Below are 288,358 nucleotides of genomic sequence, written 5' to 3'. Positions count from 1 at the left end.
GCAGGGAGGTTGTATTTGGCCAACTGACTTAAGAAAGGATATGCTGGCTTTGGAAGAGGTACAGAGGAGGTTCATAAGGTTGATTCTGGAAATGAGAGGGTTAGAGTATGAATAGAGAGTAGAAGGATAATGGGAGAATCTTGTAGAAATATATAAAATTATGAATAGGATAAATGAGATGGAAGCAGGGAAGATGTTTTCACTTTAGGGTGAGACTAGAACCGAGGCATAGGATCAAGATTCAGAGAAGTGCAGTGCATTTAAGACAGAGATCAAGAAGACCTGCTACTCCTAGACTGCAGTGAATCTGAGGAGTTCTCTGCCCAACAAAGGAGTAGAAGCTGTCTCATTAAATATATTTAAAACATAGAAAGTTTTTTTTGTAATATAGATTATGGGAAATGTGGGCAAATGGTGTTGAATCTATAGCCAGATCATAGGGAGACCAAGAAGATCATTTATTTCATTATTGTCTGTTGCATACTAGAACTGCTATGATCATATTAAATGGCAGTGAAGGCTCAGTGGGTCAGAGAGTTTAACTCTTGCTCCTATTTCATATGTTCTCATATTCTTCAGAACCTGTGTAAATGTTGATGAGACCCAATTCTCCTTCATCACAAATGCCTCCATTCTCTCTAATTTGTCAATTTATTTTTTCCAAATGTCGTCAGTGCCAATAATAAAAAAATCCTATCAACCCTTATTTGTAGAAGGAGAATGCTGTGACCTTTGCCAGATTCTATTCTTAGTCACTGACTCTTTACTTATCGTTGGAAACTGACCACAGTAATTTGGAGCCAATTATTCTGTAAATGACCATCTCCCCATCCAAAGAAGATTTAACGAGCAATTCAACGAGCAGGAAAAAAGTTCCTCTTTAAAAGGACACAAGTAACATCTTCTTGCAAAAAAAAGCTCTCCCAAATGCAAGAAACTGATGCAAATAAGACCTCACGTAATATTCAGTTTCAGAAGAAAGCCTTCTTGGAAACCAAAAAAAAAGATACTGTATATTCCTAAATTCCTTTCACATTTCAGAGCTCTTGTGTATGAATGGCATATGCCAAGTTTGATATTCCTTTCAACATTGCTCTTTTACATTGATGAAGGGCTGAAGCCCCAAAATTGGTTATGTATTTTTATCTTTGCTGTATAAAGTAAAATAATTTTTGACCTGCTAAGTTTCTCTAACATAGTGTTTTTACTTCAATCACAGTGTCTGCAGACTTCCATATTTCGTATTTCAAGGTTATTTGATCTTAGATTAAAGAAGTGAACCATTAAAAGATGGGAAACATTGTTTATTGGAGGGAAATCACCACTTCAAAACTTGATGTTACCAAGATTCCTTTCAATTTATATAAATAACTGGTAAAAATTAATTTAATTTTACACACCAGAAACATCTGTTTTTCAATTGTCTGTGCTTTGCATACATATTTGAAATTTTTTTAAAAGTACAAGCTTTGCCATCTCATGTTATTCAAAGCATGCACTGAATCCTATCTTCAAACTTCAATAACTAATCTTGGTTATCAATGCCCCACATAGCAAAGGTGAGCAGGCAGGTAGTGCAAAACACCCCGTCACCATTCCCCTGATTAATAAGTATATCGTCCTGGATACTGTTGGGGGAATGATCTACCAGAAGGGATCCACAGTGGCAGGGCTTCCAGCACTGAGCCTAGCACTGTGCTGAAGAGGGGTGGAATGGAGAAGAGGAGAGCTATAGTCATAGGGGACTTTACAGTTAGGGGGGCAGACAGGAGATTCTGTGGGGGTGAGAAAGACACCCACATGGTATGTTGCCTCCTGGGTGTCAAGGTCAGGGATGTCTGATCCAATTCAAGACATTCTGGTATGAGAGGGAAAGCAGCCAGAAGTCATGGTACATGTTGGTATAAATGATATAGGTTGGAAGAGGGATGAGGTCCTGAAGAATGAGTTTAGGGAGCTAGGAAGAAGGCTGAAGAACAGGACCTCAAGGGTAGAATTCTCAGGATTATTGCCAGTGCTACGTGATAGTGACAGTAAAAATTGAAGGAGATGGCAGATGAATGCATGGCTGAGGAGTTGGTGCAGGAGTCAGGATTTTATATTTTGGATCATTGGGATCTCTTCTAGGGAATGTGGGACCTTGGTGGGCAGATTTGCTAATGTGGTTTGGGTGGCTTTAAACTAGTTTGCAAGGGGGTTGGAACCCATAGCAATAGATCAGTGGAAGAAGTGCATGGAGTAAAGCCAGATTTATTCTTTAGAGAGGCTTTGAGGAAGGAGAAGAATAATATGGGGTATAAAAGTAGAAAGGTAAAAGGTCTAAAGTGCATGTATTTGAATGTAAGAAGCATCAGGAATAAGGGTGATGAACTGAGAGCTTGGGTATGTACATAGAATTATGATGTAGTGGCCATTACAGAGACCTAGCTGGCACTAGGGCAGGAATGGACTCTGAATATTCCTGGATTTCAGTGTTTTAAAATGGATGGGGGGAGGGGGAGAATGGTTGCAGGGGTGACATTACACGTCAGGGATACTATTACAGCTGTAGAAAGGGTGGGTAATTTAGCAGGACATTTGAGGCAGTATGGGTGGAAGTTACGAACAGGAAGGGAGCAGTTACTCTATTGGCAGCAACGATACCCAGGAGCAGATAAGGAGGCACATTTTGGAAAGGTGAAGAAGTAATAAGGTTGTTATCATAGATGACTTCAACTTCCCTAATATTAACTGGCATTTGTGTAGTGCCAAAGTTTTAGATGGGGCAGAGTTTGTTAAGTGTGTCTAGGATGGATTCCTGTCACAGTACGTTGAAGGCCGACTAGGGGGAATGCCACATTAGATCTAGTAATGACCTGGTAATGAACTGGGTCAGGTCACAGATCTCTCAGTGTGCGAATATTTGGGGGGCAGTGACCACTCCTCCTTGTCCTTCACATTGTCATGGACAAGGATAGAGTCAGAGAGGATAGGAAAATATTTAATTGGGGGAGAGAAAATTATGAGGTTATAAGGCTTGAACTTGGAATGACATTTTTTTCCTGGGAAATGTACAATGGATTTGTGATTGATGTTTAGCGATCTCTAACAGGATGTTAGGGATAAATTTGTCCCAGTGAGGCAGAAAAATATAGGTAGGGTGAAGGAAACAGGGTTGACAAGAGAGGTGGAAAATCCAGTCAGGTGGAAGGAAGCTGCATATCCGAGATTTAGGGAGCAAGGATCAGAGGGTTTCTTGAGGAATATCAGGTAGCAAGAAAGGAGCTTAAGAGGGGGTTGAGGAGAGCAAGAAGGGGACATGAGAAGGCCTTGGTGAGTAGGGTTAAGGAAAACACCAAGGAATTCTTCACTTGTGTGAAGAACAAAAGGCTGACAGGAGTAAAGCTGGGACCAAATAGAGATGGAAAGATGTGTCTGGAGGCTGTGGAAGTGGGTGAGGTCCTCAATGAATACTTCTCTTCAGTGTTCATCAAAGAGAGGGACCTTGAAGACAGTGAGCACAATATTTATGTGGTAAATGTTCTAGATCAGATTGATATTAAGAGAGAGAATGTGTTGGAGCAGTTAAAATGTATTAGGATGGATAAGTTCCCAGGGTCTGTTGGAATATTCCTCAGACTGCTCCATGAGGTAAGAGAGGAGATTGCTGAGCCTCTGGCTAGAGTTTTTGTGTGCTTGTTATCCACAGGAATGGTACTGGAAGATTGGAGAGTTGCAAATATTGTCCCCTTGTTTAAAATAAAAGGTAGTTGGGAAAACCCAGGTAATCATAAACTAGTGAGCCTTATATCTGTGGTGGGCAAGTTGTTGGAAAGGATTCTTAGAGGTAGGATCTATGGGCATTTAGAGAATCATGGTCTGATCAGGGACAGTCTGCATGGCTTTGTGAAGGGCAGATCATGATTCACAAGCTTGATAGAGTTCTTTGAGGAGGTGACCAGACATATTGATGAGGTTAGTGCAATGGATGTAGTCTACATGGATTTTAGTAAAGCAGTTGACAAGTTTCCAACTGGTAGGCTTATTCAGAAAGTCAGAAGGAATGGGATTCTGGGAAGCCTGGCCATTTGGATTCAGAATTGGTTTGCCTGTAGAAAGCAGAGGTTGTGGTGGAAGGAGAACATTCAAATTGAAGGGTTGTGTCCAGTGAAGTCCCTCAAGGATCAATTATGCAACCTCTGCTTTTTTGTGATTTTTATCAATGACTTGAATAAGGGGGTTGAAGGGTGGGTTGGCAAGTTTGTAGATGGCACAAATGTTGGTGGTGTTGTGGATGGGTAGAAGATTGTAGAAGATTGCAGATGGACATTGATAGGATGCAGAGCTGGGCTGAGAAGTGGGAGGTAGGGTTTAATCCAGAGAATTGTGAGGTGGTACACTTCAGAAGGACAATCTCCAAGGCAGAGTACAAAGTTAATGGCATAATTCTTGGTCGTGTGGAAGAGCAGAGAAATCTGGAAGTCCATGTCCACAGATCCCTGAAAGTTGCCTCACAGGTAGGCAGGGTAGTTAAGAAAGCTATGGGGTGTTAGTTTTCATAAATTAAGGGATTAAGTTTAAGAAGCATGAGGTATCGATATAGCGCCACAAAACTCTGGTTAGACCACACTTGGAGTAGTGAATCCAGGTCTGGTCACCTCATTATAGGAAAGACATGGAAGCATTGGAAAGGGTCCAGAGGAGATTTACCAGGATGATACCTGGTTTAGAGAGCATTCATTATGAGTAGAGATGAAGGAAGCTAGGGCTTTACTCTTTGGAGAGGAGGAGGAGGATGAGAGTTACATGATAGAGGAATACAAGATATGAAGAGGACGAGATAGAGTGCACAGCCAGTGTCTCCTTCTCAGGGCTCCACTGATCAATATAATAGGGCATGGCTTTAAGGTAATGGGTATGAAGTTCAAGGGAGATATTAGAGGAATTTTTTTTAGCCAGAGAGTGGTTGGTACATGGAATACACTACCTGGGCCTGTGGTGGAGGCAGGTACATTGGTGAATTTCAAGACACTACTAGGCAAACATATGGAGGACTTTAAAGTGGAGGGTTATGTGGGAGGCAGGGTCTAAAGGTCAGCACCACACTGTGGGCTGAATGGCCTGTATTGTGCTGTATTGTTCTATGTATATGGAAGAGAGAAATGTAAACAAAAGAAATGTGAACAAACTTACTGAAGATCGATTATTATGAAACAAAGGCAGCATGAGAGCACTGTGGTAGGATTCATTCAGGAGCTTGTTGGCTGTGGGGAACAAACTGTCTTTAAGCCTGTTGATGCATACTTTTACACATTTACAGTAAGCCTTCCACTCCAATGGAGTATGTCAAAGATGTGCTCAGTCTTTCAGTATGTTGACTGTCCAAGGCATCAGAAAATGTGGATGGTTTCTTCTCTATGTGCAAAACATTCACTAATACAGTTTAAAGTTGTTCATAGAGCTCATATGTCTAAAGATAAACTCCATCACTTTTATTCTCATATCGATCCTATATGTGATAAATGTCAATTGGAAATAGCTTCCCTTACACATATGTTTTGGTCCTGTCCCTCTTTACAGAATTATTGGAAGGAAATTTTTTCCATTATATCTACTGTTTTGAATATTGATTTACAACCACATCCCATTACTGCAATTTTTGGATTACCTATGATAGATTTGACTTATTTATCTCTTCCTGCAGATCGTATGATTGCTTTTCTTACACTAATGGCTAGAAGATCTATACTATTAAATTGGAAAGAGGTAAATCCTCCCACTGTTTTCCAATGGTTTACCCAAACCATACTATGTTTAAATTTAGAGAAAATTAGAAACTCTGTCTATGAATCCCCTTCTAAGTTTGAGTTAACCTGGCGACCATTTATTCAATATTTTCATTTGTGGTGAGTTGATCTGGCTGTTTTCTTTCTATGATTATGTATGATAATTGGGCTGTAAGATGAGATCGGAGTGATCAGCGTGGTTTAGCTATATCTGTAGGTTTTTTTTAAAGTTTTTTTTTAAATTCAGATTTGTTTTTTCTTCTTTTTTGGGGTTTTTTTTTTCTCTTTTTTCATATATTGTTATTAATTACATCTTTTTTTTTTAGAGATAGTTCACACCCTAAACTGATCAAAAAAAATTTTTTATGATATATTTTTATTCTGTAATATTATTGTTTAATATCTCTGTATTAATTCATTACTTACTATGTATTTTTTTAATATCTCTTTGAACTGTATGTGTTTATAAATTATAATAATAATAAAAAGATTGAAAAAGAAAGAAAATGTGGATGGTTCACAGCTCCCATACTATACTGTGATCCACCCAGTAAGTATACATTTTATAGTGCACCGGTAGAGAGACAGATGGGCATATCTTACTTCCTCTGTCTTCTGAGAAAGGAGAGGCATTGTTATACTTTCTTGATGGTCAGGTCATTGGAGATATTTATTCCTGAAGCTATCTACTCTTTTGACTTCAGCATATTAATGTGGATATGAATGCAGACTCTGCTCACTCTTCTAAAGTCAAGGATCCTCTCTGCCTTCTCATTGATATTGCTAGAGTGCTTGTTATCTTGGCACCATGTCACTAGACTTTCACTTCCTTTTCTGTATTCCAACATTGTTAGTTAAAACCCAACCTACTTCTGTGGTGACATTGGTAAATTTGGAGATGAATGGTATTTAGTTGTACCATTGTTCTGGGTGTAGAGAGAGAATAGTAGGGATGTTGCACCATCAATAATCACAAAAGACTGAAGTTAGGAAACTGATCGGCTTTTATTAACTAAAGACTGGAGCAACCGCCAACCTCATTGACTAAACAAGGCAGGTGAAATGGGTTGCATGCAAAGAGCTATGGGTAGGAACGGTCTCGGGATGTGTGTCCAACTGGCAGCAGGCAATCATAACATAACAGTGGTTTACCACAAGGGGACTGAGTTCACATCCTTAAGGAGCATCATTGTTGATTGTATTTGAGGAGGAGATGTTGTTACCCATCTTTATTGCTTAGACAGGAAGTTAAGGATCCAGTTGCAGGGGACATGGATCCTGAAGTTTGGGAATGTGTTTGCCAGGGACTCTGGTATTTAAGGCAGAGCTAGAGTCTGTGACATTGGACATTTTGGCATTCATGTGTTCCTGAGCCAAGTGAAGAGCTGAGGAGATGGCATTGGCAATGGATCTGTTTCTTTTTCATTTTTTTAAAAATAAAGTTCATCTACAATAAAAAAATATATATACAGTCTTCTCACATTTCTCATGTCATATTTGTACAAATACAAAGGAAAGTGGTGCAAAGTTTTTTTTTAACATTCATTCTGTCATTTTTTTATGTTCTGTTATCGCACCTTTATGCATTAACTATTTGCCACAAATATACTTCCTGAGGGTTACTGCCCCTTAGAGGGGCTTCACCACTAATTTTAGCCCCTCAGTCTCCAGTAGCAGAAGGATCCTAGATTGTGGTCTTTCCACATAGAGCTCTTGCTTTGGCTGAACCCTCAGTGCTCCTGAACCTGGAATATGCAAATTGACAGCATTCCCTCACCAACATTTCACTGTGGTGGAAGACCAACAAGAGTCAGGCAGACTAAAGTTGTTCTTTCACCGAGTTGGTGATGTCACTGTCACCTACCTGCTGGCTCCCTATTTGAAGTGAACACAGAACATGGTTAACTCATGGGGATGTTGTGCTGTTGCATTCTGTGCTTCTTGTCTTTGCTTTCCATTCTGCGATAGGAAGCATGCCTTACCATGACTCTGATCTCTTCCAAGCCAGTGGTGTAGTGATGCTTTTCACTGTTGATCTTGTTTGGTTCTTTGCCAGATAACATTTTAGTTATTTTTGTAAGTGCAGCATCTGTTGTCGTATACTCAGCAGGCTTTACAAACAAAAATAAACTTCCAGCCTCCATCTGTTTTTTATGTGAAGGTAAAATATATTGGCAAAGGGAAATTTTTTTCTAAAAGTTAGGAGAATCTGAAAACATAATTTAAAAAAAATGTATGGCATCACAAACATGTGGAGCTAAAAATAAGACAAATGCCACCATAGCCTTGATTGCAATATTTGACCATCAAACTTAGAGATGGGAGGAACATTGCCGGTGAGGTAATGTTGTGCAAATGTAGAATTATATACCTGAATTATTGTGGGAGCCCCTCAATATATATTTAATTGACATTTAGTGAGCAGGGAGAAACCCAGTCACAATAGAAAAGATGAGTAATTGTGAATTTATTGAACAATTATTTTAATCCAAAGCCAAGTGAACTTGCAAAAGTTAAATAATTTGTGATAAAGGAAAGCTAATAAAACAGTGGATGAGTATGCAGCGAATAGAAGTTATCAGATTAATCTTGCCAACACACTCTCACAGCAGGCAAGGGTAGACTATGTACAGAATCAATGATTAATCAATGATGACTTGGTAAAGAGACAGTTATTCTTCAAATCTAAGCTTTGAGAACTCCCTGAAATTACCTATGAAATTGAATCAGCTCAAACAAACACACAGGACTTGCACGGGTGAGGGTATTCCACAAAACGGCAATTCAAAAACAAACATAATATTGTTTTAATAAGATGAACAAAGGCTGTTGACGCGAGAAGGGAAGCTGGCTCATACCAGAAAAGTGTAACAAGTGATTTGAAAAGTCATATCACCTGAGCTTGGGGGATGCATTAAGTTGGACAAACAAAACTAGACAGTTTAAGGAAAGTACTCAGTTGTTTACCATTTACATCCAAGACCTGATGGTATGAAAGAGATAAATGAGAAAATCTGCAGATGCTGAAATCTAGTGCAATGCATAAAGGTGTTGGAAAAACTCAGAAGGTCAAGCAGCCCCAATAGAAAGTGAAAGGCAGTCAATGTTTTGGGCCTGCATCCTTTTTCAGGAGTACTCAAAATTGGACAGATGACTGAATAAAAAGGTGGTGTCAGAAAGGAAAAGGGGTAGAGAATGAAAAAAATATAGGCTAAGAGGTAGAAGGTAATGGATACAGGTGGGAAGGTAGAAGAGAAAGAGCTGAGAAGTATAAAGAGGGGAGGGTAGGGGCTAAGAAAGATAGCTCTGATAGGAAAAGCAAAGGAAAACACAAAAATGCTGGAAAAGGTCAGCAGATGATAAAACATCCATAGAAAGCAAAGGGTAGTCAATGTTTCAGGCCTGAAACACCTATAATGAGCTCATCAACCTTATCCACTTTGCTGCTAAATTTCACCTTGATCTTAGATTTGCTTGGTCCATCACTGGTGACTTTTTCCCCTATCTCATGCTATCTGTCTCTATTTCAAGAGACAAATTATTTACAGACATGTTTTATAAATCAACTAACTCTTACGATTACCTAACTACAACTCTTCCCACCCAGTCTTTGATAAAGATTCTATTCTGTTGGGAGTGGCACAGTTGGCATACCGGTGTGGTGGAACACTGTATTACAGGCATTATACTGGTTGGCCCACCATGATACTGTAACTCTTCCCCCTCCAGGATCCCTAATAAAGGCTGTATTCCCCAATTCCCTCTCTCAGTACTGCCTTGTAATCGGGCCAACTGCATATAATATATGACTGTAAGTTTATAGCATTTAAAGCCTATTAATCTTGACCTGGTCTGTCGGGTTTAATTGATAGCATTACAACCAGTTAGCCCAATGCCTCTACAGTGCCAGCAATTGGGACTGGGGTTTGAATCCTGCGCTGTCTGTGAAGAACTTGTACATTCTCCCCATGTTTGCATGGGTTTTCCCTGGGGACTCCAGTTTCATCCCACCATTCAAAATGTACCGGGGGTGTGGGTTAATTCGGTATAAATGGGAAGCAAGGAGTCATGAGCCAAAATTGTCTGTGTGTTTAATTTTAAATGCATTCCTTTCTCTCATTTCCTCTGTCTGTGTCCCATCTGCTCCAGGATAAGGCCTTACATTCCAGGACATCTGAGAAAATGTTGTTGCATCCCCTCTCCTTGACTCCCTTGCCTGCATCCTCCTAATTTTCCCTGGCCCCTTCCTCTCCCTCCCTGCCTTCTCTCCATGTAACAAGGACAAGGTCCCCTCATCCTCACCTATCACTCCAGAAATCTCTGTATACAACTTGTCATTCTCTGTAATTTCCCCCAATTACAACAGGATCCCATCACCAAACTTCTTCCCCTCCCCTCCCCTCTCAGTTTTCCAAAGGGATCACGCCCTCTGCCATTTCTTCACCCATTGATCGCTTCTCACCAATTGGCCCATTGGTACTTAACTCTGTGACCACAAGGCAAATTCAGATTAACCCTTGAAATGCCATAGTGTTGAAATCTACTGGCTGAGTTTTGAGAAATAGTCTAAATGTGGATGGGATAGATCACAGTTTATCATTATATACATAAGCACAATGCAATTTATTTACTGCACCTGCACAGGTATATAAGATAGACCAACTGCAATAGCATAAATTAAATTTCCATAATATGGAATATAAATATAAAAGAATAGACAGTCATAGTTGCAGTTAGTGCAAGAAAAAGATGTGACATTTCAGCATGGATAGGTACTTAATGGACAAAGTGAGCCAAAAAGTCTTGTTTCTGTGCTGTGTGAATAATATTCTATCCCTTGGCCTGAAGACTTCTTGCAGTATTGCCTGGACAACACCAGTTCCTGAATATTTAAGGTCTAATCAATTTAATAATATAACATTTTGCAGATATATTATTTGTCATTTATCAGTATATGAGTGGCAAGAAATACATTGGTGTTGAAAATTTATTTCTTTTCTCATTATTTTGCATTCCATGGGGAATGCATTTCTGTGGAATTGCCAGATGACATTCACTTCACAAATACTGGAAGGAAAAGCTGGAGATGCTGGGACTTTTTTACTGTGGAGGCAGGAGGCTGAGGGGTGACCATACAGACGTATACATGGGCAGCATTGATAGATTGGGTGAAAGGTTTCAGTTTTTTCATAAAGTATAAGAGTCTAAAACTAGAGGGCATAGATTTCAGGTGAGAGGGGAGAGATTTAAAAGGGACCTGAGGGGAAACTATTTTTAACTGAGGATGATGGGATAAGCTGCCAGAGATAGGTATAAAGATGGGCATTGTTATGATGTTTATGGGACATTTAGACAGGTACATGAATTGGAAAGGGATATGGGCTAAATGCAGGCAAATCAGACTAGCTCAGATAGAAACCTTGGTCAGTCGAGATGAGTTGGGCTGAAGGATATACTGTCATATGTGACTCTATAAGTTAAGTATGTTGTGGTCTAAACTGTCTTGTGTGCCATGAGTTTTTTTTTAAGTAATATTTCACTGCCTGCCCCAGCATTGTCATATTTGCTTTATTTCTTCACCTTTTAGGATCCAGACCTGACTGGCAAAGCCAGCAATTATTCCAAAACCTTGAAACATGTGGCTTTCTGGTCCATCTCAGAGATGGGTTTTTACAAGGGCTATTTCCCTTGACTTTCAGATTATTAAATGCCATGATGATACTTAAACTCAAATTTTTGATTTGTTAGTCAAGATCACTAGGTTATAATTCTGATCACCTTGTTATAGGAAGAACATGTTAGCAATAGAAAGATTGCAGGGGATATTAAAAGTATATTTAAAAAAATTTAAAGTGTTGAGAATTAGTTAAGAGGAGTGTCTGCACAGGATGAGATGGTATTCTTTGGATTTATTTGAGGTGCATAAAATTGTGAGTCATTTAGACAGTGTAAACAAAGTGTCATTGACTTAAGGAAGGATTAGAGGGAGTTTGAGATGAAAAAAATCATGCATTGAGCAATGGTATTTGTCTAGAAAGCAATGTCTATAAAAAGATAAGACTGGAACCCTTGCCTCTTTGAAAATTTTCCTGTTTGAGTATTTAGAGAGCCATAAACAGTAGAGCAATAGATCAGGAGTTAAGAAATAGAATTAAGCTTGAAGCTATTTTTCCAGATGTGGGGACAACGGAACAAATGACACATTCCTCATGTAAATTTTAGTAGTTTCTCGGAAGCTCTCCTTTCAGAACCAACCTCACTTGGCTTTACTCAGTGGATTCATATTAAACCATTCTTTGAGTCTAATGCATTAGGAATTAAATCACCGTGACATTATAGAACCCTGATTATTATAGTCCCTTAGGTTCTTGGTCTTTCAAGGAGGCATCTCAGAATCCCCCAGAAAACTACTCAAGTTAAACTTTACTACCATCTCTTTATTGGGGTAACAGAGATAATATTAGTTGTCTGCCTGTGCCATCCATTGAGATTTATTTCCCAGATTTTCATACCCAGAAATGGATTATAACATTTCCTAACTAATCAGGCTAAGAAATGTTTTAGTCACTGAGGCAAGCTGATGAATTGTTTATTATCTGAATTGTGAAGAAACACATCAAATGAGTTTTATTGATTTTAATTACTTGCCACCTCTGGTCTTCTTTTTATTTACTCAGAGGAACATTGCAAGATTTTTAAAAACTATATAAATTATGTTTTTTAATCTTCTGTGGATTGGTGATCCAAAGATTATGTCATTTAAGGTTCACAGTGAAGTGTAATTTCCTTCATTTGTTTGATTGGAACCTAGAAAATATGATGTGGAGGGATCTATTTTTTTCTTAATTTGTTCATGAGATATAAATACTGTTGGCAGTAAAAATAATAACAAAAAAAGCAGGCAGTACCAGGGAGAGCTAGGAGCGGAGACACAGTGCTTCCCCCATTGGGTCGTCCCACCCAGTCCTACAGCCAATGGTGCTGTACAGACTTTAAACAGCCTGTCAAAGGAGCTGACAGTGTTTTATTGTAAAATCCTTTGACCATGGGGTCAGGGCCTAAATGGCAGCGGCCTCGAGGGGTTGCAGACTCAAAAAAAACCAGGGAGAACACCCATCATTTAAGAAGGAGAAGAAAAGAGTTGAATGTATGGGATGGTGACCATGGCGACAGACCAGTGAGAATTTCAGGTGCTGAAGAACACTCAGATGGCAGTCTGTTGGCAACTCGAGGTGAGGAACCCATGCAGGCTGCGGGATGCTGGTGAATTGCAGTCAAAGGACTCGCATCAGACTGCAGACCGCTGGGGACTGGCCCAAGACTGGCTGAAGGGGTAGCACATGTTGGAACCAGGATGCGAAAGGGTGCTGAGGGTGGGAGGAGCTCCCAAGGGCCAGCAGGTGTTGAAGGCATCCTGATCATTTTAAAGGATTGGACCTGGATCCCGGGTTGCTGACAGTTTGGACTGAAGTCTGTGTGGCTCCAGTGAGTACAGGAATACAGGAGAGAAATCCATGGACTCTCAGTGCCTCTGAAGGGACTCTCTTTTGTTTCTCTTTCTCTGACCGTAAGGGGCACTGGGCAATTTCTGCTGATGAAGAATCATTGTTTGTCTTAGAGCAGACTAAAGTCAATTTCATTTAATATTACATCTGTTTTATGATGGTATGAATCTTGAATCTTATCACCCATCCTTCACAGCCTTTGAAATGAGAAAGTTGTTAAGAGTCAACCATGCTAATATGCTTGGAGTCCCATTTGGCCTGACTGGGTAATAATAGTTTCCTTCTCTGATGTATATTAGTAAACGACAACCAGCTGTTCCATGGCCATGATTATTAAGGTGTCCTTTATTCAACAAAGAGCCAGATTTAGTTTATGAGAGAAACTAATTTTGCATTCATCATCCCACTGCAAATATTTTCATTTCCTACTTTCAGGTGCCTATTATAAAGGCCTTCAACATCAGGGAGCTTAAACAGCACAACTAGTTAAAGAAAGATGCAGAGAGAGTGAAAAGGGAATTTATTTCAGCATTGTAATTTCAGGGTTTTTTTTCTACCGTAGAACACTGGAGTTATATGACAAGAGCTTTTCCTTTCTCTAGCTCCCTGTAGCTCCAATCTTGGACTGTTTTATTCTCCCTTATGAGCCATAGGTCTTCCAGCTGCTGTTCCATATTCCTGACACGGTTATCCAGTTTGCCCTCTGCATGCACTTCTGGTACATGTGGTTCGCCAGGTAAGGGGAGTTCCCCCAGGACTGCCACATCTCACATGAGAGCCTCATCACTGTCTCAGGAATCATTTAAACTTCTCTATCTACGCCCTCACTGAGGAAAGAAAAAAACATACAGGATACCCACACCACCAGCTGGTGCAGGCCACAGCATCCACCAATCATGGGAAGACCACAGGGTCACCTCACCACTGACCCAAGGAAAGGTCACCCCACTGTCGACCCGTCCAAGGCCTTCGTATTCATTTATTTCTTCTGGAGTACAGTTTACAGTAATTAGAAATTCTGCCTGGCCTGCAGGCCAAAGAATCACAAGGTTGTATGTGATGTCATATATGTACTCTGACAATAAAGTTGAACTTTGAATCTTCCTTTTCATTGCAATTCTACATTCTGTATACTCTTTCAATGCCTGTATGAATGATGAATCTGACTCTATGAGTTTGTTTGCAGAACCCTTCTCATTTGTGGCAAATAAACTTAAACACACACACACACACACACACACACGCACACACACACACACACACACACACACACACACACACACACACACACACACACACACACACACACACACACACACACACCCATATATATATATTTGCATGCACACACACACACATGCACACATTTGCAAGTATACACACATGCACAAATTTGCATGCATGTACAGACACACACACACACACTCACACTCACACACACACACACACTCACACACACACACACACACACTCACACACACACACACACTCACACTCACACACACACACTCACACACTCACTCACACACACACACTCACACACACTCACACACACACACACACACACACACACACCACCCCTCTTGAAATGTCAGTGAATCAGTTAAAAGATCCAAATGTTACAGAGTAAATATTCCTGCTTGATATTTACATAAAACACTCAGATTCACTTCCACTCTTTATAAACTAATCCAATTTCTAATAGTTAAAATTCATTCCTGAATATTTATTATAACATAGATTGTTTAATTTGCCCTAATACGTGCAGCAATCTGAGAAAACAAATTGCAAGATATGCTTCCTTAAAATCATATCTTTTAAAATAATTCAAAAATTATTGGAAAATTGCAATATTCCATTACAAACATGGACAAAAATCCTCTGAGGAAGCGATATAATTTTAATCTTTTATTTAAAGTTCATTATAAACAATGTATACTGTTAGTCAAGCAGTCTGCAGGGCAAAATGAGTCATGAATAATTAGCCTGATTCTAATTTTCTCGTCAGACATATAAACAGAGCAGAGACAAACTGGTAAAATGCCAATCTCTAATGAAACCTGTATTGCTATATAAGTGATATTACTTATAAGTTGTATCATTTTTTTTTTCTGTGCTGATCCCATAATACATCTTTGTCCATTACTCAACCAGGTGTTTTGTTTTGAACACTGAATCTATTCTTTCCATGATAGTGATGGTGGAATTTTAATTCTCTCTGTTAAATATTTCTACTGAGAATCACTTCCATTTGCATCTTTCCATATGAATCATTTATTTACCTTCTCTCTATTTACACTGCACACCTGCTATATAGAACCTGCTTCCTGGGGCAAGATTGAAGTATTTATTGCTTGCTGGGTCATCTGAGATTTGATAATATCATGTCGGTTTTGATCATCTGCAATAGATAGGCAGTTGTTTTTTTTTTAAATCTTTGGATTACTGTATTTGAATGCATAGGACTGGAGATGAAGGAGCATAATGAAACAGTAATTGTTTCCTTTTGCATGTCCTTATGGTTGCTGGACTTGATAACATTATGTTATCAAGTGAAACATAATCATTGTTTCACTGGAATGGCATTTATAAAATTTACCACATTATAATTCAAGGTGATGTGAACTTGAGCTTCTGGTTCATTTTATCCATGTAGATATGTGCTGAATTATGTCTGTTTTACTGCAGTTTGCGATTTATCAATCCCATAATGCTCAGACTAGGATATAGATAAAATTTCCAAAGAAGAGATCGACCAGAAGCTCCTTGATATAAATTAGCTTTATGTGCCAATAATTTGCATGTTATTGATGTCAACTGCAGGAACCAACAATACACTGAACACTATAGTATTATTTTTCCTAATTTTCTTTCCAGATATTTTGGTTTCCACAGATCATTCTGACTTCTGAAGTATCTTTAGTAAGTTTCAAAGAATGAACAGAATTACATTACCTTTATCACTAATTATTTTAAGTAACTGGAATTATTCTCTTCTCCCTGGAAGCTTTATCTCATCTTTCAAAAGTTAGTGGAACATTCTTTCATTAGAATTAATGCTGTTTAAATTATTTAGTGAATATATTTAAGAAATTATAAGCTGGTGAATATTTAACAGCTGAAATCTTTTTTCAGTTGGAAAAGGATAAGAAAAATGTGAAGTCTTGAGTCATTTGTTAAAGTGGGCTTGATTTCCTGAGGATTACTTCCAGCTCACTGCCCTTGGTTCAATGTATATCGATTTCGAACATGATTTTGCAGATGTCACCACCTATTCTTTAGGTGGGGCAGTGAGGACCAGCGTGGGAACAGGAGCATTCGGGGCAGCAGGGACTGGCAGGGCAGCAGGAGCCATCAGGGGGTGGCAGGTGTGGGCTGGGACAGCCACACTGGGCCGCTTCGGCCTTTGGGGACCCTCTCTGCAGCTCAAAGCGCAGCAGAGCAATGGCCAACTACCCCCTCCCCCCCCCCCCCCCCCGATTATCCCCCACATAGCTGGAACTGTTTTGGTAAACCATTGAGTGGTTTCAGCTGTGTGGTAGGGAAGATGGCCATTGCTCTGCCGCATATTTATGATTGGTGACGCTACAGCAACAGTTGCCCCACCTCCATCAGATCCGGAGGGGGCTACAAGGTGCCTCTGGATATGAATGGAACATTGGTGCAACCTTTTAGGACTGCTGTCTGAAAGGTAAGTTCCCATTTTTCTATCCGCTCCGTAGCTGGTCTCAAGGCAGAGGCCCGACATGAAATGACCTACAGAGTGCATGTAATTCCTATGATGATGAAAAGCTGTGCTGTACATTCTCATGAAATATTCTCACATAAATGTCTAAAATTTTCCGATCTGTTCAACGAAACGTGTTATGGCCAATGAGTTGCATTTTACATTTTAAGCAACTTATGAAAATGCAATTTCCTCCTCTTTCTATTATTTATCTTATTTCTTGCCCCTCATTAATATCTAATTTTGGCAAATCTCCTCTTTCTAAATCCTTTACAACTTTTCTTAAGCATGGTGTGTTATTATGTGTGTATAATAAAGAACTACATTGCCCAGAAGGTAATGCACGTGGTTGGTGCAGGAACAAAAGTAGACTATGTCAGAAGTCAAGTGTGTTGTCAGTTCAAGCAGCTCAAAAATTGTGGACCATTGTCTAATACTACTTCACAAGGAACTCCATGCCTTGAAAACATTTTTCATGATAGTGCATGTTGACTGCAGTGGGTAATGGGAAAAATAGTCTGTTACTACTATATGACTTCCCATTACAGTCAAACAAATCTACTCCAACTGTGAAGTATGGCCTCTCTGGAACAGAGAGTGGTGTAAGTGGTCCTGCTTTCTGCTTTAGTCTATAGGTAAGGCATATTTCGCATGAAGCTGTGGTCTTGGTTCAATCTTGGCCAGTACATCACCTCTAGAGCTCCATGTTTGGATTTTTCCTAACCAAGATGTCCTTCATGTATCTTCTGGAGCAGCAACACTGGAATCAGAAATCTGTTCCCTTTGAAGACCATATCTTTCACAACTGACTGTTCATCTCTGCATGTCCAATGATCTTAGCTGCTGGCCATCCTTTCTGTTTTGTGTCTTTGTGTCCTTTCATCATTTCATCTGTCTGTTGTTTTGCTGATATGCTCTGGGATACCTGTAAATGAGGTGATAATCATGTCAACATAGATCTGTATCTCCACATTAACCTCTTGGTTGCTCTTTTCTTTCTTGTCAACTGCTCGAGACAAGTGCATCAGCTGCAAACATGTATTTTCTTGGCGTCTAGATCATTTTCATATTGTATTTCTGCCGTCTTATCAACATGCACTGAACTCTTGTGGGGCAGTCATTCAGTGATTTGGACATAATTGAGACCAATGGTTTGTGGTCTATCTTCACTTCAAGAGCTTTTCCATAAATATACTGTTGGAACCTTTCACATGTAAAAAATTCTGCCAAAAAGCTATCTGTGCACAATTGGCTTCTGCACTTGTTAAAGCCCTGATGCATAGGCCATAGGTTGCCGTATGTCCTCATGCTGTTGCAGTAGTACTGCTTCAAGGCCATGTCAGGATGCATAAGCCAAAATCCTGGTGAGCCTATCCGGATCATTCTAGGACTCTTTTGAGTGCCTTGTGTCTGGAAGTACTCTTATTGCTTGTGCAACCAGATCCACTCATTTTTTCTGCTCAAGGAGTAACCTAAGTGGTGTTGACACAGTTAACAGACAAGGGATGAAGTTAGCCAGGTAATTCACCATCCCCAAGAAACATCTCCCATCCTCTTTGCTTTGAAGCCTTGCAAAATTCTCAATGTCTGGTGTCTTTCTTGGATCAGGCTTCACTCCCTGTTCAGATATGACATCTCCTATGAAGGTCAGTGTCTTTGTGCCAAACTCACATTTCTCTTTATTAAATTTCAAATTGATGTTTTGTGTCATGTCAAGCACTTGTTTTAGTTGTGTTATTTATGTTCATTCTTGGTGGACCCTCAAATAATGATGTCATCCTTCATGGTCTCAACTCCAAGTTATTCTTTCAAAGATCACGTGGATGGTTTTATGGTAGACTTCTGGTGCGGACAAGATCCCATATAGTAACTGAAGAAAGTGGTATCTTCCTTGTGAAGTATTGAAAGTTCATAGTCCCAAACTTGTCTCATCGAGCTTCATCTGCCAACACCCTGATTATACGTAGAGCTTGCTCAACCACTTGGCACCTACAAACCAGGACATGATTTCCTCCCATGATGACAATTTAAAATGCTGTCTCTTGAAGGCTTTATTGAGATCTCTTGGGTTCAGACATATAGCAATGCTCCACTTTTCTTTTGCCTGATGACCAGTGAGCTGACTCAATCTGTAGGTTCCTCAATCTTCTGGATGACTTTCATCCATTCCATGTGTACCAGTTCTTGTTCATGTTTGTTTCTAAGTGGAAATGGAACTTTCTTGCCTGCATGGACAACAGGAGACACCTTCTCATTTATGTGGATCTTGAGTTAACCAGGTAAACATCTAAGCCCCCGAAAGACATCTCATTTTCAGTTTGTGAATCCACTGTGAAAATTCTTTTCACCAGGTTGAGCTCTTCACATGCACTCAGATCTAATATTGGCTGTACTGTCTTTTCTACTATCAGTAGCTGTGACTTTTAATGCTAACCTTTGGGTTTGAAGATCACCATACAGCCCCCTTTTACTGGAACATTCTCTCCAGTGTTGCCTGTCACTTTTTAATTTCACTGGATAAATTTTGCTCTTTAAGGTGAAGATCTTGTAATTGTCCATCAATAACAGATTCACCTGGATACCAGTGTTGAACTTAAATGGAATTACTGTAAGTTAGAGACAATGATTCAAAAGGGGAATACAAAGAAATTTACTCCAGCAATGTATTTCTTACTTCAAATGAGACCCTCAAACAGGGGTTCACAAGTCCAGGCAGAGATGGGAAACAGACTTAAATGTAAGAAATGATGAACAAACCTGGTCTGAACTATATTGGGTCAGCATGACAAATTTGATCAATGTAAGATGTAGATTAGTACATATAACTTTTTTTTACATCAATTATATCTCACACCACAGAAATTAAAACAAATTAAATTCTAATCTTTCAGATTAATGTTTTAGATGTAATGAGAAGATAGGAACTTTTTTATATTCAACTTGGTTATGTTCTAAAGTAAGATCTTTTTGTGTAAATCTAGTAATTTTTTTTAGAGCTAATGACTGGAATTCAATTTCCACAAAACTCAGAATTATTTTTACTAGGAAGCATTACAGGGATAAGACCCAAATTGAAATTGTCCAAATATCAAATACCATTTATTAAAATTGTGCTGGCAGTAGCCAGAAAATGTATTGCTGTTGCTTAGAAGTTTGATTTACATCTAGGCATGGCATGTTGGAATGCAGAGATACATAGTTATATTCCTCTGGAGAAGATTACCTACAACTTAAGAAATGTAACCATATTTACAAAATTCAGGTATAAATCTTTAGCTGAGTTCTTTCCAATCCTCAAGACGAGCGTTGATCTTCTCCAAAGACTACTAAATAGAATATGAATTTGTGAGCTGTGGTTTGTGTGTTACACTTTTCAGAAGTCCAATTTGTTTTTATTTTCTTTAGTTGCTATCTTTTTCTTGCTTTTCATTCTTTTTTCTTTTTCTTTGGGGTTCTTTTGGAGGTGGGGGTGGAGGATGTGGGAACTGGGTTAATACCATCATGAATAAATATTGAATGTACCTTTATACTTGTATTTTTAACTTTGTAATGACTTCATGTTTGGTTAATTTTTTTTAACTAAAATATTTAAAAGAGGATTCTGTGGGAAGGGGACATCTTGGCTCCTCTGATGAGGTTACTGACTCACACTCCATTTCCAATCATTGCAATGTCATGCCCTTGCTTCCAACGATTACTTTGTGTCAATGGCCTCACTATTGAGGCACCCATCAAATGAATATCTCAGAGACTATATGCTGGGGGAGGCATTCTCTGCTGTTTTAAGCACATTCCATTGATCATGAAAGGTTTAGAAATACCCAGTTGTCACCAAATGTCTCTTTCAAAATACGTAAATGCAACAAAGTAGTATTATGAACTCCTATTTATATTGTGACTAATGAAGGACAAATAGACTACAACTTAAAGATTCAATTGATATCAATGTAGAGAAAATGTTTGTGGCATATCTGTGCATTTGATTTAGGGTAACTGTCTAACCTTTCAATGTGAATTGCTTAAGAATGTATATTGTCCAAATACCTGAGGGAACAGATTTCAATTTGAAATGATTGCTAACATAATCAAAATCACTCTTATGCATGATTTGTGCATTAAAAAATGAGTGCTAAGTGATCCAATTTAGAGAGCCCCATTTGCCTCTCTCTGATTTCACTTCCAGCATTACTGAATTCATATTTCGCTGCACTGAGAATTACAATCGATCCCTCAACTTACTAGACCATCAGTGTCTTCTTGCAGACTCACAATCCTCATCACAATTTGCCATAGCCTGCAGCAGATATGAGGCCATCAGAATCTTTTCATGCACTTTAATTTAGTTAATGGTTTTGTGCTGAAGGATCTGTATCTTGTGAACCTGTCCCTTGAGTTTCAAAGTGATGTACATAGCCTGGCAAAACAAATATAACAGGTTAAACCCCCCCACCCCCCCCAGCTTTTCTAGCCAAGATTTAATTGGTCTGCCATAACTTTTTTTATTAATCAGGCAAATCAAATTCCTTAAAATCTTTATAACTATGTTCAAGGAGAGTCAGATATAATTCACTCTCTCTGTTTACTTCCACCTCACCCCACCGACATTATTGTTTAATTTTAAAGGAGCTGACTTTGATGCATTTGAGAATGAAAGTGGTTGGGTTCGTGATTTAGATGCAAGCAAATGCTGCATTCCTATCCAGATCTGGAAAAAAGAAATCTTGGGGAATGTAATATGAGTTGGAATTTACTTCAAGCCGTGCATTTCTACATTGGAAACATTACAGAATATCCCTGGTATTCCAGTTATAACCTCATTTTGAAAATGAGCATTCTGAATTTTCAGAAGAAAGCTAATATTTTCCTCATTAATATTTCACTCCAAAAATAAATTGTTTTGCTTGAAGGCATTGTGTTTGTCTTCATCATGCTTCCAGAGACTCAATGATCATTTCACAGATGTCAAGCCAGACATTAATAAATAGCATCGCCACTCCTTGATTTATTCTCTGCTACTATACATCCTGGAAGTGGTTGTTGCTCAATAATGGAAATCATGGGTTGCTCTTCTTTCTCTGTTGGAGTGACCCTGACTTTCTAGCACCTTGGAATTTTCATTATCTTTAATTTAAACATAATTTCTTGGTGACTTCTGAAACATTCTCTGGAAGATATCTGAAATAAAGAATGAGGTTTGTTAACTGATTGGATGATCTGAGTTATGTTCTGTAGGAGTGAGCAGATGATAGAAAACAATTGGAGGAAATTCTAGAATTATGAGATAGTCATAATATTCAAATCAAAACCAGGTCAAAGTAATTACAATGCAAATTGCTGTACACAACTCATTGATTTTACTGCTCAAGAACTCGTTGAGGTGCTAAAAGCAAATCAGACATTTCATTTGCAAAATCACGATGTGTGTGGATATAGGACATCTGTATTTCCTTTCCCGCTTGTAATCTGCACAACAATTATTTAATAGATTTGATAGATTAAATGAACAAGTTCCTGTACTTATTTAAACATAAATTACAATGAAGGTTTACGTTGAGTTTACAATTCCACTGAGTCATGAGAAAGCCACAATCCAACAGTCTAGCTGCAACTGCATGTCTAATACATGTGGTTTCTACCATGTGTCCATTGCTTGGACAGACATTGACACTTTAATATTGCATCCGTGCTTACAGTCCACTAGTTTCAATAACATGCATGAGTGCAGATGCATTTTAAAATTAATTACTATGCTGAGATTTTCTTTATAAACAAACGATGAGCAGACCATTTTATTGCAATTTTAAGAAATCAATTTAAAATAGAAGCACATCTAGGTGTTTTCAGTAACTTTTCCATATCCGGTCCATAATTTTCCATTACAATGTAATCTAAATTGACTACAAAATAATACATTGAATGTTTTCTGGGTAATGATTTCCAATTTTCTCCAGGCAAATTCCCCATTATTATGTAGAAGAGTGCAGCAATGAAAATTAATTTTCATTTCACTTCAGAAAACCACTTATATGATTCATTCAACTTTGATGTTTAAGAAAATAAAAAAAGTATTTCAACATTTAGAATGTCAAAAAAAATTTGTTTTAATCATTTGATAAAATATAGAATGGCATTTTAAACTAAATACACTGCATCACGTATAAAATAGATTTATACTAAAATGGCAATACCTGAATAGTTTTATAAAGACTAATGATGGATCTTAAAGGAATTGAAAATCTTATGTTAAATGAAAATATGTTATGAAATTTAGAAAATGTGAAGCGTGTTCTATGAACACCTTGAAAGAACATGCATTTACTTCCATTACTAAAATAGCAACATACATTTATATAGCAGCTTTTATGTAGTAAAATGATCCAAATCACTTCATATAATTTATTTATTCAAAAAGGTAGGGTAGGAAAGGTATCTTAAAGAAGAAGGCATAGAGGTTTAGGAGAAAATTCAAGAGCTAAGGACACAAAGCCCTCTAATTTTCATATCTTTATTCTCCAGCTGAATGGTGGTTTCACTACAAAATTGAGGAATCATTTTTGAAAATAGTATGCAACATATTCATTAGGGATGAATTCAAATATTTTGTGTCAGAGGGTTTGGTTTTGGTAAAGGAAGGGTAACCACAAGTGACGGTGAAAATCTTTCGAGATACTAGGGCCAACCAGTCACTCGAGTTGGACAGTGTTTTGGAGTTTGGCGATGAGACCGCCATGGGTGAAATAAATTTGATTCGAGGTCTGGGGGGGTGGGGGATCCGGAGTCAATATCTCTGCACAGGATAGTGTTGAAAACAGCATTAGCTGATGGACCAGTTATGATGGAGATCTGATCAAGTTTACCAATGGAGGGAGTTTCATTGTTATTCGAAAAAGAACTTGCAGAGGGTAAAATTGTACCTGCAGTGCAGTTGACAGCTAAGTCAGTCATTGATGAGATAGACAGATTCTGATATATATCCAGCATGCACAGTGACTTGGGCTTTGGCTAAAAAAGCTTGCTAGTGCAGGTAGTACTGTGCAGACTGATTTCACAGGGACCGGAACAGCACTCGAATTGTAATGACCTACCAAAGCCTTTACTTCCTTCTTTATTGATTGGACCAGAGTTCTGCTGTTAAACCAGAGTGTAAAGATTTGTTGTTATCTTGAAAAAAAAAGTTTATAGTGGGGCAGAACAAAGATCTTGATCTTACTGAAGTGAGAGATAGGACTCTCTTTGATGATGAAATTAAGAAAGTGCCAGTAGGCTATTATTTCAAGGTGGCCTGTTGACAAAGATGTGGAGACCATCTGATATCCATGGCATTGAACAACGGGCAGTTGTTTACCAGGTTATGTTTCCTAAAGCCTTTTAGGATGAAATTTTAACCTTAACCCTTTGGTGGTTATCTTGGTGTACGGAAAACTATTTATAAGATTATGAAAAAATTCTATTGGTGTAGTTTAAGAAAAAGATGTGACATTTTGCCTGACATGCCACTCAGTGGGTCCATCATCAGGTATTAAGTATTAGGTGCATTTTATTGTTACTTTAACAAATTAAAACAAGATAACATTCTCGAGACCGCAGGGATTCGTACATAAGCAGCTTGACAAAAATAGTACTACATACAAATAATTTTTCAGAGATTAGACAATGGCATAAGTAAAGACTGGATGCAAACTAGATGTTAAAAATGTCCACCAGTTCAAGTGGAGAAGAATATTCCAAAATATGAGGGGCCACTTAGTCATGCAGCCAGCACAGATCAAGTTACCAAATTCTCCAGGTCAAGATGTTTAAAAGTCCACGAGCATTTAGGGAAAACAGTCTTCTGTACAGTCATAATTCACAGAGCTTTCAGAAGCTCCAGTACTGTCGACCCTGAGACCTGGGACAGCTCATACTCTGGACCTCCAACTTACCATGAGGCCCAGGGCAACATATCTCTAAACCTCTGAACCTGGCACAGCTCTGAGACTCCAGTCACAACTGGAAGTTATTCTGACTCTGTCTCTCCATTCTCTCCTCTCGACCCCCAACAACGGACATCACCGATGTAGACTGAAGAGTCTGAAAAGTCACCAGGCCACCATGACGCAGAGCAGCTCGATCTCCTCCTCTAAGCCATGTCCGAATTTCAGCAGATGAGTTCTCTGCAACTTCGCAGCATCAGCTCTGATTAACTCCTGTTCAGTGCTTCCATTTACAACACTTGACTCACTGTGTGTAGAGCGCTTCGAAAGAATCAAAGGCTTGTTGTTCCAAACCAAGGATTTTATTAACTAGAAGACTGGAGTGTATCAGATGTAGGTCAATCAGTCCAGAATGACCTGGTCTGGCTTGAGGAGCCCTTTAAGACCTGCTGGTAGGTGCGGCTATGCTCTCAGCCAATCACAGTAATCCTACACTACAATATGTACATATACACATTGGTGATAGAATCTATATTATCACACTATGATCCAAAGTCCAAGCTCATCACATCAAATGTTGAGCACAGCACCAGCTTGTAAGTTTTTGCAGCAACTGTAGTCCACAGTAGCCGCTGCAGACTATGACTGCACCGCCATCTAAATATTTGATGAACCCATTTCTAAAGTTATTGTGGATTGTATTGGCCCATTGTCAAAGACAAAAGAAAGGAATCAGTATTAACTGTCATGTGTACAGCTAGCGAATGTTCTCACCAACATCTTTAACATCTCCCTGAGAATCATCATGGTCCCACCATGCTTCAAAGCCTCTATCATTGTCCCTGGGCCGAAGACATCAGCTGTGTCCTGCCTCAATGATTATCGCCCTGTCACACACATGCCCATTGCCAAGAAGGGCTCCGAGAAGGTCATCATAGAGCACACCAAGCTCCTGCTGCCCCATCACTAGACCCACAGCAGTTCTCATACAGATCCAATTGCTCTACAGATGATGCCATCACCACTGGCCTCCATCTAGATGTCACCCACCTGGAAAACCTGCTGTTTATTGACTTCAGCTCAGCATTCAACACAATCATACCTCAGTATCTGCTAAGGAAGTTGAGGCTGCTGGGTTTAAACATCTCCCACTGCAATTGGATTCTTGACTTCCTGTCGGGGAGACCTGAGGTAGTCTGGTTAGGTAAAAGCATCTCCATCATACTGAGCATGCCCCCCCCCCCCCCCACCAGAGCTGCTTTCTGAGTCCACTGCTGTTCACTCTATTAACCCACGACTGTGCAACTAAACACAGCTCAAACCACATCATCAAGTTCCCTGGCAACACAACCATGCCGGGTCTGATTAATAACAATGACGAGTCAGCATACAGAGATGAAGTGAAGTTGCTAACAGACTGGTGCACTGCCAACAACTTGTATCAGAACATTAAAAAATCAAAAGAGATAGTTGTTGACTTCACGAGGGCCTGGGTGGACCACGCTCCACTGACCATTGACGGCTTCACCATTGAGATCATCAAGAGTATCAAGTTCCTTGGAGTGCACTTGGAAGAGAATCTCACCAGGTTCCTTAAGCTCCATAGCCAAAAAAAAGCCCAGTAGTGCCTCTACTTCCTGCGAAGGCTGAGGAAAATTTATCTCCCTCCCTCCATCCTCACTACATTCTGCAGAGGATGTATTGAGAGCATCCTGTGCAACTGTATCACCACCTGGTTTGGAAACAGTATCTCCTCGGACCGCATGACCCTTCAGTGGATAGTGAAATCAGCAGAAATAATCACTGGGTGCTCTCTGCCTACCATGAAGGACATTCACAACACTCAATGCAAGCGAAAGGCAATAAAAATTATGAAGGACTTCACACATCCCTCATGTAAACTGTTCTCCCTTTTGCTATCTGGTTGGAAGTATTGCAGCATTTGTGCCCTTATGTCCAGATTGGACAGCAATTTTTTTCTCTCAAGCCATCATACTCCTGAACTCCCATAATATTTGGGGATTGGGTACCGTGGACTGTTGATATATGAGTATTAATATTTTAAATGTGTAAAACATCTATTCTAATATAAAAATGCTCCGTGGTCCTGGAGAAATGCTATCTTGTCTTTACTGTGTGAGCATGATATGAATGATAAATAAAGGTAACTTGACTTGACCTGACTTGTACAGCCTCCAGGTTTTCAGAAGCAGTACCAATTAGAGATTTAAAAGCTAAAGCTGTGTTAAAACTCTTATAAAATTTTTCATTTTAGTCAGTTTGCCTAAAGAAATTCAATCACACCAGGGAAGTAATTTCATGTTGGGGCTAACCAAATCACATCATCGAGAATCCCAAGGACCCTTGGAGAGGTTCCATTTGACCCTTAAAACCATGATGAGGACCTATTGTTTTGAAACTGACTGGGATGAGGGCGTCCATTTGCTTTTGTTTGCAGTGAGGAAGTCTGTACAAGAATCATTAAGCTTTAGCTGTTTTGTGCTGGTGTTTGGACCCCAAGTCAAAGGAATTTAGTGTTGTTGAAGAAACAATGGATTAGTGAGGATGTGCAGTTAAATTTGTTAGATAATGTTTTAAAGTTTAAAGATCATTTGCAGAAAGTCTGTAAATTAGCTCAAGAGAATTTGAAAAAAGCTCAAGGTCTGGTATGATTAAAAAAAAGGCAAGGGTGGGAACATTTAAACTGGGGCTAAAGTGTTAATCCTCTTTCTAACGAATTCCAATCCTTTAAGGGCAAAATTTTCAGGTCTGTTTGAGATAGAGGCAAAGGCGAATGAAGTCAACTATATAGTTAGAACATCTGATTGGACATGTAAAGTGCAGAGTTGCCATGTCAACATGTTAAATCCTTATTTTGAGAACTTGGCTTTTAGTAAGAAACTGCCTTCACCAGCGGTACTTGTTGTTGATAGAACCAAAGAGTCTCGGGACCATGAGATGGTACACGCTGACTCTTTTGGGGGTCACTTCAAACAAAACATTGTCCCAGTTCATCTGTCTAATTCAATTGTTTGGCAGAATTTGGATGCTAAGCTGGCTCCTCTTCAGGCCTAGGAAAAGGAAGAAAGAAACAGCTACTTTTAAAAGTTAGGAACCTGTTTCCAGATGTGCCTAAGAGAACCCCAACAACTTGTTATGATGTTGATGTTGGAGATGCTAATCCTATCAAATAACATCCATTCGAATGAATGCTGAAAAGTGCAGACTGGTAGATCAAGAGATTAAGTATACGTGAAAAAATAATAATATGAGATGTTCTAATTCAGATTGGAGTCACCCTGTGTCCTGGTCCCTAAACCAGATGAGACGGTTAGATTTTGTACTGATTAAAGAAAAGTTAAATCGGTAACAAAGACAGATGCTTATTCTATCCCTAGGGTGGATGATTGTGTGGACGTATGGAAGTATAATATATATCTCAATGGTTAAAGCTTTTGCTGTTAGAATTAGAAGGCAGTTTATAATTGTAAAATGACTAAAATCATATAGTGTGTCAGAAATTAGCTGAACCCATTTTGCAAACTTTGCAGAAAATAGGTTGTAGACCTTGCTAAGACAGAGATAAGAAATATCTTGCATAAATATCATTAAAATTGAAATAAAGCTGGCTTAAACATCATTAAAATTGTATCCTTCAAGGTAATGTTGATTATTTACCAGACAAAAACACATACCATTCTTTTATGCAAGATAAACACCAGAAAACAAAGCTGAGAACATTTTTCTTTTAATGATAAAATTATGTAATGCAAAGGTGGGGGTCATTTTTATCCCTTTCCCATTTGAAATTGTATAAATATAGAATGAAATCTCTGTATATTTGGAGTGAGAGTGAAAGGCTTCAGACAGGAGTCAGAAATTGACCTCTTTTGATTAGACTTACTCACTTCCCTTATACAAATTGACTAATACTGAAATAAAGATATGCATGCTTTAAAGTGATATTTTTCTTTGTATGTGTGTGTGTGTGTGTGTGCTCTGTTCTGCCGTCTAATTTCATTTTAGCCCTGGCTGACTTCCACAGAGAAGGTTGGAAAAGCTAAGTTTCTTATAAAGATGGATTTATTAAAAGGTTACTGGTGTGTTCCCTTAACAGACAGAAGTAGGGAACTTTCTGCATTTGTGACCTCGTCAAAGTTATATGAAAACAATGTTTTACCATTTGACATGAAAAATGCTCCAGGGACATTCCAAAGAATGATTTATTCTATGATTCAAGGTTTAGAGCATACAGATGATTCTATTGATGATCTGGTTATGGGGAATAAAACCTGGGGAGCACATATGTCTGAGTTAGAGAAATTGTTTGACAAACTTTCAAAAACCAACCTTATTGTTAATTTAGCTAAAAGTGAATTTGATCATGCTACAGTGACTTATTTTGGTTACGCTTTTGGTCAAAGTAAGTTGATGCCTGTTCAGGCAAAAGTTCAGATGATTTCTGAGTTTCCCACCCCCACGGGTAAGAAAGCTGTCAGGAAGTTTTAGGGAATGGTAGGGTATTATTGAAGGCTCTATAAATTTTTTGCTGTTATTGCTCTTCCTTTGACTAACCTTCTGAAGAAGGATGAAAAGTTTGTTTGAACAGAACCTTGTCAGAAAGCATTTGATAAACTGTAAGCCATTTTATGTCACCAGCCTGTGCTTAAGTCACCTAACTTTGAGAGGCCATTTTCTTTAGCAGTGATGAAGTAGCGGGAGCAGTGTTATTACAAAAGAAAAGTTGTGATGATATTGAACATCCAAGGGCTTTCTTATCCAAGAAATTCAATTAATATCAAGAGAATTATTCTACCATAGAAAAAGAATTATTGTCCCTTGTACTGGTTTTGCTGCATTTCATTGTTTACATCTGCACAGCTCAGAGACCACTTGTGTATATTGACCATAATTACTTAGTGTTCTAGAGTAAAGTGAAAAACTAGAAACTAATTCTGAAGGAATACAATTTAATGTTAACTAATATTAGAGGCAAGGATAACATAATCACTGATTTCCTTTCAAGATGTTAAGTTTGCAGCAAAATGAAAGTTATTTTCTGTATCCTCTGCAGAAAAATGTAATATTTGTCTGTATTATAACATGTAACAATAGTGAATGTATTATTTCAAACATTGTAGGTTGCAGTTAAAATGTTGCTACGTAGGAGCAAATTTTTTTTTGTTTGGGGAGGTATTAAGAGCTCCCATTTCATTTAGTGTTAATATCACTTTAATGGCGAGTACAGGGTGCAACCATTCACAGCTTTGGAGATACTAGATAGCAACGGCTAGTACAGGCTGTACCCAAGTTCATTACCAGGGGTGCATGTGGTGAGAGACCCATCTGTGTGTAACACTGAAGAAATAACACTTTTATGAGAAGTGGTCATCTCATCGAACATGGAAAAGGAATGACTCAGTGTGATAATGGACAATTCAGCTGATTCTCCCCGTCAGGAAAAGTAGAATTGCTGCATCAGATTGTGACCAAAGTAATAGTAATTTCGATTGACCCGTACCTGAGGTTTGGAAACATCGTGGAAGTCACATATTTCATTTCCCCTACTCAAGGAAAAGGGGAGTTGTGACAACTGTTCATATGAAAGGTATCTCTCTCTTTCTCTCTCTCTCACACACACACACACACACACACACACACACACACACACACACACACACACACACACACACACACACTCACTCACACACACACACACACACACACACACACACACACTCACTCACACACACACACACACACACACACACACACACACACACACACACACACACACACACTCATTCACTCACACACACACGCGCATTCGCACATAGTTGGGTTTGATTTGACTAATTTGTTATATTATTAGTATTTATTAATAAAAATAGTGTTAAAAAAACAATAACACTGCCTTGGTTAATTTACATTGCTGCAGGTCTGTGACATAACACTTTGTATTCATTTACCTGATCCGCAAGGCATGAAAAAGGCTAAACATCCATATTCTTGGTGGGACCTTCTGTGCAATATATCTTTAACTCCTACAATGGAATAATAACTTCTTATAAAACCTGTCCTTCCTCCTTGAAGTACTACTTTTTTTTTGTCAATGCAACTAAAGACACAGGAGAAAAAATAATATTGCCTGCTTGGATGTTAATAAAGGCAATTTATGAAATAATTATATCTCCCAATGTTTGGCAAAGAAATTGTTTGAAAGTTTTAGGGGACTGTTGGGACTTGCAGCTCCGTAAATTTCAGGAACTGTAGATAGTTTTTCCCCAATGAGACCTATAAGTGTCATATAAATATATAACTTACTGACATGTTGAGATATATTTCTTGTAGGTTTTAAAATGACACATCACTGAACTAATGTATGAGCTCTATGTGCAATTTATTTGATTTAAATTGTGGATAAAAATAGAATGAACCTGCACTGATTTATCTTAAAATATAAATGAGGAAGTAACAAAGATTAACTTATCATTTAGAAATAATACCAAAATTTAGAACAGTCAAGGAGTCACAAAATGTTTTTGCCTACCTGGTCTTTATATTTTTAAATATGTTTTACATTTTCTTTACCTATTGATATTTGCTTTTAAATGAATCATTGCAACCTGTACCACTCTCATTAACTACTTTTTCTAGCCACTCCTCCTTCCCTTAATTTCTTTGAGAGTAGCGAAAATGTTCTCATTATCAATCATCTGAAGTTTTATTTCATTATAACACTAGAAAGAATAGCATGGTCATGAAAACTTGCACTAGACTATTCCGTAACCCTTGAGTTCATTTGTGAAGGCTGTGACTTCTCAATTTTCTCTTGAGAGCAGCAAATTTCCATCTCCATGGTAACATCCCATAGAATTGTAGATAATTCCGCAATTATGTCATTCTATTTTTTCACCTATTAAACATTTTTAGATTAAAGTGCTGAATGATAAAATACTTAATTTTTTTTCAGATTTTCTTGAATGTCAAGGTAGACATCTTGTGGGTCAGCAATGGGCAATGAGCCGGTGGCTACATTGACTGGCAATTTCATGCAATATTGCTATGGAGCAAGGAACACCAAATCTGTTCCTGCTGTCCCCACGTTAAGACAGTTGTCCTTTCCAGCACCCTCCAGTGGAGCCTAAAAGAACTGCTGATCAATCCAATGTGGACTGAATAATTTGAAATGATGCTCCTCAACCTTTCTCAACCACCCCCTCCCCCCCACTTAATTAGGCTCAACGGATTGAACAACTGTTTCACATCTCTGCCATAACTACTTGTAAGGATAATAGGATATGAGAAATCATGTCAAAAATTGACCTTACCTTTTTTGTTAATTGCCCATTTCTTGGGCTTTAGAGTGACTCAATTCTCCCCCATCAATTTACTTCTCTCCACCATATAGCTTTCCGGTGCCTTCTATATTTTACTGCCAAACTGCCGAAGATTTTAAAAAAATACTCTTGAAGAGAAAGACTGCAATGTTGGTTGTCACATGATGGATGAAAGATGTTAAGGGTGATTGCATGGCATTATCACTCAGGCTGCTCGCCTGAGGCCTCTTCATTATAAGGTCTTTAACAGGGTGCATCTCTCCCTCAGTAGGGTAATTTATATGAGATTAAGAACTTCTTTGCTAAAGATGTGTGGGTGGATGATATTAGTATCTTCTTCACTTATATTGAGTTTGCCTGAAGGTACAGCTTTTTATTTTTAATTAGTTGAAACTGAATCCCAGGAGATTCAAGAACAGTAAATTCAAAAGATATTTTCAAGCTGAACATAACCCTTGAAGATGAACTGCTTACTGAATTAGATCTTCAGATTGTTTTCTCTTGGTTATAAAAAGAATTGACTATTTTTCATTATCATTTTAGTGATATTGTGCAATGTACAATTCTTGAAGTTGCAATTATCTTTTCCAGTGGAGAAACCATCAATCAGAATGTGCCTGCAACATATAACTAATGGCTTGTTTGGCTAATAAAAGTGTCAAAAATGGTTAAACCTGTTTGTAAAACATAAGATCAATGTTTACTGGGTTTTTTTTCTAAATTTTAATGTTTTTTTTATTCCCTGACATGCCAGAACAATACAAAGATAAGAACAATGGACAACAAAAATTTTACTTCCTGAACCTGTTTGGGTCTATTTTATGAATTTTGGGCTGCTGGTCACAAAAAAAATCACCTTAATATTTTCCTATTACTATATTTAGATATTGTTGTGATTTGCTGTCATAACTTAAGTCTACTTCAAGCGTAAAAACCATGAATTACTGCATGTAATTGAAAATTCATTTTATGCATTTGCACTTGGACGTCTTCCCTGTTGATCTTGCTGCATTCAATGATGAACATGGTGAAAGGTTTCACCAGGACATTGTAACCATGTGGTATCAGGGCAACTGGCCAACTATTGCTGAACAGTGACATGAGAGGCATCAAAGCATTTTTAGGTCAGTTGAACTAATGCAATGTGTCAGCATCATTATGTGATTAAACATGCTAAATTCAATAAAAGTTCATTTAATATTTCTCCACTGTCCTAAGTGATACAGCAAATCTGAAATTCTCTTTGTGTTCAGCTTGAAGTTTTCTATCATAATCCCTTTTTTTTCTTTCCAGGAAGCAAAATGTTTGAAAAAGATTTGTTGTCCAGTGTAATCTTAGGAATCATCTTCCACTTCAGACTGACCTCACAGAAAATTTCCATCTTGTTCTTTTTAACAAGGAAATACATAGAAAGGTAAAAAAATCCAGAATTTTGTGATGAGAGAAGACAGAATATGAATATTGTAGCAAAACTAATCCACTTCAATTTGTGCATATTGAACTTCTCTTCATTTACGAGAATAGTACTAATATACTGTATGTCTGATTGACAGGAGAAATAGAATGATTATAATTTGTCTGGAAATTTTGGACAATCCAGCCAAAGTTTTGATTCGGCTAACAGGATTAAAGTGGCCTATGTAACAGAGAAGCAGAATAACTTTCATTGGTCTGAAAGTTTCCCTCTCTAAGGTAGTGCACAACAGGCTCTACAGAAAAAAAATATACAGAAGTACTTGCCAAAATGTTGTCTTCTATCTGAAGTGAAAAATGCCAAGCAACATTATTTCCTTCCCAGCCTAACCTGGGTTAAATCTTCCATATTTTTAACAAGCGTTATACTCACCAGAAGTTAGAATCAGTAACACTGTCACAGATTTTCTGATAGCATAGGGAGCAAACAACCAATTACACCACAGGCAAATAATATATATCTCTCCTCTTGCATCATAACCCATCACATGAAATCAGAAATAAATCTTTCAGCCATCAATCAAAGAAATAGCTTACTGCATTGATCTAAACTCTATACCCTGAAAAATCAAAATCCATTAGCAGTTCATAATCCATATGATTATAAATTTTGGTTGAATTTGGTCATAAAATAGAGAAATGTAAGTGTGGTTTTGAAGGGGACTACTTCATGAAAAAGAATGGGTACGTAGCCATTTGTCACAAAAAGAACCAAGAAACTGTTTAAAACCAAGTATTCTCTGAGGTACCCCTGAAGACCACTTCAAAAATGCCAGACAAATCTATAATTTCCTCCCCACCTCTTAACACTCACTTGGGCTATCTCTTCCTCTTTTATTCCCAATGACTCTGCCTTGCAGCAGGAATAACATATCACTTCCTTTTTCAAAAAGTGAGCTACTTAAGATTCATTGTTTAGGGTTAAAACATGCAATATTTATGTCTCTGACCCAGAAAATCTTTCTGTCCTCTGAGAGATGCTATTGGTCAAGTGTCAGTTTTAATCCACTGACACCTAACTTAAAATGAAAGCATAAAAGGTTCAACCTCTACATTACTGGTAGAAAGATTAGTCACCGTGCAATTAAAAGAATCTTGATTACCTTGAATGTGCTGTGGCAGTCTTCAAGAACAGCCTTGAGAATAGGTTAGGCTGCTCAATATCAAGTATCATTGATTGTTTCTTTAAAGGTGCATAGGGACCTATTGGCAAAATAGAACCTCAATTTTTGCACCAAGTGGGCAGCAGTGTTTCGGGAGGGTGTTTCCATTATTCATATCAAAAATTTTACCTAAATGGTATTGAAAAGGTAGTGATTCCATATCATAATTTTCATAAAGCTACTGCCCATTCCTAATTAGTTACGAGAAGTTAAGTTTTGGATCCTAAATCCATGCTTGAGCCATTTTTTTTTCACCATTCAGCTGGTTTATCTTTTGTATTTCAATGTATTCACAGCAGGAATTGTGCATAAGCATAAAATAATGCATGAAGTACTTGCCTGCTCTCTCCTCATAGCAACCAGAATTATTTCACCCTCCAGCCAGATTATCACATTTCCTTTTAAAATGCTAACTCCAGGGTCTTTCAAAAAATTACTAGTGATTTTTATACTCTAACCATCCTCTGTTTAAAAATGCTAACTCCAGTTTTTCTGATACAATTTTTGGGTGCAGGTAGTCTCTTGTTGAGGATCATCTGTTCCTAACACATGTAGACCTTTGTGATCTGGCCACTGTACTTTATCCAATATTTTGCTATAATAACTTCAACAGGACTACCATGAGATTGTTTCCTGTGTCTACAGAATACAGTTCAGAACTAGAATCTCTTAAGCATTGCTGCATGTTTTTCTTATCTTTCTGGAAATAGTCTCACAGATCAAGGCCTGTAACAAACCAACCAGCTGATTTACTTGAATGAACATAACACAGGTTTCACAAGAAAATTCAAACAAAATTTTGTGGCTTTTTACCTATTTACAAATCTGTTCTTTATGACACTTTATCTGTATCCAGATGAAGCTGTTGTTTTTCTTCATCATCAAAATTTATTGGTTTAATCCTTGACCTAGCTTCACACATTTGGCCATCCAACCTTCCTCCAGTTTCATCTAAAGGTAAAACAAAGTGCAATGCTGGAAATCTGCTTTTATTGTCTTCAACCATTACCACATTTGCAATGTGCCCATCAGCCAATTCCTGTTTAGATCACTTATGGCTGAAATAATGATGGTTGTAACTGTCTCTTTATGGTAGAAAGTTGCATTATGGCAACTTGTTTTTTATTTCTATGTATGACTTCATTCCTTCTGACCTTAAGCTTTATTGGATGGCAGTTTAAGATGGCTGTCGCCATCACATGACGCAATCATTCGATCCACTGCCAGATGCACACAAATGCAATTACAGTGTTTAGTCAGCACTTGATGTTGTTTTAAAATTTAAAAAAAACCCACAATGCTGGAGAAACTCAGTAAGTCAACCAGTGTACTTTATGTACATTATGTACTTTATAAATGAACATAATCAATGTTTCAGACTTGAGCCCTTCATCAGGGTATGAGCAAAATGTGGGCAGGTGCCTGAACAAAATGGTGGGAGGGAGGGGCAGGGGAGGAGCACAATCCCAGAGGCAGGAGGTATTAGATGGATAAGGGGGAGGGGGGGGGGCTTGATGTTGTGTATCCTGTAACTCCTTCTCAGCAGCAAATTCTGAGAGCAGCAGTGCCAGCTGAAGTTGAAATTACTGTTGACAACCATGACTGCATCTCTTATGAGAGAATGTGCTTTGAGGCTACAATCAACCCCTATTTTCATCATTTTCTTATTTAATCCTTGTCATCCAAATATTGTTCTGCTAAAACATTGTTGCACTTTCTTCGATGCAAATAGATACAACATAATTTGTAAACTGAGAATAACTCACAGTATTCTTGCGTGAACTTGTAGCTCTGAAATATTCTTCCTCTCCTCATATACCCCAGATATAAAGGAAAATATTCTATTAGCCTTGACTATTTTGTCAGAGAGTTATAAAGTCACATAGTCCAAATACAGGCCAAATATCACATCAGGTCCACACTGACCATGTACTTATCTGTACCAATCCCAGTTATCCACATTTGATCAATGATGATTCAAGTGTTTGCCAAACCGATCCTGAAATCTTGTGAAACACCTGCTTCCACTGCCCCATCAGGCAGTGCATTCCAGATTCCAATCACTATCAATGTGAAAAAAAAAACCCTCAGACTCTCTCTAAACCTCCTACATCTCACCTCAGACCTGTGCCCTCTGGCTTAAGGCATCTTTCCCATGGGGAAAAAAAAGAATTTGACAACCTGCTGTACCTAAACCATGCAAAACTCTGTGTTGCTTTCTGAGGTCACCCCTTAGCCTCCTCCACTCAAGGAAAATAAAGCTAGCCTATTCAATCTCTTCTTACAACTGAAAGCCCAGTGAATCTCCTCTGCACTCTCTCCAGCAACCAGAACTAATGTGGCATAGCGAATGTTTTATGAAGTTATAACATCCAATCCTTGTTTTGTATTTGATGTTATGAATGATGCCTTTTTCACCACCCTGTCTCCCTGGGGTAGTCCCTTTGCTCATCAAAACTCACTACAGTCTCACCATTTACCATGCATGTCCTAATTTTATTTGACCTTCCAAATGCATCACTTCACACTTATCAAGATACTTTTATAAGAATCTTTGAACATGGACCATTTCACTGTGCTGAAATGTTAAAAGTTGCAAGGACATTTTTGGGTCCAACGTAGATAATCTCTAATTTACCAATGTCAAAATTCATTTGCTACAGTTTCACTATTATTTCTGTCTTTCAATATCTCATTTGTAATTTACTGCTTGCATGCTACCTATCATTGAAACAGATATTTTAGATAAATTTAGCATCACAGGCCACATTCCAATGTGCATGTGACTCAGTCAATGATCCATAATCTAAACTAACGAATATCTGTTCTTTAATTTCAATATATCTTCAAGCAAAATGGGACCCCTTGGATATTCTTTCCAATTTAGTTGGTCACAATGTGAACTAGAGTAAATTTTGTTCACCCCTGTCCTCTCTAATACCCTTTATAGTCAGCTTAAGCTGTCTTTCATTCTTAAATTAGATAATAAAAGGTTCATCATATCATTAGGCACCTCTAGTGAAGCATCTGTCTTGAGTTTCCCACCAAACAATGCTGTATTTAACTGTGAGCTTTTTTGCTAAAGATAAGGAAAATGAGTCATTCTATTGAATTTTCCATTCCATATCAGAAAAAGAAATGATAGAGAGGGATAGAAAACAGAGATTTTCTCAGCAAGAATTCTCCAGGTTCTGTATAATCTTCAGAAAGTCACTTTGGTTTTATTTACCTCTGCTATGGGAAAGATATTCTTACTATTTATTCTGTTTCTATCTCTATCTATCTATCTATCTATCTATCACATTGTATTGGAGAAGTTTCTGTGGTCATGTGATGCTGTCTGGAGCTATGCTCCTGGTAGGGCCACCCATGGCGGTAAGATTGAGGATGAGATCCCTGACCTCAACAGTGGAACAGGTGGACAAAGGCTGCAATGAATCCATCAGCTCAAATCGTCATGCTTTCCACGTCATTGGAATTAGTTGATTTGATTTGCGAAATATTATGTGCTTCTTGGATGCAACATTAAGTGCACGTTAAACAAAAACACACACAGGTGTCTTCACTCTGTGGACAAAGAAAAAAATCCATCATTCCTGACCTCGAGGAATAGCCAAGACGACGTTCTTTCATAATTTTGTATATCTCAATAAAATCACTCATCAATCTTCTCCACTCTAAGGAAAATAAGATATCAAGTCCATCCTTGTAACTGATACATGCTAGCATCATCAGTATCCTGGTAAATACCATACACTTTTCTGAGCAATTGTTTTCTTCCAATTGTGTGCCATCTAGAATTGCACAAAATATACCAGTTGTGACATAACCAATAAAAACACACAATGCTGGGAAAACTCAGCAGGTTAAACAGTGTCCTTGATATAGCAAAGGTAAAAATACATAACCAACTTTTCAGGCTTGAGCCCTTCATCAAGGTATGGAAAAATGTCAACAGGCATCCGAGCAAAAGAATAAGGGGTGGAGGGGAGGGGGGAGGGGAATCAGTGTGGTCTCAAAGGCTAGAAGAGCCATTTTATTTATTAATTCACCTACTTTTTAATTTTTTTAAAAAAATTTTTAAATTTTTCACACTATGAACCATACTGACCAAAATACACACAAACATTTCCCTCTTGAATATATACAGTGTCATTTTCTCCCCTTTCCCTCCCCTCCCTCCCTCCTACACCCCCCCTCCCCACTCACTCAACATTCAACATATATGATACATTAAACCTATTAAACAATGTCATCACACAATGAAAATAAACAAGAAATTTGTGTCTTCTACTTTTACATTCTGGGTCAATTCATTTCACCTTCTTCTCCTTCTGTCACTTTAGGTGGTGGAGGTCCGCGGTAGGACTTCTCTGTTGTGTTCCATGTACGGTTCCCAAATTTGTTCGAATACTGTGGTGTTATTTCTTAAATTATATGTTAGTTTTTCCAATGGAATATATTTATTCATTTTTATGTACCATTGCTGTATTCTCAGGCTATCTTCTAATTTCCAGGTTGACATAATACATTTTTTTGCTACAGCTAAGGCTATCATAATAAATCTTTTTTTGTGCTCCATCCAAATCGAGTTATGTTTTGGGACCCAACAGTATCAGACAGATGTTTTCGCTGTATGAAGGAAACGGGAACAACAGTACATGCAATTTGGGCATGTGAGAAAGTGGAAAAGTTTTGGGAAGATCTAAACCAGATACTAATTCACCTACTTTGATGCAATGACTTTGTTATGAACCCAGAGGATCCCAAAACCCTGCAACAATAGAAATTCACTAAGGCAAATGGTTACTGAAACAAAAGTTGCTTTTAATTTTCTTTAAACATAAAAACAGGTTGTATAATAATCAACTAATTTTATCTCAATACATAATCGAAGTTTATTATATTGGAGATTTAAAGGTGTGGAAAATTTGCGAGATTGTTTTAAAGAAGGTAATTTTTTAACTTTTGATCAGATGAGGGACAGTTATGGTATTGATAATAATTCTTTGTTTCTTTATTATCAAATTTGATCCTTGGTAAAGCATGTGTTTGGTAGAGATACAATTTTACCTGAAATGACTCAATTTGAGACTTTTCTTATGAAGGTACCAGAGAAGGGTTATATTTCAGTTATGTATCAAATATTACCAGGATGTAGTCCAGGAGGTGCCAGTGTTTGGATCGGGGATGCATCCAGGTGGTCTTAAGGCTGTCCCTCTGCTGAAAAAGGGTGTTTGTAATGACAAGTCGCTGTTCTGCGCAGAGCTCCAACAGGAGGCGCCCATTGTCGTTGCACTTGCCGACGCCATGCTTGCCCAGGATTCCTGGCCAGGTTTCTGAGTCTTTGCCGACACGAGCGTTGAAGTCGCCCAGGATGACAACCTTGTCGGCTGTAGGGGTACGTTGGATGAGGTTGCGCAGGTCGGTGTAGAACTTGTTCTTTTCTGCTGATTCCGCCTGGAGGGTTGGAGCATAGACACTGATGAGGGTGATGTGACGCTTGTTTTGAAGTGGGAGTCGCATGGACATGACAAACAAGATGTGCTCCACACCAGGGTCATGCCTAGCGCGGAATGCCACACTGACCACCGGCTGGTTCGCTGCAAGCTCAACCTTCACTTCAAGCCAAAGCCCAGGAACAATAAAGCCCCCAGAAAGAGGTTCAATGTTGGAAACCTGCAGTCAGACGAAACGAGAGGAAACTTCCAGGCAAACCTCAAAGCAAAGCTCGACGTTGCAACCCGCCTCACGGACCCGTCCCCTGAAACCCTCTGGGATCAGTTGAAGACTACCATACTGCAATCCACTGAAGAGGTACTGGGCTTCTCCTCCAGGAAAAACAAGGACTGGTTTGACGAAAACAGCCAGGAAATCCAGGAGCTGCTGGCAAAGAAGCGAGCTGCCCACCAGGCTCACCTTACAAAGCCGTCCTGTCCAGAGAAGAAACAAGCCTTCCGTCGCGCATGCAGCCATCTTCAGCGCAAACTCTGGGAGATCCAAAATGAGTGGTGGACTAGCCTCGCCAAACGAACACAGCTCAGCGCGGACATTGGCGACTTCAGGGGTTTCTACGAGGCTCTAAAGGCTGTGTACGGCCCCTCACCCCAAGTCCAAAGCCCGCTGCGCAGCTCAGACGGCAAAGTCCTCCTCAGCGACAAGATCTCCATCCTCAACCGATGGTCAGAACACTTCCAATCTCTTTTCAGTGCCAACCGCTCAGTCCAAGATTCCGCCCTGCTCCAGCTCCCTCAACAGCCCCTAAGGCTAGAGCTGGATGAGGTTCCCACCCTGGATGAGACATATAAGGCAATCGAACAACTGAAAAGTGGCAAAGCAGCAGGTATGGATGGAATCCCCCCAGAAGTCTGGAAGGCTGGCGGCAAAACTCTGCATGCCAAACTGCATGAGTATTTCAAGCTTTGTTGGGACCAAGGTAAACTGCCTCAGGATCTTCGTGATGCCACCATCATCACCCTGTACAAAAACAAAGGCGAGAAATCAGACTGCTCAAACTACAGGGGAATCACGTTGCTCTCCATTGCAGGCAAAATCTTCGCTAGGATTCTACTAAATAGAATAATACCTAGTGTCGCCGAGAATATTCTCCCAGAATCACAGTGCGGCTTTCGCGCAAACAGAGGAACCACTGACATGGTCTTTGCCCTCAGACAGCTCCAAGAAAAGTGCAGAGAACAAAACAAAGGACTCTACATCACCTTTGTTGACCTTACCAAAGCCTTCGACACCGTGAGCAGGAAAGGGCTTTGGCAAATACTAGAGCGCATCGGATGTCCCCCAAAGTTCCTCAACATGATTATCCAACTGCACGAAAACCAACAAGGTCGGGTCAAATACAGCAATGAGCTCTCCGAACCCTTCTCCATTAACAATGGCGTGAAGCAAGGCTGTGTTCTCGCACCAACCCTCTTTTCAATCTTCTTCAGCATGATGCTGAACCAAGCCATGAAAGACCCCAACAATGAAGACGCTGTTTACATCCGGTACCGCACGGATGGCAGTCTCTTCAATCTGAGACGCCTGCAAGCTCACACCAAGACACAAGAGAAACTTGTCCGTGAACTACTCTTTGCAGATGATGCCGCTTTAGTTGCCCATTCAGAGCCAGCTCTTCAGCGCTTGACGTCCTGCTTTGCGGAAACTGCCAAAATGTTTGGCCTGGAAGTCAGCCTGAAGAAAACTGAGGTCCTCCATCAGCCAGCTCCCCACCATGACTACCAGCCCCCCCACATCTCCATCGGGCACACAAGACTCAAAACGGTCAACCAGTTTACCTATCTCGGCTGCACCATTTCATCAGATGCAAGGATCGACAATGAGATAGACAACAGACTCGCCAAGGCAAATAGCGCCTTTGGAAGACTACACAAAAGAGTCTGGAAAAACAACCAACTGAAAAACCTCACAAAGATAAGCGTATACAGAGCCGTTGTCATACCCACACTCCTGTTATGCTCCGAATCATGGGTCCTCTACCGGCACCACCTACGGCTCCTAGAACGCTTCCACCAGCGTTGTCTCCGCTCCATCCTCAACATCCATTGGAGCGCTTACACCCCTAACGTCGAAGTACTCGAGATGGCAGAGGTCGACAGCATCGAGTCCACGCTGCTGAAGATCCAGCTGCGCTGGACGGGTCACGTCTCCAGAATGGAGGACCATCGCCTTCCCAAGATCGTGTTATATGGCGAGCTCTCCACTGGCCACCGTGACAGAGGTGCACCAAAGAAAAGGTACAAGGACTGCCTAAAGAAATCTCTTGGTGCCTGCCACATTGACCACCGCCAGTGGGCTGATATCGCCTCAAACCGTGCATCTTGGCGCCTCACAGTTTGGCGGGCAGCAACCTCCTTTGAAGAAGACCGCAGAGCCCACCTCACTGACAAAAGGCAAAGGAGGAAAAACCCAACACCCAACCCCAACCAACCAATTTTCCCCTGCAGCCGCTGCAACCGTGTCTGCCTGTCCCGCATCGGACTTGTCAGCCACAAACGAGCCTGCAGCTGACGTGGACTTTTTACCCCCTCCATAAATCTTCGTCCGCGAAGCCAAGCCAAAGAAAGATCAAATATTACAGGATGGTGTGGATAAAAAGGGTTGGGATAAATCTAAAGGTAAATGGGAAGTGGAAATTGGTTTTATTTTTTCTGAGGATGATTGGTCAGATATTTGTTATGATAGTGTAACTAGACTGATAAATGCACGTTATGCAATAATTATAATTTTTTACATCAATTATACTTAACATCTGAAAAGCTAAAAAAAATATGGTTTTCATGAATCAGATTTGTGTTTTAGATGTGGTAACGCTGTTTGAACTTTTTTTTCACGTGGTTTGGTCATGTATATATATATATATATACATATATACAATCTTTTTGGAAAAAAGTACAATTATTTCTGGAATACCTGTATAAGATTAAAATACCTTTAGATCCAACAGTATTTTTATTGGGTAGTTTGCAACCTCTGAAAGGTCTGGGATTAGATAAATTTCAACTTGCTTTTGTATATTTAGCTTTATCTGTAGCAAAAAAATGTATTGCTAATACATGGAAAGATACAAATATGATTGATATTAATAGATGGCATAATGAGATGAAATATTGTTTAATAATGGAAAAAATCACATATGTTTCGTGTGATAACTATAGGTTTTTTATTAATAAGTGGTTGTTATATTCAGAATATTTACATTTTGATTTACATTGATTAGATCTTAATATGTATGCTTCATTTTTCTTTTTTTTCTCTCTTTATGGCTCTCCTTAGGAGAGTTGGCTGAAAGGGGGGGGGGGTTCTTTCTTTTTTCTTTCATATATATATATAAAATATATCATTCATGTTTAGTTTATTGTTATATATGTTACTTATTATCTGTATTTTGAATGAATAAATAAAGTTTAATAAAAACAAAAACAGGATCAAGCTTTAACTTATTACTATTGATTTAACTTAACACCCTTCTAATTCTAAGTGCACATGTATGTAATGTGTATATGTTTAAGAAAGCTCTTTTCTTTAATAGAACAATCATTCACTTCTCACTTCTCCAAGTTCACCAGTATCAGGCCATTCTTATACTGTGCACAGAATTTAACATTTATGAATTTTCACCAGGCTCTGGTGCTTAAAGGTAAATGGTTATTGCTCAGGAAGGTTCTTTTAGGTTTCACAGAGATATTTGTTGCTCATTGGACACATACAAACTGATTTCCTCCAATCAGTCACTTCAGTGTCTTGCCAAAGAAACCTGCCCCATCATAGGTTTTCCAAATGATAATCTCTTCTTCCAGGTCACCACAGAGTTCCTCTTGTTTCCCTTATTTCAGGAGAAACCCTCTAGCCAGTCATTTCCTCTTGTCAGGAATGCACAATCTGTCTTCAAAATGGGGTTTTCAACAAGCCTTTCAGCTTGCCATGTTGTAGCCTCAAAAGCTACTGCAGAACTCTTCTCACTCTCTTTCTCTCTCTCTCTCTCTCTCTGTTTATAAAAATCAAACCTCTTCCCAAGGCTCCAAACCCAATCCTTCAAAAACCGTTATCAGTGCTTGAGTCCTGACTTTTCATTTGCACTTGATTTTGAAGTCCTTTCCCAAAGCAGTTCCATTATCTTTGCAAAAATCACTGGTGCCTGAATGTCTAGCTTCAGCAAAGCTCTCGCATTTTAAATAAGATACATTTTGTTACTCTGTTTGTAAAGTGACCTACACTGAACCCCCACAATCTATCTCTTTTAAAGACATACTTATATATAATAAAAAATACAATATAACTCGTAACAGCTCTCTCAAGTTGTGTCATGTTTAAGTTTAGAAAAAAATTAGAAGGTGCATTTTCGATACCTCTATTAAGTTTAAAGAGACTTGGCATCCTTTTATAAACTATTTTTGAATGAGTTAATTTGTATTTTGACTTTACCCTCCAGATTGTTCTGGATTTCTGTTGTTTTTTTTATTGGCAAGGACCAAATAAATAGGTTGTACTGATCTGTTGATGTGAACTCTCAGTTTCGGCTGCCTAGCCTTTTTTTGTTGTTGTTTATTTTGGTAGGTTAGATGGGATTTTAACAATTTTTTTCTCTCTCTTATGAATATTCCAAATTGAGGAGAAAGGGACAATATTGTTCAATATGTTATAATGTAGTATGTTGTATTATGTATTGCAATATATTGATGTTTCTGTTTTTACTATTCAATTCTATAGTCTATTCTCCTCATGTATTGTTTACCACAATATATTTAATAAAATAATTGAAAAAGAAAGAAAGAACATCAATCACGTGAAGATGAGGTGGTCCAGTTCGAGGAATTTGAAGTAATTGAAGAGATGGAGGGCATGGTGAAATATCATGGATGTAGGTGGGGAGGGATTGGACCAGGGAGGAAAGATAAAGTCAAGGTAAGATGAAACTAGTTTGGTAGGACAAGAGCAATCAGAAACAATGGGTCCGCTTGGATGCTAGATTTGAGTAATTTGGTTAGTTACAGTGACATAACCAATGTTAAATCTAGTTGTGCCAGAACCTTCATACTTTTATACCCTCTGCTCCTCAAATGATGGCAAGTATCCTGTTTATCTCCTTATGCCCCTGGGTGCCTCTTTTAGGTATCCCTGTACCTAATTCTTACCCCCTATTCCTACCCCTATGACCATAGGAAGTGCTCCACTTTCGCCCACTCCTCCTCCCTCATCACCATTTGGGGCCCCAAACAGTCCTTGCAAGTGAAGCAATACTTCACTTATGAAATCTGCAAAGGTCATCTACTGCATCAGGTGCTCCCATTATGGTTTCATCTACATTGGAGAGACTGGACACAGATTGGAAGATTGCCTTGTTGAGCACCTCAGTTCTATCCACCACAATAGCCCAGTGGCCACCCATTTCATTTCCTTGCTGACATATCTGCCCATGATCTCATGCACTACAAAACTGACACCACCTGCAAATTGATGGAACAACACCTCATCTTCTATCTGGGCACACTCCAACTGATGGAATTAACATCGACTTCTCTACTTTCTGTTGCTACCCACCCTCCATCATCTTCCACTGTCTCCTTCCTTCTAGCTCTTACATTCTCTCTCTCTCTCTTTTCCCTTTTCCCTCTGTCACCTTTCTCAGAGCCAAAATCAATTCTCACCTTTCCTCTTATCATATCCAACTAACATCTTTTGTCTGTTAGTCTTTGCTCCTCCCCTCCCTTTCTTTCCCCAGCCTTTACTTCAGATGCCTATTTTTCACTCATACCTTGACAAAGGGCTCAGACCCAAAATGTCAGTAATATATCTTTACCTCCTGTGAGACCAGCTGAGTTCCTCCAGCATTTCTGTTTTGACTGCAGTCATGGCGTCTGCAGACTTTTATGTTTCACCCAAAGTTTCTCTGATCTGTAATGTTCTCTAACATATATTGTGTAGGAATTTTAATTATTGGTCTTTCCAAAGTGTTTCTCGGAATTTCATTCTATCTCCTTTCGCTTCATATGTATTAACAATTCATCAATATCTTCCTGTAGCCAAGGACTACAATCCTCACACTCATCCCTATTAGTATATGTATATCCCCAAACTTGTTAATCATACATGCTACACTCACATACAAATAATTAGTGTATATAGCAAACAATACAGATCCCTGCATTGTGTTGTATGGTAGCTGCAAACTATCAGATCACTGAAGTCTCCATTTGCCTACTGACAGCATTTACTGCAAATGTTGCTTAAATACAGCTCAAAGAATTATTGAGCACACATCTTTAACCCACTACCATTAAGGATGGACAGAAGCTTCAAAATCAAGACTGCAAGGCTAGGAAATAGCCTCTTTCCGCAGACTGTGAGAATGATGAACTGTATCCTGTGACCAAGTAAATCACCCTAAAATATTTATATAGCTAGTTCTAGAATTGGTGTACATTTCACGGCTCCCAGATAAACATTTTGATTGATATTTTTCCAAATAATCTTCATTGAATAAGTTTTAAACAATAATAAAAATAATTGTTATTATATTAAGATTTCACTAATAATAATGCTTTATGTATATTTTAGGAACAGTTTATGCATAAAATATTAACTAAATGACTCCCACCTCACCCATTATTGACTGTCTTTGGATCCTGATTCATATAGTCATCTTGAATTAACATGAAATAATTAAATCTAATTTTCTTTTTATTGTGTTTACTCTAATAAAAGTTACAAAATCAAATGCATATAGCTATTTTATGTATCATGTGTAATTTCAGTAATAAAATATATATTTTGTGTCTGTCCCTATGTTCTGGTCAACTCTGTTATAAAATTGCATAAAAATCTCTAAAGCATTCAAGGAAGAAGCTTGTGACCTGCACCCATTTCCTCTGGCCAGAAGGAAGTGAGGTAAATCATGCTTCTTCTCTCATTATTTTGTGTAAAATGTTGAGGATACACCAACAGTAGATTAATTATTTATCATATCTGTTATTGTGAATCTCTCATTCAATTTTTAAAAAGCAATAATATGAAAACCCATAAAATTCTGTTTTTTGACATGCCATGTGGTATCTGGTTTGAGGTTAGCACATGGAATTAAGGCACAAAATGGTGGAAAATGTCAACTCTGTTATGTTCAACTCTGTTAAACAGTTTAACAATAACAGAATTGATGATGAGCAACAGAATCAAATGTTCCCAATCACATTTAAGTATTTTGCATTTATTATGGACGCTGCTGGGTTATTATTGTAAAGGATACATTTGTGGTATTCCATTCCAGGTTAAATAAATTGAGTAACTTCTGTTCTAGGTCGATGAAGCTCTTAGCAGCAGAAAGGCAACAGCAGAAAACAGAGCATGGTGAGATACCGACTCTGTAGGGAAGGCAAAAAATATATATAAAAAGACAGAAATAGATGGCACTAAAGGAGAAATGCAGGGTAGACAAGAACAGTGGCTGATCTGGGTAAAAGGGAGCCAAGGTACAAGTGCAGGTATCGGAGAGAGAATCAGCAAAGGTGTAGAACAAGAAGGCAGAATTGTAGGGATGACACCACCATAAAGTGATGAACCAAACCCTGAACTATGGAAATCCAGGTTAGATGAGTGGATGGTTAGATGAGTGCAGCGATCCATGAGTTTATAATCATATCAGAGAAAAAGTAAGTCATAGGCAGATTGAGGAGAAGTGATTATTTAATTGTTAGGATTGTCAAAATGATAGTAACTGAACTGTTTCTTCCAAGGTATTGTGTCTTAAAGGTACACTCCATAATTTATGCATGGTTTGTTTACACATTTTAATTAAAGGTGCACTATATATCTTTTTTAGTAACATAAAACACTACAGCACAGTACAGGCCCTTCAGCTGTCGATGTTGTGCTGACCCAAATATTCCTCAAAAAGTACTATAGACAATAGACAATAGACAATAGGAGCTGGAGTAGGCCATTTGGCCCGTCGGGCCAGCACCGCCATTTTAGATCATGGCTGATCATTACCATCAGTACCCCTTTCCAGCCTTATCCCCATAACTACTGCCTAACCCTCTATTTTCATTTCATCCATGTGCCTGTCTAAGAGCCTCTTAAATGCCCCTAATGTTTCAGTTCCATAACCATCCATGGCAAGGCAGTCCAGGCACCTAAAACTCTCTGCATTAAAAAAAAACTTACCCCTGATGTCTCCCCTAAACTTCCCTACCTTCACCTTTTTACATTTGTCCTCTGGTGTTTGCTATTTCTGCCCTGATTAAACAGGTGTTGGCCGTCCACCCTATCTATGCCTCTCATAATCTTGTAGACCTCTATCAAGTTGCCTCTCATCCTTCTATGCTCCAAAGAGAAAAGTCCCAGTTCTACTAACTTTGGTTCATAAAGCTGGTTTTCTAATCCAGGCAGCATCCTTGTAAATCTCCTCTGCACCCTCTCCATAGCTTCCACATCCTTCCTATAATGAGGTGACCAGAACTGAACACAATACTCTAAGTGTGGTCTCACCAGAGATTTTTAGAGTTGCAACATGACCTGTCTACTCCTGAACTCAATCTCCCTATTAATGAAGCCCCACATCCCATAGGCCTTCTTAACTATCCTATCAACCTGTGCAATGACCCTGAGGGATGTATGGTCCCTCTGTTCATTCACACTCTTAAGTAACTGATCATTAACACTGTACTCACGCTTCTGGTTAGTCCTTCTAAAATGCATTCACTTCACACTTATCAGGACTGAACTTCAACTGCCATTTTTCTGCCCAACTCTGCATCCTGTCTATATCCTCTTGACAACCTTCACCTCTATCTACAACTCCTCCAACCTTTGTATCATCCGCAAAGTTACTGAACCATCCTTCTGCTCTTCAACCAGGTCATTTATAAAAATCACAGAGCAAGGGTCCCAGAACAGATCCTTGCAGCACTCCACTAGTCACTGACCAGGCAGAAAGTTTCCTTCCACTACTACCTTCTGCCTCTTCCTGCAAGCCAACTTTTTATCCACACAGCCAAGGTTACACTGATCTCATCTCTCATGATAAATCTCTCATGGGAGACTGTCAAATGCCTTGCTAAAATCTATGTAGACCACATCTACCACCCTACCTTCATCAATTTCTTTTGTTACATCCTCAAAAAAACTCAATTAGGCTCGTGAGGCTCAACCTTCCCTTCACAAAGCCATGCTGACTATCCATGAGTAGACTGTACTTCTCCAAATGCTCATAGATCCTATCCATAAGAATCCTCTCCAATAGTTTGCACACCGCAGACGTGAGACTTACGGTATAACATTGTCAGGATTCTCCCTATTACCTTTTTTAAACAAGAGGATCACATTTGCCATTCTCCAATCCTCCACCACCTCCCATGTGGCCAAAGAGGATTCAAAGATCATAGCTACTGCCCCAGCTACCTCTTCACTCACTTCCCACAGCAACCTGGGTATATCACTTCTGGTCCCAGAGGCTTACCAATCTTGATGTTTTTTAAGAAGATCCAACACTTCCTGTTCCTTAATTTCCATGTTGTCCAGCACACCATGATCAAGGTCCTTTACTCTTGTAAATACTGAAGCAAAGTATTAATTTAGGACCTCTCCAACCTTCTCTACCTCCAGGCTCATGTTCCCTCCTTTATTGCTTAGCAGTCCTACCATCATTCTCGTCATCCTTGTGTTCTTCACATACACATAGAAAACCTTGGGGTTATCCTTAATTCTACTTGCTAAGGTCTTCTCGTGCCCCCCTTCGAGCTCTCCTAAGTCCTTTCTTAAGATCCTTCCTGGCTACCATATACTTCTCATGAGCCCTTCTTGTTTCCAGCTTCCTATATCTAATGTATGTTTCCTCCTTCCTCTTGACTAGTTGCCTGACCTGTTTTGTTAGCAACGGTTCCATTTTCCTACCATCTTTTCCTTGTCTCAGTGGGGCATACCTATTCTGAAACCAGCACAAGTGGTCCCTAAACTTCCTCCACATTAATTCTGAGCTTCCACCCTTGAACATTAATTTCTAATTTCCTCTCATGGAGTTCCTGCCTCATCCCTTCATCATTAGCCTTTTCCCAGTTAAGCACTTCAATTTTGGTAACATCCTATATTCAGACAAAGGATTTTAGGATGAAGACAAATAAAATGGGAGAACTCCAAATTATACAGAGAAATTTTAAAAATTAAAGATTTTGCTGAAAAAGAAAACAACCCGCTGTCCAAAAATACCACAAACTCATCCAGAGACTGAAGTATGTCTGAATCCCCTTGATCAAAAATGCAGAAAAAGATAGGAAGACATATAGTCTTTGGAGAGGTTCAAATAACTTTTTTTTTCATAATGTGCTTTATATATAAAATCAGACAAAAGTAGCAAGACACTAAAGAAGAGAGAGTGCATCAGATGATATCATGAATTGTGTCAGGAAAGATCATAAATAATTACAAACTATAGAAAACGACACAGACCTCACTTGATTTTTCAAGAAAGTAATTTGGGAAAGAAGAAAATAATAATTAACGTGCAGCAAGCTCCAAAAGAAAGTGCAGGAATACATTTTGAGAGAAGATGCCAGCTGCTTGACTGCAGGGGAAAAAAAAATAAAATAAATCATCACAAGGGAAAAATCAAAAATGCAGGAAAAGTTTCTAAATGATGCCATTTAAAAAAAAATCTTCATGGCAAATTCCTTCTTGAGAATCCATCAAGTCAGAGGATTACCAGGAAAGTTGACAAAGGAAAGGCTGTGGATATTACCTATATGGACTTTCTAAAACCTTTGATGAGGTCCCAGATGGGAGGAGAGTCAGGAAGGTTCAGATGGTAGGTATTTATGGTGAAGTGGTGAGCTGGATTCAACAATGGGTAGACAGGAGAAGCCAAAGAGTAGTGGTGGATGATTGCTTCTCAGACTGGAGGCCTGTGATCAGTGGTGTGCCTCAAGGATCGGTGCTGGGACCATTGTTGTTTGTCATCTAGAGGATGGCAATGGTCTGGATGATAATGTGGTAAATTGGATAAGCAGATGACATGAAGATTTGAGGTGTTGTGGACAGCAAAGAAGGTTTTCAACTTGTTATAAATTGGCAATCTTGTAGATGTTGTTATTTCCTCATTGCTGACAGGTAAGATAAAGGAAGATCTGAAGAGATTCTACAAGTATGTTCAGGTCTAAGGAGTAACTAGCTGGAAAATAGAGTCTTTGAAGATCAAGTTGTCTTTGTGTGGAGCTTCAGAATATGGGCGAGAGTCTGCAATCACCACAGAGAAAGATATGGATGCCAGGATTTAGGGAAGTAATTAGTGATGTTGTGAAGAAAGTGCACATTAGAGAAGAGGATGTGGTAGAAGTTTTAAAATGCATTAACATAGACAAATCCCTATGACTTTATTAATAATATCCAAGGACATTCTGGAACATTAGGGAAGATGTTGCAGGAACCCAAGTAGAGATATTTGTGACGTGTCAGAAGACTGGAGGGTGGCTAATGCTGTGTCTTTATTTAACAAAGGCTCTAAGGACAAGCTAGGAAACTACAGACTGATGATCAATCCAGTAAGTTACTGGTGGGGATGCTGAGGGATAGACTCTACCTGGATTTGGAAAGACAAAGAATGATTAGGGATAGCCAGCACTGGTTAGTGGTGAAATTGTGTATCATGAATTTGGTTGCGATTTTTTTTTGAAGAGGAGAATTGATAAGAGCATGGTGGTAAGCATTGTCCACATGGAATTTAAAAGGTCTTTTTTACAAGCATGATAGGCTGGTCTGCAAGATTTGATTGCATTGGATCCAAGGTAAGCTGGCCAATTGTATTCAGAATTAGCTTGATAGGGTCAGAAGATTGTAGTAGATGCTTGTAATTTTGTGCCACAGGGATCAGTACAAGATTACATTTATCATTTCCATGAACCGTTCTCAACGAGAGCTATAGCACATTTAAGGGCAGGATTTGTGCAGTAAATGGTAAATTGCCATAGGGTGTTTTAGAACAGAGACTTGAGGATACAGATACATAATGAAAGTGGCAACAGGGTTATTGTGAGTGGTGCAGAAGATGCTTAACATGCTTGCCTTCATCAGGCAGGTCAGTGATTGCTGGAGCAGGGACATTGTGTTGCTAAGACAACTCTTGAATTGTGTGCAATTTTGCCACCTAGGTAAAGGAAAGATGTCATGAACCTGGAAAGGTTGTAGAAAAGAATCAGGAGAATACTATCAAGATTCTTTGGCGTGAGTGATAGGAGAGGCGAGATTAGCTGTGACTTTTCCCAGAGGGAAGTCTAAATTAAAGGACATGGATTTAAGAAGAGGGATTAAAAAAAATAGATCCTGATGGACATCTTTTTCAGAGAGGGAGATGGAAATATGAAAAGAGCACCAAGAGGCAGTGGTAGAGGCAGGTATAACTAACATTTAAGATATTTTGACAGGTACATAAATTGAACTGTTTGAGAGGGATGAGGGCTAAATGCAGGCAAATGGGACTAGCTTGGGTAGACAATTTGGTTGGCATAGACAAACTGGGATGAGGGATCTGTTTCTCTGATGTAGAATTCTAACTCCATTATTACTACCAGCGAGACAACCCCACCCCCAACTGTCTGTCTGTCCCTCATTATTTTTTTCTATCAATGCACTTCACTAAAAGGAGACTGGCAATGGCTACCTATTGCATTCCCATCATAATATTCAGTCCCATTAACTTCAGTGGGACTATAATATTATGGTAGACAACAAGTCATCAATGCCAAAATGTCAGTTTTACACTAGTGACTGGAGATAAATTTGTGGGCCTCTATTTAATTAACATAAATTGTTTATATAGCATCACATCATGAAACATATGTTGTAACTTTGATTCATACACTTCTAACCAATCAATGCTTGGAGCTGATAATGTAGATTTATAACCATATCTTCTTAGGCGAAACTTCAAAATGATGGTTGAGACACCCTGGAATAGTTTTGATATGCAGTTCTGTGCCATAATTTGGAGCATTAAAGCAAATTATACTTGTAGTAAAATTAGTTCATTATGAGAGTAGATGATTGTTATAAATTTCAGATGCAATGAATGACAGTGAAATATTATTATAATTCACATTTATGAGACCAGCTCAAATTTATATTCAGAAATAAAAACACTTTAAGCTCCTAACTTCCCTGATTTGCCTTTGAGATATTGTTTTTATTCATTGGCATAATTTTGCTGATATTAGGGTGACGATAATAATTTTGTAGCTCTCAAATGATGCATCAATAGGAAAGCAGTACATTGATTAGCATGGTCTAATTGGCACAATTAAATTTTTCATTAACAAATTAATTCTTTTAAAGTCTAGCCAGAATAAATATGATTAAAGCCAGGGTGAAAGTATCTTAAATATTTTACTGTTGTAAACATATTGGTAACATTATTGATTTGGAGCCCACTTTGATGTGCACTTATCAACTTGCACCAGTAGTTGATTAAAGTGCATAGAATGAATTATTCTAATCTTAGAACCATTGTCAATTTTGATGTCAATTCTGAAACTTGGTAACAATTGGACATAAATGCCCTTCACCTGTGCGTGAAAATATGAAATGGAGTAATACTGAGATCTTCATCTTTTTTTTGTAATTCAGGATTCTGATTAAAATAAGTTCATATCTTAATGTCACCTCTATCCACGGGCAAGTGAATCAAAGTGAGTAAATAATTTTCAACCAAACTAGTTGATATGGGCCTCTATGCATTTGGGCAAGGGGAACCATGACCTTACTTCTCTCCTGCTGATCACTAACCAAAGTTTCCTATTGGAAATATGTACGTGAATTTTTCAGCAAGGCTCTAATGCAGCTGGAATCATCCAGCCTGTTGACACATGTAGGCAGTGAATCTCTACAGCAATCTATTGCCAGAACATTGAAAGAAGAATCACAGAAATGTTGAGTTTTTTTTAGTCATAAGGCTCTTCCTGGAGGCTGTGCCACCCAATTAGACTGGAGACTGTGCCACCTAATTAGACCCAATTGATCTATAACCCCAGTTGTTTGGGAGTGCAGAAGGAAACCATAGTACCTAGAGGAAGCCCACCAAACACAGGGAAAACATACAAAGTTTGTACAGACAGCACTGGATTCGAACCCTGGTCACTGATGCCATAACAGCATTGCGCAACTGTGCCATCCCGTGGCAAGAGGCTTACACAATTTATCAAGTCACGTCATCTCTGCTATTAAAGTTACTACAGAAAAGTAGTGAACCCCATAGAAATTTTACCTGATAAAACCTACGGAATTTTATTGTAAATGAATCACTTGGAGTCTTACTCATATAAAGACTCTTTCCACATTTCCATATGCTTGGTCAAGATTACAGCGACAGGATGAAATTTTAGGTAGAATATGATACATGTCTAAAAACCTACAATCTTCAATTTGTTGAAAGCCTTTATGGTATAATGAACTCCAGATCAACAAGAGAATTGTCTCTCAGCACTGCTTCCAGTTAGATGAAATCTGTACAAATTTAGTTGAATATTTCCAAATGTGATTAACAAAGAATTGAAGGGTAAATATTTGGCTTAATAGGCTATAAATTCTCACAGCTACTAAAATACCTTCAAAATAAGATGTGTCAGTCCTTCAATGCATAATCAATTGTAATTTTAAGTAGTGATTTTGGTCAAACCATCCAACATTCTCAAAGAAAAGAACATGTTGGATGTGTCAAATTCCAAGCATATGATTACATTCACTCTTCGTATGATATTATTATTAATTATGAGAAATAAGAATCCATAAAGATTTGGTTAATAAAATAGTTTTCATGGTTTGCAAATGTGATCATATGATACTAGCATATGGTTAACTAAAAATAATTTATTGTCAATGTCACAAAATGTGTTGTTGTGTAGCAGAATCACAGTGCAAACATTTCTATAAACCACATTTCAAAATAAACAAAACAGTGCAAGTAGAAGAAAAAGACACAAGTAGAAGAAAAAGACACAAGTAGAAGAAAAAGACACAAGTAGAAGAAAAAGACACAAGTAGAAGAAAAAGACACAAGTAGAAGAAAAAGACACAAGTAGAAGAAAAAGACACAAGTAGAAGAAAAAGACACAAGTAGAAGAAAAAGACACAAGTAGAAGAAAAAGACACAAGTAGAAGAAAAAGACACAAGTAGAAGAAAAAGACACAATAAGGTAGTGTTTGGTTCATTGTTCATTCAGAAATCAGATGGCATAGGGGAAGAAGCTGATCTTGTGCTGCTGAGTGCTCATCCTCCAGTTCCTATACATTTTTCTCAATGGTAGCAGAGTGAAGAGGGAATGGCCTGGGTTCAGGAGATCCTTGAGGATAGAGGCTGCTTTCTTATGACACTACTTCTTGTGAATTCCCTCGATGGAGTGAAGACTGGTGCCCGTGATGTCACAGGCTGAGCTAACAACCCTCGGGTATTTTTCCTGTCCTGAGCATTAGCACCTTCATACCTGAAAGTGATGCAACCAGACAGATCCTTTCCAGGGTACACCTGCAGAAATTTTCGAGAGTCTTTGGTGGCATATTGAATCTTCTCAAACTCCTAACAAAGTATAGCCACTGGCGAGCCTTCTTCATGATTGCATCGACATTGAGGCTCCAGGACAGGTCCTCAGACATGTTGACTCCCAGGAATTTGAAGTTCTTGACCCTCTCCACTGCTGACCCCTTGATGAGAACTGGTTTGTGTTCTCCTGATTTTCAAAAGGAAAGCAATAGTATTTACTTTGTACAGTTCTTCCAGCAATAATTTGGAGAGAACTTAGCTCAAATAGGCATGATGAGTTGCTTCAGAGGTGGTGGTGGGATGTGACCAAATTGATGTTGGCAGATACAAGAAGGACAGAGTCATGGTGGTAGACTTCTTCAACTCTTCCCTCAGTAGATGGTGATTCCTTTCTGCATTTGATAAATACACCTTCAAATATCTTGGTTGATATTTGAACTGCAGATGGCTTTAATGGCATTTAAATGTTTAAACATGTCATGATTATAACCAAGTTGCTGCACATGGGTTTTCTGTTGCACCTTAACTTTTGCATGCCTTTTGATCTGTTTCTATTTCCTTGAAGCCTGAAAGAGCCTTCAATCCAAATTGCCTCTTGTTTGCTGTTAATCAGCTTCAGCATCTCTTAGCTGTTCTCATCCAGCGAGAAAACTCCAAAGGTCATATGGAAAACAGCAAAGCCTTGTGCAAATGGTAGCCTTGCTGAAGTTCTAAACTTTTGTCAAAGAACTTAATGTCTCACACATGGAAAGATGAAGAAGTGCTATATTTCAGTGAAGATAATCTTGGATCACCTTCAACAAAGAGGATATATTATATATTATTTAGGCCAATTTTGGAGCAGAGTTTTTGTCATCAATGCTTCCTTTGTCTACTTTCTTCAGAGGCAAAAGGCCATGCCGAGAATCCTGGTATAGATTCCATGCATCTGCAGGGACATTGGACATCATCTTCACCATGTGACAAATCCAAGAGCAATTTGGAGCAGCACCATTTATTACACCCAATCTCTGTTAATCAAGTGGGACTCCAAGGGATTTATTTTCAAAGTTAACTTCTTGCAGAAATTCATCTCCATTTTCTGTCTGATTTATAATATTGTGCAAGCTCTAATTTTAACCAGTGTGTCCACGTTATCCCAATTTCAGTGCAGACTTTCACCAGGCAGATCTGAAGTACCAACCCAATACTTCTCTTAATTTCTCAATGCATCGAGAAATTTGATGTCCAACAAGCTTCCTGCTGGAGTGAAACAAATGTACAGAACAAAAGTTAGTGTTCAACATCACCTCTGCTTTAGAAATGTCATTCTAAAGTGATTGACGTAAGAGCTCAACCTGACACAAAGTTCATGGCTTATCAGGCTGCTGAGGTCCCTACCCTACTGCAAAATCATGAGCCAGGAACTGCCTGTAGAAGGCACCTCAAAATATAGGAGAGAAACACCAAATTCAATCTCTACAAAAATCTTCCAAATCCATTGGCAACACAAACAAACCATTGTCTGTCCTCTCTTTGGCCTCAAGAATGAAGCCCTTTTTACTTTCAATTGGCCCTGATTCAGAGGCCACGTCGTTTGCCTACCTGATAACAGAAACAGCCTTCTGAAATAGGTAAATGTTTCAAAGCCCAACTATATCAAGAGCTTAATGGGTGTGGAGAAGGAAACATTCAAGATTCTTTTCATGCTTTGATTGAAAAATCATATTCCACCAAATCACTGCCTTCAGTGGGAAAGTAGATTTTGGGATATTGTTGAGAATGTTTAATCATTTGAAATCTAGCACAAGTGGTGAAGAAGCAAAGCATTACCTAAAATATCCATCCAACTAGTCTGTCAAACCCCAATCGTGGCAGACTCTGCATGTCCCACTTTGCACTAGTCACTACAGACCCTACAGAACTGGAGAGAAGGCAAGTAATTCTCAACACAAGTAAACCACCCAAAATCCTTTTGTAACAAAGAAATAGGTCATTTCAATAGTAGTACTTGTTCTACGGTCCCCTGATTGTTGTCTCATGTACTCTCTACAAACTCCATACATCTAGCAACCATCAAATCCATCAATAATTGAATATTTCTGACATTCAGAAACATTCATGATTTTTTTAAAAAATTCTGTTTAAAAGTGGTTCAATTAAAATGTCAAAGGAAATAAAAAAAACACTCCAACATTAAAGAAAACTTAACCAAATAAAACAAAAAAAATCTTCACTAAAATTAAAGATGTGGACCATGCTCAGGGTTAAAGTGGGACAGCAATTCCAATGTTCAAGAATATAGATGAAAATTGAGCATCCAGAGTCCTCTGCACACCAAAATATGTCTCTGCAAAATCCAAGGCATATAAAAACAAACCTTTTAAAGTTCAGAGGACACATAAGGAAACCTCAATGAGTTTGTTGAACTTGATCTCACCTCTTTTACTGAGCATGTATTGCTCAGTGCCAAGTGTGCATAGTGAGTGGGAGTAACCAATGGAATCTCGCATCATAAGGTTTCAGTATTGGATTGGGACCTACGGCCAAATTTGTACTGAGAGTATCACTTGAGTGGCTTGCAGTGACAGTCCTGATTAATCTGTGTTACAATGCTTGCAGCAAGGTTGAGATTACATTTTGGTTCATTTTTAGTGTTAACAGTTGAGTGGGCGCCTTGTGTGATTGAATTTTTAGAAAATTAGTTTTCTTCTGCAGTGCGTGTCTGCTCTGCTGAATTCCAATTCTGCTTTTCAGGCTTTCAAGTTGCACAGGTATAGAAGAATCTCAAGCACCAAGGAGTAATGCTTGCATTTATCACTCAAATGTTTGCATCCTTTTGCTAGCTTTACTTATATCAGATTTGAGAATGGTTCTAAAAATCATCCAAGAGAGAAAATGAATGTTGTTATCTGCAAACTATAACTAGATATGTGTTTTTTTTAAAAAAAAACATTATTGGCTAAATGTCTGTAGACGATTTAGTTTTTGAGATGTTTGTTAACATGGTGTAAGAAGTCTAGCTTCTGAATTAGATGGATATAATTACCGTATATTTTGGCGTACAAGACGACCCTGAAGCATGCACAAAAAAATGCCAAAAACAGGGGTCGTCTTATAGGCCAGATACAAAAACATGACCTTAAAATTCTACTCAAAATACCACTTGTTCGGTTCCATGACTCACTCAGACCCCACCAATAACAATTTTTTTAATATTTAGAAAGAAATTTTTTATTGTTTAAAAAAAAACACATCTAAAATCCTTCAAAATCACTATCATTATCTGAGGCAAAGAACACAGCAAGAACGTCCATAATCTCACTGTTTACACTGTCATCACCTGGGTCCCAGTCTGCATCTGATGAGTCGGCTTCTGCTTCGTCGTCAGTGTTCTTTCACGGCCTGTACTTCTGGCTTGCACAGCTTTCACACCTTTACATTCCACCATTTTATTGCCTATCATGTCGAAATTCAAGGGAGTTTTGGCCATTTTCCAATATTTGTCAACGGAAACTGGTGTTTCTGCCACTGACGTATAATAAACTACTGAACACTGATAACTTTATGTTCAAATCTTTTGGTAGTTTCTGAGCAATTTCTTTGTTTTTTGTCATAATACCAGACTTTTCCTGTTGATGTAACAGTTGCAACAGCCTTTTAAAATCTCTACTGTGTTCTGGGTTTGACCTTGCACATTTCAGTACATATGCCCTGATTTTATTTCTTGTGACTATGTAGCCATCTTGCCTCTGTTTCTGTAATGTGATTTTCCAACCCTGGCCAGTGAATGATTCCTCTTCTCATCAAACATTGTTCCTTTGGTGTTTTTCTTAAAACATCTTCATTCTTTCTCCACTCTCTTACCATCTTCTCATTTATGCCCAATGTCCTCGCAGCTGCTCAGTTGGTTGATTCCTTGGCCACTTCAATGACTTTGGACTTAAACTTGCTTTGCACTTTCTTCATTTTGCTGGAGATGCCATGATAACACCCACCTTCTGGCCATGCCCAACTGCTCAGTCAACTAATCACTAGCTCAGTTAATACACCTTTTTTTTTGGGTGGGGGGAAATCATCATATACACCTGATATATGATAAAACCATAAGATTCAACGTGAAATTGGGGACCAGTCTTATCTGAAGGTTGTCTTAAACATCAAAATATATGGTACTTGTATGAATGTCTGCCTGTGTTGTGTCTTCTGAAACTATAGTTTTATCAGTGGTACTTACCCTTGCTTAGTTTACATTGCAATTTATACCACTAAAGTCTTAATTGAGAGGCTTAAGTTTCTATTTCTGTGCCAATAGAGAAAACCATGTTTACTATCCTATAATATTAGATCACCTTCATTGTCATAGTTCATTGGTCCAGTCTCTGTTGTTGGCACCCAAATAGCCAATCAGCCAATGCCATTCACATGCTCCGAGCAATTGAAATTGAAAAGGTTGCAACTGAAAAAAAAAAATCACCTATTTTTTCCTCAAAGAGTGACTGTGATGTTTCTTCTATTGTGATAAAGTAATTTGGTTTTGTTTATATTACTTATATTTTATTATAAAATTTTGACCTTGTGAGATTTATCCATTTTGTGCATCTAACCCAAGGTGGGACATTCTGTATCTGACGTCCTCTTTCCTTCAGATGTTCAATCTAGCAACATTTCATGGCAATACAGTATTCATTTCAATTTAAAGTTCGGCACAAACATCAACATCACAAACTTTATAAGTGCACAGTTCTTTTTCTTTTAGAGATTCAGTCTGTCAGGTGGTTTGATAATGTGTGTGGATCATCTCAGCACAGGTGCCTGTGTCGGCTCCACTGGTCCACCACTGTCTAGCACTGGTGGTGTTTCCTCTGTCGCGGTACGGGCTGGATCTTCTGCACTTGTCTATTATTGCAGCATCACATGCATTTTCAACAGGTTCTTTCGATTCCTCCTAGGTATTTCATCATCCTCTATTCTCACAGTGTAGGAATCTCCAAGTCTCATGTTGTGCCAGTGGCCATAAGCTTCTGGCTGACTTGTCATAGTTTGCCTTTTGTCTCCTTTGCAGACACTTTTGTTTCTATTTGACATCTCTTCTTGTTTGGGTCTGCAGAATTGGGAAGTGTGCTGCATAGTCTACATCCCATCAGCAGCTCAGCAGATGATGTGCCATGTTCAAGTGGTGAACCTTGGTAACTCAACAGAGCTAGAAAAAGATATGAGCCAATGTGATTTCTGGAGCAGCTGTGAACTCCTTTCTCTGACTTACTCTGACTGGGGACTTGAAGTTACATGTCATAAACCATACTCTTATGAAAAGGTCTGAAAATCTCTATAACTGTAGCATGATCCATCGTCACTACAGACAATTTGAGGAATGTAATGTCTTGCAAAGATCATCTTCATGTATCTTATCACGCAAGCAGCTACATGTTGAGAAGCAGCGCCATCTCAGGATAGTTCAATAGATAATCAATAACCAGCAGGTAATTATTTCCATCCAGATGGAACAGATCAGTCCCAACTTCCTGCCATAGCTCCTCTGGTAAGTCATTTATGGTCATGGGGTTCTGTGGCTGCTTCAGACAGGTGTCACAGCTGGGAAAAATTCTGTTGATGTCAGTATTTAACCCTGGCCAATAACAGCAGTTCTGGTCCTCCTCTTGCATTTTTCCAATCCAACTCATGAAGCCTTTTCAGCATCTCTTGTCACAGTGATTGAGGAATGATAATTCTGCTCTGTCTGTGTAGAAGTCCATTGACAACACTCAACTCTGCTCTGATGTTGAGGTATGGCTGACATTCACCTCAAGGCCAACTTTCATTCAGATTCTTGATGACCATCAGTAGAATTATGCCTTTTTCCTTGGATTTCATGTCAGATACAGGAAGAGATTCAGTGATTAGGTTCACTTGGAGATTCACATCTGTCACTGCGGAACCCTTATTGTGTGCTTCCCTCTGCGTCATTGGCCTGGACAGCACATCAGCCACACAATAAGTTTCCCTGGTGCATACACCAATTCAAAGTCATAATGCTGTAGCTTCATCATCAGTCTTTGGATTTTCAGCAACATCTCACTGAGGTTTTTCTTGTTTATGACTTGTGGTCTGTCTCTGCCACAAATGTTGGTAGACCTTACATATAATTGTGGAATTTTTCGAATCCACAGACCAGACCAAGACACCCTTCCTTGATCTGTGCATATCAACATTTAGATGTGGTCATCGTTCTTGATGTGTATGCTACTGGCCTCCAGTCTTCTCCCACAGCCTGAAGTATTACAGCACCTATTCCATCTTTTGAAGTGTCTGAAGATATTTTTGTCTTTCTGGATGTGTCAAAGAATGTCAAAAGCATCAGTTCTGTAGTTAGAATGGACTTTAATTGCCCCCATTCTTCCTTATGGTTGGCCATCCACTTGAATTCACATTTGTCATGTAACAACTCCCTCAGGTACATTGTTTTGGAAGACTGGTTTGGAATGAATTTACCAATGAAATTGATGATTCGCAGCACTCTCAATATGCCCTTTTTGTCTGTGGGTCTGTGGATCTCTAAAATTGCTTTCACCTTGTTCTTGACTGGCTCCACACCTGCCTCTGACAGCTTACCTCCTGGAAAGGTGATTTCCTTTACAGCAAACCGACATTTTGCTCAATTTAGCTTGAATTCATATTTCTGGATGCTTTATAGCACTTTGATGAGCCTCTCGTGTGTTGCTCCAGTGTGGATCTCCATAGGATTATGTCATCAATGTACACACGTACCCCATTTATGTCTTCTATGATGTGCTCGATTGTCCTGTGTAACACTTCAGGAGCTGAGGAAATTCGAAAAGGCATCCTGAAGCAAGAGTGTTGGCCAAACTGTGTATTGAATTTATATTATTTTGTGTTATCTTCATTCAGTTTTAATTGCCAGAAGCCCTGGGATGCATCCAATTTGGTGGAAAATTTTACATCAACCAGCTCACTTGTAATTTATTTTTAAATTACTTTTTATTGTTTAACACATTAATCCTATATACAAAGTCTAATAATATAGCAAAAAAGCATGACATATCCTATATATACCACAAATTAATGTAAATGTAATTCAAATCCATACATATTTGTTGATTAAACATTATTTCTTATAAATAATTCTGGATAGAGACTGAATGAGTTACAATATAGGAAGCCTTGGTCCTAACACAGAGTAATATCTGTCTAATGTGATACAGTACAACACCAACTATCCAAAATGCTTAGAACCTGGCCTATTTTGGATAATTTTTTTTTGAGAACTGGTAATTTGTTTAAACAGTGCAGTAGCAACAGCAAATCACTGTAACATTGTTTAAACAACAACAAACAACAAGGGAATGCTTTTTTAAGCATTAAAATAATGTTTAATTCTCACCAAAAAAATGCTGGCCACCGCCGGGAGCCCGAAATCTGAGGTCCTGCCCTGCACTGGCCATCTGACTTGTAATTTCATCCCTGGTTGGAATCTGATAATGTTCCCTCTTTATATTGGCATTCAAGTCTTTTGGGTCCATGCACATATGGTGGACTCCGTTCTTCTTTCTGACACACACCATCAAATTCACCCATTCTGTGAGCTCCTCCACTTTCTTTATGACCCCTAGTGACATCATTCAGTCGAATTCCTGCTTAACCTTGTCTTTTAGTGGTGCTGGAACCTGCCTTGGACCATGCAGTATTTTCTCTACATTGTTCAGTGCATGTTCACTGTTAATATGGTACACCCTCTTGTCCGGCTTAAGTTTGCACATGCTTTGTCACCAAACAGTGAGTCCTGTCTTTCTGGGACTACTGCAAGCATGAGGTGATGCTCTTTACCTTTAACTTTCACCTTGTGTCTATATATGTCTTTCGTGTCATTGTAAGCTTTCAGCTGTACAGGATTGGCATGGATGTATGGGTTTATCTTCATTGCCCTGATGTCACACTCACAGATCAAATTGGCCTTTATCCTTGTGTCCAGCTTGAAAGGAATATCTGCTCATTTGCATGCAATGGCACCTTCGATTTGACTTGCTCAATTTTGTTCATGCTTGCTGTTCAGTGTCAGTTAGTTTGAAACCTTCCTGCGCTACCATGCCCACAAAGAATGTATAATTGAGGGTAGTTTCTTCTATAGTGCATACACTTTCATTTCTGATTTGTTTCCCTTTGGAAAAACATTGCTTTCCATAGTGATTTCATCCTTTGCACATGTTACAGATTTTTGTTGTCTCATTCTCTGTTTATGTATGCATCCAGACACTATAGCTATGGCTATATTGACATTATTTTCACCTACCCTTGCACTCTCACTGAACTTTTGCATTCTGCGGAGCTATTTCACTGGCATTGCATATCTCCACAGCTCCAGCTAATGTTAGCACTGTCCCTCATAGTAACCTCTACCTCACTTTCTTATTAATAATTTGAAAGACAATTTTATCATGAATCTTGCAGCAATCCAAAATTGCATGTTCTTGCTTTCAATTTTAAGTATGTTAAAAGAGTATCAAAGCTCTCTGCCTACAGCTGTGTGCTTGAATGAAACACATACCTCTCTAACATATAATTTTTCTTTGGTGAGCAGTGTCTATCAAACATCTTAATAACTTTGTCCAACTTGCCCTGGTCATCTGCCTCATGCTAAATGTATTGAAAACATCTGGTGCTTGAGGCTCAGCCACAGTAAGTAGCAGTGCGATCTTCTGTGCACCCGGTTTGCTATCGAGTCTACTGGCTTGCATACACAACATGGATCACTGTTTGAACAACTGCCACTTGTGGTCAACATTCCCAGTCCAGTTCACAGCATCTGGTAACTTTACACTTTCCATGCCTCCTGCAAATATCCACTGATACCCATTCCTTGTACCATGTGATGTTTGTTCTATTGTGAAAAAGAAACTTGGGTTCTTTCATATTGTTTTTATTTTATTATCAACTCATGACCTCTCGGGACACATTCATTTTATGCATCAAATCTGAGGTGGGATATTCCATCTCTGATACCCTCTAGTGGTCAGGAGGATCACCAACACCCATTCACCACAGTGACCACTGTACTTGATGGACCTCTGCTTCCTATCTCTTACTTCCAATATGTCTCCCTCCTCACCAACCATCCTGTTTTCCATTTATTCTATTTTTGGCCTCTACTCCCCTGAATTATGAAAATTAAAAAAGAAAACAGTTTGTTCAGTTTGACAATGCACTTCCAAACCAGCTCATAAAAGCAAATATAAACATTGAGCTGAATATTTTTTTCAGTCCTATCATTATTATTTTCTTTTGACATGTCTGTTCAGACAAGTCAACTCTTCAGGAAATTGTAGTGAATTTGCAGAGATGGTTGCTGTGTAACGGGAAAGGAAAATGAGACTGGCTATAGAGAGTAAAATGGAATGGTAGATATTTTGATGATTGTCAAGTTTATTGTCATCTGATTGCATAAGTATAACCTGATAAAACAGTGTTCTCCAGTCCTCAGTGCAAAACATGCTGACACAAAACCAGACATGACATGCATACAGACAAAAAATATATATGTACAGGACAAATATTTAATCTAAGCAAATAAATAAATAAATATTGCTTTGTACATATGAGAGTCTTGGATCATTCATGTGACCAGTTTCTTTGGTTGTTCAGCATTCTCAATGCCCATGAGAAGAAGAAGATTGTGGGGAAACCACATCACAAAGGGAAAACATAAATAATCTCTAGTACAGATTAAACAGAATAATCTAAAACGATCTTGGTATATTTTTTCCACAAAGGTGGGGGGTCTCCAATTATAATATGCCAGCATTAATTTTTTTCAATTAGATGGTCAATTGTGAAGCATCAAGCTAAATGCTGATGCTATCTGATCAGTCCATCATGATCTTAAAATGAAATAAAGAATTGGAGATAATTTCTTCTGTGGCTATCCTGAGTTCAGCCTGAACACGTCCTTGTAGCAACATTAATCAAGGTCCACTGAGCAGCACAGTCCAGAATTCATTACAAAACTGATGTAATGACTGAAATAAAGTCATATAAATTGAAAAACACAATAATATGCTGTATGGCATTTGCTTGCCTATGAATGATCAGATTTAAGGACATTTTATGTCCAAGAAGATCATTTGTGGGGGGAAAAGGTTTATAAGCATTCTAGTAAGTTTTCCCCCAGATTCTTACACACAATTGTCTACCTGGGATATAGACTGTGAGCATTCACTTTATACATGACCCTCTTGTTTGTATAAACCTCTTAGGGAATAAAACCCTAGCCTATCTAACCTCTCCCTATAACTCAACTCCTCCATTCATAGCAATGTCTGTTGAATTTCTTTTACATCCCTTCCAATTTATAGACATCCTTCCTGTAGCTGGGTGTCTAGAACTGCACTTACTACGAGTGTGGTTTCATCAACTCCTTAACACCTTTAAGCATGAATCAGTGCATTGTTTCTTGAGGCCATATGAAGGATCTCAACCAGAAATGCCCTTTTTTTTTAATTAAAGCAACCTTACCTTCTGAGTTCTTACAGCAGTTTGTTTTTGTGTTCTAAATTCCAGCATTTAGTCTCTCATGTCTCCAGAATGCCACATTAGTTAGAATGGGTGAGTTGGGCCAAAAGCCTGTTCCATGCTATATGTATCTCTGACTCTTTTCCTTACAAATTTGACAAGTTTGAAGCAAAAGCCTTTTATAGACAATCCTAAGCAATAAACAATAAACTTTCCTAAACAATGACTCCAAGATTTTGCAGTTTCAGTACACAAGGCGAATAATTGCTTCATGCATATACTAGTTTTATTTAAAAAAAATCTTATCTAACTTTTTAAAGACAATCACAATTAATTATCCATATAGACCAGGATATTCTAACAAATTTTATTCCCTTTCAAACAAACATAATAAATGTCAACCCTCCAATGTTTTTGACATGGGAACTGGGCTCGAGTCACGGATTGGGGTATAAATCAGATAGAAGTCTGCCCACCAATGGTTTGCCAACATTACCAACAAGTATGTTAAATGAGCTCCAGCTACCATTTTCCAAAATATTGCCAGCTTATAACAAAAAGCATTTTCTAATGCAACGTTAAGGTGACTAAAACCATGAAGATCATGCCATGAAAGTAACATTTGGCTTAAATGATAGGAAATCATGAAACTATTTGAACATTGACCATTACATGACACAGCCTCCTTGTGACAAAACGGCCTGTCCTCTCATCTTGAAGAAACACAGAAAATGCTGGAGGAACTCAGTGGATCAGGCAGCATCATGGAAAGTAAATAATCGGTGAACATTTCCTGTTGAAGGGTTGCAGCCTGAAAAGCTGACGATCTATGGTCCTTCACAGATGATGCCTGATCGGCAAATTTCCTCCATCATTTTCTGAGTTAGTCCAGTTTTCCAGCATCTGTAGTATTCCTTGTTTACCTGTCCTCTCATCCTGAATTAGGATGTAGAACAGGCACTCGCATAAATGCAAACTCCTTGAATCAGTGCACAATGAGTTACAGTAGAATGCCAAATTTTATCAATGAGCACATGCACTCAAGAAAAATAATTGATGTAGATTGTACAGCACCAGTGAGACCCATCCAATAATTGCTCTATTTAAATTAATGGACAGAAAATTGTGTACCTCCCTTCTGGGCATCTGAACATCCATGCCTAATTTTCTTCAGTGTCTAGGCAATCCCATAGCAGCCATAACTTTCTACAACAGATTTAATTGGAAATAAATGCTCAAAAGTAGTAATTTTCATAAATCTCAGTGGGAGGCTGAGGCCAAGCTACCCTTTTTGTGATGCTAATTGAAGAGTGAGAATCAAACCAGCAACTTGCACTGATATTCAGTGGGAATTTCTTTAGCATAAGTTGCTATTGACTTTGAACAATCATAATAGCTGCATTTAAGATCACCATTACTTTGACAGCAAAATCTAGCTCAGTGCTCCACAGAAAAGGCACATTGATGCATGAAGAAGTGCATTATAAAAAGGCAAAGTTACTTCCCCATTGTTGTCATTTCATATGATAACACCGAACTGCAACCAGTTCCACCTAGTCTGCATTTCTATCCACCCAGTGTCTTGTGTTGCTCTAAGTGCATTGAAGATGAATAAGACATTCAGAAATGTCTTGTCACTCCTTTATACAGAGACCACAGGTTGTGTCGCATTATAGAAGACATAGTAATATTGCTTTATTCATAAGTGCTTCCAGCCATAGTAAATGTGCTACAAAACAAATCCATTTGATAACTATCCACATCCTAATGTCTGTAGGCTCCCATATTCCTGACTGACCAAAAATAAAAGGCAATGAGCAGCTGACGTTGAGGGATATGCCAATTTGTCAATTTGATTTAGAAAAGCAATGTTAATGACTTGCACATAAACACAGGATTTGTGAATGTTAACTGTAATTACATGTGGTGAATAATGATGAGTCGTTCTTGCCATGGTGTTGGAGGGAGCAAGTTTGAATGTAGTTTTTAAAAAAAACTTTAAAACTTGAACACGGAACAAATGTTTCATTCAGTTGAAAGCTAAGAAGCAATGTTTACTCTTGTTTTTGTCGAAGCCATTTTCACACTTCAAACTTATGTAATTTCTTCACCTATAATCCTAGACCTCCATTCAAAGTTGGTAAAACTGTATTTTGAATTTCAAAATATGCCTACAGTAGAAAGTTGATCATTATTTTTGTTGATAATGATAACCTACCAGTAGCTCTGCTACATATATAATATGGATACATGTATGGATTACCAATTTGGAATTGAAATTTTAGAGAACGTTGCCCTGCTTCAATAAAAGCAGAAAATGCATTTTCTTGTGGATCAGAAACATAGTTTCATATCTATACACCACTAATAGTATTCATTTGCCTCCTTAAACATTATATTCTTGTTGTCTTTAGATGGTGCTTCTTTCCGTTTAACTCTGTCTTATTAACTCATGCTAAATGTGTTCATATTAAAATTGCATAAAAAGGATCATGCAATCCAGTCTCAGAATAAACTGATTCCCTACAGAATATGTTCAAGAGAAATTGATCAATTATACATAATGGATGATAAAGGATCAGTATTCTGTTTCCCTAGCCACAATTTCCCACTCCTGCCTCCCACCACCCCCCACCCCACCCCACACCCCCCGCATGCACCCTGCCAACCTCTGCTAACTCCACATGCAACGTACCCTACAGCATTCCATTTTTGGTGCACATTGGTATTTATTAACAGGAATGTCTCCTGCTGATCCTGATTTTCCATTCATGTGTTTTATGATGAAGACCATTTACGACAGGAATGTAATAATCATTAGATTAAAGAACAGATACCCTGACTAATTAGATAGCTATCAATCTCCTCCTTACTCCCCCAATGATTGGGCCTTCACACCTATATGTGGCAATGAATTCCACAAATCCATGACCCTGAAGAAATTTCTCCTCATCTCTGTTTTAAATGGGTACCTTTTAATTCTAAGACCAAGGGAAACATCTTGTTCACATCTACTCTGTCCAATACTTTCAGGATTCAAAATGTTTCTATGAGATCCCCTCTCATTCTTCTATCCTCCAATGAATACATTCCAATTGATTACTTATTGGGAAAGTGGTGGTGTAAGGGTTAAAATGGAAGCAGATTTTGTAGTCTGTGTAGATGTTGTTTACATTCTTTGATTGATTCCATAGAAACATCTTCTTAGCCAAGGTCTCTCTCTCTCTCTCTCTCTCTCTCTCTCTCTCTCTCTCTCTCTCTCTCTCTCTCTCTCTCTCTCTCTGCATGTTTAAGATAAATGGTCAGATTTAAATTTTTTTTTAATTTATCAAGATGGAGTAATTTAAGATGGTCTGAAAATTTTTACTGACCATTTTAAGCAATGTTTTAACATGATTTTAAGCATTGTTTAACCATTTTATCATAATTTTAGTACCATATAACAAAGTTGTAATAATGTAGTAACCTATATAAGGTTTAAATGGAATACTCAACTCAACTTTGGTATGGATCTTTTTTGAATGAGTCATACACAACAATGACATTCTAGTCTCTCCATGTGATTATAAAGAAAGATAATCATGATATTTATTCAATAAAAGAGGAACTATTGACTTGTTAGTCAATAAAAGTTGGAATTTAAGACAATAGAGAGTTGGAAATTGGATTTGGAATTTCGACTGGATCGATTGGGCTCTGTATAGAGCATTTGAAACTCAAGGAGGCACAATCACCAACAGCATCACCAATGCCATTGAAGAAGCAGTAAGCCTTACTAAAGGATTCTTTATGTGTGTTAATTGCAAGTTAGAACACACTTTGGAGAAACTGTTGCATGTTCTTTGAGGCCTATTTCGGTTTTGGAGTTATTGGTGTGCATGTTTGATGTCTGAGTGCGATAATCACAGATGTCAACCACTGATGAACCTGCTGCACCAGTGGAGCTACATGTGGAGAAGATGAAGAAAACAAAACTTACGGAAGAATTGCAAAGGCAGAAATTAGATTCAAGTGGAACAAAGCAATTCTTCAAGCAAGACTGAATGAGGAAATATAAAAGGAGAAGGTTTCAGCTGCTGGGGATACTGATCTCACAGAATTACTGCAAAAAAACATTAATAGAAATGAAGATCATCCACCAGGAAGGGGCTGAGTCTGTGCTACAAGATGGTGGTGTGGAGGATGGGCAATCGAAAATGGAGACAGAATTAGATATTAAGGCAAGATCTGACAAACAGGATGTTACAGGACATAAGGATAACAGGAAGCAGAAGAATCCAAAGGAATTCTAGATCAGGCTCCAATGTTACAAGTACTGCATCTACACGTGCAAAGATTCAAGCTGATATGGCAGCTCTTGAAGCAAAACAAAAATCCTTCTAAATAAATTTGACTTAGAAGAGCAGAAGAGGCAGTTAAAGAGGCAATAGGAGCAGCAATTGTTTCAAGATAGATATGCCTCTGAAGAGCAGGAGAAGTTAATGAGGCAAGAAGAGCAGTTAAAAAGGAAATGGGAGCTGCTGGATCTGGACACAGAAATTGCTGTTAATCAGGCCAGGTCGAAGGCACTAGAAGGCTCCGAGGTGTATGTTGCTCAATGTAAATTACCTGAAGCGTCATGTTTTGAGGAAGGGAAACAGAAAAATAAAAATATTTGATACCAAGGCTAAGCCAGTGCTACGGTCACAAGATGTGTATGGTCATGAACTGCACAGGTTAAGGAATGGAGCTGAGCCAGTGCTATGGTCACAAGATGTGCTTGATCCAGAACAAGACAGGTTAAGCTGCAGTGATGGACCTTTTGTAGTCAAAACTATGGTTGGTTGGATGATTAATGGACCATTAGGAGAAAGAAAAGAGGTTCAAAATCAGTTGGTGAAAAGTGTCAACAAGTTAGTGATTGTTAAGCTGGATAAGCTGTGGGAATGGCAGTTCAAGAATGACTTCCCTGAGTGCCTCAGAGATGACCAAGAACCTTCAAAAGAAAATCAGCAGTTCTTGGAATCAGTGACAAAATCTGCCAAGCTGGTTAATAATCATTATTGCATTTAATTACTTTTAAAGAAAAGGGAAATGTGCTTGCCTGATAATAGAAGTGTTGTCAAGCAACGTACACTAAAATTAAAGAGAAGATTCAAGAAAGATTCTTCCTTTCATTCAGATTACACCAAATAGGATATCCAAAGGTTGTACAGAAAAAAATAGCAGATAAGATTTTGGAACGTAGTGATGGCAAAAAAAAAATGGTACTTACCACACCAAAGGGTTTTGCATCCACTGAAAAACACTAAGTGCGATGTTTGATTGTGAAGGATAGTTTAGTTTCACTAAATTGTCAACTATTACAGGGTCCTGATTTGATAAGTATGTTGACAAGAGTCTTAACTAAATTCCATAAAGAACCTGTTGTCATCAATGTTCCACCAGTTTGAAAATACTGAAGAAAGACCATGACTTGTTACAATTCCTTTGATGGCCTGATGGAAATTACAGTCAGAACATGGTGGAATACAGAATGATGAGGCATTTATTTGGAGTGATTCATCACCAAGTTCGTGAATTTTGCCCTTCGGAAGTGTGCTGAGGAAAATATGGAACAATTTAGCTCTCAAGCTATAATCCCCATCAACAATAACTTTTATGTAGATGGCTGTCTCACTTCTGCAGCTAGTTAAAGGAAAAAATAGCTCTTTATCAAGAGTTAAAGGTGATCTGTTCCAAAGGAGGCTTTCTACTTATCAAACAGACAAGTAACAATCACCAGGTATTAACTGCCATACCTGAAAGACAGAGGACAAAAAGAAGTGAAGAATTTGAACTTAGACCATGACAATCTTCCTGTGGAGAGGATGTTAGGTGTACAATGGTGTGCTCAAAGGGATGATTTTAAGTTAAACATTTTTTTTTTAAGGACTGACCTCTCACAAGAAGGGGGATTCTATCAACAATCAGTTTGATATATTATCTTCTAGGAATATTGGCACCAATTGTCCTAACTACCAAGAAAATCCTGCAAGATTTGTGTAGGAAGAAGATTGGTTGGGATGTTGAGATACCAGAATCCATTGAACAAGAATGGACACGTTGGATTTAGGATCTTTGTAAGATGGAAGGCTTTAAGATTGACAGATGCTTTAAACCCACAAATTTTGGAACTGTAACATCTGCTCAATTGCCTCATTTTGCTGATGCTTGTGAAGACGGTTCTGAAACTGTGAGATACCTGTTAATGCTTGATAACAGCATCACCTATATTGTGGATTTGCAATGGGAAAGGCCAGAGTGGCTCCATTGAAACCAGTCACTGTTCTTCGAATGGAGTTGAAGGCAGCTACCATGGCGAGCAGAACGTACACAATGTTGAAAAAAAGTTGCAGATGAAACTAATAGACTCCATATTTTGGACTGATAGCACTTCTGTGCTCAAATACATCAACAATAAAACCACAAGGTTTTAGAACTTATGTGGCTAACAAAATCATTGACGTTGATAAAATCCCACATCCAATACAGTGGAGATATGCTAATACAGTTAACAATCCTGCCAATCTGGGTAAGAGGTTTCAAAGTCAAGCCTTTTCTAAAGAATTAAGTGTGGGTGGTACAGCCTCAAAAGGAGTGGCCTCAAATTCCTGATCATTTTTTAAAAAAATTACCAAAAAACCCTCAAATCAAAAATAGCACCGCAAATGCTGTTCAGATAATATCTGAACATATGGATTCAGTTACCCATTTAATCCATTATTTCTCATCCTGGAATAGTTTGAAAAGGGCAACAGTTTGGATGCTCAGATTTAAAAGACAGCTCCTGAATCATAGCAGAAAAAAAACTAACAAACAAGCGATGTTCCTGCTCAATGTCAATCAGATTATATCTATCAAAAAGATCTACCACTAATGAAGACAGATAATCTTGAAACTCAAGAAAAGGGACATCTCACAATTAAAGAATTGATTCATGCTGAGATGGAGATAATCTGCTTTTGCCAGAGGAAGAGATTTGAAGATGAAATTTCATCTGAAGAAGGGAATGAATGTCATGGACCATTCAGCACTTCAAATTCCTGACTGATGGGGAAGATTGTTGATACCATCCTGGACAAATAAAGGACTTGTATGTCAAGTTCGGATTGAGACTAAAACTGGCTTTCTGAACAGACCAATGATCAAATCTGTCTTTTACAAGAAGCAGAAAGTTTTGATAATTGACTTTCACTTTCTTTTGAATATTTAACTGACAATGTTTGATTTTTTTTTCTTTGTAATGGTAATTATTATTTATTTAGATATTATAATTATGGACCAGTATTGCAATGTTTAAAATGCAAGTTATAAGCAGATTCTGCAGGTCGTCTGTGTCGACATTGTTTATATTCTTTGAGTATCTCCATAGAAATATATTTTTAGCCAAGAGCTCTCTCTCTCTATCTGCATATTTAAAATAAATGGAAAGTTTTTAATTTTAAATTCTGGAAAGATGAAGGGATTTTAAATGGTCTGAAATGTTTTATTGATTATTTTAAATGATGCTTTAAGCATAATTTAATCATAGTTTTAGTATCATATAACAAAGTTGTAATAATGTAGTAACCTATATAAGATTAAAACACTGTGGGAAACTCAACTCAACTTTGGTACGGATCATTTTTGAACGAGTCATAAACAACAATGACATTCTTCAGGCAATTATAAAGGAAAATAGTCATGACAGGTGGTGCGGAAAAAAAAAGGAAAGTTAATTGCAGGGTCACAGCAAAAGGTCCAACTCCAAAAGACTGCAGATTCTGCCCCACCAATAGACCCAGTTATCAGTTATTTAGATCATTTAAAGGCTTAAACTTTTTGAGAGCCCTTCCTCAGTCCTGCACACTAACCAACACTCTGAACTTTCAAATTAGATAGGCACATTGGCCTTCATAAATCAGAGTACTGAGTTCAAGTGTTGGGATGTTCTCCTGAAGTTGTATGAGGCATTAGTGAGGCCACATTTTGGACAATGTGCGCAACTTTACTCACCAAAGTAAAACTGAGCAAATTATTCAACAATATTTATACATATTCATTTTATATTTTATGCACATAAGTGGTTATTATATGATATGTGTGATAAATGCATTGTGTATACACCACAGAATCATACAGCACAGAACAGGCTCTTTGACCCAACTCATTCATGATGATCCAATTGTATTCTGGGCTGGTCCCATTTGTCCACATTTGGGCCATATTCTTCTCAGCCTTTGATATCTGTCAAACATTTTTTAAATGTTGTAATTATACCTGCTTGCTCATATCAAACCACATCTCATGTTCATCTATTACATTATAAACCTTGAATATTTTAAAATAATTTCAACCTTCTGCATGGTACCAGGGATTTCTGTTATACCCTTTCTCTCAAGTTCAGCTGTTCACCCTCTGAGAACAGAAATAGATGATTTGATTGCTTCCCAGAGTCAATGAGCTAGAATGGGGTGTAGCCATAGCATCTAATTAAGACTTGAGCCTCAGGCGAGGAAACAAAGGCATTCTGTTCATCAGCTGAAGTGGTGAGGACCAAACAAAAATTGGGATTCTGAAAAAAAATTTGACTACATTTTGAAACATTAAAATGTGATTGTTTTCCAGTGAGGAAATATCTTGACCTTTTGTTTGCTGGATGGTCATACATGCAATAAACTCCTTTGTCATTACTTCACATATTGTGATGATTATTTAGCAAAGAAATATATGAAGATTTTTCAATTGGCAGCTTGGTTAATGCAACGGTGCACACAATACTATCCCAGCATCAGCGGGTTTGAATCCAGTGATGTCTGTAAGGAGTTTGTACGCTTTCCCCAGGACCTTTCAAGTTTTATCCCATCAAAGCATATGGGTTCAGTAGGTTAATTTATTTATTTTGGCTGCACAGGTTCCATGGACCAGGAGAGCCTTCTACAATGTTGTATTATTTTTAAAAAATGACCACAAGGAAACTCCACAAAATCCAACATGATGATATAAGAAGTAGGAGCATCTGGTCTGTTGAGGACTTTCGGTCATTCAAAAAGATCATGGCCAATCAGACCATGTACTCAGTTGCACTTACCCACCCATAACCCTTAATTCCCTTATTTTCAAAAATCAATTTATTTCAAAAACTCTCTGCTTTAGATTAAAACATTGATTCCACCTTATTGTTGAAAAGGTATTTCAACTCATCAAACAAAAATGGCGCATTGGAAGGTCCAGAATTAATGCTTCACCATGTGTTTTTGTCGATAATGCTCCAAAATCGTTTATTCTGCTTTCAGAAAAGAAATCTCTGAATGAGGAAACAAACTTTAGAACTATAGCTTTAATTGAGCTCTTTTTAACAAAGTGAAAGGTCAATGGATTTCCATCTCCATTTCTCTCTATTTATACTTGTAGAGTCCAAACATTGTGTGGCTGTGAATTTTGCGAACTAAAGACATATACTGCTCAGCGAATATTGAAGTAAAGAATTGCATGAGGTCAAATCATTAGCTAATCTGCTCATCATTTAAAGAATGTAAGCAAAGAATGAGAGTAGATTAGGCAAACACTTTTCCATTTAATGTCAAGGCCTTTCCAGCTGATGCCTATTTCCTGCATCCATAAATGAACATTTGCTCATGACTTTGACACATCAAACCCCCCCCCCAACCTCCCAACACCTTCAGCAACCCCTGATCATCATTTCCGGATCAGAAGAAAGCTATTCCCACTGGACAAATCATAGCATTGGGACGAAAACTTGGAGTAGCTGTTCCAAACCAAAGGTCTTCAATTAGGAGCATACTTTGTTTGAATCACCAAAAATGATCCCTCAACACTATACAGAAATGTAATAAGTTAATCGGAACTGGTCAGAATTTGAATCAGAACGAAAATTTATTGTCATGAAAAAGTCATGAAGTTCAATGTTCTGCAGCAGTATCATAATGTTGTGACAGATTATGTTATATTTTATACAGATATGTTTTAAAGGAGATAAATTGTGGTAGGTTTTCTTTAGTGTAGGTCCCATACAAACACTTCAAAACATATTTCTTTTAAAATACCAGAGCTCTGCTCAAACAAGACTGGCCAGGCCTCTGAGAAAACTTTGAAGGATGTTAATTGGGCATGTTGTGGAGTAATAGTTATTGTTTTGGAAAGCAACAGATGAGCGAACTCAGAAGATTAGGTCCGGTGCCACATTCTGAGTGCTGTTCTAAGAGGGTGATGTGGTTTTTCACTGAGTGAGAGAGGGAGAGAGAGAGAATTCACTTCTACAGTTCAGCAGGAACAATTGGGTCTAGAATGTGACAAGCTGACAAGCTTGTGGAAAACCCTATTTGGAAGATGGGTTGCGAGTTCTTAGTTCAGCCTGGTCAAAGCTCTTGTGGTCCAAACAAGAGGAGAAGACTGGCTGCATAATGTTTCACTTGAAATGAGGGAAACAAAGAGGAACTTTGTGGTGACGTGAAAGTAAAAGGTTATCATCTGGAAAACCCTGATGGGGCAAGTTTCTTTGACAAGACACTGAAGTGGCTGTTCACAAAGAATCAGTTGTGGGTGTCCAATGAGCAACAAACCTCTCTCTGAAAACTGACAAGACCTTCCTGAGCAGTAACCATTTACTTTACAAGCCCCAGGGACTGGTGAAATTCATAAATGTTAAATTGTGTGCACAGTATAAGAATTGCCTGCAACCAGTGATTTTGGAGGAGTGAGAAGTGAGATTAGACTATGAAAGTAAGGTTGTTGTCATTACACCATTCAACGAGCTGAACCATCTCCCTCCTGTATGCTTCCTCACTGCCAACAATTGTGGTGTAGATAGCACTGGGATTGTGTTCGACCACACAGTCATGGGTGTATAATCAGTGGGCTAAGCATGCATCCTAGGAGTGCATCTACGATGATAATCAGTGAGAAGGAGATGCTGTTTCCAATTTGTACTGACTGTGGTCTTCTGATGAGAAAGTCAAGGATCCAGTTGTCGAGAGGGGTACAGAGGCTTAAAGTTTGTAGCTTCTTGACCAGCACTGAGGGAGTAATGGTATTGAAGGCTCAGCTATAGTCCATGATGAGTAGCCGTTTGTATGAATTGCTGTTTTCAAGGTGATCCAGAGCTGAGTGAAGAGCCAGTGATATTGCATCTGCTGTGGAGAAAATGTGATGAGAGACAAATTGAAATGGGTCCAGATCTTTACTTAGGTATGTGCTAATTCTGGACATGACCAGCCTCTCAAAGCATTTCATCACTGTAGATGTTAGTGCGACTGGGTGATAGTCATTGAGGCAGCTCACGCTATTCTTCTTGAGTATTGGGATGATTGATGCCCTTTTGAAGCAGGTGTGAACCTCCGACTGTTGCAATGAGAGGTTGAAAATGTCCACGAACACTCCAGCTAGTTGGTTGCCGCAGATTTTCAGTACACTGCCAGGTACGCTGTCAGGGCCTGATGCCTTGTGAGGGTTCACCCTCTTGAATGATGTTCTGACATCACCCTTAGAGACAGCTATAACAGGGTCCTCAGCCTTTTCAGGGATTCTAGTAGGAAAGTTGCAAGGTTCATATTTATTGTATTATTTAACTTTGCAAATGTTCATGAAAATAAAAGCAACAGAGGGGTATGCCTTCTCTATTATTTTAGCAATAGTGGATTAAGACTAACACTGGTCCATTGGATTGCCAGGCATGTGCAGAACAGCTCTAATGCAGGATAGTTCAATTTTTGTTCACAGATTTACAATTTGTTACCCATTTAGAAAGAAGTCAGATTTCAGAAAAGTCAATCAAATTGTGTACAACTTAGGTTGGAAATAATCTACATACATTCTAGCAACTTGGAAATTGGATGGAATAGAACATCTTGGACATCGTACTTAGCATCTCCCTATTAGTACAGGTGGCCATAAATAGTACTCAATGCTAATAGACAAATAATAGCCTGTTCTGTTCAAGTTTATTTGTCATCTAATTGTACCTGTACAACCCAATAAAACAGCATTCTCTGGTCAGTGAAAAACATGTGTATAGACATAATACCCATACAGACAAACAACACATATTAAAGTAAATATTCTAAATAAATAATAAATAGTAGAGTCACAGAGAGTTACTTTAGCAGTCATTCAGCACACATTACCCATGGGGAAAAAGCTGTTCCTTAGCCTGGTGGTTCTGGCTCTGATACTCTGAACCGGAGTAGCTAAAAGATGCTGAATGTCATGTGGTGGTCAAGTCAAATCACATCAAGTTTATTGTCATCCGTTTGCACAAGTAAAATCTAATGAAACAACATTTTCTGGTCCTCAGTGCAAAACACACAGACACACAAGCAGACATAACACACATACAGGCAAACAATACATATGCAGAATAAGCATTTGTATGTCCGAATAAATAAATGTTGCTTTGTAAATATAAGAGTTTCAAATGGTTAGTGTATGCAATTGTTTTGGTCATTCAGCATTCTCACTGCAGTGGCAAGAAACTGTTCCTCAGGCTGAAGTAGCTAAAAGATGCTGTGTGTGGGGTGGAAGGGGTCCTCAATTATTTTGCGAATCCTCTTTAAACAACAATCCAAATAAATCACATCAATAAGGGGTAGGCTGATCTCACTAGTCATCTCTGCTGCTTTTATGGGCCTGTGAATTGACCTCCAATCCATTGCTCAATAGTATCTGCTTTACTGTTTGACTTCGATGCAGAGGACTTCAAGTCACATGTCAAAAAATCATACTCTTCTGCAAAGGTCTGGAATTCTCTACATCTGTAGCATGGTCCATTGTCACTGTAGACAATTTGAGGAATTCCATGTGTTGCAAAGATCGATTTCATATATTTGATCATACAAGCAGCAGATATGTTAAGAAGCAGCACAATCTCCGGATAGTTCAATAGATCATCAATAACCAGCAAGTAATTCTTTCCATCCATGTGGAACAGATCAGTCCCAACTTTCTGCCATGGTTCTGCTGGTAAGTCAGTTATAATCATGGGTTCCTTTGTCTGTTTCAAACAGGTGTCACAACTCGAAACCATCATGCCAGTGTCCACATTTATCCCTGGCCAATAAGCAGTAGTTCTGGCCCTCCTTTTGCAATGTTCCTTTCCAAGCTTCCCTTCGTGCACCCTTTTCAGCATGTCTTGTCACAGTGATTGAAGAATGACATTTCTGCTCTGTCTGAGTAGAAGCCCATTGACAACACTTAGTTGAGCTCTGATGTGTAGTGTGGCTGACATTCACCTCTAGGCCATCCTTCACTCAGAGTCTTGATGACCTACTGTAGAACTGTGTCCTTTTCTGTTTCAGATGCAATCTTGTTGGATTTCATGTCAGATATGGGAAGAGATTCAGTAATCAGGTTTATGTGGATATTCACATCTGTCTTTGTGGAACTCTCATTGGGTGCTTCACTCTGGGTCACTGCACGTCAGCTAAGTTTCCCTGGTATGTACACCAATTCAAAGTCATAAAGTTGTAACTTCATCATCAGTCTTTAGATTTGGGGGACATCTCACTGATTTTTTTCTTGATTATCACTGTCAATGGTTTGTCGTCTGTCTTTGCCATTAATTTTGGAAGACCAGACACATAACTGTGGAATTTCTCAAATTCACAGACCAGACCTAAACATGTTTTCTCGATCTATGTATATTGACATTCAAATGTTGTCATTGTCTTTGCCTCTGGACTCCAATCTTCTCCCACAGCCTGAAATAGTATAGCATCTATTCCATCTTTTAAAATATCCATAGATACTTTTGTTCTTCTGCATGACAAAGGATGTCAAAAGTGCAGATTCTGTAGTTAGAATGGTCTTCAGTCATCCCCATTCTTCCTTGAGGTTGGCTGTTCACTTGAATTTAAATTAGTCCTGTAACATCTTCCTTAGGTACATTCTTTTGGAAGAGAGATTTGGTATGAATTTACAATAAAATTAATCATTCCCAACACTCTCGATATGCTTTTTTTGTTAGTGGATCTGGGCATCTCTAAAATTGCTTTCACCTTGCTCTTGTCTGGCTGCACACCTGCCTCTGACAGTTTATCTCCCAGAAAGGTGATTTACTTCACACCAAACTGACATTTTTCTCTTTTTATCTTTAATCCATATGTCTGGATGCATTGTAATACTTTGATGAGCCTTTTGTTGTGTTGTGTGGATCCCCAAAGGATCATTTCATTCATGTACACACGTACCCCATTTATGCTTTTTATGATGTGCTCCATTGTCCTGTGGAACATATCTGGAGCTGAGGAAATTCCAAAAGGCATCCTTAAACAGAAGTATCAGCCAAACAATGCATTGAATGTACAGTATTTTGTGCTATCTTCATGCAGTTTATTGCCAGAAGCCCTGAGATGCATCCAATTTAGTGAAAAACTTTGCCCTATCCATCTCACTTGTAATATCCTCCATGGGTTGGAATCTGATAATATTCCCTCTTTATATTGGTATTCAAGTTTTTTGGGTCCATGCACTTGTGTAGGTCTCAGTTCTTCTTTTTGACACACACATTAAATTCACTCATTCTGTGGGCTTCTCCATTTTCTTTATGACCCCCTAGTGATGTCATTCAGTCGAGTTCCTGCTTGAGCTTTTCTTTTAGTGGCGTTGGAACCCACCTTGGGGCCTACACTACTGGCTGGGCTTCCTCCTTTAACTGTATCTTGTAGGTGAATGGTAGAAGTCCAGCATTTCCTCTACTCTATTCTTTGCTTGTCACTGTTAACGTAGTACACCCTCTTGACTATACTTAAATTTTCACATGCTTTGTCACCCAGCAGTGATTCATGTCCAACTGGGACTACTGTGAACCTGAGGTGGTGCTCTTCATCTTTAACTTACACCATGAGTTTACATGTACCTTTTGTGTCGATGCTCTGTCCACTGTATGTGTTGAGCTGTACAGGATTTGCATGGATGTATGGATTTATCTTTATTGCCCGGATGTTGCACTCACAGATCAAATTGGCCTTTTTTCCCCTGTGTCCAGCTTGAAAAGAATATTCCATTTGCTCAATGCTCTTCATGCTTGACTGTACAATGTCTGTTGGCTGAGAATTTTCCTGTACTACCATGCCAAAGTAGAGTGCATCACAGAGAGCAGTTTCTTCTCTAGTGTGTTTTATCATGTGCACAATTTCACTTATGTTATGTTTCCCCTTGGAAAAACATCATTTTGCATAGTCATTCTGCCCTTTGCAATTATTATAGACTTTGCCATATGCTGGGCATTGTTTTGGTGCATGTTGAGTGCCACACCATTTGCACTTGAACGTCTCTTCACCTTTTTATTATATTCTATATCTCATTTTTTTTTTGTTAATGTGTGTGTCCAGACACTGTGGTTATGACCATGCCTTCATTTTCACGACTTATACACTATCACCAATCTTTTTTGCATGCTGCGGAGCTATTTCACTGGTGTGGCACATTCTCACAGCTCCAGCTAAGGTAAGCTCTGTCTCTCATAACAACCTCTCTCTCACTTTCTTATCAATAATCCTGAACACAATTTGGTCAAGGATCATTGAATCTTGCAGAGATCCAAAATTGGATGCTCCTGCTTTTAATTTCAAGTTTGTTAAAAAAGTATCAAAGCTCACTCCTTCCAGCTGCGTGCACGAGCAAAATACGTACCTTTCGTACCTCTCAAACATTTCAGTATTCTTTGGTGAACAGTGTTCATCAAACATTTCGATAACCTTGTCAAATTTTCCCTATTCAGCTGCCTCAGCAAATGTGTGGAACGCCTTTAGTGCTTGAGGTCCCTCCACGGTAAGTAGCAATGCAATCTTCAGGGCATCAGGTTTGCTATTGAGTCCAATAGTTTTCAGGTACAGCATAAATCATTGTTTAACAACCTCCACTCATAATCAAGATTTCCAGAACAATTTACAACGTCAGGAGTGTTTACACTCTCCATGTTTTCTGCTGCACCCTCACTCTGTCGCTTCATTGTGTTCCTTCTGTTCCTGGTGTTTATTCCACCTGGTACCATATGATGTTTCTTTTATTGTAATGAAAAATACTTGGGTTCTTTTATAACAACTATATTTTATAAACTAGAGCACTCATGACCTCATGGAGGCATCCATTTTGAATCTACTCCTAGCTGCAACAACAACTTGTCTCTGATTCCCTCTAGTGGACAGGATTAATACTAGCACTCTATCATTCATAATCAGAATTTATTGTCATGAACATGTCATTAAATTTGTTATTTTTTTAACAGCAGCATCATAATGTGTGACCATTTTTGCAACAGGCTATGATGGTGTGGAAGATATTTTGTCAATATTCCACCATGATCCACTTTTTTACCCAATGTCCCAAAGATTGACGGTACCAACATTTCCATTTGTATTTGGATCAATTTGTGCCAGGCCCTTCATGTGGATTGGGCAACATAGTCTCAGTCTACTTGAACTGATCACCTTGCACATGGAAGTCCATTTCACTCCTGTACCCGACATCTGGGTATTTCTCTGCAGGCTACTTACCTTGGCTGTCAATTTAGATATTTAAACATTGTAAAACCTATTGGTTTTATAATGTCAGTAAGCCATAAGAAAACTGCTTATGCTAAGGGGCTTCACAGATCAGTCAGCACAAAATTGGCAAAAAGGAGATGCGCTGCCTGACCTCTTGAATTCCTCCAACAATTCTTTGTCTACTCAAGATTCCAGCATCTGCATCTTTTTATTTCTCTTTTCTGTCGTAAAGTTCTTGCCTGTTTCAGGAGCAAGGTTTCCCTAACCTTTTGATTGAACGTCATAGCCTTTTTTTCTCTAGTGTGGTAATATAATTTACACTAATTGCTTTAGTTTTCTGTACCTGAGTAGCTGCAGCAAGAATTCGAGTACTCCTGTATATTGTACCTATGTACATGGTAAACTCTCATCTCATTGTCATCTCTTTGTTTATTGCTCCATTTCTGGCAAGTTGGCTGTACTGTCCATTGAAGTTGAGGATGGTCCTTCATTTGATACAGCCAAGTCACTACTTAGGAGTACAGTTAAGCATGACCCACTAGATGAAAATGGAGCCACTTGGAAATGATTAAATGGACAAAGGTGGCAGATTTTGATCCCTGAACCATATTGACAATTCATAGGCATTGCTAGGGTTCGACGAAGAACCCAGGTTCAAAATCTTGGTAACCGTTTATTCATATGGATTCTACATGATCTGCTGTGTTTCTCTAGCATGTTTGTGTATTGAGTTTCTAACTCCCATGTTTCATATTACTGTAAGAAATACCAACATAATTAATTATATACTTCCAGCATGATCCATTTGATCATAATTTCAATATTATCTATATGATACTGAGTTCCAAAATGTATAGGGTTGGTAGTTTATTTAATGTAATTTGGCAAAAGGGTTTGTTGGGTTGGAAGGGCCTTCAACCGTTCAGTATCATTAAAATTTAAAAAAAAAATCTGAGCATTCGTTTCCATGACTCCTGGTCTCTCCAATTAGTCGGGAATGGCAGCAAAGAAGTGAAGTGAAGGTCCGAGTGTACCACCTCAGACCACGAGACCCTGCAGAGGGTAGTGAAATCAGCAGAAAAAATCACTGGGGGCTCTCTTCCATCCATGAAGGACATTCACAAGGTAAAAGGTGAAATAAACATTGTGAAGGAGTCCTCACACCCCTTATGGAAGCTGTTCTCTCTTCTGCCATAATAGGGGGCACTGTAGTACCCGGGCTCTAATGCCCATATTAGGCATCAGTTTTTCCCAGAACATATGTGGATATTGTATTGTGGACTTTTATCATATGTATCTTAATATTTTAATATTTCAATGTATTTAACTTCTATTCTAACTTATATTTATGTAAATATGCTCCATAGTCCTGGAGAGACGCCATCTTGTCTTTACTGTGCGCATGGTATGAATGATAAATAAAGGTGATTTGACTTATTTTCTGATTTTGATCCCTGCTACAAAACTACACAATGTTCAGAAAATTTGAATTTTAATAAAATGTAATATAAGCAATCTTAGTTCATGTCTTCACACTATCATAGAAACATGTACAAGTGAATTGACAGGATAATCTATTTTTACAAGAACTGTAGCTAAAATTTCAAAAGATCAATATCTTGCAACATCTATCTAATTATTTTTCTTATTTTGTCAGTTAAATTTTATTATTATTTTCTTGAAACATTAATGAAAGCAAAACAATCAAGATACTGTACTTTACATCAGGTCTTATGTTTACCCTGGAGGAAATAAATTTGGTTCACATTAAAATTGACTCATAGTCATACAGAAGTAAACAGGTCCTTTGGCCCAGCCTGTGCATGCCAACCAAATTGGCAAACTGGACTCATCCGATTTGGTTGCAGATGGTTCACATCTTCCTCAACCCTTCCTAACCACACACCTGTAATTATGTCCACTTCTTTGTGAAAAGATTCCTTATAAATCCCTCTCATCTCTCACCTCTCATCTAGTCATGACTGATCATCACTTTATCCATGCTCTTCATGATTTTATGAACCACTATGTTGTCATCCCTCAGCCTCCAAGGCTCCAGGAATGATTGACTCAGCTATCCAAACCCTCCAGTCTCAGTAACATCCTGGCGTAGATAATGAGGTGCTACACCATACAGATATCTCATTGGACCAAATGACCTCAAAGCCAGACAGCCTTCAGTCCAGCCATCAGCAACCCGAGTTCCAGAATCAAACCTCCAACATGATCAGCAAGCATCCAGCACCCTCGGCAACTTCTTGCATCCCAGTTCCGTCACCTGGTACCCTTTCAGCTAGTCTCAAGTCAGTCTCCAGCAGACCACAGCCCGGTACGAATCCCTTGATCACAGGTGCCAGCAGCCCATAGCCTGCATGGGTTCCTTGCCCACTGCCTGTGTATTCTTCAACCTCAGAGCCCATAGCTTGTCAGCCACCATGATTACTTCCCTGTGGATTGTCTCCTCTGCTTTTCCTTCTTAAATAGGGTTGTTCTCCTTGCTTTCTGGCAAACCCTCATGGCTGCTGATGTATATAGGCGCAACCATCTTGGGCTCAAACCCACCAGTTTCACGATTTTAAAATAAACCACCTTTAACGTGCCATTTAAAGCCTGTACGGTGCCATTACAGCAGCTCTGATAGAACCACCATTTTCTTTTTGTGAGTGCAAGGCGGAAATCAATAGCAAAAACAATGAATTCATTGTGAGTGCAGAAAACCCCACCAAACAGTTGTTGATGTACAGGAGAAAGAATTACAGGAGGGGCTTGCATTGGACTTAAACAACATGTTTCACTACTGCCACATATCAAATGGCAGAAGATAGCCTTTGATCTGGAACAAATGAGTATGTAAAATATTGGTTGGTTAATGTGACAAGTTCAGTCAGATTCATCTAGGATTACCGAGTTTGTTGGTGGAGGGGACTAGATTAACCTGTGTTCAGGAAGAAGCAGATTGTCCTCAGTATCCCCTGATTGTAGGATGAACCTGTTAGGACCAGCGATTTAAAAACTGCTGCAGTGGCAGAATGCATCCTAAATGTTGCCGATGTAAATGGGAAAGAAATGGGCCTGGTATGAAAGGGTGAAGTCAAGGTCAAAAGAAGTAAGTTCACAAGGCAAGCGCAGGCTGAAATAATGGCTCTGCCTGGACAGTCCTCCTTGTGGATCTTCATAGGAACTGACTGTGTGGAGCTTGGGCACATATTTGAAAAATCTGGGAGGGAGGGGAGGTTCAAATTAAATTCATGGGTCTGTAATGTGAACAGGAGTGGGCTGAGCATTTAGCCCTGAGGTGCATCAAGTTCTCCCAAGATCAATGATAGTCCAGGAGTGTGGCACAATCAATGACCACCCACAGACATGAAGCAAGCAGTCAAAAGCTTTATTAATCAGAAAACCTTGGCGTGCCTCTATGTGCTGCTGGCTCATGTCCAAGGCAGGTATGAGGAAGGAGACTAAGGCTATCAGCCTTTATTATGGATCTTATGGGTAGAAGCTACAGGTACAGAAGGCGGGCCAGCCTGTCCAGCCCAGTTAGGTCATGCCTGCAGTACTGCATTCTACCACAAGGAGAAAGACAAGCATGGCCTGAGACACTGAAAATTCCCATTATAGGTCTCATGGCCTGAAAACAAATTGAGTGAAGTTGAAGTAGGAGTTGGTCAATTTGAGAAAAGGTTCAGCTGCATTTACCATACCTGCTGGGTGTGTTGATGTAGGAGAATTCTCTAATGTGGAATGGGGGTGAAAAGCGATTGTAAATGCTGGAGTGGTCATGGTTCAGAGGAAAGTATGGGGGAAATGTCTGATTTCATTTTTGGCCTCTGCAAGGCCATATGACCAATCCAGTTATCAGGTTTGATGGAGTGAGTGGAGTGGAAAAATCTAGCTAATCAATAACTCATTGGTAGTTAGCAATGATTTAGAGAGGGTGAAGCAAAAGAGAAGAATCTTGTGGAGTAAGAAGTTTGAAGGTGGGAGAAAGGGTTCACAGTGGATTGTGAACTTAAACAACATGTTTCACTACTGCCACATATCAAATGACAGAAGATAGCCTTTGATCTGGAACAAATGAGTATGTAAAAGATTGGTTGGTTAATGTGACAAGTTCAGTCAGATTCATCTTGGACTACCGAGTTTGTTGGTGGAGGGGACTAGATTAACCTGTGTTCAGGAAGAAGCAGATTGTCCTCCGTATCTCCTGATTGTAGGATGAACCTGTTAGGACCAGGGATTTAGAAACCGCCAACCAATCTTTTACTTACTCATTTGTTCCAGATCAAAGGCTATCTTCTGCCATTTGATATGTGGCAGTAGTGAAACATGTTGTTTAAGTCCACAGTCCACTGTGAACCCTTTCTCCCACCTTCAAACTTCTTATTCCACAAGATTCTTCTCTTTTGCTTCACAGTCTGGGGAAAAGTGTCCGATAAAAATAAATGAAATCAGAGGCAGTAGAAAGTAGTTCAAAGTCATATCGAGCTGAGAGGCAAAGACACAAAGAAATATAGTGAGACATGCAATTTGCAAGAGGGTCATAGTTATTGGAAATGTTAGGAAGTTTTTTATATTCAATAGTAAAAATGAGCGTTTTATTAGAGAAATTATGGGCTGCACAGTCAGAGTAGCAGTTAGCTCAACGTTATTGCAGCACCAGTGATCTGGGTTCAAATCCGGGCCTGTCTATGTTGAGTTTGTACGTTCTCACTGTGACTGCATGGGTTTCTTCCTGGTGCTCCGGTTTCCTCCTACATTGCAGACTTACGTGGTTTGTAGGTTAATTGGTCATATTTGTGTATTTTGATGGCGTGACTTATGGGCCAGAAGGACCTGTTACTGCAGCTGTATCTCTAAATTAAAATTTAAAGTAATATGTATATACCTTAGCTGGACAACTAATATCTGGAAAACTGCCACCAAATTGGACTTACACGATTGTAAATAAAGCAATATAAACTAACCAATGGGGAGGACTGCATTACACTGCTGTCCAGCATGCTTGCTTATGTGTAATTGCCTTGCAAAGACTAAATCAAATTATTTTTGTGTTACCCCTATTTCAGGCTCCATTTGCCCTTTAAACTCATGTCTGAGGTATTTCATTTTCACTGGCTTTCAAGATGAAGAATTATTACATTTAATTCAACTGCAGGATGAAACACTTGCTGTTCTGCCCCACTAGTATTGGCTTAATCTCAGTCTCAGAAGAGCAGCCCACTTCACAAATGTGACATTTCCATTTCCCACTTTAGATATGCTTGTGCCCTTTTGAAATAAGGTTGACAGCTTAAGTTATCATGAAATTTTGTGACAGTTTTATGCATTTACAAACATACAAATACAGTTAGAGTCAATTGCATTTTGTTGTGTCATGTCTGATATGACCCATGTATGCCCTGTGCCTACAATTTTTAATAGTCTTTATTGCTTGATATGTATGGCTGTCATGAAGAAATATAAAACCCTCAGTGCTACATCAAACACCAGTTCTTCAAGCAGGCATAATTTTTCAAAATCAGAAAAAAATTCAATATTCACCTTCTAACTGATGATCGGACTTTTTTAAAGTTCTTGCATTGAAGAAATGGTTGCTGAAGTGTTTATTTGACTGCCAGGTACATTGAAAAATAAAGAATAATGAATAACATTTGGTCACATAATTTTGTTAATTGGCTGACCTTGAATCTCAGCAGATATTAACTGCACTAAGGGTACGGTACAGGACCCAATGATCGCCATATGCACCGTCCAACATGATCCTTCACTCAGATAAAATCTAATTTGTATGTGATATTTGCAGTTCTATTGCGGAATCTAACTTCTTTACAAAAGATGAGGGGAGAGTGGCAGAAACATGTATTGCTGCCAACTTATCATTTCACAATCAATTTTAAAAAAATGTTTGTGCTGCACTCCCAGGGCTTTCACAATAGATTCAAATAATAAAGTAAGTAATAGGATTCTTAAATAATATCCAAAAGATGATCATGGAAAATAAAAGCCTGACAACCTGTAAGAGTAGACAACATGAATTAAATGTACTGATTAAAGAGAGAGAACACATTAAAATATTGGACAACTCAATTTATAATTTAAAGGCCAAAAGTCCACTATGAAAACATAAACTCTGCTTCAGGCCTTGATATTTGTAATAATCTTCCATACAGAGCACACGTAACATAGCCACTCATTAAACAGAAACTTTTACATCTATTGTGGAGCAGTAAACTTTTCATCATACCCTGCCACTTTTTCCTATCAATGGTGCAATCTAAATTTTCCTTGATTTGTTCATCATTAAATTTATTACAGCTTTGGGAAATCATGTTCAATATTAAAATGTTTTCAATTCTCAGTTGCATAATCACCCAATGTTTAATGCAAAAGCATAAAAATCAAAGACAATATTCAAAGATATATGCAATGAGGATTATGCAAGTGTAGTTTAGAATTCATTGGGGCTTTAGTCAACATAAAATATTCATTATCAAATAGTTCAGTAAACAAATAACAAATCAATGTATTGAAGGCTGGAGAAAATAGGAATGGTAGAATATTACAGTGCTATGACAGAGTACAAGTTAACAGTAGGGAAATTAATATTTCAAATGCAATAATAAATATAAAAGATACATAAACAATTTGCTCCCAGACCTGTAACTTCATAACAACTTTCCATGCAGGATTCCAGTAGATGGAGGTGGTGATGTTGCATATTTTTAATGCACGAATAACAAGGTTTTGAAATGAAATAACACATTGAGTCTGTCATGACAACATGAAGGAAGGGTTTCTGCTCTTTACAGATCAGTTTTGAGCCATTATAAAAGTGACATTTCAACTAAATATCATCCTGCTTATTACATTAAGTAAACTAGGACTGACACTTTGGGGCTTTTAAAAATGTATTCATTATTTATTATATATTATGTAATTAATTTTCATGAAAGCATTAATGTTGAAGGTTTTTTGTAGTTCTCTTCAGTAACAAAAGGGAAATAATTTGAATCTGGCATATCAGCAGATCTTTGTTCTATTTCATGATTTGCTAAGAATAATAAAATTTATGTATTTGGAGACAATTTTACATTGCCCGCTATTATTCTTCATAGGAAATTTGTGTCAATCTGAAATATTCCTTCACCAGTTTTTTTCTTACAAGTCACTAAACTTGACATTGATAGGATTTAGTAAGCTGCAGGATCTTAATTAGATTTATCTGCGGTGAATGTGTACACGTTTCCTTTTTTCGTCATTTTCACATTTTTTTTCCATTGTCATGGTGTTTGTAACATCTGACAAATTCCATTGCAAATTGCATAAACTGATAAATGTGAGAAACTAGATGCATAAACGAAGTGAATATCATTATTCAAGGCCTCTTCACATGCTCTGCAAAGTTCTACATGCATTGTTGAAGCCCAAAGAATAATTTCATATGGTGACAGTAATTTAAATGGTGACTCCTTAAAATGGTACTGTATTTTTTCTTGCACTATGGTAACTGTGAATATTTATTATCTATCTTTTGTCTCTTTAATTTATTTTAATGTATATTATCAGAGATTTTCATTTACAATGTACCTGTTTGGCTGCAGCAAGTAAGAATTTTGGTGCATATGTATATTGTTAAATATATATGACAATAAACACATGTTATTATCACATTATAACTAAAACTATCATAGAGTTGGAAAATATTTTCATAGTTGAGGAAGTGTTTAGATGATTTCACCAACAGAATCTAAAAGTTCAAAAGAGCAAATATATCTTTAGGTGGAAGGAAGTGATTTATATAGGTTAAAATGAGTTGCATCCAATTAAAGAAAAAGTTGAAACCATCACCGGAGCAAGAAAACCTGAAAATGTGACTCTGCACTGCTCTCTTTTGGATATAATCCATTACCATGCTACAACATTGACCCAACTTCAAGAATTACTAAAGAAAAATATATTACAGTGGTGGGGGCTAAAATCAGTAACACACAATATGTCAGGATTCCAGAATACAGCCTCTTCTATCACTTGTCTAGTTGTGGAAATGGCATACAAGACTATCTGGTCCATACAGACTTTTTATAAGATGCAGACAATACTGCGTTGTAATTCATGGTCATTTACAGGGGTGAGAAGTAGATTAGGTGGGATCTTCCATGACCAGAGAATACATGAGAGAGAAATTAAGATTTAATTTTGCCACAGGTGATCTTCCAGAGGTTGTATCAGATAATGATCTACAATTTTGATGTTTCCACCTTGAACAATTTATGAAGGCCAATGAAATTAGATGTTGTTTTATTTCTCTTGACCACCAACTACAACAGGAGAAGCAGAAAGGTCACTTACACTGTAAAGGAGGCATTGTGAAGTAGATCATTGAAGATCAATGGAACCTGAACATCTTTATGGAACATCAGTTCACAGGAATGTCCTCTGAACCACAGAACAGCACTCTATTCCACAACAGGATATCTTCAGACAAAAATGTTCATGCACATTCAGTTTTGTCTCAATCAACCTAATTTGGAAGGAAAATTGGAGGTTCATAGTTAAAACAACAAACTTCATAAAGATAAATGAAGAAAGGATACAGTATAATTTACATCAACTAAATTTTTCTAGCAGGTCAGAGATGGGAAAATAGGGTATGCCAGAGACTTAGTGATCTAACTGATATTGTGAATATGAATAATTCAGAAAATTCATCCAGGTCAAGTGCTCTAGAACACAAAACTCAGTCGTAAAGCAAAGATGATTCAAAATGAAAATGATCCTTTAATCAATCCTACAAGAATCAACATGTTATAGTTTGGACAAGTGTCAAAGTGGAACAATACTGCAACAGTATCTACTGAATTCACCTGGAACACCAGCCCAACAGCAAAGATCTCTGAATATGCAAAAAACATTTAGCTCTGGTAATTTTGAATTTGTTTTTTTTTTGTTTTAAGAAATGGGAAACTAGTGCAATATATGTAAGGGAAGGGGGGAGAATACGAGAGCTGTGACAATTTGGAATTCATTGGTTAGGAGTTTTTCATCTTGTATTCATATGTATGAGTTCTTAAGACAAGCCATGGATGAAGGAAAGGGTTCTTTACTTTAAAGTTATTGTAAATAGCACATGAGGCATGCCATGAGGTTGCAAGTCTCCATTACAGATCTACATACTCTATGTCTGTCCCCTGGTGGCAACCAAGTATAATCAAACTGTAAGGCATTACTAGTTGCATTGCAACCATGATCATTATCATTACATCTCCCTTTCTTAAAACAAAAGCAACTAACATTTAACTAACCTGGTTTCTTTGTATAACTCTGCAATTTTAACTTTAACACCTGGAACTTACATTTTCATTATGATCAACATTGTTAACATTTTTTAAACTTGTTTTGTGTTTTCACATTTACATACACTAAAATGTGAAGAGAGAATAAGATAGCACTACTTCAATCTATAAATTTGCTCAATGAGTCTCTAAAGGAGGATTCACATGTCTTGACGATCTCCTGATTGATTGTCCTTGAATCTGAGTTGTTGCCTCAGATGATGTCTTCTCAGCTGTGTGTTCAAGTTGTTCAACAGTATCCGTCATTCCATCTACTGTGGCTGTTCCCATTTGAAGATCTCCATGATATCTTCACAGAAAAGCACCTTTATCTGTCTGAATGATGTATGATTTTGGTTCCCTTCTGAGTCCATGAGTTTGTTGTGTTTTTTTTTTAGCCTTACTTGGCCATCAGTGTAGAGTTCTGGTAGGTTTTTTTTGTTCCTCTGTCAAAGTAATACTTTTGCTTTTCTTTCTGTTGTTCTTTGAATTTCCTCACTTTCTCCCTCTCTTTTGTTTTTAGCAGGTTCTCCTGAATGGGTACATAGGAACATAGGAAATATAGGAAGTAGGAACAGGAGTAGGCCAAAAATGGCCCATCGAGCCTGCTCTGCCATTCAATATGATCATGGCTGATCTAATTTATGACCTAACTCCACCTACCTGCCTTCTCCCCATATCCCCTAATTCCTCTATCATGTTGTTTGATCTTAGCACTTGATCTTAGCCTATGTCCCATAAGGAGTGACATTTCACACTCAAGCAGCATTGTGCAGTACACCAGCATGCTCTGGTAGAAGTCTGTTCCACTGTCTTTTGCCTTGTACATCAGTCCTTTCACTGTCGGTACCAATTATTCCACTATACCATCGGACTGTGGAAAATGAGGACTTAATGTGGTGTGTACAAAGTCCCACTCTTTGGCACACTGTGGAACTTTAAATTGCAAAACTGGGGTCCATTGTCGGTGAAGACCTCGCTTGCTATGCCATGTCTGGAGAATATGGCTTTCATGCGTATTATTACAGCATCTGCAGAGGTGGTGTTCAGTCTACACACCTCTGGATACAGTGAGTAATAGTCTATGACTACAAGATAGTCCTTCCCTTGACATTGAAATATGTCAGTGCCTACCTTCTGGTAAGGTCTGTGTGGTGCTGGGTGTGGCTTTCGTGGTTCTGCAGGATTGCTTGCTTGATATTTCCAGTATATTGTACAGTTTGACACTTCAATTGTTATCTCATTGTTGATTCTTGGCCAGTACATCACCTATCAAGCTCTTTTCTTACACATTTTGATTCTGAGATGTCCTCCATGGATCCTTTTTAGTACCTCTTTTCTCAAACTCTTTGGGATAAGGATTTTGCTTCCTTTGTAGATGATGTTTTCAACCACTGATAGTTCCACCTTGCATTACCTGTACTCTGAAATTTCAGGTGAGCAGTCCTGCTTCATGTTGGGCCATCCATCCAAAATGTTTTTTCTCAGTTTCTCAGTGTTTCATCTTTGTTTGTCTCTGACTTTAGGAGCTCCATTTTTGCATCTGATATGAGCAGTGCACTTGTGATCATGTCCACGAAGGCATTCACATCTTCATCCAGTTTGGTGTTTGCGGACTCTCTCATATCAGTCCTAAACAATGAGTCTGCTGTGTATATTAGCTTATTCAGAGTGTACGCCACATTCAATGTATAATGTGGCAGCCTAATCATCATTTTTTTGTATTCTAAGTGGACATTCATTTAATGGCTTTTGGAACAATACAATCAAAGGCTTATGGTCAGTCTCTACACTGATTGGTTGTCCTGACACAAACTCATGAAATCTTTCACAGGCGTATCTGATGCTGATCAGCTCCTTTTCAATTTGAGCATATCGTGTCTCAGCATCTGTCATTGAGCATGATGCATACACAATGGGTTGTCAGTCATCATATTTTTGCAGAAGAACTGCACCAAGCCCACTATGTGATGTGTCTGATGATATCTTGATGGGTCTCGCTGGGTCGTAAAACCTCAGAACTGGTTCCTCTGCGAGCAGTTTCTTTAGTTCACTCCATGACTTTTCATGGTCATGATTCCAGTCCCATTCAACATTCTTTTCTGTTAGTCTTCTCAATGGAGCTATCTTTTCTGAGAGGTCGGATATGAATTTACCCATATAATTGACAATTACATTAAATCTCTGTACATCCATTTTGCATTGTGGCCTTGTCATGTTCCAAATGGCAGACACTTTTCTGGGATCTGGTCTGATGCCCTCACTGCCAATAATATCTCCTACAAATGTTAGTTCTGTCACCCTGAGCTGGCATTTCTCTCTGTTCAGCTTCAGGATTGCTTTCCTTTTTGCTTCCAGCATTTCCTTAGTCTCTCATCATGCTCCATTCTCGTGGTTTCCAATGCTATGATGTCATCCATTAAGGTATCAACTCTATCCAGGTGCTCATAGACCATATGGATAGTTTTGTGATACACTTCAGGAGCTGAAGCAATTCTGATGGTAACCTTAGGAATCTGTATCTGACAAATGGACTTTTGAGCATACAGTCTTGAACTTGCTTCATCCAATTTTAACTGCCAAAATCCTGATGATAGGTCTAACTTGCTGAAAAACTTTGCATTTGCAAACTGTGACATGATTTATTCATGCGTCGGAAGCTTAAAGTGTTCTTTTTTGTTTGCTCTCATTAGATCTAGATAGTTACATGGATAGGAGAGGACTGGAGGGGTATGGACCGGGTGCTGGTCAGTGGGACTAGGAGGGTGGGGATTTGTTATGGCATGGACTAGTAGGGCCAAACTGGCCTGTTCTGTGCTGTAAGTGGTTATATGGTTATATGGTTATATGGATTTCTTGAATCCAGGCAAATTCTTAGCTTTCCATTCTTTTTGTTCACACGACGAATGAACTCACCCACTCTGTTGGATTATCTATCTTCTGAATTATGTTCAGGCTTTCCATCCTGCCCAACTCTGCTTTTAGTTGATTTTGAAGTGCAAATGGAACTTTTCTGCATGGGTGTATTATCGGTGGCACACGTTTATCCAATCTGATCGTGTGTTCTCCTGGAAGGCAGCCTAGTCCCTGAAATACATCATTGTACTCTTTCATGAGTTCATCATAGACTGTCTCTCCTTCGCTTTCCTCAATGAGGATTCTTTTTACCAGGTTCAGTTTCTCACAGGCTGTTAAACCTAGTATGGCCTGTACATCCTTTGGTACCATGATGAATGCTAGCATGTGCTCTTTGTCCTTGTGTTTCACTTTGACCATGCATTCTCCTTGCACTGGTTTATTGGTACCTGAGTATCCTGTCACCTTCACTTTTGTTCCATACATCTTTGGTCTCAGACTAATCTTCTTTAAATCAGTCTCTGATATTACGATAATTTGTGCTCCAGAATCCAATTTAACTGAAATGTATATGTCATTCACTTTTAATCTCAACATCCAATCTTTGTTTTCTTTCTTGTTTTCAATCACAACATCTACATAGAATTCCTCTATCTCCCTTTCATCTACTGCATGAACCTTGCTTTGTTGCAATTGGTTCCTACAGCAACGGGAATAATGGTTGGTTTTGTTGCACATATTGCATGTTTTACCATATGCTGGACACATTTTTGGTAGGTGTTGTGTACTGCATTGATGACATGGCTTTCGATTGTCCCTTTCATTTTTCTTTGCTGGCCATTCCTCTCCTTCTACTTTGGTGTGCTTTTTGTTAAACAGTTTATGTCTGTTCTTGCTCACTCTATCCACGTTGCAGCTAGTTTCACTGAACAGCTCTTTTGCCTGACTTTTAACAGTTTGTGTAGTCCTGCAGAGTGCTATGGCTTTTTCCAGGTCTATTTTGCTCTCTTAGCAGTCTTTCTCTTAGGCTACTATTTGGAATACCACACACAAGTCTGTGTTTTATCAGCGAGTTGATCAGTCCTCCAAATGCACATATTTTGCTTCTGTTTCTCAATTCAGTCACATATGATCAATACTTTCTCCTGTTTTCTGTACACGTGAAAAATTTGTGCCTCTCAAGCATTACATTATGTTTATGGATGCAGGATGCCTCAAACTGTTCCATTTTTTTTTCATTTTCATTTTGTCTCCTTCAGTATATGTGAAGTTATTATACATCTCCAGAACTTCATCACCCATGACATTTAAGAAAACTGACGTGTTAATTTTATCACTTTTTTCATCATCTCTGACTACCACTATCTACAATCCAAAATGCTGTTTAAACCTGCTGCAATTTTCAGCCACATTACCTGGCAGCTAAAGTTTCGCTGGTGGATGTAATCCTTCCATTTTTCACTTTTTTTTTTAGCTTCTCTTCATTGATCTGTGGTTGACTTCAGATTTTACTTTGTAAAGAATTTCCTTTTAATTTCCTTCATCCCACTTCTAACACCATGTTTTATAATGTATTTGTATGTGTGAGTTCTTAAGACAACATTCTCTTTTTTTTCTTTGGCTTGGCTTCGCGGACGAAGATTTATGGAGGGGTAATGTCCATGGCAGCTGCAGGCTCATTTGTGGCTGACAAGTCCGATGTGGGACAGGCAGACACGGTTGCAGCGGTTGCAAGGGAAAATTGGTGGATTTTCTCTGCACTCTTTCTATCTTATTGATTTCTTTCCCGTACCTGTACTTAGGTTTCCAAAATTGCACACAAGACTCCAAATTGGACCACACCAATATTTTCTATAACTTTACCATAACATCCCAACTCCTATACTCAATACTTTGATTTATGAAGGCCAATATGTAATGCACCATCAAGCCGGCAGCAGTCAATCATAGCATAACAGTGGTTTACTACAATATTCCAAAAACTCTCTTTACAACCCTATCTGTAATGCCTTTTTCAGGGAATTATATTTGATCTAGATGACAACAATAGTCCAAGCACTGGTCCCTGAGGCACACCACTAGTCACAGGCCTCCAGTCTGAGGAGCAATCATCCACCACAGCTTCTCCCATCCAGCATTTGTTGAATCCATTTCACTACTTCACTAATGAATACGTAGTGTTTGAACCTTCCCGACTAACCTGCTACATGGGACCTTGTCAAAGGCCTAACTAAAGTCCATATAGACAATATCCACAGACTTTCCCTCATCAACCTTGCTGACAACCTCCTCAGAAAACTCTATCAGTTTGGTTAAACACAGCTTACAATGCACAAAGCCATGTTGACTATTTATAATCAGACCCTGGCCATCCAAATACTTGTAAATCTGACTCTGAGTGGTTATGAAGAATTTCAAGATATATGCCAGGTGATGCTTCTCTAAGCAAACCAAAAAAACTTTCTATTTCTTTTTTCTCTTTTCTTTTTATACTTATAGATTTATAGTATTGTAGCGGGTTGTTACGATTGTAGCTCAAGATATGGTGAGCTTATAGCTTGAGGTAATAACAAGAAAGAAGACACACATAAAGGGAGTGTAGTCAAGACTGAGTTTATTGAGATGCAGCTCTGCCTTTTATAGGCAGCCGACTGTGTCATCATCTGAGCGTGCCTTGAGCGGAACTGGCTGCTGATTGGCACCTAAGTCCCGCAGGCCCAGATTGGACTCCATGCGATCCACTGACAGTGATTGGTTGATTCAGCCACTATTAATGCAGCCTATGGGAATGGGTCTCCCATCTCAAGTGCTACTTGCTCGATCACTGTGTTCAACGGCCATTTCCTGTGTCGACCCGCGGATTGGGCCACAGGCCACTACAGTATCTATATAATATTTTTTGAGGGCGTAGGTTGGGTGGGATGGGGTCAACCATCATGCATGTACCTTTTTTATGTTTATTTTTGAAATCAGTTTTATTATATAAATATCATTACTGCATGTATGGAAACATTTTAAATAAAATATTCAAAAATAAACATCAAACACCCCCTCCACTTTAATCTGTATAGGTTCCATGAATTCACTGCTTGTTTTCCTAACTTCGCTCGACTCTTTTGCCATTTTCTGAGTGAATACTGAGGCAAAAAAAAAATTAACATCTTCTCCATCTCTTTTGGCCCCATACATAGCCGACTACTGATCTTCGAGGGGACAAATTTTGTCCCTTACTATCATTTTGCTCTTAATACATCTGTAGAAACCCTTAGGATTTTCATTAATATTGTCTACAAAAGCAACTTCTTTTATTCTTCCTCATTTTTTTTAAATGTTTTTATTTTATACTCCTGAAGCACATTATTTGCTTCATGTTTTTAAAAAAAAATATTTATAGTTTTACAGACTCATATTATACAGGTATTGTAGGGGAAAAATCTTCCCAGTTTACAGGTCATTATTTGTCGAGTCTCTTTTCTCTTTCCGGCCCTCCCCTCCTTCCCACCACCACCCCCCCACCCCCCACCCCCATTATTTACCTTCCCTCCCACTTCTACATCAATAAAGGCATGAAAATTAATTATTAAGACTAATAATACAAATGCATGAAAAAAAACTGGGGAGCAGGAACAGTGCTGGACCTGTGGATACTCCACCCCTGTAATGTTTTCTAAAATATCCCTAGCTCTACCTAAAAGTGTCTCACCTTGATGCCTAGCCACATTGAATGCACAGAAGTTCCTATCTCTATGCTGCATCTAAAACACAATTCAGACATTTATGGTTTTACATTATGTAATTTTTGTGGCATAAGATATAGTTGGTGCAAGAAATTGTATGTATCAGCCTGTATCTGGCATTAATAACCGCCTTCTTGTTGTCCCGACAAAGCTCTGACTCCCATCTTTGCCTCGATTAATGGAGGCCCATTTTCGGGCTCTCATTTTGGAACAGGAGATACATAGCCAAGGTGAATTTACATGTGATCCCCTTTTGATTTAGAGCCTCCACGTCACGACATGGTGGGAGGGCCATAGATGAACCTAATTTGTCCCTCAAAAGGATCTCAATTGAAGGTAGCAAAGAAAGTTTTGATTGATAAATCAAATTTGTCTTTTAATTGCTCAAATAACATGAGTTGCCCCTCTCATAACAGTCCTCAATAGACCTGATCCCTTTCTGGTACCAGGTGACCAGGATCTTGTTACCCATGGTCATGGGGATTAATTTGTTCTGTGTTAAGGATGTTTTGGGAGACAACCCTACTTTTAACCCAATAATCTGGGTTTTTTTTGCCACATTTGGATTAAATGTATGCTGTCTGTTTTTTCCATTATTAATTTAGTATTCCATTTGTAAATAATTTCTCCTGCTACCTTCTCGCCTATCGAGTACGGACTAATTTGTGCCCAGAAGTGTGAATCACTCAAAGAATGAGGCGATAAACCTCACCTGGGCTGCCCAATAATATTTTTGAACTCAGGGAGCCTCATTCCTCTCAGGCTGTAGACCCAAGTTAATTTCAATTTATATAAATTTTGCAAATTCTTATCTTTCATTGTTTCCAAATACTTAATCTCCTTTTGTAGCCACTTGAATTTGCTCTCTCATTGATATTCCTCATAATCCCCTTTAGTTAGTAGCATTGTATCACTCTTATCATAAATTAATTTTATATACTGAGATTTTGTTATAGTCCTCCAGTGTAGTCTGCAACCTCGCCAATGATCTTACTGGTTCTGTCAAGTATATCAACACATCATCTGGAAATAAATTCATTTTTTATTCTTCCTAGCCCACTCTAAATCCTTTAATGCCTGGGTCATGGTGAATGGCTTCCGCAAAAGGTTCAATATCATTAGCTCTATGTTCCCTATACCTGCTGTACACCTCTCTCTTCTTCCAAACTAGATCCCCAATATCCCTCAAAAACCAAGGTTCTCAATTCCTGATACAAATTCTATACTCTCAAAATTTAACCTTTGTAGGTCTTCCACTTACCTCGCACATCCTTGTCTGAAAACAAATGATCCCAATCCAAGCATTTTAGATCCTTTCTCATTTGCTCATAATTGGCCTTTCTTCAGTTTAGAATCTCAACTTGATGCCCAGACCAATCCTTCACCATAATTAACTTGAAATTAATGGCATTATGATCACTGGACATAAAATGTTCCCCTACACATACCAGTGCTGTCTTGTTCCCTAATAGGAAATTCAGTATTGCACTCTCACTAGTTCATACCTCTATATATTGATTTAGAAAATTTTCCAACCCATCTACCCCTTTTACATTAAGGGAGTCCCAGTCAATATGTGGAAAGTTATAATCTTCTACTATCACAACCTTTTGCTTCCCACAGGTGTCTGCTATCTCTTTACAGATTTACTCCAATCCTCGTTGAATATTTGGCAGTTTATAATACAACCCCATGAGTGTGGTCACACCTTTCCTGTTCCTCATCTCCACCCATATAGCCTCAGTAGGTGAGCCCTCTGGTCTGTCCTGCCTGAGCACAGCTGTGATATTTTCCCTGATGAACAATGCCATCCCTGGCCCCTTTCATCCCCCCCTTTCTATCGCATCTAAAGCAACAGAAGCCCAGAACTTTGAGCTGCCAGTCCTGACCCCCCTGCAACCAAGTTTCACAATGTCATAATTCCATGTGCCAATCCATACTCTAAGCTCGAGTGCCATTCCTACAATACTCCTTGTATTGAAATAGATTCACATGAGAACATTTCCACCATATGCTACCGGTTGACTTTTAAGGTTACATGCTATTTTCACATTATCACTTCCCTCTTCCACTCCTTATCTGCTCTGGCACTCTGGTTCCCATCTCCTGCAAATCTAGTTTAAACACCACCACCACCACCCCTCCCCCCCCCCCCCCCCCCTACACAGCAGCACTAACCAACCTTCCCGCAAGGATATTCATCCTTCTCCAGTGTAAATGAGTCCCATCGGAACACGTGACACCTTTCCTGGAAGAGAGCCCAATGATCCGGAAATCTGAAGCCCTCCCTTCTGCACCATGTCTTTAGCCATGAAGTAAATTCCATCTTCCTCCAATTTCTAACTTCACTAGCATGCAGCATTGGTAGCAATCATGAGATCCCAAACCTGGAGGTCCTGTCCTTCAACCAGGTGTCAAACTCCCTGAAATCTTTTTGCAAAACCTCCTCATCCTTCCTACTCATGTCATTAGTCCCTATATGGACCATGATATCTGGCTGCTCATACTCCCTCCTGAGAATCTCATAAATGCGATCTGAGATATCTCAGACCCTGGTACCAGGGAGGCAATATACCATCCGGGATTCTCAATCCCTTCCTCAAAACCTCTTCTCTGTTCTCCTAATTATGGAATCTCCAATCACTGCAGCTCGCCTCTTCTCCCACCCCTTCTTAGCCACAGGACCAGTCTCCATGCCAGAGACCTGATCATTGTGGTTTGTCCCTGATAAGTGTCCCCCCCACCCCCCCCCCCACCAACAGTATGCAAAATGGTATACTTGTAATTGAAAGGAACCAACACAGTTGTGCACTGCATTACCTGCCTGTTCCCTTCCTCTCTCTTCCTGCCTCCTCGGTGTGATAGCATCCTTGTAACTCCTATCACCCCCTCTGCCTTCCAAATGAACCTGAGTTTATCCAATTTCTGCTCCAATTCCTTAACTCAGTTTGTCAGGAGCTGCAGCTGGATGCTCTTCTCCAGATGAAATTGTCAGGGACACTGCTAGCTTCCCTGATAAACCACATTCTGCAAGAGGAGCATTCCCCTGCTTTGCCTGCCATTTTCACTGTCTCTGACTAGAGGAAAAAAATATATGATACATAAAGCCTGCCCTTACCTCTGCCTATTTGCTGAATCTTTTTTGTTCCTCAAATTGGGTGGCCTTAGGGTGAGGAGCGTTGGACAAAGTGACTCTCTGTCTGTCTTACAGTAGACAAAAGTCAAAGAATTTCATGTATGTTACATTTTAAATGTGGCATTACGTGACATTAATGGAACCTTTACCTTACATACTTCAACTCCTGCACCACCACCTCAGACTCTACATGCGGAAGCCCCTTGAGCCATATCCTTCCCACTCTGACTCAGTCCACTCTGACAATGGCCGCTCCCTCAATGACTGCAGCATCACACAGTTCACTCCTTTTAATGTGTTGGTGTGCCTTCTTCATGGATGCGACAATATGCTGGTTCCAGGAGAGATCTTCTGAAATATGTATTCCCAGGAAACTGAAAGTACTAATCCTTTCTCCCTCCATCCCATCAATGTGGAAAGGTGCATGTTTCCTCCAACCCCCCTTCCTAAAATCGTCAATGAGTTCTTGGACGTAATGAATTTAAGAGCCAAATTATTTTTTAGCAGAACTGTTGGGAAGGGAAGTGAATTGATTCCACATCCCTGTCATCCATCTGTAGCCAAAACTAAGATACATGGAAACAGAGCCGGAACCTACGCGGGAACAATGGCAGTGAAGACAAGAGCTGAAGAAGGATGTGACTCTGGTAGCGGATGTAACTCTGGCAACCAAACAGAATGTAGTTGGAAACCAGGGGAAACCACAGTGTAGGAGCAGTGAGAGAGGGACTTACAAAACTCATGTCAAAGAGGGGAAGAAAATTCCTTCAAAGTTGACATGCTTTGAAGCGACTTCACAGTGGAATATTAAACTGGAGACACACGAGAGACTATATGTGCTAAAATCTGAAGCTAAACATACTCTGCTGGAGGAACTCAATGGTTCAAGTCACATCAGTGAGAGAAAAAGAATAGTCGATGGTTCAAGTTGAACCATTTCATTGAGACTGGAGAGATATTGTAGAAAAGCCAATGTGAAAGGAACTCTTTACATTGGCTTCTCTACTACATGACTCAAGTCTCTATAAATGGCTTTGGTTTGAAAAGTTAGGCATTCTTTTTCTCCCACTGATACTGCTTTACCCATTGTATCCCTCTAGCAGTGTGCATTTAGAAACAATTTTGGAGATGTTTTCTTCTGCAGGGTAGCTTTATATACAAGTACAATCTCTCATGGGTGTTGATAGTTAAGTGATAGTGCTTTTTTTTGATCATTCAGCTGACTTGGTCATAAGACAAGTCTGATTTTGTGATCATTTCAGGCCCCAAATTCTTACTGCAAGAAGATACACTCATGAATGGTCAGAGAATTGAGAACAGTTGGTAAATGGCTGAACAAGCTTAAGGGGCCAGAATGTTTACTTTTCCTTCTATTTACTTATGTTCTTATTCTCATGTTTTTCAAATTTTGATTGAATTTGTTTTTAGTCATATAATCAGCCAACTTAATCAACAAAGTCTTTAGCCTGTTAGCAGATGACACCACCCAACTTTCTTAATATTCGCAAGGTGAAGCCAGAGTATTTTCTCAACATTAATGTGATTCAAGCAAGTAGCACCTTTCTAATCTACAGCCTGTACAATACTAATGGTGGGGAGCTGGCTGATGGAGGACCTCAGTTTTCTTCAGGCTGACTTCCAGGCCAAACATTTTGGCAGTTTCCGCAAAACAGGACGTCATGCGCTGGAGAGCTGGCTCTGAATGGGCAATTAAAGCGGCATCATCTGCAAAGAGTAGTTCACTTACAAGTTGTTTTTGTGTCTTGGGGTGAGCTTGCAGCCGCCTCAGATTGAAGAGACTGCTATCCGTGCGGTACCGAATGTAAACTGCATCTTCATTGTTGAGGTCTTTCATGGCTTGTTTCAGCATCATGCTGAAGAAGATAGTAAAGAGGGTTGGTCCTCCATCACCCAGCTCCCCACCATGAATACTAGCCCCCCCACATCTCCATCGGGCACACAGAACTCAAAACGGTCAACCAGTTTATCTACCTTGGCTGCACCTTTTCATCTGATGCAAGGATCGACAACGAGATAGACAACAGACTCGCCAAGGCAAATAGCGCCTTTGGAAGACTACACAAAAGAGTCTGGAAAAACAACCACCTGAAGAAACACACAAAGATCAGCGTGTACAGAGCTGTTGTCATACCCACGCTCCTGTTTGGCTCCAAATCATGGGTCTTCTACCGGCATCACCTATGGCTCCTAGAATGCTTCCATCAGCGCTGTCTCCGCTCCATCCTCAACATTCATTGGAGTGACTTCATCACCAACATCGAAGTACTCGAGCTGGCAGAGTCCGCAAGCATCGAATCCACACTGTTGAAGACCCAACTGCGCTGGGTGAGTCAGTCTCCAGAATGGAGGACCATCGCCTTCACAAGATTGTGTTATATGGCGAGCTCTCCACTGGCCACCGAGACAGAGGTGCACCAAAGAAGAGGTACAAGGACTGTTTAAAGAAATCTCTTGGTGCCTACCACATTGACCACCGCCAGTGGGCTGATATCGCCTCCAACCGTGCATCTTGGTGCCTTACAGTTCGGCGGGCAGCAACCTCCTTTGAAGAAGACCACAGAGGCCACCTCACTGACAAAAGACAAAGGAGGAAAAACCCAACACCGAACCCCAACCAACCAATTTTTCCTCGCAATCGCTGTAACTGTGCCTGCCTGTCCCGCATCGGACTTGTCAGTCACCAACGAGCCTGCTGCTGACGTGGACATTACCCTTCCATAAATCTTCGTCCGCGAAGCCAAGCCAAAGAACAATACCAATCCATGAATAAGTAGTTAGCACTGCTTGAATATTCACATCAACATACTGATTATTAATTTTTAATTTTAAAGTTGTTTTTTTTAAAATTCTTCTACTTGTTAGGTAGGTTTTTAAAAAAAAGTTGGTTTTCCCATTGATATCTGCTTCAGGTTAGCCTTAATTTTTAACTTTATGTTGCATCCTTTGCTTTTCTGTTTAGAAACTGCTTGCCTAGAACTATTTTGGTTTGCTATTCTCTGTTTAGTCTGCATAATGATGTAGCATTACTTTGTTTTTAGCAAATTAAGGTATCTGGCTGCTCTGAATATACCTGTGTTGAATAATTTTCCATGCAACATTAGTGGCATTCTCTGCCAGATCTACGTTTTAGATAACTCTCACACTCTGGACTTGGAGTTTTGGAATTATTTTTCTATGTTTCGAGCCTATTCCAAGATATGTAAGCATTGTTGCTTACCAATTTAAATGTTAAGCCTTGGGTGCTTTGTAACTTGAGCTAAATTATGCTCCAGTGAATGCACTTATAAACGCATTAAAGTTACAATGTTGCTACAGTCTGTTAAAATCAATCTGATTACAAAATTCAAATTTAGAACATTCTACTGATTCTGGCTATGTGATTAGATACTTTTTTTGACATTTCAATCATTTGGTTAGATTGGACATTTGTTTTTCTGTTGGGGTGCGAGTGAATTTCATAACTTTTTATCTGTCTGTTCTTATAAGAACATAAGAAATAGGAGCAGAAATAGGCACCTGGCCCATGGAGCCTGTTCTGTCATTTAACAACATCCACTGTGCTCATAATATCCTCAAATAATTTCAGTGCAGTAGGGCGTGTTTTGCCTGTGTCTTTGTCAAACATGACTTGCCCATCATCACCCTGATGGAACAGTTCCTATTCTGATATCTTGCTATTTTTTTCTTTAATGATAGCTTTAAGGCTTTTCCTGATTACAGACTTGAGTGGTTGTTTGGTTTAATTTCAAGTATTTTCACCTAGAGCTTCTACTTTTTTGATATTATTTACCCTAAAAAACATTTCCATTCTTTCCATTGAAGGGCTCTTGTGCTTTGACATAACTTCCAAGATTTATGATATACTATGTCTGGAAAAAGACTTCAAAGTCACAAGACAACATTTAATCTGCAGGAAAATGTGCAGGTACTGCTCAGGTTGCACTCCTTTCAGCCCCTCAAACTTGACACATTAATTATGGGGTTCTCAGCCTCATCATATAATACAACTGCATAGTCAATTGATGCCTTGCTAATTTCTCAATTTGTCCATTATCTTGCCAACTCATTTGTGTTGTTAATGTAAATTATTCGAACTCAATGCATTCTTAACTCTGGAGCCCATTGCAGAGCTGACAGAGTGATACATGCAAGGCAAAGTGGATCTAGTGTGTTCAAAGGCTTTTTTTCACTGACTGCCACTGGAATTTTCATGCATACTGTTGTAACCAAATGAGGTTTTAGTCACAATCCATAAACCCTTAATGCAACAATTATAGTTCACTGCTATACTAAAATTGTAAATCTTGTCCTTTGGTGAAAATGGATATATTGCAACCGTGAGACAGAATACACATTAAGAAGTCAATTACAAAGTGCATTTAATGAATAACCTTGATACAGTTTACACTTTGGATATAAGCATCCTATTGTTTTTAGTTATAGATCTGTTATAATTTTTGGGCTCAAAGGTGTAGTGTTTATTTCCATGTTTTCGAAGTATTTTCCTCACTATAAAAGCTAGTAAAGCTGTAGCCTGACCTCCAGTACTATCTATCATGTGGGTTTCCACTAGTTAACTGTTTTCCTCATACATCCCTAAGAGATGTTAGTTGAGAGGCAAATTGGCCTCTGTAAATTGTGGAGTACTTGATGCTAATATATGAAAATTAAAATGAGAGTTGGTTAAGATTAGTGTAAATGAATGCTTGATGGTCCGCATGGATTCAGTAGACCATTGGGCCTGTTTCTATGTCATATGATGATGATTCTATAAATAGCAAGGTAGGCAGAAAGCGTCTGCCAAAGATACTGCAAATATTGCAGCATGTCATAAACAAGAGGCAAGATAGATAAAATGACTTCCCAGTTGAAGATGAGAGAAATCAAGTGGTTGAATCAGTTAATTTATGATAACATTGTTTTTATTGGAAAATCTTAGATTTAATTTCACATAAGATCTTGAACACAACTTAGCCTTATACTTTAGTGCAGGAGGAATGTTTGCCTGTGTCTTTGTTTTCTTCCATCTTCCAGATCTATAGAATTCTGAATTTATCGAGCTATGCTCTGAGGAAATGGTCTCTTTGGACTAACTTGTCCATGCCAATCAGGTGAAACATTAAAGTCTGCAGACACTGTGATTGTAATAAAAACAAATGCAGGTACTCCCAAACTTGCCACTTATGCGACTTGCATCCATTTGCACATATGACCAAAAATACGCCACCTTCCCCAATCAATTTCTACCTTTCTTCTCTTCTGTCATCTTATCCAATTAACACCATTTGTCTGTTGGTCCCCTCCCATTCTACTTTTTTTTTTCACATACCTTGACGAAGGGCTCAAGTCCACAACATTAGTTATATAATCTTAACTTACCATGGACACTGTGATTCCTGCTGATTTCCTATAGTTTTTGGAAAAAAATATAACATTTAAATGGTTTATGTTGTATTTGACAAACTAAAACAGGGATACAGGGCATGTAAGAGCCAAAATGTGTGTATTTATCTTGTTAGTTGGTGTCCCAGGGTCCATAGGCTGGGCGCGGCTATCTCGATTCCTGTGCATATGCGCAAGTCTTCGGTTGATGCTTATGTTTTGGGTTCGTGTATTGGAGTTTGGTTGTGCATGCACAAGAGTTAAGGCTGTGAATTCAATAACGTCAGTGTGCTTAACTCTCGCACATGCACCAACCGAACTCCAATACAGGGACTTACCATGCATGCATCAACCAAAGACTTGCGCATATGCATAGGAATCAAGATGGCCATACCCAGCCTATGGCCCCCAGGACCCCAGGATACTGACTAAAATGTAAGCATCACTAGAATGTGGAACAATTTGCCAAGATTGATTGACAAATTCAGGAAGATTTAAGTTGTTATCGTCAAATCTACGTTGAGAAAAATATTTAATTAAAAAGTTTGCTTTAAGACTTCGGTACTCCACACGCAGGGGGAAAATTCCAACTTGCATCCATTTCAAGTTATGACCTACCCTTTGATCCAAATTATAGTCGTTAGTTGGGGAGTACCTGTAAATGCTGGAAGAAATCAGCAGGAATTGCAGCATCTATGGGAAGTTAAGATATTTAACTAACATTGTGGACGAGCCCTTCCTCAAGGTATGTGAAAAAAAAGCAGAATGGGAGGGGAGGAGTATAGACCAACAGACAAAAGGTATTAATTGGATAAGATGATGGAAGAGAAGTAAGGCAGAAATTGATTGGGGAAAGTGACGCATTTTTGGCTTTGTGAAAGGAGACAGAGGGAAAAGGGGAGTGTGAGAGAGACAGAGCTTGAGGAAAGGAGATGTAGGGAATGATGGGGGAGAGGATGGTGGTGTGTTAATGGAAACCAGAGAAGTCGATCTTAATGGCATCAGGTTGGAGGGTGCCCAGACGACCAGATGAAATATCAGGTGTTGTTTCTCCAATTTGTGGTCGGTCTCAATATGGCAGAAGATGAGACCATGGACAGACATATCAGCAAAGGAATGGGGCAGGCAATTAAAATGGCTGCCACTGGGAGATCCACACTATTGTGTCAGAAAGAGGTGAGGTGCTCAGCAAAGCAACCATGCAGTTTACATCCAGTCACTCCAATGTAGAAGAGACCACAATGGGACCACCAGATACAATAGATGATTCCTGCAGATTCACATGAAGTGTTACTTCACCTGCAGGAACTGTTTGGGCCCTAGATGGTGGAGGGAAGAGGAGTGGAGCACCTCCTATAGTTACAGGGGTAGGTGTGAAGGGGGCAATCGTTGAGAAGGGAGGAGTGGATGAGGAAGTCACAGAGGGAGCAGTTCCTGCAGAAGGCAGAGCAAGGAGGAGAAGGGAATATATATTTTCTAGTGGTGTGATCATGCAGAAGGTGGTAGAAATGACAAAGGATGATATGTTGAATGCAGAGGCTTTTGGGGTGATCGGTAAGAACAAGGGGAATCCTGTCCTTGTTGAGTGCAGGGGCAGAGGGGGCCAGTGTAGATATGCAAGAAATGAAGGATACTTAGGTGAGGGCTGATCTTATGGTAGAAGAGGGGAAGCCTTGTTGTTTGAAGAAGGAGGACAGCTCTGATGAGCTGGCATGGATGACCTCATCCTGGAAGCAGATGTAAAAGGGATGGAGGAATTGAAAGAATGGAATGGAATCCTTACAGGGGACAGGATGCGAAAAGATGTTTTCAAGGTAGCTTTGGGATTTGGTGGGTTTGTAGAAAATGTCTATCGAGAGTTTATGTCCTGAGATGGAGACAAGAGAGATTGAGAAAAGGGAGATGGACCAAGTGAATTTGAGGTCAGGGTGGACGTTGGCAGCAAAATTGATAAAGTTGAAGAGCTAATCATGAATCCATGAGTCAGCCTCAAAGTAGTCACTGATATAGTGGAGGAAGAGTTGATGGGCCTCACCTGTGTAGGATTGTAGCATGGATTGTTCCACATAGCCAACAAAAAAGCAAGCATAGCTGGGACCCATGCAGGTACCATGGCTACCCCTTTGATGCGGAGAAAGTGGGATAAGTCAAATGTGAAGTTATTGAAGGTGAGGACAACTTCTGCCAGCTTGAAGAGTAGTAGAGTGAGACTGGTTATGCTGATGGCAAGAAATAATAAAAGTGCTTTGAGATCTTCAGTTTGGGAATTGTATATGGAGGTGTATAGTGATTGGATGCCAATAGTAAAGATAAGGTGGCTGAGTTCAGGGAACTGGAAGTTGTTGAAGTGATGGAGGGTGTGTGAAGTATCACAACAGATGTTGGTGGGAAGGGTCTAGACAAGGGGGGACAAAACGGAGTTGAGGTAAGTGAACACCAATTTGGTGGGGCAGGACCACACAGAAATAATGGGTCATCCAGGACAATTAGGTTTGTGGATCTTGGGTTGGATGAACCAGGCAGAGTGGGGATGGAAAACAATGATGGAAGCCATATGAGGGAGATGGCTGGAAATTATGAGTTCAGAGCTAATGCATGATACAGTGTTTTGATGAGTTTTGGTGCTGTTGTGTTGGAGGGTTAAGTAAGAGGAGGTGTCTTACAGCTGTTTAGCTTTAGCCTCATAGTGGTCTATGCACCAGACCACAATAGCGCCACAGGTTTGATGGTGAGGTTGCAATTACCGTGGAGTGAGTAGAGGGCCAGGAGTTCCTAAGGGGTGAGATTGGAATGAGTGAGGGAGTGGTGAAATCGAGATGGTTGCTGACTCGACGGCAGTTGGAAATATAAAGGTCCAGAGCAGGCAGAAGGCCAATCAGGTTGACCATTCTAGCTAAGCCTATTTGCTGCATGTTGCCCATATCGCTCCAAGCCTTTCCCCTCCATGCCTTTCCTCTCCACGTACCTTCCTTAATATCTTTTAAATGTTGCATTTGTACCTGTCCATGCACCTTCCTCTAGCAACTTGTTTCATATATCTGCCATGTCTTTGTGAAAAGGTTGAGCCAAAGGATTATCTTTAAACCCATGCCATGAATTTTTTGGATCCCTCTACCCAGAGAAGAAGATGTTAACCATTCACTTTATCTGTGTTCCTCATGATTTTAAAAACATCTAACAAGTCACTCCTCACCCAACTGCACTCAAATGGAAAATTGCCCCAATGTAAACAGGCTTTGCTGGTAACTCTATCCTTCCAGTCCCAGTAACATCCTTGTCTTGCATAATAATATTCTTTATCTTGCTGGGTGACCAGAACTTCCCACAATGCACCAAATATGGCTTCACAAACATCTTGTGTAGCTCTAATATGACATCCTAGCTTCCTTATTTGTTGCTCTGACCTTGTTACCAAAATGTCCACCTTTGTTGTCACTTTCAGCAAATTATGTATCTGTACCCCTGGTTATCTCTATTCTTCAATTCTCTGCATTGTCCTGCCATTTAAAGTGTAAGCCCTGCCCTGCATTTGACTTACCAAAATACAATGGTAAACAGTTAAATTCCCATTTTGGTACTTTTGTTGGTTATAAAAAATCACATTAGTGGAGAAAGTGAATGGAATCAGAAGCAGAATTTATTGTCATGAACATGCCACAAAATTTGTTGTTTTGTTGTAGCATCTCACAGTGCGAACAATTATATGATCTACCTTACAAAATAAATTTTAAAAGTGCAAGAAAAGACAACGAAGGTAGTGTCGGCGGTTCATTGATCATTCAGGAATCTGATGGCAGAGGGGAAGAAGCTGTCCTTGTGCTGCTAAGTGCTTGCATTTAGGCTCCTCTACCTTTTTTTCTACTGGTAGCAGAGTGAAGAGGGAATGGCTTGGGTGGTGGGGGGTCCTTGAGGATAGGGACTGCTTTCTTAAGTGACACAGGCTGATTAATAACCTTTTGAAGATTTTTCCTGTCCTGAGTGCTGGCACCTCTGTACCAGACAGTGATGCAACCAGTTAGAATGTTCTCCAGGGTACACCTGTAGGGGTTTTCGAGAGTCTTCAGTGACATATCAAATCTCCTCTAATGCCTCTTAAAGTGTAGCCACTGCTGAGCCTCATTCTTGATTTCATTGATATGGCGGCTCCAGGATGGATCTTCAGAGATATTGACATCCAGGAATTTGAAGTTCTTAACCTTCTCCACTGCTAAGATCTTGATGAGGACTGGATTGTGTTCCCCTGTCTTCCTCCTGAAGTTCACAATCATCTCCTTGGTTTTGCTAATGTTGAATGCAAGGTTGTTGGTGTGACAGCACTCAACAAGCTGATCTATCTCCCTCCTGTACCCTTCATTGCTATTTGTGATTCTTTCAGTAATCGTGGTGTCATCGGCAAATTTGTAGATAGCATTGGAACATCAAATGGCATCCAGGACAATTGTTATCACTTAATCAATGCCATTCGAATGGATAAAATAGTTATTCATTACAGAGCTGTTTGTAGAGCCTTGCTCTACAGCGGGCACCTTTTTGTGTGAATCTATTCATTGGCTGTAGTGAATATAGCAACATTTTAAACACTTGAGAAGTTCAATATAAATGCAAATTTATTTTCTTACTCTGAATGAGGACATTTTGTACATTCCTTTACCATGTTTTCTGTCTATTTTTAGGTTCGGGAGCTGCATGTAGGAATTTGCTTTAGGAATAATACGACCGTGTAGTCACATTTAATGAGCCACATCAACAATAAGTCGCACTACAGAGAAGAGGTAGAAAATCTTGTGAAATGATGCGAGACGAACATACTGAGTTTCAATGTAGACAAGACAAAGGAGATGACTGTGGACTTGAGCAGGGCCAGGAACGACCACCATCAACAACTCTGTAGTAGAAAGTGGAGAGCACCAAGTTCCTTGGAGTTCAATTAACTCGTGCACTCTCATTTGTCAGGAGAGCGCAGACAAGGCTACTAGCCACCCTTATACCTACCTTCTATAAAATGTCTATCAGGAGTGTCTCGGCTGGCTGCATCACAGTGTGGTGTGGTTGTTGCAGAGGAAAGGATCTGAGGTCAGACCAATAACTTGCCTACTTCTGATACCAGGCTTATAAGAATATAATTTCCTGGATTATTCTTGGAGTCTTTCTCGGAAAACCGAGCAACCTTAGTAATCCTCCAATCCTCAGACAGAGAGGATCAATGGAGTCTCTCTCCTCCCGATAGATGTGGTCTACTGGGATCACTGTCTGAAAGCTTACAAAATTATTGAGGACTCCTTGTATCCTGCATCTTGATAGGAAAGAGATACAGGAGGATCAGAGCCAGCACCACCAGTCTGAGGAACAACTTCTTCCCACGGGCAGTGAGGATGCTGAACAACCAAAGGAACTGTTCACATTAGCCCTCCGAGACTTTAATTTGTATAATCCAATATCTATTTATTTATTTGTATAGAATTAATAATTGTCCTACATGTGTGTTATATCGGGTTATGCGTCTGTGTGTTTTGCATTGAGGACTGGAGAATGCTGTTTTGTTGGGTTGTTCTTGAACAATCAGATGACAATAGACTTGACGTGACCTGCAAAATTAAGGACTCAACTAAAATAATGCTTTCCTATGTGGGGTGGGATGGTTGACGTAGTGGTTAGCACAATGCCTTTACAGCACCAGCAATCAGGACCGGACCTAGGTTTGAATCTGGCACTGAGTGTTTGTTCATTCTCCCCATGTCTGTGTGGGTTTTCTCTGGGGACTCAACCTTCAAAAACATACTGGGGTGTAGGTTAATGGGGTGTAAATTGGATTCGTAGGGCTGAATTGGCCTGTTACAATGCTGTATGTCTAATTTTTTTTTTTGATTATATATTTTTTAAAATTTAAAGAAATGGCACTTTCCAGCCAACAAGTCATCCAAATATACCAATTAACCTACAATCTCCCCCCACCCCCACATGTTTAGACAAGGCATAGGGAGATCATACAAACTCTGGACAGACAGCACTGGATTCAAACTCTGGTTGCTATCGCTGGATTTAATGTTGCAATAGCCCCTGCACTAATCCTACAATAAGAAGCAGCATGAGGAAAGAGGAAAGCTAGAGACAAAATTGGTCCCTTAGAAAATCAGAGTGGAAAACTGTGTGTGGAACCTAGAGAAATGGGGGAAATATTGAACAGTTTCTTTTCTTCGGTATTCACTAAGGAGAAGGATATTGGGAGATGTGGGATAAAAAAAGCAAATTGGGTAAATATGGGGAATATAGAGATTACAAAAGGTGTATTTTTAAGGCTTTTGAAGAATATAAAGGTGGATAAGTCTCCGGGACCAGACGGGATCTTCCCCAGGACATTGAGAGAAGTGAAGGAGGAAATAGCAGAGGCTCTGGCGGTAATTTTTCAAATGTCATTAGATATGGGGATAGTGCCGGAGGATTGGCGCATTGCGCATGTGGTTCCGTTATTTAAAAAGGGTTCAAGGAGGAAGCCTGGCAACTATCGGCCTGTAAGTTTGACGTCTGTGGTAGGTAAATTAATGGAGAAAATTCTTAGAGATAGTACTTATAAACATCTGGATAGACAGGGTCTGATCAGGAGCACTCAACATGGATTTGTGGGAGGAAGGTCATGTTTGACCAATCTGATTGAATTTTTTGAAGAGGTGACTAGGAATGTGGATGAGGGTAGCGCAGTGGATGTTGTCTATATGGACTTCAGTAAGGCCTTCGATAAGGTACCACATGGAAGGTTAGTTAGGAAGGTGCAGTCTTTAGGTATAAATTTTGAGATAGTCAAATGGATTGAACATTGGCTGAAAGGGAGAGGCCAGAGAGTGGTAGTGGATAATTGTCTGTCAGGTTGGAGGCCGGTGACCAGTGGTGTGCCTCAAGGATCTGTATTGGGCCCATTGTTGTTCGTTATATACATTAATGATCTAGATGATGGGGTGGTGAATTGGATTAGTAAATATGCAGACGATACTAAGATAGGTGGAATAGTGGATAATGAAGAAGGTTTTCAAGGATTGCAGAGGGATTTGGGCTGCTTAGAAAAGTGGGCTGAAAAATGGCAGATGGAATTTAATGCTGATAAGTGTGAGGTGCTTCATTTTGGTAAGAAGAATCAGAATAGGACATATGTGGTAAATGGGAGAGTATTGAGGAATACAGAAGAGCAGAAAGATTTAGGAGTAACGGTACATCATTCCCTGAAGGTAGAAACTCACGTGAATAGGGTGGTGAAGAAGGCTTTTAGTATGCTGGCCTTTATCAATCATTGCATGGAATATAGGAGTTGGGAGGTGATGTTGAGATTGTATAAGATGTTGGTGCGGCCTAATTTGGAGTTCTGTGTGCAGTTCTGGTCGCCTAATTATAGGAAGGATATAAACAGAGTGGAGAGAGTGCAGAGAAGGTTTACCAGAATGTTGCCTGGGTTTAAGCATCTGGAGTATGGGGAGAGATTGGACAGATTGGGTCTTTATTCTTTGGACCGTAGAAGGTTGAGAGGGGATTTGATAGAAGTATTTAAGATTATGAAAGGGATAGACAAAATGGATGTGGATAGACTATTTCCGTTAAGAGGAGGAAAGTTTAAAACAAGAGGACATGAGTTAAGAATTAAGGGGCAGAGGTTTAGAGGTAACATGAGGGGGAACTTCTTTACTCAGAGAGTGGTAGCTGTGTGGAATGATCTTCCGGGAGAAATAGTGGCAGCGGAGTCAATTGTATTATTTAAGAAAAGGTTGGACAGGTATATGGATGAGAAGAAGATGGAGGGTTATGGGCATTGTGCAGGGAGGTGGGACTAGAAAGGGGTGTTTGGTTCGGTGCGGACTAGAAGGGCCTAATGGCCTGTTTCCGTGCTGTAATTGTTATGTTATGTTATGTTATGTTATGAAGATAATGTAAAAACAATGAAGCATCAACATAGCTGGAACATCAAAAAGATAAATGATTTTTTTTTCAAAAGCCATCTTATTTTCTCTTTTGCCTGCTCTAAAATACTCATGTGAAGGGGATAGCTGACTTGCCACCAGGACTGTCCAATGACACTCCTGAGATGCCTACAAGATATTTTGCACAAGCAGTGAGAGGGGATATTGAAGTTTAATTTGTCTGTGCTCAGCAAGAGTGTCTGATCCGCGATCACCAATTAGCCCAGCAGGATAACTGATGTTTGTACCTCATAGTGACATAATTGCCTTTTGTTCCCTGGAACCAGAACAACACAAAGCAGTTCCAACTGATGTACCGGCCTGCTATCTGATTCAGCATTTCTAATTTTAAAAAATATTTTTTAAATGAAGGCAATTAAATGGGTCTGTTAAAAAGACAAATGAGAGTTCAGGTAGGAAAAAACGTAATATCAATCCATTTAGCAAAACAGAATAATGTATAGGATTGCAAAGAAAATACAGTATAGGGCAAGATCTTGCTTGCCACTCACTCCATTTAGCAATGCTGCAGAAGTCAGTGCTGCTGCCTCGGCACCAGTGACCCAGTTTTGACCGAGATCCCAGGTGAGCATTTGATTGTGCTTTTATGACTGCATGGGATTCAATGAGTTGATCGATTTTCCTCTTGCATCTCCAAAGCAGGCTGCTAGGTTCATGGCAAAGCTTTTCATGCAGGTTTATGGTGGAAAAAAAATCAAAGGGGGATTTGAAGGACTTCAGTAAAAGGGTACACCAAAGTGCTGGGGAAACTTAACAGGTCATGTTGAGTCTGTGGAAAACAAAAGACAGTAGAGTTTTTTGGCTTGAGCCCCTCTTCAGGTGTGCTGAAAATGAGGAAGATGCCCAAATAACAGAGGTATGGGTGGGGAGGGGGAGGAGCACAGACTAGCAGGTAAACCAAACAACCATTGAACGCTGCAGAACAGAAACAGGAGTTTCAGCTGATCTGGTCCATGCCAAAGCTTTTCACCTCATTCCATTGATCTTTACCCAGAACATAGCCCTCCATATCCCTTCCATCCATGTACCTATCCAAATTACCTGAAATACTTAAATTGAACCCACAGCCACCACTTCCATTGGCAATATACCACATCCACCACCCTCTGAGTGATGAAGATTCTCCTAATGTTCCCCTTAACTCATGTCTTCTTGTCTCATTCAACCTCAGTACAAAACACCTTCTTGCATTTACCCTGTTGTTATCTCTGATAATTTTGTGCATCTCTCTCATATCTTCCCTCATTCTCTGACACTCTAGGGAAATAAGGAACTAACCTACTCAACTTTTCCCTATAGCTCAGTTCCTCAAATCCTGTCTACATCCTTGTAAATCTTATCTGCACTCTTATTGATACCTTTCCTGTTGGTAGGTGACCAAAACTGCACACAGTACTCCATATTTGGCCTCATCAGTGTCTTATACCACTTTAACATAACATCCCAACTCCTGTACACAAAACTATATTTTGATTTCTGAAGGCCAATGTTGCAAAAGCTCTCTTTATGGCCCTATCTACTTGTGATGCCACTTTTAAGGAAATATCTGTATTCCCAGATATTTCTGTTTGACTGTAGTTCCCAAACATTTACCTTGTAAGAACTACCATGGTTCTCCCTCCCAAAGTGTATCACCTTACACTTGTCTGCATTAAATTACATCTGCCATTTTGCAGCTCATCTTTCCAGCTGGTCCAGATCTCATTGCAAACTTTGAAAGGATTCCTTGCTGTCCACTGCACCCCTCAACTGTAAATTTGATGATCTATTTATCACCTTGTCATCCAGATCATCTATATAGATGACAAGCAACAATGGACTGTACACTGATCCTTGAGGCACACCTCTAGTCATAGGCCTCCAGTCAGAGGCAATCATTTAATACCACTCTGGCTTCTCCTACAAAATCATTGTGTAATCCAATTTACTCTCTTATACTTGATACCAAATGACTGAACTTTTTGACTAACCTCACATGTGGGACCTTATCAAAGCCCTTTCAAAGTTCATGTAGGAAGCATCCACTGCTTTCTGTTCAATAACTTCCTTAGCAACCCTCCTCAGACATGACATACATGCACATAGCTATGTTGACTTATTGAATCAGACTCTTGATATTCAAGAACTTATATATACAGTCTCTTAGGATACTTTCCACTTCCGACATCAGACTCATAAGCCTATAATTTCCTGGATTATTCGGAGTTTTTCTTGAACAATCGAACACCATTAGTAATCCTCCAATCCTCAGGCACCTCACCCATGACTAAGGACATTTTCAATACCTATGATATCACCTTGGCAATTTTTGATCAAGTCTCACTCAAGGTCTGTGGGAATGTCTTGTCAGGTGCTGGGGATTTATTCACCTTCAGTTTCATCAAGACAGCAAGCAGCCACTCCTCTGTAATCTATCTTGGGTCCATGACCTTGCTGCTGTTTTGCCTCATTTCTATCAACTCGTGTCTCTCTCCTGAGTAAATAAAGATGCAAAACATCCATTTAAGATCTCTTATATCTCTTTTGGTTCCAAACATGCATGATCTCCCTGATCTTCAAGAGGACCAATTTTTTGTCCATTTCTATTTTTATTGTTCTGAATGCATCTGCAGAGCTCTTGGGATTTTCCTTTGTCTTATTTTCCATAGGTATTTTAAGCATTCTTTTAGACCTCCTGATTTCCTTAGGTATTTTTATTCATTTCTTATGCTCCTCAAGTATCTAATTTATTCCTTGTTGCTTATACCTGCCATGCTCCTCTTTGTTCTCAACCAGGGATATCTCTCAAAGCCAAATATCCCTATTCTTTTTATCGTGCCTTTAATTCTGCAGTAATATATAAATACTGTATCTCAAAATGTCATCTTTGAAGGCCTAACCCTTACCATGCATACCTTTGTCAGAAAAAAAAACAACCTGTCCCAATTCACACGTGCCAGATCCTTTTTGACACCATCAAAATTGGCCTTTCTCCAATTTGGAATCTCAGCCCAAGTACCAGACCTTTCCTTATCCATAATTATTTTGACACTAATGGCATTATGGTCACTATATTCAAAGTGTTCCCCTACACAGGCCTCCATCACCTACCCTATTTTGTACTCTAATAGGATATCCAGTATTACACTCTCTCTTTGGGACTTCTATATATTGATTCAGAGAACCTTCCTGTATACATTTGACAAAGTCCTGCTTTTTTACAGTATGGGAGTCTCAGTCAGTACAAGGAAAGTTAAAATCACTTTTTTTTCTCTACTTTATTTCTTGCAACTCACTGCTATTGTTCCACAAAATTTCTCCTCCAATTCATGCTGCCTATTACATGGTCTATAATTAACCCCATTAATGGGTTCATCCCTTTCTCATTCTCTCTGTTTCACCCATATTGCCTCAGTAGATGAGCTCCCTAGACTGTCCTATCTCAGCACTGCCACAACAAATTTCCCTGACTAGCAAAGGCACTCCTCCCCCTTTCATACCTCTCTGTCTATTATGTCTAAAACAATGGAACCCCAGAATACTGAGCTACAAGTCCGACCCTCCTACAGCTACGTCTCACTATTGGCCATAATGCCATAACTCTATGTGATGAAACACGGAAGTTTGCAGATGCTGTGATTGTAGTAAGAACACAAAAAAAAGTGCTGGAGGAACTCAGCATGTAACGCGGTATCCATAGAAAGTAAACGTATATAACCAATGTTTTGGGCCTGAGCCTTTCTTCAAGGTATGAGCAAAAAGCAGACAGGTGCCTAAATAAAAAGGGGGAGGGGAGAGATGAGGGGATGCAGAGCTGGAGGAAAGGAGACAGAGGGACAAGGGAAGGCGAGAGATGAGGGGATGGTTAATGGAAACTGGAGAATTTGATATTAATGCCATCTGGTTTGATGATGCCCCGACAGAACAACAGGTGTTGTTCCTCAAATTTGCAGGCAGCCCAAGTTCAGCAAAGCACGAGAATGGAAGATTGCACTGGAAGATTCCCACTATTGCAATGGATTGCTTAATGAAGCAATCTTCTTGTCAGCATCCAGTCTGTCTGATGCAGAGGAGCCACAACAGGAACACCAGATGTACTCAATGACCCCACACAGATCCACAAGTGAAGTGGCACCCCAACATGAATAGTGGAGAAGGATGAGGTGCGGGTGCAAATTCAGAACTTCTTGGTAGGAACTAAGGGGGTGAATCATAGGAAGGGAGAAGTGGGCAAGGGAGTCTTAGAGGTAGCGTTCTTCATGGAAAGTGCAGAGGGGAGGAGGGGGAAGATGTGACTGACATTGGGATCATGCAGTATGTGAGAGTATGTGAGAGAAATGGTGAAGGATGATATGATGGATGCAGACACTGGAGCAGCAGGTGAGGACAAGGAAATCACATGGCGCTGATCCATGCTCTCAGCTTATCTTCCTTTCCAACGTCTTGCAGTGAAATACTAGAGACACAACTCAGAACATTATTGCCATCAGTGTTAGCAAACCTAATGCTTTTCTCATTGAAGCAAGTAAGGGTGAGAGATGACTTAATAGAGGTCTACAAGATTATGAAAGGCATAAATAGGTAGACAGTCAGGACCACGTTCCAAGAATGGGAGTAGTAAACACCAGAGGACATCTGTACAAAGTGAAGGGAGGAAAGTTTAGGGGAGACATCAGGGGTAAGATTTTTTACACAGAGAGTTGTGGGTGCAAGGAATGTATTATTGGGGACAGTGGTAGAGGATGGAAAAATAGAGCATTTAAAAGACTCTTAGACAAGCACATGGATGAAAGGAAATTAGGGGGTTATGTGGTTGAGAGGATTTAGTTTATTTTTAATAATTATATATGGGTCGGCACAATATCGTGGGCTGAAGGGCATGAACTGTGCTGTAATTCTGTGTTCTATGTTCTATGTAAAGTATCATTGCTTTCAATCCCAATGGAAGTCATTGTGATCTCAGATTTTGCATCAGCTATCACCTGCTGCAAGATCTGGGAGGTAACTTATCCAATAATAAATAGCAGCAATTCTCAGCCTAACTCCCATCTGGCCTCAGTCTCCCTATGTAGACCAAGCTGACAATGTTATCCTCCACTTCTCAGGAAAAGTACAGTGTTGATAGATCTGACAGCAAATGTGCAGATGTCTCAGCAGTTCTGGGACTTCTGTTCAAAAATATCAGCATTAGTTTACAAGATCCAGCTCATTACTGGATGTGACTCCATTTTTCTGGGCAAAGATTACCTGCAAGTTTCTTAACCAGGATGTGGCTTAAACACATAAAGATGAATCAACCTCACTACCAAAGTACCTTCCCATTGTTTTGTGGAAACTTGGAATTCCATCTTTTCAAGAAAGCTGTGAATATTGGTTCAATTGAGTATTTACAGCTGACCTTGGAGGCTGTTTTGTTGAAATGGAACATAGGATGCTATAGGTGCCCTGGTTAGTAAAGGATTACTTTAAGATGTTATGTGTGTGGAAAAAAAAGGTTGAGAACCACTGGTTGGACAAGCTGAAGGAATGAAATGATTCTCTTCTGATTTATTTTTATTCAAAATTAATCAAGGATAGATTTACTGTTCCCTATCCACTGTCGAGAAATTTAGCATCCTCAGCTAATTTAATGCAAATAATCAAGTACAGATAATCCAAGTTGCAATTATTTCTATAATGAGCAGACAAATTGCCAAATGATCCATTGAAACAGCTTATTGTTTTCTCTGTGCTAGCAAATCTATCACAATATTGCCTACTATGGATCAGAGTTTGTTGGCAAGGTGAATTTAGGAAACAAGGGAGATACAGTTATTTCTAGAAAAGGACATAAAGAAATCTTTGAGTACACAGTAATTTCTGTTTTTGATTCCTGCAAAAAAAATGATGCTTTATTTACTATCAATAGATGGCAAAATATTAAAAAAAGATATTCCTTTCTTGTTTTGCAGTTATGAAATGAAAATATGGGGAGAGAAAACTTGCATGAAAAGAGGAGGATGACTTGTGGCTGAAATGCCTTCTCCAGATCAAGAAAGATGAGTCTGGAAATTTGAAATGAAAGTAAGTGTCAAAAATATCTAGCAGTTCAGGCATTGTCTATGGAGAGAGAAATACTAAGTCAATATTACAGATGGCTCAGCTTATAGCAGAACTGATCAACAAATATATTGAGATGCCTGAAATTGTTGAATTCAGGATTGAGTCCCAAAAGTTGTAATGTGATGTTGGATGACGAGACGCTGTTCCTCAAGCTTGCATGGGAAGCCACAGACCAATAAATCATCTTGAATAAGTTCACCATTGCTCTCTGAAGAGAGTTCTGTGGGATTCCTTCTCACTGCTCCCATCTGTAACCCTTGTACCCTGAAGAATTTCTTCTCCTAAGTGAGTTCTGTGGGATTCTCTCTCCCGGTTCCCCATCTGTAACCTTTATACCCTGAAGAAGATCAATAAAACACAGTGAGTGCAGTTTGGAGAAGGACAATCTTTGTTTGCTTTCTTCAATGCAGGGGAAACTACATTGTGTGTGTGCAATGCAATAAACTGGATTGGAAGAAGAGTAAGTGAATAACTTGTTCAAAGTGAAGGACCATTTGGCTCATGGTGGTAGGAAGCCGTGAGGTAAAGAGTCAATCTTTTATCCCCTGTGGTTGCATGATAAAGTCCTTTAAGAAGGGAAGAGGATTGTGCAGGTTGAAGAGTGGGGCTTGCAAAGAGCATGTCTCTTTCATTTGTTGAAAGGGGAGAAAAGTGACGAAATCTGGTGTGGTATAAATAGTAAAATAATATATTGAATGTGGAGATTTGTGGAGCGGAAGATGAGGATCATTGGACCTCTGTCCTTGCTCTGTTCATGAAGAAAAGAGTAAGAGCAGAGGTGCAGAATATAAATGAGTGGCATTTAAGGACTCCATCAAGTATAGTGGAAGGAATGTCAGAGTTCATCAAGAAGGAAAACATCTCAAATACATCTTTTATCCAGCAACACATCCATAGCAGCTTTGGAAAATGAAGGTATGTGCTCTAAACAATAACACATTGTAGCTGTCACCCATCTTCAGCAATCTGCAGAATGATTCCCACCAGCAACTACAGTTTCAGGTGTTCATTTCAAGACAGACTTGCTAGCTTCAGTACAAATTTGGATCCCATAGATACACTTATGTAATCACTGCAGTTTGTACTGACTGGGTGCTACCATAATAAATTTAGAAATGCAAAAATTCTTTTGTTTAAGGCTTATAAGGGCAGGAATTAATCACACATCATGATTGCTGTACAGGCTTTTCGGCATTAGCCAATTTAGTTCGCTGAACCAGGACAGCACATTGAAAATTAGAATCAAACCACGCATGTGTGTGTGTGTGTGTGTGTGTGTGTGTGTGTGTGTGTGTGTGTGTGTGTGTGTGTGTGTGTGTGTGTGTGTGTGTGTGTGTGTGTGTGTGTGTGTGTGTGTGAGAGAGACAGAGAAATGTTCTTGATTCATTTTCATGGTTGGATAATCAGGGGCAGTGGTGTAATATCTCCTGATAGGTGCTCTCACCATGCACTGAGAGCACTGATGCAGAAAATCTCAACCCTGTTGTCTCAAAGGAATGTGCAATAAATTTAACAGCAAAAAGAAAAATGAGTGACAGTTAACATAAAGGATAATAACAAAAGCTTTTTAGCAACACATTAAAAGTGGAACAAATAGAGGGAAGGTTGATGCAACAATAGGACAAAGATGCTCACTCAGCAATGGTGAATAAAGAATGAAAATGCTGCTCAACCAATATTTTACTTTTACATTCAAAAGGGAGTGAAAGACTGGAGGGCCACCAAAGGTGAATGCAGGGAGAACAAAACGAATAGATTAAAAAGTGACAATGGAAGCCTTATGAAAAAAAGTAATTCAACTAGAACTTTAAAATGGTTGATGCCTCCCTTTGAATTCATTTGAAGGGTCAAAGGTGAAAAAATAGAGACCTAATACAATAGTTATTTGCTCTCCTTACATTGTTAAGTGCATTTCTGGGCTATCTTTAGCCGTATGCTCCATTAAGGGGAAAAAAAAACATACATAGTCATTTTTTAATGATATAGCATGGTAGAAGACATTCCTGCCGCATGAAATTTATGTTTCCCAATTAATCTCAATTAACATACCAATTCCTTATGTTTTCTAGGGTGGGTGGAAACTAAAACTCATGCAGGTCACAGGGAGAACAGTGTAGAGAGAGTTGGATTCGAACACAGGTCACTGCTGCTGTAATCATGTTGTGCTAACTGCTGTGCTAACCTGAAGTGGATGAAATAGAAATCTGATACTCCTAATTTGTGCTGGAGGAGTACCTACTTTGAGGATAGGAATGGGCTAAGCAGTAAAAGCAGGACGTATATTAATGATTATTTATTTTTCCCTCTGAACAATGGGATATGCTGTTGTTGAAATTCCCCCAAACTCAGAGTCACTATGGCAGTGAATGAGCTACAATTTAAAGATCAAATCAATTTAGCTAGGGAATTGTACACTATGCGTGTGTTCTACCAATAATTGAAAATAGGATAAGCAAAAAGGAATTGACCTCAACAAATCATCTGAGTGAGGTGATCTACCTCCATGAATATCACTGAACCTTTAGAGGGGCAGCACATATCCTGACAACGTTTGTCTATAATGGAGTGACCAATGTTAGACTTCCCTCCAAAGAATGAAAGGTAAACGTGACATGGGTCTTCCACCTCAAATGTTCACTCTGTTACTCTTCCCATCTGCTGAATATTTCCAATATTTCCAGTAGCAAACAGTTTTTATTTTTCTTTAAACTTGGGTATAAGTTTGGTCATCAGTGATTCTCACCTGAACCTATAACCCTTTCAATGCCAATTACAAACAGCACATGTGGAGCTGCATGACATGGTTGATAAACTCCCGACGAATGTCCTCTGCACAGCTTCCAACTTAATGATATTCTTCCAGTGGCTGGGCAACCAAAACTGCACACAGTATTCCACATGATGTCACCAATACCTTGTACAGGTGGAGTATGAAGTCCAAACTTTGTACACAAAATTCCACACATCTTCTTCATCATCTCCATGTTCACCTTTCAGGAATCTATGCACTCATAGCCCTAGCTTTCTTTGTTCTACCATACTCTCTGGGATAATCTCACTTACTGGATGCTTGAGAGTGTTAATGCGGATAATATTTGGATTGCACATTCAGATGAGGTGGTAAAATCAGATAGATTCACAATGTTTAAGAGGCATTTAGACCAGACATTCTCAACGAAGGCCCTGCAGCCTCTCCGGAGTCTACATCACATTTAAGTTAAAGCCATGTTTCCTTTTCACCTCACATAACAATTTTTTTTAATATGTAGTTGATAGGAGAGAAGTATGGAAAAAACCAAAACTTGACTTCTTCACAGAGATGTGGACCCATAAACTTTGAGTGATGTCCTGGGGGGTGGTGGGGGTGGTGTATAGCCAAAAATAGAATTGAGAATGGCTAATTTAGGCAGACACCACAATAGGCAAGTCATAGAACAGGGGTGGGCAATCATTAAAAAAAAATACACATTCCACCTTAAGTATTCCCTTTGACATGTGTTTTGTGATTAGTAAGGGATCGCTTAAGGTGGTATGTGAGAGGGAAGGGAAGAGTTGACAACCACTGCTTTAGACCCAATAGTTACTGAAATATTTTGCTTGAGAAAAATTGTCATTGGCCCATTTCCTTTGGAGTTATGAAACTGTGCACATGACAAGTCAATTAAGTACGATTAAAACAGGGGTTTTCAAACTTTTATCTTTCCACCCACATACCACTTTAAGCAATTCCTTACATAACATAAATATTTTTTATATGTAGTTGATAAGAGAGAAGTACGAAAGAAACCAAAACTTGACTTCTTCACAGAGATATGGGCCCATAAACTTTACAGAGAGTATGGTAGAACAAAGAAAGCTAGGGCTACAAGAGCATATATTTCTGAAAGGTGAACATGGAGATGATGAAGAAGACGTGTGGTATTGTGTACAAAGTTTGGACTTCATACTCCACCTGTACAAAGTAATGGTGACATCATGTGGAACACGTGTGCAGTTTTGGTTGCCCAGCCACTGGAAGAATATCAATAAGTTGGAAGCTGTGCAGAGGACATTATAGCATAGGGAATACTTAAGGTGGAATGTGAGTTTTTAAAAAAAGTTTCCCACCCCTGTCATAGAAGGTTACTTATAGCCAATGGGGTTATTGAAGTTGGTCCAAACATTTAGCAAGGATTGCTGTGTTGTGGGACCTGTTTCTGTGCTCCATGAATTTATCTCTTGGACTGCTAAGGGGAAAAGTGAAGGCATACAGGAAATTTAATTTAGAAAATTAAAGTTAAAGTGGCACTTTGGGAGAAATGCATATGATGCAAAAACACTTTAAAAGATTTTTTTTACAAAAAAGTGGTCCAAAGAGATTATATGTGCTTGAACACACAATTCTTTATAAATGTAAAACTGTATAAGTAACTGTCTTTGCCTTGAATTATATATGTGCAGAAATTAAATATAACAAAAATGAAAGATGAAGTTGAAGTACCTAAAAAGAGGTTATTATTAAAATGATTTGGGCTTGAAAGAGTTATAGTACAAATTCCCTGTAATTATAACAGGTTCGAGGCTAGAGTTATGAGAATAGAAGTGGAAGAAATAGAAAAGTAATAATTGATAGAGATGAATTATGATCCAATAAAATATTCAAAAGATATGAGAATCTTAAAAGTGAAATATTTAAGTTATTTGTGCAAAGAGCATAAATTGTGCAGCAGGCATTTGAAGCATAAAGAATATTCTTAAAAACATTAGGTTTGATGAGTCCGCCTGGACTGGACAAGATATGCACTAGATTGCTACAGCAGGCGAGGGAAGAGATTGATAGGGATGATGGCAATGACCTTTGCATCCTCTCTGTCCACATGGCAAATATGGTCCTCTTGTTTAACAAAGGTAAGAGGGAGAATCCTGTGAATTGTAGTGGGCAAACTAATGGAAAAGATTCTGGGGGACAGGATTTATGAGAATTTGGAGATGCATTGTCTTCTAGAAACTGCTAAATATCAACACAAAAATAAAGAGTCAAACACAATTAAGTTCAGTAAATCACTTTGTATCTTCTTTATTTAACATGACTCCATTAACACTCTCCTCTCCATCCCTGCCCCATGCTGCCCCATCTGCTGCTTCCTGCAGATGAAGTGTGGATGGTGGTTGACAGGATAGTCTGGGGTTTTGTACCTTTGTTGGTTTGGTGGGTGGTGTAGTTGGATGATTCTCAACATATTCTTGGCTTTAAATGGTTGACAGACTAGTGTCAGTCTTTCCATCCTGATGGATCACAAAACCTTTGGGCTGGCATTGGATGACTTGATAAGGGCTTGCTGAAGTGGACAGCAAATGGTGTAGTGTGGAACCAATTTGCGTGCAGTGTAGTAAGTTGGCAGGCACAGAGACCATAGTAGCTGCTTGCCACCTTAGCATTGGTCTGAGTAACTGCATGAATTTCAATAGTTGGTTGACATAATTGGCAGGATCAAGTAGTCTAGTCGCTGGAGATGGTTTGAAGAATTCTCTGGAAAGTGTCAGACGGGTGCCATAGACCATTTCCTTTGCTGAACAAGCTAGGTCTGCATTTATCACCATTTGAATGCCTAACAAGACCATGGGAAACCATCCATTCACCCCACTGGAATGCATTTCCCCAGGTTGTCATGCTGCTTTTAGCTGACATTGGAGACATTTGATGAGGCCATTCTCCCAAGGACTGTTATCTGAATCCGGTTGATGCTCAGAAGATCGATGAGAGACCAAAGAGTGCACACTCAAACTGTGATCCATGGTCCATTGTAATTGTGCCTGGGACACTGAAGGCTGGAACCCATCAGTCAACAAAAGCCTGGGTTATTGGGGTGGCCTCTTACCATCTTGTAGTCCGATCTTCACAGGTGAGTAAATAAGTGTAACCTTTCGATGGTGGGTGTGGACTAACCAGATCAAGGTGGACATATTTGAAAAGAGAACCTGGGACAGGGAAATCTCCAAGTGAGGCTTTGGTGTGTCTGCAGCTGTCCAATGCTGACATGGCAAGCAAGTCTTTGCCCATAGTTCTACATTATGCTTAATGTGTGGCCAGGTGAAATGTTCAGCAACCAGCTTGTTCATTGCTCTCTTCCCTGGAAGAAGGAGGTTGTGGAGCGCACTGAAGATTCTGGATGAGCTTGGTATCAGCACATTGTGCACAGGTCTTTGCATTAAAATCAATAGTTGTTGCTGTGTGAAAGGCTCCACTTGTTTGGATAGGGCATCGGCAACAGGATCCGATTTTCCTTTGATGTGCCTGATGTCACTGGAGAATTGCAGGTCAAAATCCAAGTGGTGGATTTCCTGTGATGAATAATGAATAATGCTGGTTGTCTGTATAAATAGTGAAGAGGTGGTCTTCCAACAAATGGTAGAAATGCTTGACAGCAAGGTAGCTGGCCAGGAGTTCTCATCTGAATGTAATGCACCTCATCTAAGTGGATGACACTTTTGACAAAAAAAAAATGGCAGAGGTTCCAACAGTGTGAACAGAGGCATCTATGGTGAGAGAAATGAGTTGGGACTCTAGTGGATGAGAGTGGTGATGTCAGTGAGAGTTCTCTCCATGTTGTTGAAGCTCTAAACTGCATCCACATGTAAACACAAATGTTTCCTGGAAGTTGATTTTTTTAGACCCTTTAAGGAGATGGTCTATGGTAAGAGGAATTGGTTGAGTGAAGTGGACAAAGGGTAGTTTTGAATTTCACAAACCTTTGCCTCCTCTGGCAAGATGCCATTCTCTGTCGTTCAATGTCCCAAAAAGGTGAGTTTGCTTGCACCAAAAATGCATTTGATCAGGTTGATTACAATCCCATATTTGTCAAGCCGCTGGTACTGCATCTTGAGATGGTTCCTGTGACCCGCTTCATTGGCGATTGCGACCAAAACATCATCAAAGAAAGCATAGATGAAATAAAGGCTCAAGAGGACGTGGTCCATGAATCACTGGAACAGCTGAGCTGCGTTTAGGCAATGAAACAGCATCTGTAAAAATTCAAATGTACTGCAAGAAGTAATCACCACTGTTTTGGGAACATCTGCAGGCTCAACCAGGATTTGGTAATCGGCATGCACAAGGTCAATTTTCATGAACTCACACATGCCCTGTAAGTTTGACGAGAAATCCTGCAAATGTGGAATGCTTTATCCATCGGGGATGTTGGCATTATTCAAAACACAGTAATCTCCACATGGCTGCCCATCTCCTTGAGACTTTTACGGGACCATATGTCGTGGTGATGCTGTCAGATCATCAGACTATCCCCAGCTCCTCTATATGATCGAACTCAGGATTCTTGATTTTAAGGCGATCTGGGTTAGCCTGCATATACACATGCTAAAACACGAGAACCACAGGCCTGGATGTCTTGGGTCATTGCTTTTTTAGTGTCATTGTACCAGCATTAAGAAGTCACCAGGGGAGGGAGCAGCTTGAGCAACAGCCGGAATGGACAGGTGTTCACTGGAGATTGATTAGGTGAATGACAATCGTTGTGGGGCAATGAACACAGCTCATCTCTGCACATGTGCAACAGTCTGTCGGATGATGATTTTTTAAAATATCCACCAGCAGGGAAATGTGAGAAATAAAATCTATAAATAATGGGTTTAGAAACATTTGAAACCGAAAAGGTTTCTGGAGGCCGAAATCCATCGTGATTGACCTCTGGCCGAATGTCTGGATGCCATGGTGGCAAGAACGCATGCTAGTTTATGCTGACAGTGCTCTTGGGGAGTGGGAGGAACAACCTATATCTCGGCACCCGAATCAATGAGTTATTGTTTACCAGAGAGATGATTGTTGAGGAAATGTCACTGGCTGGTTTTCCCATGAACAATGTTGTGTTTAATCATTTCCTGAGTGCTGTTAATGGAAGAAACTAGAAATGGGGATGATTCAGCTGGGCTATTAATACCTCAACTTGCACTGTGAGCGCTGCAATTTGTGCTCCAAATCTGTTTTCTCTGGTTTAATGGTTGTTGCCTCAACCAGATTCTGCTGCACCTCAGAAGTCATCTCCATGATAATGTCGGCCTGATTTGCTAGTTTATCTTTTTTTAGATTTTTTTATTTTTCACACTATGAACCATATTGACCAAAATACATACAGACATTTTTCTCTTGAATATACACGGTGTCATTTTCTCCTCTTTTTCCCCCTTCCTTCCCTCCCTCCCTCACCCCCCTCATTCATTCAACGTTCAATCTATATGATACATTAAACTCATTTTACAACGTTGTCACATAATAAAAATAAACAAGAAATTTGTGTCTTCTACTTGTTCATACTTGGTCAGTTCATTTTGTTGTCTTCTCCTTCTGTCATTTTAGGTGGTGGAGGTCCGTGGTAGGATTTTTCTATTATGTTCCATGCATGGCTCCCATATTTGTTCGAATTCTGTGATGTTATTTCTTAAATTATATGTTATTTTTTCCAATGGAATACATTTATTCATTTCTATGTACCATTGCTGTATTCTCAGGTTATCTTCTAATTTCCAGGTTGACATAATACATTTTTTTTGCTATAGCTAGGGCTATCATAATAAATCTTTTTTGTGCTCCATCCAAATCGAGTCCAAGTTCTTTATTTCTTATATTACTTAGAAGAAAGATTTCTGGGTTTTTTGGTATGTTGCTTTCTGTGATTTTATTTAATACCTGGTTTAGATCTTCCCAAATTTTTTCCACTTTCTCACATGACCAAATTGCATGTATTATTGTTCCCGTTTTCTTCTTACAGCGAAAACATCTGTCTGATACTCTTGAGTCCCATTATTTAACTTTTGGGGCGTGATGTATAGCCTGTGTAACCAATTATATTGTATCATGCGTAACCTCGTGTTTATTGTATTTCTCATAGTTCCGGAGCAAGGCTTTTCCCATGTTTCATTCTTTATCTTTATGTATAGATTTTGTTCCCATTTTTGTTTAGGTTTACAGCTTGTTTCCTCGTTCTCCTTTTCTTGCAGTTTGATGAACATGTTTGTTATAAATTTTTTAATTATCATTGTGTCTGTAATCACATATTCAAAATTGCTTCCTTCTGGTAGCCTCAGACTGTTTCCCAATTTGTCCTTCAAGTAGGTTTTCAGTTGGTGGTATGCAAACATTGTACCGTGAGTTATACCATATTTGCACTTCATTTGTTCAAAAGATAATAATTTATTTCCCGAAAAACAAATTTCTATTCTTTTGATCCTTTTCTCTCCCATTCTCTAAAGGAAAGGTTATCTATTGTGAAAGGGATTAGTTGATTTTGTGTCAATATTAATTTTGGTAGTTGATCATTTATTTTATTCCTTTCTACGTGAATCTTCTTCCAAATGTTGAGCAGATGGTGCAATACTGGTGAATTCCTATGTTGTACCAACTTTTCATCCCACTTATATAGTATATGTTCAGGTACCTTTTCCCCTACTTTATCTAGCTCTAATCTGGTCCAATCTGTTTTTTCCCTTGTTTGATAAAAATCTGATAGGTATCTTAATTGTACTGCTCTATAATAATTCTTAAAGTTTGGTAGTTGTAAGCCCCCTTGTTTGTACCATTCTGTTAATTTATCTAGTGCTATCCTCGGTTTCCACCCTTTCCATAAGAATTTCCTTATTATTTTCTTTAGCTCCTTGAAGAATTTCTCTGTTAGGTGAATTGGTAATGATTGAAATAGGTATTGTATACTTAAGAAGATGTTCATTTTAATACAGTTTATCCTTCCTATCAGTGTTAGTGGTAAGTCTTTCCAGTGCTCTAAGTCGTCTTGTAATTTTTTCATTAATGGCTGATAATTTAGTTTGTATAGAATGCCAAGATTATTATCTAGTTGTATACCTAGGTAGCAAATTGCTTGTGTTTGCCATCTAAATGGTGATTCTTTCTTAAACTTTGTGAAATCCACATTATTCATTGCATTGCTTCACTTTTATTTGTGTTGATCTCGTACCCCGATACTTCTCCATATTCCTTCAATTTCTTATGTAATTCTTTTATTGATATTTCTGGTTCTGTTATAATGTCATCTGCAAATAGACTGATTTTATATTTTTTCTCTTTTATTTTTATCCCTCTTATTTTATTTTCTGTTCTTATCAGTTCTGCCAGTGGTTCTATAGCTAATGCGAACAGTGAGGGAGATAGTGGACATCCCTGCCTTGTTGATCTGCTTAATTTAAATTGGTTTGATATATATCCATTTATTGTCACCTTTGCCAATGGTCCCTTATATAATGCTTTAATCCAATTAATATATTTCTCTGGTAGGTTGAATTTCTGTAGTATTTTGAACAAGTAATTCCATTCTACTCTGCCAAAGGCTTTCTCTGCATCTAAAGTTTTGCTAGTTTATCGATGTGGCCAACTGAAAGGTGCCTATTAGGTGCCCCTGAACCTGCATAGGGCACACAGCAGAGGAACTTCTGTTTCCGAACATCACTGTCAATCTTCTCGTCTCCGCCCAGCCTAAACCATTTCTGCAGCATTTATGATGTCTTCCCATTGCTAAGCTTGTCATCTGCTAGCAGTTTCTCAGTGTGGAATTGACTTGACTCCAAGATGTCTGTTTTAAATAAGCTTTCTGGTATCAGGATTAAACAGGACATTTTCTACCTCACAGGCGATCTGCTCCGTGGGACAATAAAGCCGTACATTGTCCTCTAACTACTGACATACAGTGAATGATATCATGACTCTAGGATTGAAAGCCACACTCGTATATTGGTTGGAAAAAGGCTGGGGACATCTCTATCATTGGGCATTTCCATCTTTGGCAGGAAGGTGCTGAGAAGTAATAGGTCGCCAGTTGTAGATATAGTTAAATATCTCTGCACACATCAAGGTTCAAACACTATTAAGCTCATCAAGCCTCCTTGTCTCTTCTTTATTCAATATGACTCCGTTGAAGCCTCACTCTCCACTCTAACCCCACCCCATGCTAACCCATTCGCTGCTTCCTGCACTTGACTATGATGCTGTCCCTGTTCTCGCCTTGTTGACCTGCATAGGCACATTTGGACTCCCGAGCATAACCTACAGTGAGTCACCAGCAATGGACACCCCTGCGCAAAAACATGGGCAAGAGGCAGCAACAAGGGTGCAGAGCTAATTTTTTAGGTGCTGGACTGACAAAATGCCTACCATTTCCTATATCCTCTCTCTATATATGCACTATATATGTCACACCCAATTTGTGTACCTGCTCATTACATGAATGGGGCAAAGAAGTTACTCAGTACATGAAATGAGCAGGTACGTAAATTGGGTATAACATATATATATATATATATATATATGAATAGGACTTCTTATAATGTCAAGCACTAAACCAAGATGAAAGAAATATATGAATTCCCAAGCTCCACATAAAAATAGTGATAGTTAAAACATTAACAATATTATAGCCTATCACTACATTTCAGTGCATAACTGGTACAATAAAACATATAAACACCTAATTTAATAATTTAACATAGTATTGCACGGTTGCACTCACTAATTAACTGCCGAGGTTTGGTATATTAATTCCAGTGAGGAAAGGTTTATCTAATCCCCAAAAGGTGTTCTGTCTCTGTCCCTTGCTTTCTCATGTCTCTGCCTTGTTTCTCTCTTTAAAATGCTATCTCTCTTATTGTACATACCTTGAGTTTGTCCTATTTCTCCATATCATGAGTTCCTCTCTCTCTCTCTATGTATGTCTGTCCTGGTTATTCTTTCCATGGGGAATGCCTCTTGGAACTCTGTTGGGTTTTGTTCCTTCCTCATGCTTTCCTGGTCATTCTTTCTTCCTCCAACCAAACTGTCATTGTTCCTATTCCACAAATCTCATTTTCTTTCCTGCGACTCTTGCATCTATCTTGGCCAGTCTCTCTCCAACCTAGATTTGTCCCTCTTTCTCACTATGACATTGGTTTGTTCATTCTTCTCTGTCTCCCCCCATTTTCCCCAGACCTGATTTGGGTCTTTCTTGAAATCTCCCTCTCCTTAGCTATCCTAGGCCTCTCTCTCTCTCTCTCTCTCTCTCTCTCTCAATCACTTGTCCCAAAGCTATGGCGAGGGTGCAGAGGACATTGCCTAGATTTTCCAGGATGTTGCCTACAGCACCTAATAGCCTGAATATGCCTGGGATTTTCTGATCTCAGAAGCAGAACAGGCACATGATTGGTCAATACTTGGAGGGAGAATGTCTAGGAATACCAGGTGTTGTAGGTTTCAGTGAGGGGCAAAGGACGAAATGGCGACTCTCTGTCTGCCTTATGGTAAACAAAGTTAAAGAATTTCATGTTTGTTACATTTTAAATGTAGTATTACATGACAATAATGGCACCTTTTCCTTTACCTTTTAGATTGGAGAACGTCTTTTGAGACAAGTTTAACAGAGCTAGAGCTTTTCTCTTTGAAGCTAAAAAGAATGAGAGGTGACTTAAAAGAGATCTACAAGATTACGAGAGGCATAGGTATGGTGGACAGCCAGCACCTTTTTCCTGGGGTGAGTGTCCCAAATACCAGAGGACATGTATACAGGGTGAGGGGGAAATATTTAAGGAGACATCAGGGGGAAGTCTTTTTACACAGAAAGTAATGGTTGCCTGGAATGCATTGACAGGTATGGAGATGGAGGCTGGAGGGACATTTAAAAAAAAACTTTTAGTCATACGGGTGCAAAAAAAATGGAGGATTATGGGTGTGAGGTAGAGAAGGTTTAGTTTGTTGAGTAGGTTTGTATAGGCCAACACAACATCGTGGGCCAAAGGGCCTGTACTATGTCTTAATGTTCTATGTTCCATTAAGTTTTCAATCAAACTTTTTATTGATTGATCAAACTAATTTAAATAGAAAATGTATGAGAATTGGATAAACATTCAAACATATTAAAAAATACAAAGGTATTGGAACAAAAAAAGTGAAAAATTGGAATGGGTAACTCCATTAATCTTTATGTGTACTGAAGTATTTCTAATTCTGTTGTTTACTGATCTATTATTTTCCAGGTTCAATTCTTGCTCACATATTTCAATGCAGTAATTTCATTAAAAAAACTTTTTAGTTTTAATGTAGCAGAAATAAATATTTATTATGACTGATTTCTAAATTAAATTCATAAGTCATAATTCTAAATATATTCTAAATATATTCATTTAAATTCATATACTAATGATCACATTGTAAAATGGAACATATTAAACAAGCTAGAAATAAATTATGAAGCCACAATTACATTTAATAATGAAATATTTTTAAGAAACTATTTTCAATTTAATTTCAAGTGTTTTTGAAAAATGTATGTCTGAGGCATTAATCCTTGATGGCTAATACAGGTTATCATCAACGTAGAAGTATTGGGAGTAGGTTGAAGTATGTGCAAATTGTGAATAAAATAAGTTAAACTTGAATTTTAAAAGTCAGTACATTATAAAAGGAAAGAAATGCTGTGGGAGGAATTGTCACTGATTTGAATACCAGCAGAAGAATGCAGACAGTTTTAGAAATTTTTATGTCAGAACAGGGAAGAGCAGAAGATCTACAAAAGGTGAAATATTTGCTGTTTAGAAGAATAAAATAAAGTGGGTTCAGTGAAGTAATGACAGTAGCATCAGTTAAAGAAGAAAGAAATGTATAGAAATATTGTTGTTGGAATCAAGATGAGAGAGCTTAACCCATACATAATATATAACTGAGATAAGTGCTGAATCTTTTGATTTGATGAATAAAAATGAATCAGAAAATAGAGATTTCTTTTGTTATTTTGAAGAAGTGTGAAAATAGATTGCCTGATCATTAAAAAAAATGAACTACAAAGACTATGTCAGTGATGCTAACATGTCACATTCATCCAACAGATCGTTATTGATGGATATTTAAAGATAGAAATTAATTACAGGCTTGAGTTGTTTCAGTATTGTGTCTTGCATGTTTGTCACATCACTATGTGGATCAGTAATTTCTGTCACTTCTCCCTCAAGAATTATCAGCTCCAAACAAATATTAAAAGAAAATATTGGATGAGAAATTAGAACAGTAAAAAATAACTGTAGGAGTCAAGATCCATTTTTCTTTCGCATTCGCTGTACTTTACTTCATGTATCACCTGATAGACTCGACATCATATAAGTTGATGAGAAACTGAAACTTTGACATTGAAAAGAAATGGCAAAAGATGTTGCATCACACCAGATTCAGATTCAGATTTCCGATTTATTGCCAGAGTACACACATGGCATCACATACAAACCTGAGATTCTTTTTCACCAAAATGTTTTCCTGAAAGAAGATAAATGACATAAACATCGTCACTAGAGACTGTTTAAACTTTTTCATTCATGTTTTCATGTTTAATGCCTTTAAGTTGCTTGAGTTGTGATATGATCCCCGTTACTGGTTAAAAAAGAAATGTATGCAGTAACTGAATTCATTGATTCATTAGATTTCACCTCAATGTCATGGTTTTAATTGCATTAATTTGCCAAAAAAATTTCAACCAACAGACCCATAAACAAAATATCCTGAATTGATTGCCTGAGCCCATCTTTTCAAACTTTGGCTCCATTATATTCACATGCTGAAAATGTTGACTGGGTTTGAATGTGAAAACAAATGCATTTATGTTTATCTCTGGCATGAACCATACCAGCAGCCCTTTGCCACCAGAGGAGAGAACACCCTGGATCGGGTGTACACCAATGTCCCTGGTATGTATAAGGCCGCACCTTGCCCCTACTTGGTTACTTGGATTACATATCTGTCCTGCTAACCTGGTGTATAGACGTCTGGCAAAGCAAACTAGGTCAGTTTGCAGGTGGTTGTAGGTGGGGGGCGGGGGGTTCCATAGCAGTGTTGTAAAACTGTTTTGAGAACAGAGAATGGAGCTGTTTTCGGGAGGTGGCCACCTACAATGGTCATGTAAACATAGAGGAGTACACGAGCTCAGTGATCAGCAAGTGCATTGAGGATGTCATTGAGATTAAATGCTTCACAACCAGGACTAATCAGAAACCATGGTTGGATGCAGAGGTCTGGGCCTTTTTCAGAGCTCGTGATGCTGCCTTCAGGACAAGGGATAGGTTGGGATGGGACAAAAATCAGCCAGGGCAGAACTCTCCCATGAAATCTGGAAGGCAAAATGTGGGTATGCACAGAAGATCCACAGGCAGCTGTGTAATACCAGTGACACGAGGCGCATGTGTCAATGGACCAAGACTATTATGGATCACAAGTCAACCTTGTGAATTAAGGACAATGACACCTCCCTTTCAGACAGACTGAATACCTTCTATGCATGGTTTGATGAGAAGAACAGGATGATGCCAAAGAAAGCTCCATTCCCCCCTGATGAATGGGCCCCCCACATAGCTGTGGCTGAGGTGAGGAGAACCCTATCCAGGGTGAACCCACACAAGGCAGAGGGACTGGACATACCTGGTCAGGCACTGAATGACTGCGCAGATCAATTGATGGAGATCTGCACTGACACCAACACCTCACTGCAGGAGTCCACCATTCCCATAGGGTTCAAGACAGCCACAATCATCCTGGTACCCAAGAAGGTGACGATAACAGGCCTCAATGACTAATTCCCTGTGGTACTGACTTCCATTATAATGAAATGCTTAGAACATCTGGTGATGAATCAAATCAAAGCATATCTCCCAGAGACACTGGGCCCATTTCAATTTGCCTATAGAAGAAACCGTCCCACAGACGTTGCTATAGCCTTGTCACTTCACTCCATCCTGCCCCACCTGGAGAATGATACCTCATATGGCAGGCTGTTGTTCATTGAGTTCAGCTTAGCACTTATAACGATCATTCCTCAGGGGCTGGTGGAGAAGCTGTCCTCACTGGGATTCAACACCCTTTCCTGTAACTGGATCCTGGATTTCCTAACAGAAAGACCACAGTCTGTCTGGGTCGGTAGCAGAATATTGAGCACTGTCACGCTGAGAACTGGGGCACCTCTGGGCTGTGTGTGCAGACCACTCCTGTTCACACTACTGACCCATGACTGCATTACCAGCTCCAGCTCGAGAAGATACTGCAGCAGTCGGCCTCATCAGCAACAACGATGAGTCACACTGTAGAGAAGAGGTGGAAAATCTCATGAAATGGTGCAAGTGTAACAACTTGACACTCAATGTGGACAAGATGAAGGAGATGATTGTGGAGTTCAGGAGGACCAGGAATGACCACCCTCCATTACACATCAACAACTTTCTAGTAGAGAGAATGGAGAACACCAAATTCCTTGGAGTTCACTGAACTACTGATCTACCACTAGACACTCAACATCTCCTCACTTGTCAGAAGGCGCATCAGTGACTGCACTTCCTGAGAAGACTGAAGTGGGCAAGGCTTCCAGCCACCATTATGTCAACCTTCTATGGGAGCTCTATCAAGAGCATCCTGGACGGCTGCATCACATTGTGGTACAATTTCTGCGAGAAGTCAACCCACAAGATCATTAGAGTAGCAGAGACAATTGCTAGAGTCTCCCTTCCCTACTCCCCCAACCCCTAATTGACCTGATCTACCAAAACCGTTGTCTGAAGAGGGCATTCAAAATCATTGAAGACCCCTTCCATTCTGAACACAGCATCTTTCAGCTGCTCCTGTCGGGTAAGAGATGCAGGAGTATGAGACCTAGTACCACAAGGCTGAGGAGCTGCTTCTTCCCCTAGGGAACAACTAAAGGAACTGCTCGCACTAACCATCCAAGACTCTCATTTGTAAAAAACAACATTTATTTAACTATTTTTATAGCTATTAATACTTGTCCTGCATATGTATTATTTTTCTGTATGCGTGTTATGTCTAGTTGTGTGTATGCATGTTTTTGCACCGAGGGCCAGAGAATCCTGTTTCATCAGGTTGTACTTGTACAATCAGATGACAATAAACTTGACTTGAATTGATATGAATTGTTCATGCACACTGAAATTGTGCAGAGCAGGTGGACTGTGTCATGAGCTGATTTCACACCAGCACTGCCAAATCAAATCTCAGGTTAGCTAACTTACAGCAAGGTAGGGCAAAACCAGCAGAGAGTGAAACACAAAAGATTGCAGAGACTATGATTGTAGTAAAAACACAAAAATGCTGGAGAAACTTTGCAGGTCATGCAGTGCCCATTGGAGGTAGATATATAACCAACATTTTGGGCATGAGACCTTCTTCAAAATATGAGCAAAAAGCAAGTAGGGGCCTTGATAAAAATACTGCAGGAGGATGGAAGAAAAGACAAGGGGAGGAGAAGAGGCCAACAGTTAAAAGGCCATAATTAGGAGATGAGAGGAAAGGTGAGAATATATCAGGGGAGGGGGCTGGCTGTGTGAATGCAGATCTGGAGGATAGAAAATAGAGGGAGAGACTGGAAATAGATAAGGCATGACAGTTAAGACAATAGATAATGCATTATGATACATGTAATTATAGGGGATTTTAATATAACTGTAGATTGGGAAAGTTAGGTCAGTACAGGACCTCAGGAGAGAGAGTTTGGGGGAATGCCTATGGCATGGCATTTTTGGAGCAGCTTGTTGATGAGCCTACCAGGGGATCAGCTGTTCTGGACTGGGTGCTGTGTATGAACCAGAGGTGATTAGAGAGCTTAAAGTAAAAGAATCCTGAGGAGGCAACAGTCACAATATGATAGAGTTCACTGTGAAATTTGAAAAAGAGAGGCTAGAGTCCGATGTGTCAGAATTCAAGTACTCCACTGAAATACCGACACATTGGACTCTAGGTTCTCCTTTTCAAATTTCACAGTGAACTCTATCATATTGTGACCGCTGCCTCCTAAGGATTCCTCTACCATCAGCTCTCGAATGGGGAAGGAAGCAGATCAGCAGTGGTTGGAGTTTATGTGCAAAATGAGGAAAGTGCAGGACAGGCACATACCACAAACAAAGAAAACTGTGAATGGAAAAATTATGGCTGACATGGGAAGTTAAAGTAAAAGCAAAAAGAAAGGGCATAGAAGGAAGCAAAAATAAGTGGGAAGGCAGAGGACTGGGAAACTGAAAAACTTGGAGAAGACAACTAAGAAAGTGATTAGGAAGGAAAAGATGAATTACAAAAGGTTAGGAAGTAATATCAAAGGATACTAAAAGCATTTATATATATATATATATATATATATATAAAGAGTAAAAGAGTGATCAAAGTAGAGATAGGACTGATCAAAAATTATGCTGGAGAAATTGTACTGGAAGGCAAGGAGATGGCAGAGGAACTGAATGAACATTTTGGAAGACAGTAGTAGCTTGCTGAACTCTCATGGGTCTCTCAGAAGAGAAGTGAGTGTGGTCAAGATTGCAAAAGAAAAGGTACTTTGGAAGCTAAATATTTGAAGGGTAGATAGGTTTCCCAGACAGGATGGAATGCACCCATGTATTGAAGGAGATAACTGCATAGATTGTGGAAGCATTGGTAATAATCTTCCAGGAATCTGTGGAGTCTGGCATGGTTCCAGTGGACAAGAGGATCGTGAAAGTCACTCTGCGGATTTAGAATGGAGTGAGACTTCAGAAAGAAAATTATAAGCCTATTAGCCTGATGTCGGTGGTTGGGAATCTATTGAAGTTGATTGTCAAGGATATGATTATGGAATAGCTGGATGGGCATAAAAAGATAGGCCCAAGTCAGCATAGTTTTCTTAAAGGAAAATTATGCCTGATAAACCTATTGCAATTTTTTGAAGAGTTCACAATTAGGATATTCAGTGGAGATGCAGATGACGTTGTGCATTTGGAATTTCAAAAGGCCTTCAACTGGATACTACACATAAGGCTGCTAAATGAAATGAGACCCCATGGAATTACTAGAAGGATACTAGCATGGCTAGAGCATTGGCTGAGAGTAGGCTTCTTCTGGCTACTAGTTACCCATGGCGTCCCGCAGGGGTTGGTGTTGGGGCCACCTCTTTTTACTTTGTATATAAATGATTTAGATTATGGAATAGATGGCTTTGTGTCTAAATTTGATGATGCCAAAATAGGTGGTAGGGAAATACCTAAAGGCTGCAGAGAGTCTTGGATGCATTAGGAGAATGGGCAAAGAGATGGCAGATGAGATAAAATGTTGGAAAATGTATGGCCATGCATTTTGGTAGAAGAAATAGACAGGCAGACTATTACTTAGATGGGGAGAAAATTAAAAGTTCCAAGGTGCAAAGGGATTTGGGAGTCCTTGTGCAGGATACCTGAAAGATTGACTTCCAGATTGAGTCAGTGATGAAGAAAGAAAATGAAATGTTGGCATTAATTTCTCGAGGGATAACATACAAGAGTAATGTTGAGACTCTATAAAGCACTGGTGAAACCTCACTTGGAGTACTGTGTACAGTTTTAGGTGCTATATTTGAGAAATACATGTTGGCATTGTAAAGGGTTCAGAGAGGGTTTACTGGAATGACACCAGCAATGAAAGCGCTTGTATGGTGAGGAATGATGTGACAAGGGTGTTTCCCTTTGTAGGAGATTCTAGGACAATACAACATAAAAGGGCATCAATTTCAAACAGAAATGCAGATAAATTTCTTTAGTACTTGTCTGTGGAAGCTGTTTCCATAGGCAGCTGTGGAAGAGAGCTCACTGTGACCATTTAAGTCAGAGATTGATAGGTATTTGATTAGTCAGGGCATTAGTGAGGAGAAAGCTGGGGAGTGGGGCTGAAAGGGATCAGCTCATTTTTAGAATGGTGGAGCAGACTTGATGTTCCATTGAGCTCATTTCTACTCCTATATCTTGTGATCTTATGATCTTATGATCTTGTGAGAAAGGAGACATAGAGATAGGGAAAAGGGAGAGACAGGGCAGGGGAGGAAACTAATGGAAAATGGGGAAGTCAATGTCCATACCTTCAGGTTGGATGGTACTTGAACGGAATAATATGTGTTTGTTGTTCCTCCACTTTGTGGGTAGTCTCAGTCAGACAGTGCATCAGACCATGGAAATACATATTATCATATTAATAGGGTGGGTAATTGAAACAGATTGTCACTGCTATTGCAGTAGATAGAGTGAAGATGTTTAATGAAGTGATCTCCTAGTCTGTGTCCAGACTCTTCAATGTAGAGCAGTCCACAATAGGACCCTTGTTGATTCAAAAGTGAAGTGTTCCTTCATTTGGAATGAATGCTTGGGGTCTGGAATGGTGGTGAGGAAAGAGGTATGGGTGCAAGTGCAGCATTTCTTGTGGTCATAGCAGTAGGTACCAAGGGATCAATTGGTGGGAAGGGAGGAGTGGACAAAAGAGTCACATAGGGAGGGGTCCCTGCATAAGGCAGAAAGAGGAGAAGAGGTGAAGGTGACTGGTGGCATGATCATGTATTAAGTGACAGAAATGGTGGAGGATGCAGAGATGGTGGAGTCGTAGGAGAGGACAAGGGGAATCCTGTCCTTCTTGTGTGTGGGAATAGACTGGGCCAAGGCAGGTGTGGGTAATAGAGGATAAGTTGATGGTGGTAGAGGGGAAGCCATGTTTTTTGAAGAAGGAGGATATCTCGGATGATCTCAGATGGAAGATTTTATCCCAGGAGCAGATGTGGTAGAAATAGAGGAATTGCGAGAAAGGAATAGAATCCTTTTCCCACCCTGTCTCTGGTAAGGAGAAAAGAGGTGTAGTCAAGGTTTCTGTGGGGAGTTGGTGGGTTGTAGAAGATGTCTGTTGAGAGTTTGTCTCTTGAGATGGAGACAGAGAGATTGAGAAAGGGAAGAAATTTGGTAGAAATTGACAAAGTGAATTTGAGGTTTGGGTGGAAGTTGGCAGCAAAATAGCAACCTCAACATGAGTGCATGAGGTACCACCAATGTAGTCATCAATGAAGAGGGGGAAGAGTTGAAGAGCCTTGCCTGTGCAGGCTTGTTGCATGGATTGCTTCATGTAGTCAACAAAAAGGCAGGCATAGCTGGAGCTCAGGTGGTTACCCATAGCTACCCCTTTAACCCAGCAAATACCAGCTTTTTTGTATGGAGGTCAATTATTGATTCTATTGATCATTCTTTGAAGTAACTAAAGTAGTTGAAGTCTCCAAAGAATGGTGTGTGAAGGTTTCACTTCAATTTGTGCATAAACCAATTGCTGTGTAATACTAAGATATGACCAAATATTTCTTCTGCATGATGCATGCAGGCTGTCAGTTAACTCCTGTTTCCTGTGAATAAGTTTTTAATTGTAATTATAATAGCACAGCACAGTAGTAGACCCTTCTATGCCACCCAATTAATCTACTAACCACACTGTTTTTAGAGTGTGGTAGGAAACCAGAGCACTGGAGGAGGTCCCATGCAGGTCACAGGAAGAACGACTCCTTATCGACAGCACCAGATTCTAACTCTGATCACTGGCACTGCTATAGCATTTCACTAACCATGATACCAACTCTGCCAACATCTTGTCTTGTAACCGAGGAGGAACGATGCATCACAAGCATTTGGGTGATACACCTTACATGATTGATAAGCTGGCAATGTATGCAAGTTGTACAATATGGGGCAAAGCCTGATGTTTTGGGGGGTCATGGATGTCAAAGACAAGATCTGCTTGATAAAGTTTGCTGATGGACATGCAACGCTGCTTTGTCTTGATGTTGTTGGAATGGGATAGTCAAAGATGTGTTCAAAAGGCCACATGCTCAGTGACATTGGAGATATAAAATATTTATTTTATAAGCAAAATAAAATACTTGACAATAAATTCAAAATTAACAACTTCAAAATAGTACACCTTACACCATTTGGTTAGTTTGGATTAGGTTTCATCACTTTAAATGTTTATTCCATGCCCACAATAATATATCCTACTTATTTTGTATTTGGGAGGCAGCTCCATATCCTCAGCTCCAATCACAGAATGTAATTCCTTTGAAGTTTTTTTTTTAAAAATCTATCAAGGTTTGAATAATATTTATACCTTCTCATTAGGTCAATTTTAAAATGTCTTTTTCAAATTTATTATTTCCATCTATGTACAAAACCTATTAAATGGTGTTCATATTTCCTATGACGTGTCAATATTTTATTACATCTCTATTTTTTTCATATTACATTTTAGTTTCTTAGCTCTCAAAGAACAAATGACATCTTTCTTGGTCCTGCACCCTTCCCATTTCGTCTATAGAAAACACATCATTGCGGACGATCAAAACATAATTGAATTTTCAGTATAAATAATCGGGTCAAAATCATTTCTTGTGAATTCATCTTGCTATTTATGTCTTTTTTCCCATTAATTGTTTCTTGTATACAACCTTTGATGAGGTTTATAATTTGTTTATGTTCATGCTTTTTGATGTTTTGATTTCCTTTTTAATCACTTCTTGCTTAATTTTTGAATTATTGTTTAATACATTTTACAGCTCATCATATTTCATTTCTCCATCCTCCTTTTTATAATTTATACATGTGGTTTGTAGTTTTATCTTGGAATCAGTTATTTATTTTATCTATAGAACCTCCTTTTTGATGGGTTCCTATTCATTTGTTCTTTCACCCTTATTCGAAAATCACTGTGACATCAAGCTCCAGTATTCTTTCTTTCATTTTTCTAAAACATGAGAGAGACTGCAAGTATTTTGGAAGGTAACCTCAATGTAATGATAGAATATTAGTGATCCTCCTTACCACTAGAGGGAGACGGAGACTAGGCTGTTGCAGCTCAGTTAGATTCAAGATGAATGCCTCCAAATGGTCATGAGTTTGATAGCTAATAAGGTATAGTTGTTTTAAAAGAACTCAAGTTTCTTTATTACAATAAAATAAATATTCCATAGTACCAGGAGTGGGTAAACACTAAATGTGTTCAGCGTGAGAATCCATCAACAGCAGCAGACAAATGGAAAGTGAAAAGATTCCTGATGTGGTAAACTGGATTGGAAATGTCGACTACAGGTGGAGGTTGTTCAAACAACGATTCAAGCTGTACCTGCAAGCCATTGGCCTTGATACATAGAATATTGCACTGCCACTTACCATGGAGTGACCTTGAGCATTAGAGTTTATCCATATTTTTGTTTTTGCTGAGGCAGCTGAGCAAGGCAATTTCGACAAGGTTATCAAAATGTTTAACGAACACTGTTCACCATAAAAAAAAAATGTTTGAGAGGTACATGTTTTGCTCATGCATGCAGCTTCAGAGAGAGAGCCTTGATACTTTTTTAATGGACTTAAAATTAAAAGAAAGAACATACAATTTTTGGATCGCTACAAGATCAAATTGTGTTTGGGATTATTGATTAGAAAGTGTGACAGAGGTGGCTGCAAGAAACAGAGCTTACCTTAGCTGGAGCTGTGATGATATGCCATGCTAGTAATTAGCTCTGCAGCATGCAAAAGAATTTGGTGAGAATACAAAAGGCAGTGAAAACTAAGCCACAGTCATAGTCACAGTGCGTGTCCATGTAAATGAACAACAAAAAAGACATATAGGAAAAAAACAAGAAGAGTGAACAGACATTCAAGTGCAAACGAAGTGACATTCAACATGCACCAAAACAACGCCCAGCCGATGGAAAAGTCTGTAATAAGTGAAAAGGGCAGAATCACTACACAAAGCAATGTTTCCCCAAAGAGAAATAAAACAAAAGTGAAAGCATGCACACTATCCACACTTTCGAAAAAAAACTGTCCCAGTGATGCAATTTTCATTGGCATAGTAGTGCAGGAAGATTATAAACCAACAAACACTGAACAGCTAAGCATGAACAGAACCAAGCCAGATAAGTAGACTGTCTCATTGCATATAAATAGAACCAATATTCCTTTCAAGCTGGACATTGGGGCAAAGGTCAATTTAATCTGTGAGCATGACATCAGGGCAATGAAGATAAAGCCATAAATCCATGCAGCTCAAAGCCTACAAGACAGAGCATCGACATGAAAGGTAAATGTAAACTCAAGGTGAAAGTTAAAGATAAAGAGCACCACCTCAGGTTCATAGAAGTCACTGATGGACATGAATTATTGCTGGGTGACAAAGCATGAGAAAACCTAAGCCGAGTTGAGAGGGTGTATCAATTATCAGCGACAATGCGTGTAACTGGGTAGAGGAAATACTGGATCAATTTCCAGATATGTTCAAGGGGATTAGAGTTCTACCATTCACCTAAAAGATACAGATAAAGGAGGACACATAGCCCGAGGCAGGAGCAGTGAACTGGAATTCACTATCTGGGTGTTGTTCAGATGGCTGGCTCCTCTCTTGACTCCACCCTCACCTACCCCAATCCAATCCCTAGTTTTACTGCCTTACTTCAGATTCACCTGAGGACTATTGTGTCTACTGGCCATTGATTGTAAGCTATTAAAAGCATGTTTTTACGCCTCATTTGACTCAGTGCAATCAGTCACGTTGCAATTTTAATAACTAAACTTTGAAGCGGGATGGAAGCCCTGCTGAAGCCAGGCATACTCCAGTTCGAACCTCTGTCCCCTAAGACCCCGGAGGAATTCACCTACTGGTTGGAGTGCTTCCAGTCCTACCTGACAGCCAACAAGCTGTCTTCAACTCTGAGAGTCTCTGGAGATCTGCAGTTCTCTCTCGCATTGGCCCCAAGGGGTTTGCTGTCATCAGAGGCTGTGCTACCTATGAGGCAGCCATAGAAGGCTTGAAGGCCCACTACATGAGGCCCCAGAATGATGTGCTGATGAGGCATAAACTCTCTCAGTGTCGGCAGCATCCAGGTGAGTCGCTGGACGATTATATTCTTGATCTGTGGGACCTGACCAGAAAATGCCACTATGAAGTGGCCATGGCCTGGGTGAAAGAGGAGGAACAAATCCGGGACACCCTCATGGCAGGATTGAGGTCAAGGTATGTGAGGCAGTGACTGCTAAAGTTGGGGAAGAAAGACTTGGCCAGCACCCTGGAGCTGGCAAAAGCACTCGAACAGGCCTAACTGGGAACTGATGACATCACTGGTGAAAGCGGCACCTTTCAGAGGACCAGTAACCCCTGCGGCCCCAGATCCGACTGCTGCGGCCACGTGTAACTGGGGATGCTACTTCTGTGGACAAGTACAGCACCGCCCCATGCCTGATGCTCCATGAAGGACTCTGTGTGCTCAGGATGTGGTAAGCAAGGGCACTGGGTGAAGGTCTGCCAGACTAAAGGGAGCCCAAAGAGGGAAATCGCATGTACAACTCCTGAATCATCGCTCGACCCATGCCCAAGTCCCGAAGTAGCGGCCTCAGCCTTTCCGTGCTGCTCGCCACCTGCATCTTGCTGTGCCTCATGGCGAGACCCGCCACTGGAAGTAACGCATCATGGGAAGCTATGACGACCATCTTTCTGCACCCCCAGGCCGACGCCATCTAGTCCTTCTTCAGATCAAGTTGGGGGGGTGGCCATCTTGCTGCAACATGTGGTTGACACAATCTTGTCTGCCTGAAGGCAGGCCAAGAGGAGAGAGTTGACATCAGTCATCCTGGATCGGCAATACTTCACCAATTAAATAACTCAACGATGGAGGTGAGGGTAAACTGGCATTTGACTGATTGCTTAGTAGACACTAGCTCAAGAGCTTATAAACTCTGCAGTGGCTCAACTTGCGAAAATCCAGTGGTATATTATACAGCCCAGGTGGTAGTCATGAAAGGGGAAGAAAAATTCAGTCTAGTGATTGACTACAGCCAAATAATTAATGTTTTCACACTCCTGGATGTGTATCGCCTCCCTTGAATTTCAAAAATGGGAAACAAAATTGCGCAGTATCCGGTCTATTCGACCAGTGACCTGAAAGGTGCGTACCATCAATTACCGATCCATTCTGAGGACCGCCCTTTCACAGCACTTGAGGCAGACGGACAGCTCTATCAGTTCCGGAAACTAACTTTTGGCATCAGCAATGGAGTCTTCATCTTCCAGAGACAAATGGACAAATGCTTGATGAGTACATGTTGAAGGCCACCTTCCCTCATCTCGACAACGTCACCATTGATGGTGGACACTCTTTGAAAGACCATAATACCAACTTCCAGAGGTTTCTCCACACGGCCAAGGCCCTGAACCTCACGTACAACTCCAGTAAATGCATGTTCAGTACGAAAAGTTTGGCGATCCTGGACTATATGGTAGAAAATTGCGACATTGGCCCTGACCCTGGTCAACTGTGTCCCCTGTTAAGCTCCTGATCCGAAGACCTGGGCTTCTTCTTTTATTTCGCCCAGTGGGTCTATCACTACGCAGATAAAGTCTGCCCCTTCTTAAAGTCCACCTCTTTCCCATTGTCGGCCGAAGCCCAGGGGGCTTTCAAGTACGTTTGGAGCTAGATTGCAAAGGCCACCATGCATGCGGTGGATGAGAATGGACCCTTCCAGGTGGAAAGCGATGCCTCTGATGTAGCTCTGGCTGCTACCCTTAACCAGGCAGGCAGGCCGGTTCCCTTTTTCTCCCGCACCCTAGAAGGCCACGATCTTCGGAACACATCAGAGGAGAAAGAGGCTCAAGCCATTGTAGAGGACATCAGGCACTTGAGGCATTACGTGGCTGTAGAAAATTTACACTGCACACTGACCAGCAATTGGTGGTATTTATATTTATAATGCAGAAAGGGGAAAAATAAAGAATGATAAAATTTCTAGGTGAAGGATCGAACTCTCCACATAATTATGACATAGCATACAAGTCAGGTACTCTCAATGAACCTCCAGGTGCCCCGTCAAGAGGAAGCTGTGCTTCTGTACACACCGACCAGTTGCAGCCACTACATAATTAGCTTTGCCACCCAAGCATCACCCGTATGGCTCATTTTGTCAAGGCATGCAACATGCCCTACTCCATTAAGGACATCAGGGAAATGACCAAGACCTGCCAGCTCTGCACGAATGCAAGCTGCACTTCTACTGCCTCAATAAAGTGCACCTGATAAAGGCATCCCGGCCCTTCAAGCAACTCAGTGTTGATTTCAAGGGTCCACTCCTTTCCACCAATGGAAATGTGTACTTTCTCAACATCATCAACGAGTACTCACGTTTTCCATTCAATATCACACCCCCCCTCCCCACCCCCAGACATGACCACCAACACAGTCATCAGGGCCTTGCACTCTGTTTTTGCCCTGTTTGGGTATCCCAGCATATCCATGGTGACCAGTGCTCATCATTTATGAACAAAGAGCTATGCTAATACCTGCTTGTAAGGGGCATTGGCTCAAGCAGGATGACTAGCTACAATCCCCGGAGGAACGGACAAGTTGAAAAAGAGAACGCTACTGCATGGAAAGCCATGAAATTAGCTCTCCTGACCAGATTCATGCCAGCAAGAAGTCCTACCCATGGTATTCCACTCCATAAAGTTACTTCTCTGCACAGCAACCAACGCAACTCCTCACGAGCTTATGTTTACATTTCAGAGGAAATCCACATCTGGGACCATCTCCCAGTTTGGCTGATGGCACCATGGCCAATCCTGCTGAGAAAGCATGTGAGGAGGAGCAACACAGACCCCCGATTGAGGGGGTGCACTTGCTGCCAACCCAATGTATGCCTACGTGGATCACCCTGACGACAGAGAGGACACCATCTCGATCAGAGACCATGCACCTGTCAGAACTGAGGATCTTATGCCTCATGTGCCAGGAACTACTGAGTACCCCACTCAGGATCCTGGAGGACACTGCTCGGGAAGTGAACCAATCCACCTCACGTCCTGAGTCCGAGCCCTTGAGACTCACTGACCCTGGGAGTCCAGGAAGTTCAGGAAGCCCAAAGTCCTCCAGTACTGCAGCGCTCAACCAGAATTACCAGACCCCCTTACAGGCTTAACTTTAAATATTTGTAAAGTATTAGTTTTTTTGAATGAATGGTCTGTTTTTCACCCACAGGCTCAATTCTGAAGGAAGGGATGAATACAGTGAACTGGAATTCACTGTCTGTGTATTGTTCAGATAACTGGCTCCTCCCCTGGCTCCACTCTCACCTACCCCATTATAAACCCTGGTTTTCCTGCCTTACCTAAGATTCACCTGAGGACTATTGTGACTACCGGCCATTGATTGTAAGCTTTTAAAAGTGTGTTTGTACTCCTCATTTATCTCTGAGTGCAATTAGTCACATTACAGAGGGTTCCAGGGCTACTGAAAAAAAAACTCAAGCAGGAACTTAATCAAATGATTAAGGGGTCATAAAGAAAGTGGAGCAGCCAACAGAATGGGTGAATTCAATGATCTGTGTCAAAAAAGAACCGTGACCTACCCATGTGCATGGACCCAAAAGACCTGAATGCCAATTAAAAAAAAGGGAACATTATCAGATTCCAACCAAGGAGATGGCCAGTGCAAAGTTTTTCACTAAATTGAATGCATCCCAGGGCTTCTGGGAAATAAAACTGCGTGATGAACAGTACATTTAATGTACTGTTAAGCCGATAGTGCTCTCTGAGAATGCCTTTTAGAATTTCCTCAGCTCCGGAAGTGTTCCACAAGACAATGAAGCACATAATAGAAGCTGTAATTTGGGTACATGTTTACATGGTTGACATGGTCCTATTGGATCCACATAAGAACAACACATGGAGAGGCTCATCAAAGTGCTACAACACATCTAGAAGTATGGATTAAAGTTAAACAAAGAAAAATGTCAATTTTGTGTGAAGGAAATCACGTTTTGGGAGATAACCTATCAGGGCAGGAGTGGAGCCAGACAAGAGCAAGGTAAAAGTAATTTTAGAGATGCCCAGACCCACTAACAAAAAATGTGTCTTGAGAGTGCTGAAATGATCAGTTTAATTGGTAAATTCATACTATGCCTGTCTTCCAAAACAATGTACATAAGGAAGCTGTTACAGAACAAATGTGAATTCAGGTGGACAGACAACCACAAGGAAGAATGGGGATGACTGAAGACCATTCTAACTATAGAACCAGTCCTTTTGACATACTGTGATGCATCTAAAAGGATGTAAATATCTACGGATGCTTCAAAAGATGGAATAGGTGCTGTACTACTTCAGGCTGAGACCAGTAGCATACACATCAAGGATGATGACAATATCTGAATGTCAATATGCACAGGTCGAGAAAGAGGGTCTAGGTCTGGTCTGTGGACTCATGAAATTGCAGATTTATGTGTATGGTCTACCTACATTCATGGCAGAGAAAGACCACAACCTATTAATAGCGATAATCAAGAAAATCACAGTGAAATGTCATGGAGAATCAAAAGACTGATGATGAAGCAACAACGTTATGACTTTGAATTGGTGACAAACCAGGGAAACATTGTGTTAGCTGATATATTATCCATGGCAACAAAACAGAGTAAATTAGAATTCCACAGAGACAGATATGAATCTCCATATGAATCTGATCACTGAATCTCCTCCTGTATCTAACATGAAATCCAAGCAGGTTGCAGTTGAAACAGAAAAGGACACAGTTCTACAGAAGGTCATCAAGAATCTGAATGAAGGATGGCCTAGAGGTGAATGTCAGCCATGCTACAACATCAGAGTTAAGCTGGGTATTTTTCAATGGGCTTCTACTCAGACAGAGTGGAATTATCATTCCTCAATCACTTCAACAAGTGATGCTGAAAAGGGTGCATGAGGAAAGGAAAAATACAAGAGGTGGGCCAGAACTGCTGCTTATTGTCCAGGATAAATGTTGACACTGACAGGATGGTTTACAGCTATGAGACCTGTTTGAAGCATCACACAAAAGCAAATAAAGGAACCCATGATGATAACTAACCTACCAGCAGAACCATGCCAGAAAGTTGGGACTGATCTGTTCCACATGGATGGAAATAATTACTTCCTGGTTATTAATTATCTATTGAACTATCTGGAGATTGTGCTGCTTCCTAACATACCTGCTGTTTATGTGAACAAATATAAGAAATCAATCTTTGCAAGACATGGAATTCCTCAAATTGTCTACAGTGACAATAGACCATGAAACAACTGTAGAGAATTCCAGAGCTTTTCAGGAGTATGATTTTCAACAAGTTCTCCAAATCCACAGTCAAATGATAAAGCAGAGAAATGAGTTCACATTGTTAAACAGTTTCTCAATAATGCACTAGACAGTGGCTCAGTTCTGTATCTAACTCTATTGAGCTTCTTCACTTGAACATGGCATGTCACCCACTGAGATTTTGATGGGACATAGACCACATTTCCCTACTCTGCAGACCTAAACAAGAACAGAGTTACTGAAGATGTCGAATAGAAACAAAAGCATCTGCAATGGAGACAGTCAGTAAGAAGCTTAGGGCCACTGGCATAACATGACACAGTGAGACTCGGAAATTCCAAAACTTGGGACAAAAAGGCTGGAGGAAGTAAATCCTAGATCCTACACTGTTAGAACAGAAGGAATCAAAAGAGCCTGCTGAAAATGCAAGAGACACCGCAGGAACAGACAAATGCAGAAGATCTAGCCTGCACAGCAACAGAGGAAACACCAACAATGCTGGGCAGTAGTGGACCAGCAGGGCCAACACAAGCACCTGTATTAAAAAGCATCTGACAGATTGAATGTATAAAAGAAAAAGATCTGCACACTTATAAAGTTTGTGCTGCTGATGTTGGGTTTACCTTTGTATTGAACTTTAAATTGAAATGAATACTGTATTAATGTGTCATGTTGTTAGATTAAAAATCTCAAGGAAAGGGGATTTAATGATAGAGTGCTAGTGATCTCCCTGACCACTAGAGGGAGTCGGAAACTAGGTTGTTGTTGCATGATTAGATTCAAGATTGATGCCTCCACACAGTCATGAGTTCTATAGCTTATAAAGTATACTGGTAGTTGTTTTAAAATACCCCAAGTAACTTTATTACAATAAAAGGAACATCACATGCAAGTTATAGAAAGAGTTTCAACACAGTCAGTAGTGTCAAGTGTACTATGAAGGAGGTAGTAAATGTGATTTTCCATTTCTGAAATATGACTTGATAGAATGTCTAGCTTTTCAAATTTGCATAAATGTAAACCACCATTACAAACACTTGCATGTAAAATTCCATCATGTGAATTCAGGCCTCTATAATGTCAGACCTCTATAATTGCATTATTTGCTTTTTGCAGAATAGCCTTAGAAGACACTACGGGAATAAGATAATAATGTTAGTATTTATAAACATAACTTTCTGTTTTGGATTTATCCTGCTCACCAGTAAATCTTTTATCCATATGGCAAGTTTACAGAATCCAACTCAATACATTGAGCCTCATCCTTTGCCATACCAAGATATTTTTCAGTCTTGCCACTCTTGCCTTTAAGAATATCTCAATAGATGATGTCTGATCTGCACATTCTGATTATATTTCAGGTTTCCAATATCTGCAATTTTTCCTCATTTTTGATATCTATCCATTTCTTAAATTGATCAAGGCTTTTCTGAGGCTGATCTAATTTTATCACCCCACCCCACCCCCACCATTTCCAGATAATTCTGTCAACTCTGCAAATGACATTGTCTTTGTAATGCGCGTCGAAAGAACCAAAGACTTGTTGATCCAAACCAAGACTTTTATTAACTAAAAGACTGGAGCATATCACAAGTAGGTTGACCAGTCCAGAATGACCTGGTCTAGCTAGGAGCAATCCTTTAAGATCTGCCAGTAGGTGTGGCTACACTCTCAGCCAATCACAGTCATCCTACACTACCATCTGTTCATATACACATTGGTGATTGAATCTGTACTATCACAGTCTTGTCACAATATGAAATAAAAATCAGATTACTTTTTCTTATTTTGTTAAAGCGTCCTGTAGACTCTTGTAAAATTGGGGTGCAATCCCTTGCTAATACTTTGTAACACACCTGTAATATTTATGAATGTGTTCAGCATAACTTCCAATTTTGCAGGTGACATAAAATATTGGAAATATAGTTAACGATGAAGAGGTCACTAATAGACTTCCACAAGATATAGACCAGCAGATGGAATGGGCAGATAGGTGAAGGATCATATTCTATCCAAAAAACTGTAAAATTGAATATTCCAATGGGGAGAATGAGACAGACTACTTGAGTTCTAAAAGGGACACTGGAGCAGAAGCACGGCTGGAGGTATGCTTATATATGTTGTTGAAAGTGGCAGTTTAGATTGAGAAAGTGGTTAAAAAAGCATATGGGATCCTGGACTTTGTAATTTGGAACATAAAGAACAGGAGCAGCATTCTTGTAATGAATTGTAATGAATAATGCATTGGTTTGTCCACAACTGGAATATTGTTTCCAATATGAGCTCCACACTTCAGGAAAAATGTATGGGCCTCGGGGATTTATTGGTAAGATTTTAGGGATATAGGGCTTTAAAGGCAAAATGGTGGCACCAACTTGGATTGTTTTATCTGGAGCATCAGAGGCTGAGGAGAGACCTGATAGAAATTTATAAAATTATGAGAGGCATTGATAGGGTTGATTTCAAGAGAAGCGATGTGATGGTGAGGGTTGATAAGACACTGGAGAGCCCTCACTTGGAGAAATGTGAGCAGTTTGGGGCTCATCGTTTAAGAAAAGTGCTGAGGTTGGGGAGGTTTCAATGGAGGTTTGCTAGGATGGTTCCAGGAATGAAGGGTTATCATATGAGGTGTGTTTGATAGCTCTTGGCCTGCATACATTGGAATTTAGGATAATGAGGGGGATCTCATTCAACATTTTGAATGTTGGCAAGCATGACAGAGTAAATGTAGAAAGGTTGTTTCCCATGGTGGGAGAGTCTAGGACAAGCGGGCACAACTTCAGGATAGAAAGGCATCTGCTTAGAACAGAAATGCAAAGGAATTTCTTCAGCCAGATGGTAGTAAACCTGTGGAATTTAATGTCACAGGCAGTTGTGGAGGTCAGGTAATTGGGTGTATTTAAGGCAGAGATTGGTAGGTTCTTTATTAGCCAGGGCATCAAAGATTATGGGGAGAAGGCCAGACATTGGGACTGAGTGGGGAAATGGATCAGCTCATGATTAAATTGAGGTGCAGATTCAATGGGCTGAATACCCTATATTGGCTCCTATGTCTTATGGTCTTATAATAGACAGAATCCTTTCACCAGGATAAAAATATCAGATACTAAAGTCATGCCTTTAAGGTGAAGGTGGTAGGAGGGGGCAGCAAAAGTTTAAACAAGATGTGTGACGCAACTTTTTTCCATAAAGAGTGCTAGATGCCTGCAGCACTCAAATCTAAAGTACGAAATATCAATACTAACACTGGTCATATGGGTGTCTTTGGGTGCCATAAACTTGTGGGCCAGAAAAGCTTGAAACCGTGCTGTTTTTAAATTTTAAATTTTAAATAAAACAGTGAAAGAACGACTCCATAATTTAGTTCAGATATCCTAAAACACTACATACCATATTTAAAGAATAATCAGTCTTTTTCTGCAAGGAGGGAAAACATGGGTAACTTTTCAACGGGTACCCAGCAAATTCCCTTAGAGATTGATCAGATAAATGACTTGATGATCTATTCTAGATATGTTTAAAAGGTAACTGTGGTCAAAACAGCAGACCAATTAGACAAGAGTTTAGTCTGACATTACATTTTCAAGGTTTCACTTCTAACTGACTTGAAGTCAGTTTTATCCTATTTTCCTATTAGTCCTATTAGTCTTGAAATGTCAGCCTGGATTACAGATTCACTGGATTATTGGCCTGGAGAAGACAACTTTTATTTTGTTTAGAAGACCTGTCTACAATGAATTAAAAAAACAGTTGGCTACAATTGTGAAATTATACTTTTGAATGGGTTGTCAATTTATTAAAATTTCATACATTTAATCACATTTGTAAACCTAAATTAATGGCTGAAGATTGTTACATGATGTGCCCGTTTGTAGCTAATTTAATGCAAATTGGACTTTATAAATGCCATTATTAAACAATTTAAACTTAACCTGTTTAAAACAAATCTTTAATTCTGTCTTTTGCTTGCTTGGATTTTCTACCTGTAACACAAATAAGACAGAGAGTAAATTAGCAGTAGACAGTTATTAAAATGTAAGCAGTAGATTTGACTAAGTGATGAGAATGAATCCCCGAAGAGGTCTGTATTCGTAAACACTCATTTAAATATCAATGTCACATTGTGCATCTCCCTTAAAGGAAATGTTATCTATTAATAATTCTAAGCATAGGTACAAGTACATTCTGTGTTAGGATAAAGGGAACAAGATAATTTTCCTGTTGATACCCATGGGAATTTCAGTGAGCATATCTGACAACAAATTACTGACATGTGCAAAGAGGGATGAATTGAAATTTATCGAAGATGGCAAAACTGCAGTGACAAATTGTGATCTATATCTTTACAGCATAAAGTTATAGGTCACAAAACATTTGGTTACCACCAGTTTATTTAATTTTCCACCTCCTCAAAGGTATAAACTGAACCTGTTTTACACTGATTATAAAAAGATACTACTCAAGAAATTGCTTTTCAATGAAGATTTTTTCCAAGGGGTCCATGTGAAATAGAATTCCTAAATAACTTATAAGTTATTAAAACCTTCGAGAAAGGAGGAGCAGAAAATGTGGCATGGAATTGGTTTTATTGCAAATATTAGTAAGCAATACTCATTGTGAAAATATTCCACACTTTGCTAGAAGAAAATCATCATTATAAAAAACAGTTTCATTTAACAATGGATTAAAACTATAGGAACTGGCAATCCTGTGCTGTCCCTTAAACCTTCTACCATTCAATGTATTCTTCATTGATCCTGTTGTTTAATCAACTTTCCTGCCAAATCCCTGTATTCAGTTATTTTGTTAATGCCCAAAACTCTTGCAATCTGACTTGAAGTCACACAACAATTGAGCATCTATAGTGACGTTGGATTGAGAATTCCATAGATTTATTACCCTGAGTCAGGCCAATAAACATTATATCTTGTGACCCTGCCATTTACTGCTAGACATTCCAGCCAGCAGAAGCAATGCCCCCACCTCCCCTGTCAATCCTTCTCAGTCTCAGTCAATTCTCAATGAGATTGCCTCTCTTTGATCTATACTAACTCAGGAAGATTATTATAACATGCAGCTGCTCAACATTGGACAACCCCCCACATCCCTGGAATTGATCGAGTGAATCTATTCTGCGGTGTCTCCCAGGGAGATCAAACTTAAACACATTTCTCTGTGTGATTTCACCAAAGTGCAATACTTCTTAACTTATCGACTGTACCCCTCTGCTATAAAGGTCAACGTACCACATGCTTTGTTGTACTTGCAAGTTTATTTTCAAATGAAATCAAATAAAATACAGTTAACACAGTGAATGAACAAACAATAAATATTTATATGAAAATCATCGACAAAGTAATTGGACAGCTGCAGGACGATTATAGTAAATTAGATATTGCCATTCATTTTCACTTGCATGTGCATCTTGACAAAAGCATGAATTCAAAGAAAATTCTGAACCAATAATTTTGTGCACTGGGGTATTGCACCTAGGGATCTGGAAATGTGTTAACATGTGATACCCTCGTAATCAACTAAGTGAATGATTTTTTTTTTAAATTGCAGATTCTGAAAAGATAGAGCAAATGCAGAAAATGCTGGAATAATCAGTCAGCATTCAGTAAGAAGAGAAACAGGGTTAATATTTCAGGTTGAAGCCCTTTCTCAAAGTTTGGGAGGAGAAACAGTCCTGAAGGAAGGACCTCAAAATTGAAACACTGTGTTCCCCTTTTCATTGATGCAGTTTGATCTTGCTGAGTATTTCCAGCATTCTCTGTTTTTGGGGTTTGACTGTGTTTTTTTCTTCTTATTGTCTCTGGCTCTTCTGACCAATTTCTGGCAAGGCTCAGGTAAAGCTGCCTTGCATCGGGTATCCTGATCTATAGCAGTTTCTGAAAACACCCATAATATCCAGGATCGCCAATCCACACTGACACTCGCCCAAGTAACAAATCAATTTTAGAATTCTCACCATGGTTTTATATCACTCACGTTCGGGATCTGGACGTTGCTGATAAGGCCAGTATTTATTACACATTCTTGAGTCCCCTTGAGAAGGTAGCTGTGAGCTGTCTGTTTGAAACATTGCAGGCCTTCTTACCAGTTATCAGTTCATATCTGAGCCTTGCCTTGGTCTTGCTATGTGCAGGCATGGGCTGCTTCATATGCTGAAGAAATCAAAGATTCAGAGCTTTCAATTGAATTTTCCTCCTTCCCTTTACTCCTCAAATGTATTTGTCACCTTCCACCTTTGGCCATTTAAACCACCCTGAAATTACTTGCTGCACAATTGGCATACAGCGTAAGGAGTTGACAAGGCTGCAATAGACAGGTTATCTTTGAAGCCTGTTCAAATCTATACTGATCAGCATTTCAACACAATAGCAACTCTGTAACCAAAATGGCACTGGAGCATTGCAACATTTGGAGCAGATCTTCTCCTTACATTCATAAGATTGTTCTGCCCTTTTATATCTGTTCTATTTAAGTGTGGGCCAAATTGCCTACATAACACTTGAAACAAAGTTTTCACTGTATCATAGTACATGTCACAATAAACAATTCAATTCAACTTGCGAATGAGAAATGCACAGATTCTACTTTAGAGTTTGTGACAGTGCAGACTGCCAGAGCATTCTTTTGTAAATAATTTTTCAGACCATGAGATATAGAAGTAGAAGTAGGCCGTTCAACCTAGCGAGTCCACCATTCCATCATGAACTGATCCATCCTCCCACTCAGCCTCACTCCCCTGCCTTCTCCCCATAACCTTTGATACCCCTTGACTATTCAGATACTTATCAATCTCTGCCTTAAATATTCCCAACGATCTGATCTTGACTACCACCTATGGTAGCAAATTCCAGAGCTTCACTACTTTCTGGATACAAAAAAAAATCCTCTGCATCTGTTTTAAATGGGCACACCTCAAGCCTGAAGTTGTTCCCCCTTGTCCTAGTCTCCCTTACCATTGAAAATAACTTTGCCATATTACTCTGCCCAGGCCTTTCATCATTCAGAACGTTTCTCTGGTATCCCCTTATTCTTCTGAAATACTCATCATATGCTAATCCCTTATATTATAGGAATTTTCTTGTGAATTTTCTCTTAACCCTCTCCAATGCCAGAACTTTCTTTCTAAAAATACGAATCCAGAACTATACCACATACTTAATTAACAAAATAGAGAGAATGCAGAGAAGGTTCACGAGAATGTTGACAGGATTTCAGGGTCTGAGTTACAGGGAAAGGTTGTGCAGACTGGGGCTTTTTTCTCTGGAGCGTAGAAGATTGAGAGGGGACTTGATAGAGGTGTTTAAGATTTTAAAAGGGACAGACAGAGTAAATGTGGATAGGCTTTTTCAATTAAGAAAGGGGGAGATTCAAACTAGAGGACATGGTTTAAGATTGAAGGAGGAAAATTATAAGGGGAACATGAGGGGAAATTTCTTTATGCAGAGGGTGATGGGGATGTGGAATGAGCTTCCTGCAGACATGGTCGAGGCGGGATCATTGGTTACATTTAAGGAAAGACTGGATCATTACATGGATAGGAGGGGACTAGAGGGGTATGGTCCGGGTGCTGGTCAGTGGGACTAGGAGGGTGGGGATTTGCTACGGCATGGACTAGTAGGGCCGAACTGGCCTATTCTGTGCTGTAAGTGGTTATATGGTTATATGGTAAGTGAGGTCTCACCAGTGCCATATAAAGCCTCTTATATCTTATTCCTCTAGGTAGGAATGCCAACATTGCATTCATCTTCTTCACCAACAATTCAACTTGGAGATTAACATTTCGGATACCCTGCACGAGGACACCCAAGTCCATTTGCACCTCCTAATTTTGAATTTTATCCCCATCCAAATAAGAATCTGCCCTTTTATTCCTTGTAGCAAAGTGCATGACTATACAATTTCCAGCATTGTACTTGCGACTTCTTTGTTCATCCTCCTAATCTATCTGTTTCTCTGCAGCCTGTCCATTTCATCCTCACTACCTGCCTTTCCACCCATCTTTGTACCATCTGCAAACTTACCCACAATCTAAATCATTAACATATAATACAAAGAAGTTTCCCCAACACCAACCCCTGTGGAACACCACTGGCAAAGAGTAGCCCATCAGAATAAGATCCCTTTATTCCCACTCTCTGTTTCCTATTGATCAGCCCAATTTCACAAGTTTTAATGGGCATCAGCAAGGCCTGCAGTGACATTTAATATCCCAAGAGATGAAAGTCCAATTTCTAAACAACAAAGTGTTATTTTTCAGATCACTGCAATGAAAATAATACATCATGTTTCACATTGTGGGAGTTTTATGTGCAAAGTTAAATAAAAATCCTGTCTAAAAATAAAGAGAATTTCTCAAAGGGTGCTTAAACGAAAGGAAATGAGCATAAAAAATCTTCATTTCTGGAATGGGCTACCTATTCAACGTCAGATGAATATTTTCTTCTCACCTGTGGTATTCATTCTGCAGTTGACGTGGACATTACCCCTCCATAAATCTTCATCCGCGAAGCCAAGCCAAAGAAAGAAAGAAGGATGCTGGAATGTACACATCACATTGCAAAAGGACTGCTGCAATAAGTAAATAGAGAAGCAATGAAATGCATGGAAAGGTGGTGCTGGATAGTGCTGTGAGTTGAGTCAGTGTAAGATACAATATGGCGCTGAAGGGTTAGTGGAGGTTGAACCACAGAATGAGGTTGAGTCTACACATGCCTAGTTTTCCTGATCTGAATTCTGTATTAAACCTTGCCCCAGGCTGCATGAATGACCTGAGTACAAACTCCTGCTTTGTCCTTTCTAATTCCCCCTGACCATGACTTCATGATGAGAGCCAGAAGTTTCTTCCTCCAGTGATAATCCAAAGTTCTACTTGGCTTCTTGTGTGGGTATCAAAGATTCCAGGTCACTAATTCAAAGAAAATTAGATGAACCATACTTGGTATACTCTTAAAATTTAACTTTGAATCAAAATCTCCAGGACATAGTGTAGAAATTCAGTTATTTAGTCCCATTGTTTGATAGTGTCATGTTTTTAAAAATTGCTTCCTTGTCTTTCTCCCACTGATGTTCATTAACACTCTCCACCAGATTGTGCTTTGCTTCAGATTTCAGCATCTGTAGTTTCCCATGTGTCTCAAAGAGATAATACTCTTTGTAGAACACAATTACAAAGATTTCAAGTCAAATAGTGTCATTCTAGAAATGATACTACATTTGCCTGGATGAATCTTCTTCTGCATCAGTTATGGATATAATGGCGTAATTCTTTGCATGACACCGTTTGACAAGATATGCTGAGAGATTTTTGGTAAATCACAGAAATTTGGCAGAACTTATAATAATTACTATTGCAAATACACAAGTAAATATAGTAAGTATAAGTTAGAAATCAAAACTTTCTGCTTCTTGTAAAAGACAGATTTTAGTAATAAATCTATTTAAGTAACCAGACTTGGTTTTAATCCGCACTTGATGAACAAAACCTTTCTTGTCTGAAACTGTTTCCATGATTCTACCCAGTAACCAAGAATTTCTTGGTGAAGAATCATCCATGATAATTATAATGTTTCCTCATGCAAAACTGTGTTTAGCTTTAGACCATTTTTGTCATTCTTGTAATAACAAAAAATATTCTTTAATCCATTTTTTCCAAAATAAATCTGCAAATGGGGGTTCATCAGGTGAAACTCTGTCCTGTGGCAAAATTGCTATTTGTTGTTGTACAGATTTAGCATTTGCATGTCAACAATTAACACATTTTGATATAATTCTTTTGTTCAATGTTGAAGCACCAAGTATCCAATATTTCTGGTACATTTCTGATAACATGATTACAACCACCATGACCTGTTTACTTATGTATATGTCAAACAATCAAATCAGATTTATGAAATTCCTTAGCTAATATAATTGGATGTTTCACTTCTGGAATTATTGCTTTTTCCAATCTTCATGCTACTCTCAATACATCATTTACAAGAATAGGATTTAGCTTGGAAACACAGCTTGTTTTTGTAACATTCAGATTCTTCTTCAATTTTGATATCTCGTTATCAAAAACACTTTTTTCTGACGAAAACGAATGATTTCCAATTCAGCATTCGTCAACTCATCAACAGCTCTTTCGAGTCTTCAGTCTCTCTTTCTTAACATTATTTAAAAGCATAGTTTTTAAACTAAGAATCCATGCTAGTGCCTTTTTCAAATGAAACCATGAAGAGTGATAGTACATTAATTGAGTGATCAGATCATTTTGATTAGATATTTGAATGGTATTTACATTAATGTTTTGGATTTCAGTATCCTCCATTGAAATTTCTTTTAACTCTTAAAGATTTTGAGGCCACTCTTCTTGAGATCGCAAAAGAAATTGAGGACAGTACACCCATGTGTTGGTTCTTTTCAAAAAGATTGAACTTTTAATCCACATTAGAATAGTGGTTGGTATTTCCACCTGTCACGTGGGAGACCAGGGTTCAATTCCCCAACAGGGAACCAAATGTAAAAGTTAAAACTTTGTGTTTTGATTCTTAGTTAATTCTGTGCCTGACTCTTTATGAGAACTATTGTTTGTAGTGTACCATAGTGACTATGATGTAATATGTCATAATATCTGCCCAGCCACTAACAGCTTGCTCATTATTCTTCAAGATATGAAGGAAGCATGAGCTTGAGAAATTTTTCTTAGAATTTTGTATCTCTTTAAAGTTTGTGTAACTCTTTAAAAGCTTTTTTATTTCCTTTTTATATCTTCTTCTTTGGCTTGGCTTCGCGGACGAAGATTTATGGAGGGGGTAAAAAGTCCACGTCAGCTGCAGGCTCGTTTGTGGCTGACCAGTCCGATGCGGGACAGGCAGACACGATTGCAGCGGTTGCAAGGGAAAATTGGTTGGTTGGGGTTGGGTGTTGGGTTTTTCCTCCTTTGCCTTTTGTCAGTGAGGTGGGCTCTGCGGTCTTCTTCAAAGGAGGCTGCTGCCCGCCAAACTGTGAGGCGCCAAGATGCACGGTTTGAGGCGTTATCAGCCCACTGGCGGTGGTCAATGTGGCAGGCACCAAGAGATTTCTTTAGGCAGTCCTTGTACCTTTTCTTTGGTGCACCTCTGTCACGGTGGCCAGTGGAGAGCTCGCCATATAATACGATCTTGGGAAGGCGATGGTCCTCCATTCTGGAGACGTGACCCATCCAGCGCAGCTGGATCTTCAGCAGCGTGGACTCGATGCTGTCGACCTCTGCCATCTCGAGTACCTCGACGTTAGGGGTGTGAGCGCTCCAATGGATGTTGAGGATGGAGCGGAGACAACGCTGGTGGAAGCGTTCTAGGAGCCGTAGGTGGTGCCGGTAGAGGACCCATGATTCGGAGCCGAACAGGAGTGTGGGTATGACAACGGCTCTGTATACGCTTATCTTTGTGAGGTTTTTCAGTTGGTTGTTTTTCCAGACTCTTGTGTAGTCTTCCAAAGGCGCTATTTGCCTTGGCGAGTCTGTTGTCTATCTCATTGTCGATCCTTGCATCTGATGAAATGGTGCAGCCGAGATAGGTAAACTGGTTGACCGTTTTGAGTTTTGTGTGCCCGATGGAGATGTGGGGGGGCTGGTAGTCATGGTGGGGAGCTGGCTGATGGAGGACCTCAGTTTTCTTCAGGCTGACTTCCAGGCCAAACATTTTGGCAGTTTCCGCAAAGCAGGACGTCAAGCGCTGAAGAGCTGGCTCTGAATGGGCAACTAAAGCGGCATCATCTGCAAAGAGTAGTTCACGGACAAGTTTCTCTTGTGTCTTGGTGTGAGCTTGCAGGCGCCTCAGATTGAAGAGACTGCCATCCGTGCGGTACCGGATGTAAACAGCGTCTTCATTGTTGGGGTCTTTCATGGCTTGGTTCAGCATCATGCTGAAGAAGATTGAAATCTTCTTTAAGATTATATCTTAAATATACAGTAAATGCTTTGTTATTCATCATTATGAAAGCGAATGCAAAGCTATGCAAAATGTTTATCCGTTTTATTAAAAAATTGAAGCTACATAAAATAACAGTCAGAGAGTTGGATTTATTGCATTAAAGAGATCTAAATTTGAAATGTCACAGCTCATGATTTGGAAGCTGATACTTTGAAATTAGGATATATTAGAATAAGGAAAGTGTTGTCTATAGAACTCAGCAGGTGTCATTGTGTTCATAGAAGGTAAAGATATATAACTAATATTTTGGACCTGAGCCCTTCTTCAAGGTATAAATATAAAGCAGACAGGCATGTCAATTAAAAGGCTGGGGAGAAGGAAATAATAGTTCGGGAAAGAGTGCAGGGCAACATAAAAGAGATGCTAATTGGATATGGCTAGGAGGACAAGAGAGAGGAAAGATCTATTCTCTCCTTGGGGAGGGAAAAGGGTTTGACTCTCTAAAGGCAAAGCTGGGGAGGAAAGGGCAGAGGGAAAAGGAATGATAGAGAGAGAGAGAGACAGCAGAAGAAAGGCATAATAGTGCTAAATGAATGGGGTGGATAAGAAGAAAGCAAAGAATTTGATGTTAATGTGTCAGTGCCATTCAATTGGAGGGTGTCCAGATGGTCTTGTTCCTCCAATTTGCAGGTGGTCTCAGTCTGGCAGTGCATGAGACCATGGAGAGACATGTTGACTAAGAATAGGATAGGGAAATGAAATGCTTGGCCACAAGGAGACTTTTGTGTTTTACTGAAAGGTATTTGGTCTCATTATTTAGAAAGATGACTGACTTTTGTCACAATGGCAGCCCAGACAATTTTTCATTGTTTTTCTTGGTCTGCAGGAACACAAGTGAAATGAGGTAATCTTGAATTCTATCTTATGTAGGCCCCATTAAATATTTTTTTTTCTTGTTCATGCTTCCTATGGTCCAGAAGCTCATTGTCTCTACCCACTTGTTTTTTTTAAATTTTTCACATTGTGAACCATATCAATCAAAATACATACCAACATTTCCCTCTTAAATCTACACAGTGGCATTTCCTCCACCCCCCTTCCCTCCCCCCTTCCCACCCCGTCCAAACCCATTTAATGTTGAACATATCTTCTTCTTTGGCTTGGCTTCACGGAAGAAGATTTATGGAGGGGTAAAGTCCACGTCAGCTGCAGGCTCGTTTGTGGCTGACAAGACCGATGCGGGACAGGCAGACACGGTTGCAGCGGTTGCAAGGGAATATTGGTTGGTTGGGGTTGGGTGTTGGATTTTTCTCCTTTGTCTTTTGTCAGTGAGGTAGGCTCTGCGGTCTTCTTCAAAGGAGGTTGCTGCCCGCCGAACTGTGAGGCACCAAGATGCATGGTTTGAGGCGATATCAGCCCACTGGCGGTGGTCAATGTGCAGGCATCAAGGGATTTCTTTAGGCAGTCCTTGTACCTCTTCTTTGGTGCACCTCTGTCTCAGTGGCCAGTGGAGAGCTCACCATATAACACGATCTTGGGAAGGCGATGGCCCTCCATTCTGGAGATGTGACCTACCCAGCGCAGTTGGATCATCAGCACCGTGGATTCAATGCTGTCGGCCTCTGCCATCTCGAGTACTTCGATGTTGGTGATGAAGTCGCTCCAATGAATGTTGAGGATGGAGCAGAGACAACGCTGGTGGAAGCGTTCTAGGAGCCGTAGGTGATGCCGGTAGAGGACCCATGATTCGGAGCCGAACAGGAGTGTGGGTATGACAACGGCTCTGTATACGCTAATCTTTGTGAGGTTTTTCAGTTGGTTGTTTTTCCAGACTCTTTTGTGTAGTCTTCCAAAGGCGCTATTTGCCTTGACGAGTCTGTTGCCCATCTCGTTGTCGATCCTTGCATCCGATGAAATGGTGCAGCCGAGATAGGTAAACTGGTTGAGCGTTTTGAGTTTTGTGTGCCTGATGGAGATGTAGGGGGGCTAGTAGTCATGGTAGAGAGCTGGCTGATGGAGGACCTCAGTTTTCTTCAGGCTGACTTCTAGGCCAAACATATACAATACAATAAAACCATTAAACAATGTCATCACACAATGAAAATAAACAAGAAAATTGTGTCATCTGCTTTTGCACATTGGATCAAGTCATTTTGTCTTCTTATCATTTTATCATTTTTGGGGGTGAAGGTCCGAGGCAAGCCCTCTCTGTTGTGTTCCATGTACGGTTCCCAAATTTGTCCAAATAATGTGACTTTATTTTTTTACTTATATTTTTTTTTAAATGGAATACATTTATTCATTTCCATGTACCATTGCTGTACTCTTAGGGTCTCTTCTGATTTCCAAGTTGACATTATATTTTTTTTGCTACAGCTAAGGCTATCATAATAAATCTTTTTTTCATCCAGTTTGAGTCCTAATTCTTTACTTCTTATATTACTTAGAAGAAAGATCTCTGGATTGTTTGGTATGGTGCTTTTTGTGATTTTATTTAATACCTGATTTAGATCTTCCCAAAACTTTTTCACTTTTTCACTATTATTCCTGTTTCCTTCTTACAGCGAAAACATCTATCTGATAATGTTGAATCCCATTTTTTTTAACTTTTGGGGTGTGATATATAGCCTGAGTAACCTTGTGTTTATTATATTCTTCATAGTTCCAGAGCATAACTTTTCCCATATTTCATTTTTTATATTTATGATTAAATCTTTTTCACACTTTTGTTTGGGTTTATAGCGTATTTAATCATTTTCCTTCTCTTGCAGCTTGATGTACATGTTCGTTATAAATCTTTTTATTATCATTGTTTCTGTAATCACATATTCAAAGCTGCTTCCTTCTGGTAATCTGATTCTGCTTCCCAATTTGTCCTTTAAGTAGGCTTTCAGTTGATGGTATGCAAACATTGTACCATGAGTTATTCCATATTTGTACTTCATTTGTTCAAATGTTAATAAATTATTTCCCAAAAAAACAATTTTCTATTCTTTTAATTCCTTTTCTCTCTCATTCTCTAAAGGAAAGGTAATCAATTGTGAAAGGGATTAGTTGATTTTGCATCAATCATAATTTTGGTAGTTGGTACTTTGTTTTTTTTTCCTTTCTAAGTGAATCTTCTTCCATATATTGAGTAAATGATGCAGTACTGGTGAACTTCTGTATTGCACCAGTTTTTCATCCAACTTATAAAGTATATGTTCCGGTACCTTCTCCCCTATTATATATAGCTCTATCTTAGTCCAATCTGGTTTTTCCCTTGTTTGATAAAAATCTGATAGATCCCTTAATTGAGCTGCTCTATAATAATTTTTAAAGTTTGGTAACTGCTCTGTTTGTACCACTCTGTTAATTTATCTAACACTATCCTTGGTTTCCCCCCTTTCCATAAGAATTTCTTTATTATTCCCTTTAGTTCATTGAAAAATTTCTCTGTTAAGGGAATTGGTAACGATTGAAATAGGTATTGTATCCTTGGGAAGACATTCATTTTAATGCAATTTACCCTCCATATCAATGTTAGTGGCAATTCTTTCCAATGTTCGAAGTCTTCCTGTAATTTCTTCATTAATGGCTGATAATTTAATTTGTATAGATGTCTTAAATTATTTTCTAATCTAATACCTAGGTATCGGATTGCTTGTGTTTTCCATTTAAATGATGATTCTTTTATAAATTCTGTGCATTGCTCATTGGCATTGGTCACTTTTATTTGTGTTGATCTTGTACCCCAATATTTCTCCATATTCCTTCAATTTCTTATGTAGTTCTTTTATTGATATTTCTGTTTCTGTTAAGTATACTATGATGTCATCTGCAAATAAACTGATTTTATACTCCTTCTCCTTTATTTTTATCCCTTTTATTTTATTTTCTATTCTTATCAGTTCTACCAATGGTTCTATTACTAAGACAAACAATGAGGAGGATAGTGGACAACCCTGTCTCGTTGACCTACTTAATTTAAATTCGTTCGATACATATCCATTTACTGTTACCTTTGCCAACAGTCCATTATACAATGCTTTAATCCAATATATATATTTTTATAGTAGATTGAACTTCTGTAATCTTATAATCTGAATTAAGTAGAAATATTGGTCTACATGATGCTGGTGTTAGTGGATCCTTCCCTGTCTTTGGTATTACTGTAATTATTGCTGTCTTACATGAATCTGGTAAGTTTTGTGTTTCTTCTATCTGCTTCATTACTTCCAGGAGAGGAGAAATTAATAACTCAAAATGTTTTATAGAATTCTATTGGGAATCCATCGTCTCCAGGCATTTTATTGTTCGGCAGCTTTTTTAATATATTCTGTACTTCCTCTATTTCAAATGGTTTTATTAGTTTGTTTTGTTCCTCTTCTTGCAATTTTGGCAGTTCAATTTTAGCTAAAATCTCTTCTATTTTATCATCTTTCCTCTCATTCTCAGTTTGGTATAATTGTTCATAAAATTATCTCCATTGGATAATATGTAATTTGTTTGTCCTTTTTCCTTGATGCCAATACAGTTCTTTTAGCTTGTTCTGTTTTAAGTTGCCAGGCTAATATTTTGTGTGTATTTTCTCCTAGCTCATAATAATTTTGCTTTATTTTCGTTATGTTCTTCTCCACCTTATACACTTGTAATGTTTCATATTTTATTTCTTGTCTGCCAATTCTCTTCTTTTTGTTATATCTTCCCTTGTTGCTAGTTCTTTTTCCTGTACTTACTATCTCCCTTTCCAACTGTTCTATTTCCCAATTGTAGTCCTTTTTCATCTTAGTTACATAACTTATTATCTGCCCTCTAATGAAGGCTTTCATTGCATCCCATAATATAAGTTTGACTTTCACTGATTCCGTATTTATTTCAAAGTACATTTTAATTTGACGTTCAATAAATTTTTAAAATTCCTGTCTTTTAAGTAGCATGGAGTTTAATCTCTACCTATATGTTCTTGGTGGGATGTCCTCCAGTTCTATTGCTAATAACAGGGGTGAATGATCAGATAGCAATCTAGCTTTATATTCAGTTTTCCTAACTCTCCCTTGAATATGGGCCGACAACAAAAACATCAATCCTTGAGTATGTTTTATGCCTACTCAAATAATATGAATATTCCTTCTCTCTTGGGTGCTACCTCCTCCATATATCCATAAGTTTCATTTCCTGCATTGATTTAACCATAAATTTGGCCATTTTATTCTTTTTGGTAGTCTGTTGTCCAGTTTTATCCATCATTTGATCCAAATTAAGGTTAACATCCCCTCCTATCAATATATTCACCTGCATATCTACAATCTTCAAAAAAATATCTTGCATAAACTTTTGATCCTCTTCATTAGGTGCATATATATTGATCAAATTCCAGAATTCTGAATATTTCTGAGACTTTATCATTACAGACCTCCCTGCTGGTTCTATTATTTCCTCCTCTATTTTGATTGGTACATTTGTATTGATTAATATAGCTACATCTCTGGCTTTTGAATTATATGATGCTGCCGCTATGTGTCCTACCCAGTCTCTCCTTAATTTATTATGTTCCACTTCAATTAGATGTGTTTCCTGCACAAATGCTATATCTATTTTTTTCTTTTTTCAGTAAATTTAATAGTCTCTTCCTTTTAATTTGGTTATGTATTCCATTAATATTTATAGTCATATAATTCAACATGGCCATCTCATATTCTGTTTACACCTCATTTCCGCTTCCTCACCACCACCTTTCCCCTTTTCCCCATTTTCATCTCTCAGTTTTCCCTTTTTGAACTCAACATTTCTAAAACATAAAATACTTCAACAACTCCCACATCTAAAATTCCCTTAAGCCCAAGAGTCCCCCCTTCTCTGAGTTGCCCCTTGTCCCTTGCCAGGCAACCACAACTCCCCTCTCCATTTGGACTGCGAACCCGCTCGCATCAACTGATTTCGCAGTGACTGTTATTCTCTCCCACCCATCCCCCTCCAGAAAAGACTTTTATCTTCACATTTAACAAAACTCACCCTCTTTTTTCCCCTACTTCCTTTCTTCCCTTTTCTTTCCCTTCTTTAGTTCTTACTTATACATTATTTTTACATCTTTATATGTAGTTTGTTGTCGTTCTTTGTTCTTGTTACATCTCTTCATCTCTCCTTCCGTCCTGCATGTGTTCTGCAAATTTTCGTGCTTTCTCCAGATCCGAGAACAGTCTGTTTTGCTCCTCCAGGATAAATATTTTAAGCACAGCTGGATATCTTAACATAAATTTATAGCCTTTTGTTCCATAGGATCGATTTTGCTATGTTAAACTCCTTCCTCCTCTTTAGGAGTTCAAAACTTATGTCTGGGTAAAAAAATATTTTTTGACCCTTGTATTCCAATGGTTTTTTGTCTTCTCTAATTTTATTCCTTGCCCTCTCCAGTATATTTTCTCTTGTCATGTATCTCAGGAATTTTACTAAAATGGATCTTGTTTTTTGTTGTGGTTGTGGTTTTGGGACTAGTGTTCTGTGTGCCCTTTCTATTTTCATTCCTTCCTGTATTTCTTGCATTTCCAGGACCTTTGGGATCCATTCTTTTATAAATTTGTTCATATTTTTGCCTTCTTCATCTTCCTTTAGGCCACTATCTTTATATTGTTTCGCCTACTATAGTTTTCCATTATATCCATCTTCTGAGCTAACATCTCTTGTGACTCTAACTTTTTTGTCACTGTCTTCCAATTTTCTTCTTAAGTCATTCACTTCCATTTCTACAGCCATTTCTCATTCTTCCACATTTTCTAATCTTTTTCCTATTTCTGTCATGACCAGCTCTATTCTACTCACTTTTTCTTCTGTACTTTTCATTTCTCTTTTCATTTCACTAAATTCTAATGTCAACCATTCTTTTAATGTTTTCATTTGTTCTTGAAATTTTTTAAAATCTATATACTGTCCATCTATTTTACCTTCTATTCCTCTGTGCAGAGCTTGGTCTTCTTCTTCCTCTTCTTCTTCTGTGTCTGCACCTGTGTTTTTGTCTTCTACTTCTCTTTCTTGAATCTGTGTCTCTTCTGACTTTCTTGTTCAGCTGTTTGCCTCAGTTTGCTGGGTGTTTTCTTTGCATGGCTTCTTGCTGTTGGTGCTCTTCTTCTGGGCTAGTTATCGGTTGGGCCTCCTGTTGCTGTCCTTCTTTCCTATCACTCCCTTTTCTGTCACTTTCCTCTTCTTCCTGCTGAGAGTCCTGGTGTCGGGCATCTCTTGCTGGTCGCGCTGTGCTAGTTCACTCCTCAGATGGGCCCCCCTCCCATCGGTGTTTTCTTTTTCCTTAGTGTGCGCATTTCTGTTTGGCTCAGAGAGCCATTTTTGCAGTCCAGCGGTCAGGAGGTTGCGACTCTGCGGGGTCGTCACCAACCTCGGGGAGCAGGCTCTTTTCTCCACGACACCTTCCTGTTTCTTCATGCAGGTAAGGCCTTCTCCTTTCTCTTCTGGCATCTTTTCTTCTTTTTTTCCTGTTGTTTTTGCTTTTTCCTTCTTGGGTGCCCTTTTCTTTCTTTTCTCCACAACTTTATCTTTTATTTGTTGTGTTTTGTGTTTCTTGAACTTTGTGTTTTCTTCACTTTATTTCTTCTTTTCTGGAGGGGGCTGGTATTCTCCTACTGGCCACTACTCCATTATGTGATTCCTCCCTCCTCTGCCCACTTGCTGAGGCCGACCCTAAGCTATTAACCTTTCCTGAATTCTCTCCCAATGTTCAATATGACACTACCCTACATTATCCACCCACCCTGTTCAATGTCATGTTTATTCACTAGCAGCTGACCCAAACCATGACCCACCCATCCTTTCAGTTTCAAAACATTTTTCTTCCTCATTCCACAGCATTTATGCCCATAGGTCTCTGAACAGCACCAGACATTTTTTTTTTACCTTTTCATGCTCTTCACTGCTCCAGTATTTAAAAGAAACCTCCACTTGTACAAGGCTAATTCAATCATGTTTAATGCCATGAGGAATGGTCATTATTGAATTTTCAGGCTCACACCACAAAGGATTGTTGGCTCATTACACAATGATTGATTATGATGGCATTACTAGTGTCAATTAATTTCTGGGCATCGACTGAGTCATTCTCCATTTGCTAGTTATGAGAGCTTGCTCTGTACAAATTGACTGCTTGATTTCACACATAATAAGACAGCAAATGTCAAAATGCATAGGATATCTCTTGATTTTTTAAAGCAAAATGCCCTGAAGTGCACTATATAAATGTAGTTCTTTATTTTTGCATATTATAACTAATAGTATGGATTCTTCTATTGCTTCTCTATTGGAGAATTAAGCTCAGAGGTTGGGGATGCTGTTTACTAGCTCAGATTTTCCACTGATAGAATTTAAACTGAAGGAAACTGGGAGCATTAACCTCTGCAACAAAATACTTAATTGAAACATCTACCTGCAGAAGTCATTGTGCCCAGAACAAAATATCACAATTATAAGCGACATGTCAACCAAAAGATTAATAAACCTAAGCTTGAAAGGGCAAGTCTAACAAAAAAAAATATACTGCAGAGAATCCTGCTACATCCAAATCTGGATTATTGTAATATTTTTAGGACTGGCCTGAGAGTGTCAACTGAATTCTCAACCTATTAACTTGTTCCTGTCAATTATTTGTTCACGCATTAACTCTTTCTGTGCAGAATTCCCCCTTGCCACCTCAAGTACTGATCTCTACTTGGCTGTAATTGGGAGCTAAACTGACTGACAACACAAACACAGAGTTCCATATGCTCTGATAATTACACCACAGATGGATTAACCCAATGTCTACCACCATTCTGATAATAAATCTGCTGCGTCTGCACAATGAATTCAAATGCATACTATGGCGCTTCTCTTAATTGAGACAGAATAACAGTATATCTTGAAATAATCTTCAACTATCTGCATGGAAGATAACAATTTATTTGTTGCAGAATTTGCTCTGGATCACAGATGGTCTAGGAAAGCTAATATTTAAATGCTCTCAGTCCATTGATGAACTATTCTAATTTCTGAACTTCCTGCTGTATTCATACATTGCTCTGATCTGTTTAAAATGGGTCAAATACTGGGAAATAATCCCAATTTCATGCAATGATAATGATTAACTGGATGAGCCAAAAGAAGGTTGGTAAATTTGATAATTGACTGTAGCATATATTGAATCTTATATGCACAGGAGATATAGGAGAAGGATCAGTCTTTCTTTTTAACTAAATAAATACTTGTGCAAATTATATAATAAACTTTTCCACCTTTACTTTGAAACTGACCAAAATATTGCATTCGTATTTGCTGAGCCAAGAACTAATTCAAAGAATACCATAAAGCCAGGTTACCTTTTCCATACTCAAGGAGAACATGCCAAGGCAGAAATTTGGAAGTGTCAAACATGATTGATCTTCTTGTTTCATTTACATTTTTATAAAAAGGAAAACAATGATGGAGAGATTCAGCAAGTCAAACAGTGTACTTTATATATGTATATCTTTATTCATCACCAATGTTTTGGACTTGAGCCCTTCATCAAAACATGAACATAATGCTGCAGAAATTTTAGTTCCTTGGTGGCATGGATTTGTAATTTGCAATAAATGAAGAGTTGGTTATCACTGTAAATGAAATAGGACCTCTGCCACAATTTCCTCTCTTACCTAGAACTCTTGATGAAGATAGCCAAGTATAGCAGTTATCCAAAATGTTGGCATTAGAATCCAACATGGGTTCACTACAGATTTCAGGTTTAGTGAATCCATCACACAAAAGGGAAGAGTTCAGGACAAAATCTTTTCCATGTGGCATTAATGAAAGTCTTAAAGGTCTACAACTAAGATCAGACTTCCTTCCCTGTTTAAAAATGTTAGGCTTTGTGAATTGGTGCCTCTGGAATAAAGACAATGCTATCGTCTGATCCTGAAGAGGCGCAAAGCAAATTTCATAGAATATTTCTAAACACATGAGAAGAATGGATTGGGGAGGGGTCATGGAAATTAGCCTCCAGATGGATGTTTTTTTACACTGAACAAAGAGATGATTTTCCTGCTTTTGTTACTGATAATTATTTTACAGAATTTATTTCACTCTTTGTAAAACGTGAACACTTAAGAAAGATGACATTTTTTCTTGGCTTACAAAAATGAGTACAATTAGTAAATAGATGAAGTACATTAAATTATAAGGGTCATAAATACTCTTTTTTTTGTGTGTATAATCCTAGTGCTTAGGAGCAGATATTTTTAGATTTCTTAAATATGGCTGCAAAAGGATATAAATCCAATCAATTCCTTTTTATCTGATGAGATCCCAGCATGAGTTCAAAACATCACTTCATCATAATGATTGCTTCTTTAAGCAATCAATTCAAAAGATCAGATATTATGATATTGTCATCCATTGTTGTTTACTTTTCAGAAATCTAAAGTAGAAACGGTAGTTTTTTGAAATCAGAAATGAAAACAAAAGGTCTCAAAACACTCAACAGGTAATGCACCATCCATGGAGAAACAGCCAAAGTCTTCTGACAAATGGGTCTCAGTCCCATCTGGACATGTTATTGGCAGGAACACTGTGGACCAAAAGATAAGCAAATGAATAGCATGAGTCAAGGTCATTAGGAATTCTTTAAATCCATGCCACTGCAGCATCTTCCTTTCCCATCACAACCAAAATGTGATGGTCCAAGGACATTTTTTTTTTACATTTTTATGGACTTTGCTGACTTCATTTGGCATAAGACTCGTGTTTCCAAGCATTTGATTTAAAAAAAAACAGAACCTGGTTTTTTTTTGGATAAGACCAGAAAAATAAAATCAATTCAAATGGATTTGTGGAGTTATACAGCATGGAAACAGATCCTTTGGCCAACAAGTTCATACAGACCATCAGAAACCTATTTATACAGACCCTAAGTCAATCCCATTTTTTGTTTAATTTTGAAACTCCTTTTAGATTCTTATAATAATGTACGCACTAAAGTCGATTACAGTGGACCACGAACCTACCAATTGAGATGGGGAAGGATACGAGGATGAAACCAATGTGATCTAAGCCCAACGTCAGAATTGAATCCGAATCTCTGGAGCTGTAAGGCATTGGTTTTATCAGCTGGGTCACTGTGTCACCTCCTGAGACCAGCTGAAGATCAGCTAGGTTACTAAGTCCACTGGCAACTCAGGACATATGAACCCACTCTGTCTTTTTTAATTTGGAAGATAATGTGGATTAATCAGGCTATTTGGGCTGTAGGTAGATGTAGGTAGATGGCTAAAATACAAAAAAAAGTATTAGTCTTCAGGAAGATTTTAGAGTAAATAAAGAGTGAACCTGATTCAAGTAACTAATGCAATAAATATAGACATTGTTGATGATGAAAACATTTTGAGTATAATGGTTCTGGAGATAAATAAATATAATGGAAAAATATGTGTACCTAGATTGACAAAGTAATTCAGAAGATAGAAAATAAGATTAAGTAACAACGTTCAAACAGAATCAGGAAAGACATAAATTGAAAGAGAAAATTAGCTAGAGAGAAAGAATGTCATGTTACAGCGAAATCTAAAGAGAATAATATGGATAGGTAATAGCAAGAACAATAAACCAATGGCATTTTTGTTCAATTAAATGAATAATTGTGGGAGAATCAATGACATGATGGATTACATCTACTTTGTTGGAAGGAAGGGGATCAATTATCCAAATGTCCTTTTTTTAATCAACTATTTCCTGAAAATTGTCTATTAATGAGGAGGAAAATATACTTTCTCTTACATTTATTTGAGCCAATCCTCATTTTCCAAACACAAATCTATAAGCACACGTGTTAAGTGGAAAATTAGATTTTATTAAAAGACAAGTGGGGAAAATATTTAACTTTGTTGGCTTGGAATTCATGGGATGGAAACTATTTCAAAATGAGGTTAGCAACCTTAATATCTATTAGTTTTGTTAATCATTTTTGTTAAAAATTGTAAAAATTATACAGGTATATACATACCTGCTGTGGTTCAGATACTGCTCCATGGATGCATCCAACTGGCAGTAACACAACAAGAGGTATTGGTTTGTGAAAGAACACAGATTCACTCATGAGCTACCTACTACTTGCTAATTGTCACTGGAGTCAGATCTTCCAAATAAATATGTTTGAGGCATTCTTGTCTTCATTGGACAAGGTATCAAGTATGAAAGTCGGAAGCTCAATTTTACAGGATGTTAGTCAGACCACTTTTGGAGTACTGTGTGCATTTCTGGTTGCCCAAATTTAGGAGGGTTATCAATAATTTGGAATGGGTGCAGAGGGTCTTGACCAGGATGTTGCTAGGGCTAGATGGCTTGAATTATAGTAAGAGGTTAGATAAGCTAGCTCTTTATTGCCTTGAGCATAGTGGCTGAGGGGTGACCCCATAGAGATTTGTAAAACCATTAGGCCATGGATAAAGTGAATGTTCACAATCTTTTTTTCCCAGGGTTGACAGTTCTAGAACAAGAGACATAAGGTTAAGGAGGAGAGATTTAAGAAAAACCTGATGGGCAACATTTTCACTCAGAGGGTAGACCATATCTGGATTGAGCTGCCAGTAGAAGTGGGTATGATTTTGAAGTTCGTAAGACATTTGGAGAAATTTATGCATAGGAAGGGCTTGGAAGTAAATGGACAAAATATAGGCAAATAGGACTCACCCAGAATGCTATCTCAGTCAACATGATCAAGTTGAGCCAAAGGCCTGTTTGTGCTGTGTAATTCTAATGTTGATTCTTTGCTTCAAGAGCTATTGATTAACTGGTACATTGACCAGGAAGGAATGCTGCTACTTTACAACACCTGTACATTTTATCTTTTTAATTAAATTAAGTTAAATTTTAATTAAATTTTAGTTAAAAAAAAATAGACATACAGCATGACAACAGGCCATTTTGAGTCTCTGTCTCCCAATTTACACCCTGTTAACCTACACCTCTGGTATATTTCGAATCTAGGTTCCATTTTGATATCGTGCTCTGTGTGTTGGATTTCACATTTGTCTTATGGGATTTTTGCAATTCTCTCTGATTTTCTTCCACATTTCAAAGATATGCTAGATGGTAGATTAATTGGCTCCTGTAAATTGCCCTCAAGTACAATATTGAATGGTTGAAGAAACAGAAATTTAATTGGTATGTATGGGAGAATAGGTGACAAGGAAAAATGAGGTTTAATAAGGGATTGTTGAGTTTGTGTAGAGAAATCATGCTCTGCTAAACAAAATAGAGGGAATATAAAGAACTAAAAATAAATGAACATCCCTTTGAGAAAATAAATGTTTACCAACAAGCTCTTAGCCAACTAGCTTTCCTCTTGAAAAATAAATAAGGTGAGAGTGGCATCTGCTGTGTTTCTTGAAGGAATCTGGATCATCCATGTCCATAGCTGGAGCCCAGTAATTATGTGACTCTGGGATGACTGAAAAGTCCTGTCCCGTTGAGGCCTTCAATTATTTCAATGAGATGGTAATTTTAAAGAACAATGAGGGGGATTTGACTTTGCAATGGTGTGCATGAGTTGCCAATCAGATAGTCATCAATTTGATGACTTGGTAGAATTTAGCACCGCACTGCTAAATTCTACCAAGGATCAGTAATTTCATGACTGCAAAGGGGTAATGACAGAGTGGAAGTTGTTATCCTCCTGTCTACTCATCCATCTACTCAATGAGATGGCAGGTGTCAATGCATGATACATTTAACAATACTCAAAGAGGCTGCACTGCAGAAAGTTTGAGAGCTGACACTCATTCTAAACACTGACTGGTAGATTACTTCATACTGTAATTGGCACTGTATATGCACTTCCACAGTCCTCATAAGCTGCTCAAGTTGGACAAGTGAAGCAATACATATGATATTTTGGACAGAAACAGGACATTTACCAGTAAGTACTACTATTTAGAGCAATAATAATTAAAAATCAACAGAAGCTGTAAATCCTAAATAAAAACAAGGAATTCTGGAAACATTCAACAGGTCAGGGAATATCTGTCAGGAGAGAAATCATGAATGTTTCTGGTCATTAGTACACAAGACAATGTGTTTTATATTGCAGAGAGAGAAAAGTGACCAAGGGCACGGACCAACTATTACCTTGACGATATTGCTCTGCAGTCTATCACAGATATTCCTCTTGTTTGAAACTTTTGTTCACTGCAACTTGGAACATATTAACCTTCTCACTTTCCCAGTTTTGACAAATATGAACTCTGCTTCTCTCCCCAATTATGTTTCCAGATTTTTTTTATATCAGGATTCTTTTTTTCCATTTCTTAATAGTGTTTTTGCTCCACTATTATATCCTCCAGTCTGCCCTCATTTAAACCTGTCAACATTACCGCTTGCTTGTCTGGCCTTCCCTTAAATGCATCCCCTCAATTTGCCTTAATTGCTTCCTGACAAGTGAGTTTCAAATTCTCACCTGTCATTGGGCACAGACACTTATTCTGGAATCCCTTTTGAATTGCTTAGTGACTGTCTGATCTTGATACCTGGAATGAGCATGTTGCCTTGTTAGAAAAGATTGGACAGACAAGGAGACTTAATTGAAACATATAGGATCTTGAAGGAATTTGACAGGATAGGTGTGGCCAGCAATACACAAATGTGTTGGTGAAACTCAACACATCACACAGCATCCATAGGAAGTTAAGGGTAGACAATAATTAGGGGATGGGATGTTCGTCAGGAAAGATCTAGAGAGGTTACTTTCTCTTGTGGGAGAACTACAAGCTAGGATTTACAATTTAAATGTAATGAGTTTCTCATTTAAGATAGAGATAAGTTTTTTTTTCTCTCAGGTGGTCATTGGTCATTAAAATTCTTATCTTCAAAGTTTGGTGGAAGCAGTGTCTTTCAATATTTGTAAGATAGAAGGAAATTGCTTCACACTGACCTCATTATGTCCATGCCCTCTTCTTTTTGTTAAGGATTTTCAATAAACATGAAGTTACAAAACAAACAAAATCAAAGAAACATCCCAGATCTATACAATAAAATACCAAAACCGAACTACATGTTGATAGACAAAGAAGGAAGAATTAACACATTATCACAACAATCAAATTCTGCACTATTGGTGATAAATACAAAATTACACACCGTGCCGATCCTTCAAAGAAAAGTAGGAAACATTGACTATGCAGGTTCAGGCTTTGGGTATGCCACAGAATTCCTTCTATCGACCTGATTGAAATCATGGTGATCAAGTTTGTGGTAGAGGCGACAGACGGCATATTTATTGGAAGAATCGGAGATTTGGTGCTGATGCCTGGTCCTCTCAGCCACCTCGCGACTTATACAAATGACAGCCAGGAAACAACCAGGTCTGGCAGTAGAGGCATCTGCTGCCCATTGGGCATGTCAGCTGACCATCTCTCAGGTGTTCAATTCTGGTGCAGAGATTTCTGTGGTCCTTACAACCATGGAGGAACACACATGCCCCAATATGTCATGTGTTCTTTCAGCTGTGAATGATTCTCATATTCCAACATATGACCAGAGGACACTCACATTGGATTTTGGTCTTAAGAAACATTTTTATGGTTTTTCACAGTTGTAAATGTGGCAAATTCCATTTTCGGAGAGAATTTCTTGTCACAATTTTTCTTTGTTGATGGATTTGAAAAATTGCTGCATTGTGGACTGCAGCTCTTGTATGCAAGTGATCTGTTGTACCTCCAATGTCGTCAGCCACCTGACAAACCTTCAACCTGGCTCCTGCCCTTTCCAAGCCTTGCTCACATGTTTCCCTCACCTAGTGACCAATCGTATTGTCATACAGACGTTAAACATAGAGTAACCCATCCTATAGAGACTTGGGATCCTCCGGTGGTAGCATGGGCTCGTAGATTACTATCAGATCATCTTAAAATCGGGAAATCAGAATTGTCCACAGATCTGACACCTGCTGGGCTTCACCATTACACATGGTTCCAAAAAAAATCTCCTAGGGATTGGCAGGCTTGTGGTGATTATCATGCCCTGAGCAATTCAATATCTCCAATTTACAAGACTTTTCAGCAAACATCCATGCCCAACATGATTTGTGAAAATAGATCTTGTACAGGGGTGACCAAACCGCAGCTCATGAGCCACATGTGGTTCTTTGACATGTGATGTGCAGCTCACGGGGTGTCTAGGTGTCCTCAGCGGGGAGGGTAGGTGTCCGTAGTGGGGAAGGTAGCTGTCACCAGCGGGGAGGGTGGCTGTCAGCGGGTCGCTAGCTGACTGTCAACAGCCTGTCTGTTTCTAGGCACCTGAAAGCTGCTAGCTGCTTTGCCTTGCTGCTTTCAGGTGCCAAGGGGGAGTGCTTGAAAGTGGAGAATATACCTCCCCAAGGTGGGTTGAGTAAGTACACCTCGGGGAAAGGTTCTCCACTTTCAGGTGGCCTCCCAACAGCCACATTTGGGTATTTTAAGTGACTTTACTTTTGGGTATTATGGCCGCCTGAAAGGGGCTAATAGTGTTAGTGGTTGTGGCTTGTGATCGCGTGATTGCTACCGCTCTTAAACATCTGAAATTTATGATACGTGGCTCTTATGTTAAGCAAGTTTGGCCACCCCTGATCTACTATGTGCTTACTATCAGATCCCAGTTGAGCCTTCTGATGTCACGAAAATGGCAATAATTAGCCCTTCCAGCACATTTAAATTTCTGCAAATGCCATTCAGTCTTCAGAATGCAGCTCAGACATTCCAGAGATTTATGGGCCACATACTCGCCAGTCTCAATTTTGTGTGTTGTTTACATCGACGATATTCTGGTTGCAAGTGTGGATGAAGAGGAGCATAAGTGTTACTTTATCTCATTGATTCAGAGGCTTGATGAGTTTGGCATTGTGATCAATCCCAGAAAATGTGTTTCTGGCACTGCTGATCTTAGATTTTTGCAAGAGATTCAAGAATTTCCTAAACCCATTATGTTTAGCCACGTATGTTGTAATGCATTTTAGGCATGATTAATTTTTATTGCTGATTCCTGCCAAATGCTGCAGCATCTCTATTAGACTTTACGGAACTTCTAAAATGATCCGATAAGGCGGTGTCCAAAAGATCATTAACTGGGAGATGATGCCGTGTGAGCTTTCAAAGATGTGAAGACTGTGCTTGCTAAGACCATGGTGTTCGTACATCAAAAGCCCAATGCCTTGCTCTCTCTTACCACAGATGCATCTGTCAATGCTGTGCGAGCAGTGCTGGAACAATGAGACCATGGGCAATTGCAACCTCTAGTATTTTTTTTTCCGGCAAGCTGTCACCAGCTCAGGCAAAGTATAGAACATTTGTTTGAAAATTCTTGGTCATCTATCTTGCAGTGGAACATTTCCACTTTTTTTTTGGAAGGTCGTCCTTTCACCATTTATACAGACCACTAGCCTCTTACACATACTGTAAGTACAAGCACACATCTCTACTCGCCCAGAGAGATACGGCACTTGGACTTCACCCAACAATTTTCATTGGACACATGGCACATCTAAGGAAAAGTGAATGCCATGGATGACGCCCTGTCCATGTGCGACATTGTCACCTTACATACAACTACTGCGATCGATTTCACCCCTGTGAGTTGTGCACAACACATCAATCATGATCTCATCTGGTATTACCAGATGAACTCTGGTCTCCATCTTCAAGATGTGACCCTGGGAGGAGTCATGCGATGGAGTAGTGACCTGTCGGGAAAACCAGCCCTCTCCAGGAAAATAGGAAAAAAGTTAGGAAAAAGCAGAGCATAACAAAAATAAAATAGAAGAAATAGAAGATAAAGATACAGAGAAAAGAAAGAAGATGGCTTCCAAGAAGGAGAAAGTAAAAACAACTGGAAAAAAAGAAGTAGAAAAGTCGCCGGAGAAGAAAGAAGAAGGAATTACCTGCACGAAGGAACAGGACGCTGTAGTGGCGAGGAGTTCCTGCCTCAAGAGGTCAGTGCCTGCCCTGTGGAGTTGCGACCCACCAGCTGGTGCACTAAAAATGGCTCTCGAAGCCAAACAAAAGTGCGCATTGCGCTATCAAAGGAGAAAGAGGACACCGGTGGGAGGGGGGCTCAGCAGAGGAGCAGGCTGTCACAGAGCGAACAGCTAAGGGCTGCCCAACCCCAGGGCTCTCAGCTGGAGGACAAGGAGACAGCATAAGAGGGAGCGATGAAACAGACATGGGAGATAGACAGAGGGATGACCAACAAGAAGACCAACATCAGGAAGCACAACAGATAAGCAGCCCAGGAAGGGAGGACCAGCAACAAGAGGCCCAGAAAGAAGAGGCCTGACAAAGAGATGCAAGCAGCTCATCAGGAAAAACAGAAGAGACACAGACACAAAGAAGAGAAGAAGAAGACACACAGATACAGACATAGAAGAAGAGGAAGAAGAAGACCAAGATCTTCACAGAGAAAGAGAAGGTAAAACTGATGGACAAAGAGAAATAAAAGGTAAAACTGATGAACAGAATATAGATAAAGTCTTTTTTGAAGAACAAATGAGATCAGTAAAAGAATGGTTGTCATTAGAGTTTAATGCAATTAAAAGGAAAATGAAAAGAACAGAAGATAAAATGCAAAGGTTAGAACTGGTAATGACAGAAATAGGGAAAAGAGTAGAGAATGTGGAAGAGCAGTAAATGGCTGCAAAAATGGAAATAAATGACTTAAGAGAAAAATCGGAAGAAAGTAATAAAAAAAATTAAAGAGACACAAGAGTTGTTTGCTCAGAAAATTGATATGATGGAAAATTATAGTAGGCGAAACAACATAAAAATAATGGGCCTGAAGGAGGATGAAGAAGGCACAGACATTAAGGAATTTATAAAAGGATGGATCCCGAAGGTCTTGGGAATGACAGAAATGCAGGAAGAAATGGAAATAGAAAGGGCACACAGAGCATTAGCTCCGAAACCACAGGCACATCAAAAACCAAAATCTATTTCAGTAAAATTTTTGAGATACACAACAAGAGAAAATATACTGTAACGGGCAAGGAATAAAATTAGACAAGATAATAAACCATTGGAATACAAAGGTCAAAAATATATTTTTACCCAGACATAAGTTTTGAACTCTTAAAGAGGAGGAAGGAGTTTAATACAGCAAAATCAACTTTATGGAAAAAAGGTTACAAATTCATATTAAGACATCCAGCCATGCTTAAAATATTTATACCTGCGGAGCAAAACAGACTGTTCTCAGATCCAGAGAAAGCGCAAGAATTTGCAGAACATTTGTAGGACAGGAGAAGAAATGAAGAGACGTAACAAGAATGAAGAATGGCAATAAAGTATATATAAAGATGTAAAAAAAATGTATATGTAAAAAAACAAAGAGGGAAAAGAGAAGGGAAGGAAGGGAGTAAGGGGGGAAAGAAGAGAGAGCTTTGTAATATGTGTTAAAAAAAAGTGTTTTCTGGAGAGGGCTGGGTGGAGGGGGAATAACCATCACTGCAAAATCAGTTGACGCTGCGAACAAGATCACAAACCAAATGAAAAGGCGAGTTGTGGTTGCCCGGCAAGGAATATGGGGCAACTCAGAGAGGGGGGGGGGAACTTTTGGGGTTAAGTTATTAGTGGATGTGGGAACTGCGGGGGTACTTTATGTCTTAAATGTGTTGTCATACATTAAGTGTAATAAGAGAAAACTAAGAGATGAAAATGGGGAAAAGGGGAATGGAGGTGGTGAAGAGATGGAAAAGAGGTATATGCAAGATATAAGATGGCCATGTTGAACTATATGACTATAAACATTAATGGAATACATAACCAAATTAAAAAGAAGAGGTTACTAAATTTATTGAAGAAGGAAAAAATAGATATAGCATTTGTGCAGGAAACGCATCTAACTGAAGTGGAACATAACAAACTAAAGAGAGATTGGGTAGGACATGTAATGGCAGCATCCTATAATTCAAAAGCTAGAGGTGTAGCCATACTAGTTAACAAAAATGCACCAATCAAAATAGAAGAGGAAATAATAGATCCAGCAGGGAGGTATGTAATGATAAAGAGTCAGATATACTCAGAATTTTGGAATTTGCTCAATATATATGTGCCTAACAAGGAGGATCCAAAGTTTATGCCGGATATTTTTTTGAAGATTGCAGACACACAAGGAAATATATTGATAGGAGGGGATTTTTAATCTTTTGGACCAAATGTTGGATAAAACTGGACAAAAGACAAATAAAAAGAATAAAGTAGCCACATTTATGGTTAAATCAATGCAGGAAATGAAACTTATGGATATATTTAGGAGGCAGGACCCAAGAGAGAAGGAATTTTCATGTTATTTGAGTAGCACAAAACTTACTCAAGGATTGATATGTTTTTGTTGTCAGCCCATATTCAAGGGAGAGTTAGGAAAACTGAATATAAAGCTAGACTACTATCTAACCATTCACCCCTATTATTAGCAATAGAACTGGAGGACATCCCACCAAGAACATATAGATGGAAGTTAAACTCCATGCTACATAAAAGACAGGAATTTAGGGAGTTTATTGAATGCCAAATTAAAACATATTTGGAAATAAACACAGGATGAGTGAAATACAAATTTATATTATGGGACACAATGAAAGTCTTCATTAGAGGGCAGATAATAAGTTGTGACTAAGATGAAAAAGGATTACAATCAGGAAATAGAGTTGTTGGAAAGGGAGATAGTAAGGGGGGAATGAATTAGTAAAAAAGGGATGATATAACGAAAAGGAGAGAATTGGCTGACAAAAAAATTAAATACAATACATTACAAATGTACAAGGTGGAGAAGAACATAATGAAAATAAAGCAAAATTATTACAAACTGGAAGAAGAAACACATAAAATAATAGCCTGGCAACTTAGAACAAGCTAAAAGAACGATACTGACATCAAGGAAAAAGGACAAACAAATTAGATATAATCCAACAGAGATTAATGAAAATTTTAAGGAATTTTATGAATAATTGTATCAAACTGAGAACGAGGGGAAAGATGATAAAATAGTGGAATTTTTAGCTAAAATTGAATTGCCGAAATTGCAACAAGAGGAACAAAACAAACTAATAAAACCATTTGAAATAGAGGAAGTACAAGATATATTAAAAAACCTGCTGAACAATAAAACACCAGGAGAGGATGGATTTCCAATAGAATTTTATAAAACATTTAAAGAATTATTAATTCCTCCTCTCCTGGAAGTAATGAACCAGATAGAAGAAACACAAAACTTGCCAGATTCATGTAAGACAGCAATAATTACAGTAATACCAAAGACAGGGAAGGATCCATTAACACCAGCATCATGTAGACCAATATCTCTACTTAACACAGACTATAAGATAATAGTGAAATTATTAGCAAACAGATTGGCCGATTGTGTACCTAAAATAGTAAAACAAGATCAAACTGGATTTGTTAAGAAAAGACGAACAGCGGATAAATCTGTAAACTTATTAATCTAATCCACACAGTTCAAGGAAATAAGAAATCAACACTGGCTGTTTCTCTAGACGCAGAAAAAGCTTTTGACAGAGTAGAGTGGAATTAGTTATTTAAAGTATTACAGAAGTTCAATCTACCAGAAAAATATATAAATTGGATTAAAGCATTGTATAATGGACCATTGGTGAAGGTAACAGTAAATGTATATGTATCGAGTCACTTTAAATTAAGTAGGTCAACTAGACAGGGATGTCCACTATCCTCCTCATTGATTGTCTTAGCAATAGAACCTTTGGCAGAACTGATAAGAATAGAAAATAAAATAAAAGGGATAAAAATAAAGGAGAAGGAGTATAAAATCAGCTTATTTGCAGATGACATCATAGTATACCTAACAGAACCAGAGGTATCAGTAAAATAATTACATAATAAATTGAAGGAATATGGTGAAATATTGGGGTACTAGATCAACACAAATAAAAGTGAAGTGATGCCAACGAGTAACGCAGACTATACAGAATTTAAAAAAGAATCACCATTTAAATGGCAAGCACAACCAATCCGATACCTAGGGATCAGGTTAGATAATAACTTAAGCCACTTGTACAAACTAAATTATCAGCCACTAATAAAGAAATTGCAGGAAGACTTAGAACATTGGAAAGAATTACTGTTAACGTTGATAGGGAGAGTAAACTTCATTAAAATGAACGTGTTCCCAAGGATACAATACTTATTTCAAACATTACCAATTCCTTTAACAGAAAAATTCTTTAAGGAACTAAAGAGAATAATAAGGAAATTCTTGTGGAAAGGGAGGAATCCAAGGGTAGTGTTAGATAAATTAGCTGAGAGGTATAATCATGGTGGTTTGCAGTTACCAAATTTTATAAATTATTATAGAGCTGCACAATTAAGGTATTTATCAGATTTTTACCAGACAAGGGAAAAACCACTGGACTAAGATAGAACTAGATAAAAAAGGGGAAAGGGTACCAGAACATATACTTTATAAGTGGGATGAAAAGCTGGTGCAATATAAAAACTCACCAGTACTGCATCATTTACTTAATACATAGAAGAACATCCTCTTAGAAAGGAAAAAAATGAATGATCAAATACCAAAATTACTATTGATGCAAAATCCGCTAATCCCTTTTACAATAGATAACCTTTCCTTTAGAGAATGGGAGAGAAAAGGAATCAAAAGAATATAAAATTGTTTTTTGGGAAATAATTTATTAACATTTGAACAGTTGAAGTACAAATATGGAATAACTCATGGTACAATGTTTGCATATCATCAACTGAAAGCTTATTTAAAGGATAAATTGGGAAACAGCTTTTGATTACCTGAAGGAAGCAGCTTTGAATACGTGATTACAGACACAATGATAATTAAAAGATTTATAACCAACATTTACATTAAGCTACAAGATAAGGAAAATGAAATAAACTATAAACCTAAGCAGAAGTGGGAAAAGGATCAAAACATAAAGATAAAAAATGAAGTATGGGAAAAGTTATGTTCTGGAACTATGAAGAATACAATAAACACAAGGTTATGCATGATACAGTATAATTGGTTACACAGGGTATATATCACTCCTCTATAATTAAAAAATTGGGACTCAACATTATCAGATAGATGTTTTCGTTGTAAGAAGGAAATGCAAACAACAGTACATGCAACTTGGGCATTTACAAAAGTAAATACGTTTTGGGAAGATTTAAATCAGATACTAAATAAAATTACAAAAAAGAACATACCAAAAACAACAGAGATATTTCTTTTAAGTAACATAAGAAGTAGAGAATTAGGCCTCAAATTGGATAAAGTGCAAAAAAAAATTCATTATGAGAGCCTTAGCGATAACAAAAAAATGTATAATGTCAACTTGGAAAATGGAAGGAAGCATGAGTATACAGTAATGGTACTTGGAAATGAATAAATGTATTCATTGGAAAAAATAACATATAATTTAAAAAAATAAAGTCAAAATGTTTGAACAAATTTGGGAACCATACATGGAACATATCAGAGAGAGCTTTCCTACGACCTCCATCCCCTAAAATGAGAATGAAAATGATAAGAAGACAAAATTACTAGATTCAGTGTGTAATAAATAGATGACACATTTTTCTTGTTTATTTTCCTTTGTGTGAAAATATTGTTTTACGGTTTTATTGTATTGTATATGTTGAATATTTATGGGGTTTGGAGGGGGTGATAGAGGGGAGGGAGGGAAAGGGGGAAAAAAGGGGAGAAAAAACTACTGTGTATAATTTATGAGAAACGTTTGTACATATTTTGGTTGATATGGTTCATAGTGTGAAAAATAAAAATATATATATAAAAAAAGATGTGACCCTGGATGAATCAGGCAAAAATTTAGTCAGCAATTTTTCCACAGGAAGGCCTAAGCCTTTTGTGCTGGCATCTATGGGCAGGAGATTTTTGAGTCTCTTCACAATCTATTGCATCCTGGTAGAAGAGCATCAATCAAACTATTTATGGAACATTTTACTTCGCCTCATGTTAAACTGGATGTTGGATTATGGGCAAAGACTTGCTTGCCATGCCAACACTCTAAAGTCTCCAGACACACAAAATCCAGGCTGGGGGAATTTTGTTGTTCCAGATTCCCGTTTTCAGCATGTGCACCTAGACTTGGTAGGCTGCTTCCGCCATTTTGGGGATATACTTATCTGCTCACATATGCAGACTGGAGCACCAGGTGGCAGGAGGCCATTCCTATCCCTGACATCTCTGCAGAGACAGTCACTAGGGCTTTCATGGATCATTATATTCCATCTTTCAATGTTCAGGTCACTATTACAATGACTTAAGGGTCTCAGTTTGAATCAGCGTTGTTCTGAACTCTCACTGATCTTCTGAGCACTACCCTATATACGCATCTACAGACCGTTTCCATCGACAGTTGAAGGCATCATTAATAGCAGGTGGTGATACATCCACGTGGAGTGAATGTTTGCCCATCGTTCAACTTGGAGCATGTTAAGGCATATCTTGGATGTTCAGCAGTGGAGCTAGTATACGACACTACATTAAACTTGCCAGGCAAGTTTGTGAATCCAAGTCCAAGCATAACGATCTATTATCCAGCTAGCTATCTTGATCATCTTCGGGAAAAAAAAATGAGGTTACTCCACCCTACTCCTAGGTGGCAGGTGTCACCTGCAGTATATGTGCTGAATGATTTACAATGCTGTACTCTGCTGGTATGATGCTGTTCAAGTACACTTCAACCCATTTATGATGATATTTTCCAGGTCTTACGATGCCACCTGAAGATTTTGTGATCAACAGGAATGGAAAAGCTGACACAGTTCTACTGACAGGTTGAAGCCGGCGTATATCGACACTCCATGTTCTACGTTGGAGTCAGATTCAGAGGATTAGTGGCACCCTTTCAGTAGGACCATGCATTGCCTGTTTACAGTATCATATGAGGTTGGTCCGAACTGTCAGCCCTCTGGACCATTATGTAGCAGGACAGTTCCAATCAGTCAACTCCCTGCCTCCAGGCTAGGGGGGAGGGGGGGCGGGAAGAAGTGCTGTCGCCATCACGTAGTAACCTTCATGGGGTGTGGTGCCGGAAGACACTGATGATGTTAGCGATGCGATGCAATGCACGGGCGTATTAAGCATCAGTATGAGGGTGATGAATCTCAGATTTAGGAGGTGCAGAGTGAGGGTGTCAGTGAGCCAATGAGAAGGTCATTGGCTGGGTGGTGTTTGGGGAACTGAAGAATGCAATGTTGTGTCTCGTGAATAATAATAAAAAGGCAACTTCATGGTGTGATGAAAGAAACTAGTGAGTGTATTCTTTTGTCTGTAAGCTGTGGTAAATCAGTACCATTACACTTGATAAACGGTGAAAGAATACTGGATTTATCAGGAACGTGTTGAGGTAACAATCAGATCAGGGCTGGCACAAGGGCTACACCTACTAATTCATACGTTTGATGGCTTCTATCAAGGCTGTTCCACATGAGGAAATGCTTTCGCTACATTCATTCTCAAGTAACTTGTTCTTGTCAAGTACAGGAAGATACAATTCTTAAACAATTCAAAACAACTGTGACACTTATTTATCTGGGTACAGCTCACCGTAATAACCATTTCATCAACAATTACAAAGCACTTTGAAATAAATACGGAATCAGTGAAAGATAAGTTTATACTGTGGGACGCAATGAAAGGACTCATCAGAGGACAGAGAGTAAGTTATGTAACTAAGATAAAGAAGGACTACAATTGAGAAATAGAACAGTTGGAAAGGGAAATAACAAATACAGAAAAAGAGTTAGCAATAAATGAAGATACAACTAAAAGAAGAGAATTGACAGACAAAAAAATAAAATATGAAACACTACAAATATATAAGGTGGAGAAGAACATAATGAAGACAAAACAGAAGTACTATGAGCTAGGAGAAAAAACGCACAAAATACAAGCATGGCAGCTTAAGTCAGAACAAACTAAAAGAACGGTATTGGCATCAAGGAAAAAGGACAAACAAATTACATATAACCCAACGGAGATCAACAAAAACTTCAGGGAATTCTACGAACAACTATATCAAACTGAAAACGAAGTGAAAGAAGACAAAATAGATGAATTTCTAACTAAAATTGAACTACCAAAATTGCAAACAGAGGAGCAAAATAAATTAATAAAACCATTTGAAATAGAAGAAATATAGGAGATATTAAAAAAACTACCAAACAATAAAACACCGGGAGAGGATGGATTCCCAATAGAATTCTATAAAACATTTAAAGACTTATTAATTCCTCCTCTCTTGGAAGTAATGAACCAGATTGAAAAAACACAAAACATACCAGATTCATGCAAAACAGCAATAATTACAGTAATACCAAAGATGGGGAAAGATCCACTAAAACCAGCATCGTATAGACCAATATCTCTACTTAACACAGATTATAAGATAATAGCTACACTAGCAAACAGATTGGCTGACTGTGTACCAAAAATAGTAAAATTAGATCAAACTGGATTTATTAAAAAAAGATGAACAACAGACAATATCTGTAAATTCATTAACTTAATCCATGCATTACAAGGAAACAAAACTCCAACAGTAGCGGTTGCTTTAGATGCAGACAAAGTCTTTGACAGAGTAGAATGGAATTATTTATTCAAAGTACTACAAAAATTCAACCTACCAGAGAAATATATTAATTGGATTAAAGCATTATATAAGGGACCATTGGTGAAAGTGACAGTAAATGGATATATATCAAACCAATTTAAATTAAGCAGATCAACAAGGCAGGGATGTCCACTATCTCCCTCACTGTTCGCATTAGTTATAGAACCATTAGCAGAACTGATAAGAACAGAAAATAAAATAAGAGGGATAAAAATAAAAGAGAAAAGATATAAAATCAGTCTATTTGCAGATGACGTTATAATATACTTAACAGAAACAAAAATCTCAATAAAAGAATTACATAAGAAATTGAAGGAATATGGAGAAGTATCAGGGTACAAGATCAACACAAATAAAAGTGAAGCAATGCCAATGAATAATGTGGATTTCACGAAGTTTAAGAAAGAATCACCATTTTGATGGCAAACACAAGCAATTCGATACCTAGGTATACAACTAAATAATAATCTCGGCCATCTATACAAACTAAATTATCAGCCATTAATGAAAAAATTACAAGACGACTTAGAGCACTGGAAAGACTTAGCACTAACACTGATAGGAAGGATAAACTGTATTAAAATGAACAATATCTATTTCAATCATTACCAATTCACCTAACAGAGAAATTCTTCAAGGAGCTAAAGAAAATAATAAGGAAATTCTTATGGAAAGGGGGGAAACCAAGGATAGCACTAGATAAATTAACAGAATGGTACAAACAAGGAGGCATACAACTACCAAACTTCAAGAATTATTATAGAGCAGCACAATTAAGATACCTATCAGATTTTTATCAAACAAGGGAAAAACCAGATTGGACCAGATTAGAGCTAGATAAAATAGGGGAGAAGATACCTGAACATATACACTATATGTGGAATGAAAAAATTGGTGCAACATAGGAATTCACCAGTATTGCACCAGTATTAACATTTGGAAGAAGATTCACGTAGAAAGGAATAAAATAAATGATCAACTACCAAAATTAATATTGACACAAAATCAACTAATCCCTTTCACAATAAATAACCTTTCCTTCAGAGAATGGGAGAGAAAAGGGATCAAAAGAAAAGAAAATTGTTTTTTGGGAAATAAATTATTATCTTTTGAACAAATGAAGGACAATTATAATATAACTCACGATACAATGTTTGCATACCACCAACTGAAAACCTACTTGAAGGGCAAATTGGGAAACAGTCTGAGGTTACCAGAAGGAAGCAATTTTGAACATGTGATTACAGACACAATGATAAATAAAAAATGTATAACAAACATGTACATCAAACTGCAAGAAAAGGAGAATGAGGAAACAAACTGTAAACCTAAACATAAAGATAAAGAATGAAACATGGGAAAAGCCTTGCTCCGGAACTATGAGAAATACAATAAACACAAAGTTATGCATGATACAATATAACTGGTTACACAGGCTATACATCACACCACAAAAGTTAAATAAATGGGACCCAATAGTATCAGACAGATGTTTTCGCTGTAAGAAGAAAACGGGAACAACAATACATGCAATTTGGGCATGTGAGAAAGTGAAAAAAAATTGGGAATATCTAAACCAGATATTAAATAAAATCACAAAAAGCAATATACCAAAAAAAACAGAGATCTTCCTTCTAAGTAATATAAGAAATAAAGAATTTGGACTCGATTTGGATGGACCACAAAAAAAGATTTATTATGATACCCCTAGCTGTAGCAAAAAAATGTATTATGTCAACCTCGAAATTAGAAGACAACTTGAGAATACAACAATGGTACATAGAAATAAATAAATGTATTCCATTGGAAAAAAATAACATATAATTTAAGAAATAACATCACAATATTCAAACAAATATGGGAACTGTACATGGAATACAATAGAGAAATCCTACCACAGACCTCCACCACCTAAAATGACAGAAGGAGAAGACAACGAAATAAACTGACTCAGTATATAAAAGTAAAAGACAAAAAAAATCGATTATTTTTATTAAGTGACGACGTTGTTTAACGGGTTTAATATAGATTGAACTTTGAATAAATGGGAAGGGATGGTGAGGGAGGGAGGGAAGGGAGGGGGGATAAAGGGGAGAAAATGACACTGTATATATTCAAGAGAAAAATGTCTGTATGTAGTTTGGACAGTAAGGTTCATAGTGTGAAAAATAAAAATTAAAAAAAAAAACAATTACAAAAGCACCAACATCAGTAGGGGATTTCTTTTCTCATCCCATTAGAAACAGAATAGTTCAAGATAATGGATTCAGAAATGGACTAACTTAATTACATTTTTCTTAAAAATTTGTCAGACTAAACACAAAATCATGCTGAATCTTTGAATAACCAGTGGTATTCCATCTTCCATAAGATCAGTAATATTTCAGTTGGCTGCTATGGCAGGCTCCAGCGCAGGCTCAGTGGCCAAAGGCCCCATGCCAGGTAGCTGGCTGTCAGCGACTAGCTTCTGGATCAACAAATATGATCCAGGATTCAAGGAAGTGCAAATGCAAGCAGGCTTCCTAAAAGGACTCAGGTGCTGATGGCTTGCAATGCTTCGGGGATTTGGAAACCATAACTTGTGGAGATGTGTGTTGGATAACTGAACCTCAGGTTGACTGTTGAACAACAGGTATGCTGGAAGTGACGATGTCAGAGGAGGAGGCCACTGGAGGTTTCTGTAGGGACCCTCTCTTATGCTTCTCTTTCTTGTTTCACTAATGGTGCTGAATTAGTTGGTGGCTCTTTGTTTGCCTTTGCAGACCAAAGGAACAGATTTCGGGTGTTTTGACAATAAATTGAACCTTGAATTTTGAAGTCAACATAATCAAGCTCATTTCCACAATGCATTCCATGTACCACTTACTGTCCCTGTCCTTTTTTTTATGTTTAAACAGCTTATTGGAAATATCAACTAGCATCTGTATTTTTTACATAGTAAAATGTAAATACTCTTCTCCACCAATATCACAGCTCAGACTGGCAAATTAAGTGAAAATAAGTATACTATCCAGCTCATCTCACTGTCTCTCTCAGGCGGCTTTTTTTCAAAATATCCATGTCAGGTTGGGTTCAGTCTCTTTCCTTTCTTTCTTTAAAATGTTACCTAGGATAGAATAAATGGGCAGCAGCTTCACATTGATTCCTCTGTTCATGTGTCAGCAGGCCACTTCATCTTAGGATTTTAACAGCTGAGCTTGAGCCTGTCCTCACCTAATGGAACCGTCTGAAAGTGCCAGAATATTGCAATGAAGATTGGCAATTCAAACTGCCTCGCTCGGAGAAACTGACACCAATTATTATACACCACCAAAAATGCTATCCAGCAGAAATCAACTAACTCAGCTCACATTAAATATCAAGCTTGAGATATTCTAGAATGCATGGCTTGATTTAGCAGTATACAGAATGCATAAGAAACAAAACAATGAAGAATTTTCAATCAGTGTGTTTTCAGCCTGAATTAAGACAAAGCCTATAAATTTTATAATTTCATTTGATCCAACTTCTTTACAGTGAAAATACAGCAAAATGAGAATTAAGACTTTGCCTAATTTCTAGTCAAGGTCAAGGGAAAGAGAAAACAATATGCACCTGCTGTCTTTTACTTATTAAACCAACCACCTGCAAAGTGACAGCAGTTGTAGGTATTTATTGAAAGCATGTGAATATGATTTTATATAAAGGGAAATATGTTTGTACATATTTTATTTCTCCTGCACTATTCTTATTACTTAGGCCCGCTTCAAGAAAAAAAAATGTTTGAGCACTTGAAAAACTTCAATGAGCTACTCAAAGAAATATATTTGAATGAAAAAAAATCACGATGATGTCATTTCTCCTCCTGTATCAGGAAATTTCAAATTCCGGTCACACAATGAGAGATCTTCGCTGTCACTCCAGTGAAGTTGTAAGGAAGAACTGTACTGTCAAAATCGCTAGCCTTTCAGACGATATGATAAACCAAAGTCTAGTATACTGGCAGAGATCTCATGGCACTCTTTCGTAGAAGAGAATTATTACTGGTGTCCTAACCAACACATATTCATTTTTGACATTCCTAGAACAGACTATTTGGTCTTTCATATTCTTGGAGGAGATTGTTGTTTGTAAATGGACTGCTGTCGTTCCCATGCTATTACAGCACCAGAGACTCGGGTTTCAATCTGCTACTAGTTTGTACTCTATGTCCATGTGAGTTTCCTCTAGGTGCTCCAGTTCCTCTCACGTTACAAAGACATATGGGTTAGCAGATTAATTGGTCACATGGGTTATTTGGAGGTGCAGTGTTAAACCTGAGATCCTGTCAATATACAGAAAGTACAACCAAGCCACACAGTACAATTCAAACAGACTTTATTCGAATAACGCTAGCGGGAATGAGCAGTCGTTAGTGTTGGGTCGACTAGGTCACCTCACTAAGACTGTTTGGTCTCATTCAAAGAACACAGTCACCGGGTACAATATTTAAGGGATTTTCCTGCATGCAAATTGGATAACATTTTTTTGAAGGAATTGCTACCACTTATGTTTTACATTTTGCATATCCTCTTCCTGAAGATAGGGAAATGATTTGCTGTTGGTCATTTAATCTCATGTACCAGTTATAATTAAGAAAATCCTTCTGGTATACAGAAATCAACAGAAGGTCTGGAAGGTTGTTCACAGTACACATCAGTATCTATTCTCTGGTTGCCTGATTTCTGGTTTCCAATTTACACATATAAATGGTTAGTTTTATAGTAATCTTACATTCTTGAAGTTGACAATGGTGCCCAACACAAGCAGAAACAATGCCATTCAGGGACTGAGTGGTGCTGGACACATATTGCAGATGTTAGATCGCGTCTAACAGGTAGTCATCAGTTAGCACGATTGTGTTAGAGATCAGGCAGGCATTAGGATATGGCTCAGTAGAAGAAGTGAGAATTGATTCCTGTCTGGAATGTCCCTGGTTACTCTCTCTTCCACCTTACTGGCAAAGTCTGTGAGATCGTTTCTTCATCGTAATTCCCATAACTAGATATTCTATAGCTAATACTCTACAGCAGGCCAGAAGGGCCTGTTTGAATGCTGTATCTCAAAAATACAAAAAAAATGTTATTTAAAGGCTAAAAAGACTCATAAAAGCAACATTTGTTCTTATACATTTCAATGTGAGCTTAGTTCATGATGTTAAACAAGTCAATTTATTATTATCTGATTACACAACAAAATAAAAATGACATATCATTTCATATTGCAAAAGGAGAGAGTTGTGTTAGTAAAGTCATCTGTGACTTAATGTCTTTGTAAAATCATGTATATTTCATGTCATACTTGAGTTACTCATTAGCAAATGCTTAGAAATTTACATCAACACAATTTGGAAAAATTGTGACCGGTATATTAAGATTATAATCATTAATAATATGTTATTTATTTAATCTTAAAACTGAATGTGTTGTTGGGAATAATTTCTGTCAAAGGAACATGCATTTATTTTTTTTTATTTTTCACACTATGAACCATATTGACCAAAATACACGTAAACATTTCCCTCTTGAATATACACAGTGTCATTTTCTCCTCTTTCTCTACCTCCCTTCCCTCCCTCCTTCCCACCCCCTCCCCACCCACTAGACGTTCAACATATATGATACATTAAACCCATTAAACAATGTCATCACACAATGAAAATAAACAAGAAAATTGTGTCATCTACTATTACACACTGGGTCAATTCATTTTGTCTTCTTCTCATTCTGTCATTTTAGGGGGTGGAGGTCCATGGTAGGCCCTCTCTGTTGTGTTTCATGTACGGTTCCCAAATTTGTTCAAATACTGTGATGTTATTTCTTAAATTATATGCTATTTTTTTTTTCCAATGGAATACATTCATTCATTTTTATGTACCATTGCTGTATTCTCAGGCTATCTTCTGATTTCCAGGTTGACATTATACATTTTTTTGCTACAGCTAAGGCTATCATAATAAATCTTTTGTGCTTCATCCAAATCGAGTCCAAGTTAATATTAATATTGATGCAAAATCAACTTATCTCTTTCACAATAGAGAATAGGAGAGAAAAGGGATCAAAAGAATAGAAAATTGTTTTTCGGGAAATAAATTATTATCTTTTGAACAAATGAAGTACAAATATGGTATAACTCGCAGTTTCTTTCTTTGGCTTGGCTTCGTGGATGAAGATTTATGGAGGGGTAATGTCCACGTCAGCTGTAAGCTCGTTTGTGGCTGACAAGTCCGATGCGGGACAGGCAGACATGGTTGCAGCGGTTGCAAAGGAAAATTGGTTGGTTGGGGTTGGGTGTTGGGTTTTTCCTTCTTTGTCTTTTGTCAGTGAGGTGGGCTCTGCAGTCTTCTTCGAAGGAGGTTGCTGCCCGCCGAACTGTGAGGCGCCAAGATGCACGGTTTGAGGCGAGATCAGCCCACTGGCGGTGGTCAATGTGGCAGGCACCAAGAGATTTCTTTAGGCAGTCCTTGTACCTCTTCTTTGGTGCACCTCTGTCACGGTGGCCAGTGGAGAGCTCGCCATATAACACGATCTTGGGAAGGCGATGGTCCTCCATTCTGGAGATGTGACCTACCCAACGCAGTTTGATCTTCAGCAGCGTGGATTCGATGCTGTTGGCCTCTGCCATCTCGAGTACTTCGATGTTGATGATGAAGTCACTCCAATGAATGTTGAGGATAGAGCGGAGACAACGCTGGTGGAAGCATTCTAGGAGCCATAGGTGATGCCGGTAGAGGACCCATGATTCGGAGCCAAACAGGAGTGTGGGTATGACAATGGCTCTGTATATGCTAATCTTTGTGAGGTTTTTTAGTTGGATGTTCTTCCAGAGTCTTTTGTGTAGTCTTCCAAAGGCGCTATTTGCCTTGGCGAGTCTGTTGTCTATCTCGTTGTCGATCCTTGCATCCGATGAAATGGTGCAGCCGAGATAGGTAAACTGAGTACAATGTTTGCATGCCACCAACTGAAAACCTACTTGAAAGACAAATTGGGAAGCAGGCTGAGGTTACCAGAAGGAATCAGATTTGAATATGTGATTACAGACACAATGATAATTAAAAGATTTATAACAAACATGTACATGAAGCTGCAAGAGAAAGAGAATGAGGAAACAAGCTGTAAACCCAAACAAAAGTGGGAACAAGATCTAAACATAAAGATAAAAAATGAAACATGGGAAAAGCTATGCTCCTGAATGATGAGAAATACAATAAACACCAGGTTATGCATGATACAATATAATTGGTTACAAAGGCTATACACCATGCCCCAAAAGTTAAATAAATGGGACCCAACAGTATCAGATAGGTGTTTTTGCTGTAAGAAGGAAATGGGAACAACAGTACATGCAATTTGGGCATGTGAGAAAGTGGAAAAATTTTGGTAAGATCTAAATCAGGTACTAAACAAAATCACAAAAAATAACATACCAAAAAATCCAGAGATCTTTCTTCTAAATAATATAAGAAGTAAAGAACGGAACATGCATTTATTAACGTTACATTTAAACCAGAATAAATGATGTTAATATCTTAAAAAAAGCCAACAGCCCTGAAGCCATATCAAATATTTTCCAATGGAGCTCTAGGTACATTGAACAGACTATGGAAGATCAACTTAGTTTACATGGATTTATACCTTTAATAACTATGGTAACTTCATGGATTCTTGGAAAATCTAACATTGCTTTAACATGGGTGAGATTTGTGATTGTTGCAGGCCTACAAGGAATGGCAGACAGCACCTCAATACTAACCTTCAAGCTGCAAAGAGTAGTTCATAGACAAGATGCTCTTGTGTCTTGGTGTGAGCTTGCAGGCGCCTCAGATTGAAGAGACTGCCATCCGTGCGGTACCGGATGTAAACAGTGTCTTCATTGTTGAGGTCTTTCATGGCTTGTTTCAGCATCATGCTGAAGAAGATAGTAAAGAGGGTTGGTGCGAGGACGCAGCCTTGCTTCACGCCGTTGTCAATGGAGAAGGATTCGGAGAACTCATTGCTGTATCTAACTCGACCTTGTTGGTTTTCATGCAGTTGGATAACCATGTTGAGGAACTTGGGGGGGCATCCGAGGTGCTCTAGTATTTGCCAAAGCCCTTTCCTGCTCATGGTGTTGAAGGCTTTGGTGAGGTCAACAAAGGTGATGTAGAGTCCTTTGTTTTGTTCTCTGCACTTTTCTTGGAGGTGTCTGAGGGCAAAGACCATGTCAGTAGTTCCTCTGTTTGTGTGAAAGCCACACTGTGATTCTGGGAGGACATTTTCGGCGACCCTAGGTATTAGTCTATTAAGGAGAATCCTAGTGAAGATTTTGCCTGCAATGGAGAGCAGCGTGATTCCCCTGTAGTTTGAGCAGTCTGATTTCTCGCCTTTGTTTTTGTACAGGGTGATGATGATGGCATCACGAAGGTCCTGAGGCAGCTTTCCTTGGTCCCAGCAGAGCATGAATAACTCATGCAGCTTGGTATGCAGAGTTTTTCCACCAGCCTTCCAGACCTCTGGGGGGATTCCATCCATACCTGCTGCTTTGCCACTTTTCAGTTGTTCAATTGCCTTATATGTCTCTTCCCGGGTAACACCTCATCCAGCTCTAGACTCAAGGGCTGTTAAGGGAGCTGGAGCAGGGCGGATTCTTGGACTGAGTTGTTGGCACTGCAAAGAGATTGGAAGTGTTCTAACCATCGATTGAGGATGGAGATCTTGTCGCTGAGGAGGACTTCACTGTCTGAGCTGCGCAGAGGGCTTTGGACTTGGGGTGAGGGGCCGTACACAGCCTTTAATGTCTCATAAAAAACCCTGAAGTCACCAATGTCGGCGCTAAGCTGGGTTCATTTGGCGAGGCTAGTCTACCACTCATTTTTAATCTCCCGGAGTTTGCGCTGAAGATGGCTGCATGTGAGGCAGAAGGCTCGTTTGTTTCTCTGGCCAAGAAGGCTTTGCAAGGTGAGCCTGGTGGGCAGATTGCTTCTTTGCCAGCAGCTCCTGGATTTCCTGGTTGTTTTCGTCAAACCAGTTCTTGTTTTTCCTGGAGGAGAAGCCCAGTACCTCTTCAGTGGATTGCAGTATGGGCATTTTCAGCTGATCCCAGAGGGTTTCAGGAGACGTGTCCGTGAGGCAGTTTGCATCCTCCAGCTTTGCTTGGAGGTTTGCCTGGAAGTTTCCTCTCACTTCGTCTGACTGCAAGTTTCCAAAATTGAACCTCTTTCTGGGGGCTCCACTGTTCTTGAACTTTGGCTTGAAGTGAAGGTTGAGCTTACAGCGAACAAGCCGGTGGTCAGTGTGGCATTCCGCACTGGGCATAACCCTGGTATGGAGCACATCTCGTTTGTCTCTTCCTCGCACCAGAACGTAGTCCAGGAGGTGCCAGTGTTTGGATCGGGGATGCATCCAGGTAGTCTTCAGGCTGTCCCTCTGCTGAAAAAGGGTGTTTGTAATGACAAGCCGCTGTTCTGCGCAGAGCTCCAACAGGATGCGCCAGTTGTCATTGCACTTGCCAACGCCATGCTTGCCAAGGATTCCTGGCCAGGTTTCTGAGTCTTTGCTGACGCGAGCGTTGAAGATGCCAAGGATGACAACCTTGTTGGCTGTAGGGGTGAGTTGGATGAGGGTGCGCAGATCAGTGTAGAACTTGGTCCTTTTCTGCTGGTTCCGCCTGAAGAGTTGGAGCATAGACACTGATGAGAGTGATGCGTCGCTTGTTTTGAAGGGGGAGTCGCATGTACATGATCCGGCCAGAGTGGCCTGTCAGGAGGTTTTCAAGTTTGGAGGCAATGGATTTCTTGACCATGAAGCCAACACCAGATAGGTGTCATTCAGCCTGAGGCTTGCCAGACCAGAAGAGAGTGTAGCCCGCGCCACGTTCTTGGAAACTGCCTACATCTGCAAGGCAGACTTCACTGAGAGCGGCTATGTCGATGTCAAGTCTGAGGAGTTCATGTGCGATGAGGGCAGACCGACGTTCAGCCTTGTCTAGCATGGTTCTGATGTTCCAGCATGCTAGCTTGAGTTTGTGTGCATCTTTTGAGGGGGAGGACGTGGACATGTCCTCGGGCCTGCGCAAAGGAGCTTTGAGGTGGAGTGCAGTGTGCGCAGTACTGGCCCCACCCTTTACACCCATGGTTCGTGTGCCATGGCCAAGCAAGCTGGGACGTGGCAGCGAGGTCCTTGGGCCGTAGGTTTTATATCGGAGTGTCCTTCTCCTATGCAAGTTGCTTAACCGGGCTAAAGAGGCCTGCCTCCCCTTTTAGGTTGAACCATATCTGGAGATCTACGACCACTGTACACAGTTATGGTGTTACAGGTAGTGTTAAAAGAAATGACAATATCAAGCCAATGAGTGGTTCTGAAAGAAACCAGAATGCATTTTTTAAAAAGATGAAAACTACCTCTGGCTTATCACTTACTGTGCTTTAATGGCAAAGTTAGTTCACATCAGGGTCACAATACAGTCACAAGAGCTTTGCTGGCCACTGATCCTCCTATCTTTACTTACTAAGTAATGGACTGTTATTATACTTATCAGTGGAAAGACCTATAAGTTTGGAGGGAGAAGTGAAGAGTGGTGGCATTCTATCAAGTATTCAACAAGCATTCACTCTCTTTGTTTTCACCAGAAAAGGCATGAGATGGGAGGGTTTTTTGTCTTTGAGATGAAGATGTGGAGTCCTCAGGCTACATTTTGATATAGTTGTGTCATTCTTCTCAGACACACATTTTGGCAACAAGTTTGGGAAGAGGGAAAGGACCATGCATTATCATCAGACAAGCTGTAAAGTCTTGAGAAACCTTTCTACTCCTGGCTCCAGTTTCAGAAAATTGATGCAATGCAAGGAGATGTCATTTAGCTCAATAAGTCAATTTTACAGAGGAATTGAATCAATGGTTCTTTTAAATGACTTGCCAAGATGTGAGAAATGAACCGATCTTAAGTTCTTCTGGCATATTTAGGTGTACGACAAGCTTTTTAGTTTGGTCCTTTTTGCCCGTTTTTCATTTTGGCAAATTTCCTTCCTGTTTCAGTTCCATAGCACTTCCCGTATATGCCATAACTAATACAATTTGCTCGACTTTGCCCTAGAGGTCAGTTCTACACATAATAAATATTGGCAATTTTTCTGTTTAAGAGAATGTAAAGCCACTTAAAGGTGCTATATAATACAGGTAGTTCCCACTTACAACCATAATGGGGACCAAAGAATCTCAGAATGGACATAACTTGGAATTGTGCCTGTGTGCGTGGTGTACCAATGTCTTAAAACAAACTTTTTAATTAAATCTTTTTTCATCATACATTTATCAATAACAATTTAAAGCTTCCAGAGTTTGTTGTTCAACCTTAGAGAACTCTGGTTTCCTCCCACTGTTCAAAATCTACACTGTGGGTGTAGGTTAATTGGCGTAAATTGGATGGCATTTACTCGTGAATCGAAATTTAAATTTAATATCAATGGAGATGGGTCATTGCATGCTTTGTTTCTAAAGGGCAGAAACTCTCACAATACAACACAACTTACTACCTATCCTCCTTTTAAATTTATCATAAATGGAGCAAGGAATGTCTGGTCAACTCTAAGATCAGGCAAGTAAAAGTCTGAATGTGGCTGGCAGCCACCAGTTTAAATTCCTTTGCAGGTTACGATTGACTCATTGGATTTGCAAGAAAAGTTGACTGCAAAAGGAATGGAAAGGGGTTATTGGAGCATGGAATAGGCTCTTTGGCTCATAATAACTGTGCTGAACATGATGCTAATTTTATCTAAACCCACCTGCTTGCAAATGTCTTTATTCCTTCAATCCCTGTCTACTCATATGCCGTCTAAATGCGTCTTAAACATTGCTGTCATCACTCCATTCACTAACACCCCTAGCAGTGCTTACCTGACACCCATCTCTCTCCATGTAAAAACATTACCTTGCTCATTTCCTTTAAACTTCCCTGTCACCTTAAACCTATACCCTCCAATGTTTTTTTTTCTTAATTTCCAACCTGGGGAAAATAATCTCTCTGTAAAGTTTTATAACTTTATATACTTCTATCAGGTCACTCCTTAGCCTCAGATTCTCCAGGAAAAAAAAAATCCAGATTTGTCCATTTACTCTTTGTAGCTAACAGTTTCTAATCCAAGCAATATCCTGGTGAACCTCTTTTGCACCCTTTCCAAAGCCTCCACATCCTTCCTGAAATCCGGCGACCAGAATTGCACACAGTAGGGAATAAAATGATTTTAATGTCATGGTTATTTGTGCCAAATGAATGATTTGCTTTTTAGCTTGATTTTCTGGGCTTTTAAGAAGCAAATATAACAGCAAGTAGCATTCTAATAATGCATTTGGGCAAGGAATAGAAATTTAGCCAAAGCTTAGAAATGGCATTGAATTATTTAACATTATTTTTAATGGATTTCAGTAAGTGCACCACTTAGAGAGCACTTTGCAAGCATAATGGTTACAAATTTACCAAATACGAAGGTTTCTTACAATTGCTCTGTCTATAATAGCCAGAAGTACCTAGTTCTGGCTGGTAAGATAAGATAACTTGCCGTCAAAGACAATTAAAAATGTTTTTTTTTATATATAATAGCAGTCTACGTCTATAAGCTGAAATAGAAATGCAAAAAAATCTACTGATTCCACAAACCATTCAACACTGCTGTCTCAAACCAGACACCAGCTATTCTCAATCTTTTTATAGCTAGTGGCTTCCTTGGGTCTCCGTTCAATGTTTATGTGACCTTTTCCCTGTGAAGCAGTCAAGTTCAGTTGGTTTCTTCCATACTTTTCCCCTACTGACTACCTAAAAAATGTACAAATTATTTTGTGATAAAACTCTGAGGTCCCCTTAATTGTGCTGTGGCTCACAGGGGACCGTATGGCCCGTGCTGAGAATAGCCTCTCCTATTTATTAATATTGGTAGTCCTTCGATTTGAAGTAGACATATTCTTGTGCAGTTTATATGTGGACACAAAGTCTGGAAGTGAAGTGTCCAGCACAAATGGGGCCCAGGAAGTCTGTTATTAGAATAAATGGCTGCTGATTTGTGATGCCATTCACAGTTTTCCATGAGTTTTTGGCTCCACCTGCTTTCAAAACTGGTGTAGGCTTCATAACCAGCAAGTTCTGTCAGTAACCAAAGCTTTTAGTTCTCTTGGCTGGATGTCACGGTAGTGTGTGGCTTCCTTCACAGCATTTGTGTGGACAAACTTGGGGTCTCCTTCTGGTGTCCAGTTCATCAGAGAACAGCTGGCAAAGCATACAATGGTCGTCTATTCTGATGATGTGTCCCACCCACTGCATCTTGGTTCTGATGAGCAGGGACTCAATGGTGGTGGAATTTGCATGATCCAAGACCTTCAGGATGGAGACATGGTCTTGTCAATGAATGCCATGGATAGAATGGAGGGCACACACATGAAATTTCTCTAGTTATTTGATGTAACATCGGTACAGAGTCCAGGTCTCCTGTCAATAGAGGACAGAAGGGCTAACCATTCCTCCATAGACTTTCAACTTTGTGGAGATGCAGACATTGTGTTGATTGAGAACTCTGGTATGCAGCCTCCCCAGAGCTTGGCTAGTCTTGCTGATCCTGGAGTCAATTTCTTTATCCAAAGACCCATTATTTTAGATGATGATCCCCAAGTTATATTTGTCAGCTGGGTGTCAACAACATTGGTTTTTAGTTCTATGGTCTTGGTGTTTGGCACAGACTGATGGAATACTTTAGTCTTGTTCAAGTGATAGTCAGGCCAAAGAGCGTAGCAGCATCTGAGAATTTGTTCACCATTAACTGTAGATCACTGTCTTTGTGTGCTAAGAGCACACAGTCAGCAGCAAAAAGGGTTTCTTGAATGTCTGTGTAGTAGAAGCACTTTGTCCATGTGTTCAAGCAGAGTGGGTCAAAGAGGGAGCAGTCCCATCAGTTCCTGATGTACACTCCCTCCTCCAGACCTTGGGCACCATATGACAGGTGCAAATGAAGAAAAGATTGAACAAGACTGGGGGTACTACACAGCCCTGCTTCATCCCATTAGAAATGCAGCTGATGTATCACCACTGCAAAGGACCTGTCTTATCATTCCATTGTGGAGCAGCTGAATCATCTTTACGAATTTCCTTGGGCATCCATAAAATGACTCAGGATGATCCAGAGATCCTCTCTGTTTACAGCTAGAATTGTGCAGCTAAGCCACACAATGGTTAAACCTCAGTATTCTGCACTTTTGGTACTTTTGTGCCTTAGGCTCTTAAAGAGTGTTTAAAACATTATAAAATTCTTCATTAATTGTTTTCCTCCCAATTTTCCATCTGATTTGTTTAAAACTTGTTCAAAATATGACTCTTTGCTGTCAGGGTGAGCTAAATGTAAACTTATTTCTCCTGGACAGGTTTAAACCTGAATGTTTTTCTACTTTTAAGTAACCCAATCTGATTCCACTGTTTCTATCTCTTCTTTCCCCACTCATATTATTGTACTTTCTCTCTTTGCTTCTTTCACTGTCTCTGAAACAGACACACTCAAAGATAAAGACTGTAATCCACAAAGACTTCCACAGAGCCAGGCTGACTGTGGCTGCAGCAACTCTGAGTGAGGGCTTGATCCATTCAGGCCGACTGATTGACTGATTAACACCCTGCCAGGTGTTGTCCTATCCCCTTACACACCTGCAGGTACAGAGGTTTCCCCCTGCAATAGGCCGGTGGTGTACCACCACACTCTTTCTAACTTTTCTTTCTCCATCCCATTTCTCAATGGTTCTGTGGTGAAAGGCATTTGTATAGATGTATGGACTGGCCAGACTAAAACTACCTGACCTTCCCTAACCATCCCTAACCCTTCCTTGGCTCCTCCCTAGATTTCCCAATAAAGGATGGCTTTCCTGGACTTGCCCTCTCTTGCCCCTGTACCTGGAACCTGGTAGTGTATCAGTAATGCTCAGGTTTTTGGTAATTTAAGTCGTTTAATCACTCCATCATGTAGTCATGATTATTGTGTGCGCCACAGGTTCATACCCCTCCATCTGCCTTCCCACAGCTTCTGTCCTATGCACTATCACCTCTGGACTCCTTGCCCAGATTCTTTCTCCCTTTAAATATTAATTTCTCTTATTCTACATCTTGATAAAGGGTTCTGACCTGAAACATTGTCTGACCATTTCTACCTGTGAATGTTGTCTAATCTGTTGAGTTCCTCCAGCAGTTTTCTATCTACTCATGATTCCAGCAGTTGCTGCTTTTGTGTTCTTCTTCAATTTAAAAAAGGAACAATGCTACTAATTTCATTGTTACAGTTCTCAAGTTTTATATTATAAATATTGAAATATTTCCTTAAATAAGGAAGATAGCATGAAAGGATAATTTTGTTTATTTCTCCTCTCATTGGTACAGATGAAATCAGTTGTACAAAAATAAGTATTTCAGGAAATTGTAATGTTTTTCTGCCATGAAAATCCTTGCAGAGAATGTGTCAATGTTACGTTCAGTTCCAAACACTATTGAAAGAGAGGGAATGTTCAATGAAAATAGACTTTTGCAGAAATATTTATTGCAGCTGACACGTTTGGGCATGATTAGTTCTCTGGACCTGCAATCCAGCCCTGAATTACTGAATAAGATTTTGTCCCCTAAGATCACTATCTTCATTATTAATTTGAGGAAAGGTTACAGAAAGGAACAACAGTAATGATCTCATAACTATTTCCCTATGATGCCCAGCTATTGACTGTGAACCCTGCGATAGAACAAAGAGCAAATGATGTTAAACTGAGCAAGACACATTGTGACTTTCATTTACTATGCCAGCCTCCTTTTCAGACCAAACAAACTAATCAAAACCTGTGTCAACCATTGGCTGCATCTTACACCTATATAACCATTTATGGAGTGGGAACAGGCCATGTCAGCCATGAATAAATTATTCACTAGAACAACTCCACTAGCTCAAACCTCCCGCTCACCGCCAATTACCCTCTGACCTCCTCACCTCCATGTACACATCCAATCTTCTCTTAAATGACAGAAGGGACCCTGACGCAAGTATCTCATTCGGAAATTCATTCCATTCCACCACCACTCGCTGAGTGAAAAAGCAACCTCTAATATTTCTCCTTAAGTTTTGCCCCCTTACCCTTAACCCATGACCTCTTGTTCCAACCTTCCCTGCCCGCAGGGGAAAGGGTCTGTCTATGTCTAGTCTATCTATTCCTTTCATAATTTTAAATACCTTTATCAAGTCCCCTCTCAGTCGTCTATGTTCCAATGAATAAAGTCCCAGTCTCCTTAATCTCTCCCTGTAGTCCAGATGCTGTAAGCCAGGCAACATCCTTGTAAACCTTCTCTGCACCCTCTCCACCTTATCTATATCCTTTCTATAATTTGGAGACCAGAACTGAGCACAGTACTCCAAACCCTGGCCTCACCAATGCCTTAAACAGCTGCAGCATCACCTCCCAGATCCTATACTCTATACTATGATTTATGAAGGCCAGCATACCATATACCTTCTTAACCACCTGAACATGAAGTTGCCCTTGTTCTTGATTGGCGGGCTTGTGAAGGCTTGTCTGGACACCTGAGCATGGGCTTAATGAAACACATGCATTGGAGCGAGGACATGACAGTTCCTCTATAGATGAAGGTATGAACTAAGGGAGGAGGGAGTGGGAGGTTTCTGTGCTATGAGATAATTGAAGAAAATTATAAGATTACCTGACTTTTACAGATGAGCTTGTCCATTTTAGTTGGTCTTCATTTCTCCACTGAGAAGCACATTGATTAATTCTTCCATCAAATTATTCATTAACTAATCTGAGGATTTATGCCTTGACCATGCATTGTGGAATCAGTCCCAGAGTTAACTTACATTAATGTCTTTATCTCCAATTGAATTTGAAATAATATTTTTGACTGACAGTTTTTACCTTTTTAACATCTACAAGATTAGTTCTGACATTTCATGTCAAAATGGAAATAAGAAGTCTTCACAGAATTTTTTAAATAACTTTAATTATTTAAGACTCTTCTTTCAATCTGAGTCTTGAAGTTTCCTCTGCTTTTTGCCAACTAGAATTTTCATTGGATTTGAATAATGGACAATATGATCAGAACTTGTACTTACTTACAGCAATGATTTGTTCAGAATGTTATTGACTTTGCTCATTGAGTCATTGGGTTGAATCTACAGTTTACAGTGACCACTAGATCGAGTTCAACTTTTCCTTCAGCATTAATGAAGTAGATATTTCTCATCTATATTTGATCTTCCATTCTCTAACTCCATTGATGATCTTACCTGAGATATTCCATTGAATCCTCTCTCCCAGTTTGATGTAAATCATGTTGTGCATCTGAATCCAAGCTGTCAGAGCTGTCCCTCTATCAGGAATGTCAGGAATGCTTCATGTATTACAGAAATCATCTCTTTTAATATTTGTATTTTTTTTTAATTTTAAATGAACAACCCTTCCAGCCTATGAGCCCATGCAACCCAAATATCCAATAAACCTACAATTGCAATACTTTTTGAATGGTGGGAGGAAACTGGAGCTCCTGGAGGAAACCCATGCAAACAATGTACATATTCCTTACAGACAGCAACAGATTTGAACCCAAGTTGCTGCCATTGTAACAGAGTTACATTAACCACTACACTAACCATGCTGAGAGAGATTTTGCAATGCCAATGAATGGTTCTGATGGCTTGTTAAAGTTTGTCTATTCACTGCAGGAGCATTTAGATAATTATTTCACAGCCAGTGGCTTTCAACTATGAAAGTTCCACTCAGATTCAGCATTCTCTATTGTGACTACATATACCAGCTTCCTTGTGGATTCTGGAGCATTCTGTGTCGATTCTTCATCTTGATTATGAGAATCACCATTATTCATGTTATTTGGGCCGGTGAGTGGATTTGATAGAGCCCATGCTAGAATGGTTCAATTTCTGCTTGCAGTATCAGATATGAATGTTCTGGCTTCAGCAGAGATAAGCAGAATGAAAAATGTAATTTGCTTTCTGCCCCCTGCTTTTTTCTTTCCTAGAGACCCATGTCAGAGCATGATTTTCAAGCAAGAAAAACTACATATTCTCCAAAAATGCTCGAAAACTTTTCCAGAAAGATAAAAGAGTGCCCATGACTCTCCGTCGCAAATTGTTGGATTTCACAACTATTTAAGCATTCCCATCACTTCTCTGATCCATTGCAGTAACATGTCAAGGGTGAAGGATGATAACATGATGTAGTGACCAGTTATCCACAATGTCATCAAGTTAAAACTCCTTTCAGAAAATAATGATGGTGAACTATATAAGAATAAATAAGGGCAGAAGAACTGAAGGTAGGAAATTCCATGAACGAGCTCCTCGACAGCAGAAAGGTATGTGATCAAATTTTGGAATGAGCAAAGGACCAAATTTCAAGGAGCGGAATGATCTCTGAGCCTGGAGGATGTTATGGTGATCGGAAGAGTAACACTTGAAAACAAGCATGACAAATTTAAAATCCAAGGATTGGTCAGCAAAGTGGGTCACAAAGACAGGGAAGTAAATGAATGGGGGATGGTGCAAAGACAGGGAAGTAAATTAATGGGGGAAGGTGTAAAGGCAGGGAAGAAAATGAATGGGGGAAGGTGCAAAGATAGGGAACTAAATGAATGGGGGAAGGTGCAAAGACAGGGAACTAAATGAATGGGGGAAGGTGCAAAGACAGGGAACTAAATGAATGGGGGAAGGTGCAAGTCAAAACATACAAAGGTGAATTTTGAAGCAAAAGCAGAATCTACTGAAAACTCTGAACAACATCTGTGGATGAAGAAGCAGTTACGCTTTGGCTAAGAGACCCTTCATCAGAACTAGGATAGAAAGATTAATGAAAAGATTATTTAAATTTGTATAGAGGATGGCAGGAAGGTGGTTTGGGCAAATAGAAAATCTCAAATTCTGTTATTTGAGGTAAGGTCAAATTGGTCAAGAGGCCATTAACAGCAGGGCCACAGGGACACTCAGCAAGTCAAGTTGAGTGAATGGAGAGTGAAAAACCAAGTCAAATTTACAGATGCAAGAATTCCAACAGAAATAGCCAGTTATAATACAAACAGGAAAACAAAGCTAAAATTGGAGGAGTCGACGTGTTCATGTGAAATATGATGTGTGGCTTCTCAAGCTTGCATTGGGCTTCATGGTAACAATCAGAGTGAAAATGGCATGCAATTGGAAGCCTGGGGTCACACCTGCGGACTGAAAGAAGGTGCTCCAAGTTTTGATTATTCATTTTCTATTGTAACCACCGAAAACAGTTCTGAGGAAGAACAAGTGAATTGTGGATTCACCTGGACTGCTTGGGTAAAATTACAGAAATGCTGGAGGAACTTGGCAGGTCTCGCATAGTCTATAGGAGGTACAGATATATAACCAACATTTTTGGCCTGAGCCAAAGGTTTGACCCAGAATTGAAATGTTTGGCTTTGGACGCTGTGAGACCTGTTGAGTTCCTCCAGTATTTCTGTGTTTTTAATACTATCACAGCGACTGCAGACTGTCATGTTTCACTCGTCTGCTTAGGTTCCTGGGTGGTGAGAAGATAAGAGGCAAAAGGACACATGTTGCATCTCCTTTGGATACATGAGAAGGCTCTCTGATCTGCAATATTAATTCAGTTTCTCTTTCGTCAGATGCTGCCTGACCTCAGTGCTTCCAACATTTTTTGCTTTCATTTCAGATTTACAGCATCAGGGGATGTTTTGATTTTCAAGCAGAATTTTGAATTGCCTCCAGCTTTTGAAGGTTAAAGAATGCAGATCAGTCAGCTGTGAATTTTTCAAGTCAAGAGAATATTAAAAGCTTGATTGAGGATTTCATCAAGAGAATAAGAACAAAGTCTGGCAGAAAGAGAGGTGGAAGTAGATGCTTTTGCTATTCTGCATGGGTGAAAGGAAAATGGGTTTGGTAAACCTTATTATTCATAACCTATGCAATTTCATTTCACATGTTTCCACTGGTTGTATTGGTAGATCTATTGCTACCAAATCAAATAATTACACTCTATACCATTAGGTTTGGCCTTAAGGAATATCCTTCAAAAGTACTGTCTTAAGTTCAAGACACATTGGAACATTCTGACAGGGATGGGAAACCTGAATGTCTTTTTTTTCTTTCCATCAAAATATTTCATCCTTTAGTTATCTGAAGATTTTAAAATGAATGAAAGAAAGAGATACTTGAAAAGGTGGAGATTCTTTAATCAGAGCCACATTGGTTATGGGATGATACTTGTTTAAAACTATTAAATCATGGGACAATATTTATGGAAGAAAACTATTTCCATTCACTGAGAGACAAGGTCATTCAATGCAAGAGTAGTTTTAAATAATATAACACAGTGCAGGTGAATACATTTACTCCAAAAGCGATCAGGTTTTTGAATTTATTTCAAGGCAAAGACACAAGCAACATCAAATCCCATCCAATTCCAGTCCATCGAGATGATGTGATCCTGTGCATCTACACTCTGTGATTGAGGTCCAGGGCTTCAGCTTTGTAAATATTCACTACATTATAGAAATTTCAGTACACCCATTTGGGTGTGCCAGAATTTCTGAGTATAAAATATACAATATATTATTTGTTTCATAAATACAGATTCAGAAGCAAGAGGAGCTGGAATATCCATGGCTGAATTCAATGTATGAAATCATACAGCATGGAGGAACTGGCTGATATCTGACCACTTACTGTTTGCTGCTTTCTACATTTAGTGGGTCTCAATGCAGGTCAGTTGTTATCGCATTGCTGGCCAGTTCTCTTTGAAAAAAGTACCTGTTTATTCTTTTGGAAAATATATGACCAATTCTCAACTATGATGTTGTGTTAAGCTTACAATAAAGCTGTTAAGTTGCATTGAAATGTATTATCATACAATTGAATATAATGTAAGAAGTGGTTACCTTGACAACATTCCTGAGCCCAATAAATATCTTTCTCAGCTGCTCCAAGCATCAGTGCACAGGGGATGCAGTGCTGACACTCATGCCATTCCCATCCAGATTGCTTTGGCACTACTTACGGCTGCAGGGCAGCAGTCAGTTCTGAAAAGAATTTGCATCTTTTGATGATCTGGTGCAGTGACATATCTGAAATTATGTCACTAAATATTTTGCAACTTACTTCACTCATTTCTCGAATAAGAAATCTTGGTATGGAAACAATTCAGAGCGTTTTTGAGAACTAGTATTTCCTTTATTTGTAAACAATCTGAGTGTCTCTATATTATAAAAATTAGCTTAGGTTATATTCATGCATTTGAATGAAGTGCACCTTGCTAAGGTCCCCATAAAATCAAAGTCCTATTATCATAAAAACTGCACCAAATATTCTATTAATACAACAACATAGTCAAGTGTTCAATTTGATTTGTTATTTAATTTTGAAAACAAACTTTGGATAAAATAGAAGCAAGTAAATCAGTAGCTTGTTTTGCAGTTTTACCATTTTTATTTCCATTAACCTGAGTGCAATAAAGGCAGGAGAAATCTTGCAGAAATCCAGATCAATCCCTTCGTCTAGAGGATCAGTCAAAACTAGGCAACAGTGGAAGGAAAGAGAGATTGTATTTATTAATTGCCTTCTATGACCTCAGGGTATTAAAAAGATGGATCCAGGCAATGGGGTGCCTCTAATTTATATTGCCCATTAAAATATTGTAAACAGGGCAGAAACATTTCTTAGAAAAAGAGAACATTGAATAAAAAAGTTGACAGCTACAACGTTCTCTTTGGAACAATGAAGGATGAAAGGATAGGAATATATGAGATAATGAGGGGCTTAGAGGTGTGCTGGACCAAGTGGCAACTCTCTGTCTTCCTTACAGACAAAATTAAAGAATTTCATGTATGTTACATTCTAAATGTAGTATTACATAACAATAATGGAACCTTTACCTTTAAATACGGTGAACAGTCAGCACCTTTTATCCAAAAGGAACAATAGCAAATACCACAAGAAATGTCTTTAAGGTGAGTGGACGATAGTTTAGGGGAGATATCAAGTGTAAGTTTTTAGATGATTGGGTGTTTGGAAGAAAATGCTAGGGGTGATGTTGGAGTCTGGTACAACAGGGACATTCAAAAGACTCTTTGATAGGCACATGATGGAAAAATAGAGTATTATGGATGTGAGGTAGGGAAGGATTATTTTGTTGTGGTGTAGGTTTACATAGATCAGCACAACATTGTGAGCTCAAGGGCCTGTAATGTGCTGTAATGGTCTATGAAAATGATCTGAGACATTCATTGGCAGTTTGCAATTGGCTGGGCAACCAGGCTAGTGCTGTTATTTTCAATATCGCCAGCAGGCATTTTGATGCTTACCTGCATGGTTTCATCAGAAAGAAGTAGCGCCTCCAACTGTGCAATATTATTTCACACTACCTCCCATGTCAACAGTAATTCTGATGCTCAAGTCTTGAGTGACTCATGGACCAACAAACTGACTTGGGGTTCATTGCCACCAGTTGAGCAGGAGATAATACTTTGGTCAATGGGAAGTATTTTTATTACAGGAATACCTTGTATTTTAGGGAGAAATTTCTTTGCCTTAAAAGATTTAAAACCTTGGTTTCAGTACTGTCTAAAACTGTTATGACTAAAACAATTGAAATTCAGGATTTTTTATGGGTTTTAAATTAATAATGGACATTTAACAGTCCCATAATCTATCCTGATTCTTGGGTCTTTCAAAATCATTCATCACGTGATTGCATAAAATTTCTGCAATCATAAAATGTCATTTACTCCTTACCTCCTTCATAAAAATACACTTTCAAGAGTAATTGGAAATTGTCTGTTGACAAGACAAAAATATATGCAAGAGCTACCAGTTAGCAGTCTACCAAATGAAATATTGTGTCTGTGAGTCTGAAATCAGTTTTCAAGAGCAAGTTTGTAATAAACCCAAATTGTATCCATGGCTTTTAAATTTTAATTCATTCATTTGAAATTCTTTCTTTCCTAAAACATTTGATACCAATACCTCGATGAGCTAAGTTGATACATCCCTTTCCTTTCAATAACCATAATCACCATAACTTAATAAATTCTATTATCACAAAAATCATTCATATTTCCAAATGTGTTGACATAGTGTTCCAGATTAATCTCCACAAACGAAAGTGCTACAAATTGAAGGGTCAATGGCCAACTTTTTACATATCTTGGCAGAGTATATTGGAACCTGCAATGTCATCGAACATTAGCACCATAATGAAAATTTACTGATCCCATCAGAAAAATCAATGGGAAGACATAAACATTTTCTGTGTATTCTTAATTGTTTTAATGTCTTGACTAGGGTGATATGATAATACATTTTGGAATCATATGTTTTTAGAATTTCCAATTTTTTTTGCTGGTTCAAGTTGACTCAAATTTTCAATACAAAGATTCATCAACTTGAACAGAATGAGCCCAACTCATTGATGCCTGCCAAGTTGACAGCCCGAGCTATCCTCATTTGCCTGTGTTTGGCACATATCTCTCCAAATCTTTCCTCCACCCTTTGCCTCATTACATGTGTTTCACACCAAACACCTTCTACTCACCAACTTGAAAGTTTTAAGAATAATAACTCATGAGGAACAAAGTTATAATTGTTTCTTTATTTATAAATGATGTGGAACCAGTCCTTTTCTCATGAAGTGATATCTGAATTGGTGCTATTTCTGTTAGACATGACTCAGAGGTTTTATCACCTTTGTTGCCAGCTTCCACCATGCTCTCAGCTTCATTTAGTCCACCCAACTCATCCCTTTCCTTTTCTTGATTTCTCTATCTCCACTTCAGGGGGATACATTAGAGTCCTCAGCATTTTTGGTTTTTGCATTAGTGAACAGTTAGGTTATCATGATAATTCACCAGTTTCATGATCTAAGTCCTGATAGAGGATCTTTGCAAAAGAGGAGTAAACATTAATGATTACACTTAAAATGTAATTGTTAAAAGTTAGATTCAGACCTACAGCACAGTAACAGGCCCTTTCAGCCCACAAGCCTGGGCTGCCCAATTGTACCCAATTGACCTACAACCCTCATAAGTTTTGAAGGGTGGAAGGAAACCAGAGAACCCAGAGGAAATCCATACAGACATGGAGAGTGCAAACAAACTCCTTACAGATAGCACTGATTAGAACCCAGGTCGATGGAGCTGGAACAGCATCACTAACCGTGCTGCCAGACCTGTGCAAATAGTTTCAATATGTTAATCCTGGCAATTCATCACCATATTCTAGCCCATGCCTGAGTGTGAACTCAATAACCGTACCCCTTCTTTTCACTACCTTCTGACTCTCTCTAATGCCTGAGAAGATTGTACTCCAGGATAATTTGATAATGGAATAAACTAACAGTGAGAACACAGTGAAGGTAGTTGTATAGAATATGAAGTGCATACCTCATGATCTAACATAAATAAAAAAAAACAATGGGATGAGAGAGCAATGGGAAGTGAGGAGAGGGATTAAATATGAGAACAACCAAGCATAAATGCTGGGCAAATGTAGCGGCTCAAGCAGCATCAGTGGGAGAAAAGGAATGGTCAACATTTCAAACCAAACTGCTTCATCGGGAAACTTGGAACAGAAGCCAGTGTAGAAGTCATTGTGGGAGGGGTGAGGCAGAGGGCCCACAAGGGATTCTAATCACTTGCTCCACCTTCAATGCCTCATTTTCTTCTACCTGATGCCTTCGTTTTTCTTGCCTCTCTCTCACTTTGTTTTCCACCTCCCAGTTCTCTATCTCTGTCTATTAGGTCTCACCCCTACCTGGTACAAACATTAAAAGGTTCCTTGTATTTTCACATAATAATAAATTTGAAATATAATATACATCATATGCTTCAACTTTTGTCAGCCGTAAGGCAAACAAAGAGTCTCTATGAACATTGCCAGGCACCTCTAACAATAGGAGAAAGAGAAGCAAAAGAGAGTCCCTTCAGAGACACTGGATGTTCATGGCTTCACCTCCACACTCCTGCAGCCTCTGGAGTGCACAAACTCCAGTTCAAACCATCAGCAATCTGAGCTCCAGACCTAAAGCTCTGATACAATCAGGCTGGCTTCAATGCCCAAAGACCCTTCTGGCCCTCGGCACCCTATCAAATCCCAGCCCCAATACCTGCCAGTATCAAGCAGCCCATAGCCTGTGTTACTCCTTTGATTGTAAGTCATCAACAGCCCATAGCCTGTGTTGGTCCTTCAGCCTCTGAGCCCTGTCCTGGTCTGCTCCAATGTTGGGCCATTTCCTACGATTGTCTTTCTCAACAGAGGGTGTTCTCCTCATTTCTCGTGCCTTGCACCAGTCTGTTGCTCCCTTGGAGACCTCAACCCCTGTGGTAAGCTGTCCAACACAGGTACCATCACCGTCTTGGGCACAGACCCCAAGGTTGCAGGATTTAGAATTTAAAAAAGACTCCTTTAACAGGCAATTTAAAGCCTCTATGAAGCTGTTAGTATTAGGACCAGGTGGTAGGCCCTGCAGAGCAGTGCTGTGTCTCCACTCCTCGTTCTTCTGGGTTCACACCATCAACAAATCTACCATTACAGCAACTCTGGCAGTGCCGCAATTTTTTACATCCAATATTCATTAATCCCGTGAAGGGCCTCTGCATCCTCTCATCCTGTCCTCATTACTCTACTTCTATTCAGTACTAACTTTCCTCAGTCCTGACAAAGGGCTTCAGCTTGAAACATTGAGCATTGTTTTTCTCCCACTAATGTTGCTCATTGTGCTCAGTTCCTCCAGCTGCTTGTGTTTGGCTTCAGATTCAGAGTTGCAGTCTCCTCTATATCTCTAGATAGGAGGACACCTTTGTCACTTTATGTGGCTTCAACCCCACCACTGGCATTCAACACTGTCTTCTCGGCAGAAAAGATGAATTTAGTGTGTCTGGCAGTTTTCTGCTGGTATCCAACCATTACATTCCTGCCTGCATACCCTCCAGCAAAGTTATATTAATAGAGTGTTGTGCTGGAGTTTGAATTAAAGACCTAACCTTAAGTGCCAAACTTCTCTGTGTGGGATTTGAGACTTTTAGCAATGATAAGTGAGGTGCGATAGAAGTCCCTAAATGAGAGATTTGGTTGGGTGAGTTGTAATAAATTGAACAATATATGAAATTGCTAGTTGATGGAATTTCGTATGTGAAGATTAGCATTGATCGCACATATAAATTGTTGTTTAAATATCATTGGTTCATAACTTCTGGGTTATGGCGATGTCAGCTTCCTGCTTTTGCTGAGTGTAACCAGAGGGCCCCTTGGACCTTTTGCAATGTCAGGAATTCTCTCTCCATCCCAACTCTTTTCAGACACTGTGCTGAAGCCTACAGTGCAATGTTGAAAAGCCAATGAAGTCGGTCCTTCTTGTGCAATTCTTTGATCAGAACGTCTTCAAGGGCACTTTTTCTAAACTTGCTGCATTCTCTTCTTTAAAACGCACAGTTAACTTTATGAGGTGCAGACTAGTTTTAAGTGGTGTTCAGCATTATTGAAAGTATACCCACTGTCAAGGCAATAAACCAGTCATGTAGTTAGTGCCAACAGTGGAGAGGAGTGAGAATGTAAATGATCATGCAATGGGGAAATAGTGTGCAGTCTGCACTGAAAGATGTTTGACACCCTGGCATCATTTGAACTGGTGAGAGTACCATTTTAATATTCATTTCAAGATTCACATCACGTTATCTATTCTGCTATTTATTATGTGCATTTATGCATTTCAACCCCCATGTAATAAATATCAACATTCAAATAAATGGATGTTCCCAACTCTTTATAACGTTCAATGTTTTCAGACTTCAAAATTTTGGTATTCAATGAGCTTTTATCCTGTTGAAATTTCATGTGGACATAGGACTATTGGCTACCAGCCCATTAAATTCACAGACTTTAATGAAATGTCAATGCTTTTATAAATCAAAAATGATGGAAATGCATTTTAGCTGCTTTACTGCATCTGTTGTGACACTGTCTGATTCATTTAACTATTCACTGAATATGGATTTTAAATCACAGATATTGAAGCAATGACTGAATTGTAAAAATTACCCCTCCATCAAAAATCTTAGACATATGATTGGATATATTTAATTGTCTATTTGTATGCAAGTTTTAAACTTTTTATGTACAGAAACTAAGATATATTTTGGAAGAAAGGGCTTTAAAAATTATCAGAATATTTCATACTGCTGAAGGCTGAGAGAAATCTAGAATGGTACTGAAATGCCTAATGTGCTGGAAAGGCTTTTCCTTGGGCATTTTGCCATCGCAAGAGAAAGGCCGGAGATGGGGGTGGGAGATGGGCACATCAAAAGGTAGATGGGTAATTGGGAGGTTGTGGGGAATTGTGGTCACTCTCTGAGGATGGCATGTGTTGTGGGCTATGTTAGAGAGGTAGTGGGGAAGATCAGGCTTGCAACCATATTAGAGAGAACAGCTATAACATTATAGGTTAATGACATTTTTATCAAAAGTGATCACTTCTAATACAAAATGGTAAGGCTGATATAACATGATCGATAGAACTTGAAGACTTGTGAGGAGAACAAACACGCTTTTATTAACTTCCAACTACTGGCCAGTATTTTCAGAGCTCTTCAGGTGAATCTGGGGTAAGGCGAGTAAACAGGGTTTGCATCGGGACCAAATGGGGGTGGAGCCAAGAGGAGGGGTCAGTCATCTACTCTCACACAGAGGGGGAATTCCAGTTCACTGTATTCACCCCTTCCTTTCGAAAAGAACCTGCATGCAAAAACAGAGACCACATTCAGAAAGAAAAAAATTACAGTTATTTACAAGTTGAGTCTGTCAGGGGCCTGGTTATTCTGGTCAAGCACCTTAGCACTGGTGGGCTTTGCTCATCCAGAACTTCCTGTGCCTCGTGTGGTTCTTAGATCGTAGAGCTCAGTGGGTAGCTCAGTGGGCCCTCTAGTTACACTCAGCAAAAGCAGGAAGCTGACATTGGTCCTGGGTTCAATGGTAGCTCTGTCGGGACCACGTCATCCGGAACCCTGTGTGGAAGTTTGGAGGTTCCAGGCCTATTGTAGGAATTGGGACCTCAGTTCCTGAAGGTGCCAGATCTCTGATCGAGAGCGTGTCCTTCCTGCTATCTGGGTATGCCATATAGACATACATTGGTAGTCTGTGGGGTAAACCTTTAAGTTGTACCATCAAGTGGTCTTAGAGTTTATAAAGCTCTCCATCAAGCCTGTGTCTATTAAAAAGTCCATCAGATGTCCATTTACCCTCACCTCCATTGTCGAGTTACTCAGCTAGTGGGATTTTGCTTGGTTGAGGACAACTGATGCCAGTACTCTGGAGGGTGCATTGCTCTCTCTGCAACTGTCATCTTGATCTGAAGGTCGGTGAGGTGGAATCGACCATGAGGAGCGGCAAGATGGCTGCCATTCCCACCATTGTTTCTCTTCTGGTAGCAGTTCCCACCATTGTTTCTCTTCTGAGCAAGATGGTGGTGGCAAGCAGCATGGAGAGGTGGGGTTCCGCACCTCTGTGTTGGGCATGGGGTGTATGACTGTTCAGGGGCCACGGATGCAGTAGCTTTCCTGAGGTTCCCCTTTGTCCAACAGACTTTTGTCCAGTGTCCCCTCTTACCACAGCCGAAACACACGGAGTCTCTCCTGGGGCATCTGATGCGAGGATGTTTGCCTTGTCTGCAAAAGTAGCACCCTGAGTCATGTGTGGCGATAGTAGTCAGTACCTAGAGCAACTGTGCTCTGTAAGCCAGGTTTTCTGAGAAGCTAATGCTTTCATTAGCGAGGTGGTCCACTCCCAGTTGGCCCTGTTCGAGGGAGTTTGCAAGATCAAGGGTACTGATGAGGTCCTTCTTCCCCAATTCCAACAATCACTGCCTCACGTACCTCAAAATTACTCCAGCCACAAGAGTTTCTCAGACTTGTCCCTCTTTCCTCACTCGGGCTGAGACCCCATCGTAGTGGCTGTATCCATAGTTCCAGAACGTAGTTGTCCAGAGATTCACCCAGTCATTGTCGGCATTGTAAGAGTCGGTGTCTCACCAGCAAATCATTCTGGGGCCTCATATAGTGGGCCTTCAGGCCTTCGATGGCTGTCCCATAAGTCGCACAATCCCTGATGACCGCCTGACCCTTAAGGTCGATTCAAAAGAGGAGGGCCAATCTTCAGAAGCTGTTGGAGTGGAAGACTACTTGGGTGACTGTTATGTAGGATTGGAAGCACTTCAACCAGTAGGCAAATTCCACTGGACCCTCTGTCAACCTCGAGCATGCCTGGCTTCAATGGGGCTTCCATCCCGTCTCCAAAATTAAGCTAATAAAATTGTAACGTGATCAATTGTCCTTAAAGACTTCTGAGGAGTACAAACGTGCTTTTATTAACTTTCAACGAACAGCCAGTATTTATAGAGGTCTTCAGGTGAATCTGGGGTAAGAGGGAGGTAAATAGGGTTTATATTGGGACTGACGGGGGGTGGAGTCAAGAGGAGGGTCAGTGTCTACTCTACTCACAGACAGTGAATTCCAGTTCACTGTAGCTGATTGTTGCAATTTATAGGAGAAACACAAAAACTGCAGATGCTGAAATCTGGTGTCTCAATAAAAGGTCCTGACCCAAAACATTGACTAACCATTGATGCTGCCTTCCAGTTTCTCAGAGAGATATTGATCATAAAATGCAGATTCAGGCACTTTGGCTCAACTTGCCCACGTCAACTAAAATATCCCATCCACACTGGTCCCATACCCTGCATTTTGCCCATATCCCACAAAACCTATCCTTTTTATCAAATGTTGCAATTGTACTCACCTCAACTATCTCTTCCAGGAGCACCCACTGTGCACCCACCTCCCTCTGTGTAAAAACGTTTCCCCTCATGTTCTTATGCAATTTCTCCCCCTCATCTTAAATCTATAACATTTGGTTCTCAACTCCCTCAACAGACTTTGTGCGAGATACCCTCCATCAAAAAAAATGTGGCTATCCCTCTACTACCAATAACTTGGCCCTCACTCACATATCCTTCATTTTCCTCATCTGCCCTGACTCCCTTTGCTCTCAGATGCATCAAGGACAGGATTTCCCTTCTCCTCACCTATCACCACACCAGCCTTCACATTCAGATCAAATCAGATACTATTTAATGTTATGTAATAAAACAGACATAATATTACACAACATTGCCTTTAGTCTGTCATAATTCAGACAAAGATTTACCATTAACATTGCATGGAAACCCATACAGTCAGAGAAAGGAAAGCAAAAGAGTTCCTTTAGAGTCACTTGGCATCTGTGGATTCACTCCAGCACTCACACAGCCTCTGGAGCCACACAAGACTCCACTCCAGTTCAAACCATGGGCAATCTGAGCCCAGATCCAAACCTCTGATGTGATGAGAAAGTGTTTGGTGCCTAGAGCCCTTCAGAAGCCCTTCTTGCCCAGAGCACCCCCTCAAATCCCAGTTCCCATACCTGGTTCTCATGAGCCAGTCTCCAGCAGCCTGCAGCCTGGTGTGAGTCCTTTGACCTCATCACTAACAGCTTGCCACCTGTGTCTGACCTTTAGCCATAGAGCCCCTCGCGGGTCCGCCACCAAGGTCACTGTCCTTAGGGTCGCCTCCTCTGTTTTTCCTTCTTGGGTGGGGGAGGGTGTTGGGGTTCTCCCCATTACTGGTGCCCTGCGCCAGTCCACTTCTCTCCAGAGTCTGCCACTGCCAAACATAGGCACCATCATCATGGGCCCAGACCTTGAGGTCACAGGATTTTAAATAAAAACCCTATTGGCTCCTTTAACAGGCAATTTAAAGTCTGTTTGGAGCTATCGGCAGTGGGACTGGGCCGTAAGACCCCACAGAAGCTTTGTGCCCACCCCCCCCCCATGGAGTCCACTCCAGTAGCAGCACTGCCATGACAGCAGCTCCCACAGGGCCACCATTGTCTTTAACTGCTGCCATTTTATTAACTTATCACCACCTACAAGCTGATCCCAACACTAGATCTTTCCCTCTCCACCTTCCAGAGGACCCACTCCTTCCGTGATTCCATCATCCACTCTACCCTTCCCACCAATTTATCCCTTGGCACCAACTTCTGTGACTGTAGGAAATGCTACACTTGTGACCACACCTCCTCTCTCTCTCTCTCCACCATTTGAGACCCCAATCAGTACAACACAAAATTCTGCACACACTATGCTTGAAGTTAAAAAAAAACAAATGTTGGAGGAACTCAGCAGGTCTTGCGACATCCATGGTGATAAAGGTATGTTTCGAGACTGAGCCCTTCTTCAAGGTGTGTGAAAAAGCATATTGCACTTGAATAAATTAAATGGCAGGGAGACGAGTACAAATCAACAAAGAAAAATTGAAAATTAGATGTGGAAATGAGAGGCCAGGAGAAAGGTAAGGTGAGAATTGATAGGGGGAGAAGGTTGGTTCCTTGAATGCAGAGCTGAGGTAAAAGAGACAGAGGGTAAAGGGAAGAGAGAGAGAGAGAGAGAGAGAGAGAGAGAGAGAGAGAGAGAGAGAGAGAGAGAGAGAGAGAGAGAGAGAGTGCTCCGGGAAAGGAGACATGAGGAGGGGTGGGTGATGGTCCTTCCAAGTGTAGCAACATTTCTTTCTGAATCTGCAGAGGGTCTTCTACTACTTTTGGTGCTACTATTGTGGCCTCCTCTACATTAGAGAAACTGGACACAGAGTGGGAGATCACTACATTTAGTACTTTTACTCTATCCGTTGCAGTAGTGGGGCATCTCCCAGTGGCCACCCACTTCAATTCCCTGCCCCACTCCCATGGTCTCATGCACTGCCAGACTGAGACCACCCACAAATTGGAGGAAAATCACCTCATATTCCGTCTGTGCACCCTCAGACCAGATTGCATTAACATCGACTTCTCTGGCTTCTGTTAGGCCCATCCCTCCCTTCCCTGATCCTTATGTCTCCTATCCTCTAACTTACTTTCTCTTTCCCTCTCTCTCTTTTGCTGGTCCTCAATCTCCTTTCTTCCATCTGTGCATTCACAGAGAGCCCACCTCTGACCAATTCTCAGCTTTTCCCTCGAGCGTCCCGATCCAGATTCACCTACGGGCTTTTGACTATGCTCCTCCACCTGCTCCTTCTTCCCTCCTCCCCCCCCACCTGTTTATTCATGCTTCTTCCATCCTCCACCCCTCCATCTGCCTGCTTTTTTTCCCTCATACCTTGACGAAGGACTCGGGCCTGAAACGTTGTTTACCTATCTTTTCCTCCTATAGATGTTGTGTGACCTGCTGAGTTTCTCCAGCACTTTTGTGTATTAAAAGTAGAATTCTCAAGTTCTTTCTCATGGCTGTGACCCTCCCCTACTCCCCTCCAAACAAGTGTAAAGATAATATTTGTAAAGACATTAATTCATAATATACAGTATCTTCACTTAATATTCTGTAGAATAATGTTTATAAAGATATTTATTTAATACTAAACATATACAGGTATGCACTGCTTAACATTTAATTGGGCAACGTACAACTATATATTCATCCATGGTCCGTGGTCTAATAGGGTTATAATGGACTTCAGTCAGAAATCCTGATCAGAGAACGCCAGAACAGGACCTAGCAAACGTAACTGGAACTGAAGAAGAGGCCAGGGAAAAGGAAACTGCAGAAGGTGAAGAACAGGTGGATAAGAGATTCCGGTTAAGGAGTTAGCCAAATTCTTTGCAGACCTTAACAACTTGCTGAAGTGATGGACCCAAACACTGAACGCTTTTCATTGAGAGAGAGATGTAGTGTTTGCTGCATATAAAGAAATTTATGAAGGAAAAGCCAAATAGATCAAAGAACACTGGTCATATTCCTGAAGAAGCCAACACCTCCTCAAGAAGAGCCTCAGCCAAGTCCTTCAGGCATCAGAGTGACAGGTCATCAATAGAGGTTATTCAACCTGAAACTCTTCCAGTCGAACACATATAAGCAAGTTGAGAACAGTGATGTGGATGATCCTGATCCTCCGTTAAGTTGTGTGTGATTATAGGCTAAGAAAGTGTTTTACATTTCACATTTTAAACTTTTACATTTTTATGCAGAAGTATAAAAAGAGAAAAAAATGTTTAATTTATTGGAGGGCAGTATCCCATATAGTTTTGCTGAGTATATACAGTAATATGGTGTTCGCTCAATGTCCACATCGCATAACACCCAGTTTCACAGAACATATCATGGGCGTTAAGCAAACATCAAAATGAAACAAAATTACTTCATTTTCACATTCTATATAAACAAATGTATGTGTGTCTTCTCTATGGTGAATGCTTAACAAGTATTCTTTTCTATCATAGTTCTAGAACTTGAGGGAATCTCCAACCAATTCAATTTGCCACCCATTAAAAATATTAGAATACAAAACCCTAATCAGGTTATCAAACTGAAAATGGTAATACTAATCTTTCTGACTTTTTTACTCATTCATTAGTTCAGCCATGTTAAATGTCTGTACTCAATGGCATCAGCTGACAAATGATCTTCCTCCCGTAAGTTTAACTTATTTTCTCAACAACCAAAGATCCTCATATCAAATACATTAAGCTTACCGCTCTGTTGGACGCTGAATTTAACCTTGAGTGATTTAGACTGCTGGGTATTAAGATAGAATCGATGAAGCATGCAAAATGTTTATTAACATGAGTGTTTTTGATACTAAATGTTTTATATTTTATAGTTTAAACTTGATTAAGAAAGGAAAGAATAATATCAAAGGTATTAAAATGTATAGTTTACAGCTGGTTGAAATAAAATGATATATTCCCTTCTACTGCCATTTCAGTCCCTCAGAGGAGTGTGTGTGTGTGTGTGTGTGTGTGTGTGTGTGTGTGTGTGTGTGTGTGTGTGTGTGTGTGTGTGTGTGTGTGTGTGTGTGTGTGTGTGTGTGTAGCTATTTTTCAAGAGATACAACATGCTAACAGACCCTCCTGGCCCACAAGCTCATGCCCCCAAAACACACTAATTAACTTACAATCCCTCTATATTTTTGAAGGATGGGAGGAAACCAGAGCAGCCCAGAAGAAACCCATACAGACACAGGAAAAAATGTACAAAATGTACAAACTCCTTACAGACAGCGCCGGATCTGAAATCAGAACACTGACACTGTATAGCATTGCATGAACAGTTATGCTAACTATGCCATCCAAAATTTAAATTAGGGATTTAGTGATATAACATGGCATTTTGAGAAGTAAATTTCAAAATAAAGAGAATTACAAAAGCAAATTGCAACAGAACAGTAAAGGTGATTTATAAAACATTGGAATATGGTTTCCCTCTGGAAATTAGCAAATACAAGGGAATGGTATATTAAATATGGAGAGGGTATTTATCTTCAGATCCCAGTGTGGCATGACTTCTGTTAAAGTATTGTATCATTATGGTATCATGCATTTGTCACTTTCAGAAGCTTATGGAAGTATACAATATATAATAGCTTTTCTGGAAATACCTGATAGATTACATCAGTTACTTCTCCAAATTCTGATCTGCCTTTTACCAGCCAGAGTAGTCAATTAAAAATGTTCAAGATGTGAAGCATCTCCATCTTTAATAATGGACTCCAGAAAATATGCAACAATAGGGTCACAAAAGTTTACAAACTAAATAAAGAGCATCAAAACCAAGAGAAATTAGAAAGATTGTAGATTAGACTTCCACAGTGCTCTCACTTAGCCTAAAGACTAACAGAAATCAATGTGGATTGTCCATTTTTAGGCAGTTTAATTTCTCCTATTACAGTTTTGGTCATGTTAATTTTGCTGATTTTAAAAAAATTTGTTCTGAGGTTCTCTGACTTATGATGCTCTTCCACTTCTGTAAATGCAGACAAGATTTCTTCTCCTTACTTTCAATTAAACAATTACTGTATTTTGTTTAAGGACCAATTTTGATAACATCAATCATTCTTGTCTCAGTAGTCCCAGACTCTGAGAGGTTGTTCATTGATGTAAGTTTGGGATTCAACACCATCATACCAGCAAATCTCATGACCAAACTAAAGGACCTGGAAGTTGTCCCTCTGCAACTGGATCCTCAACTTCATCATCAATAGACCCCCCATCAGTGCGTATCAGCAATATCATCTCCTCCTCACTGTCCATCATCATGGACACCCCAAGACTACATACTTAATCCCCTACCAATTTCTTGTGCATGTATGATTGCATAGCCAAGTTCAGTACCAACTCAATCTATAAAATTTCTGACCTCACCCTTGATGACCAAATGCTGTTACTGGAAATGATGTGTCAGAACACAGGAAAGAGATAAATAACTTGTTAGAGTTGTGCCAGAACAACAATCTTGCTCTCAATATTTCAAGACAAAGGAGCTCATTGTAGATTTCAGGAAGGAGAGGATAAGGAACCATGCACCTGTCTATATTGATGGGAAGAAGGTGGGGAAAATCAGAGCCTTAAAGTTTCTGCGAGTCCATACTTCAGAAGCCCTTACTTGAAGCCAGCATATTGTGGATGTCGTGAAGAAGCCACACCAACACATCTATTTTCTAAGTGGATGAGGAGATTTGGTCTCTCGTTGGATACTCAGTCAAATTTCTACAGGTGTACTGTGGTTGCATCAAGGCACGGTTTGGCAATACAAGTGCCCAGGAATGGAGAAGGCTGCAAAAAGTGGCAAACATAGTCAAGCCCATTACAGGATCAGGTCTCCCATCCATTATACACAGCTGTGTGAGGTACTGTCTCAAGAAGGTAACCAACAAAATAAAAGATCCCCATCGCCCTAGTCGCAACCTCTTCTCGCTGCTACCTAAGAGCAGAAAATACAGAAGCCTGAAAACCAGCACCTATTTCATTTCTATTTCAGATTTATTGTCAGAGAACATACATGACATCACATACAACCCTGAGATTCTTTTTTTCCCTGCAGGTGAGGAGAATTAACACTAATTCAAAAATAAACTGTACACATGACATGTAAATAAATAAAAGAACTGTAAACAGATAAAGAATGTAAACAAACTGACTGAAATACAGAGAGCAAAAGAAAATCAATAAAGTGCAAAAGTAAGAGTCCTTAAATTAGTTTCTGATTGAGTTTGTCATTGAGGATTCTGATGATGGGGGGTGGCAGCTGTTCCTGAACCTGGTGTTGCAAGTCTTGCGGCATCTATGCCTCTTTCCTGATGGCACCAGCGAAAACAAAGCATGTGCTAGGTGGTGTGGGTTTTTGATGATTACTGCTGCCCTCTGACAGCAGTATTCCCCGTAGATGTACTCAATAGTGTGGAGGGTTTTACCTGTGATGTCCTGTGTTGTGTTCACTATCTTTTGGAGGGCTTTACACTCAGGGGTATTGGTGTTCCCATACCAGACTGTGATGCAGCTGGTCAGCACACTTTTTACTACACCTCTGTAGAAATTTGCCAGGGTTTCTGATGTCATACCAAGCCTTTGCATACTCCTGAGGAAGTAGAGGCACTGATGTACTTTCATCACGTTGCCATTTGTGTGTTGGGTCCAGAAAAGATACTCCAAGATAGTGACTCCCAAGAACTTAAAGTTGGTCACGCTCTCCACCGCTGATCCCCCAATGATCACTGGATTATAAACCTTTGGCTTTCCTTTCCTGGTCAACAATCAGCTCCTTAGTTTTGGTGACATTGAGTGCAAGGTTGTTGATGGTGCACCATTCAGCCAAGTTTTCAATCTCCATCCTGTACGGTGACTCATCTCCCCTTCCTTTATACAACCCACTGCCATAGTATCATCAGAAAATTTGTAGATGGTGTTATTGTCGAGCTACACAGTCATAGGTGTAAAGTGACTAGAGCAGGGGGCTAAGAACAGAGCCCTGTGGTGCTCCAGCACTGATGGAGATTGTGGAGGAGAAATTCTTGTCAATCTTTACTGATTGTGGTCTGAAGGTAAGGAAATCCATGATCCAATTACACAGTGGGGTGTTAACTTCCAAGTCTTGGAGTTTGTTGATCAATTTTGAGGGGATGTTGGTGTTAAATGCCGAACTGTAGTTGGTAAAGAGCACCCTGATATATGCACCTTTGCTGTCCAGAAGTTCCAGGGCTTTGTGTAGAGCCAGTAAAATAGCATCCATCATAGGCCTGTTACTACGATAGGTGAACTGGAATGTATCCATGTCACCTCTCACACAGGAGCTGATCTGCTTCACCACCAGCCTTTCAAAACACCTCATCACTGTTGATGTCAGTGTTACTGCTGAATAGTCACTAAGTCAGGTTATTACACTCATCTTGGGCACCAGTATGATTGATGCCTGCTTTTTTTTATTATAATTTTTTTATTTTTCACACTGTTAACCATATCAACCAAAATATATACAAACATTTCTCATTAAATATACACAGTGGCATTTTCTCCCCTTTTTTCCCCACTACCTTCCCTCCCCCCACCCCTTCCCACCCCCCTCCAAACCCATTTAACGTTCAACATATACAATACAATAAACCCATTAAACAATGTCATCACACAATGAAAAATAAACAAGAAAAATGTGTCATCTACTTTTACACACTGGATCAAGTTGTTTTATCTTCTTATCATTTTAAGGGGTGGAGGTCCGAGGCAAGCCCTCTCTGTTATGTTCCATGTATGGTCCCCAAATTTGTTCAAATAATGTGATTTTATTTTTTAAATTATATGTTATTTTTTCCAATGGAATACATTTATTCATTTCCATGTACCATTGCTGTATTCTCAGGCTCTCTTCCATTTTCCAAGTTGACATTATACATCTTTATGCTACTGCTAAAGCTATCATAATAAATCTTTTTTGCACTTTTGTTCCAATTTGAGGCCTAATTCCTTACTTCTTATATTTTGGTATGTTTTTTTTTTGTGATTTTATTTAATATCTGATTTAGATTTTCCCAAAACATTTTCACTTTCTCACATGCCCAAATTCCATGTACTGTTGTTCCCATTTCCTTCTTACAGCGAAAACATCTATCTGATAATTTTGGATCCCATTTATTTAACTTTTGAAGCTTGATATATAACCTGTGTAACCAATTATACTGTATCATGCATAACCTTGTGTTTATTATATTCTTCATAGTTCCAGATCATAACTTTTCCCATGTTTCATTTTTTATTTTTCTGTTTAAATCCTTTTCCCAATTTTGTTTAGATTTATAGCTTATTTCATCATTTTCCTTATCTTGCAGCTTAATGTTCATGTTCGTTATAAATCTTTTAATTATCATTGTGTCTGTAATCACATATTCAAAGCTGCTTCCTTCTGGTAATCTCAGACTGTTTCCCAATTTATCCTTTAAATAAGCTTTCAGTTGATGATATGCAAACATTGTACCATGAGTTATTCCATATTTGTACTTCAACTGTTCAAATGTTAATAAATTATTTCCCAAAAAACAATTTTCTATTCTTTTGATTTCTTTTCTCTCCCATTCTCTAAAGGAGAGGTTGTCTATTGTAAAAGGGATTAGTGGGTTTTGTGTCAATAACAATTTTGGTATTTGATAATTCGTTTTTTTTTCTTTCTATGTGGATCTTCTTCCATATATTAAGTAAATGATGCAATACTGGTGAGCTTTTATATTGCACCAGCTTTTCATCCCACTTATAAAGTATATATTCTGGTACCTTCTCCCCTATTTTATCTAGTTCTATCTTACTCCAGTCGGGTTTTTCCCTTGTCTGGTAAAAATCTGATAAATACTTTAATTGTGCTGCTCTATAATAATTTTTAAAGTTTGGTAACTGCAAATCACCTTGATTGTACATCTCCGCTAATTTATCTAATGCTATCCTTGGTTTCCCCCCTTTCCACAAGAATTTCCTTATTATTCTCTTTAGTTCATTAAAGAATTTCTCTGTTAAGGGAATTGGCAACAATTAAAATAAATATTTTATCCTTGGGAAGACTTTCATTTTAATGCAATTTACCCTCCCTATCAATGTTAACGGTAATTCTTTCCAATGTTCTAAGTCTGCCTGCAATTTCTTTATTAGTGCCTGATAATTTAGCTTGTCCAGATGGCTTAAGTTATTATCTAACCTAATACCTAGGATTCGGATTGCTTGTGTTTGCCATTTAAATGGTGATTCTTTTTAAAATTCCGTATAATCCGCGTTACTCATTGGCATCACTTCACTTTTATTTGCGTTGATCTTGTACCCTGATATTTCTCAATACTCCTTCAATTTCTAATGTAATTCTTTTATTGATATTTCTGATTCTGTTAAGTATACTATGATGTCATCTGCAAATAAACTGATTTTATACTCCTTCTCTGTTATTTTTATCCCTTTTACTTTATTTTTTGTCCTTATCAGTTCTTCCAATGGTTCTATGGCTAAAGTGAACCGTGAGGGGGATAATGGACATCCCTGTTTAATTGACCTACTTAATTTAAATTGGTTCGATACATATCCATTTACTGTTACCTTCGCCAATGGTCCATTATATAATGCTTTAATTCAATTAATATATTTTTCTGGTAGATTGAACCTCTGTAATACTTTAAATAAATAATTCCATTCTACTCTGTTAAAGGCATTTTCTGTGTCTAAAGCAACAGCCACTGTTGGCTTCTTATTTCCTTGAACTGCATGAATTAGATTAATAAGTTCGCAGATTTATCTGCTGTTCGTCTTTTCTTAATAAATCCAGTTTGATCTTGTTTTACTATTTTTGGTTCACAATCAGCCAATCTGTATGCTAATAATTTTGCTATTATAAAATCTGGGTTAAGTAGAGATATTGGTCTATATGATGCTGGTGTTAATGGATCCTTCCCCATCTTTGATATTACTGTAATTATTGCTGTCTTACATGAATCTGGCAAGTTTTGTGTTTCTTCTATCTGGTTCATTACTTCCAGGAGAGGAGGAATTAATAAATCTTTAAATGTTTATAGAATTCTATTGGGAATCCATCCTCTCCAGGCATTTTATTGTTCAGCAGCTTTTTTTAATATATCCTGTACTTCCTCTATTTCAAATGGTTTTATCAGTTTGTTTTGTTCCTCTTCTTGCAATTTTGGCAGTTCAATTTTAGCTAAAATCTCTTCTATTTTATCATCTTTCCCCTTGTTCTCAGTTTTGTATAATTGTTCATAAAATTCCTTCTAGTTCTCATTAATCTCCATTGGATTATATATAATTTGTTTGTCCTTTTTCCTTGATGCCAATACAGTTCTTTTAGCTTATTCTGTTTTATGTTGCCAGGCTAATACTTTATGTATTTTTTCTCCCATTTCATAATACTTTTGCTTTATTTTCATTATGTTCTTTTCCACCTTGTACGTTTGTAATGTTTCGCATTTTATATTTTTGTCCGCCAATTCTCTCCTATTTGTTATTTCATCCCTTTTTATTAGTTCCTTTTCTGTACTTACTATCTCCCTTTCCAACTACTCTATTTCCTGATTGTAGTCCTTTTTCATCTTAGTTACATAACTTATTATCTGCCCTCTAATGAAGTCTTTCATTGCGTCCCATAATATAAATTTGTCTTTCACTGATTCCGTTAATTAATTCAAAATATGTTTTAATATGGCATTCAATAAACTCCCTAAATTCCTGCCTTTTAAGTAGCATGGAGTTTAACCTCCATCTATATGTTCTTGGTGGGATGTCCTCCAGTTCTATTGCTAATAACAGGGGTGAATGATCAGATAGTAATCTAGCTTTATATTCAGTTTTCCTAACTCTCCCTTGAATATGGACTGACAACAAAAACATCTCAATCCTTGAGTATGTTTTATGCCTACTTGAATATGAGTATTCCTTCTCTCTTGGGTGCTGCCTCCATATATCCATAAGTTTCATTTCCTGCATTTATTTAACCATAAATTTGGCCACTTTATTCTTTTTACTTGTCTTTTGTCCAGTTTTATCCAACATTGGATCCAAATTAAGGTTAAAATCCCCTCCTATCAATATATTTCCTTGTGTATCTACAGTCTTCAAGAAAAAATCCTGCATAAACTTTTGATCCTCCTCATTAGGTGCATATATATTGAGCAAATTCCAAAATTCTGAATATATCTGACACTTTATGATTACATACCTCCCTGCTGGATCTATTATTTCCTCCTCTATCTTGATTGGTATATTTTTATTAATTAATATAGCTACATCTCTAACTTTTGAATTATATGATGCTGCCGCTGTGTCCTACCCAGTCTCTCTTTAATTTGTTATGTTCCACTTCAGTTAGATCCATTTCCTGCACAAATGCTATAGCTATTTTTTTCTTTTTACAGTAAATTTAATAGTCTCTTCCTTTTAATTTGGTTATGTATTCCATTAATGTTTATGTCATATAGTTCAACGTGGCCATCTCATATCCTGTTTACACCTCATTTCCGCTTCCTCACCACCACCATCCCGCTTTTCCCCATTTTCATCTCTCAGTTTTCCCTTTTTAAAACTGAATGTATGACAACACATTTAAAACATAAAATATGCCAACAACTCCCACATCCAATATTACCTTAACCCCAAATACCACCCCCCCTCTCTGAGTTGCCCCTTATCCCTTGCTGGGCAACCACAACTCCCCTTTCCATTTGGATTGTGATCCTGTTCGCAAGCGTTAACTGATTTCGCAGTGACGGTTATTCTCTCCCCCTCCAACCCTGCCCAGAAAATACTTTTTTCTTTACACATATAACAATGTTCTCCCTTTTTTCCCCCTTATTTCCTTCCTTTCCTTCTCTTTCCCTTCTTTAGTTCTTTACATATACATTGTTTTTACATCTTTATATATATTTTATCGCCGTTCTTCATTCTTATTACATCTCTTCATCTCTCCTTCTGTCCTGCAAGGGTTCTGCAAATACTTGTGCCTCCTCTGGATCCGAGAACAGTCTGCTTTGCTCCCCAAGGACAAATATTTTAAGCACAGCTGGATGTCTTAACATGAATTTATAACCTTTTTTCCATAGGATCGATTTTGCTGTATTAAACTCCTTCCTCTTCTTTAAGAGTTCAAAAGTTATGTCTGCGTAAAAAAAATTTTTTTTGACCCTTGTATTCCAGTGGTTTATTATCTTCTCCAATTTTATTCCTTGCCCGCTCCAGTATATTTTCTCTTGTCATATATCTCAAAAGTTTTACTAAAATGGATTTTGGTTTTTGATGTATCTGTGGTTTCAGATCTAGTGTTCTGTGTGCCCTTTCTATTTCCATTTCTTCCTGCATTTCTGTCATTCCCAGGACCTTCGGGATCCATTCTTTTATATATTCCTTCATGTCTGTGCCTTCTTCATCTTTCTTCAGGCCCACTATTTTTATGTTTTTTTGCCTACTATAATTTTCCAACATATCAATTTTCTGAGCTAACAACTCTTGTGTCTCTTTAATTTTTTTATCACTTTCTTCCAATTTTCCTCTTAAGTCGTTTACTTCCATTTCTACTGTCATTTCTCATTCTTCCACATTTTCTACTCTTTTCCCTATTTCTATCATGACTAGTTCTAATCTTTGCATTTTATCTTCTGTTCTTTTCATTTTTCTTTTAATTGCACTAAATTCTAATGACAACCATTTTTTTAATGCTCTCATTTGTTCTTCAATAAAAGCTTTATCTATATTCTGTCCATCTGTTTTACCTTCTATCTCTCTGTAAAGATCTTGGTCTTCTTCTTCTTCTTCTTCTGTGTCTGTATCTGTGTTTGTGTCTTCTTCTTTTCTTCTTTGTATCTGTGTCTCTTCTGAATTTTCCGATGAGTAGCTTGTCTCATTTTGTCGGGTCTCTTCTTGCTTGGCCTCTTGCTGTTGGTCCTCTCCTTCTGAGCTACTCATCTGCTGAGCCTCCTGCTGCTGCTCCTCTTGCCGTTCACCCCGTCACCTGGTATTTCACTCCCTCTCCTGCCGCTTTCCACATCTTCCAGCTGAGAGCCCTGGTGTTGGGCATCCCTCAGCTGGTTGCACCGTGGTTGCCTGCTCCTCGGCTGAGCCCCCCTCCTGTCGGTGTTTTCCTTTACCTTAGATTGCGCACTGCTCATGCGCACTTTTGTTTGGCTCAGAGAGCCATTTTTGCAGTCCACTGGTCGGGGGGATGCGATTCCACAGGGCCGACACCAACCTCGGAGATCGGGCACTCTTCTCCACCATGGCTCCCTTTTCCTTCATGTAGGTAAGTCTTCGCTTTTCTTTCTCGGTGTCTTTTCTTTTTTTCCCATTGTTATTACTTTTTCCTTCTTAGGTGCCATTTTCTTTCTCTTCTCCGCAACTTTATCTTTTATTTCTTATATTTTATATTTGTTGAACTTTGTCTTTTCTTAACTTTTTTTCTTCTTTTCTCCATCATGTGACTCCTCTGATGCCTGCTTGAGACAGCCCGGTACCACATCCTGCTGGAGCGAGATATTGAAGTTATCCATGAATACCTTTGAGCTTGGTCAGCATAGATCTTTAATACTTGGCCAGGTACTCCATCTGGGCAGGATGCTTTCCTTGGATTCACTCTCCTGAAGGTAGCATGCATGCCATCCTCAGATATGGACAGGGTGGATTCATCAGAGGACTTGGTTTGGATGGATGGTTCTTTACTGTTACTGTCTTCAAATCGGTCATAGAAGGCATTGAGTTCCTTTGGAAAAGAAGCTTTGCCATCCACTCCTTTAAAGGATTTAATTTTGCATCAGGTTATGGCATTTAGACCTTGCCACAGCTGTCAGGTGTCCCTTGTTGCTTCCAGTTTCATACGAAATCTCCACTTCACCTGGGAGATGACTTTCTGCAAGTCATACCTGCTCCTGCTGCACTGATATGGATCTACAGACTTAAATACCTGCGATCTGGCCCTAAACAGGTTCTGGATCCCATTGTTCATCGAGGGTTTCTGGTTGTGGAAAACCCTAAATGATTTGATGGGGACACACTTATTCACAGCTGTTATGATCAGGTGTGTGACAGCCTCCATGTACTTGTTCAGATTCTCGGCAGAGTCCTTGACCATCGTCTAATCCATCGACTCAAGGAAGTCCTGTAACCGTTCTTCAGCCTCCTGACACCATCTTCTAGCTGTCCTGACCTCTGGAACCTCCATTTTAAGGCTCTGTCTGTAAGAAGGCAGAAGGAACACAGCAAGGTGATCTCGGAAAGCACAGTAGGCCTTCCTTATCTTGGTGTCACAGTGATCAAAGGTGCTCTGACCTTTGCTATTGCAGGTTACATGCAGATCGTAGTTAGGCAGGATTTTCTTGACACTGGTTAAAGTCGCTGACTAAGATTTGTAGTGCGTTGGGCTAGGCCATCTCTTGTTTACTGACTACGTCATGCAATTTCACAAGTGCCTGCTTGTAATCAGCATCAGGAGGGATGTAAACTCTGATGCGAATCACTGATCATAACTCTCAGGGTAGATAGAAGGGTATGCATTTAGTCGACATTTGCTCCAAGACAGTAGAACAGGAGGTCGACATAGCTCCAATGTCCATGCTCTACCCAGTATTAACAAAAAAGCACACTGCTTCCTCTACCTTTTCCAGAATCTGAGTTCCGATCCAATCTATGGATGGTGAAACTGTCTGGTCAGATTGCGGTGTCGGGTGTGTTCTCTGTTAGCCAGGCTCATTGCAGCAAACAATTGAGATTTGTCTTACTTATCTCTGATAGAGTAGTCTTGCCCTCAAGTAGTCAGAACCTCTAATGTCTATCAGGCACTTGAATCTCCCTTTAGTATACCAATCATTGCAAATCACAGTTTGAACTTGGGTTACTGTGACTATTTATTATGTTTCTTATGGCTTAATTGTCTCTTTATTTTAATTGAACATGTACTGTTCAGCAAAAGAAATAAAAATTTGGTGTTATTGTAAATAGTATAATGAGAATGACTATGAATAGATTGTCATTTTCCATAATATGCCTTTTTTGAAGTGTTGAATTTGAAATATCTTTCAAATTTGTAGGAGTCTCAGTGACCTGAACCTAGGTTCTTTCCGTTAGACATGAATTTCCTTTTGTTTTAGTTGCCGAGCTTTTCTATTCTACAAGTAGAGTTCTTGCTTGTAAACATATCAACTCTATTGCACTCGATTATTTTTCAAAAAATTTCCTAACAATCTTCCACGATTTTACCCATCAGCAGATTTGCCCAATTTACTGCAGATAGTTAGTTTAATTGCATGGATCAACCATCTTAGTATTTTTACTCATTATTAGCTTTTAAACACTATGTTGAACTCTATAAAATTAGTATCACTGTTAGATAAATGTTCATGCACCATTAGGTTCAGCCAGTTAGTGCTTCTCAATAAGTTTAATGTGTTGCATTTTAATGATATTGAAAACATTTAAATATTTAAACTGAAAATATGAATTATAACATATAACTTATAAATTTCTATGACTGATTCTTAGTTCTGCCAAACACTAATTCCATTTTTTTTCCTGTTAGGAGATTTCATATGAAAATAAAATATATATAAAATCATTTTGGAATTAGATGAAAACAATTCACTAAAGTATTCAATTTTATATTCAATTTCCCCATCAACAGTTGATGATTTATTAACCCGTTCCTAAACGAAGAAAGGGAATTCATGTCTGAGCGACTTAATTGGAGACTTTGACATGTGCTGTGGAGATACCAGGAAAGCTGTGGAGCTACCTAACTTAGATTTCTGGGAGGTGTTTGATTAGGTACTACATCAAAAGTTATTGTGGGAAAAATTGGTTACTGGGTAGCATATTGGTTTAGAAAAGGAGTTTCACCAGTTAACATGAAACAAAGATGATAGATAAATGAATCTTTTACTGGTTGCCACATTGATTCCTGATGAATCCTCATCTTTGGAAATTCAGATATATTTAGATGAAGGCATTAAAAATTGTTAAATTTGTTAATGATTCAAATGTAGGAAATAAATTGTGAAGAAGATACAAGGAATATATAGAGATATTGGTAAGTGAGTGGACGAATATTTTGCAGAAGGAATATTATGCAGAGAAATGTGATATTTTCCATTTGCCAGATTTTTTAAAAAGTATGTTAACTAAATGCTGAGACTTTAGAGAGCTCTCACATATCAAAGGATTTGGTGCCCTAATGCATGGTTTACCAGAGGGAACAGGAGAAACAAGCAATTAAGGATGTCAATAGACTGTTATCCTTATTGACAGAAGAAATGAATGCAGAAATATAAAGGCCATACTTCAATTTTATTGAGCATTAAGGAAACACTGTAATTCACAAGATCAAGTATAAAGTAGGTAACCATTTTGCAATTTGTCTGCAAAAACTATCTTGAGCTTCCAGTTGCAGTTCATTTCAACTCTTCTCATTCTATCTTGTCTCTCCATGATCTTTTCCATTGGTTCTTGAGGCCAATGATCAACAAAAAAAAAGAAACAATACTTCATATTCTGTAAGGGGAGCCTAGAGCTCAACGATACAAACATTGAATTTTCCAATTTTGTTTATTCCTTGTATTCCTTTCACACTCTCACTGTTGCTCCCAGGTTCTCCCTCCCTTTGTTCACCTTTTCCATCCTTCTCCCTTTCTCCTGCTTCCATCTTCCCATCATGTCCTCACCCATCATTTGATTCCAACTACTACATTATGTCCCAACCCTCCCCCACACTTTTATATTCTAAATAAATGTATTCTCCCCCATCTCACGCCCCGAGTATTGATGCAGGACTCATCCTGAAATGTTTGCACATTCCTTTTGTATCTGCAGAATTCTTCCAGCAATTTATGCTTTTCTTCCGAAAACAACATCTACAATATCTTGTTTCTCCAATAATTTGAGTAACTGTGCAGCATTTGTCTCCTTATTTAAGGATTGATGTAAAATTTTTGGAAGGAAATTGGGAAAAAAATGTTTGACTGCATGAATGTCTGTTATGGGTGGATGATCTTACAAGACTGGCAAACCAGGAATTTTCTTTGCTCATGTAGAAGAGTGATGGGGCATGAACGAATATGAGATCCTGCATGATCTTAATATGGAGAACATGAAGAAGGTATTTCCTCAAAGAGAGAACCTATAACTAGCAGGCATTGATTAAAGTGAAACACAAAACTTTGCAGATTCTGTGATATCTAACCAATGTTTCAGGCCTGAGCCCTTCTTTACGATAAGAGCAAAAAGCAGGCAGGTGCCTAAATGAAATGGTTGAGGGAGAAGGGAAGAAAGGGGAGGGAATGAGCACCAGCCAACAGACAAAAGGTGATAATTGGACATGGATAGGACAGGAGAGGAAAGGTGAGAATTGATTGGAGGATTGGGTAGCTCTATGAATGCTGAGTAGTAGGAAAAGAGCCAGAGAGAAAGGGATAGAGAGAGAAAGAGAGACAGAGGAGAAAGAGGGAAGGTGAGAGACAGGGGTACTGTACTAATGGAAGCCAGAGAAGTTGATATTAATGCTATTTAGTTGAAAGGCGCCTAGACAGAATATGAGGTGTTGCTGGTGGTCTCTGTCTGGCAGTGCATGAGACCATGTACAGACGTGCCGGCATGGGAATGGGGTAGGGTATTGAAATAGGTTGCATTCATCTAAAATAAGTAGTCATCCTTTGACAGGAACAGAGATTAATCTATTTTCTCTCAGGGGTCCATGAATTTGCAAACCTCTTCTTCAAAAAGGCAATGGAAACAATCTTTGAATATTTTAATGGAAAAGTTAAATACCTGTAGATTCTTGATAAACTGGTTTACCATGTGAATGTAGTTATATTCAAATGAACTCATTAAAAAAAAGCAAAGTGCACTAAAGGGACTAATGGCCCACTCCTACTAATTCATATTCACATTACCCTGTTATTTCCAATTTTTTTAGCCGTTACACACAGACATCATTAGCATTGATCCTCAATTATCTAGAATCATGGTAACTCCAATATAAATCTCCCGAATTTATGGGGAATGATGGAATTTATTTGCTCAAAGCAGATGTTATCTTAAACTGGCAATTTAAAACTCATATGGAATCATTGAGCCATAACTCACACAAATAGATCTCTTGGCCCATCACGCCCATGCCAAACATCAAGTATCAATTTAAATTATTCACAATATTGGTCCACACAAATTGAAAATTCAATTGCTTGTCTTGATACTTCAATGTTCCATGAATATCTGTCTCTGGCACCCACGCAGGCAGCGAGTTCCAGATTCCAACTATCCTCTGGATGAACAGTTCTTCCTCAGCTTCCCACTTAACGTTTTATCCCTTTCTCTGAACCCACATTGTCTTTCAAGTACCTCTGCTAAGGAACTGTTTCTTGGTGTCAATCTGCCTCTGGCCTTCATAATTTAATATATGTCTCTCAGTTAACCCCCCCCCCCCCCCCACCACAGCCACTTCACTCCAAGGACAATAAACTCAGGCAATCCAACCTCTCTTCAGAACTAAAATGCTCCATCCAAGGAATATCCTGGTGAATCTTCTTTACAGCTTCTTCAATGCAATTACATCTCTCTAGTGGCAATTAGAAATGTATACAGAACTCCAACAATGTTTTAACAATGTTTTAAGCAAACTTTCCTGTTCCTCCATTCTATGGCCATTAAGCCTTATTTTTCACTTGTGCTGCAGCCTTCAGGGATTCTTTAACTTGTTATTTCAAAACAATACATTGAAATATATCTCCAGAGCCAGAAATGTTTCCTCATTCCTACAGAAACTGTTTTTCATTTCCTTTTATCATCCAATATCTGCAGGATTTTTGTTATCATATCAACTCTCACATTAGGAGGGCAGACAGGAAGTTTGCTGGGATGCACAGAGACTCTCAAATGGTATGTTGCCTCCCAGGTGCCAGGATCAGGGATGTCTCAAATCATTTCAGCAACATTCTGGAAGGGGAGGGAGATCAACCAGATATCATGGTCCACATGGTGACCAATGACATAGATAGAGGTAGAGACGAGGTCCTCAAGAGGGAATATAGAGAGTTGGGTAGAAAGCTGAAAGACAGGACCTCTGGATTGCTTCCTGTGCCATGCACTAGACAGTGTACAAATAGGAAGTTATGGCAGATGAATGTGTGGAACTGAACACTTCTCATCATTGTACTTCATCTGCCATAGTTTTCAGATTCCTAGATCATTGGGATCAATTCTGGGGAAGGTCCGACCTCTCTAAAAAGGATGGGCTACACCTAAATGGATGGGACCAAAATTCTGGCAGGAGGGTTTGCTAGAGCCATTGAGGAGGATTTAAACTTGCTTTGCAGGAGGAGGGAAATCAAAATGAGAGCAAAGAGAATAGGATAGCAGCGAGACAGGGAGTTAAAAAGAGGATGGAATTATAATAGTAAAGAAGTGGTCAAAAACTACATAAAGGAAAGGCAGGTGAGCAGTCAGAAGAAAGAGCTGTTCAACAGGAATATAACACAAATGACATCGATAACAGACTTATGGGCACTATACTTAAATGCATGTAACATCAGAAACAAAGTAGATGACCTGGTCATTCAGATTCAACTAAAAAGGTATGACTTTGTGGCCATTACTGAAAAATGGCTAAATGTGACGGGTGATTGGGAGCTCAATATCCGAGGATTCACAGTATATAGGAAAGATAGGCAGGAGGGTAGAGGTGGATGGGTGGCTCTGATAATAAATAATGACATTAAATCAATATAAAGAAGGAACATAGGGTCTAAAGTGGTAGAATCAGTATGGGTTGAATTAAGAAATGCCAAGGGTAAAAAGATTATATTAGCAGTTATATACAGGCCCCCAAACACCAGCCAGAAGTAGACTATGAGGTACAGACAGAAATACGAAGTGCATATCGCAAAGATAATATCAAAATAATTGTGGGAGAATTTGACATGGCAGGGGTTTGGGAAGGACAGGAATTTACTGGATCATAGGAGAGTGAGTTTGTAGAAAACCTAAGAGATGGATTTTTTTAATAGCTTGTTGAGAAGCCCACCAGGGGATCCGAAGTTCTCAATTGGGTCATGTGCAATGAACCTGAGATTGTTAAGGAGTTAAATGTTTTAGAACCACTAGGAAGCAGTGGCCATAACATGGTCGAATTCAATTTCAAATTTGAAAAGGAAAAATTGTTATTGGATATATCAATTTTTGAGTGGAATAAAGGAAATTATGGTGCTATGAGGAAAAAAATGGCTCAGGTCGACAGGACAAGCAAACTAGTTGGAGGAACAGAGCAGGATTGGAAGATATTTTTGCAAATAATAAAAGGCATACAAGATAGATATATTCCAAGGAAAAGGAAATTAGTCAAAAGAAAAATGGTTCCAATGTGGCTAACAAAAGAAATTAAGGCTAATATAAAAGCAAATGGGAGGGCATACAAGGAAGCTAAAAATAGTGGGAAATCAGAGGACTGGGATTCCTTAGAAACTTAGAGAAAGCAATAAAGTCAAAGGAAAGAAAAGATGAGTTATGAAAGGAGGTTGACAAGCAATATAAAAAAAAGACACTGAGTTTTTTTATATATATAAAGAATAAAAGAGAGACACATGTTGACAGGACTGATAGAAAACAATGCTGGGGAAAATATAATGGGTTACAAAGATATGGCAGAAGAATAAAATCAATATTTTATATCTGTATTCACTGTGGAAGGCATTAGTAATATCCCTGACACACAGAGGCTTCAGGGAGTAGAATTAGATACAATTAAGATTACCAGAGAAATTGTGCTAGGTAAATTGAATGGATTAAAGATAGATAAATCTCCCAGACCAGATGAGGTACACCCGTGGGTTTTGAAAGAGGTGGCTTTGGAGATTGTAGATCCATTGGTGGCAATATTCCAGAAATCAATTGTCTCTGGTGTGGTTCCATGGGATTAGAAGGTTGCAAATGTGGTTCCATTGTACAAGAAAGATAGGAAACAGAAAAAAAGGAAACTAATAGACGTCAGTGATTGGGAAGATATTAGTGTCAATCCTCAAGGATGAAGTTATGAAATACCTGGAAATGCATGACAGGATTTGTACTAGTCAGCATGGTTTTTTAAAGGGTAGATCATGCCTAACTAAACTATTAGAGTTTTTTTGAAGAAATCTCAGGTAGGATAGACAAGGGGGAGGCTGTGGATGTTGTATATTTGGATTATCAAAAGGCTTTCGATAAGGTGCCACACGTTAGGCAGCTAAATAAGATTGAAGGCACATGGAATAACAGGGATGCTATTAGACTGGATTGAAAATTGACTGATAGGCAGAAAGCAATGGGTTGAAATTAAAGGATCCCATTCAGGAATGCTGCCTGTAACAAGCAGTGTTCAGCATGGGTTGGTCTTCGGGCCACTGCTGTTTACAATTTATATTAATGATTTAGATTGTGGAATGAATGGTTTTGTGGCCAAATTTACAGATGACACTAAGATAGGTGGTGGAGCAAGAACTGCTGAAGAAACCATAAAACTGCAGAGGGATATATACAGATTGGGAGACTGGTCAAAACTATGGCAGATGAAGTACAATGTTGAGAAGTGTTCAGTTCCTCATTTTGGCAGTGGAAATAAACAGGCAGAGCACTATTTGGATGGGATGAAAATTCAATCCTCGGAGTGACAAAGAGACCTGGGCGTCCTTGTGCATAGTAATCTAAAAGTTAATGCCTGGGTGGGATCAGTAGTGAAGAAGGCGAATGCTATTCTAGCATTCATTTCAAGAGGTAAAATGTATAAGAGTAGAGAGTTGTTAAAGACACTCTATGGGGCACTGGTGAGACCATATTTAGAGTTACTGTGTTACAGTTTTGAGCCCCCTATCTTAGAAAAGATATGATGTTTTTGGAGAGAGAGTTCAGAGGAGATTTACTAGGATGATTCCTGGAATTGCAGGGGCTGGTGTATGGGGAGTACTTGATAGCTTTTGGGTTGTATTCGTTTGAGTATCGGAGAATGAGTGGGGTGGGGTGGGGACTCTCATATAGACATCTCAAATATTGAGAGGTTTTGACAGAGTGAATTTGGATAAGATGTTTCCCTTGATGGGTGAATCAAGAACAAGGGGTTATAGTCTTAAAATTAGTTATCCGATTAAAGCAGAGAGGAGGAAGAACTTCTTCAGTCAGAGAGTCATGATCTGTGGAACCTCACTGCTGCACAAAGCAGTGGAGGCCAGATCACTGGGAGTATTTAAAGAGGAAATGGATAAGCATCTCATTAGTAAGGGTATCAATGGATATGGGGAAAAGGCTGGAAATTGGAACTAGGTGAGAGCTTAGTTCACCATAGTGTAGTCATAGAACAGACTCGATGGGCCAAGTAGCCTGGTTCTGTTCCTTTATCTTGTGATGATTACCCCTTAACTGCACTAAAACTAATCCCAATGGGCAAGGCAACTTAACTTTTTGTTCCCTAAACATTGCTACTGGCATTTTGCCCCAATTAGAGGAAACCCAAGGATTAATTTTGATGGGGGTTTCTTCAAGTATGAACCTTGAAGTGTCATGTATTGGGTGACATGATTAGCATATCAGTTAGCATAATGCGTGATTAGCTTAGCGGTCAACATCAGTGACCCAGGTTGGAATCTGATGCTTTCAGTAAGGAGTTTATGCATTTTCCCCATATCTGCGCGGGTTTATCCTAGCTGCTCTGATTTCTTCCCACCCTCCAAAATATACGGATTGTAGGTTAATATGGGTGCAATTGGGCAGAACCACCTTCTACCATGCAGAAAAAAAATGTAATTTAAAGAATAAGAATGTCTTTCCCTACTCTCTATATGCTCTGAAAATACAATAAGTGTATGGCTTTTCAACTGTCTTTCCAAATTTAAAATCAATGTACAATGATTGCAGTGACCGTCTATATAATATTATAAATATCTCTACAACTGACACTGACAAATAACATAAGAATAGTAATGTCAAAGGCGGATTATGGTCAGGTCAGAAGTAGCGATCTGCAACATACTAGGTATCACATAAGCCTACAGTAAAGCATTGAAAATTTTTGAATGGGAAAGAGTGGAATGTGCACTGTTTAATTTGCAATTTTAAAACAAATAAAGTTATTTAATATATTAAACAGATTATTATTTAATATATCAAACAGTTTCTAGGCAAATGTGGCAAGCATAAATAACAGATATTTACTGTATTTTTATTCCAAAGATTAGATTGTAATAAATATGCTGTTGTCAGTAAATTGTCAGAGAGTATTCTGAGAGAGAAGATATACCAGTACATGCACTTAGATAGACAAGGGTTGATTTACGGATCGTCAGCACAGTTTTGGAAGTGGAACGTCATTTCTCACAAATCTAATTGAGTTTTTGAAGATGTAATCTAAAAAGGTTGACGAGGGCAATATATGTTGTATATATTGATTCCAGCAAGGCATTCGATAAGTTTCCTCATGGTAGTCCGCTCAGGTAGGTTAGATTACATGGGAACCAAGGAGAGATAATCAAACAGGAAGAAAATTGGCTTCATGGTACTAAAGCAGAGGATGATGAGGATGATTGGAAGCCTGTGACTAGTGATGTGCTACAGAGTTTGGTGTTGCATCCAGTGATGTTTGTCATCAATATCATTGATTTAGCTGAAAACATTCATGGCATAATTAACCTTTTAAATTTTTAAACATTTAAATTTACATTTAAAAATTTTTGACATGCAACGCGATAACAGGTTCTTTTAGCCATGACCCCAATCACATCCAATTGACCGACAACTCCCATCCATTTTGGAAGGTAGGAAAAAACCAGAGGACCCAGAGGAAACCCTTGTAGACTCAGGGAGAACATACAAACTGCTTACAGACAGCAGCAGATTCAAAACCAGGTCATGGCACTGTAATACCGATGCTCTAACCATTATGCTAACCATAGCATATTTGCAGATAACACTTAAGTGTCTGGCATTGGAGATGAGGAAAATGGTTGCCAAAATTTGTGGCAGGATTGTGATCAGCTTGGTAGGTGGACAGAGATACAGTATGTGAGGTGTTGAATTTTAGGAAATCTAACATGGATAAGACTTACACAGTGAATGGAAGAGATCCAGGGAGTATTATAGAGCAGAGAAATCTAGGAATGCAGGTACACGTAACTTTGAAAAAGATATCTCAGGAAGATAGGGTGTTTAAAAAGGCTTTATCAGTCAGAGAACTGAATATAGAACTTGGGAGGTCATGACACAGCTATTCAAGTCCTTGAAAAAGATGCATTTGAAGTATTCTCTTCAGGTTTGGTCAACGTGCAATAGGAAAGATATTGTTAAGCTGGAGAGGGTGCCTGGAATATTTAAAAGGATGTTTCCAGGGCTTGCAAGGCTGAGTTAATGAGAAGATGTTAAGCAGACGAGGGCCTTGGAGTGCAGGAGGATGAAAGGTGATCTTATTGACATGTGCAAAATCATAAGGGAATAGATTGGGTGAATGCATAGTGTCTTTTTTCCCAGAGTAAGGAAAAGGAGACTATAAATTTAAAGAGGGTGGGAATAGATTTAACAGGAAGCAAAGGGTTAACTTTATTTACACAGAAGGAGGTGATTGCATTGAACAGGTTGCTGGAGGAGGTATTTGAGACAGGTAATATGGCAACATTTTAGAAACATTTGGACATATACATGGATAGGATGGATTTAGAATGGATATGGGCAATGAGACGTGTGGATGCACCATTTAGTTAGTGTGGGCTGTTGGACCGAAGGGCCCATTTCTAAATTTCAGGATACAATGACAGATTTGCTGAGAAAGCAGATTCTGCAACATCGTTTCACTTCCATCAAAACTAAATCATTGGCGAATATCAAGGAGTTACCGATGCCTCACTTGCTGATGAACTCTATGCCCAATTTGATAAATCAGAACAAGGAAGAACCACTGCACACTCCCATGTCCCCTGATCATCCTCCACTGTCAGTATCGGAGGATGATGTGCATTTTGCCTTCAATAGGGTGAATCCAAGGAAAGTATCTGGCCCAGGTGGAGTATCCGCCCTGGTGTCTGTGTCACATTTACCCCTTGGACTTAATTTGATGCTCACCATGTGATCTCTTCTTCAAAGAAAGAACTAAACATATTGGTTGATTGCATTAGAAAACATCTGCGTTCAGTCATCATGACTGTCTCCTGAGGTAACAGATTATTTTATTTTGTTGTTATAGAGTTATAGAGTCAGAAAATTGAACAGCATAGAAATAGGCTCCTCAGTCTAACTTGCCCATGTTGATCAAAATGTTCCATCCACACTAGTCCCAACTCCCTGCATTTGGACCATATCTCTCTAAAACGATCCTATTCATGAATCCATTCAAATTGTTCTTATGTGCTGCAATAGTACTTGCCTCAACCACTTCCTCCAGCATCCCATTCCATAAACTCACCACTCTCCTTTTAAAATAGTACCGCACAGTTTCTATTAAATCTATCCCTCTTAACTTAAACCTACATAATCTGGTTACTAATTCTTGTATTCTAGCCAAAAGAACTGTTCTCCCTGTCTATTTCTCTTGTGTTTTCATATACCGTTATGAGATCATTTTTCATCCTCCTGAGTTCCATGGAATAAAGCCCTAGTCTGCTCAATTTATCTCTCTATTGTTCAGGCCCTGAGTCCTGGAAACATCCTCATAAATCTTCCCTGTACCCTCTCCAGGTGGACAACACCTATCTTATACTATGGCAACCAAAACTGTATGCAATACGACAAATGGGGCCTCAACAACATCTTATACAACTGTAATGTGACCTATCAACTTTACTCTGTTCTCTAACTTATAAAGGCTAATATGCCAACAGTATTTTGACCACCCTTCTACCTGTGATGCTACATTCAAGATACTATGTAACTGTCATCCTAGGTTCATCTGCTCTGCAACACTCCTAAGATCACTACCATTCAGTGAGTAGGTCCTACTTTGTTCTTTTCTGGCAAAGGGTTTTCATCTTGAAACATTATATTTGACCATCTTTTCATTGACTTGCCTGACATATTGAGTGTTTTAATAATTTCCTCACTTTATTTTGGATTTCTTGCATCTATTTTTTTTTAAATTTCATTTGCAGAAGAAGTTCTATTCAGTCAATTTACTAAAATGTTGCCTGGATTGCAGTATCTAGAATACAAAGAAAGATTAAGTAGAATGGGTCTTTATTCATTGGAGCATAGAAGATTGAGGGGGGATTTGATAGAGGTATTTAAAATTATGAGGGGGATAGATAGATGTGACTAGGCTCTTCCCCTTGAGGGTAGGTGAGATTGGAATGAGTTAAGGGTTGGGGGAAAAAGTTTAGAAGAAACATGAGAGGAAGCTTCTTCACTCAGAGAGTGGTGGCTGAGTGGAATGACCTTCCGGAAGAGGTGGCTGCAGGAGGGTCAATTTTGTTATTTAAGAGAAGGTTCATGAATGTGAGGGGATTGGAGGGTTATGGACAGGGAGCAGGTAGGTGGGACTAGAGAAGATCACTTAAATCGGTGCAGACTAGAGGGGCCAAGATGGCCTGTTTCCATACTGTAATTGTTAAATGGTTTTATGGTTATATAATTGCTGCTTTAATGTCTGAGGCTTATTAAATTACCTGATAATTTAATGCTATGATTTATGCTGCCACAAAAAAAACAAATTTTCTGACTTGTTCATGACAATAAATTCTGATTCTAATCAACATTTAGTTGTGTCCAGAAGTATGTGATCAAGTCAAGTCACCTTTATTTATCGTTCCTACCATGCTCACACAGTAAAGACAAAATACAATTTTTCCAGGACCATGGAGCATATTTATATAGATATAAGTTAGGAAAGCAGTTAACACATGACAATATTAAGGTACTAAGATGAACTTACACTATCCACATCTGTAATGCGAGTTCAGGATCTGATGGCTTGGGGCAAAAAGCTCTTGGCCCGAATGCTGCAGTACCTCCTACCAAATAGCAGAAGGAAAACAATTTACATGGGGAGTGTATGAAGTCTTTCATAATGTTTATTGGCTTTTACCTACATCGAGTGCTGCGAATGTCCTTCATTGTAGGATGAGAGCCCCCAATTATCTTTTCCACTGACTTCACTATCCTTTGCAGAGTCTTGCGGACCGAGGTGGTACAGCTTACAAACCTGGCAATGATGCAGTTGCACAGGATGCTCTCAATACATCCTCTGTAGAATGTAGTGAGGATGGAGGGTAAGAGATGGACTTTCCTCAGTCTGCTGGGCTTTCTTAGCTATGGAGTTGGCATTAAGGGTCCAGGAGAGATTCTCAGCCAGCTGCACTCCAAGGAATTTGATACGCTTGATGACCTCGATGGTAGAGCGTCAATGGTCAGGCGAGCATGATCTCTCTGACTCCTGCTGAAGTCAACAACCATCTCTTTTGGTTTTTTAACTTGATGATGAACTTAAGATTTTTTCTGTATGCCACTAAGTACTAAAACAATGTCTAAACTTGAATTTGATCAGCAATCTGTAGAGCTACACAATTCTACATTTCCCTAGAGCTTTCTTGTCCCTGACACTATATGATTGCAATTGTTTTGTGCAGTCATCCATGTAAAAGGATACAAAACTATAAGCTCAATAAACAAAACATGAGTAGGTTTTTCACACATCATTTGGCAGCAGATTATCTTAGATAGTTGATACCACTACTAGCAGCTTAAAATGATCCGAAAGAATAAAATCCATAAGATTTTGATGACCACAGGCAATGTGAAAGATAATCGCTACAAGTTAGTTTGAGAAATTTCATATAACAACCAGCATTTCTGACCTAATTACACTTCTGTATCTTCTTCTGTTAATTTTCAGATGGAGTTAACAAGATCTAAAGTTCCTCTGGGGCAGCTTATAATTCCAAGATCTCTCTCTTGGTTCTCCTCTTCCTGCAGAAAGCAGAAATAGAGAACACTGAAACAGAGAAGCTATTCATCTTCTGCTTCAGCACGCAATGAGATTGCAACATGACTCCAATCCCACTTACGTAAGCATCTTTCTCTTACAACAATAACATTAACATTTGATACATCATTAATCGCCATTTCCAAAGGAAGCATTAAATTTCTTCCACTGTTTGCCTGTAGAACTGGTTCCAAACTTCACCTTTAAAATACCTGGCTTTTATTTTCCAATTTTATCTTTTAGATCTCAGACCTCCTAAACAGAGGAAATAGTTTATCTCAACTAATCATCCCAATTTTCCTTAAAATCATGACAGCTTGGACAAAATTCATGACTTGTATTCAAACTCACCTGATAAAGTTCTGTGCAATGAATGCATTACAAAGGAGACTGGTCAAATCAACTTTAATGAGGCCCCGAAGAGCCTTCAGAGAATGAAGTCTTTCATCACCTTGAACTGAATTCACATCCAAATTGTACAAGTAATATATTCTGCTAGCAGTGTTCCAGTACAATTTTAAAAAGAATCTGTATAATAATTAACTGTAGTTTGATGGAAATTTTGTCATTCTGCCATGAATATCCTGCTAATGTTTTTAAAGTGAAGTTTTTGAATGAAGGCTTTGAGAACATACCCAGCCAAACAAAATGTCCCATTTTTAACAAAACAAAATCTAAAACAAGAACTCAAATATAGATGTAGATTCAATGGATTGTTTGGTGCTCCATATTCCAGCATCTGCAGTCTCCTGTGTACTTTTGTAAATGTAGATGTCTTTATGCTTTTGCAGGTAAGAAATTCATGCAATAAGAAACAAACAAATCAAATTTAAAGATCTAGAAGCAGGTTTTCTCAGGATGATTGGAATGCCTGAATAAAGTAACAACATCAAGACTAGACATCATGGAACTTAGCTGCTGCGCAGAATTAATATATTTTCCCATCAACTATCTTTAAAAAACTCTCATCTTTATTCTTGCTATTTTTTTATCTCTGCTAATTGCACCCACATGAAATGGCAATCCAAGGAATGGAAAATTCTACCCATAGAATGCAATTTGGTCATCAACATGGTCCCAAGTAAACCAATTTCCAAACTCCAGAACTTTAATCTCAGATCCCAAATTCTGCAACTGGATATTCACTTTCATGCAAACAGTTAGGATTGGAAACAACACTTCCTCCACAATCATCTTCAACGCCTGTTCTCCATAAGTCTGTGTGCTCAACCCCCTATTATACCCCTCTACCACCAAAAATGCATAGCCAAACACTGCACCAGCTCTATCCACGTTCACAGATTATATTCATTGTAGGTCAGATCTTAAACAAGTATGATACTGAATACAGAAAGGAGACTGTGGGTTTAGTGGTTGTGTAATAGGGTAACAATCTCTAACAATGTCAGCAAGACTAAGGAGCAAGTCTGAACTTTGAACTTTGGAGAGGAGTAGAGCTCACTCCCTTGTCCACATCAAAGGTGTGAGGTGGAGGTAGTAGAAAGCTTTAATTCCCAGAAGTAAATATCTCCAATAACCTATTTTGGACCAACCATGTCAATGCGACAGTCAAGAAGGTGCACCAATGTCTTTCCGCTTGTGCCTGAGGAAATGTGGCATGTCTCCAACATCCCACAACACCTTCTACAGGTGCAACATTTAAGAGCATCCTGTCAGGATCATTGCTGCATGGTGTGGGAACTGTTTTGCTGAAGATCGCAAGAAACTGCAGAGAATTGTGAATGGAGCTCAGACCATCACATAATAAACCTCCTTCCCTCCATCAACTTTTATCTACACCTTCTGATGTCTTAGCAAAACAGCTAACCTGCTGAATGACTCATCACACCATGGCCACAGTCTCAAGGAAGATTCACGAGTGAAATCATGACCACTAGATTCAAGGACAGGTTCTTCCCCATCCATCAAAGTGCTGAATGAACCTCACACAAGTAAAATAATGTTTCTCTTATTCCATTCAAATTGATCTCTAACTCTAATCCAAGTTTATGTACTGTATTCTGCTGTACTTCTGTATGGGTAGACTTGCTGGTTAGCACACAAAACAATCCTTTTCACAAGTGATTATAAACATAAACTTGAAACTTGAACTAGTATCAATAATGGACATGGGGTGCAAACCATCTAGCTCCTGCAGGGGTTATCTACTGCATCTGGTGCTCCTGTTGTGGTCTCCTCTACATAAGAGGGACTGGACACAGACTGGGAGATTGCTTGTTGAACACCTCAGCTCTGACCACCGCAATAGCACAGATCGCCAAGTAACCAGTCATTTCAATTCCACATCCCTTTCCATTGCTGACATGTCTGTCCTTGAATGAGACCATTGCAAATTGGAGGAATAGCATCCCATTTTCCAACTGGGCACTCTACAAATGAATGGTATTAAAATAAACTTCGCTAGCTTTCATTAACCCCTCCCCCCTTATTTCTTTCCCTTTTGCCTTCCCCCAGCTCTGCCTCTCCCTTCCCTGTCTTCTTTCGCACAACCATGATAAATTCTTACCTCGTCCCTTATCATATCCAATTAACACTTTTTGTTGGTCTGGATTCCTCCCTCAGCCAGCATTGTCTGAATTCTGAGAATTTCTGAGATTTCCTGATTCTGAATCAGGAAATTCCTTGAAGAAGGGCTCAGGCCTGAAACGTTGGCAATATATGCTTGATATTTATGGATGCTGAAAAGACCACTGAGTTTCTCCAGCATTTTGGTGTATTTAGCTCCTTCACCTACTCCAGACCTTACATTCCAATGTTCTTGCAAAGGTCACAACAGATAGTACTTTGTGAAATAATTATGCAATATATAATTTTATATAAGGAAACATAACAGTAAAGTTATGTATTACATAACATCATAGTAATTTTGTTTACAGATATTCAAATTTTATTAAATTTTATATGACCAGTCAGGATGGTAAAGTGCTCATTCAAGTTCAATTTCAAAGTTATCGCTAGACTACATATACAACATCAAAAATGACTCTAAGATTCTTTTTTCCTGCGGACCAGGCAGAATTTCTACTTATCAGAATCTTGAACTGTACTCAAGAAAAACAGGGAATGCAAAAACAGAGAAAAAAATAAATATTCAGTAATAAATCATGTGCAATAAGACCATTAAATGAGTCGCTGAAAGAGCCAATTGTTTAGGAGTCTCATGGTAGAGGGGTAGCAACTTTTCCTGGTGGTTTGAGTCTTTTGGCATCTATACCTCTTTTCTTTTTTTAATTTTTTTTTATTTTTCACACTATGAACCATACTGACCAAAATGCACACAAACATTTCCCTCTTTAATATACACAGTGTAATTTCCTCCCCTTTATCCCCCCTCCCTTTCCTCCCTCCTTCACCCCCCCCCCTCCACACTCACTCAATGCTCAACATATATGATACATTAAACAATGTCATCACACAACGAAAATAAACAAGAAATTTGTGTCTTCTACTTTTACATACTGGTTCAGTTCATTTTGTTTTCTTCTCCTTCTGTTATTTTAGGCGATAGAGGACCGCAGTAGGACTTCTCTATTGTGTTCCATGTACGGTTCCCAAATTTGTTCGAATACTGTGTGTTATTTCTTAAATTATATGTTATTTTTCCCAATGGAATACATTTATTCATTTCTCTGTGCCATTGTTGTAGTCTCAGTCTATCTTCTAATTTCCAGGTTGACATAATACATTTTTTTGCTACAGCTAAGGCTATCATAATAAATCTTTTTTGTGCTCCATCCAAATCAAGTCCAAGTTCTTTATTTCTTATATTACTTAGAAGAAAGATCTATATCCATTTACTGTCACCTTCGCCAATGGTCTATACCTCTTTTCTGATGGTAGTAGTGGAACAGAGGATGACATTGGAGGTGTGGATCCTTGATGGTTGCTGATGCTCCAATGGCCGCGTTCGATGGAGATGTTCACTATGGTGGGTAGAATTTTGACTGTGATGTACTGGGCTATGTCCATTATCTTTGCATGGATTTTTGCTCAGAAGTAGAAGTGCTCCCATATGAGGCATGATACAGCCAGTCAGCACACTTTTCAATACACATCTGTAGAAGTTTTCCAAAGTTTTCAATTTCATACAGAAGCTCTACAAACTCCTGAGGAATGAGAGGCACTGATGTGCTTTCTTCACAATGACATTAGCGTGTTGAGTCTATGAAAGATCCTCCAAGATAGTGACTCCCAGGAATTTAAATTTGTTCACCTTTTCCACCTCAGATCCTCTAATGTTCACTGGATCATACACCTCTGGTTTTCCATTCCTAAAGTCGACAATCAGCTCTTGGATTTTGGTGACATGGAGGGAGAGGTTGTTGCTAGTGCAGTAGTCAGCCCAGTTTTCAATTTCCCTCCTGTATGCTGACTTATATAACCCACTACTGTGGTATTGTCAGCAAATTTGTAAATGGTGTTGTTATACCAAGCTGTGCAGTTGTAGGCTTAAAGTGAGTAGAGCAGGAGACTAAGTATGCAGCCCTGTGGTGGTCCAGTGCTGATGGAGATTGTGAAGGAGACTCTGATTGGAGTCAGAATGTGATGAAATCCAGGATCCAATAGCACAGTGAGTATTGAAGCCCAGATCTTGGAAATGTGGTCTTATCTGAATACCACTGCTTGCGTAAAATAGAGAAATTACATGTTATTTATTAAAATATTGCGTTTTGTAAATTAAATAGTGCTGTGTGTTAAATATCCATTAAACTATTCCAATCAGAAGTGAGAGATTGAAATTCTAGAATATAGTATACAGTGAATATTAAGCCACATCATGGTTCAGAATAAAACTGTTACTGCTTTCCTGACTTTGCATTAGGTAGATATTACTCATTGCATTTCCATACTTTCTGAATACCAGGAATGATTACTATAATTCATTGGTCAATAGGGCATTTTCAGGATGCTTTAAAATGTTTGTATAATGTATCTGACAAACATGCATATGAATTAATAAAAACAGAAAGAAATTTTCCACATCACCTCGATGCTTGCATTACACAAAGGACCAATTGACCCACCTTTCATTGGTTCAGTTTTGATACTGCCGTATGATATACCAAAAAGTAATTAACAGATAGAACAATGTAACATTATATTAATTGCAGATGCAATTGATAATCATATCAGATCTTGCTTTCCCTCCATAGTTACCCACATATGCTGAGTATCTGCTCTGAACAGTGGAGCAAACAAATCTTTGAACACATTAGCACAAGTCAAACTGGCGTTAAATTTCAATTTATTTGCTTTAAAGCTAAAAAATTATGTTTCATCAGCTGTTTGAAGCCATCAAACATTAAAATCAAGTTAGTCCATTTTTAATTCTGAGTGTACCTAAAGTTATTGTTATGAAATACATTCAAGCCCTCAGTAAATAATGAAACACCCCTTTATGGTTATGTGAAATCTATAAATAAATATACAGACAATATTATGCATGAAATAAATTTCCAAAGTACATATTATTACAAGATCTTGTTATTTTTTTTTCTCTCAGATGATAACCAGATTCCATTATTTTATTGATATTATAGAAAGGTTATACATGTTATGAAGGAACTTATGAAGCTATGTACAGTGATAATGCCACTAGAGATTGGATGCTTCATTAAAAAGCATAGTGGGTAAGGCAATGACTCACATTGAAGGAATAAATACAGGAACCAAAACATTTGCATATTCCTCTTTCTGACAAAAAAGAAAACAAACATCTGGACGTAAAATGATTCAAACTTGGCTCCAGAAGAAGTTTAGGATGGTATTAGATCCAAAGAGGAGATAACATGGTTCCCAGAAAAATAAGTTACAAGCCTTTTGATTGGAGCAATTCTGAATGCAACACATCAGAACAGCTTGTTTAAGAGTATGAAAATAAAATTTCAAGAATATAAATGTGAACCATAAAAGCTTTTACATTCATGTAAGAATGGAAAAGGTCAGCAGGAAAAAATTAGGTTCCCACAGACAAAATGGAAGATTATAATGGGCATCAAAGAAGTAGAAGAGCAATTAAATAGATCTTCTAAATCTGCCTTTGCAGAAGAGGGCACAAATAACACCCCATAAATATTAGGGGTCTAAAAGACCAATGAACATGTTAATTCAAGGAAATTAGTGTTCAAAAAAAAAGGATTTGAGGTAATGACAGATGATAATCTCCAGGTCTAAAATATCTGTAAGTCAGGCTAGTAAAGGAAGCAACCATAGTAATAATTAATGCATTGTTTGTCAGCCTTTAAAATTCTATAATCCCAATATTTTTTTTAAATGATAAATACAGTCTGGCTAGTCTAATTTGAGCAGTCGAGAAACTGCTAGTCTTTCATGAAGAATGTGATAACAGGATACTTAAAAGTAACTTTGGGATTTGGCAAAGTCATCATGGATTTATGGACAGGAAATCAGGCTTGACAAACTACTGGATTTTTTTGAAGAAATAACAGGTTGAATAGATAAAGGAGAAGCTATTTGCTAAAGTGTCATACAAAAGATAAGTGTGCAAAATTAAAGCTCATTGGTTTGGAGGTAATACATTGGCATTGCTTGAACATTGATTAACAAACAAGAAACTAAGATTATGAATACATGGGATTTTCTCAGGGTGGAAAGAGGTGATGAGTGTGATACCAACATGCTTGGGCCACTGCTATTCACAACATGATCTGAATGAAGGTTAACAATATTACATTTCTAAGTTTGCTGATGACAGAAAATTATGTAAAATTCTAAACTGTGAGGAGCATGTAAGAGGCCAGTCAAGTTGAGCAGGTGGGCAAATACATGGTAGATGTGGTACAAGGTGGGTAAATGTCTTGTTATCCATTGTGTTCAATCCTTCAGTCCTGTACACCAGTCGCTGAAAGCAAACTAGCAATGGAAGCAAGCGGTGAAAAAGGCAAATGGTTCAGTGGTCCACATTGGCAGGGGCTTTGAATGTCTTGTTGTAATTATCTAAAGCCTAGGAATATAATGGTGAACCTTCACTCATGGTAATATAATGGCAAATTCCAGAGGATATCTGTTCAAGATGAGTGAAGGAAAATTTAGGGGAGACTTCAGATGTAAGCGTTTGTTTACACAGAGTGATGGGTGTCTAGAATACATTTCCAGGGTGGTGGCAGAGCTGGCATAATAAGGACATTCAGAAGTCTCTTTGATAGACACGTGGATGTAAGGAGATTAGGGGGTCATGGGTATGAGGTAGGGAAGGATTAGATTGTTGTGGAGTAGATTTAAATGGATTGGCTCATTGTGAGTTGCAGGGTCTGGACAGTGCTATAATGTTATATGTTTCCATTAACTTTGTCTTGGTCTCCTTATACAAAAAAAGGCTATATTGCCATGAGTGAAGGTTCATCATACTGCTACCTAAGATGGCAGGATTGTCATGTGAGGAGACACAAGGTCAACTCAATATGTCTCCACCAGAGAGTAGAAAATGAGAGTAGATGTCAGTGAAATACAGAGAAGTCCAAGAGGGCAAAATAGGCAGGATACAGGAAGAATGATTTTGCTGGCTGGATTCCTAGAACCAGGGATTACAGTCTCAGGATACAGTGTGAGACATTTAGGACTGAGAGGAAGGGAAATTTATCCACTTAGAATGCAGTGAACCCATGCAATTCTCAGGGTTAGAGAGCTGAAGTAGCCAAGTTACTGAATACATTTAAGCAGATAGAATGCAGAAATATGGTATAGAGATTTCATTGAATGGCAGAGCAAACTCCACTTCTATTTTCTATTTCCCTTTTTAAGAAAAACAAAAGATCTCCTTTGCAGATTGATCTATCCTCACAATTAATTTCATTTCCAGAACTCTCAATTGATCAAAATGATCAAGATAAGTTGTTTTTCACATCCCACGAAATGCTATCCTGAAAGAGCCAAATGAAATATGTCAGCGTGGAGATCATTATATGTGAGCACAGAAAAATAAAACCCACTGTTACCCTAATTCTGCATCCCGTGCTCACATCTGTTGATGATTTTGTGATTCCAGCTTTCTGCCTGTGTTATACATATCATCGTTCAAAATACTGTCAGCAATTACAATAGATCACAAAACAGAAATTCAGCAAATACAAGATCAAAATTTAATTGTCCCTCTAATACTTTATTAATGAGCTCGTACTCATTAGTTTTCAATGTGGCTAATTTTCTGCAGACAACTACCTGATGAAATATGCAGTACTTCATTGAAGCCTTATAGTGTATCCTGTAATAACGATTTGGTGAAAGCAAATCCTCATATTTGCATTAGAGTCATTGTGCCCTTATATGGACTAATTCCATGTTTAGAGGTCAAGAGTAGAATCACCCACTGACACCTGTACACTTTTCATCCAATGTAAAATTCTCTGTCTCTGCTCAATCTTTGGTACTCCTGATCAAGGTCTCTGGCCCAAGACATCAACTGCCTATTGCTCTTTGTGGATGCTGCGTTGCCTGCCCAGTTCATCCAGCACTTTTATATATCGTTTCCTGTTATTATATTGTCTGGAATGATGCACCGAAGTAGGAGAAAAAAAGGTAAGCTTCTATTCCACTTATGATTCAGAAAGAAACATTTTATTGTTAAAACAGACTTCTATTGCCAAGCAAGGCTATTTATAGCACCCCAAATCTTTTAGAACCTTAGAACATAATAGCATAGAAAACAGTCCCTTTGACTCTTCCAGTGTGTTGTCTATTCAACCAGCTATTTCTTCCATTACTCTACATTGTCCAACTCCTAGCAACATCCTAGTAAATCTTCTCTGTACTCTTTCAATATTAATTAGAAGTTGATATAGTTGTTCTGGTGACTTGTTGATGGCTACCATTCATTCTCAGTCTTGTCTTTCTCAATCTGGGATGCCTTCAAAGAACTTCACCACTTTGACAACTTCCCATTCAATGATCCCTACCATTTCATGTTCAACAAATGATGTTCATCCTCTGTACACCTCCATCCCCCCATCAGGAAGGTCTTAAAGACCTCCAACTCATCCTGGAGCAGCATTCCAACCATTTTCCCTCTGTGCAGCAGGTACGAGGTAGGGTTGGGTAGTCCTTTATAATTACCAAGGTAAGTCACTGCAATGAGGATTGTTGAGGCTAGTATATTGAGGATATTTAAAGATGAAGTAGATAAATATTAAAAGGATCAGGGAATTGAGGTCTATGGAGAACTGTCACAGAGGAAGTGGTGAGGCCTGAGCGGATCATGTAGAATGGCAGGGCAGACTGGAGAAGTTTGGTGTCCTACTCCTGATCCTATTTTCTTATGTAAGTTCTAATATAGTTCAAAACAGAATCTGATCAGGTTGCCTGAAATACTACATTGGACTACACAAACCTCTTCAGGCAATATTTCTGAACTGTAGTCACACAAGTGTCTGCAGATGGTGGAATATGAAGCCAAACATAATGTCCTGGAGTAACACAGTAGGTCAAGGAACTTCAGAGAGAAAAACAGTGGTTGAGGATTCAAGCTGAGAAAATGAAATTCAGAAGTCAGTGTAAAGAGGCTAGCATGGGTGGTGTGTTAAACAGGGGCCCCAGGATAGGATTGGTAGACCAAGTTGACATGAAATATGATGGACAAAGGCGGAGGATTATCATGTTGAACATTGAACAGTATCACCACAGTTCCTGTTATGCCAATGTAATATAAACCTATTCCTCCATAAGTCTAACTCTTCCTAACCTTGCAGCCCATAACCAGACAAAGTCGGAAAAAAGGGAGAGAGAGGCAAGAAAAACAAGCAGGTCAGGTGGATGAAGATGAGTGACTGGAGTAGGTGATCAGAAGTTCTTATTTCAAGTACCAAAGGCACCACATCCAAATCATGCAAATTGTCATAATTGTAAGGAGGATATTAGCACATGGTTCAAAGCACTAAATGAAATATTTGCATCTCCTCAGCCATTGAAGCAAAGAGGAAGCTTCATCTTCCTTGTTCTCAATCAGCAACTATGGAAGTTTAGGATGGTGTTCTCATGTTACAATAATCATAGCAACCATATTAAATAACTGGAGTTTTAAATTGTTGATGTTTATCAATTATTCAGTAATATTAAAGGTTTAAAATTAGTATAGGATTTTTTTAATTAAAAAAATTAAGTATGATTTCTCAGTAAAAACATTTTGTATAAATTCCATTACATTTAAAAAAAGGATATTGGCTTTATTTTGTGCTCTGTTCATGGCTGTTTCTTTCTATTGAAATCAATACACCCACTGTTATAGTTAAACAAGAATATTATAAAGCTTCAACATGCTCTTGCACTCACTACCTCATAAAGCCAGATCCTGTATGCTCTTTGTCAACTTGCTCCATGCAACATCCCACAAACTCTTCTTGTACCTAGTTTAGACTGTGCCCTTTGTTTTGTATTGCATCTTTTCACTCTTCCATCTGAACTATAACAGCTTGCAATTATCTGTGCTAAATTTTGACTAGGACACCTCCTCCCATTCTACCAAATTGATTATTTCTTTCTTGGCCTATTATTATGCTCTGTAGTACATTTCCCGTTTTTGTGCCTTCTGCAAATTTTAAAATTATATAAAGAAAAGGCTGACTTCCAGGCCAAACATTTTGGCAGTTTCCACAAAACAGGACGTCAAGCGCTGAAGAGCTGGCTCTGAATGGGCAACTAAAGCGGCATCGTCTGCAAAGAGTAGTTCACGGACAAGTATCTTGGTGTGAGCTTGCAGGCGCCTCAGATTGAAGAGACTGCCATCCGTGCGGTGCTGGATGTAAACAGCGTCTTCATTGTTGAGGTCTTTCATGGCTTGGTTCAGCATCATGCTGAAGAAGATTGAAAAGAGGGTTGGTGCGAGAACACAGCCTTGCTTCACGCCATTGTTAATGGAGAAGGGTTCAGAGAGCTCATTGCTGTATCTGACCCGACCATGTTGGTTTTCGAGCAGTTGGATACCATGTTGAGGAACTTTGGGGGGCATCCGATGCGCTCTAGTATTTGCCAAAGCCCTTTCCTGCTCACAGTGTCGAAGGCTTTGGTGAGGTCAACAAAGGTGATGTAGAGTCCTTTGTTTTGTTCTCTGCACTTTTCTTGGAGCTGTCTGAGGGCAAAGACCATGTCAGTAGTTCCTCTGTTTGCGCGAAAGCCGCACTGTGATTCTGGGAGAATATTCTCGGCGACACTAGGTATTATTCTATTTAGGAGAATCCTAGCCAGCTCTCCATCATGACTACCAGCCCCCCCCACATCTCCATTGGGCACACAAAACTCAAAACGGTCAACCAGTTTACCTATCTCGGCTGCACCATTTCATCAGATGCAAGGATCGACAATGAGATAGACAACAGACTCGCCAAGGCAAATAGCGCCTTTGGAAGACTACACAAAAGAGTCTGGAAAAACAACCAACTGAAAAACCTCACAAAGATAAGCGTATACAGAGCCGTTGTCATACCTACACTCCTGTTCGGCTCCGAATCATGGGTCCTCTACCGGCATCACCTCTGGCTCCTAGAACGCTTCCACCAGCGTTGTCTCCGCTCAATCCTCAACATTCATTGGAGCGCCTTCATCCCTAACATCAAAGTACTCGAGATGGCAGATGCCAACAGCATCGAGTCCACGCTGCTGAAGATCCAGCTGCGCTGGGTGGGTCACGTCTCCAGAATGGAGGGCCATCGCCTTCCCAAGACCGTGTTATATGGCGAGTTCTCCACTGGCCACTGTGACAGAGGTGCACCAAAGAAGAGATACAAGGACTGCCTAAAGAAATCTCTTGGTGCCTACCACATTGACCACCGTCAGTGGGCTGATATCGCCTCAAACCGTACATCTTGGCGCCTCACAGTTCGGCAGGCAGCAACCTCCTTTGAAGAAGACCGCAGAGCCCACCTCACTGACAAAAGACAAAAGAAGAAAAACCCAACACCCAACCCCAACCAACCAATTTTCCCCTGCAACCGCTACAACCGTGTCTGCCTGTCCCGCATCGGACTTGTCAGCCACAAACGAGCCTGCAGCTGACGTGGACATTTACCCCCTCCATAAATCTTCGTGCGCCAAGCCAAGCCAAAGAAGAAGATAAAGAAAAGGAGTGGTACAGCATTGTGCTTGTGACAAACGCTAATCTATAGCTTCTTCCAGTTCAAAGAAGAGATTTTCACCACTCATCTGATATTTAGCATTTGGCCAAATCTTAATCCATATTGTTACTATCTTTTCATTTTGTTGATCTCAAACTTGATGATACATTTCATCAAACTTCTTTTAAAGTCCACACATTGCATATCAACTACATTTGTCTCATCAATCCCCTCTGCATTCTCATCAAAAGATTTAGTAAAATACATTTCATCTCAAATAAATCCATGCTAGCTCTCTTAAATCAACCCACAGTTCAAATTAATTCTAACATTTCTCTAAAGTCTTCTTTCTTTAGGTTTTGCCACTTCCAAAATTGAGCTGATTGTTTTTCTTTGATCAAAGATGCAACATTTGCAATTTCCCAATCCTTGTCAGGAAGATTGTGCTTGTTCCTTATGCAATTCTTATCCATACTTTCCTCAGCAACCTTAAACACAATTGTTTTGACTGGATGATGCATTTCCTTTAAATACAGCTGACCTTTCTGTTACCTCTTTCATCAACTTTTGGCCCAGTATCATGTAGCTTGATGATGTTCCTTTGTTTTCAAGCAGTGTTTTCTTTGATAAAGCTGATGTAGATTTAGCATCTTGACCCTATCGCCCTGCCTTCATGTGTAAATCTAATGATGGATGCTTGATTGGCCCCACTTCTCTTCTCATAGCAGAAAGCTTATAGCTCTGAAGCTTAGATACATTAATTACTGTAAAATTTATGTTTTTACAAAGCTGGAGTCATGGATTTACCATCCTTTTAAAAAATTTATTTACATTTCATATATTTATTAATATCCAAATACAAAAATGTCCTTCAGTTTTATGTAAACAGACATAATACATAGAACATTATATTTTCCCCCATGGGGAAAAAACCAATGAATGTTTTCCCAGTAAGGTTTAGACCCAAGACACAATTATGATGTCATCAGTTGAATCCAGAAAGTTTTGTCTTCTGAATATAAACTGATTGAAGAGGTGATTGGGCATTTAATGAGCATATATGTGTGAAGAATTCATTCAGTAAAAGTTGGGTCAATACCTTCCTGATTAGACTTACATGAGGTTTTTCCTACCTATTTTTTTTAATTCTAGGCAATATTTTTTTGAATGTTTGCTACAGAAAAATATCATTTGTTTTAAATACATTCATTATTTTCTTTCATTTATCAGGAAAGAACACAGCATTTTTTAAAATATATTCTCTGCACTGCCAAGTTAGTGAGGTGTTGTCACCACTTCTTATAGGCAGAAGTAGAATCCAATTTATCCAAATTAAAGTCCACTGAACAACAACTGAAATGGATAGCCACTTTGTTCGACATAAGTGGTTTGGATTGAGAGAGGAATGTTGGCTAGAGCACAAAAAAAAGATGAATGCTTTAAATAGACCAGAAAAATAATAATAATTTAGTCTGGGCCTCCTGCTTCAGTTAAACAAGTAACATCATCTTCATTCTTACTTCTCTAAAAATATCTGCACAAATACCCAAATAATCTTATGGTTATTTATTTCTTGCCCCAATACTGGAACTTGCCAAAAAATGTTCCACTTTCGAAGTAGTCCTCTGAGCTGGCTGGTATGGCTGCTCTCTATAGGGTCTGTAGTGGGCCAGTCTCTGGATAATATGGGATAGAACTAATGATTTTTTTTAAATTAATTCATGATATACTGCACAGTAATTTTCCAAAGTTTTATTTGCCTGTGTACTCCAATTATAATTATATTAACCTACCTGAAATCACAGGAACATCTGATTAATCAGTCACAATACTGCTGATCTGCAGTGAATAAGCAATACTAAAATAATGGAAAGTGCCCTTGGGTCCTTCATCATATGCCCTTGATTTTCACCCTTACAAATATTCAAAAATTAGAAATAGTGTCATTGAATTCATTGAAAAATAGATTTTTTCTTCAAATTGTAATCTATAACAGTTATTGATCATGATTATAAATAAAGGGTGTGAGATAGGGAAAATCAGCTTGTTGTTGGGTAGGTTGACACAAGTCGGTTCCTTCTCTAACCCTCTGTCTCCTTTCCTTCATCTCCTTATCCCCTGACCTTCCCTTTGTTATCAGAGCGATACCCTTGATACGCTCTTCTAATCACTTCTCAGCTTTTATTTTTCTCTTCCATTCCCAACCTGCATTCTCCTTTTACCTGTTAGCCTGTGCTCCTCCCCCTGACCCTTTGACCTTCCTCTTATTTCCCTCTCCCCCACCTTTTTTATTGAGGCACTTTCAGGCTTATTTTTGCTTATACACTGCACATGATGAAGGGCCCAGGTCCCAAAAATTGTTTACCCTTTACTTCCTGTGGATGCTGCATGACCTGCTGAGTGTCTACAGCATGCTGGTGGTGTATGGCACTCGATCCCAGCATCTGCAGACTTTTTCTTAATTTAACAACATATTTCTTGTGGAATTACTGGCCAATCAAAAGGTGATTTTCCTGTTAAGGCACCATAAATCATTTAAATAGTGGTTTGTGTATACTCACCAACCACGAGATCAAACTTTCAGATACTGATGCATCCTACAATTTCCTTTATATTGATGGCTAGTTCATGGGTTTTCTCGCTTCAATTCCAGTTCTGTGAATCCTAAAATAAAAGAAAATGCCAATTTAAGACTGCAAACTCTGCAACAGGGGCAGGAGGCTTTCAACAGGATTGTCAGGTGTGTGGGCAGTTTGCAAAGTGATAACACTCCTCTTCCATTTAGTGGAGCTTCTGTGTTTGCTGGTACTTGGATATAACCTGGATCTTCTTTATTCTGAGCAGTCATGGGCCAGAAATTGCTTGAGTTAATGGGAGTATTGAACATTTTCAGTAACATTGAGAACATCGTGGAATAAGTTCCTTACTCTACCTGGCCATCTTTTGCCATAATGGAGTTTAGGGAGGAGTTTCTTTCTTTGCTGTCATTTCTCTATATGCTTCTGTTTATCAAATATTTATACCTGCACTTTAAATACTTCCAATCATTTAGCTTCCACCAAAACTGCAATATCAACATCTTTTAAATGAATGGTGTCTGAACACCTCATGAATGTCAGAGAATTCTGATTGCAACAATGATTGTCATGGAAACATCTCCAGGTGCATGTTTAGCATCTATATTTAACATTCTTATCCAATTATAAGCCCTATCAAGAAGTAAAACACAAAAGTCTGCAGGCACTATCGTTGACATAAAAACACAAAGCTGGAGAAACAGCAGGTCAAACAGTGTCCTTTATATTGTTCACTCAGGTGCCTGGGTAATCATGTCTCTGATCTCTGACCCTCCAAATTGTAGTTGTTGCCTCTCCTATTTCTAATCATGATGTTAATCCATCTCTTATTTTTATTCTCTGTCTGCCTCTGCTTCTTTTTCCTTGCAGTTTTTCAGTTGTAACTAAATGTTATAATTGCATGATGTGTCCAAAGAATTGATTGCTGTTTTCTGATTCTTTTAAGTAATGTATATTTTGTTTTCGTTCTTTGTAGATCTTCTTCGTTTGTTATCCTGTCTGTATATGATATGCACAGCATTCTTCTGAGAAACCACATCTCTGCTGCATTGATTCTTTTTTTCCATTACGTTTGCGATGGTCCATGACTCACAGCCATACGTCAATATATGAAGAATATAGCAGCTGAGAGTTCTAAGGCAGATATCAATTGCTATTTTCTTTCTCGTTAGGATGTTTCTCATTTCCATAATTGCTGTTCTTGTCATTGCTATTCTTGTTTTTATGTCGATTTCGCATTTGCCATCAGATGTTATCATGATCCAAGGTACTTGAAGTTGTGAACTTGTTTCAGGATTTCATTTCCCAGTACAATACCACAATTTGGAATATCAGGTTTCTTTGATATTACTAATACTTCAGTTTTTTTTTAATTTAAAGTTAGGCCAAGTCTTTCACTCTCTGTGTTGATGGTAGATACTCATTTTTATACATTTACTTCACTATACCATCTGCCTAGCGAAGGTTGTTGATATTGTGTCCTCCTATATATATTCAAGGTAGGTCTTGTACAGTTCTCATATGTTTTAACTGCACAGGGAGAACCGATCTGGTGATGCAACACAACCCTCTCTGACACATCACTTTATTGACTGATATTCATTAATCTCATTACCTATCTATATGGCTGGACGCTTGTTGCCAGTAGAGATTACTGATTATTCTTAGATCTTTTCTGTCAATATTAATATCTTTAAGATTTTCAAGATGACTTGGTGTTCCACTGTATCAAAGCTTTTTGAGCAGTCAATTAAACAGGAGTCTTATTGACCTTTTGACAATAATCCTGAGAATATAAGTGGTATTTGATGTTCCCTTGCTTTCGACAAAGCTACACTGTTCTGCCCTGATCTCTGGTTGAATTTGTTTCTTAATCTGAGCAGGATGATTCTAAGGAGAGTTTTTGTGAGGTGGACCATTAAACTAATTGATCTGTGTTGTCCACACTCTGTTGCATCTGGTTTCTTTGACAGTGCAATGAATACAGTCTTTAAAAGATCTTCTGGTACTTTGGCACTGTTATATATTGCTAATTTCTCTACACCAAAATCTTCTAGAGCTACATACTGTTCAACCGGAAAGTTGTCTGGTTCTGATGATTTCCCCTTTAGCATTTTCTTTATAGCATGTTCCACTTTTTAATGAATTTCGGACTTTACTTAATATTTATGCCCCAAATGCAGAAGATGAAATATTTATTTCAGATGCATTTTTATGTTTGGGTCAGACTAATGATAATATTTTAGTTGGTGGTGATTTTAATTGTGTTTTGGAAACTTTATTAGATAAATCTCCGAAGAAAGTTAAAAAATCCAAGATGGCAATTCAGGTCCAAGCGTTGATGGAAGATCTTAATTTAGTAGATATTTGGAGACGTCTTAATTCAACAGAGAAAGATTTTTCCTTTTATTCATCTAGACATGAATCATTTTCAAGGATTGACTTCTTTTTAGTATCGGCACACTTACAAGAGAAAATACAACAAGCGGAATATAAAAGTAGGTTGATTTCAGATCATTCTCTGTTATATTTTACATATAAAACTTCTGAAAAAATTCAAATAGCTTATCGTTGGAGATTTAATACAATGTTGTTAAAAATATGGAATTTGTTGATTTTTTGAAAAAATTAATATTATTTTTAAAGAAAATTCTAATTCTATTCAAAGTAAGTTTGTATTAAGGGATGCTATGAAAGCCTATTTGAGAGGACAAATAATTAGTTATACCTCTAAAATTTAAAAAAAATCAAATAAATCAGAGTCTTGAATTAGAGAAACAGATCAATGAGTTAGAAAAGGAATTTCAGAAAAATGCTACAGAAGATCAGAAAATAGGCTGAAATTGAAATATAATACTTTGCAATCTTATCAATTTGAATGTGTGATTAATAGGACTAAACAACGGTATTACGAATTGGGAGAGAAAGCACATAAGGTATTGGCGTGGCAATTAAAGAAAGAACAGATATCGAGGTCTATTAATGCTGTTAGACGGAATTCTCTTATTACTTATAAACCTCATGAGATTAATGATGAATTTTATTCATTTTATAAAAAGTTATATACATCTGAAGGAAAACAGGAAACTGGATCGATTGATCTTTTTTTAATCACAGTTGAATTTACCAATATTAGATGATAGAGATATATAGGAGTTAGAAGAACCATTTACTGTTTCAGAAATTAAAATGGCTATGCTGGAAATGCCGAATGGTAAATCGCCTGGTGATGATGGATTTTCAGTTGAATTTTATAAAATTTTTTATGATGATTTATATACAGTGTTTGGGGATGTATTACATCAAGTTGGAGAACATTATGATTTACCTGAGTCTTGTTCTAGTGCTTTAATCACTGTAATTCCTAAAAAAGATAGAGATCCTTTGAAAGTATCTTCATATAGACCAATTTCATTGTTAAATGTAGATTATAAAATAATAGCTAAAATATTAGCGAATAGATTAGCTAAATTTTTACCAAAGTTGATTCATATTGATCAAACAGGTTTTATAAAGAATAGATATGCTTCAGATAACATTTTGCGCGTGATTAGTTTGATTAATAGATTTCGACAATCTTTAGATCACCTGATGATGATATCCTTAGATGCAGAATAAGCATTTGATAATGTTGAATGGAATTTTTTGTTTAAAGTTTTGGAGAAATTTAAGTTTGGTCCTTCTTTTATTGGTTGGATTAGGGCTCTATATAGTAAACCGGTAGCTAGAGTATTGACAAATGGTTTGATTTCAGAATCTTTTAAGTTAACTCGATCAACTCGTCAAGGTTGTCCTTTATCGCCAGCTTTGTTTGCGTTAATGATTGAACCTTTAGCGTAGTTGATTAAACAAAATACACAGATACAAGGTATGAAAGTTTTAGATGAGGAGTATAAAATTAATTTATTTGCTGATGATGTATTGGTGTATTTAATAAACCCAGCTCAGTCACTTTTGCATTTGAAGGAATGTTTAATACAATATGGATGTCTTTCTGGATATAAAGTTAATTGGGAAAAAAGTGAAATATTACCGGTAAGTGAAGGAGATTATTCAGTTTATAAGAATATTATTAATTTGAAGTGGACTGATCGAATTAAATATCTGGGTATAATTTTGAATGTTAATTATCAATCTTTATATAAATTAAATTATGCTCCATTAATGCAAAAAATTAAAACTGATTTGATTAAATGGAAAGATTTACCTATTAATTTAATGGGAAGGATAAATACAATTAAGATGAATATCTTTCCGCGTATAAAATATTTGTTTGAATCTATTCCGTATTTACTTGATAATTTTTTTTTCGAGATTTAAATAAAATGGTGTAATGGAAGATTTAAACTGTGTCTTTTACTGCTAGGCTGAGAACTTGCCTGTTTTTTTTTTAGAATCAGCAGACGTAATCTAAATTCCACCATGAGCCCAGGATGCATATTTAGTAAACACCCACCATGGGGCCCAGGATGCAGTTGAATAGGAAGACATTATCTAATTTACACTTATGAGGCCCAGAGCAGTTTACATTTGTTGGTCGCAGACTGTCAGGAGACCGTGAAGATAATTAAATAATTTGTTCAAAGAGATAGGATTTGAGGTAAACAACTTTTGGGGTGATACGAGCCATGGTCCCACTGCTGAAGTGAGAGACTCTCCAAGAGGTGGCAACATCTCTCAGCAAGAAGAAGAACTTCAAAAGTCCAGCTAACATCCTGGTCAACGGAGGTAGAGAGGCTGCTACCGGCGCTCCAACATTCTACTACAAGTGTGCAGTCATTGCCTCGCTTCGGCAGTTGGGACCATTCCAGGCATTGATAAGTATAATTGGGAAGGGCTTGCATATTGTAGTGTGAATTCAGCTTTAGATTTAGTAATAAAGACTTGTATAAACTGAACTGCTCTCGGTGTGTGTGTCTATTTTCTTTCGGTAGTTCGAACAGTGTGACCAATCTAAAACGAACAAAGTGAGAGGTACAAGTTTACCCAAGACAAATGGTTAGGGAGTTTTTATGGATGGGTAAATTTTCGAGAGAAGCTTTGAATAAATTAACTTGGAAATATGAGTTAGGGGGACTATGTTTACCACATTTTCAAAATTATTATGAGGCAGCCCAACTTAAATTTAGTAGTTCATTGATGGATTTCGCACGGCCTCCTAGTTGGGCTAAAATTGAGATGACAAGTATTTCTGAATTTGAAATACATCAATTTTTGTTTAGGTGGAATATAAATTTGTTAGAACAATATAATGTGCCTATACTAAAACATTTAATGAAGTTTTGAATAAAGAAAAATAAAATGATAGGCTCTAGGGGTAAATTATTGGCTTTGACTCCGTTGTATAATAATCAACTTATTTCTTTTTCAATACATAATCAAAATTTATTGCATTGGAGATTTAAAGGTGTGAAAAATTTGGGAGATTTTTTTAAAAGAGGGTAAGTTTTTATCTTTTAATCAGATGAGGGAAGATTTTGGTATTAATAATAATTCTTTATTTCTTTATTATCAAATTTGATCTTTGGTAAAATGTATGTTTGGTAGAGATATGATTTTACCTAAAATTTGAGACTTTTCTTATGAAGGTACCAGAGAAGGGTTATATTTCATTCATGTATCAAATATTACAGGATGGTATGGATAAAAAGGGTTGGGATGGATCTAAAATTAAATGGGAAGCAGATTGGTTTTACTTTTTCTGAAGAGGATCAGTTAGATATGTTATGATAGTGTAACTGGATTGATAAATGCACGTTATGCAATGATTAATTACAACTTTTTACATCAATTATATTTGACATCTGAAAATTTTTTAAAAAAATGGTTTTAATGAATCAGATTTGTGTTTTAGATGTGGTGATAGGGTTGGAACTTTTTTTCATGATGTTTGGTTATTTATACATATACAACCTTTTTGGAAAAAAATTCAATTTTTTTTTAATACTTGTATAGGATTAAAATAGTTTTAGATCCAACATTATTTTTATTGGGTAGTTTGCAACCTCTGACAGGTTTGGGATTAGATAAATTCCAGCTTTCTTTTGGATATTTAGCTTTATCCGTAATGAAAAAATGTATTGATAGTACGTGGAAAGATACAAATATGATTGATATTAATAGATGGCATAATGAGATGAAATATTGTTTAATAATGGAAAAAATTACGTATGTTTTGCATGATAATTATATATTTTTTATTAATAAATGGCTGTTATACTCAGAATATTTACATTTCAATTTATATTGATTAGATTTTAATATGTATATTTAACTTTTTTTAATATCCTTTTTTCTTTTTTTATGTCTCTCCTTAGGAGAGTTGGCTGAAGGGAGGTGTTCTTTTCTTTTCTTTTTTTCTATATATATAAAAACAAATGTTCATGTTCATGTTTAATTGCTGTATATGTCATATTTTATTTGTTTTTTGAACGAATAAATAAAGTTTCTAAAAAAAGCATGTTCCACTTCTTCTTTCATTATTGCTGGGCCCTCGTCATTATTGCTAATATCAAAGTTGTCCTCTCGGTCTCTGTCGTCATATAGATCTTTGATGTCTTCTGACCGTTGCATTATTTTTGCTTTTTCCATAATATTAGAGCTGCCATTTGTGTTTATATGTCCGGATGTTATTCCACTTTTCTTCCAATTTGTGACCTCTTTAATCTCCTCGTGCACATTTTCACTGTTGTTGGTCTTCTGCAATTGATCTATTAACTCAGATTTGTCCTCAAGCCATGTTTCTTTTGCTTCGTTGCACTTGGTTGTTATCTGTGCATGCAAGGATACATAGGCCTCTTCATTCCCCTTACATTTTCTTCTTTGTTCCATAAGAGTCAGAATTTCTTCTGTCATCCATTTCTTTTTGCATTTTTATGTCTGGGAATCGCCTCTTGTTATGCTTGCTTCATGCTGTCTCTGAGCTTTTCCCGTTGCTGTTCTATAATAGTGATGTTGTGCAGAGCCTTGAATTTGTTCTCTGCTAATTGGAATTCATTTTTGATGCCACTGTTTAGTCTCATGCCCAAAATTCAGCTTTGGCTCTTCTCTTGGTCTTTTACGGTTTCTGAGTCTCAGGTACATCACGTTGATTATTGGCAAGTGATCACAGTAACAGTCTGCACCCGGATATTTTTTGCATTATTTCAGAGTATTTCTTTACCTTCTCCATATAAGCATGTAATCAACTTGGTTTCTGGTGTTATTCCCTGGGCACTTCCATGTTCATAGTTTTCTCGAGTGTTGCTTGAAGACAGGATTACCAATTATATAATCTTATTTTTCTTTGACCCATATAGCTAGTCATTCACCTCCCTCATTTCTCTCACCTATTCAATATTCTCAATATTCTCCTCATCCCTGGTCTTGCCTACTTTTGTGTTAAAGTCACCTTGAATAATGTTATTTTCTGAGCTTTTACATTGTCTTAATACTGTTTCTATTTTATCATAAAATTGATTGATGTTTTCTTCACTGCTGTCTGCTGTTGGGGCATAAACTTGAACTATATTAATGTCAAAAGGCTTTATATGTAGTTTTACAAGTAACATTCGATCGGATATTGTCCAATAGCCTTTTATTAATTTTGCATATTCTTTATCTGACATAATTTCAATACCTTTTTTCACATATTTCTCCTCCTGAATAAACAATGGTTATTTTACCAGTTCCTTTCCATCTCATCTTGCACGTTCCCAAGATGCAGATTTTTAATCTTTCCATTTTCTGTTTAATATTTTCTAGTTTACCAGGTTGCTAGTCTGATCTTCTTTGCCTTTAATTTGCTGACAGTCGCTTGATGATGGTTAAGGTTCTTCTGTGGCTCATGAGAAACTCTATTGGATGAGGCTCCTTCAGTGAAGGCTCCATTCATATCTTTGAGCTGAGACCGTAGTTGAGTTGAGATCATGATTATACAAGGGAAGAATACTGAAGTGGTTTCCTGTTGCCTTCTTCAGTTACAGTGTCCAAACAGGACTGGTAACCCTGGCCATTTATCAGCAGATTCATCTGCCCAGCATTTTTAGTTTTACAACCATAAATTCCAAATTGTAAAAATCTTCTTGTATACCTTTGCTTTACATAGCAGAGATAAAAATACATGATCGACATTTTGGGCTTGAGCCCTTCATCAAGGTATGTCGCCAGGAGTCCAAACAAAAGACTAGGAGGGAGAGGTGGTTGCAAAGGCAGGGAAATGATAGGTGGAGAAGGGAGGGAAGGGACAGCAGCGATCAAGGGGAGGAAGGATGGCTGAGTGAAGGGAGGGAGGAGAACTGGAAAGGGGAAGGAGGGGCAAGAAGGGAGCAGGTTAGCAGAAACTGGAAAAGTCAATGTTAATGTCATCTGGCTGGAGAGTGCCCAAATGGTAAATCAGAAGCCCTATAAAACTTGATAAATTTCTGTTTCTCAAAATATGAGGGAGTCCACACCACATCCACATCACTAGCACTGATGTAGAGACAGTTCCTAGTTTCTGGACGTAAGCACTTCCAATCACCTGGCTTTGAGCAACCATGTTGATGCAACCAATGCCTTTATTTTCTTAGAACACTTACAAAATTTGGCATGTCACCCTCCCCCTCCTCCACCCCTGCCTACAACAATTTCTACAGGTTCCTTTCCATCTCAACCAGTTTACCTATCTCGGCTGCACCATTTCATTGGATGCAAGGATCGACAACGAGATAGACAACAGACTCGCCAAGGCAAATAGCGCCTTTGGAAGACTACACAAAAGAGTCTGGAAAAACAACCAACTGAAAAACCTCACAAAGATTAGCGTATACAGAGCCGTTGTCATACCCACACTCCTGTTCGGCTCAGAATCATGGGTCCTTACCGGCATCACCTACGGCTCCTAGAACGCTTCCACCAGCTTTTTCTCCGCTTCATCCTCAACCTTCATTGGAGCGACTTCATCCCTAACATCGAAGTACTCGAGATGGCAGAGGCCGACAGCATCGAATCCATGCTGCTGAAGATCCAACTGCGCTGGGTAGGTCATGTCTCCAGAATGGAGGACCATCGCCTTCCCAAGATCATGTTATATGGTGAGCTCTCCACTGGCCACCGTGACAGAGGTGCACCAAAGAAGAGGTTCAAGGACTGCCTAAAGAAATCTCTTGGTGCCTGCCACATTGACCACCGCCAGTGGGCTGATATCACCTCAAACCGTGCATCTTAGCGCCTCACAGTTCGGCGGGCAGCAACCTCCTTTGAAGAAGACCGCAGAGCCCACCTTACTGACAAAAGACAAAGGAGGAAAAACCCAACACCCAACCCCAACCAACCAATTTTCCCTTGCAACCGCTGCAACCGTGTCTGCCTGTCCCGCATCGGACCTGTCAGCCAGAAACGAGCCTGCAGCTGACGTGGACATTTACCCCTCCATAAATCTCCATCTGCGAAGCCAAGCCAAAGGAAAGAAAAGAAGAAGAACACCTAAAGCATACTAGCTGGATATCTCACAGCCTGGTATGGGAGCTTTTCTGGCCAAGGGCCTGGAGAGGTGGTGAATGCAGCTCAGAACATCATACAAACTTTCTTCCTCTCCATCAATTCCATCTACTCTTCCCACTGCCTAGAAAAGTCAGTCACCATACTGAAAGAACTGTCCCATTTTGACACACTCTCTTCCCCCTCCTCTTATCAGGGATGAGGTTCAAGAGTGTGCATGAGGAGATTAAAGAGGTCACAAATCGGAAGAAAAGTGTGATAACATCTGGATGTCTAAACACAAATGGCGGATCTAATATTATGGAAAGAGCAAAAATAATGCAGTGGTCAGAAGACATCAAAGACCTATATGACGACAGAGATCGAGAGGACAACTTTGATATTGGCAACAATCACGAGGGCCCAGCAATAATGAAAGAAAAAGTGGAACATGCTATAAAGAAAATTCAAAAGGGGAAATCATCAGAACCAGACAACTTTCCGGTTGAACGTTATGCAGCGCTAGAAGATTTTGGTGTAGAGAAATTAGCAAAATATAACAGTGCCAAAGTAACCCTAACCCTAACCCTAATCAAGCACTAATAGTCTTAAAAACTTTATTCCCTACAGCCATCAGGCTCCTGAATAACCCCGCCACAGTGCTCTTATACTGGCCTTGCTATGTATAAACTTACCTCTTTAACTCCATAATCTATAAAGATGCTATTGCCCTTTTTATTTGTATGGCTGTATGTGTGTTAATGATGACTTGTTAGACTGCTCACATTGGAATATTTCTGACTGTACCTTCTCTCAGATATATTGTGCCAATAATATGAATGTGAGAAATATGCTGTTTCTTCAGATTTCTTCCATATCAGAATTATTTTAATTAATGAAGAACAAAAATAAAAATAAACAGCAGGTGCTGGAAGTTTGAAATATAAACAAAAGAAGCACAGCTGATGTCAAGGGGGGAGGGGGGATTTGTGGGCCATGCCCCACCCAAATTAACTATTTTTCCCCCCAACCCATCCACCCACCTGCAGCCCAAGTCTCTGGTGCAAAACCTTTTTAAAATCAATTTCTATTTATCATTTTAAAGTAACCTTTTCACTAAATGAAATGAAATAAAAACAAAAATAAAGAAAAGAAAATTACATTAGCTCGTGATGTCAGAAAGGAAGTTACGTTGGTAAATTATTTAGGTCTCCAACTGGCAGCAGGATCTTGATTATGCATTGTATGCATTTTGCAGCCCATTTCTAGCAGGAGGGACATGAAGTGAATCTAATGTCAACCGGCTCCAGGCTGACATTAGATTTGTCACGTGGCCTGCAAATATTTTTTTTCTTGTTTCCACCCATTCGGAGATCTTGCATTTGATGGAGAGAACAGTGGGGTTGGGGGCTCCTTGGTGGATTTGTAGCTCATTTCAATACCCCCTTCCAAAAAAGAAAAACGGTTTTGGCGACATTGCAACGGAAGGAAGGAAGGAGGCAGCAAAGCGCCAGTGTGTGGCCGATCCCCGAAGCTCGTGGACAACTGCATCGACTCCCCAGGGTGCACGCTTCGATGTTGATGATGGTTTGTGACAGATTTATCAGTTCGAAGAATGCCAGGGGAGTGGGAAATGTGACAGCACAGCGGATGGAGGAGGTCCATGGCAGGTAAGGCATGTTCCCCCCACCCTCACTGAGTGAGTTCTTGAACTGTATCTTGATTCCCCCTCCCCCACTGCAGTTACCCTAAAGCCCCTCCCCCACCCCCCATTAGATCTCTTCTGATGCTGACCCCGGATGGAAGCACTTATCTGAATGGACAACATCTATAGACTAAGAAACAGAATCAACATACAGATTAAAAAGCCACCTTCAGAACTGGGAAAAAAGACCATCTTTGCTTTACATTTATCAGCACATTTTTGTGCTGCATCATCTTTTCATTTCTAAAGGGAACATTGGCTAAAAACTGCTCGGGACAGGATTTCAATTTGGCTGCTGGTCCCATTTAAATAGCACATAAAGCAACCAAGTTATTAAGCAAATGAGATTCAAATTCCCAGGGCAAAAACATTTTGCACTTTTAACAATGTAAAATATTCCAAACTGCTTTCAAAATCAAGCAAAGGTTGACATGAATTCACATAAGGAGATCTTGGGATAGATGACCAATAGTTTGGTTCATGAGGCTGGTTGTCTGCAAAGTTTGGAAAAGCAATGCAGCTTTTACAACCTTACAAAAAGGCCTGAGGAAAGGTAATAAAGTCAAGACAATATATCACATTAATTCAAAACCTGCACTGTAAAAGTAAATGCTGTATGTGTTCACCACCTTTCAGGCATTGGAAGATAGATGTCCAAAGTATGTGCATTTTTACTTAAAAATGAAGATTATACCTGATCTTGGTTACATACATTAATCTGGAAGAACAGCAAGGAAAACCTATTTGGTAGCTGTGTAAATGATGGAAGGTTATTTCTGGTTACCTTAAATGTCACCTTTCAAGTCTAATCTGACCAGTAAACCAACATCTAAATTTGAAAGGAATTTGGCTTCTTACTTTTACCCTCAAATTTGCAGGAATTTCTTTTAAAGTCTGGATTTGCTTTGATGTATTAAAGATCAACATCCATTTGTTCAATCAACACCAACTGTGGTAGGAAAGTAGGCGGAGTCAATTAAACAAATGCTTGACTGTAGAGTCTAATGGATTGAATTAAAGTGGACCTGGATAGATTGGTTACAAAAACACCAATACTTTTAATCAAATCCACCTCCCTCTCATGAATCACGTATACCTTCAGTGTGACTCTCAATGAATTATAGCAGTGCATCTTACATTTTCTCTTAGTCTTGACAATTGAATAATAATATTGCAAAGACTCGATAGGGCTGAAAGAATGTATGTGTAAAAGATTGCAATTCAGCAGAAACCGGGGAATATAGGGAATGGGAAACATGACAGACAAGGAAAGCAGGTCATCAAATGACAGAAATTAAAAGTCTCATTATATTAGATTTATGGTTAAGAAAGAACAAGAAAAGTAAATCTGATGCCTTTAAAACAGATGGATATTTGGAAAACAATAGCTGTGGGAAAACCTTGGAAAATGCGTTGGAGCTCATTCCGCTGGCCGAATGCCAATAGAGGATCCTAACCCAAATCCTAGTCCAAAAGCTTCCCCTCTTCCTGGGACTATCAGTATCCAAGAAAAAAAGTTTGCTTGCCACATTCTCACATTGTTCAAAGTGAAGGCATGACTGGAGGGCTTGAAAATACTTTGAAAAGAAGTGGTTGTTCTTTGAGCTGGTGTTCACCCTCATTGGATCACCACAGAAGGACAAAGAGAAAGTCATTGTGACATTTGTTGCTTATCAGCGACAAAAACATGAAGTGTAATTGAAATACAGAACTACTGATATTAATTTATTGTAAGTCACTGAAGGCAAAACATTAAGATGTTATTCCACCCTGTTATTTATCAGGAGAATGGCACACAAGAGCCTAAAATAAATCACAATGCAAGAGAGCAAAAAGTTTATTTAAACAGAGTAGAGAAAAAGCAAACTCTATGTAATTCCAAACTTCAGTTTATGCTGAAGAAGGAAAACAAAAAGAGTGTGAAAAGAGGATCATTACCAAAAATTGTGAAAGTAATCGACAACTTTAGATCAATCATGAGAATAAATTAAGAAAAATTTGTTGGAACAGTTTGTAGATTTTATATTGTAGCTTTGTGTTCACACTTCTGTTTATAGCATTGCAAATAAGAAAATATTGGAATAGAAAATTTAAAAAAATAGTGAAAAAGAAAAGTCATGTGTTGGGATAGATTTACACATTTCCTTCCTGCTTTTTCCACTGTGCCTGCTTATTATAGACCAACACATTAAAATTGCCAAATGATGTGAAACAAGGGACAATCTTGACAATTATAATAAACATCGGAGACAGTGATGTGAAATTTACCTAAAGAAATGCAAGCAAACTTATACTTAACCTGTGCTGAACAACAGAAATGAAATCTCAAGGACTGGGTTCAGTATCTCCCTTCTGCTGATTCAGTCAGCAATTTAATTTTCTAAACTACAGAAAATGCTACAGATTCAGCAAGTCAGGGTCCATCTGTGAAAAGAGAAACAGAGTTAATACTCCAGGTCAAAGAATTTAATTCAAACTAATCTGTACTGATCTCTGTGAAGGATTTCCATTCAGAAATGCTAATTCTGTTTGTCACACCAGAGTGGGAGAACCTCACGGAGGAGAAGCCTGGGAGAGGACCTTCAATGGTGGAGTCCACAACAACTTAGTGGCTGAAGAACTCTCACCAGGTCGCAGGGTTCTGGCAACTGGCTTGTTTGAATGAGGTAATGGGTCCGGGATATGTGTTGCTGCCGATAGCAAGCAGGATTCCTGAAGGGCTTCAGGCACTGAGCAATTCCTCATCACCACCAGGGTTCAGAACTAGGGTCTAACGAGGCCGAAGGATGCCTCAAGTTCGCATACATCACTGGACCAGGCAGGAGCCTCTGCAGCTACAGATGTCAGAGGGATGCAGGAGATGGCGGCATCAGAGGAGGATGAGGGATCCACAAACACTTGCAGTTTCTCCAGAACTGCATTTTGCTTCTCTTTATTGTCTGGACTAGGCTAGTAGAACCACTTTGTATGCTTTTACAGGGCAAACAAAGGAAAAACTTTGGATATATGACAAATAAAGGAATCTTGAGAAGCTGTTTTGTCACCTCGTATTTGCATTCAACTGATTAATACAAAAAAAAATAATTTTTTTGTTGTTATAGTTACATGCTAGTTGAGCACAGAATTAGACAGTGATAGACATCAAGGCTGAATTCAGTGCTTCCTCAATTAACACATTTAATTTATGAATTTCTACTAATGGTATTGGATCACAATTGCTGAAAACAGATTTTGCTACAAGTAAACTGTACAGTCTCTGACCAAAATGCAATTCACAATTTATTCCATATCATTTTGTTTTCCTGGAATTTCCAGTGTTTTACATGTTATCATGATTTATTTTGTTCATCCTTCAAGATGGCTTCACAATATGCTAGTGGTCCTGAAGATTGTACATCACTAAAAGAGCTGCTGCAAGTCATATGCAAGTATTTGGTGGACATTAGCTGTTGATTAAATGTTGTAGCATTGATGATAGAAACAATTCATAAAAACAGCAATATGGCAAAACTTAGAACTCAAAGCATGACCCTTGGAGGCACATCAAATGTTATAAAGGGCAGTGACATTATAATGGAAGGAATGGAAAAAGTACTTAAGGTTACATCCAGAAGACGAGAATCAATGGCATATGCCCCCGAATTTGATTTAAAAAAAAAAACAAAAATGAGGTTGCTACAGCAGAACTTGAAATAACCTGTGGATAATGAACAATATTCTGGAAATATTTCAAATCTCACACATTAGCATATTCCTCTTGCAGGGTTGGGGAAGGACAGAAGGTGGTCAGCAGTATAAATACTATGACAGCAGAACCATTTTAACTGAGACAAGTCATTTAGGAAGTTGGCCACTCTCTTGAACAAGTATTTAGTGTGGGTGAGTTATGGCTCTTTTGAAAGTGGTTGGCCTCATGAGCATTTTTCTCACGGGATGACTGAACTGCATCATGCTTCATGAGAGCCAAACATCCCCTTAGATTTGTCCTTCGAAGCAATGCTGTTGGTTGCTATGAACTTGAGTCTTTCCTAATCCATCATTTGAAGACTTTGAGGGCCTTACAGGGACATCTGAAGACAATCTCCCAGTGATGTGGTTATTAAACTGAAAATACTGGATCATGATGTTACCCTTTCAAGATCAGATTACGTAATTTCTCTCACCATTCACTGAACATCATTATGCCAAGAACAACCAGGACAACAGAATCTTGTTCATCACTTATAATGTTCCTCAATATTCGACTAACATTGAGAACATGACTACAGATTTCAGGTTACATTTTTTCCCCCTACATGGCTTCATTTTTGTACTCCATTGACCAGAATGATTTTGCTACATTCAAGGCTTAGTACCTAAAGCTATGTAAGGAACCATGTAATTGTGCAGTTGAATGGTAATGGAAAACCTAGTATTCCAGGAATTTAGAAGATGCACAATATCAGACGCCTCTTAGAAAAAAGTACAATGTTAGATGGATGAAATTATGGCCAGAGAATGTGCACCACCCCCATGGGATTAAAAACTTAAGCAATCTCTGAAAAGATGCTGTCAAAGTGGCAAGTGATTTTTAAAATTTCTTTTTATTATATTTTAAATTTAGATGTACAGCACAGTAACAGGCCATTTTGGCCCACGAGTCCACGCCACCCAATTAGCACCCAATTAACCTACACCCCTAGTATGTTTTGAATGGTGGGAAGCAACCAGAGTCGCCGTGAAAACCTCATGCAGACACGGGGGGAAATCATTATTACAAGGCATTTCATTTTAGTGGAACTTTCATTTTAAGAATTAACAGATCAAGCTGCAACCATGCACAACATTGGAGATGACTGTGGGATGGCAACAATTTGTAGAGTGTGTACCAACTTTGCTACTTTTGAAGAGAAGAGAGCAAGTGTTCCAGGGACACAGGTGGAGAGAGTCATATGAGAGACACACTTAAAGGAACAGACACTGTGTGATCGGGGGTCATTTTAAAGAAACAGAACTTGGTGAGGGGCAGCCACCTGAAGGAAAACTGTGCTGGTGTCGCCCTGTATGATGATGTTTGAAATTAGTGTACCACACAGTGACCAAAAGAAAGGTCAATTTTGAAGGGGAATTATTAAATCCCACCATGACCAAAGGAAAGGTCACTTACTGACCCATATTTTGGTATTGAAAGCAGGAGAAATACTGCATTTGGATAATGACCATTGTGATGGTCATTTTGGACTGACCTGCATATGGGTCTGGAAGTATTGTGAAAATCACTCATTTTGTTTCCCCTACGAAAGGAAAAGGGGAGTTGCGACCACCAATCATCTGAAAGGACATTCGCTCTGGAAGTAACTCAATAAGGTTTGGTGATTTTTCTGCAGTCTGGCACTCGGTCTCTCCCCCACTTCATTCGTAATCACTTCTTTGCGTCAGTGTTTGTGTCAATACTGGATTTCTAAGACTGGCTTTGAAATAACTTTTCAAAATTGTGCCTAAGCTGAAATGGTCTTAGGTATCACTCACACAATTAAATATATTCACATATAGTTGGGGGATACGTTTGGATAAGTTTAGATAATTTAGATAAGGTGTATATGATTAGTATTGAATAGCCTGAATACTCATAGGATTGTCTGATTTGGAGCTAAGCAGGCAAAGGACTGGTCAGTAGCTGGAGGCGACACTGCCTGGGAACACCAGATGCTGTAGGTTTCTGCAAGGTGCGCTGGACAAAGTGGTGACTCTCTCTCTGCCTTATGGCAGACAAAAGTTAAAGAATTTCATGTATGTTACATTCCAAATGTAGTATTATGTGACAATAATGGAATCTTTACCTAATAAAAATATTATTTTAAAAATAACACACTTGGTGAATTTCTATTGCTGATGGTGTGTGATGTAACAGAACAAACTCCTTACAGACAGCGGGGGATTTGAATCCTGGTCCCGATCACCGTAAAGGCTTTGTGCTAACTGCTACACCAACCGTACTTCCCTTATCGGAGCATGAAAGAGTTTTTTTAGACTCTCATGCCAAAATACTTACAAATGAGCATCTCTTAGAATTTGTGCAGTTCAGGACACAAGAAGAAGATGCCACCAACAGAACACAATCACAGCCAAACATCTCACTCTGAGAAGGTTCTTAGAGACATTCTGGCACATTCAGCTCAATCTGTCTTTAAAGATTATGGAGCTCACCCTAAAATTAAAAAGGAATGTCTCAGTTCATTGATATCACACATGCTGCAATTTCCTACACAAAGTGATCAGATATTGTATCTCGGCCAAATTCTTCATAGTAAGCAATTTTATAGAATATTTGGGAAAATAACTGTTCTTTCCACATCTCCATTAGTTATGTAGCTTGAGTCATATGCTTGTAAAATATACAATTCTATTTAACCCATTTAATATTGAGAAATATAAGCATTCATCTTAACTCAATTGAAATGCTTCCCCAACATAACTTACATTTGCAAACATCTGGCTCAAAAATCAGAATTCAACTCCATCAGTTAAAAAAAAAGATAATTGTTATCAATTAAATTAAAGGACAATTTTAATTTTGGCACTTTAAAGACTATTTCCCTGGATGGATAGACAGGATAGATTCTGTTCAGCTTGATTTAAATTCATTCAGTCTTGTCAGCCTTGCACCTCTATTTCACATGAAGGTGAACAAAAAACTTGATTAATAGTTGACACTGCACCATGTTGTAAAGTTAGATCCATTTGCTTTCTGCACAACTGATGCAGCAGGCCTTGGCAATGCATCAAACTGGAATTGAACTGCAAAAATGTCATTTCATCCTACCATATAATGACTGATTTTATGAGGCTTCACTGACAATTCCAGGTATGTGGCGCAAAATCGGTTCTGGAATCTTTTGAAGCTTATTCCTTCTGCTTCTTACTTTAAATGGGGGGTGGGGAGGTGGGTGGGATTATTTTGTCATCCAATGGAGGCATCTTTGCTGACAAAGAGAATCTTAATTTCAGTTGATTAATTAGTCCATTGAAATCCCATGCTAAAGCTTGACTTCCAGTGAGTAGAGACTCACAGCATCTCATTCAAGTAAAATGTATGCATGTTAGTTTGATGAGCTGAGCTTCTTTTCAGATTGCTCCATAAAGCAAGGTTAATGTTGTTTGAACTGATAGCAAAATGTAGTTTTTTTTTTACATTAAGCATTTATCTATTAATGCACTTAGCATCTCGTGTGGCTTATTTCATTATTAAACAGTCTGTCACAGCTATATTGGAGCAAAGATACGGATGCTTGTGGTAGATTTGTTTGGTCATTGAGTGAAGAAGGGGAGAGTACCAAGGGGATGTATCATGGACTGCCTGTAATTGTGTGGTGGTTAGTCTCACATTGCACAAGATCTCTTGGGTCCAGAGTCTACCCCCCTCCATGGCCAAGTCAACAAGGAGCCTTACCTGTTAATGTAGTAAACTTAAATAGTAAATTTAAGTATTAAGATAAAGTAGTTTTTTTTTTAAATAGTGAGCTTAAATAGTTAAAGTAGTTATTTTAAGCAGGTAGTTTGTTTCTGCAGTAAATTTGTTTCAGTAGTAAGTTCGTTTAAGTAATTTTAAAAAAGAAGTTATACTATCACACTAACAATCTGAGCCTCTAATATTTAGTAAAACAATAAATAATATTTATCCATTTCTACTGGCATCACCTACGGCTCCTAGAACGCTTCCATCAGTGCTGTCTCCACTCCATCCTCAACATTCATTGGAATGACTTCATCACCAACATCGGAGTACTCGAGCTGGCAGAGTCCGCAAGCATCGAATCCACGCTGTTGAAGACCCAACTGCGTTGGGTGGGTCACGTCTCCAGAATGGAGGACCATCGCCTTCCCAAGATCGTGTTCTATGGTGAGCTCTCCACTGGCCACCGAGACAGAGGTGCACCAAAGAAGAGGTACAAGGACTGCTTAAAGAAATCTCTTGGTGCCTGCCACATTGACCACCACCAGTGGGCTGATCTCACCTCCAACCGTGCATCTTGGCGCCTCACAGTTCGGCGGGCAGCAACCTCCTTTGAAGAAGACCACAGAGCCCACCTCACTGACAAAAGACAAAGGAGGAAAAACCCAACACTCAACCAACCAATTTTCCCTTGCAACCGCTGCAACCGTGCCTGCCTGTCCCGCATCGGACTTATCAGTCACCAACGAGCCTGCAGCAGACGTGGACATACACCTCCATAAATCTTCGTCCTCGAAGCCAAGCCTAAGAAGGGAAGAAGATATGTACATATATGTGCCCTGCATATGCAATGTTTGTCTCTATGTGTGTTATGTCTGGTTGTGTGCCTGCATGGTTTGTTCCGAGAACCAGAGAAGCTGTTTTGTCGTATTGTACGTGTGTAATTGGATGATAATAATCTTGACCTGAACTTAAAATGAATCTACCACAAACAACAATATAAATGACCCAAATACAAATTTAAAGGGATGTCAATATTCTGGATGCTCAATCAGGACAAAGAATATTCTACATTCATTCATGACCTACCCAGGTTGTGTAGAGCCACTCAAATTGTATGTGTTTTCTTGAACAGATTCATAGTATCTCAAACAATTATATCCCAGATGGAAGGAAGAATTTCAGCTCATTGTGTCATTGCTAGTCAAAAATGAAGCTATTTTCCACTGGTCAGCGCTTTCTGGCAACTCATTCCACCCTCTCATCACTCTCTGAGTGAAGCTCCCCATCATGTTCCCCTTAAGTATTTCACCATTCTACCTTAATGCATATCCTCTTATTCTTGTCTCACCCAACCTCAGTGGAACAAGCTTGCTGCATTTAACAAAAGTCCTCACCTATTCGACCATTCTGTTTTACTCAACATCCTTTCAATCTTATTCATATTCTTTCCTGTATGTAGATGATCAAAACTGCACATAATACTCCATATTTACCCTCATATTTTAGACAATTTTAACACAACGTCCAAACACATTTACTCAATACTTTAACTTATGGCCAATGTACTGACAGCTCTCCTTATGACCCAATCTACTTGTGATGCCACTTTCAAGGTGCTATGTATCTGCATTCTCAGATCGCTCTGTCCTGCCTCACTCCGCATGCCCTAAAATTTACCATGCATGGTTTGTACTCCCAAAGTGTAAAACCTCACACTTGTCTGTATAAAAAAATTCCATCTGCCATTTTGAACCTCATTTTTCGAACTGGTCCAGATCCTGCTGCAAGCTTTGCAAAGTTTCTTCACTATCAACTACACCCTGAATTTTAGCTTCATCTGCAAATTAGCTGATCCATTTTTACCACATTATCATCCAGATTGTTGATATGAATGACAAACAACAAAGGAACCTTGAGGCACATCATGAGTCACAGATCTCCAGTCAGAAAGGCAATTATTTACTGCTACTTCTCCCTCAAAGCCAATGTTTAATCAATTACTTGTCTAACAGGACTACAGATCTATAATTGCAAATCTAAGTAGTTCCACCCTTGCAAGTTTTAAGTGGTTGATTGCATATTTGTTTTGTAGAAGTGAAGGTCGTGTTCTATTATTTTAGGTCCATTTACCTATTTGAAATCTCATATTTGCCTTGCTCTAGCTTAATTGGAATAGACTCCTCATTTTCCACATCAGAAGCACTGACCTGAAAGACCAAAAAAATATTTGTTTCTGGTTTTGTGTGAATTGCTTTGAAGCAGGTGATTGCTTTCCATCACCATCCTTGGCAAAATGCTTGCTCTCTCTACACATGATACATATTTGATCAAATGCAGGACACAATTCTCAACTGTGGAGCTCATGAATCTTCCTAAAGTTCGATTTGTTTCCTTGATCTCTCTTTACACTTAGTTTGCAGCTTTTTATTTCTTGTCACGCCTGGGGATTTCCTTGGGTTTACAAAGTATACTCACAATTCATCCTGGTGAGTCATTTTTCCAGCCGACCAAGATCGATTGTTTTCTTCAGGTCAGATTAGTTTCACAAAGTAATTTTTTCTTGCATCCTCAACTCTGGGATGTGAAGCACAACTCTGAAGTTTCTTCTGGAACGATCGCATGAGATGCCTGATTCTCAGTGAGTTTTTACAATACATTTCTATATTTATCCTTCAATTCAAAAATCTCTTGGCTTGCCTTGTCAAATTTATACATGCCAAAGGGAATGATTCTTCACAATTACGAGAACGAGAGAGAAAAAATATCTCATCACAGGTACTATGTGTCTGAGGAAGTGGAATGAACCATTTTACGTCTATCACAAGAAGCTTAGAAAATGTACTCATTCAACCTCCTACCCCAGATACAATGACAATATCATTCTGCCTAGCTAACTTAAATATCCACCAGTTGTCTGTAACATTTCCATCATCTATTTTTGAGCTCATGTTTGTGTTTTTGATGGCTCTTCAATGCTAACTCCAAGATATCAAGATATTGATAGTGACATTTGCCTCAACATAATATTTCTTCTTTAATCACAGATAAATGAGAACTTTTACAAATTTTTATTTTAGAGAGGCAAACATTTTCATAGACTCATAGAATATCACTGCAGTGAAGTAGGCTATTAGCCCTTCGTGCCTGCACCACCTTTCAATATGATCACCGAACTTTTCAGTATCCTACTCCCGATTTTTCTCCATACCCCTTTAGTCGTAAACACCACATCTAACCCTTCTTTTAATATACATGATGAACTGGCTTCAACAACATTCTGTGACAGGATGCTCCACAAGTTCATAAAGTTCTGAGTGAAGAGGTTTCTCTCCATTTCAGTCCTAAATACCTTACCCCATAGCTCTTGTTCTGGACTTCCCCAACTTCCGGAACCTTCTTCCTGCATCTAACTTTCTAGTCCTATTAGAATAGTATTATGTCTCAATGAGATCCCCTCTCATTCCCCTAAAGGCATGCGGGTATAACTCTAATCTCTGCAGTCTTTCTTCATATATCATTCCTACCATCCCAGGAATCAGTCTGGTGAACCTTTGCTACACTCCCTCAATCACAAGGATATTCTTCCTAAGACAAGTAGACCAAAACTGCACACAATATTCACCAAGTATTTCATGGGGCTAACCAACAACTGCTGTGAGACCTCCCTGCTTATATCGTCAAAACTTCTCACTGTAAAAGGCCAACATGCTATTTGCTTTCTTCACTGACTCCTGTACCTGCATTTCAATCTTCAATGACAAGCACCATGCCACACAGGTCTCATTTTACCTAACCTTTTCCTAATTTGCCAGCATTCAGATAATAATCTTCCTTCCTGTTACTGCCCCCACAGTGTATAATCTTACATTTATATACCTTATTCTGCATCTGTCATACATTTGCCCACTTCCATGTGTGTCCAAATCTCTCTGCAGCCTTGAGCAACCTCCTTTCATTTACAACCTGTATATAGCCTTTGATGTCCATGTTGGTTGAAATAAGTTTACGCAACCTGAAAATGAACAAAGTCCTGTGTATGACTCCACGATGATGCAAACCATCTTTCAGGCAAGTCATGAACCAGATGGCCATGGTTGGGCAATGAGGCAGTGATGGAGAAAACATCCTTTCACTCGATGTAACATAGTTAGCCACTAGATGGCTCTTCACATACACGCGAGGGTAACCAACAATCAAACTCTGGCAGTCTGCATGACAAACACCTAATTTTTAATCAATAGAATCATAAAGTTTGACACATGTAAACAGACCCCTCAACCCAACTTGACCATGCCCATCTACTTGTCTACCTAAACTAGTCCCATTTGCCTGTGTTTGGTCGATAGCCCTCTAAACTTTTCCTGTCCATGTACTTGCCTAGATGTCTTTTGAACATTGCGAATATACCCCCACCTACCAATACATCTTCCAGTTGATCTACATATCTCCCAGTCTTAAAAAGTTGCCCCTTGGGTCTCTTTTAGATCTTTCTTCTTTCATCTTCTATTTCTACCAAATCATTTGAGAAGGTTTTCCATATTAGGCCCATCTAGAAATTGATGAGGCATGGGATCCATAGGAACTTGGCTCCCTAGATTCAGAATTGGCTATGCCACAGAATGCAGAAGGTGATAGCAGACAGAGGGTATTCAGCTTGGAGGTCAATCGTTATTTGTTCCAGGACCCTTGCCCATTGCACTCTTTATTAATGACTTAGACAAGGAAGTGGAGGGGTGGGTCTGTAAGTTGCCAGATGATTTGGTTTTGAGGTCTTGTGGATTGAATAGAGGGATCCAGAATTAGGCAAGGTAGTGGCAGATGGTGTTCAATCTGGAAAAGCGTGAAGTGATATATTTGAAGGTAGAATACAAGGTTAATAGCAGAACTTTTAGCTGTGTGGAGGAACAGAGTGATCCTAGTGTCCAACTTCACAGATCCCTCAAAGCTGATGTGCTAGTTGACAGGATGGTTAAGAAGGCATATGCTGTGCCGGCCTTCGTGTGAAGGCTTATGTCGGCCTTCGTGAATCAGCAAGAGCTGCGATGACATGTTGCAACTGCAGAAAACTCTCATCAAACCACACAGAGTATGGTCTTTCCTTTATTATGGAAGGATGTGGACGTTTTAGAGATGGTGCAGAGGGGATTTTCTAGGATGCTGCTTGTATCAGAGAATGTCTTATGAGGAAAGGTTGAGCAAGCTAGGGTTTTTCTCTGAAGAAAAGAGACAACTTAACACAGGTTATGAGGCGCATCGACAGAGTTTTTTTCTCAGGATGGCAATGGCCAATACCAGAGGATACCTGTTTAAGGTGAGTGGAATAAACTTTCGGAGATATGCCAAAGGTATTTTTTTTTAACAAACACAAAATGGTGGAGACCTGAAATGCTTTGCCAGAGGTAGTAGTGAAGCTGATATAACAGGAGGCTTTAAAATACTCTAAATAAGCACAAAGATGGAAGAAGTGTGAACTGTGATAGAGGGAAGGTCCAGATTGATTGTGGACTAGGATATATAGGTGAACACAACATTGTGAGCCAAAGACCTTGTACTTTGCAGTACTGTTCTATGCTCCTTGTCCTCTCGCTATCACCAAGCAATACCATGCAAGTCACTTTATGTTTTTTTCTGACTCTTGCACAGATATCTTCAAAGGAACAAAATTGTGCTATTCCCCCATACTTTTATCTCCCACACATCCTCCTGAATTATCATGTCCTTATAGATCAGAGTATAATTACCTTCATTGCTTCTACTTGAAGATGATGATGTTAACAGATGGAAGTTATCCATTTGTAGCTGAAGCTGCCACCAAACTGGATACTGGGAGGATATGGATTCCATCAGAAGCAACTAAGCAGGCAAAGATGGCACTCAAGAAAAGGGAAATCATGGGAGGAGTAAAGCAAGGGATTAACCGTCTTGATCTTGGGAACAAGGCCGGTCCGTCTCAGAAATGCAGGCTTGTGATGCAGGAGATGCGCCAGCCGGAAGAAACGTCAAGGTACACAAAGGCCATCACTCAGTCAAGGCAAGGGAAATGGACTAGATGGGAGGGAGTGAAGAAATGGAAGATCTCCTGGAAAGAGCTGTGGAACATGGAGACAGGGCTGCATATGATGTCTTGCTGCAATGAATCTCAGCCAGTGGTATGGAGAGGATCCTACATGCTCCCTCTGCCTGACCTCTGCAACACTAAAACAAATTGTGGTGAGCTGCAAGATCAGCCTCATTCAAGATGAATGCACCTGGCGTCACAACCAGGTGCTACGGTGTCTTGCAGCAGTGATAGTAAATCAGCAGGTGAGACTCCTCAACCTCAACCTCCCCCTTCATCCTGCTGGTCATTAACAGCATTTATCCAGGAAGGTGAGGGTAAAACCAGAATCGCCACATCAAGATCATAGTCTGGGCATTTAGCCAGGGCACATGATTGGAAGATGGCGGCAGATTTAGGCCAAAGGATCTGCTTGCCAAATGAAATCACGGAAACCAACCTTAGATCAGATCTTGTGCTGTGGTCGGCCTCACTCCATCTTGTTTACATCATCGAGTTTACAGCGCCCCAGGAGGATGTAGTGGAGGAGGCCCTATGAGCACAAGAAACTGAGGTCCGCTGAGCTTGCAGCTGATGTGCAGCAACGTGGCTGGAAGGCAAGGGTCAAACCAGTTGAAGTAGGCTACAGAGAATATGTAGCCACATTGACATCAAGGCTACTCCGGGAGTTGGGAGTGTGAGGAAAAGTACACCGACAAGCAGTCAAAGATCTCTCCAGAGCTGCTGAAATGAGTAGTAAGTGACTCTGGATGAGGAGAAACGATTCCATCTGGCCCCTAAGGGAATGAATGGCATCTAGGTGGTGAGCCTGGGTCATCAGGATTCACTGCTGAACCCTCTGGAGGTGTTGTGGATCTATCAGTGAAACATTGAGGAAGGAGGGCATCCACTTGATAACCCAGAAGATGCCACCACTCGCTTGACTACCCCACAGAGTCTAGACAGCAAGTCTCAGGAGTGCAGCTAGTTCTACATAAAATAACTTCACCATGTAGACAGTGGCAAAATTAATTTCCTTTCATACCACAAAACAAAAAAAAATACAGGTTTGCTCTCCTGGGGTCTAGCATGAAAGCAATGGACCAAATCACCTCTTGTGTCATACAGTTTCAAATGCCTTTGGAATGGTGTTAAAGTTTCATGTCATTGCTTTCTTTACACAGGAGGTATTAGTAGATAAAATCGTGGAAAAATTACAACTCATAGGAGGCCATTTGGACTGTGGTTTACATACGTGGAAAAAGATCACCCTAACTGAATCCCAATTTCCAGTGCTTAATGCATAGTCTTGATGGTAACACATCTCAAAATCACACCCATGGACTTACTAAATGTAG

General features: G+C 38.9%; 2 long non-coding RNA genes across 6 annotated transcripts; one reads left to right on the top strand and one right to left on the bottom strand.

The window, feature by feature from the left end:
• Positions 1-91,370: 91,370 nt before the first annotated feature.
• Positions 91,371-262,893, bottom strand: LOC138737668 (uncharacterized). 5 transcript variants are annotated; one of them, XR_011341127.1, is made up of 4 exons: positions 262,742-262,893; positions 262,371-262,473; positions 155,279-155,329; positions 91,371-91,443 (listed from the first exon to the last, which is right to left on the bottom strand). It is a non-coding gene; the product is annotated as an uncharacterized lncRNA (long non-coding RNA). The 5 variants fall into 5 exon arrangements; XR_011341126.1 differs by lacking the exons at positions 91,371-91,443; positions 155,279-155,329 and adding exons at positions 246,686-246,758; positions 247,602-247,713; XR_011341124.1 differs by lacking the exon at positions 91,371-91,443 and having other exon boundaries at positions 155,140-155,329.
• Positions 211,844-249,127, top strand: LOC138737667 (uncharacterized). Its single transcript, XR_011341123.1, has 3 exons — positions 211,844-211,907; positions 247,640-247,811; positions 247,973-249,127. It is a non-coding gene; the product is annotated as an uncharacterized lncRNA (long non-coding RNA).
• Positions 262,894-288,358: the final 25,465 nt, after the last annotated feature.

Source organism: Narcine bancroftii, chromosome 6, assembly GCF_036971445.1.
Source record: "Narcine bancroftii isolate sNarBan1 chromosome 6, sNarBan1.hap1, whole genome shotgun sequence".
NCBI lineage: Eukaryota > Metazoa > Chordata > Chondrichthyes > Torpediniformes > Narcinidae > Narcine > Narcine bancroftii.
This window is presented reverse-complemented; position numbering and strand designations above follow the sequence as displayed.